This window comes from Sander vitreus, chromosome 4, assembly GCF_031162955.1.
Source record: "Sander vitreus isolate 19-12246 chromosome 4, sanVit1, whole genome shotgun sequence".
Lineage (NCBI taxonomy): Eukaryota > Metazoa > Chordata > Actinopteri > Perciformes > Percidae > Sander > Sander vitreus.
The window spans coordinates 24316956-24605313 of record NC_135858.1 but is presented as its reverse complement, the minus strand read 5'-3'; the positions used below and the strand labels follow the sequence as shown (position 1 = coordinate 24605313).

Here is a 288358-nt window from a genome sequence, read left to right as displayed (position 1 = left end):
TTCAGCCTCAATCTGATAGAAACAGCTCCTGATCTCTGACTATCTCTCCATCACTGGCCCGTGGTTGGCGATTTCATGAGTGAGCTGGTAATAATCACGGGTGACTGGATTCTCACCTTTTTCCCTTGTGAAGGCGCGACTACACTCGTGAGGCCTTCGGTGGCCATATGGGAACGCTTAAGGTCTGAAGTCAGAGGAATCTTTACATCTGCTTCTCATTGCTTTATCTTGCTTCTTATATGCTTCCAAGTTGAAGAAATAACTGATTACATTAGGCAAAATTGCTGTAATTATTCACAAAAAAAAATGTAAACATAATATGACTTATTATCCACGTGCAAATTCAGTCTGCACGTTTTGATGATGTTTGTTGGAGCTCTTAGGAACATATTAGATTTAAATGGTGAGACCAGAGACGCAAATATAATTTTACACATCTTGAAATATTTGAGTAAAGTACTCGCAGATGTAATAAAATTATTTAATGTCTGCAGTCTGGATTGGCATTTTACTTCACTTGCATATTTGTATTCTTTCATGGAGGCAAAGTATCTCTACAGTGTTAGTGTATTTTGAAAGTTATTCAACATATTGAATGTTTTTTTGTGTGTGTGCGTTTGCAGTTTCCAGTGGGAATCTAAACTGTCATTTTTTGCAGCGTTAGTGTCTGTTCACAGTACCGCATGAACAAAACTATTCACTGCAGTAACCTACGTCTCCTCCTCCGTAGACGTGCTTTCTGTTGAAGCTATGCTCACCGGACTTGATGTCTGCTTACACAACAATAATTCCGAACACCACCCAGTGACACACACACACACACACACCTTATAATATAAAATGTAATATTCAAATTTTGTGGAATATTTGTGTTAGTTGTAAGGTAAGTTGCTTGTGTTTAAATTTGAATATTACATTTTATATTATAGACAGATTTTTTACTTATTTACTCATTCAAGTCATTTGCATTTATTTTGTCTATTTGTTTTACATGGTGTTATTTAAGTTGTATCTGTTATATGCTTATCTACAATTTTGTGATATTATTATTAGATTTGGGCTTTGTGTAATATATAAATGTAATTCTGTTGGCATGATACTGCTGTAAATTGTCTAGTTTCAATATGACTGAAATTATAGTTTAATAAATAGAAGAAAAAAACAGAGAAATGTTGCTTATAGCCAGTAGACACCAGGTTCTGTAATAACACATCAGACTAGAATCTACACTATTTAGACACTAGATAGTTTTAACTGGCATGCTGTCCTTCCGAACTCTGCGGCTGTATCTTTAAAATGTCTTCAAGGTTCACCGAGCTTGATGGAACTTTCTGATACAGTCAAGTGCACACAGCGTAAGTGATCAGACCTTATTACTGAATCATGCAATGTTCAACCTCTCAGACTGCTTGTTTTAGGCAAGCAGTCTCCCCCATCTGAATGCAAGGAAGAGGTATACGGCGGGAAAGGAGGAAGAAAAGGTGACAAGAGCGGAACTCTGAGGCTAATGCAATTTGAAAAGTCCTTTAATGCCCCGTTTATAAATTGGAAAAATTGACTTTCCTCATAGAAGTGACACAAGCCTGCACTCTAGGACGTTTCAGGGGCTAAGTGGAGGTTTCGAAGCAAGCTGCAGCAGACCCTGAAGGCCGAGCAAATATTTCATGAGTAATTTAATATCTGGAACATGAGACCGCGCTCCACTCAGGATGCCGGCCCGGATATAGACAGTGATCTGGGAAGAAGGAGGGGGAGAGAGGCGAAAGGGCAAACCAATGAGAAGTTAGTACTGTACACCAAGTTTCCTCCAAGGGTGCTCAGGGGATACTGCACTATACCACCATCTTCAAAAACTCTGTATGTCCACTGGGCATACTTCTGTAAGCCCCATATGGAATGGACATCAACATCTACAATGTATTTACACATGAAGCCATCTACTCTTAAAATATTGTCTAAAGTGGGTCTCAAAATTGTTAGTACTTCTACAGTAAGCTACAATAAAGCAAAATTAGATTTGTGTGATACTAGTATTTTGCTTACTCTCACAGCAACCAGGAAAAGCCCCAAAGACTGTGAATACATGCTAATAGCGTTTTCCATATGACTGCTTACTCAAAAGGGAACAAAACAAAAGAGGTCCTTCTTGTGTGCATGAATCAATCTTTGCCTTGCCTTCACCCATGGATGGATCACTGTACTGTAATGTGCTTGGTGAACAACTTTCATTTTAATGAAAGGGTGCCAGATTTTATGAACTGAATCTGGTATCCAGTTCATAAAATATCATGTATCCATGGCTCCACCAGACAGCATTGCTGCACACCAGCACAGAGTTTTAGCATTTAAGAGGGATTTTTTTAAATCTTTTTATGGATGCAGTTTCACTGAAAACAAACAAAACAGTGGCTCCAAAAGCAGGTTTTTCAGAACAAAACCGAAAGGAGAGAGTGACAGAAGAAAAGCACAGGTGCAGCTAATAGCATTAATGATACAGTAGGTCTGTTTCATTGGCCCATCTAAATGGACAGAGTAGTTATCAATGTTATTAGTTACACTTGTGCTTTTCCTGCTACAATAAGTAAGTGGTCTGCATTGAAAAGGTCTCCAGTATAGAGGATGTATTAGTACAGGGCAAACACACTCAAGTAAGTAGGCCTACTCACGTTTCTAATACATTCTAACTGTTTTTAAACCAGATTGTGTTGACTTTTTCGTTATTGTTTAAAATAAGCATAAAGTCCTGTTAGCTTTGTATTGTTAGCATGATCCCATCAGTCCTGAATAGCCATTAGAAGGAACCCAAACATTTCAGCAGGGATGGAGATACGAGAATATTGCACTCCAGTACTTTGGTAGGCCAAAAATGTACTTTGATAAAAGTAAAAAAGTAGGTCTGTTACTGCTTTACATTTTTAGATCAAAAACCAACAACATGTTCCATTTCTATAGGCTAGGTGGACATTTGCAGCCTGTGCGTACAACTGATTATCAATTATAAAAACGCAACCACCTTCATTAGTGAAAATAATAATATAAATATTAATAATAAATAATATAAACTGCACCGTGATGGCAGCCACAGACTAACAAGCAAAAAGAGGGACGCACTGTTTTTTTCATGTGTAAATCTAGTCTATGCAACGCTGCGTTGATAGGAAACACAGTGGCAGCTGGAACGTGAGATGGTTACAATATGGACCTTTTTCACAGCAGACATTTTGACTTGTCATGGTAGGAAAAGCACAGCTGAAATTGATAACCTTAACGATGGCTCAATTCCATCAAGTGTCCCAGTAAGCTATTCCAGTGAGTCAGCATGCACAATACCAGGGCCTCTCCTAAGTGGAACGCAGCCATCATTAATGGTTTTGAATACACCTGTGCTTTTCCTACTATAACATGTCAACATGTCTGCTGTGAAAAAGGTCTATTGAATGAGTCTGAATTGTTCTCACCTGCCTGAACGTCATTCTGTCCTCCTCCCTCTGCTCCAGGTTCAACCCTCCTTCACTCTGAAAGCATAATCTAACCAGTCCACTAAACCTCTCTGTCCCACCATACTCTTCAAAGTTTTCAAACATGTTACTGTAATCTGAAAGAGGCTCTGCAGTTATAACCTGACAGACAAAACAGCAGAAAGTTCCTCAGTGAATGCAGAAATCACTGGAGGATCCACCATTTGCATTTTAGCATTTAGCATGTTAGCCACACCCAGCATGCACCTGTTTTTCACGTGTGTGTGTTTGATTTGTGTCACCAAACATGCTAGCCAGGTGGAGAATTACTTGTAAGCCAGTGATTACGATTATTAGGTTAGATGCAACCTCTTTTTTTTTTAACTAGGTACATGTGTTGGCTCCTTTCTTTTCTTTAATTCTCACACAGGTTAGCATGCATTTTTTCATCTTTTGTTTTGACTCTGTAACAAATTCGAATTGAAATGTAGGTACAATACTTATACTTAATGAAAAATACAAGTAGGCCTACATAAAAGAAGTTACATTGTAACAGTAACAAGAGCTGCCTAAATTGTTACTTTGACTGCTACATTTAGGCATTTATAGAATGTGTTATATAAGGTATGTTGAAAATAAAAAAGTTTATGGATGGAAGACAAACTTCTTGGCAACTTGAGGCACCAAAACAATATGTCAGACAGCTGTAAAGTAAAAACTTCCATGAAAGTAAATCCTGTCAAAGCCCTGTCAAATCAAGAAAATTGTGCGATATTTCTTTCTCTCCACCCAACTGAATTGGTGCTCAGAAATGCACTGGTGGCTGAAAGCTATAGGAAATAGCCTATAGTAGCAGGTGCTAGTTATAGAGGTAGGACTTAAAGTAGTATTTGTAGTTTATTTTTTTCCTTATGGTCTGTTTCAAAACATATGATTAAAAAAAGCACTATTATTGTTATGCTTTTGTAGCTATAGGGAGTAATTTAAGCTTTACAAGGCATTACATTTGCGTAAAAAATGCCTCAGTGACTGTTTAGATGTTTTGCCCCTCTCGTACTTTTAGGTAACATTTGCAAATACTTGTTATTTAGGCCACAGTTTATGGAAATGATTTCTGGGTAGTTAAGCTCAATGGTTTTCAGCCCTCTAGCCACCTACGTACGACTTTTTCACCTTCTGAAAATCATGTTCCTCATTCTTTAAACAAACATACGTCACAAATGTCACAAGATCTTTATCAAATAGCTACTGGAGGCATTTTCTAAGTCAATATATTAAAATATAGTCAAAGTCATTACTTTTTCAGTAGACTAGTCGCTTGCACTTTGGTGATTTAGCATATAAAACACGGATAATAGTCATGAGATGAATTTGATGTGGTTGGTGTGTCTTTTGAGGAGGGTTGTATTTAATAACGGCTTCAGCCCAAAAGTATGTGAAGTTCACACCACGCCGATTACAGTCACATGGTGGGACAAAAACCTGCAGCATCATATGCTACTGCTGGTACACAGGCACACGCACATGCACACACACACACACACACACACACACACACACACACACACACACACACACACACACACACACACACACACACACAGTCAAACTCATGTATTATTGAGAGTAAGGGAGCTCCCAGGATCCAGCAAGGTTGTGTAAACAAACTAGATGGTTATTCAACACAATATGAGGCTGTGATATGTATAATATACTGTATATAATATGTTGGAACATATGGCATTTTGCCATTTTGAGCTAGACTTTTGACATTTACCTGAAATGCAAAATAGCCTACATAGTTCTTTGATATACTGTATTACACTTGTGTAAAATGAATGTAATTTATAAAATAAAATGTTCTACAGTCATGTTTCACCATTACAATGCAATACCAATGTTTATGCCCTTGAATTAGCATGTAGTGTAAACCTAATTGACCGTTTACTAAAACCTGAACAGAAATTTGTCCAATTATAGCAACAGTAACTAAGCACGGCAGGCCTGTCAAGCTTCATTCAGTCATTTTTGCCCATATAATAAAACAAAAATAAGCACCTTCAAGAAAAATGTGGCATGAATAAGAAATCCATTGCATTACTGTTTGTTTAACAATATTAGCTGCAAAATATTGCTGCAATGATGGTTATTTAAATACAGTAAAAATGAAGTCACGTGAACTCTTTTAACTTGTTAACTCACTGATAAGCTAGAGTTTCATTTTCAACAACAGACTTTCTTGAAAAAGCCCTTAGTTACAATGGGATTTCCGAGATTAAAGCTCTTCTCTGTTCACTAAGTGGCTCCTCAGTCGGCGACTCTCCTGGAATGGTCTTTTTCTTCCACAGGAGGATGCTGCGAAGCTGTTGACATTAAAATCAATCGCTGTCAACACGCTGCCATTCCTGATACCACGAGGGACATTGACAACTGCGGCCGGTGTGAAGACCTGCATACGAGGAAACATGTCTCTGTGCGGCAAGAGCTAGGAGGTGAGCAGAGTGTAAGAGAATTTGCAGGTCTTCACGCACCTGTCACTTACTGTATAGCCTCAGCTGTTTCCTGATGTGACTACATTGACACAGGTGGTTTATGGGTTTATATTGAAGACTGTGGTAAGAGGAGAAATACAATAATAACATGCTCCTTTCGGTGCCGTTGAAAGGGAAGTTTTAACAGCTTTAAAACTACAAACTGATTAAACGGTGTTAGAACTGCATGAGGGGATGATATTAGATCTTATAATTTAAGTTAACTGGTTACTTAGGGAGATTTAAAAAAGCCATTTATTAAGATGAACTTTAGACTTGCAGCATTTCTTTTAGTTTTTATAATTGACGTTTTGTCTTGGCCTTGTATATGTGTTACTGGAAGATGTATTGTTAAAAAGATGTATGTTTGAAATAAAATTATGTCTAGTGATCCCATGGGGAATGGGCCAAATGTTTGGCATGACGGAAATCGTTACTTAGTAGTAAGTAAATATATCAAAGTTATATTTCAAAATGGCCAAAGTAAAGGGTGTGTGCGTGTGTGTGTGTGTGTGTGTGTGTGTGTGTGTGTGTGTGTGTGTGTGTGTGTGTGTGTGTGTGTGTGTGTAGGTAGCGCTTCCCCAGCTTCGAGCCTTACCATAAGCCACGGCTGGGTGAATCAGGAGTTTTGAGCAGGGGTCATGTAGAGTTTGGTCCTCTGAACTCTCCCATGTTAGCTGAAGCAAGGAAACATCGATGCTTACCACCCCTCGAGGCACCGCTGCCTGCTAAATCTGTGTCAAACTAGATGAACCCGATACCTCTCCTCTACAGTGCAAAATAATGAGAGACATCCGTTATTTGTTTTTCTTGGTTGATCAAAAGGGTCACCCACAGTTATTAAGCTGCGTCAATGACAATCGACAGCAGGTTGGCATTGGGATGAGGCAGGCACAGAGATGTACATTGAATGACCTTTCAGCTCCTATGTGTGTAGCCTGCAGCATTACAATCACGTGAAAGCCGATGAAGATCATATTTTGATATTTACCAATATCTTCTGATACTAATTCTGAATGAAGTCTGAATGATTTGATTCTGAATGATGCTTCCAATCACCCTGAGACTCAACAGTCTGTCTGCAGCTCTATGCAGCTTTAGTCCTTTATTTTCCAACTAATTTCCCTCACAATTTTCTGAAAAGGAGTGGGTAAGATTCAAGATTTCCCTTTATTGTCATTCCTTCATGTATTTGCATACATAACAAAACAAAATGATGTTCGAAATGTCCAAACTTAACTTAACTTTAATGTAAGCCATTGGTAACCTATGTCAAGATTTCTGTTGAGGAGTTTGTTTTGGATTCTTCCTGCCTCCTAGTGGTCAAAAATATCTTAATGCAACTTAAACCAAATGTCTCTAAAACGCTTTTTGTACAAATTTAGACCCAAAAATGATTCCACTTTGCATGTTGTTTTATGTTCTGGACACTTGGAGTATAAACATGAGGGCTTTAAGGAGCGTCCAATAATATAAAAAGCCATTCATTAGCACGAACATCATGTAATGCACAACAAATGCAAATAATTATACAAACCATATGAATGGCTAAAGAAGCATGAAGCATGAAGAAGTATTGGCAACAGATGGAATTTTCCTCCAGTGCAGTGACATCCCGTGAAATGCACATCAATTAAGGATTAGTTAGTTGTACTCTTGTACCAAACCACCCACCCACCCACACACACACATGCACACACACACACGCATCCTCCATCTGTTTATGGTTTGCACAAGTGACACTGAGGGCAATTTGCTGACCTACATAGACGACTGTGTTTGAGTTGCTCTTAGTGGGAACGCTGCGTCCAGATGCCCTTCTCTGTGCTCTGGAGTGAAAATAGGTCAGGGGTTAGGAGAAAACTAATGAAAGAGGAGGATTCACACAATCATGAGCAGGCTCCATGGAGGAGAACAAAAAGGGGCTCCTTGTTTATGCCATGTTTGCAGTGGGCTTGGCTTGTCTGTGGCCACAGGCGTGAACCTTTAGATCCAGAGAGCAGACAGCTGACTGTGTGTCTCAGCCTTAGAAATGTTCATTATTACGTAATTTGAGGGTCTCCCATTGAGTGGTTTCTAAAGGTCTTATGATTGACTCAGTGTTACACATTATGCTGTACTGTACCACTGGTGGGTAAGCGTTATTACATGACAGCACAGCTAGAGCCAGGGCTATAGTCAAGTACAAGTCAATTCAGAGAACAAGTACACTTATTAGGCTGAGTCTGAAATCACACTCTATTTACCATAAAGTGCACTACACTTATCCTCCACAATTTTTTTAATGTAATTTGTATGCTTTATGCCCTCAAAGTTCCAATACTGGGACAAAACAAACATCTGAATGTACTGCTCAATAAATTAATCAATTTCAATCAATTTAATTTGTCACATGATATTGTGTACAATTCCAGAGAAATGTAATCTGGTCGGCTCCTTCAGTTTATGCATGATAAAGCAGAATGTGCGGGAAAGACTAAGAGCAAGACCAGAGCAACTCAAGACCCTGCCAGGCAACAAGCAGTTTACTGCTCATTCCAAATCTAAAGATAACTTTACGGTAGAGTTCAACGTGTTTCTCATGAAGAGTTAATGTGTTTCTCATGAGGAGAGGTCTGGTGATTAATCTTCAGGAGTTGTTTCTAAACCTCCAAATGTTCAGTGCAGAGGTCATGACAAGAAAGTTAAATCGGTATCAAATAGCATCAGACATTCATAAATAGTCTTAGACCCACAGTCCTGCATGAAGCTGTTGAGTATGGCTGCAGTTTTACTATATCGACGACGTTCCACTTCCGGGATTGTTCAGGTGCCGCCGGAAATTCCGCCGGATGTCCCTCTTTTTCGGCCGGATGTCCGTCACCTTCCGCTTTCTTTGTGTTGGCATTCTAAACTCCGGTGGATTTATGAGGACTATGGTTAACTGCTCCTCAGTTCTCTGCAGGGTAAATCCAGACAGCTAGCTAGACTATCTGTCCAATCTGAGTTTCCTGTTGCACGACAAAAACAACCTTTGAACGTGCACATGTTCCACCAAAACAAGTTCCTTTCCGAGGTTATATTTTGAAGAGGCACTGTCATTGCATCCGACACTTAGCGCAGGCCAAGACGATTGTAATTGGTTTAAAGAAATGCCAATAAACCAGAGCACGTTTATCTACCATCTCGGAATGCTGTGTGGACTAGCCAGACCCTCCCCCGCAGTGCTGCGGAGGAAGGTCTGGCAATACGAGACTAAGCTGCATTCGAAAAGTCTTTTTTTGCTTTGGAGGGTTCCTAAGTATGTACTAAGTGGCAGCCATAATAAGAGCTGGTCGAATTCTTAAATGCTAAGGAAAGGGACTTTAATGCTTCCTTTCTTATCTCATTTAACAAAGGGTACACTTGAGGTGCTTCTCACCTCCCTTATTTGATAGCTCCTCGCTCCTCGGCTGAACCAGAAGTTGTTCTGTCCCTCCTTTGTGAAGGCCGTCTCAAAGCTCTTATTCCTGCCTCGAGGATCAAGGAGCTGTGACAGCTGACGAATCCACGGCACGCTTTAGAGGAAAGGACGTCTCATCCCTCTGAAAACACATTTCCTTGTTTCCTCTCTCCTCCCATGATTTCCTCGCATCTCTCCCATGCTTCCTCGAAGGGATGGACTAAGACTCGAGGAAGGGAGGCAAGTGGAGGAGCCGGGGTTGCAATTTAAGGGAATTGGGAAGCATCCCCGAACACCCTTTACCAAAGAAAAGGAGATAATGCCTTCTGACAATTCCTTGCGGCAGCAAAATTTAAAAGCGACGCAGCTAGTTTAAGTGCAGTCTGATTCTCTGAGCGCCGCGGTTGTCGTTCCCTAAATCCTTATGACCTGTTCATCAGGAAGATTAAGCCCACAGGTCTGACTGCGTGCCACACATGCTATTTCACGACTTTAACCATTTTGGTTTGATTTGCTCTATTTTCCTTAAGTAGATAATTATAATAATTTAAAAGTGATATGTGATTGTGCTTCCTTCAGCGTGTTTGTGACAAGCTGAAGAAAGTGGTAGCAGAAGTGAATGAGAGGTTAGAGCAAGACAGCAGGAGTTGTTTTAGCTGACTGAGACACACATAACTGCATTGCATTTTGGTCTAATGAGGCTACTGCTGAAAATTGGTTATCTCTGGCTTTTTTATGTAGCAGATTTGTCTTTATCTGACCACTGATCATTTGTCCAAAACATTTTGTTTGTTTGATGTTAATACATTTTTGAATGCATTAGTGTAGATTTCCCCCCTCTTAATAGCAGCCTTGAGACTCACTGTAATTGTTTGTCATGCTATCTGACCTTCCGTGTGCTGAGTGGATTTTGCATAGTTTGTGGGGTTTCAAAAAAGTCAAGAAGAAACACATCGAGGACATCTGTGTGATACTGAAATTGAGTGTCACATGTCAGTGCATTTGCTGGAATGTTCCTCGTGCTAAACTGTCCTCACCGTCGCTCCATGTGTTGCAGTCACGTGAGCGTTCTGGCTATTGGCACCAGTTAATTTTCCACTTTTCCCTCTCTAATGCTCCTGGCTTGACATGCTGGCAGGCAGCACAACATTTTGTTGCCATCCACAGAACATCAGAAACCGAGGCGCTGCACCCCTTCTTTTCCCCAGGGACCTGACTTGATTGCAATTTTGTATCAGGGATGGAAAGTCTTGTGGGTTTTGTGTTGGTGGCAACTGTTGGAAAGAGACTTGGCATACGAAGATCAAATTAAGGGGGAGGCCAAGATGCAACACAAGCCAATGTTATTTACTTTGATAGTGTTTTGCTCTCTGCTGGAAAACATGTGACAGTCAACAGTATACAATGGGAGATTAGCAGCATATTTATAATACAGTCTCATGTTAATTCCTCACACACTGTACTCTTTATTTTATCTTGTATATGCCAAAAGCATGGTGATGTAAAACAGTCCAATGTATTTATTCACTAAGAACTTCACATGTGAGCTGCTCAGTGCTGCTGGGTCAGTGAAGTGATGTTTAGAGTGGAGCACTATTGCCATCTAGTGGCAAAGACATGTCACCACACCGATTTTATTCTTGAAGTGGTCTTAGAAGAAAGCGAGACTGTTTATAATGACACATCAATGTCTGCTTAGGCCCAATACCAGAACCCTTAAACTGAAACAGCTGAATGGAGTTCAGCCATTGTTGTTTCAATATGTACACCTGTGCTTTTCCTACTGTTACATGTAAAACTATCTTCTGTGAAATGGCCTTATTTTTCACTTTTTGGTCTGGCTTCCAACAATATTTAACATTTGGCTTTTTAATGTCAGCTCTTGTTACACTTAACATGTATGTCTGTCAAAACATGTCAGTCAGCTGGTTCATCTTGTTTGATCTGATGATGCCAGGGCACCCTGGAAGCTCACCTGGTTGAGAGTGCACCCCATCGTCTCGTCTCTTCTAATATCATGGGTGTAAAGTGGTCAGTGGTATACATTTTTTATATTGCTCATTTCAAAACACAAAATGCTTTTAAAACATAACATAAAATATAAATAAATAAAAAGGAATAGTTCAACACTATGGTGAAATACACTTATTCGCTTTCTTGCAAACACATTCTGCCAACCAGCTCTCCACTAGATATAACATGTTAATTTGTGAGCGTTCAAAAAATTATAGAAATGCTAGAAATGCTGGTAGGTGCATTTTGTTACCTTTGGACCAACCAATGTTGGCTCTAGCTATTTATCATACAGATATGAGAGTGATATTGCTCTCTAACTCAGCAAAAAAAGGGTCTATCCCAAAATCTGTAATATAAGAAAAAACAATTAGAATATATAGAATACAATGTATCAATTTAAATAAATGAGTTGAGCAACTTCTGAAGTTAAAAAGGTCTAATCTGGAAAGTGTAATGTAATGGTAAAGATTGTTTATGTTTCATTTGATGCTTTTAACTCTTTATTAAAATACAGTTCCATTTTCCACAGAATGCTAATCATCATTGACGCAACCCTGACCTGCTTTCCGACAACACTCCTAATCACTTTCCCACATGCCAACACAAAGGAATCACTTGTCTTCATCACCTATTTGAAAATATCCGATTCTTAACTTTCAACACACTAATGCAGAAGTAAGGGGTCTATCTATCTGTTTTACATCAAATGAAACTGTATTATTGAAGCTGGTCCACCCAGCGGTAGTAACATTTGATCAAAATTTGACATTGAAATCTCTGATTTTAGGATGCAACTCAGAAAAAGTTGTAGTTTGCAAATTGTCCACTAGAGACCAGCATAACCTTTGCAGCAACTTGTTTTCTCCTTCACATTTTTCAACCCCTTGTTCTGTGTGTAGGTGCACAGCTGTGCAGCGAGCCAAACACGCCTCCTGTTAAAGACAAGGGGGCTTCTGAAGTTTTTACTGGATGCAATAGTAAAATAGTGAAACAGTATTGTTTATAGAACACAACAAATTCAATGATAATGACATTATTAACAAAAAAAAAGAGATGCCATTAACAAGAATTAGGCCGAAGATGAATGAATTAAAATGAATTAGTACACTAACAAGACTAGCTACTAAATTCATAGTAGATTATTACTGCCAAATACTACATTGTCCCATGCAAGGAGGAATAAATAAACAAGAAAGTCCCCATAGGAAGTATGTTAGCTGTCTTCTTCCGCCTATTTTCCCCTTACTGTGGCATAGGCCGCCTACAAGGAATCTCCAGCCGTCTCGGTCCTGAGCAAGCCTTTACAGCTGTCTCCATGTGTGGCCTGTCTTCTTGACATTGGCATCCAGGTCTCGCCGCAGGCTGTTTCTGGGTCGACCTCTCTTCCTTTTCCCTTTGAGATTCCATGAAAGGGACTGTCTGGTGGTATTGGAAGCCGGTTTGCGGAGGGTATGCCCTAACCATCTCCGGCGTCGTTGGATGATCTCTTCATCTGCTGGCAGTTGTTTTGTGCGTTGCCAGAGTTCCTGGTTGCTGATGGTATCAGGCCAACGGATCTGGAGGATGCATCGCAGGCATGTGTTGATAAATGTCTGGATCTTTTTGGTGGTGGTGACGGTGGTCCTCCAAGTTTCGGCGCCGTAGAGAAGGACTGACATTGGTGTTGAAGACCCTGATCTTTGTTTTGATGGACATGTCCCTTGAGCTCCATATATTCTTCAGTTGGAGAAAAGCCATCCTGGCCTTTCCAATCCTCGCCCTCACATCTGCGTCAGTTCCACACTGTTTGTTGACGATGCTGCCGCTGCAGGTGATATCATCCACCTCATCCAGCACTTCGCCTTCCAACATGATGGGTGATGTGAGAGCGGTGTTGACCTTCAGGACCTTGCTCTTCCCTTTGTGGATGTTGAGGGCGAGTAGAATTGTCTGCGACGGTGGTGGTCTTTTCTTGCATCTGCTGCTGGGTGTGAGAGAGAAGGGCCAAGTCATCCGCGAAGTCGAGGTCGTCCAGCTGCGTCCATAGCGTCCACTGGATGACATTTCGCTTCTCAGCCATGGATATCTTCATGACCCAGTCAATGGTCAGCAGGAACAAGAACGGCGACAACAGACAGCCCTGCCTCACTCCTGTTTGTACATGGAAGGCGTAGATGTTAGCTGTGGCTAGCTAGAAACATTAGCATCGACCCTGTTTAAGCGGTACTGTGCCTGTGTGTGTTTGCATGGCAGCTCAGCCTCCAATTGATAGCTCACTAGAAACTCCTGTTATCTCTGTTGAATACAGCTGAACACTTTAACAACAAATTATTACAGAAAAACAAATTTTACACATTGCATTCGACCTACTAACCGCCATTACAACATTTGCATAATACATTTTTCCAAAAGGTAATTTTGAGTGTTGATAAAAAGTTGTCAATATTTGTCTAGTGACAGATTTGAGAAATCGGTGGATGTAACAATGTTACACCAGCAGGGGTTGCTACTAGCAAAAGGATATTAATCTAACTTAAACCAACAGTTGCAGAACAACTATAGGCCTACACTCCGATTGTGTTATGTAGTTTGCATACAGTAACTGTAATGTGTCACGTGTTTATTTTGTAATTGTGATGATTGAATAACTATCACTGTCACATCCCAGTTTGTTGATTAGGATATGTCCTTCAGTTTTCAGTCATTACTTCCTGTTTTGTTTTGTATTCTAACTCTTGTCTCGTTTCTGATACTTCACATCCTGCCTTTTGTGTTTTCCCGCCTTTTGTGATTGTCTGTCCTGCCCTGATGTGTTTCAGCGTTACCACGCTCGATGCATTGTGTAGTCTTTTAAGCTACTTTTAAAGTACCAGCCTTTTTCCTAGCAAGAGTTTCCTAGAGTTTTCAGTGTTCCTAGATTTTCCCTGTCGTTTTGGACTTTCTACTTGTTACTTTCGTTAATGTTTGGAGTTTTGTTTGTTACCAGCTGTGCCTGATTTTGCTAGCCTTTTGTTTATTAAATTATTTAACTGCACCTGTCCAACGCCTGCACTTTGGTTCTTCTCCTGCTGCCTGTTCTGAAACTGTGACAATCTTATCTTATCCACAAAATGCCCATGCCATATTATAAACCTATTTCAGTGCCAGGGATTGTCTGTACTTCTTCAAAAACAACAACTATTTTGTTTTTCAGTATATTAGAGTTGCCTAAAGCGATATATAATACCAAAACTATAAAACCCTCACAACCATCACAGATATTTTTTTAATCATGTCTCTCTCACAGCGATATCCCACTCCCCTTCTCTCTGATATTTGTGAATGATACGCCCCCCGGGGACTAGGGACTATCTTTTTATTCCTGTATCTTTCTTGGTTTTATTGTACGTTGTAAAAACTTTATTACTGTAATTATCTTTATAAAGCAACATTTGTCAAGACTTTGTGTGAATATAGGCTAACAGAAACCTGATTCTTCTACATGTTGTTCTTCTCTTGTACACCAGTACACAGGTCAAATAAACTATAAAGCATTGTATTAATGCACTCGGATTGTTGATGGAAAACAAAGGGTTTGATTTTCCATTTCCAATAGCTTTATTCTGTTAATGTGAATTTCTGAGGAATACTGATAAGTAATGATGGAAAGAGTGGACGGTAATCATACATTATATATAGCATTTAATGAATATAGAATTAATTAAATGGAGTAGAGATCAGAGGTGGACGTGATGTTTTCGCAAAAAAAAACAAGGTGGCAAAGGAAATGGATTATAGGACAGTATTTGATTGTATTTGATTTAAGGGTTAAATTTATATGTATAACCCTTTTAATAATAGATAATGGAATGTACAGTGTACTTGTGTGGCTGCAGTTAATACATATACATATAAATGCAGATGTTACTTACTGTAGAAGGAAGAGATTTTTCAGTACACAAAATTGTATTGCTATTTTTACCCCAAACAATCCGTTTGTAAGCACTTGGACAAATAAATTAAGTAGTACATTCTATTTCATTAGAATTCACAATCCCTGTGTAACAACGAACCCATCCTCCAGATAAGGTATTAGTATGACAAGGGGATTGTGTAACACTCATGTGATGGTGAACATTTAATACAGCAGACTTTCTCATATCATCAGCGATCTTGTGCATTATCAAAGCCCCAGTGAGGGCAGCAGCTTGCAATAAGCCCACAAACTCTCTGCAATAAGCCATGTGCACTCAAATGACCTCCCTACATATTTGTTCACTCACCATATCTGTAAGTGCCTAAGAGAACCCTATTATTTTTAATTATTATTTTTATATATATATATATATATATATATATATATATATGTGTGTGTGTGTGTCCTGCTCCTTCATGCTTGTAGTCCTGAAAAGACTTTTAGCCATCCACCTTGTCACAGACAACATGCCGGTCTGAGCCATTATCTGTGTTCATGAGTTACTATTAAAAAGCATTTGACCAACAAGTAAGTGGATGTTTTCCATGTTCTTGTTCAGTATAAAAGGAGAACATTGCAGAAAATGAGGTCAGACTTCATCCAAAACAGAGCCATGGAGTCAGGGGAGAGAGCTCTAGTTTGAGTGTTTTTAGATTCAGCTTTTGCCAATTGTTTTCTTTTTTGTGTGTGTTACAAGAAAAATGGTTTGGAAATAAGAGTGAATATGCTTCTTAAATGCATGTGCCAGGAGGTTTAAAGAAACCAACAATATGCTGCTCGCAGAAAGGTTTCATAAACTAGTTAGGTGATCAGTCTGCAAAAAGCTACGTTTGAGCCACAAAAGTTTTGTTTTTTTTAAATACATTTATTAGTGCTGTCAAACGATTCAAATATGTAATCGCGATTAATCGCATTAATGTCATAGTTAACTCACAATTAATCGCACATTTTCATCTATTCTAAGTGTCCCTAGATTTCTTTTTGTCCAGTTCTTTTTTCTCATTTTAATGCTCTTATCAACATGGAAAAGTGGATCGGCTTGCTTTGTGCTTTTGTCGCCTGGCTTTGACGAGGGGGCGGAGAATTCGCATCAGCTGTGTGCTTGGCCATCAAGTGGTATTTCAGACTGGACGTGCTGCGATGATAGCATCCATCATTTTAAAAGTAAACTTTCCATTCAGAATCTTATTGGCATCCATTTCGGCGTCTCGCGCTCGCCATCCACTCAAAACGTAACGTTAGCCTACTACTCTTTGGCCGGCTCGCAAGCCCAAACAAGTGTGTGCGGCGTGCCTGTTGCCTTTTGTTTCCGGTCTAGCTAGATCCGGTGTGGTGTTGTAGTTTTTCTAACGGTACTGGTTGTTGCAACAGCATGTGAAAAAAACTACAAAGTTTGCTAGGCCAATCTCGCGATAAAAACATTTACGGCGTTAAAATGGGTTTGCGTTAACGCCGTTAATAACGCGTTTAATTGACAGCACTAATATTTATACACATTTGTATTGTATTCTATTAGAGAATATACAACTTCAAGACCCATAACCTCATTAATGTAATATTTCCATCAGTCAAAACTATTTCCAGTGCAGCAAGAATAGTAACAGTTGGCTTTTTGTTTTGTTAAGTGAACTTATCCTCTTAAAACCACACGTCATGCAAATGTAAAATAACACACGCACACACGCACACACACACACACACACACACACACACACACACACACACACACACACACACACACACACACACACACACCCAAAATACACACTGTGAGGGCACCCATTTTATTTTTGTGCCATAACAGATGTGGCCATTGGCTGTCTGTGATGGTTAATCCAGAATGCTGGGTTTCATACAAGCAGGATTTAGAAATAACCATGATACCAACATCTGTCAGGATCCCGCTTCGAGCTCCCGAACCCAGACGTAACAAAAGTGGAATATTTCTGTATTACTGTTTTGATAAAAGAGGGAGAAGCAGTCAATAGATTCAGAGACTAAGGTAAGTGTACAAGGAATCAATCAATGTACTATAGGATGTGTCGAGGCCTGGAAAGAGATGCTTTATTCATTACAGCTTATGTAACATGTTTTTCCAGCCCTGATTGTAGATGTTTTGTGCATGTGGCGCATTCATTCTCAAATGTTCTGCCTTTCTGATAACCTTATAAACATGAACCTTTGATTTCTGACTGCGCAAAAGCTGTGCATCTTCAAAAGAGTTTATTTATTTCATTTATTACTGCAGTTTATTTTTGCTTAATGTCATGAATGCAACTAACTGAAAACAATAGCATAAACTTATATATTATATAACGTATATTAGCTGGTGTGAAACAGAAGATTATACTGTAATAATAAATACTTTTTGCTCTACATTGCTCATGTTCATAGAAATCTAATTTTCATTCTCAGAAGGCATATTTTAATGATAAAGTTAGGCTACTTTTTTTATTTAGATCTATTTTGACTGACAGGAGGTTATTTGGCGTGACGGGCTAGATCACTTGTTTTACTATAATCTTATATATAAATATACATTATTATGGTGTCATCAGGTATAGATCAGATTTTGATAACACCCTGGGTATCTGCTGTTATGATTAGCAGCACTGAGGATAGAGTTTTAACTGCATTATTAAACCCAGAAAATGTAAGAGTGAAAGTTGTGCTGCAACACACTGTGTACTCTGTAAACCTCCCAGTCACAGGTATTTGTCATAGAATCATACCCTCAATGCCTGCAGCATGCTTAGACTGTATACGCATTGTGCATGTATTGTGTCAAAATGGCAAAAAACAAACATAAATATGACAAGAGTTAATTTAGATTGATTGACGAAATGAAATTTCTCCGACAGAATGTGGGTCACTGCAGCAGACAGCACACAGCAAAGCAAACCAAGAAGATAGAGTGTATGGCAATTAACAGCATCTTGCTCATGCTCATTGCTGCATAATGTATTAGAGTAATCAATATGATATATTATTCTTACTAACAAAGCAGTCATCGCAGTTATTGCATTAATGAAGGTTATTCATGCATTAATTAGTAAATGTCAAAATATTTCTCAACACATGACACACTAGTGGTGTTAACCTTTTGATCTCTCTTTGGACATTCACTTTTTAAACCTCACACTCTTCATCTATCTTTGCAAACATTTTATGCGTAGACTCAGTTTAAAATATGACATTATAGTAGATTAAATTGTAGTTTAGTTTGCATAATTCTTTTAAGTTTACACAAGATGCACTAAGCTGTCGAGGTAAATTGTTAATTTTTTGACACATGCTTAACATCATCATTGTCACCGTCAGCCTCTTAGCATGCTGATGTTAGCATTTAGCTCACAGCACGGCTGTGCATAAGTATTAGCTGCTAGCGTGGCTGTAGACTCCTAGTTTTGTTTCAAACAAAGTTCATTCTTTTTTAACCAAATTTCCCTTTTGATGCAACTCTAAAAAAGCTCATGCCTACATGCAGGGGGTGAAGACAAACTATCTGTATAACTTATAACCTGCATTGTTTTGGGGACTTCACATTAAATTGACTAATGTCCCAGAACCATGCTCCTTTACTTGATGTATTAGAACTTCAATATAACATAAAAAATGTGTATCAGAAAAATTGTATTTTCAGACACAGGACCATCAGTTTCAACACCAAGCTAATGACACTGCTTGAAAGATGCAGCCAGGTTAGCACTTCAGAAGCTGATGTAAGCAGTGGCTAATTTTGGCTCATTAGCTCTGGCACACTGAATAAGTACCGACATGCCAAGTCAGGTTTTAGCTTGGTCCTGGATATTTGATAGTATTATAATAGATTTGGAGACCTTACAATGCAAGACACTACCTTTTTTCTTTTGTGTATTTGCAGTACTGTAGGATTAAAGGTAAACATGCATCATCCGCTACTCATAGTCTTTTTCAAAGTATTAGCATGAGAAACCATTCCAGCGAGAAAACAACATTTGATTTTAAATCAAGGAAACAACCATATTGATGTAGTTTTATAAGAAGGCCATTTCTTCATAGCCTGCTTAAAATGGTCCTCTGCTGTAATGTGTTTCAGAGATACTGAAAGCTTATTCCATTCAATTGCAGCCATGTATAAAAAAAGTACTTCAGCCCATTGAATTCTTGAATTTAAAAAGAATCAAATCTGTTGGGCTGCTTCTTGTTGCATAGTTAAAATAGTCTTTGAAGTGATTGAAGCAGTGTATGGTTTAGCCCAACTTGATTTGTATGACTATTTTTTAACTGGAAGCTTATTGAGGTGTTGAAAATGTGCTGAATCAAGATGGTTACAGCAGGGACTTTAAAACAACCCTATTAACTATGGGCAGTCTGGGGTTGGAGCTCTTATTCTGCTATTCGACAAAGGCAGAAAATGTTGGGGAAGAAATAAAATGTCTATCAAACTGATTAACTTTAACTGCACTGTGAAAAAATCATAGTTGAAACAGAAACAGAAATCTGTCATGATCTTGGGTTTTGTTTTATTTCCTGTTTGATTTTGTAGGTTCTCTCATATGGCATGTCTTGTTTTACTTCCTGCCTTGTGTGTTTTCCACCTATGTGATTGTCTGCCCTGCTCTGATGTGTTTCACCTGTTCCTTGCAAGGGGGTAAGCGAGCGTCTGGCAAGCGTAGCTCCTATGGCGCCATTTTGATGCTAATAAGCCATCACCTGCCGTTAGTATTCCATTGACTGCCATTCATTTTGACGTCACTTTGACAGCGAATAACTTTACGTCTGAAGCGTTTAAAGACTTTATTAGTCCATTGTTTATTTCTAAAGAAACACGACAATGTATAAAAGGCTCCATTACCTTGTATCTCATGTTATGGCTCCGTAGCAGACGTTTTTGTAAAAAATAGGCTTAACGATTGTGTCATAACCACGCGACTTTCTGTCGCATAGTAGAGAAATTACCGTATAGTACAGGAGAAGCTTGCAGGCAGTTTCGACTTACATTAGCTGTTTAAGTTTAATTACTAATGTTAACTAGCATTTTAGTTAGCAATAATTAGCCTGTGCCTATGTTATCTCCTTAAATAAACCTACACTCCCCATCTCTGCAAGATTCGGAATGATTGAGATTTTTCTTGGCACAGTTACCAGAAGACTTCCAACTTTCAGACAGGTTGCTCACGTCACATCTACGTCGTCAAGCTCAGTTGGAGGCTGCGCAGCAACGCTCAGCCATCACCGGAAAAGTGCTTTTAATATCCTTCACTGGTCTCCGTCAAGAGCAACGGGATCTGTGGGTCCATTTCTTTAACTGTCTATGGTTCCTCGTCAGCCGTCACCAACTTCTCAAAGAAACGTACTACCAGAATACATTCAGCCTTTCTTTCTCTAGCTTGATGAAATGTTATGATTGAGACTTGTGAGTCATGCTGAGCTGAGTGACGGTCTATTTTGTTCGGATGAAAACATGGGTTTGGTAAAGAAATGGCTCCATAGGTGCAACCTTTAGCTCACCCAGTAAGAGCGTGCGCCACATGTAGGCTGAGGCCTTTGCAGAGGCCGGGTTTGAATCTGAGCTGTGGCCCTTTGCTGCGTGTCATCCCCCATCTCTCTCCACTGTCACCCTGAAATAAAGAGAAAAAAAAAAAAAAACATCATCTTAAAAAAAATAATAAATGGCTCCATAGTTAGAGAAAAACAGAAAAGACTGTGTGGCAAGTTACCCAAAGACCCTGAGACTTATACAAACTTATGAAATAACTGTAATACTACTGCGATGCGTGTACAATGTAAAATAAGATAGAATTAGCCTTTATTAATCCCCATAGGTGGAAATTCAGGTGTTGCAGCAGCACAAAGACAGAAATATATACAGATAAATAGAGAAGAACTATACAAGAGCAATTAGAGACAGCGTTACACAGTATGATTAGTTGAATGTATATGTAAATAGTGAACACCAAAATAATATATACTGCTGTAATCAATTTAGTAAAGTAATACGACTAACAATATTTGTTAAAGTGCATTTACCTTAACCTATTGCTATTGCAACTACTATGTGGTCTGTGAACTCTGTTGACATTTCTTTTAAAATCCTCTGTTTTACAGTGTTCATGTTGCTGTGGTCTATTGTTTTGGTATGCTTCAACTAGTCAGTGCAAGACGAGGATCAGTATGAATGCAGGTAGACTGACAAAGGGAGATGCTTAATGAAAACATCCGGTGATAAATCATTGTACGGTAGGCTGAAGACATCATTGATTTTGTTCCTGTAATGAACTATCATCACGTCTCGCAATACCAATAATGTAACCTGCTTTTGCAATGTAAGATAAATATAGTTATTCTGTGTTTGAGCTCCCACCTACCTCACACACAGAGTGATGTGCTGAATCATAAAGACAGGCTTACATTTATGTCAGTCGCTAACACTTTATAATACAGCCTGTGATTACAGTGAATATAGTCTATATCCGAGGTCGAACTGGCCATCTGGCATACCTTCCCAGTGGGCCGACGTGCTTTTTGGGCCGACTGCCGACACTTTTTTTTTTTTTTTGTCCGGCCCATGAACCGGCCCATAAAAGTGGTAGGCCTAGATCAGCGGCCCATTGTTTTTTCAATTGACACTGGGCTGCTGGCCCAAAACACTTTAGTCAAAAATATCACATAAGCTCTTTTTTTCTGACGACGCGGCCCATGAAACACGTAGCTCAGCGGCCCATTGGTTGTTTTATTAATTGACGCTGGACTGGCCCAATCATATTTTTACACAGCACCCTCTTTGGGATTTCTGCCTGCATGCAGTTTCAGTGTGCATCTGCCAGGCTAGAATAGTGCTAGAGATCATGGAGAAGAAACGCAAAGGAGGTGCAGAGCTGTGTAAGAAAAAAAAAACAGCAGGCCCTTCAGGCAGACGCTGCCAAATGTGTCAAATTGACAGACATGTTTTCGGCAGTAGCAGGCTCTTCATCAGCTCCTGTGGCTGATGATAGTGGTGGTGGTGTTGGTGTCGTTGGCAGTGGCATGCACAGTGAGGAGGAGACTCAGGAGGAGAGGGACAGAGATGAGGGAGTGAGGGTAGAACCTGCGGTAAATCCAGACAGCTAGCTAGACTATCTGACCAATCTGAATTTTCTGTTGCACGACGAAAAACAACTTTTGAACATACATGTTCCACTAAACAAGTTCCTTCCCGAGGCTATTTTGCAGCGGCACCGTGGCTCCGTCCTGCGCTTAAGGCCGCCTATGACGATTGTGATTGGTTTAAAGAAATGCCAATAAACGAGAGCATGTTTTTCTCCCATTCCGGAATGCTGTGTGGACCAGCCAGACCTTCCTTGGCAGCGCTGTGGAGGATGGTCTGGAAATGCGAGACTACAGTAAATAATACTGACATGTTCCCACAGGTACCCTGGCTTAACTGTAGACACGATGGAAGAAAACACGACTATGGGCAACAAGCGAGTAGCAACTGGGAATTTTTGAGGAAAGAAGAAACAAATCAGACGAGTATTTTTGTAAATACTGGGTATGGTACAGTATTGAGGAGCAAAAGCTAAAGAAAAATGATGTTACCACACATTTTTCACCCCGCCTTTGAGTCAGCTCATGGGGCCATTCTGAGCTGATATAAACACGTTTGCCTTTAAAAGTGGTTAGACAACACTTTGCACAACAACACTTTTAATATTAATCATACCCTGCCCTCAGGGCAAAGTGTGGAGGATGACACCATGCTCCAGGTGGTTGAGACTGTCCTCCGAAAACTGCTCCCCTGTCGCTTGTTCAAGCAGCAGTTACGACTTATATTTATGTTTACAGTGACAGCGTCCACTATTGGCTGTAGTAATTAGGATGGGAGCAAAGCAGGAAGTAAGGTGACGAAGAGTTTTTATTTTTTTATTTAAATTTTTGTTTTTAGTAAGGAGGTTGGCTTGAGTCCCGTTTGAAAATAAAAGTAAACAGCAAGTTTTTTTTGGAATTGGTATTTTATGGTTAAAAGAGCCCACCACAGCAATGTAAGGATTGCACATTCTTACTGCCTTTGGTAGCATAAAATAATATTCACTGTGGCAATAATCCATATAAAGTTTGACATTCCATTAAGGTTTTTGGGTTAACAATGTACTGTATGAGTCGTCAATGTTTCTCATACGATGTTTCTCAGTCTATGATGCCACCTTGTTCTATATCAGAGCAGTCCAACCTGTTCTAGCAATAAGAGGATGTGCCAGAAAAAAATATCCTGGCTTCTTGTTGCTCTCACCTCCTCCAACTTCCATATCTGTGGACTTTCTGTAGAGAGAGCAGCGTCACAGAATGCACATCTTTTTGTGACCCTAAAACTTCTGTCCTACACTAATAAAGCAAATCGAAGAAAGCTAATTCTGTGCAGAATCTAAAGAGTAACTGCTTGTTTTTTTTATGTAACAGCTTGTGCAGTGAAACCATGGGCAAGACGGGGAGTAAAGTCCTCAGAGAAACCTCAGTGGATGGGGTTCAAGCCCAGGTAAAAAGCAACCACATCACACACATACAGTACAAGCTGTGCAAAGTCATGCCTGCAGACAGACACATGACATGCAGCAATTATGGGAAATACACATAAAATGGGTATTTTCCAGCTAAAAACACATTAAACTACTGTGGTGATGATGATAATGATGATAATGATAATGATGGTGTGTGTGTGTGTGTGTGTGTGTGTGTGTGTGTGTGTGTGTGTGTGTGTGTGTGTGTGTGTGTGTGTGCGTGTGTGTGTGTGTGTGTGTGTGTGTGTGTGTGTTGTGTGTGTGTCCTGACTGGTGAAATGGGCCAGCTGCTGTGCTCTCCATCTATCACAGGTTATGCAATCAGAATCAGCCACAGCTTGCTTTCACACTTCATTTTCCCACATCGCATCATGATACCTATAATCATCAAAATACATTACTGCGCTATGGACTGACCATTAATATCTTGTGCTTAAGTGGAGCGAAGGAATGGTACTCACTAGATGTACCCAGCCATGGATAGAAATTCTATTTATTGCCAAGATTTTCAGAGTATGATTTATTCATATAAGCTACCCACTAGCAGTACAGTAGATACTAGATCAAATCTTTTATCAGGTTAAATGTAATTTAAAATCGTCATAGATGTTGCAATAGTACATTTTCTAGGAATTGAATCGAAAAAAACATTCATAGATAAAATAACCAGATTCTCTTTCATTGCTCTGGCACCCCCAAAGTCATAAAATATGATATAGTTTTTATATTATGTGCACAAGATTTAAAAAAAGGTCATCTTTCAGGTCTCAAAAGTATGTTTTTCCTATTGTTCCTTTTATTTAAAGCTGTGCTCACCTTAAATCTTGGTTTGCAAACACGTGCATGCACATATCGTGGTGCAGTATGCAGTCACTCTGATGTGCAAAATTGGAGCCTCCAGCAATCATTCACAGAGAATGGTCTTCGCAATCAAGTCAGAGACATCTTGCAACCAGCAGTTAAACTTTTGAAATGAACATGATTTGCATATTTATAGATTCTGGAGTGGATGGAGGAGTAGATGTAATTTCAAGAATTTAACCTAATTTTTTTGTGAATTAATTACCATATCAGACGTATATTATTATTCTAAACAGAATATTTTTCTCTATCGTAAAACACTTTTTAATAAAGTATTGCCTGCAATGACTAACTAGCAATATTAAGAGGATACACATTATTGGTATAAACAAATAGCAAATTATGGTTTAACATCATTATATCACTCAACCCTATCACCCACTATTAGATAGGGAGAAAAGATATGACCAGGATTAGCAACCATAGACATGGCTCTTTAAAGCTTTAGTGCCTAACTTTTTGATATTATTGAACATCTGTTACATTCAAGCCATTGCCAAATGAGTTGCTACAAAGCTAATTAAGACTATCAGCTCCACACAACTCTCTCTGTATTTCTCAGTATGGCTATGTTCAGAAGATTGTGGTGTCCGACAGTTTTGTTGTTATTACATAGAATTCGTCATGGGGGGTGGCAGAAACTACGCACTATAGCTTTAATACCAAAGTCAGATGAGTTTTTTTTTTACTCTTAGTGGTACATATTAGCAATGCATGTAAATGACTTTGGTTTATAGATGTTATGGTAATCAAAGAATACAAACACATGGCTTAGTTTTTATAATCCATTAACTTTTCCTTTTTGCAAGAATGGTACAATAAGTCAACAATAAGTCATTATTGTTGTATTATTATTGTTTGCCAGTAAGCCAAATTACTGCACCTGCTGTGATTGAAATAGACATGCAAGCACATACTATTGGACTCTTGTAGCTGGCAGTGTGAATAATCTGTTGATAGCAGTGCATCTTATTCTCTGTCATTATCTAAATTCCCTTCAACAGTCCAAATTGTCTGTCAGTCCCTCACCCAGTTGACCCAAATTTGCTGCGCCCAAGTGATTGTACTTTTCAGCTCATGCTCTGGCTAAAAGGCGCACCGTTGTCACCCCATCTTGACTCATGTTAGCTGAGAGGGTGCCATCTTTGTCAGCTCGGTGGCAGGCTCCACGAGTCGAAGGCTGGACTGAAGTGAATTGATTCACAGGGATTAGGGATTAGGACGTCCCCGGCCGCTTTGGTGGAGTAAATCTGGGGATTATGATGTCAACAGCCTGTGGCTGCAGGAGAAGAAAATTGAAATGGGAGGGACGGGAGCGCCGATGGCCCAGGATTACAGCACAGTCAGTGAGAAATCAGAGATGGGAGTCCATGTCTGTGTCCATGTCAGTTCTCCTGCTCAGGAAAACCTCCATGGGACACCATTTACTGCCTCTGGGGTGCAGGAATCTCTTACATAGTAGAACTAACTCGGGGTAAATGTTTAGGATGTTGATTGTGTAAGAAGATTTCTGTGTCACTGGTAACCCTGTCCTTCCTGCTCTGGCCTGTGAAGCATCAGGTGGTGAGTACCGTTAAGTGCAACAGGGATCACTTGTGTAGGGAACAAGGGATTTCTAACTTCTTTTACAACAAAAGTCAACAGATAATGTCTAGTCAGAGAATCCACAAATATGGGAAACATTTACAAGTGTATAAGATAACAATTCTACAGATTTAGTGCTAACCTACTGTTTGTTGTTGTGTGTTTGTCTGTCTGTATTCAAGCCTCCTGCTGTGGCTGCTCCTGCACCTGCTCCTGATCCAGCTCCTTCTCCTGCTACCGTTAAATTCCAAGGACTCACTAAAACTAACAAGATGAAGGTGAAATGGACCCAGCTGGGTTTGGTCTTCTTTCTTGTTTTGTCACTGGTGATGACAGGATGCTTCTTCTGGCAATATCAGCTGCCCAAACTTCTGCCAGGTAAGATCGAGGTCACAGGTGGAGACAAAAAAAAGGTCTGAAATATTGTTGCTGTCAGGTGGCTGACATTACATCACATTTCATTTAGCTGACACGTTTATCCATCTTATCCATTTTATCCAACTTCCAATAAGTGCATTCAACCATGAAGGTACAAACTCAGAGCAGCAAGAATCCCAAAGAAGATTTACATTACATTAGCTTTAAATGAGACAAAACTACAAAAAAGCACATGTACAGTTGTGTTCAGAATAATAGCAGTGTGTTTAGAAATATTGTTTAGAATAGCTTTTAATTCCATAATATCAATGCATTGGGAACACTGCACATTCAATTCCAAATCAAAACATGACCAAAATTGATCAAGTTTGTGTTATACCTTTACAGAAAGTGAAGAAAAGGGAATATTAGGCTGTTTTGCATTTTTCTTTACAAACTTAAACATTTACTGTATAAACTGAAAAATATCTCAAGGGTTTGCTTTACTTTGAATCACTGCACTAATATTTAGTTGCATAACCATTATTTCTGAGAACTACTTCACATCTGTGTTGCATGGAGATGACCAACTTCTGGCACGTGTGAACAGGTATTCCAGCCCAGGACCATTGAACTACATTCCACAATTCCTCTGCATTACTGGGTTTTGCCTCAGAAACAGCATTTTTGATGTCACCCCACAAGTTTTCTATGGGATTGAGGTCTGGGGATTGGGCTGACCACTCCATAACATCAATCTTGTTCATCTGGAACCAAGACTTTGCTCGCTTACTGGTGTGTTTTGGGTCATTGTCTTGTTGAAAGACCCATTTCAAAGGCATTTCCTCTTCAGCATAAGGCAACATGACCTCTTCAAGTATTTTGATGTATTGAAACGGATCCATGATCCCTGGTATGCGATAAATAGGCCCAACACCACAGTATGAGAAACATCTCCATAACATGATTTTTGCGCCACCATGCTTTACTGGCTTGAATTCAGTGCATGGGGGTCGTCGGACAAACTGTCTGCGGCCCCTAGACCCAAAAAGAACAATTTTGCTCTCATCAGTCCACAGAATGTTACCCCATTTCTCCTTTGGCCAGTCAATGTGTCCTTTGGCACATTTCAACCTATTCAGTGCATGTCTTTTTTTCAGCAATGGGACTTTGCGGGGGATTCTAGCAGATAGCTTTGCTTCACATAGCCTTCTTCTTTGATTTTCCTGGAGCTGACCATTTTTCCCCACGTCGTTCAGGCTTTGGATGCCATTTCAAGGCATTTGAAATCATTTTGGCTGAGCAGCCTATACTTTTCTGCACTTCTTTATATGGTATCCCCTCTCCAATCAACTTTTTAATCAAAGTCCGCTGTTCCTCAGAGCAATGTCTGGAACGACCCATTTTGCTGAGTATTTCAGTGTGAAATGCACTGTAACCAGCATGCACATTTGCTTCCTTCCTTCCTTAAATATGGGCCATATTTGACACCTGTTTCTTCACAGAATCAATCACCTCACTAATTGAACACACTGCTATTATTTTGAACATGCCTCTTTCAATTACACAGAATGAGCAGCATGCATGTCATGACTGTTGGGTCTGTCGGTTTTCTATAACACTTACCAGTAAATTATTTGCCATGTAGAAATATCACTGCTACCAAAAAATTGGATTTATGAGGTTAGTGATGTTGGACTGCTATTATTTTGAACACAACTGTAAGTGCAACATATGTGCAATTTGATTTTCTTCTCTTTTTTTTTATAACCATCATCTTCTTGGCAAAGGTGCAGTCTGAAGAGATTTGTGTTAGCTTATCTGTATACATTAATAGTGAGCTGTGACCTGAACCTGACTGACTGAAGACTTTCTTGAGAAAATCATTTAAAACTCATTTCCATTTCATCCATCATTTCTTATTTTGGAAGAATGTGAATGTCTGTCAAACCTTGACCCTGTGACATCCAATGACTGTAGGTCCTTCCTACATTCAACACTGAGTCATAGCTGTTAGCTTGCAGCTAAAACTCTGGATGCTCCTTCTTATCTGATCTAGTCTCGCATAGCCAGACCTGTCTCCACAGCGCTGTGTCGGTGTATATCTGCTCTAACGGCCACAGCAACAACCCACAACCTCAGTTACTGCAATATTGATCATCAATAGATTACTCTCTCATAATTAAGAAGATATAGATCTTGTGATTAATGGATAAAACAGTCTCGTAATTGTGCAATCTTTATCTTGTAATTATGTGATAAAATGTATGCTCCCTAAAGACATTAGCCCACAGTTGTTGTGCTCGATTGCAGTGTGTGTATTTGACAGCATCATATTCAAGATAGAAGTAGGCACTGCCAATTAAAACAGATCATCATTGATAATTTCTCAGAATACACAAGTTGTAGTTAAAAATTAAAAAAGGTTCAGGGTTAAAGATTGACACTTAATTTATGTGAAATGTTGTTGTTTTTTAAATTGTAGTCTTACACAGCTCCAGAATGTGTCATGTACTAGTAGTGCTTTGGATGATAAATCTGGTTTGAATATGCCGACACGTAATTATAACACCTCACCGGGCTCTTTAGTGTCAGTTCCTCAGAGCCGAAATACTTTATTCTCCAAAACACAGTACAGGTTTGAGTAAAGTAACATCAGGTGATATTATTAATGGGAAAAGCACAGCTCCACAGGCTATGATTCATATTTTTTATGTACACCGATGTGTCTTTTTATATTGCAAAAAACAAATGTTTTCATTAATAGCAGTCCTTTAGAATGGAAAGGCAAAGGGTGGCCACAATGAAACATATTTGAATATGTGGTATCTGACGATTTACACTTTGACTTAAGTTTTGGTATAAGGAGATGCATAAACTTTACCCCACTTGTATTGAAAACATCTGGAAACTGTTAACATGAACAGAGGGCCCCCCAAGACAGAAGAGTCCTGTTTTTGGGGTTATGCCAGATAAAAGGCATTGATTGGTCAGTTCCCTACTCCAATCATATACTTACACATATCACGCCTTATGTTATTACAATGTACAGGCTATATACTGGATTCACACAAAGAAAAGGCAGAGCGACAAATTTTGAAGATTGGGTCGGTCGTCTCTCCAGATGTCCATGGAGTCTGTAAATTGATGCTGGAATCTTTGATGTAATAAACCTTTTTATAATCAAGAACAGTGTCAACGAAGTTCCTTCTCCACACATCGGCAACACAGTGCTGCAAGTAAATATACAACAAATATCATATTGTTCATCCAGAGTACACAGTGGGACCAGGCAACATCTCTTTAGATCAGTGAGCTTGTACAGGATATCATATAGCATATGTCAAATTGTATCCTGTAAGATTAAAGGGGTTCATCAGGAAGCAGAGAGAATTAATGATGCCCAAGCCAGCCAATCATGCTGCATAACACTTGCCTTTGTGCTGCCGATACATTATTTGCTTTTTTCTTTCTCTCTTTCTCATTTCTCATTTGCCACCCACCGCCCAGATGAAGGGATGGGTCGCAATGCCAAAGCAGAGATGATGTGTCCTCGCTTCCCCGAGGCTCTCCAGCTGGAGCATCCTATCGCCAGCCTGAAAGAAGCCCTGGAAAAGGTCAGAGGAGTTGTACATCAATGCACAGAATTAAAATTGAGGTCGTATTTCTTTCATGCCAACTCGAGTCCTAGGAAATTTACGGGCTGGCTGCGGTAATCCTTTACACCAAATGCCGTTGCAGTTGACAGAAGGAGATTAAAGATATAGTGGATCACAAACTCAGGGTCTTTCTGAGCAGCAGTGTTCCCAATGTATCAACCACGTGCAATGAAATATATTGACACCTTAGCATCCATGAGAGAATTTCGAGAATAAAAAAGTAGTTCACATTGGTAATGAGGACGTAACTGAAGGAATCAGCATCAATATTTAACTCATTAATTTAAAGTTGAGAAGAAATGTATATCTGATATATATTCAATATCAGTTTGCAGTTGCCTGTACTGAAAAGAGCTTCTTTAGTTTCTGTGAGCAAACACTTACAGCCAATCAGAGATTGAAAATTAAGAATTTGAACTATGTGCTATTCATTACTGTGAAAGGTTGTCTTTTATTCATTTCTGCCTTGTGAGCAACGTAAAAAAGAAAAAGTTATGTTAAACTAATATCTTTGGCTAAGTGTGACAAAGTGACATCATAGTCATTTCTCTGGGGGCTTTATATTGCCGTTAAGTGAAGGATCTGAACACTTCTTTGGGTATGACAAACATATAGCCATGTGCCTTGACCTGCTGATAACCATACATTTGCAAAGTGGTACAGATAATACTCACACTGTTTGTATTGAACCTGCAGGTATTGATTTGTATTATTTTACTTTTACATACAGTAGGTGCCCCAGAACCCAGAAGGTTTAGAGGTATTTTATAACATTTAACACTTTTACCTTCTTTTTTTTTTTTTTTTACAAACAACCTTATAAATAATCAGCCAAACAACTCTTTTGAAAATGAATGAAGCTTACTATAAGAAGCGTTATGTCATAAACGTTTATGACTTGTTTATAATGTTTATGACACGTTCATGACAGTGTCATGTCACTCTTCAAGTAAAGTGTAACCCTAATTTTCTTTAGAGGGAAGAAAGCATGTGATCTAAGTAAATATAATGACACAGATGTTGATGTTGTTGAAAAAAATTGTCTATGCCACACTAAAGTTCAAAATGCTCATTTATGATGAATACAGCTGTGCTGGAAAATGACATTAAAAGCTTCAAATAGAGTCTAACACTGAAGCTACTGAACTCTCGACAATGTCAGGAGAATCATGTGCGGACATTGTCCTCAGTTTCCCTTTTCACACATGTAGCACACAACAGGAGAGTGTCTGTATCAGATGCAGTCTCACGTACTGGAAATGCTCCGTTTGGTTTAGACGAGGGGTGATGCTGGGTAGAGCGTGCAGAAGGCAGGACATGATGCGGATTAAACCGTGGTCACGGAGCCGGTTTGTAATTTGGTCTCTTGCTGTTCGTTGACTTTGTCTGACGTTTTCTGAGTCGGCCCTTACCGACAGAAGTTCCTGAATCTTGTCGTCTCTTCAGTCACCCTCCTCCTTCTTCACCCTCGGATGTTTGTTTTCTTCGGCTTTCGTGCCAGCCGCATGAAACTTCATCAACATTTTCAACATTAATGCATGTAAACATGTTATAGTAAAATCCCCAAATACAAGAATGAACCTAAAAATGAGCATGATATGTCTCCTTTAAGTAGTCACATATACATCCATCTGACCGAAATACATTTTCACAATAAACTTCCTGCTCTGCCTCTTCCAGGTGGACGTTTTACTTCGGCAGAGCATCAACCCTATCAGCCTTCCCTCTCTGTCGGCCATCGTGATCTTAAATGATACCGTTTTGTGGACCGGCAACTTTGGAAAAAGGAATGCCAGTGACCCTCTCTCAGGACCCCCGAATGAGTACACAATTTACAGGTTATTACTACACTGAAAGCTACAGCACAAATATCGCAGAATTGTTTTGTTTTGCATGTTTTTGGTTTAGTGCTTAGTAAACTGTATGTTTCTGCATTTCATTTTCCCATGATCACCAGGGCAGCAACCATGATTTTACATACACATACTGGGGTCATGAGTCATAAGTACCGCTTACCTGGAGCACCACGACCGGCAGCCCGCGATGAAATGTGAAAAGTGTCAGCATTCCCTGTACAGCCTGGAACACTGCATTTACGACCACGGTTCATTTTCAATTTCCTTGAAAAACTTCCAAACTTTCTTCTTTGTAATTCCCGTGGAAATGCACAGCTGGCAGCTAAACTAGTGTGCGAGATCTGCGCGACCTACATTCAGAACACCAGCTGGTCTTAGACCAGTGGTCTATATGTAAATTTTGGAGCGTGACAAAGATACAGACCAGAGCCAATTAAGCTACCGAGTTGACGTCAGCTATTAGCTTCGTTGGGATTCACCCGTTCAGCGGCAGTTTCAAATTGTGAGATTTACATAGGAAAGAGTTGTCAATGGGATTTTGAGGTTCTCTGTATGCCCATTTGACCCACCGAACTGTTGTTATTCAACTATGACAAGGTAAACTTGGATTTGCATTCTGTCACCCCTGTAAGCCGCTACCGAGCCCCTGAAAACGTGATTTTTGAAAAAAAATTTGGGGGGGGTCTCTAAAAATATTGATGTCATTTTGACGTGCAATTTCAGTTTTGTGTAATATGATCATCGTGGATTACTATGTGTAAAATTGTTAATAATCATTCATTCATGCATGTCGGCAATTTAAACCTAATTCACTTCAATAAAGATATATATACATGCTATTCTTGTCATGAGCATCAAGGCGTGGCGGCGCTGCAGTGCAAATTCAACTCATGTTTAGTACATGTTAACTCAAAGATTCATAGAAAAAATATAAATGTTGGAGGCCATTAATCAGCGTGCAAAGTCCTTCAACTCCATTCTGCAGTTAGCATCATATAGCCATGGCAAAAAGAAAACGACTGATTCACCTGCTGCAAGCCCTGTTAGCACACCTCCCGCCAGGGTGACAACACAAGAAGAAGCTGAAGAAATAATGTCCTCTCTGGCTGAAGATGGTGGTGGTAACAGCTCGTCAGAGGCCGGTCACGATCCTAACCCCTCTTGCTCTTCTCTCCCGTTAAATTGGAACAGCCAGCAGTGGAGAGACTGGAAGAGCCGATATACAGTACATGGCTGTTTGTTAAGGATAGAAGCTTGGGGTGCATCGCTTAGGCCTAATTGAACAGAGGACTTATGGTATTCTTCGATAGCCTGAGTAACTTTAACCGTTGTTCATGTGAAATCTCAAAGACAGCCTGATGCATCGTTTATAGAATATTTGTGGCTGGCTGTTTGCTGTTTGACCCATCAATTCCGTTCGATAAAGTCTTACAGGGTAAATCCTGTATAGTGCTAGGGTTGGGCATCGTTTTGATTTGAACGATTCTGATTCCGATTCTTCCTTTCGATGTTGGTTCTTTTCGATTCTCGATTCCGATTCTTTGAGGGGTGTAGTCAAAACATGTCACAGGCTCATTTCACAGAGGAACATTTTATTTTGATTCAATAATGAGTTTTAGTTTTGGGAGCTGCAGCCCATGTGGGAGAAAATTAAGAATGCCTCTGCAGCAGACCAAAAAACTGATTTATATATGCAGAACTTGCACCCTGGTCTGGACTCTCTGGACATGTATAAACTAACTCAATGCATTAAAAACAGTTATTGTTCAGAAATATGAGCATGTCTGCCTTCTCAGGCAGTATCCGTGAACGTTCAGCACAGATTGTGTCACCGGCAGTTGAGAACACCTCCAGGCAGCAGGGTCATCAGACGCAAAGGTTGGTGGTGTCTTCTTATACATCTGCATCTCTTTCTCTGCATGGTCCTGGATGGACATGGTCCTCTTCTGTGATGACATCTTTTCTGCATCCTCATTGGCAAAAAGCTCCTCCAATGGAGACTTTCTTGGATGTTTGCTTGGAGGTTGTTGCTGCAAAAACAAAGAATAGACTTATTCGCTAAAAGAAAAACATCTACTAAAGGCAGATGCTAAGATCCTGAATATAATTTCAGCATTTCTGTGCTTACATTCTCATCTTCCTCCTCCACTTCATCATTCTCATGCCTTTTCTCTGACCACATTGTTCTGACATCACTACCTTCTCCACAATCGTCCTCTGTTGACTGCAAATAACATAATTGGCGTTTATAGACCAAACATTTTAATGACTGAATTGGAGACATTAAATGTTTGAGCTTCAATGACATTATCTAACCTGCTCGTGCTCAGAGTCTGTCATCATGTCTCTCTTGATTCGGTCCCAGCGATGACATCATCACCATCCATATTTTGTTTGAAGCGTGGGGTCTAATGCTGTTGCCACTTCAAGAAAGTTCCTGATGTCCTCGCTCTGTAAATATAAATATATATGTATTCAATGTATTGTTCTGTAATGAAAGTTCACCTAATTTTTACCTGATATCGCTTGGACAAGTTTGCCCAAACTTGCTTCTTGAGATTGGATGCAAATACTGTGTCTCCCTCAACAACAGTAAAGTGCATCTCAAGCTTTTTGAGTATTGGCAGGATCTGACCACATGTGGGGTTCTTTTCAGTTGAAACGCAAAGCGTGGAAGTGTAAAGAACTCTCATCAAGTTGATGAAGTCCTCTGCCTTCCTGAAGTCTTCGTCATTCAGCCGGGCAAGTCTGTGTGTGACAATTAGGATACATTTTATAAAATGAATAGTTATTCATGCTTTTTATTTTTAATTATCTAACATTAGACTCACTTGAAGTTGACTGAAACTTGAGCTGCTTAGTGTTTTATTCATCTTGTGTATTGGTGCTGTGCTGTATAAATACGTTGAGTAGGATACCCAGATGTTCCTCTCCCCTATCTAGCTCTACCTGTCCCTCTCCATATTCTTTCTCAGCCGTTGATCCAAGCTGGCTGCTTGAATTGCAGGGTATTGCTCTAGGAATCTCTCCATCATAAGGTAGAGAGAGTTCCATCAGTTCTCACATCAAGTGTGAGTGAGTGTTGTGGCAGCTCTGACACAAACAATAAAATCACAAATACAGAGAAACAAATTATATTATATAACATCATACAACATGTATGTGATTTAGTTACATTCAGACATCAGCTATTGCTGTACCATTTGAAAAAATTAAATGCATGCAAAATGTACGTTACTAAAAAAGGCATTTTAATTATATAGCATTCACAGTGGTCAAATGAAACAAATTCAGTGATTCCTACTGAGGAGATCTTGCTTCTCTCGCAGAACAACCTTTGCCATCGAGGACCTCTTCATCCACACGATGATGGCACGGATCTTTGCAGTCCACTGAGTCACTGCAGTCAGGGAGTAGAGACTCTGTGCTGCAAGATTGAGTGTGTGAGCAAAGCAGCCCAGTTTCACAAACTCTAGTTTTTTTTTATGGCTATGGCATATTTGCTACATTATCCACAGTAGCAGCCCAGAGATGGGGACTCGAGTCTGAGACTCGGACTCGAGTCGCACTTAAGTCGCACAAACAGCTGACTTCAGACTTGACTCGGACTCGACCCAAAAGACTTCAGACTTGACTCGGACTCCAGCTTCGAGACTCGTCAACAACCTGTTTTCATGCAATTATTGTTTTTTAAATCAAAATGTATTCATGTATTTCTATTTTCTTTTATTGGCGCATATACGGGGAAACGTATGACGAGCTGTATGTCCCCTGCCCTTTGCCATAATGTGCAACGTAACGCATGCGCCTATGTGCGCGCACTCACATATCAAAAAATGCATTGCCGATGGCGACAACAAATCCTCCTTCAGTTGTGCCTTTTCTCATTAGTTTTGCTTTCAATAACTTCGTAAACAGAGGCAGTAATCTAACAGCTACATGCAAAGTGTGTGGCACCAAGATAAATGATGCCGGATCAACAACGTCGGACTTCATCAGGCATCTCAAAACGCACCCAGATAGGTCAGTCACTCACACACTAATGTGAAAAGAGATGTTTCATTTAGCATATATCGTCACAGGTAACAAGCTAACCATCGCAAAGTGTTGTGCTAATGCTGGGAACAGGGACATTGTATCTTATAGTTAGTGGTTGCTGAGGCTAAGAAATCCATGGCGCATGATTTGTAGGCTATTAAGTGAACAAGGTGTACCCGGTCCACCAAACACTGGGCTGTCTTGACTGTCTTAATTCTGCACATGTTTCTGTTACTGTAGTCCTATTTACTATTTCATTATTTCATCCATGCGTGGCGCGGCGGATCCGTGCGCACTGTCACCTGCCGTGGAGACGCTGGCCTCACTAACTTCTCCTCCTCTGAGTCGGGTCTCCCTCACGCTGGACTCAGTTTCACTGAGCGTACTAACATTTAGAAAATAAATGGTATTACATCAGTGAGTTCATACTGCTTATTGTGCGTAATTTGGACTGACACTGAGATGCATGTTGTTCTGTAACTGGTGTGGCGCTGCCACTATTCTCTTGATTTCTTGAGTGAAAGAGACATTACATTTAGCATATATAATCACAGATAACAAGCTAACCATCGCAAAGTGTTGTGCTAATGCTGGGAACATGCAAATTGTATCTTTATCATTGTATCCATATGATGTGACAGACTTAGGTTAATATTTCACCAGGTCCGAGGGCTAGAGGGATGTGTTAAGTAGACCCCATAAAGTTATCCTACAACTGATTTTGATACTGTACTGTATGGATGGTAGCTACAGGACATGCTTTGAATTCATAAGATTTAACAATACAGTGTTAGGGACAGATCAGATGGCCAGAGACTTGAGACTTGACTTGGACTTGTGGCAAAAGACTTGAGACTTGACTTGAACTTGCCCCTCAAAGACTTGAGACTTGACTTGGACTTGCAACAAATGACTTGTGAACATCTCTGTAGCAGCCACTATTTTGTCAAAAATGCCATATTCTTTCAGGATGTCGCCGATCTCCTCTGCCACGGCATGTCCGGTATGGGCTGTGTAAACAGCTTTGGTTTGCAGCACTTTTTGCTTCATTTTGCCCTCCACTAAATAGTGTGCTGTGACAGTTAGGTAGTGGTCTTGAGCAATGCTAGTCCAAGAGTCACAAGTGAGGGCAACAGAGTGGACATCAGCAAGCTCAGAGATTACATTAGATTTTTCTATCTTGTACCAAGTTTGGTTTGCCAAATAGTCTCTGGTAGAGGGGGGGGGGTGTACTTGGGGTTGATAGAACGGATCATATCCCTGTGAACATAAAAACACATAACGATAGGACCGTTAACTTTGGTTGGGAAGCAAGATTTCTTAACTCTTTAATTAATGTTAATAGTTACCTGAACGTCAGGCATTCTACATCAGAAGGGATGCAGCCTTTTGACCACATATGCGGTAACTTTTCTGTGGCACTCTTACACTTTCTCCGCTGGCATTTTCCCCTGCTTTGCTGCAAAGGTGAATGGAGTTTCACACCGAGTCTCCACCGGTTTAGCATTAGCAGCAGCAGCAGTAATATTAGGACTGCTACTAGCATGTGCAATTTGCGTAACGCTACATTCATCTACGAGGGGAAAAAATAATTTCAGTAACGTTGTTGTTCACCACAATTAGCAATTTGGTCAAGCGCTTTGTTACACTACAATCACTTATCTGATTGTGACGAGGTAACGTTACTGTTGGTTAGCGCAGGGTTGCCCGAGGAGGACGAGACCGTGGACCTGCGCAGCACGTCGAACACGCTACACTCCTTGTTAATTTGTACACCATGCAGGCGTAGGAGTTTAGTCATATTTGTAGTGCAGCTATCCTCCCGTGTAAGAAATAAGTTTGTCACATGTGTTGCACTGTGCCGACCCAGGCTTTTTTTTAAGGTGAAATAAAGCCAAACTTTTGAGTGCCGCTTACCGTGCTCCATGGCTGCAACAGAACAGGCGGGCGTGGCAAGCACTTCCAGAAATACGGTGGCCACTATGGAAACCAAAACTTTGGAATTGATGATCGGAATCAAAAACAAATTTTCTAAACAATTCCAATGGCATCGTTATTTTTTAAACGGTTCCTAGTTGGAACCGGTTCTCGATGCCCAACCATTTATAGTGCATACACTTGTAGCTGTTATGTATCTTTGTAAGTCATTGTAAGTCGCAAGCGCATGACACCCCCCTCATTCTCACTAACCTGTTCTTTTTTTATTGGTTCTGTTGCTGCAGTCTGAAACATAAAACACATTGCTTCCTTTGCTGCAGAGGAGGCAATGTGTTTACCTTATAGGGTGCCCATTATTACATCACTTTAATTCATTGTAATGGGCACATAAGCTCTGCATATAAATATTCTTCAGCCAGTAAACATCTGCACACTAGCTCCTGCCTCACTTACATTACAGCATGACCATGATCATGTTACCACTGCATGTCTGATGATTAGTCTACAAAGGCTAAAGTAAATGCTCAGAGTGTGTTACAGTGCAGGAAAGAAAACCGAAATAAAAATCCCCTAAGGGGAAGAAAAGGTCTAGAGCACACTGATTGGATTGAAGGCTTTAACCGGGACATTCTAGCATGTAGACGACATGTGTGCTGCTGCAGTTTATGAGGGATTTTATTGGTCTGTTCCAAATTGTATAGGTATCCACAGACACACCAGCTAAGGCTGTGCAAGAGTCAAACTAAGAAAAATCCTTAATATTGTTTTTTTCCCTAAGTGACATAATGGGGTACTTCAGCAATTTAGTTTTGCACTTCCATAAAGTTGGGGGCTTTGTGAAAGACGGATTTTGTTCCAAATTTATGCGGCACATTCTGAGACATACTGACTTTGAGTCCCTAAGCTTCACTTCTACTGATGCAACATGATAGCATCCTTCATTTGACAGTCACTGCCTGATAAATGCCCACATCTCAAACTTCACTCAAGTTTGTAAAGCAGACTTGTGTTAAAAGTCTTTTTAAACCTAATACAAGAAAATCCTGATGACATGATCTGGGGGTGATTTTCTCAAACAGATGGATCCTTCGAAGCAACAGACGGCATATACGTCCATATTCACATGCTGAGGAGTACTTACTGTAGGTGTAAAATTGGTGGAATGTCCAGAAAGCGTGGAATTATCCAATCACTTGTGTAATCCGTATGTAAAATTGCACCAACAATTACTTAACATATTTGATCAGACAACATATGTACAAAAATAATGTGAAGCTTACGGCCCCAATCAGTCCGCAGCCAATCAAAATTATTACACATACAAGTGTCTCCAGCACTTTGTGCACAGAAGCACACTTTTAACACTCCGAAGAAGTGACGTTTAAATGTAAGTCGGCCTACATAAAGGTTTATTCATTCTTTCAGATGTACTGCATGTGCTCTGACTCATTCACAGTTGCTCCTGAAAGTGCTGGTGCTCCTTTTAAGTAAATTCTCCCACAGTTAACGATTTTTGCAGCAGCAGGCACTTTCGCTCTCAGACTCCAAGACGCAGTTGATGTTACGTCTGCTTTCAACATGAGCATCCATCTTTGAAATAAAAGCACTGCACACTGTGAGGATTCAATTATAATTAATAAATAAATGTGGCTCACACCTGGGAGAATTAGTTTGAATTTGCTGTTTTTCATAAAATAACATCAAGTTGACATTGTCTTTACCAAAGACAAATTGTAATGGTCAAAATTTAATAAGGGTTTCCATTTGGATATATATAATATGTTTGGCTTAAACATATGAGTCTTAGACTCTGAAGTTGCAATTTAGTTTATCATCTCCATTTAAGTTTCCCAGTTAGACCTATTTAACTGTCACAATGGGGCTGCAAGGCTTGGACCCAAATGCAGAGAGCAGGCAAAGTGAATAGAGCTTGATAATTTATTAAACAAAAACAAAGTACAAACAAAAAGTGTCCTGGAAGCAGCAGGCAAAAACTACAACAAAAGTAATCCGGGCAGGAAATAAAACAGGGAAAACAAGACAAATAATATAAAGCCACAACAGCAAAGATCACGACAGACCTTGAACCCTCCAAACAGCAAGAGAAACGAAATGCTCCCACAAAAGACAAGAACAACACAGAGACTAAATACCCAGGTTAACAAGGACTAACAAGAAATAGGTGACACAACAGGTGAAACAAATCAGGGCGGGGCGGAACAATCAAACAGGCGGGAAAACAAAAGACAGGAAGACTAGAGAAGACTAGGGAGGACACAGAGACTACAAAATAAAACAGGAAACACAAACAGAAACTAACAATCGTGACATTAACACCTTAATTATAGATTTTGAGGTAACACACCTCCTTTGCATGATCAATTTTCCTCAGGAAAATGTAAAATAAAATGTTAAGTAAAATCACCAGGTATAAAAACTTGACAATTGACAGATCAATATATAATCAAAATGAATGTTTTTTTTTTTTCAAATATTTAGTTACACTTTACTATATACTTTTCTGAAGTTTTATAGTCAAAGTGAGTATGGCCGATAAATATTACGACATCTAACTATGTTTTTGTATGGATACAAAAAAAGGCATAACGTGAATTATAGAAGTGCTGGTAGAGGGATTTTGTTACCATCAGTACCAGGCTAGCAGGCTAGCTGTTTTCCCTTGTTTCCAGTCTTTATGCTAAGCTGGTCTAACCAGATGTTGGCTGTAGCTCCATATTTACCATACAGACATGAGAGTGGTATCGATCTTCTCATCAAACTCTCGGCAAGAAAGCAAATAAACATATTTCCCGAAACATCAAACTATGTTGTTACTCGATAAACTCTAATATGACCATTCTAACAATACCTTTATTTTAATCTGGCTCAACATATATATAGCTGTCTTTTGGCTGGACTGCAGGAACCAGGCCTGTAGGACCTGGAAACCCTGTCCCGCTGTCTCTGAGTGATGAAGTTCCACCGTTTTTTAAGTGTTACAATGTGTATCAATTTGGATACTTATGTGAGTGCACTTACATGTAGCACACAATTTTGACAGGGTAGTGCTTTCTCAAATCGCACACGGTCATTATGCACTGACCAGAAATGACTCTTCTTCTTCTTCTTCTTCTTCTTCTGTATAATGGTAAATTGCAGCTGGGCGGAGCATTTTTGCACTATTGTCGTCTGCACGGCTTGTTTTCTTCCTAACTGACGGATATAGTGGTACTTATCGAAAAAAACACATTTATATAATACATTTGTATAGTTCATGTTTCGCCGTTTAAAAAGTAACCGCTACAGCTTCCTCACCTGCCACAGTCGCAAGTTTAAAAATGTGTTGGTGGTCCTGTAGCTTCCGCTTCGTAGCAAAGATGGCAGCAGTTGAGTGTGAGAATTGTACAGCGATCCACACCCAACATTTTGACCGCTTTGAGTGGGGCATCCAGGTACTCGTAGTGCACTGCATGTGGCCATACTTTGTCAGTGTGAACACACTATGTACTCAAAATAGCAAGTGTGAGTACAGAAGTGCATGATTTGAGACATAGTATTGGTGTTATAACTCATTGGCCCGACAGACACGTATAGGCGACACAGGCTTTTACCTCTACTGCTATAACCCATTAATCAGCTGTGTGTGTGTGTGTGTGTGTGTGTGTGTGTGTGTGTCTGCCTTCTCCTCTATGTTGCTCTCTCTTAAGACACAAATGAATGGCCACATTGACCACACACGGTCCACACTAGGTTTTGATCTAGTGTTGTTTATTTCTATTCAACCAGACAAGTCACGTACAGGCAGAAGGGGGGCGAGACACAAGAGTAAGAGTTGGCAGTAAACAAAAAACTGTGCATCAGTGTGCCTGACACTCATGAAGTATTTTCTGTCAGATAAAAACAAATCGCATTGCTATGTTATCTGTCTTCCAGAATTGCAAGCCTATCAAAAATCTTCCCTACGCTGATGCTGTACAAACTGTGGGAGGATGGGAAGATCGGCTCCCTGGATGACCCTCTGGAAAAATATGTGGACAACTTCACCATCAAAAACCCTCTGGGAAAGACGCGAGACTCTGAGCTGAAATATGTGACAGATGGCCTGATATTTTTGGACAGTGGGGAGGTTCAGATCCGCTCCTCCTCAGTCACCCTGCGCAGGATGGCCAGCCAGCTCTCGGGTAGATACAGTTGCCAACTGCTGTGATATGATTCAATGTTTTGAGAGCTAATAAGATACAGCCTACTGTAGTCCCCCCAGGTCTCAAATTTACAGTTAGTTTTGTGTGAAAATGCATCTTAGATATATATATATATATATATTAGGAAGAAGAAGAAGACGACAACATACTTTTTAATGATCCCCAAGGGGAAATTACATTTTTACACTCTGTTGTTACATTACACACAGGAACATGCACAAACAGGAGCTCATACATGCATTAAATGGAGAGATGTCAGAGTGAAGGGGCTGCCCATTAAAGGCGCCCCGAGCCGTTGGGGGTTCGGTACCTTGCTGAACTGGCACCTCTTCAGCTAACACACCCGTACGGTGGTTGTTACGACAAGTCCCTATGGGCTGAGCTACTGCCACCCCAATTAAATACAATTTTGGTGCTGGATATGGACTAAACCCACAGGAGCTGACCTATTGAATCTTGAGAGTGGAATAAAAACATTTAAATAAAAGAGGAATAATTGGTATATTTGACATAACGTTTTCTCTATTTGATAAGCTTGTTAAATGTAAACATCCAAATTGTATGCAACTATTTTTTATAAATGTTTAAGTCATTTTAACCACATTAAAAAAATGTATATCTGACATCGGACTTGAATATCTTGAGGTTTTGGTAAAAAAAGTAATATGAAGACGTCACCTTGGGATAAGCATTTTGTTTTTACTATTTTCTGACATTTTATACACCAAACAATCAGTTGATGAATTAGGAAAATAAACCTGTGCTGATTAGGTTTAATTACTTAAAATATCATCCTAAACATCAGTGAGATTTGTCATCATAAGTTACTGAAATGAAATTACAAAAAAGATAAAAAATTAATCTTATAGTTCAGAGGTTCTCTATTTTCAGCCAAGACAAGATTAAAAAATGTAAATATTTGTTGAACTATTAAGCATTTTGTGAAATACGAAATACAAATATTTATGCCATGATAATTAATGAATTAATCTTAAAACGTTTCGCAGACCCCCTGAAAGAATGCCATGGACCCCTGGGAGTCCTCAGAATTACTGTTGTACTTTGTATAGATTGCACTGAATACCTGCAATGCAGTGAAATAAAAGATTATGTATGTGGGCCGTTTGGATACTTATCATGCTGGAGTCGTCAACAGTTTGTATTGACAGCAAAAACGTTGCTATTGTCATGCATAAACAGGGACTTGTTCATCTGAAGAAGCTTTTCCACTTCTAATACTTTACTTTGTGCAATGAATTAAAATAAAAGATGAAAGAAACTCCTAAAGCAAGAAAATCTAAATACCCTACCCTGTCTTCATTTATCTTTGAGGTATCAAGCCTCAACATAATAGACTGAAATAAAAGATGAAGAGATATTTCTTTGAGCAGGATAGAGCAGAAGTAGAAGAACACTTGTCTTGTGCATACAAACACAATACCTCTGTTATATTTGCTGACATGGGTTGATCCAGGTCTACCCAGGAGACTCCGGGCCACAAGTCTGCTTTGGAAAGGAAAAACACAAACTGCAATCAATCTGCTGCAAGATGATGTCCTCGTAGCAGACCCAGGCACTAAGTAAGATTCGTTATGCTGCGTTGATTTCAGTTTTTCAATAGGTAATTCTTTTTTGCATCTGGGATAGTAAATTGTATGTGAGGGCCTTATTATAAAGACAAAGTGCATTGAAGTGCCACCCCACCGACGGGGAAAACAACTCTCCCGGTGCCTCCTCGTCAATTCCATCTGCTAGCAATCAACAGAAAAATGCCAGAAAGCTGCTGTGTGGTGATATTCACTACCAAAAATGTAAAGAACCCAACAACTTAAGTTGTTATGACCTGGCGAGCTGGAAAACTGAGATTTTATGAAGACAAAAGTGGATACAGACGTGAGGAATCAGCAGAGAGAATGGGGAGACTGTGGGATCCTGACAATAACCTAACAATATGTCCGATGTTACGTTTGCAACAAGCATTTTGTTACATTGACGTGGAGGCACCTTCATGCAATTCAAGTCAATGGAGAGCAGAGAGTTGTTTCCCCTCCGGTCGGCACGGCTTTCAGAGTATGACGCGATACGCTCTGTCTCTATTTGCTGACAACAACATATTTTGTGTAATCACTGTCCGTTTAAAGCATTGGTTTGACATTTTGAGAAATAGGCTTAACTGCATTCTTGTCAAGAGTTAGATGAGAAGATTGATACCACTCTCACGTCTGCAGGGTAAACATAAACCTACAGCCAGCAACCAGTTAGCTTAGCTTAGCATTAAGACTGGAAGTGGGGAAACAGCACTGTCCGTAAGTCACAAAACCCACCCACCAGCACCCTAAAAGTTCGATAGTTACGTTATTGTAACTCCAGATTCTATGAGTATAGGCGCAGCCCTCTAAGCTACGCTACTGGGTTTATCCCTTCGCGCATTATTCGTCGTTGAGTGTGGACAGGACCGAGTGGGTCATGGAGGGCTGAGACATATCACGCAGATAGAAATGGATGAATGGGCATGGGGATGCCCAGGGGGCCGTTGTGCAGATGTCGGCTACTGTCATGCCTCTGAATAAGGCGGCGGATGGCGACAATGCCCTCGTAGAGTGTGCTCGGATGCCCTGGGGGGGCTCCGCCCCCTCCGCGTTATAAGCCTGGATGATGGCCTCGCACAGCCAGTGAGACAGACGCTGTTTTGAAAGGGCCGCTCCTTGGGAGTGTTCCCTATAATGTACAAACAGCTGCTGTGTCTGCCTTATGTCCGCCGTGCGTAAAATGTACTGTGATAGCGCACGCACCGGACACAAGCGGTGAGAAGCTTCCTCCACACCGTTGTTATGAGGCAGGGGGAAAAACCCTTTGAGGGAAAACACTCTCGACCGAAAGGAATTTGTCAGAACTTTCGGTGTGAATGAGGGGTTAGGCTGTAAGGTGGCTGCGCTCCCGTCCCCTCTAATGAAGAGGCAGGACGGCGAGACTGACAGCGCACATAAGTCGCTCACTCTCTTGGCTAATGTCAGGGCAAGGAGAAGCACCGTTTTTAGTGATAGCAACCTGAGAGAGGCTTGTGCCAGAGGCTCGAAAGGAGGCTTCCCCAAAGCTCGACGCACCAGGGCTAGATCCCATTGGGGTGTGAGAGAGCGCACGGCGGGTTTCTGACGCCTGACCCCCTTCAGAAAACGCTTCACCAGGGGGTGCGCAAAAACCGTCCTCTCTCTCCATAGCCTTCGTGGCAGGACGAGATAGCTACCACGTAGGCTTTGACTGTAGACGGAGCTAAATCATTATCCACCAATGTTTGGAGATAAGTTAACACGAGAGGCAGGGGACACGATATGGGGTACACACCCTTCTCCGTGCACCAGCGCTGGAAAGCAGACCAACACCCTGTGTAACACGCTGTAGTAGAGGGGGCTCTGGCATTCTGGATAGTGCGCACCACGGCAGGGGGCAAGCCTAATCTCTGCAAGCGTTCCCGCTCAGCAGTCAACCCCACAGCCGCTGGGTTATCACCGGGGGGTGAAATATCGCGCCGTTCAGCTGTGACAGAGCGTCCTCGCGCCACGGTAGTAGCCAGGGAGGGCCCGCCAGCATCTGAACCATAGTCGGGAACCAGGATGCGCTCATGCGCTCCGGTGCCACTAAAATAACTGACAGATTCTCTTGCTGGATGCGTTCCAGGAGGCGAGGGATCAGAGGGACCGGGGGAAAAGCGTATAGGAGGGTTCTGGGCCAGGGATGGTGGGAGAAGGCGTCTACGCCGAGGGGTGGATCGTCCCACGTGCTCAAGGAAAACCACAGTGCGCACTGTGTGTTCTCTCGTGAGGCGAGAGAACACACATCTGCTTTCCCGAACCTGCTCCACAGCTTCTGAACAATAATGGGATTCAATTTCCACTCGTTGTGAGAGGGCCCTCCCCTTGACATTAGATCTGCCGCCCGGTTCAGAACCCCGGGGATGTAAACTGCTTTGAGGGACAACAGATGGGCCCACAGCAGGAGGCTTCTGGCTATTTCCAATAGCTGGGCGGAGCGCACGCCGCCTTGACGGTTTATGAACGCTGCTGCTGTAACGTTGTCTGTCCGTAAGACGACATGTCTCCCCACTATCACTGGAGTGAAGTGTTTTAAAACCTTCAGCACCGTGGACAGCTCCAGGCAGTTTATGTGGGGTGGAGGGGGATGTGGCCATTCTCTTCCCACCACCTGTGACTCACACATTCCTCCCCAGCGGGTAAGGGACGCGTCTGTGTACACTGTCACGCATGACGTCACCTTGCCCAGGGGAGCCCCGGTTGACAGGGTCCGAGGGTTTCCCCAATATGCCAGGTCTGACTGAAGAAAAGGAGGGATGGTCAGCCACTTGTGGCGTATGGGGTCGAGGCGCTGGCGATGAAACCACCTCTGGATTTTCCTCATGTGGAGGAGACCCAGGGGGACAACTACGTGACCCGCAGACATCATGCCCAGGAGACGCATCACAGACAGCACTAACACTGTCGCGTGTTGTGCGCGACAACAGAGAGAGAGAGAGAGAGATGGCTCTCATAACAATCGAGTTTATGTCCACGCCCAGTTAAACTATCGATTGTGCGGGGACCAGTGAGCTTTTCTGCCAGTTTATGGCGAAGCCCAGTGTCTGCAGATGTCGCAAAACTTCCATAGTTTGCAGTGCAGCCTCTTCTCGAGAGGGGGCCAGAATGAGCAGATCGTCCAGATTAAACAGAACTCTGATGCCTTTTTTCCGCCACGGATGAAGTGCCGTCTCCATGCACTTGGAAAAAGTGCGGGCGGCCAGTAAGTACCCGAACGGCAGCCGGTTGTCCTGACAATAGGCCCCTTGGAAAAGGAAGCGCAGGAATTTCCTGTCTGGGAATAATTTGGATGTGAAAGTATGCGTCTTTCAGATCCACAGACGTAAACCACTCGTGGTGGCGGACACATTCCAACACATGTCTGACAGTCAGCATGTGGAATGGGCGCTCCATGATGCATCGGTTGAATTGGGACAAGTCGAGAATGGGGCGCAACCCGCCTGACTTTTTTGGAGTGAGAAAGTAGCGGGAGTAAAATCCCTTGTTCTCCTCCTCCTCCGGAACGCGGGAAATTGCCTCTTTTGACAACAGCTCCCCTAGCTCTGTCATCATGGCATCTGACTCTGCCTGGGATGACACGGTTGTCTCCAATACGCCCGCGAAGCGAGGTGGGGGGGAGGTGAACTGGAGTGTGTAGCCCCGTGTTATCAGTTTTGACATCCATGAGTCCATGTGTGTCAGCCTGCTCCATGCTGCGCTGTGCTCTGAGAGTGGGCGCGCGCATGTCTGTGTGTTGTTTATAGACATGGCCAGCAAGGTGTGCAGAGCCCATTCCGCCGCTGGGCGAGATGTGAGCTCGTGACGCCCAGCCCATGGTAGGGCTCTGTCGAAAGGGCAGCGGCCGGTCACCGCCGTGAGGGGCGGGAGCGGCCACTGGGTCATTGTCTTCCTCGTCCCGCTGGCATGGCTGGGGGGAGAGGGATGACTGTGCGGCACCGTTCATAGTGAATGAGCGTTTGCTCCCGCTGTCTGCATAGTGAGAGAGCAGTGGAGCTCCGCGTGCAGCAGTGGGCTGGTGTGTGCTTGTGTGGGGAACGACTGTCATGTTGTCAGCGCACTGTTCAGTGGGAACAAGGGCTGCTTGGTTGAGCTCTTTAGATGGGTGGGAATGGCCCTTAAGGGACTGAAGGGAAGCCCACTTCTGTGTCGCCTTGAACCCAAGTGAACGGGGCGTGGCGAGAGACGGGAGCCTTCAGTTTCCCGGGCTGGGAGAGCGCCTCTTCCACAAACGGCCGAAGCTCCATGAAGCTCGGCCAGAGTGGAGCCCGTGAGGAGGGCGGCTCCTGAGTGTAAACGTCCCCGCTCAAGAGGCCACGAGCGGGGGCTGGAAGCTCAGCCGAGAGCGCTATGCTTCTCTGATCTGCCGCCTTTTTGATGATCTCCGGCAGATCCAAGATGAGAGTCTTAGCGGTGGAGGGTAGAGCCGCCTGAGGCAGAGGTGAAGACCACCGGAGCGGTGCCCTTGGCCATTCCGGAGATGGGGAGAGCCGGGAGCGGATCCAGGGTGTGGGTATCCACGGCGGATTGCCGTCAGTCTGCCCAGCTGCCATCCCCTTCCCCACTAGCCTGACACTCCAGGAAATCTTCCGCCCGCCGGTTAAGCTCTTTAGATGGCAGGCGGGCGCAGAACTGGCAGGAGGCATCAGGGGTGAGAGCCAGGCCAGCGTGAGTGGCGCCAAAGCAGGTCTCGCAGCGGGGATGGAGGTCCGGCGGCAGGATGTAGCCGGTCCGGCAGGTGGGGCAGAGGCAAACACCGCTGGAAGTCGAGCTTGTCTTCATACTTCTAGCTTGAAGAAAAAGTGGGAGATGATCAACGGGTCCGCTCTGTTTATATACAGTTTCTGCGGACGTAGTTGAAAGCCCGTGCTGGACGCAAGGGCGGGAAAGAAATCTTCACGACTGTGCATGCGTGAAGGGATAAACCCAGTAGCGTAGCTTAGAGGGCGAAGCCTATACGAAATAGAACACTAAATGACATGTTTGTTTGTTTAATCTGTACAAAAAACGATGTAGGCTAAGTGTAAAAGTTTTGTGGTTTTACAGGGGGGTTAAGTCCTGGACTGTTTCCTAACCACGAATTGTCGTTTTTACTTTTCAGTTGTTTTGTACAGATCAAACAAACATCATATAACGCGGTAATCAGAATCTGGCAGAACCGTTTACCTATTGAGAGAGCCAGGCTAGCTGTTTTCAGTCTTGTAGTGTTGTTAGTGGCTCTAGCTTCATATTTATCCGTCAAATAGTACTGTATCGGCTTTTCTCATTTCTTCATCTGTTTCACTTGCTTCCTTCCAGATGTCACTACAGCAACCTCGCCTTCTCACTGCTGGCTCATGTGATGGCCGAGCGAGTGGTCGCCGTTGACTACCAGCGGTGGATTACAGACAATATCCTGGACCGGCTGGGGATGGAGGACACCGGCTTCGACATCACCCCGGAGCTCCAGGGCCAGATGGCTGTGGGAGTGTACTCCAACGGAAAGCCAGCCCCGCTCTATGACCTGGGCTGGTACCGGCCTTCGGGTCAGATGTTCTCCACAGCTGCAGACTTGGCCAAGCTTGCCATGATGCTGCTGGGCGCTTATCACCGCAAGATGCTGGAGCCAGACTCGTTGAAGATCATGCTGACCCCGCTCTTCAGGTGCGATAAGGACTACTTTGCCAACCGAACTGGGACGCCGTGGGAGGTGAATGAACTGATGGGCTATGAGATGGTGCGTAAAGATGGCGATCTGGACGGCTACTCTGCCACCTTCTCCCTGGTGCCCAGACTGAAGCTCGGTCTGGTGGTGCTAATGGCTGGCAGCCGGTCTCAGAACCAGGACTTGGTCAACAAGGCCTACAACCACATCATACCAGCCATAGAAAAAGCCTTTAGGGAGGCCAAGAAGGTCCTTTATCCTCCGCCAAACCCAGCACCTTACGTCGGCTTTTTCACCTACAGCAACATCACCTTTTACGAGATCAAAGTTGGGCCAGACGGAGTTCTGATCATGCAACAGTTTGGGCCTCAGATTGAAGAGCTGATCCCAGAGAAGTATAGGACAATAAAGCTCAACTACCTGGTTGACCGGGTGTTCAGAGTGGTTTTTGAAAAGGAGTACCCTTGTGTTTTGAAAGTCGGCACGGCCTCAGTGTCCCTGGAAGCCCAAGATGGCCAATTATTTAACTTCTACACATTTGACAAGAGTGGTTTGTCCACTGGTTTTGATGCACCAGGACTAAACACGTACAATGTAGTGAGAATATCCCGCAGGCCAACCTTCTCGACCTGAACTGCAGCGATGCTGCGGCCTAAAGACAAATGGTGTGTCCTTGGGATGTAAGGGACTGTAAACAAAAAGGACGCTGTGAATATCACAAGACCAATAGAAAAAGCTGGGGTCATTTCGACGGTCAATGTGTGCTCCGGATTAACAGAGAGCACACAAAGAGACGGCAATGTGTATAATGTCCTGCACAGAATGATGTATGGGACTGTCCTTCATGATGGATCCCAACTAAACATTCACACTATGGTGATAACGGTGCATGTGTTTTTTCCTGCCTTCATTTAAACCGCTGTAACAATGTCTTGGTCTTTTCTGTCCTTGAGTTTTCATGAGAGAGCGCAGCAAAACAAAACATACTCCTGTTGTGGTCATTTATATAAATAATTACAAAGATTTAATTTTCAATTGTTGGACCGTGATTGCAATTCCACAATGTCGGCTCATACATATTAATGCACCATTGGGAGGAAAACAGTATTTAATTTCTCCGTGTTACTATGAACTATGCTTGTGACAGGTAGAATCATGACATTTTTTATGACCCACATGAATATGCATCACTTTTATTTGAATGCTGATGTTGCCACAGGTACGGAACTGCTGAGTTAATGTCAAGAATCAAAATAGTTTGGCTCCCTAATGGGAGGCCATTAAGGACAGAGAGGCTTTGGGCAGCCTGTGTGATTCTTTGCTGTTTAATCCCAAAAGAAATGGACTCCAATTTGTCCTGACCTCTAACACCAATATAAATAATACTCTGCTCTCCGACTGCTGCAGGAAAATGACAGATTCAAGTGTACAAAATTGATTTGAAGATGTGATGGAAATGGAATAGATATTGACAATGTTGCCTAGATTTGAAGCACTAGTTGCAACGAGGCTATGTCAATGCAATGTTAAGAAATTATTACCTGGCTGTGGATGTAAATATTGAAAATTGTGTTGTCACAGGCCACACATTAAAGTTCGTTCTATTGTATTTGTGTCATGCAGTATAGGAAACAAAACTGTACCAACATGCAAAGTATACCCTGTGTTGATTCTCAGCTATTGTTGAGGTTTGTTATTTTGGATGAGATGTCAGATGATGATATGCTGATTTTAGAAAAGCAATCACACAATGCAATCAATATGATGAATAACTGTTCCTGCATTCATATGTCAGTCATTAAAGTGATCATCATCATCGTCATTAACATAAAAAAGCTGTGTGGACAGCTTCAACATTTATTTCTTTTAAATCAGACATTGCACAATAGCCATAATCACTTTTTAACTCTGCAATCACAGTGAACAAGGGCTGACCGATCAATCAAATCATGTACACAATGGCTGTCCGTGCTACAAGAGACAAAACCAGATTAGGAAAAGCTCACAGCAAAGCATTTGGCTACATTCTTTGTTCACAAGTACCACTGAAACAGAAAAGTATTTGACCTTTTTCTTTTTTCTTTTTTTGCTGCCCAGCAACACATCAATTTCCGAATAAGAACAAAAATAATCAAGTGCATTATGTTATCATTCGTATCAGATTTGATCCCACTTTCCCTTTGGATTCAACCTCTAAGGCATACAGCAGATACAAATAAGACAGCAGGTGAAATATACAGGCACTGTTAAACAATATTGTCCACTGTAACAAACAACATCAAATCAAAGTTAATGTACATGTAAGCTCTTTAAACACATGTACAGTAATAAGTTTAAAGGAACAATTTGACATTCTTTAGTTTCTCGCCGAGAGTTAAATTAAATTAAAGTTAGATCAATACCACTGGAGCTAGCAGACGGTTATCTTAGCTTAGCATAAAGACTGGAGACAAGGGGAAACAGCTTGCCTGGCTCTGTCTGAAGGTTAAAAAAAACACTTACTTGCACCTTTAAATCTCAATAATTAACTTTTTGTATATCTCTTTGTTTAATGTGTACCAAACCTAAGTGTAAAAACATATTTCTTGGTCCCCTAAAACCACAACTTGTTTTTAAAGAAAAAGTTAGAGCATCTTTAGCTTCAGTAATGTCACGTTTTAAACAGAATATGCTATTTAGTTCCAAGAGTGATATGCATATAGTGATACATGTATGATAGTGGGGTTAGGTAGTCAAACAAAAACACATTTGATTAATTCATGTTCCTCTTTCCAAGTTCAAGATGAGTCATTTAAAATAATTTTACAATTTGCAAGAAAGAGAGGGATGTTGTTATAAAAAAATGCTTTTTTTCTTTTCTTTTTTATATATATTTTGTGTTTAGCATGTAAGATAAGATAATGAATAATTTACAAAAGGACACAGTATTACAACTTGTAAAATGTATTTTTCATTTGACTGTGTCTTTAAACTAGTGTTCTTTTTTGGTTTCTTTTACAGATTGAACAAATGACATATGCAGTAACATGACAATGTGAGACCTACTGATTGGTGGCTACCTTGGGAGCCAGGTTATCCGCTTCCCCGTTTCCAGTATTTATACTAAGCTAAGCTTCATACTGTATTTAACAGAGAGAGTAGTATTGATCTTCTCATTTTTCTTGCTTGATAGCTTATTTAAATCAAGTCTCAGTTAGAACACAGAAGTCTTGCAGGCCGTCTCTTTACATGCCCGTGTGAGGATTGCAGTGTCCATGCTCAGTGTCAGGTTAGGAGTCAACAAGGGAATAAAAGCATTGGAGTCCTTACTCTCAGCCTGAGCTCTGGCACTTGACACAGAGGGTTCCAGTAAAATCTTAGGGTATGGCGGTGAGTCTCTGACAGAGCTGTTATCCTCCGTCTGGGAGCAAACGAGTTCTCGGAAACCTTCCCTGAACCGTGTGGAGAGCAGGCTGTAGATGATGGGGTTGACTGCTGAGCTGAGGTAGAAGAAGACGCCCGACAGGATGTGGACGTATTGATAGATGTTGTGCATCAAATCAGTCCACTGGCTAATGGAACTCCACAGGAGCCTGTCGATGTGAAAGGGTGCCCAGCAGATTCCAAACACCGCCACAACGATCGCTAGAGGATGAGGCCAGAGAGAATGAGGCTGTTTAAACACCTATCTTTGTTGCAGCTACTATATAGTTTTAATGTCATTGGTACCCTTAAAGGGAATATCAAATTAGACAGAGACAGAAAAGGGACTGAGTGAAAAGACAAGGGGCTACATGCTAAAAGAACATTACATTTTAAAAATAGATAAGATGATAAAAACACACAAACCAATTTCCACTTCAGTACACTCGAGTTTTGCTAATGCAGTCTTACTTGGTGTGACCAGTTGCTTACGGTGGCTAATATTTGCTAGTTAGCACTTTACATAATTCTGTGTAATAGACATTATTTGGGCAGTTCATTGCAAAGCTGCAAAAATGATTTTATTAATCAATTAGTTGATCGCCAGAAAATTCATCAGCAACTATTTTGATCAGTGATGAATAATTGTAGTCATTTTTCAAGCAAAAAATGTCAAATGTGAGGATTTGATGCCATTATTTATTTTATATAAAAGTAAACTGAATCACTTTGGGTTTTGGACTATAAGCCAATGAATAAAACAGGCCAAATGAATACATCTCAACATTTTTGACTATTTTGTGACAAAATCAATTTATCAAGCCCCAGTGGTCGCTGTTCAGTAATATAGTGTCACTTTAACAGCCACAATATAAGCCCCTCAAAAAATCCCAAACATCATTTAAAAGTCTATTTTAGATAAGATAGTAGAAGATCTAATCATTTAGGCTACATTTACTTGAACAAGATACATATTGTCCCATTAACTTTCTTAGCCTAAAAGATCAATTTGAACACAAAGTCCACACAAGTGTATAAAGTCTTAAACACTTTAGGATTTGATGGTAGTTTCACTGTAAATGTGTCACTCTGAGCACTCATTACATTCCTCTCCTACTAATCCATGCATAATTCTCTCAGGGTGTTCTCACTGAAGGAGCTGCAGCAGGCTGTTTGGCCAGTGGTGGGCATATGGCATCAAACTGGCTTAGCTTTGTTGAAAGCTTGCTGGCTCTTCACACAGTGAGGGATATTTATAAATGTAAGTGGCAAACATTTGACACAGTTTCTCTCTTTTGCCAAAAACAGAATTTATGAGACTTGTCTATTTAACCCTTTGACAAACAGTTGCTTTACGTAAAGCCTAAAGGTTGGAAAAAGTATTCATACACTATGTTGTTTGACAAATAAACAATAATATTCTGTATCATCTTGTTCCAGCTATTCATTAAAGCTACTGTACATGACATTTACACAGTGAAATATTCAAACCCAAGATGAAATATTCCAGGATTTTATACACGTTTTCAGCCTGACATCTTGGGTATTTATCTCCATGATAGCCTAAATATAGTTCTGTGGGTTTTAACCAGGGCTGCCAACTCTCACGCATTGGCCGTGAGACACACGCATTTGATTGGTTTCACACGCTCACACGCCACACCCCCGATTTCTTACGCTGAAATGTCAACCCGGTCGGTCAAATGCCTGAAAGATAAGTTTATCTATAGATCTACCTGTTGAGCCACTCGTGATCGACTAGTTATGCTTTCAGAGACAGTGCTCCCTGTCTGGAATTTTCGAAACGTTTTCTTCACAAGCCATCCCAGGCGCATTTCCACTTCGATATGTATGCTTTGAGTATAAATACAGACCCGTCCATCACTTTGTGTCCACTCTCTCTGTAAAAATAGAGGTGAGCAGCGTGGCTGGTAAGTGTAGCAACTTCAGTTAATTTTAGTGGACTTGGCTCTGCTGTGGGCAGTGACGTGTTGCATCCGTGCTCTACCTCCGATGAAGAGCAGCGTAGGCCTACAGCCACCTCTGAACTTTGTCAGAGACCAGAGACCCAAATGGGCCTCTGTGTCTGTCAGACGGTCTGAATGAGATACTACCATATCAGCGAAGCAATAACATGCACAGCAGACTATATTACAACTCTCCAAATCACGGAGAACACAGATGGGAGGAGTTATATTTTGAATGTGCACAAAGATGTAAACATGAGCAGAAATCTTGCTGAAACACATCTGAGCTATTGAAGTCCAGGGGTTTATAAATGAATTAAAATGAATTAATATATGATTCACATGAATAAGTGCCACATGCACATTTAAAGAGATTTACTTCCCCAACAAAAGACGCAAAAGAGGAGGTAAGAGTTAATTAGGCCTACATGTGTGTTGACTCAGCAGAGATAATGTTAAATAAGAAAAAGTTGATCTACAAGAGAATAGTTGAAAGTAATACAGAATGCCTGAGGGCCTTTTTCTATATTTTCAATTGTTTCCAGCATAAATTGATGTAGAAAAGGGTAGAAATAGGTGCATAAAAATTCAGTGTTTAATGCTCAAAATGATATGTCTCCTCACAAAATCTAGAAACAAAACCTATGCCATTGGGCTGCCAGGCCAGCTGTGACTGGTCCAGATGTTTGTGCCAGGGGGGCAGATACTGGGAAACTTTGGGCCACTATTGTGCTTCTCTAACCTCTGTGCATCTCTAAATGTGACTGTAAATAATTCATTAAATGTTTCATAAAATGAACAAAAAGTCTTTCTTTTCCCAAAAAATGACATACAATAAGTGGGGCACAGAGGATGACGGCCAAACATTACTGGGACTTGGCACAAAAATGTTTTGAGAAAGGCTGTGATATAACACATGCACAAAATGAGCCATGCTGTGTCTTTTGTCTTGCTGTTGGTATTTTTCAGTCTATTTTCTGCTGGACATTGTGGTGGGGAAAGGCCTTGATTGAAGAATGAATTTCCCTCAATGCCTAATCTAATGAGGTTTGATCTTTGGCCACCAGTCCCCCTGGTGTCCAAAAAATGGTTATTTCTATTTATTTTGTTTTGAAGGATTATACTTTATGTAAATCAGTGGTTCTCATTCTTTAGAATTTCAGTGGTCCTAGTAGATCCCTTTGGTAGACCAATGTTAATTTAACTCCCTACACTGAGACCCACTGATGTATGTGTGTATGTGTGTGTGTGTGTGTGTGTGTGTGTGTGTGTGTGTGTGTGTGTGTGTGTATATTTGTATTTTATTTTTTTTGCTGTACAGTAATGATGCTGAATGAGCCAAAAAAATTGCTTTATACGCGGCAACATTTTGGTTGGCCCCACCAAATCTCACTGAAAAGTTGGCAGCTCTGGTTTTAACACATTGAGTTTGTACTGCCTGCCCTATAAACTGACCCACACTCACAGGTAAGTGACATTTAAGGGAGACAAATTGCGAATATTTCTCTAAAACATGACATATTTGTGACTAAATGAGCAACAATAATGAGAGTCTACATGCTAGCAGCTCTGTGATACTGTAATGCTAACATGCTGATGTTTAGCAGCTATAATGATTACGATGTTCTCTTTCTTAATTTAGCCTGTTAGCATGCTAACATTTACTGATTATCACTGAACACAAAGAGCAGCTGAGGCTGATGGAAATGTCATTAGTTTTGCAGGTATTTGGTTAAACAGCAAATATTGGGAAAATTTATATTTTGACATTAGGATGGTGCAAGAGGAAAAGTTAAGGAATCACCAAAGTTATTACAATTCATCATGAGAAAAGGTGAATGTCTGAACCAAATATCAATCCATCCACATTTTTTAAAGTCAACCTCATGCTGACGCTAGAGGAAAAGTCAGCGGTCAGTAGGATTCATCCCCCAGTAACCATGATGTATGTAAAAAAAGCCATGCATTGTCATAGCAATGCATCCGATAGTTGTCAAGATATTTTAGTGTGGACCTAAGTGGTGGATGGAGTAACTGACATTGCTAGCTAGCACGAAAAAAAATCTTAGTCATAAACTAATATTTTAACACTCAAAAATTCAAAACAACGTAATCAACAAAGGAAAAGCCATCATCAGATTCAAATTTTTATAGTAGAAATACCTGACACATCCCATGTGAAAATACCATTAAGGTTTCGGCCATTGGCAGATAATATATTAGGTTTCCATCAGTAAGAAACTGATAGGTTTGCATGGATGACTCCCACTGGAATTCAATACCTCCTATTATTTGGTTACATGTGATGGAAGATAGAAGAAACTCATCATACAGAAAAGAACAAATCAATAATCTATTAATTTAGAGAAAATGGGCCTTACAGTGGGGTAGATGGACTGTAAAAACGATGCTAACAGTGTACATAAACCCTCATCAAGCCCCAAAGCTTAGAAGATGTGACACCCTCCAGAATACAAATGATCCATACAAATAATTGGCATTACTTGCTTTGTGTTTTCCTCACTTTTTTCTTTGGAAACATATCTTGGCATTGATAACACAGGGGATCTGCTCTCAAATCATAGCAACCTTTCACAGTAATACATACGTTTTCTGAAGAGAGAAACATCTTCCGCTGCAGGCTAAAAATACATCTCTTCCGACTGCACTTTGGCTAAGAAGATGATGACTACAAAAGAATAAAAATTACATGTGGCTCTTTGTTGTTTGGCTTATTTGAAGCTAATGTACGTATATGTGATTCTTGCTGCTCTGAGTTTGTACCTCCATGGTTGGATGTACTTGTTGGAAGTCACTTTAAAGGTGCCCTGCCACACAAAACCGTTTTTACTTGTATTTTTTGAAATATGTTAGGTCCATATGTGTTGTTGTTATGTTATGTCGTGAATGTGAAAATGAACTGCTACCTCCTCTGTCAGCTCTAGCCACTGAAAAGAAATAAGTGGAGAAATCAGTCCAATTACAAAAGTTGGTCAGTCTGATGTGGTGTTGCCTGAGCTCATTACTATTCATGAGCTCGCCCAGTTGCACTGGGTAAAGGATGCTGATAGCCAGGCTCTCATTGGCTAGCTGTTAGCCAATCAGAGACAAATCGAGCTGAGTCTTCCTGCAGGCTTTCTATACCACACTAGAATGGCTTGAAACAAGGTAACCAAGGCATTTTTTCCACAAAAAATGACAGAGTCCATGTTAGAACTTCAGACATAACCACAAAGTAATGAAATACATGTGGCAGGGCACCTTTAAATACAAGTGTCAGCTTAATGAAATGTAATGAGAAAAGAACTCACAGAGCATCTTGTTGATCTGTCTCCTGCGCCCGTTCGCACTGATCTTCCTTTGAACGGTCTTTCCCAGGTTGCCGCTGGGCTGCCGCCTTTCTCTGCACAGATGAAGACCCATCACCAGGTACAGCATGCTAATCACCATCATGGGCACGAAATAGAAGCACACAGTGGTGATCTGCATGACCATGTTGTAGATCCACAGGGGCTTCAGCACGGTGCATATGGCCGACTCCTCCATTCTCTCTGGCAGGTAGAAGATGCCGTGCAGGGAGGTGTTGGGGATGGCACAGATCATCGCCACCATCCACAAGATGGTGATGACCCGCTTGGCGTGCTGGTTAGTCGACAGGTAACGTGTTTTGAGTGGGTGCAAAACAGCTATATACCTCTCCACGCTCAGCGCTGTGACATTGAGGATTGAGGCGAAGCAGACCGTCTCGAAAAGGAAGGTCTTGAAGTAGCAGCCGCCCTCGCCAAAAGGGAACGGGTAGTTCTGCCACAGGTCGTAGATCTCCAGAGGCATCCCGAACAACAGCATCAGGAGGTCCGACACAGCCAGGCTCACCAGGTAGAAGTTGGTGGGGTTTCGCATCTTCTTGTTCTTGGCTATCACTGCACATGTGAGCAGATTCCCAGACAGGCCGGTGAGGAAGATGAGAAGGTAAACAGTGGTCACGGGGAGGAAGAAGGGAGATCGTTTTGGACCCAGGATTTGAACAAGGTTGGCTTCAGTGAACTGGTCGTTGGTGTAATTCCCAGTGGCATTTAGGGGCATGCTGTAGTCGTGGAACAGTTTTGATGCATTTGAAGAGGAGCCCTGCAAAGAGAGCTCCATTTCAGAGAGGAGAACTGGAGGAACAACGAGGAGATGTCAACACATCCTGCACCGATTTCTCTGTCAGTTCAACACTCGGGGCCTGCTTTAAAAAGATCAACAGAAAGAGGAAACAAACAGTGCTATCAGAAGGGGAGTCCATTTGATATATAGCTCTGTGACAATTTTTCTTATTGGGGTCTAACTTTAACAACGTTTAACATTTATTTTTCTTCTTGTTTCGTAAATCACACTTTTAAGCTGAAACTCAGTGATTTGCATATTCCCAGAACTTGAGAACTACTCAAATCTTAACTAAAGGCTTTAAAAAATGTAATCTTTAACCCTGCTTAAGATGGAGGATATTTTTTAAATAAAACTAGTGTCATATTAATATCACCAGGGCTGAAACTATCTGCCCATTATTTTCCTGATTAATTGTTTTGTCTATAAAACGCATGACATCTTTATAATCCTTGTTTTATCCGGACATCAATCCAAAAATCCGAAGATATGAAGTTTGCAATAACAAATGAATCAGCAAATTAATATTTGAGAAGTTGAAATAAGGGAAGTTCTTGCTTGAAAATCACTGAAACAGTTAATTAATTCTTAAAATAATTTTCTGTCCATCTAATAATTGATTAATCGACTAATTGCTTTATTTTTGAAGGGGGATCGGCACCAGCCAGGGCATATTAATAACATAATAAACGAATAATCAGGACCGTCTGGTGCATTTCTGCAGAAATGCATTATTCATTAATCAAAATACACATTGAATGTGTTTATTTAGCAGGTAGGGTCAATGTATGCTACACAGTTGTTTACAAATTACTTAATTATCATTATAATTATCACCAATCGCTAGTTTTCTATTTTGAAAAGTAAACTATTGTCTGTAAGCTAAAGTAGGTGGATCTATGCAGAGCTCACAGCACATAAATACACTCCTGTTAGAAACTGCAAGTCATGAGACCTAATTTTGTCTAAATAAGGCCTATGTACTTTTTATGACCCTTTATGGCAAAATAGATTTTCTGTGAGTAGGATGAAGAAAAATCACTTCAGTAAAGGAAAAAAAATGGAATGTGTTGAGGATAATTGCTTTAACTGCCATACTATGGTTTAAATCATTCTCATCAACCGGTGTCTGTTGAGAATAATTATCATTATCCACACACACACACACACACACACACACACACACACACACACACACACACACACACACACACACACAATAGCTACTGCACTGATATATGCTAATGACTTCTTCTAGAAGGTTAATTATGTCCACACATTTCATGCATCACCCGGCAAATCCAAGGTTATGTGATATAAGTATGAGCTGCATTGTTGGAGTTAACCTTAACGACACTTCAACATCCTCTAATATAGGCAATTATAATTTAATGACGTTTTGAATTGGGTATGTTTAATTTAAATAGAAGTTATCTTTATTCTCATATGCAGCTAAACCTGATCAAACACTAGCAACCTATGAGCTTTGTTTGAAGTATTTGCAATACAAATAAACCTCACCTTGACGCTGCTGGTTTGTAACCCGCTTCTTATAACGCGCTCTGACCATGATTGGAAATGAGGAAACAAACGGCGCAAATGAGGCGAATAAAAAACAAAATAGCGAATGCAAAAGTTGTTGGACGCTACAGACAAGAGGAGGCAGACGGAGGATGGCAACTGCGCTGCAGAAATGATGATGGTGAGATGTAACCTAGATGACTGGAGAGAGAGAGAGAGAGAGAGAGAGAGAGAGAGAGAGAGAGAGAGAGAGAGAGAGAGAGAGAGAGAGAGAGAGGGGGGAGATCACGGAACAGCCTAGTTTATTTAGCCTCTGGTTCGAAAGGTTTGAGTCAGGGAGTCAGCTGTGTAGCAAGGAAACGTTAGGGACTGTACACAAATTATTAGGGAGGGGAGGGGGGGGGGGGTCTGAAAAGCAGGTTTGGCAGATTCAAGATCGTGACACTATCTATCTATCGACCTTCACAGAAGTACTTGTTTTGCCACTGACAGGCTCAGATTAATATTCTAAGTGTGTGACAACATTATGGAAAGGATCCCTTCAGAGATAAACCTCTTAACGGTCACTGTACCGTCTACGGTACACCTTGTGGCTGTGGCGTCGCTGTAACCTCCATTCATAAACGTTTTTATAACTTTAAAGCATTAAATCTTCAAAATATACAGCCATGCGACACACCAATTGAAAGCTTAGACTCTCAGGATTCCATTAAGCCCACACACAAAGCATAAGATGATTTATAGCAGTTACAAAACTGCTACAAAGTTAAAGAAAATAAAACAATACAGCGTAAACAGCGCAGCTGGTGTTTAGTGCATCCATACCTTTTTCCTTGTCCCTTTAGCCACTGCGGGAATATCCAAGCCATTATATCCAAAACGAGCTGTTCGCCTCACAATCTTGACGTTTCTGGCCGAATCGCAACGGAAAATTGCTAAACTGTTTTTCATTTGCGCACTTCTAACGCTGCTCTCTTCTCTCCGGAGGCTCCTAGCAACTTGATGTGGGCGTCACTGTATTCTCTGACTTCTAAGGTTTCAATAGACATATGGTATAAGCCAATCGGTAAAGGTTTGCCTGTGATACACCAATGAAAAGCTGAAGAGTCCTCTGACGCGATATGAGCCCACATGAAAACAATCGACATTTGCTCGGACCAGTTAGATTTAAATGCTATGAGACCCATCCACATTTTTAGCCAATGAGCAGACAAGAAGATAGATACCACATTTGCCCCTAAAATTTTAACCCTGTAATGGCAGGAGCTGTGTCAAAGCAAAAACAGGGCCTCCTATTAGCATATCACACCCTGTGCAATGTATAATTACGTATTTCTATATATTTTTGTATATAGTTATTTCAAGTATGTGTATGATTGATGTGGGTGTGTTTGTGTATTTGAGAAGTGTTTTATTTTGTACTTTATTGGCTTTTTTCTTTGCACTTTTTAAATGGAAATCAGAAAAACGCACAGACATATATGTAGAAAACAATTCATATAAAATCCAGTTTTGAGTCTTTTGGCTTCTGGATTTTTTCTGTAGTAAGCTGAGACATGTGGCTATGACATTGTGTTGTCTGTACCTCACTAGATGTGTTTAAAGCAGTGTATTTTAATAATTTTACAGATGGACGGAAATAGAAACCCTCCATTCTAGCCTCTGTAACTCTGTGTCAGTAAGGCCTAGAATCATCCTGACCCTTGTAACAAAAACTTGAGAGTGTTTCCTTTCCAATGATACCAGGCACATCCATGAGTGTCAAAGTATATGGGAGCTCTACCACTTTTAATTTGAGTATGTCGTTTAGACCAAAAAGCTTGAAAATGCAGCCGTTTGTTAAGTGGCGTTATTATGTTAATTTTCAGGTTCATAATTGCTTGCATGCTAACGGTTAGCCCCCTAGGCCCCTCGTTTCGGCCAGTGACGTAGAAAGCCGTGCAGATTTTGAACAGCTCACCCGGAGACTGAAGGCAGGACACATTCAGAAACCCGTATCTCACTCAAAACTCAAAGTTTGTATGCGTGTGGAAGCACCAGAGACACAAAATAACACCCCAAATTCCAGAAAAAGTTATTTTTTTCATAATATGGGCACTTTAAAACCTCTTTTAGATGACCCACAACGGCTTTTCATAGTGTTAGGGTTAGGACTTTGAATGAAGTGTATTTTACGATGCTAAAATTTCTGTTTATTTACATGGACTCTGGTGGGTTTAGCGAACGCAATTTCCGATTGTTTTTATGTTTTAAAAAAGGATCTACTCTTTAACAGAAAGGTCACCCTGCTTAGAAATCATTTCCATAATGTTGTCAGACACTTAGAATATTAATCTGAGCTTGTCAGTGGCAAAACGAGCACTTTTGTGAAGGTAAATACAAGCCTTACAATTGCCCCATAACTTACATTGTAGCCTGTTTTGCCAATGCCGGTTGCAGCAATCTTGCTTAATACTGGACCAATTTCAAAGATCGTTGTTCCCATCAGTCACTTAGACATAAAGACATCGGAAAATAAAAGGGTCCAGGTTGAAAAAAACGGTAGTTACCCTTTAAAGACTCTCCTCAGACTGTTGTATGGTCCACAGAAATGCCTTCAGCTATGCATTTTCTGCCGCTCACGATTTTGGAAAGATGTGGCAGTTAAGATGATTTGTTTCTGCTGATGGTTAACCTATTTCTCACAGTGCTCTGGTGATTGACCTCTTACATGCTGTAACATTGCCTTTTAGGTATTGTAAAGACCGAGTGTCACTGTGCTTCTGGTAGGGAGGAGGCTAGAGGAAATGCATTTGCAGACACTGTGGCTAGGCATGCTGCTGCCCATTATCCTTGTGCTCCATTTCTGCAGGTGACTTCTTTTGTTGTGCTACAGGCGGGTTACCTGGATAACACTATTGATCTCAAAATACAATCCCAGGCTAGGGATGCTGACATTCAGTATTGGCACTCTAAATGTGTTTTGAATTGGCCCTGGCACAGTGTATTTGACCTATTCTTGTATTATTATTAAACACTATTTCCATGGTGTTTCTCATGTCGGACAAAGGGTGGGTAATAGCACTCTTTAAATAACATTTTTGCATTCCTAAAGTTTCAGCGACAGTGAAGCTTATTTTGTCATTATGCGTTCCCATGCTCAAAAGAAAAAGCTAGAACTGCCGTGAAAATTTTGGCCAAGGAGCTCATTCTGATGTGATAGGGGGTACATCCTTTACTGCACAAGTGACTCAATAACTATGTGTATATCTCACCACTGAGTGGAAGTTTCACATTCCTTACCATCCTCATCTGGAACAGTGGAAAGAATAAACAGAACTATCAAGGAAAAGCTGACTAAAGCTATGATAGAAACAGGTAAGTTAGTTCAAATTATACCTGCTGTCTGAGATTAGAATAACTCCAAATGCAACCACTAAAATATCTCCATTTGAAGCTCTGATGGGACACACATTCCCAACTTGGGTGCGGGGATGGGGTGGTCCACCTGGGTATGTCCTAGGTCCTTAAATTTCCTTCACCTGCTTCCCTTCCTTGCATCTTAAGGTAAATTTTCGGACATTAAAAAAATAAATCCGACCTCATGTTATGTCAATTATGTTTACACACTGCCTCCAAAAATTTCGTCCGTCATAAAAAATTCTAAACAGGTTAAAACGGTGTTTCTAAATGACTGACTTACATGTTTTCAGCAGTCTGCTGCCTGCCTGCTTTGTTGGTGTCTGCCTAGTTTCGCATTGCCAGACCTTAATCCACAAGGTCTGGCTCCTCCACACATACACTCCTGGATAGGAGAAAAAAAAACGGTCTGGGTAGTTTGCATTTCTTTAAATCAATTACAACCGTCTTTGGCGGCACTAAGCTCCGGACACAAAGACGGTGGCTCTGCAAAATGGTCTTTGGAAAGAACGTCTTTTAAAGGAACATTTGCTCCCTGCAAAAAACGCCATTATTATTATTATTGTTATTATCTGGATACATGGTTAAACGTAATTTGCTCTTACCGGTGTATCGCTGTGTATTTTGTCCATAGCAAGTCCCTGGTAATTAGTCTGTTGCATTAAATGCTGTAAACATATTCTTTGTAAATTCTTAAAAATCATTCCCCTCAAGAACCAAGCAGGGCTGCCTTGTTGTATGAATCATATTTTCTTAAAAACTCCCAAAGAGATCCGATATTTGCAAGGCGACGGAACATCCGGATGTTCCGGCGATTACCCAGTAAATTAATTGTGATCGATCCAGACTAGTGTCTAGTGTACCATGATCGCACTTCATTAGAAGTGTGCCTTCTGTCCACTTTGTACAGTACACTCTAAAATAAGTGTTTTTTTAGCGGCATATCAGAGTACTTTCATAAAATATGTTAAAATACAAAAATGTATAGTGGTAATTTAGTGTACTTATAGTAAGTACGCTTATTTGTTAGTTAGTATAATTTTTGAAAGTGTACACTGATTTCACTTCATCAGTAGTGTAATCTTAGTACACTGTAAACAAAGTGCACTAAAATAGTATATAGTGTACTTTTATTAGCATATAAAAGTACTGTCATAAAATATGCTAAAATGCAAACACTTTTACTGGAAATTTCATAATTTATTAATTTACTGTAGCCTACTAATGGAAAGTGTATTGACATTGTTAGGCTGATTTCTTAGAGGGTCATATGCTACAATGCTGCAGTGTGGACTAAAACATGTAAGTTCATTTTGTTTATCTACAGTTACCATCATGAATTAATGCACAAACACTTGACTGACAGAAGGGTCACTTTATGTAACAGGTAAAGAACAGTAATTCTTTGTACAGATATTGTATTTACATGTTAATTCAATAGGTCTCAGGGAATCTCGGGACTTCTTGGCAGTACTCAGCTTACGGCAATTTTCTTGATGCCCAGCCATATTAATCTCGTTCAATGTTGTTTGGCGGAGGAATAACATATACCTTCTCCCTGGATTCAACCATGACACATTTGCGTGTCAATGACTCTGGATGGATGGCATACACTATATTGCACTCAGACACTTCATACACAAAGCTTGATGCAATATTAAGTGTTGTGTCTCTGCACAGCTTCATTCCAGACTTAACAAGCTCCTTGACCAAAACACAGTGTGTTGCACCAGAAACGATCAAATTCACAATTCTGACTAATGTGCCATTCTGCAACTCAACAACAGAGTTGATTCTTTTCTGTAGGCGGCTGTTTGTGTCAGAGTGATACAGTATTCCATTCACAATGAAACGGTTGTAGTAGGAGGCTTGTTTCACTCTAACACCTAGTAGGTCATCTATTGCAAGCATGTGTAAAACCGAGACATCTGTCTGTACTGATTTACCAAAAACTCTGACATGGGCACTGATCTGAACTGATTTGTCAGTTGAACACTTTCTGCCCTGTAATTCATAGAAAAGATCCTTGACATACTCATTAGCATTATGCATCACTGTTGCTCCTTTCTTTGTGAGACTCCTCTCCCTAAGGTACCTTTTCATTATTTGGACAGGGACATGAGTTGTGCCATTGAAATATGTCAAAAGGGTGCCGTTAAAAGATTCAAAGGAAAATGTGGATGTAGCCCACAATGGTCCCCAGTTCCTCACACTCGCAGCCAAGTGTGTCATGAGGTGCACATTAAATGACACATTCGCTTGGCCATATAACCCCTGAAACTCTCTGACAATTTTTTTCAATGCCTGCTCGGCTATCACCACCTCGGCCTCTCTGATCCTTTCTTGCAGGAGATGATATACTGCAAAAACCAAAAGGAAAAGATGATTCCAGTATTTTCTGGGGAGGATGCCATTTAAAACAGGCAAAGCATAAAACAAAAGAAACAACCTCCACTCAGACGCCTTCCAGAACTTCCTTTCTCGCATAGATCGTGGTACTCTTGTGATCTCAGTTGGTGGTGAAATGTTTTTAAGCACTTCGTCAATCTGCTCAGTTTGGGTGCCTATGTACCAACCATGCTGATGGTTTGTGGAATCTAACCACAGAGAAGTCAGCTGTCTGGTAACTCCAAGGCATACACTATGCTGATATTCTGGAACAAAGCCTTGCACCATTTGAAATTCTAGTCTAGTTTCATTAGTTGACTTGGGCCTTTCACTCCCATTATGGGCTGCTGAGGTGTTGCATTAATGGCATGGCATTGTCAAAATGCTCAACTTGTGGTAACAGAAGTCACAGCCATAAATGCCATTAAACTGTTTCTTATTTTGGAGAAGTGACCTTGCAACTGAATCTGCACTACATACAAGTGCATGCATCTTTGAAGTGCAACCATCTTCCCAGGTGATCCCATTACTTTGAAGTTCCTGTAGCTCTTTTACAAATGGAATTAGGAGAGTCTGTATATTAGGCTTGCTCTCTCCAAACCAAAGACAAGGAACACATATGTTGTTATTCCTGTCTGTAGGGTGTAGTTCTATGATTTGGCACTGAATAGGCCATATTTGGCATCTAGAGCTTTTAAAAACAGGGATCCCATCAGACTGATGTCATCATCATCTATTTCACCACTATCGTTGAGCCTCCTATACTCCCCTCCACATTGCACATCACAAATTAAACCTGGAGTTGATGTATGTCTTTGGATTTTGATGTTGCGATTTTCCAGAATCTGTTTAATTTGCAAAGATAAACTGATAACCAAAAAATATGAACCCTTGTCTAGACTAGCATCCACATCAAATTCTGCCTCACACAGAACACACTGTGTCAAACCACATTCTTTTGTTCCAATATAATTTGAACACTGATGACAGTAGAAATGGAGCACATACTCGCCATATTGGCCGTAGGATTTATGGAAGAGATACGAGGTTGCTGGTATCAGTGCAGGGAAAAGTTCATGAAAAATCCGTAAAAGATGGTCCAGAGCAATCCCGGTCAGGTTATGCCTCAGGACGTAGGCCATTAGAAGGAGCAAACTTTGACCTTTGGTAATTGATGCTCCAGAGTACAAAAGGTCATCTCCACAATTTCCATCCTACAAAATGACACATTGAGATTGAAAAAACATTCAGCACAATGAACAAAACATTCTCAAGTATTCAGGTTTATCATATCTTGTCAAGTTTCTAATCATTTAAAAATGCCACATATGAATGACACAGTACACATTAACTTTGCTATACTACCCGAGCAAAATCTAACACGACTAAAAGATTCTAATTATTTGTGATATGTTATTTGCTAAATATGATTACTTTTGGGAACCCTTGGGATATAGCACTTGTGCATATGACTTCATCTAACCATTTTTAGTTTAGTATTAGTCTCTGTGCTCTGATGGGTAAGTTTTCATCACTGAACTTAAATTTACAGATATTTTAGGGATTCCTTGTGTGTAGCTAGTTTTGGGTTGTCCAACACAGTATCTCAAATATTTTTTTGAGTTCAAACATCAGACCATATAGTAAAATGCTACGTCTAATCATCACTATGATCAAGATTTTCTAGAATCTTGTGCCTTGCTGCACTCTTTGGGCATGGTTTTATGTCAGCCAGAGATCTCAATTCAGCTTTATTGTAGCCTGCTGAGCAAAATGGAAGTGCCTGACATGAAAATAAAGCCTTTGTTATTCTATTCTATTCTATGGCAGAGGAATGAAATTTGTTGTTCAGATTGTGTGCATCAAGTCATCATAGCAAATCACTCCTGTAAAAGAAAAACTAAATGCACAAAGATGAACGCTGGCCTGTAAGTAATTGTAATCTTACCTGTGACGGATTTGGGTTGGGTCTCTCAGCCTCTGGTCCTTGCATGGTCTGATGCTCTCCTATATCAACCACATCGTCCTCAGCAGCTGATCCATTCTGAAGTTGGCACAAAGTGTGTGGCAAGTTAGTCACTGAATCTGGTGTTATTTTGGTATTGAGTGGGATCTTAAAGCACTAGAAGTAAAGCAACTTGCTCCAACTGCTCCACTCTGAAATTTGAAAAATGTGTGAGCTAGTTTGTTACGTTGTAGGAGTCAGTTCCTCTAAATACAAAATACCAATAAACTAACATAGTGAACAAATGTGTATTAACTGTGTCCTGACCTGCATGTTTTTTTTTTTATTCCGCACACTATTGCCACTAACCTATAGGTTACTACTACTAGATATTTTGTTGTACTACACTCTGCCCCATATTGTATTACACACACACAAACACATATAGACAGAAACCCACTTTTATTGGCCATCCTGAACAATTTAGTGTATGATTTATGTGAATATTATACATTTTTCCATCATTAAGACTGACTGTTTTGTTATTACTGGACATAAGTTTCCACACAGACATCCGGTACAGACATGGGTAGTTACAGGGTAGTTCATTACATTAGCCTATAGACTGGCACACAGGCCTACTGCTGTCTACAGGAAACCATCCAAATGTAAGTCATTCAACAATGGTTGGTTACATTGTTACAAAGTAAAAAAGTAAAGAATAGACAATTAGGCTATAAGGAATGCATTATGCATTGTCAGTGTCCTGACCTAACTGTCAGCTCTCTTCCGTTTTCCTGCTGTTGGCTGCAGTGGTGCATCATGGTGAGCTGGAGGCTGTAAGCAAAACAATTGTCACCATCCATGTCAGTGCAGAAAATAAAATCTAACCAAGTGTAATTAATCTTATATTAAGATCAAAACATAATTTTGGTATTGTTTTTAGTATGAAGAGACTTACCGTGCTCTCTTGAAAGATCATTTTGACTTAATTTAAGAAGACTTTGACTTATTTGAAGGAGTCTTATCAAGACCAATTTGCTTAACGCACTGGCAGACAAATTTACTTGTTTTCAGGATGAGACGTCTTAAGTCAAACTCTTCTTAAATTAAGTCAAATGATTTTATGAGAAAGAGCTAGGTAAGTCTCTTTATACTGAAAACAATACCAACTACTTTTTTGATCTTGATATAAGTTTAATATCACTTGGTTACATTTTTATTAGATAAGCAGTTTTTGCAGTGTCAAAGCAATTTGGGAATTAAGCTAGTGTTTTGGCTGAAAACATTACACGTTGTAATCCATGCAATGTTATAATCATAAAAAAAAAACTTTACATCATCATATTTGCTAGCTTACTTCTCTGTCATGACGTCCTAAAATTCTGTCAGGGACTTCAACACCAGTGCTGCAAAGGTACTGCTTGTACTGTTTATGTCTTCTGCCTTTTCCCTGAAACAAAAGACAATTTCAAGACAGTATAGCTAGCCTATAAGATGGTGGAGCTAGCCTACTACTTATCATGAATATCAGGTAGGCTTTCTCCATTGCTTGGCCTGCTACCAGCTATTATCCTATTATTATCATTATTATGTATTATTAATATTATTATTAGTACTGCTATATTAGGGCCTTCTTCATCTCCTTTTTATTATTAGTAGTATTACTGTAGAAGTAGTAGGCCAACTACTACCATAATTATAAGAAGAACAAGAACAAGAACTAGAAAAACATATCAAAAATTTAAAATAATGATACAAATTATAATTACCTTCCTGTGTCTGTATTCTGTTGTCCTTGGTATTTTCTTATTAGTGACCAATAAGTAGGACTTGTACTTTGATTGTACAATAACATAATACACAATAACTATTGTTGAGCACTGCAACAGCTCAAGATTCAAAAATCAAGACTAAGCAGTGGACTAGACTAGGCTACGAATGGACCCAGGAATTGGACCTACCCACCAGTCGGTTCCCACATCCAATCAGTGTGCGCAGCATCATCGACATCCAATCACTATGTAAAAGTTTGGGCGGCAATTAGCTACACAGCTACAACGTAGCCAAATAGTAGCTAACCGTTAATGTTTGAAATTCATCACTGATACTCAGGCGGTAACAGGGTAAAGTTAGCACTATGTATGGGTTGTTTTATTTCGTAGACAGGTCCGTTATTGCAGATAGTACATCTATTATACAGGATGCATATATAAATGCTGATATTACAGTCACCTGCAAGGAAGACCTCCAGTCCCAGGAAGGCTGGATAGAGGTGATCTTGCCAGCTAAACGCAGGCAAGATCCGAAGCCGGTTGCAGCCAAACTGCTGTTCATGGCTATTAGTATTATGGAATTCGTCATCGCTATGCAGCATGTCCATTTAATGAAAATTCAGATAATTGGTTAAGACAAAGTTAATAAAGTAATTCGGATGTTGGGGACAACATATTTATCACGAAGGTGCAACAGGCGAAAATATAGAGGAGACATTTTCAATGTACAGAGGGGATGGACTCCCGCCGTAACGTGGGATAGACTCCCGCCGTAACATGGTATGGACATTACAAGTGCCCAATACTGATGAAAGTAATTAAGTACAATCAGGGACAAATTAAATGACAGTGACATTCCTGTCTTGAAATTATTATTTTTTATTAATAAAAGGTCACATTGAATTAGTATTTTCCTAGTGTTTCCTGTTAAGTTAATTGTGAACAGTAATGTTTGAAAAAGGTAATTGAAAGTTGTTGCATTTAGAATGAACTCTGTTTACAAAGTAATTAATGCAAATAATGGGTCTTCTTCACAGAAAACTACAAAGAAGTAGTCCAGAAGCGTGTTGCTTTCCTCAAGGGGGGGGATATATGGTCTTCCTTCGGTCAGTCTGGCCAGGAGAAGGGGGTGGTGAAGCAAGGAATGACTGTAAGCTTGATTTATGACAGTTATGGAACATTGTGATTCCAGTTTACAAATAATGCTGTGTCATCGTACAATATGTTTGCCATGGGAGTTACATTGTGAATTTTTGCAGACTTTTCCAAGCTGGGTGCACAAGCATTTAGCAGATTTAGCCAGCAAATATCAATTTGAAATGATAAATATTACTTAAAAGACTGTGAAACAAATCAAGTTAACTATTTTGTAATGCCAGGCATGTTAAGTCAAGATTCAGTCTCCTGTTACAAATACTGTCAGAGTGATGGATGGATGGATGGAGGTGGATTCTTGGAAAGTGTGCTGTAGTCGCAATATGAAGAAATGCACTTGTAGAAGCTATTAAAAAATGAGTCTCTGCAGTTACTTAAAATGGTGGTGTGAACATTTTCAAAATCATTCTCTTAAACAAAATGTACGTTGTCAGTCTGGTTCACAGATGGCCAAGATGGGCGAACAGCTCAAGAGGGACCTCAAACGGCAACCTACAAGACAACTCAGTTCTACTCCTGCTAGATATGAGTCTGATTCCGACGACACATGTTGCGATATTTTTGATCCACCCAAAAAACGAAAAATGGTAATTTTAAAACTGACTTCATCAAATAATGTGCAGTGTTCCCCAGATAATTGTCAAAGTTTACTGTGGTGGATTATAGCCTATTTGTGCTGAAATGCATGCACTAGCACACTTTGCGCTTGAATTGAATTATGTCCCAGTACCAAGTCCAAGTCCAAACCCAACCTACAAACCTATGCCCTTGGTGCTCAGGGTAAAGCTTGTGATATAGCAGAACTGCATTTTTGTGAAAATTAGTTACTATTCAAGAGTGTATGAATTCTGTTGATTTATACACACACTCACACCATGAAAATTGTGTTTTGGCGTGTGTATGATTAGGAGTGTATAGCTGCCCTTTTTGTTTAAGGTAATTAGGTTGATGTTTTCTGCATAGGTGATTGTGACCAGTGAGGAGGAGGAGGACGCCATCCCTCAGGTGGAGTCTCAGCAGCCAGCATATTAGTCAAGAGAAGGGTCCAGTGAGGCAGGCTATATGGTCTTATTCACATAAGAATTTGCAGCAGTTGCTTGCAGGGTTCCCACAGGTCATGGGGTTTTTGGAATATCATTCGATTTTCAGGAAAAGTCAGGGAATTTGATCATTTTTGGGGCAAAGTCATGGAATATCAGGGAATTTTGTTTTAGCAGTTTAAAATTGTCTTGCCAAAATACATTAATACAAATATATATCCACACAAAATTGGTGTATATCTGGGTATTAGCTTTACTGCTTGCTTGAGCAGTTGTGGTTAACCCAACTTCAATTCAAATTCAATGCCCATTTATTCATCTCCCACTCTAAAAAGTGAAAGATGCTTGAACGCTACGAGGGTGCTTTGAAATCATTGGTCAGTTAGTTTATTACGCCATTCATAGTTGGTCATGGAAGTTAAATTTTTTTTGTCTGGGAAAGTCATGGAATTTTACATTTGACTTAACATGGGAACCCTGTGCTTCTCTATACTTCACATGCTAAACTGAACAGTCGCCCTACTCCATCTTCACACTCAATAATGGAATTTCTGCCCTGTGGCTTTGAGTGAGTGGAACATTCATGTCAGACATGCATGCTAGTGGTGAAAAGTATGAGTAAGGATCCTCATCCAATTAGAAATAAATAAAAGTTAAAACAGATGTAGCTGTTGTGAAATTAAATTTATATATATGTGCTATTTAGTGTCACAATGTGATACTTATTCTTTGTGTCATAATGTGATACTGACCCTGTTTATACTATATCCTTATTTTAGAGCTGCCAGGACTGGTGTCTTCACTCAAAACAGTCCTAAACAAAATGGCAGATTCACCTTTGTCTTCCATGAATTCCAGCCAAAGCGACTCACCGCGCACTGGCAGTCACACTGACAGTGAAGAAGACATGGTATGACTGAAGGACCTTAAACTGATCCTTGTTATGTCTTTGTTATGATTGGGTGCAATAAGCATACAAAAAAAAAATCCTACAAGATCGTGGAGGTACTGTTTGTGTTAAAACGCTTGAAGCCAAGACACATGCCAACCTGCCCTATAGGGAAGTGTTTGTAATTTACCTTTTGTCTTAATCTGCTTGTGTGTTTTCACAGGTGTCATTGGGCAACTCATCAGTGCAAGTCCCAAAACGCCTCTATCTGAGGCTGAGTGGGAGGAGGATGTCCCTCTTCACACAGGAACTGGCCACATTGGTGTTTGGCAGGGAAACTTTGGCCAAGGCAACCCTCACAGGGAAAGGAAAAAAAGGCGAGCTGAAGGAGCAGCTTGATCCAGAAAAAAACAACGCAATTATAGGTACAGTAATGTCATAATTATGAATCCAAATCCATTGTCATGATTGATTGACAAATCCATTATCATCAACGATTGTATTTCAATGTTATACATTGTCTATCTTGTTTTAATTCATGCCCATGTCTCTTTCCTGTTTTCACAGATGCAGTGAGGGAGCGATTCCCCAACACAGAGGTGGCAGAGATCCGGGCCCTTCTACGGAGGAAGTGCAACAATGAGAGCTACAAGGTCTCTAGTAATTCAAGTCAGAGCTAGATGTGCATGTGTAGTAAGATGTTCGCCATTGTTCTCTTCCCAGCATTTCAAAGAAAGTCGGCTGTTCAAGATTCCTGCATTTGCCAATATCTGCTTTTGTGTGTTACTTTTGTGTCAATAATAAAGATCCTTTTCTGAAATGCAATTTGTAATCTGTTGATGTAATGCACTTGTAGTGTAATAGCAACATTCATGCTTAAGTATAACAAAATGGGGATAAAAGTACAGATGAAATATACTTCAAACAATTAGTTTCTACCTTACACTATAATAACATTGTACTGAAAGTATGTGTCTATGATGTTTAGGTTGTAATTGAACTGCACTTCAAACATTATTATTGTCATAGTGGGACACTTTAAAAGCACTAAATATAGTTAGGAAGTGCATTTGTAGATCACTTGAAATATTACAGAGGCATACTAAATTAACATAGTTTATAGTAATTATAAGTACGATAGCAGTATGCACAAAATGTACTTAAACACAACTATAAGTTGCGCTGCAATGCCTTTTTAAGTGTATTTCCATTAGAATGGCGATACAATGCAATTGTACTGTAACTGTGCTTAATTGCTCATGAATCTTGATTTTCATATTAGTGCAATTGAAGTTTAAAAAAAGTTGTTCCATTTTAGTATACTATTTACACTTGAAGTGTAGTCAAATAGATGTTAAGTTGAAGTTAATACGTAATTGAATACACTTAAGTATACTTGGATTTGACAAAAATAGTACAAAATGTAGAAAATATACTTAGTACACTTTATTAAAGTATATTTTTAATAGTGTATTTAGTCTTTGTGTTCCCCTTGTCCTGTGTCAGATCATTGTGTGGGTCTTGTAGCCAGTTTTGTATTCCTGTGTGTGTTTTTTGTCTCCAGTTTGTATTTTGAGTGTTAGTTTTCCTTGTGAGTCTTAGTGTTCCTGTTAATCTATTTTTGACTTGGACTTTATTTTGGATTCCTTTTACCTGCCTTTTCCAGGACTCCATTGGTTTTGTTTAATTAAATCATGAAACGATCCTCTGCTTCCGTCTCTGCATTTTGGGTCCGCAATTCACCAACCCTCCCTAACAATGTAATGCATAGACATATGTGGAAGCTTTACGGTAACGTGGGGTGAGGAGTACGTGTCAGACCATGCAACATAGCACAAAATGGAAAAAATAATGCCCCTCAAACTGAAATTTGGCAAAAGGCGCCCTCTTCTAGACAGGACTACTAATAAAGCAGAGCCATGCACCTTAAGACCCATACTACAATATTTGAAGTCTTAAACTCAGTTCAGATCACAGATTTGCACAGATTATCACTGTTTTAAAGGGGTGATAGAATGCAAAACCGATTTTTACCTTGTCACAGTTGAATAACGACAGTTTGGTTAAATAGGACATATAGAACCTCAAAATCCCATTGACACCTCTTTCCTCTGCAAATCTCACAATTTGAAACTGCCTCTGAAAACGAGCAAATCTCAATGAACCACCGAGTTCTGAATAGGTCGCGCAGATCTCAGAATATGTATACATTGTTCGTCTGCTATTTCATCACTAAATTCACTTCTGAGACTTTTTTTTTATGTGAGAAATTAACTATGTAAAGGTCAAATATGTGCCGTTTTACGAAAATTGATGGCTAATTGCAAATTTTGTTTAGCGGCCAGTGCTGCCCGGGTTGCTGCCCTGCCACCCGGCCTGTCCTCCTTCACAAACCCTGGCCTGCTGTGAGCTAGATGGAGCTCCATCACAGCCGGCAGCCCGAGGTGCTCCATACCCGCGCAAAGTCACAGTTTCTGGGTTACTTGACTAACAAACGCCGCTGCCCTGACAGAGCTCCAGGGCCTGCAGCTCGCTGCTCTCCCTCCCCTCTTCCTGCTAAATGGCCGGTGTGTGTGAGTGAGAGCGCGGTCAGCGAGCTTGTTACGCCCGCAATCTCTTACCACAGGTTCCAGTTAATCTTATAATGGATATGTGTGTTGAGTTATTTAAACAAACGATCAGGGAAATAAACGCCCCTTGTCCGCGAGTCTCATTGATAGAGCCCGCGGTGAGCTGGATGGAGCTCGATCAATGAGAGCTACTTAGCCTCCTAACGAGACCTCTGAAATTCACAAAAATGCATTAAATTGAAATCGGAAAAAAGTGTTAGCTAAGCTTTGTAAGACCTTAGGGTAGCTGTGATATACATGCCGTGACGAAATTCAAAGTGTAAATATACTATAGTTATGCCGAAAGTGTAGCGGCAATCTTTTCCTATAGGATTGAATGGGACACATAGCCTTGCTAGCAGCTCCTCCTAACGAGGGTCCTCAAATTCATAAAAATGCCTTAAATTGAAATCGGACAAAAGCGTTAGCTTTGTAAGACTTTAGGGTAGCTGTCGTGCCTCAGAATTATTCTACATCCTGTTGTAGTAGCCAGACGTATCCATAGTCTTTGTCTTCCGGTCAGAGTGTTATTGTCTGGCAGCAGACCCAGAATACACAGAGCTGGGGTCTTAGTGAGTTGTAATCCAAATAGATCATTCAAAAGGGTAACAACCCTATAGCGCGCAGCTCATCTAAATATTCATGAGCATACCATATTTAGAAGAAAAGCTCTCGTTCCAAATAGGGCCAAAACACAAGGATGCGTTAGGACCCATAGAATAGCACCCGGGCCATTTTCAGCCCAACCAATGTTACGTACCCTATTATGAGACCTTAAGGAACAGTGTAAAATACCCTATATAATCATTCTCTCACCCCTTTGAAACTCTGCAGGGAGAAGTTGCAGTGGTTTAAACTGGCCCGTCTCAGCTTGACTGAAGCCAGCTAATGGTGTCCCCTGCGGCTCAACTTCTCAAGTCAGTTACAAACTGGTCAAATGGCAGAGACAGAGGCTCGTACGTGTGAGAGAGCAGCGGTTGATGAGCGAGCTAGAGTGAATGAAAAGAGGGAGCAGTGTTAAAACAAAGCAATGAATCGGTGAAATAACATCCCTACTAGAAATGCAACTGTAACAAGTATTTCACTATCACTATCCCTATTCATATTTTAAGATGCTACAAATTATGTCCAGCTACAAAGAAATCGGAAAAGTCAGAAAGAACGGAAATATGTGTTGGTGTAAATTGGTGTAAATTGGCAGGTTTCAGAACGTTGCAGACCAGCACACTCCTGTAGTTTCAATTTGTCTCGTTGCCAATTTTTGGTCTGAACTGGGCCTTAAAGTCTTTAAAAAATAGTCAGGTGCCCATATGGACATCCCTTTCTAATGCTATTGAATGTAAATCGTAGAGGACAAAATCTACTGTCTGTGCAAACATGTCACAAAATTTCCAATGTTTATCAGTCTGCTTCACCCAAATCAATTAGATATCTTCCAAAATTAGTCTTTTTAATAAAAAAAAGTTCCTTAGTTAAGTTAATGTCTGTCCAGCGCAGCTCAGCAATAAAACACTGTATGGAAAAATGCAAAGAAGGAATTCTGTTTATATTTAGTGCTCCATCACTTACACTGGAAACACATTAGGAAGAGATCTCTTACTGGCCAGTACAGGGGGAATGATTGCAGAAAGCAAAACATGTTTTAATCTTAATGTGGGCACCTGACTACTGTTTTAAGACTGACTTTGACAATTGTGAACCTGTCCTTTAAATTTGTAGAGGCCAGTTGACCTACAGTAAGCCTGAAGCTTCTGCAGCTCCTGGAGTTTTGGGCCCCTAGGGCTGTTACCTGCTTTTGCCCAGCTGGTAGTCCAGCCACATGCCTGCATGCAAGGACACCGATTTTGAGCCAAAATATCTGTTTTAGCTTGAATGCCCTCCAGATGTGCAAAGAGACACCTTGACTAAATAATTAAAATCAAAGGCCTAAATATAGAAAACCCCAAATAATGTATGAAGGCTGATCCAAAGAATTTAATTTCAAAATGCTCAGGAATACTTCAGTGGAGATGGAGTTGTGTCCTCTGGTAGAAGGTGCGCATAGTATCACAATTTCACACTACAGCAGAGGTTTAATGGAGGTTGCAAAATACTTTTTAATAGATTTTTAGCATCTAGTTTGCAAAGTTGTGGTGTCCGGTGACTTTCCCGCGCAGAAACTCGAGTGAAGATAATTACCTCTTCTGAAGAGTCCATCATGTTTTTTAAACCTCAATGTTCTCCTTGGCTACTAGCAACTGCGTGGGGGTGGTGCGTGGTCACGTAAGGCTTGCATCATGTGGACGTGCCGACAGTTTTGTTGTCATTACTTACAATTCCTCGTGGGGGCGACAGAAACTACGCACTATAGCTTTAAAGTGCCAGTTTATGCCTTTTAAAAAAATATTCCAGCTGAAAGATATTTGTAATTTTGCATTTAATGTAAGTCTGTATTCTTTATTTGTCATTTTGGTTTACAATTAGGAGCGTTCCCAACCTACTTAATGGAGAGCAACAATTTTTGTAGGGTCATCATTAGAAATGTCCCATTTCACATACGAATTGTCATTTTTATAATAATAAATAATAATTTTTTATATTAAAATATTGATTATAGCCGCTTAAAGGTCGGACTTGCTCTTTTACCTGATCTTGACCCTGTCTTCTCCAGTTTGAAGATGTTCATTATTTCAGTTCTGTGCTTTTATGATTCATATTTCAAAAGTGAATTTGCGCTTTAACAAATGCACAAAGAAGGGAAAACCGGATAACAAGAGACGCATGTGCTTATTTTCTTTGGAATTTTCATTCCACAGTTGCTTTTATATCAAATGCTGGTAGCTCTATTCTAAGCACACTGAAAGAGGGACTATAAAATGTGTTTGTCACAATTTGCAACCTTGGAAAATCATAACAATTTGAATGTTCAACAAAGTCATGGCGGCCAAGACACAGGAAGTCATTTATAGCTTTTGAGAAAGCACTGAGTCAATGCTGTTGAGGTGTTTACCTGAAAAGTAACTTTTTTTTACAGCAAGCAGCAAAACCAAATCCATCCCTCTCTGTTAGAGAGTATGTACTTTCAACTATTTACCATATGGATCAACATGTTTCAATGTATGAAACACAATGGAAAACAAAGTTATGCTCACAGACATTGTCCTACAAACCTAATTTCAAAAAGTGTTTTTCGTGGACTGCAGCGCTTGAACAGGCAGGTGTTCTCCCAGCTTCACAAACGGAGTTATTGCCATTGACACCTACAGTAGGATCGCCAACAGAGGGCACAGTACGTTCAGGTTGTGACACTGACTGTCCACACCTGAATGAAGACAAATTAATGTGTGGATGTGCATGACATTTCGCTGTGTTTTGTATGACCAGATTTATTAATTCATTAGAATTAACCATAATAAAGGGTTCTATATCTAACACTGTGGGTAAAATATATCAGTGTAAAGTGTACTATATTGCCAAAAGGTCTATGGACACCGATGTTTACACCCGTTGTGTGCTTTTGGTCTGGGGCTGTTCACAGTTTATGTTGCTCTAAAGCGCATTACAGCCTCTTTTAGCTAATTATTTTGTTTTATTGACCCACAACTTCACTGTTTTGGTTCACTCTCACTGCTCGTCAGCCTTGCTTCCAGCAGCAGCCATTTCCAGCAAAAGAAAAGCTCAGACCGCTATGTGCTACCCGCTCAGCACCAAAAGGACAGTTGGCAACTAGCTTGTGAACTTTTAGTAGAGCCAAATATTTCCCTCAGAGGTGGAGAGCATTGAGGAAAAGGAAATATTGGACTTAGTCATTATATGAACACAAACATGACTCCAAATGATTTCTATTGTTGCTCCATCTGTTGGATATGTAAATGCAACAATAGTTTTTAGACTGTCCTCCCCCGAAAAATGCCCACATAGTCGTTTGTTCAAGCAGCAATTAGGACTTATATTTACGTTTGTAATGGCAGCGCCATCTAGTGGGGGTAGTAATTATGATTGGAGCAAAGCAGAAAGTACAGTGATTAAGTATAACCGGTAATTTCCGCTGGATGCGTAACGGCTGCGGATCCGCTCGGAACGTTGGCGGAGTCATTCGGTTTCCATTAAAGTCAATGTGTGTATTTCCACTGACTGCGGAACGGCTGCGGTCCGCAGCCCTCGAGCAGATACGCAGAGCTTCTATTTTTGCCGGACGCTAGAGAGCTCCGCAGCAATTCAGCACACAGCAGATAGTGCGAGACAGGAAGTCGAGCACAGAAACAAAATAAAAAATCTGGTTAATTTTCAAAACAAAATACACCGTGCTCACGGCGGATCTTGTTTCCCTGTACTACACCTTGAAAACACAGCACAGAGTTGTTTCCCCTCTACTCCTCTGGGCGGTCCGCAGACGTTCCGCATCCAGCTCCGGATTTCTACTGGATGCGGAACGCTCTGCGAACAGACTGCGTGCTCAGCCGTCCGTCAATATCCACTAGGTCTGGATTTGTTGCAGCACGGCTGCGGCCATGACTGACAGCTGTAGTCACGAGGACCCACAATATCTCGCGAATTCACGTAGAATAGAACGACAAAACCAACAACAGTTTGTTTCCATCCAGAGGAGTAGAGGAAACAACTCTGTGCTGTGTTTTTCAAGGTGTAGTACAGGGAAATATGATCCGCTGTGAGCACTGTGTATTTTATTTTGAAAAATTAACCCGATTTTTAGTTTGTTTCTGTGCTCGACTTCCTGTCCCGCACTATCTGCCGTGTGCTGAATTGCTGCGGTGCTCTCCGGCATCTGGCAAAAATAGAAGATCTGCGTATCTGCTCCGGAGGGCTGCGGACCGCCGGGGCTGGGACGCAGTCGGAACGCAGCCGTTCCACAGTCAGTGGAAATACAAACATTGACTTTAATGGAAACCTAATGACTCCGCCGACGTTCCGGAGCGGATCCGCAGCCGTTACGCATCCAGTGGAAATTGTTGTGCAGTCGAGTGTCAAATTTCCATGCAAGGAGGCAGGTTGGGTGGTGGATGGGTTAAACAAAAACAGTACTTTCCCTCAGGAGTTTGTGTCTGAGTCATGTGTCACTGAGACATTAAGGTTAAACTTACAATTTAGTTCAAGAAAATGTAGTTAATGTAAAAGACTTGCATCAGGCAACAGTTCCTCTTATCTTCCTCTTATCATGCGAAAATGTTTCACTGCTCGAAAGGTGTCCTTGTAAAGAGATGGAAATGTATTCCAGAGACATAAATCAAAACGGCTGTGCTCTTTGCTTTAAGGTGATAATTTACAGAATAATATCAGGATTGTATGAGTAAAACAATAAGGTAGACCTGCATGGCATAAAGCACGTTTTGTTCCCCTCAATAAAACATGGGCTTATAGTAGAATGATATGAGAATGAGGCATGGTTTATGCAGAGTGGTGCAGCCATCCGCTCACATAATTCCTGACATCAAAGGCTTATACAGACTCATTGTCATTTTATTTTTAAATGACCAGCAATCTCAAATAAACCTTTGTCGGTGTGACTGTCATCTCATTGTGTGTGGTCCGTAACCAGGGCAACGCAAGACACACTGCTTGACCATAACTGGTGGGGCTTTTTATGGATTTGCATAAAAACCACATGAAATACGAAATTCACACAACAAAGATTCACTTCACCAAGATTGGAACTTATTAGACACATCTCAAAGAGAAACACCTGAACAGTTATACACACAGAGAACATATGGAAGTAATGAATGAAAACTGTAAAACACATCAGAGCTGTTAGCAGAATATTGCTGAAATAATAAATATATCGCTGCAGACTTTCATCATGCAGTAAGCTCATAACCAAAAGCTTGTAAATACCACTATTAAATACAAATCTTACTAAGTGTCAAAACAACAGCGTTTTAAGACGGTCAATCAAAGTTTTTGAGAAAGGAAACAATAACCGCTTAATGAAACTATCTAGTTTAAAACTAATGAAACTGTTTGAATGGCTGAAACAGCTTAATATACTGTATAATATAGTTGTAGTGGCAATCTGACCACAAAAAAATGCCACTGGAGGGAATTTGAAACCATTTCTAACGCTTGCTGGTGCAAATAATGAGGTCCGCCATCGTCTAAAGGTTAATCCTTTATTTTATAAATGCATTCATAAACGCCTACAAAAGGACTGACTGTGAAAGATCAACAACGAGCAGACGAGATCTAAAAGCCATCACTCACACACAGCTGAGGTTGAAAAACTGTGTGGCTTCCCAGAGCCTAATTCCTCATTCCCCTTCTCACCTGTGATTCCCTTTCTAATCTCTGATTAGCACACATACACACAGGTGCGCAGGTGACGTAGCAAACAAACCATTCACACAAACCTACCACACACACACACACACACACACACACACACACTATACACATAATACACACACGCATCACATGTCTAAATTGGCTACAATTTCCTTAATTTGCCAAGTACATTTTACACAAACAAGGAATGTATCCTCTGCATTTAACCCTTCCTAACTAGGAGCTTTTGGCAGCCATATTCCAGCGCCCGGGCACCAACTCCAGTTGTAATACCAGCGCCAACTGGCATTATATCAGGCAAAATTTCACCTGGCAGGACCATTACGGAAATATTCTGTTTTTGAGGTGATTAATTAAGCTGATATTCTCACTGTCAAATAATTTACCCTCCTGGCCTGAACAGTAAAATAGTCAGTGTGGCTACAATATATTATGTTATTATTGCTCAGTATCTATTTTTTTTTCTTTACAACTTGTTTGGGTCGCTCAACTCAATCACCCTAATAGATCAACTTTTGTATGGACTGATAATTTGGAGTAGCTGTAAATGTTATGTTAGCCAAGACTACAAAATGTTTCCTTCAGGTCCGTCATCCTGTCAGTGTTTTTGAATACATGTATTTCCCTTTGTGAGTGGTTATGAGTAACACGTTATTTACCTACATGGACAGGAAGAATAAAACTGTAGAAACGACCGGGAACTAAAGATGTTGGGACGTGCCACCAAAAGCAAAATCTTGTTCAGGTCCCCAGCATTGCCTGAATAATATATTATCTCATATCAGCCCCAAATCGTGCCTGCACATGTAGCCTAGGTGATCAAAATCATCAAAAAGAGACACATTTTTTCTTTTTTCATCAACACATTATGAAGAAAGTACAATAAGCGGACTTCAGTCTCTCTCTGCTGTTTTCACTCACGTGTTTTTGAGTTTAAAAGGATGGTTGTAGATAAAACACTAACCACGCTGATTTATTGGTGCAAGTAAATCAGACGGGCATGAATCTGACACTCCTGGGAAATCTCCACTTCAGTCTGGAGGAGCTAGACAAGCCATCTGTTTCAATTTATGGCTCTGTGCTCAAGCTGCCACTGTTGACCCATGTCTAACAAAGGGTATAAACTAAAGCATGAAACTAATGAATAGTGATGAGATTCTCAATTACACAATTGATTTTTAATGCATTTACCAGACCTTAAAGTACTGTGGATATAGACGACGGGTAGGGAAAATCCATAAACAATTGTTTATGTGTTGAGCCAAATGTATGCAGTAATAACAATAGTGTTTTTGTTCTTTTCATAATGAACCTATTCCCTGAATCCTAAAGTGTATACCGTAGATTCACCTTTTCATAAGTGTGGTATTGTGTGGGGTCGTGTCGTGTGACCTATGGGAGCAGCCCACAAAGCCATATTCCTTGTACTGTATCTGCAAATGTTCTTCTCCAATATAAAAATAATCATTATAAATAGAAGGGAATACCATACAAGATAAGTCAACAACAACATAGAGAAATACTAGTTATTCATTCATATTTCACATCATATTAAGGTTTTACTCATTTACTCAATGATCATTGATAATATGATGGGGTCTTTCTTGTCAGTCACAACAAGTATTCAATTCTATCTTTCTGTAATCAATGCACTGGCGTTTGTTTTTTAAATGTTTTGGCATTTCAGTGTTAGTGACACTTCATTTTCTCTTCATTGGCCATGCTATGATGTAACAATGTTGACGGGATGATTTGATGAGGGATGATTTGTTCAATTTACAGTTTTAGGTATCTGTTTTACAAACCCAAAGGTTTAGATAAGAAGAGATCACAAAAATATCTTGACACCTGGTTAATTTCATATAACTTACTTTTATGTGCCTGGCATGACCCACAGATTCAAAGGATCATGTAATAACTCAGGGATGAAGTTTTGTATCTCCTAAATGTTTCCCAGGCAATATGTTTCAATTTCAGTTTAAAGGACTAGTTTGACATTTTTGGAAACATGCTTATTAACTTTGTTCTTATTAAGAGTTAGATGAAAAGATAAATACCACCTTGAAGTCTGTACGATTGATATAACGCTACAGCCAGGAGCTGGTTAGCTTAGCATAAAGACTGGAAACAGAGCGAAACAGTTAGTCTGGCTCTGTGTCCAAAAGTAGCGAAATCGGCCTATCAGCACCTCAAAGCCTCACTAATTAACACGTTCTATGTTTAATCCCAACAAAGATTTAGTTACTAGTTAGAAAGTAACTGCTGCCCAGCTCTACTTTTAATGTAAGATTTCGATATGAAATAGCCATCTAAATAAAGGCTTTTATGATCATTTTCAAAACAAGAGTGCCTTGAATCCTTTTTTTCTTTAAAGATTTAGTTACCTTTGAAAAGAGTCAGGCTACCTTTTTTCCAATGTTTTCAGTTTTTATGCTAAGTAAAGCTAACCAGCTGCTGGCTGCAGCTTCATATTCACCCTACTGACATGAGAGTGGTATTGATCTTCTCATGTAACAGTCAATAACAATGTTAATAAGCGCATTTCCATTTTGGAAATACGCTTAATAATGGGTAAAGGAATAGTTTGACATGTCAAACTATTCCTTTACCCATTATTACTTCTTCAGTTTACCGTGACCACAGTTGCACATGATAATCAGGGGATCATTACTGTTACAGTTACATGGTTTTCACAATAATTGTAAACAATACTGAGGACAACACTGGGGGAACACTGGGGGAAACTGCAACAAGCTCAAAAGTTGTCTGACTGGGCCCCCACCTCTCTTCCACCATCACACTCAGCACGGGTGCACCGCAAGGGTGTGTTCTCAGCCCTCTGCTATACACCAGCGACTGTTCCCCAGCTCATCCAACGAACACCATCATTAAATTCGCAGATGACACCACAGTCGTCGGTCACATAGTAGAGGGAGATGAGAAACACTACAGGGCTGAGATCAAGAGACTGACAGCATGGTGCCATAACAACAACCTGGAGTTCAACACATAAAGACCAAAGAGCTGATTCTGGACTTCAGGAGGAAGCGGCAGATGGACCCACCGCCACTCCTCATAGAAGGTTCTAGCGTCGAGAGGGTCCACACCTTCAAATTCCTGGGAGTCCACATCACTAACGACCTCTCCTGGACAGCTAACACCACCACCATCATCAAAAATGTACAGCAGCGTCTCTACTTCCTGACTGCTAAAGAGAAATAACCTAAGGGAAACGCTGCTGGTGGCCTTTCATCGCTCTGTCATAGAGAGCACATTGACGTACTGCATCACAGTGTGGTATGCAAGCTGCACTGTGGCACAGAAAAAACCACTGCAAAGGGTCATCCAGTCTGCAGAAAAGATCATTGGCTGCTCGCTGCCCACACTTGACAGCATCGCCTCATCCCACTACCTCAGCAGAGCAAAAAACATAATCAAGGACTCCTCTCACCCGGGCCACGAACACTTTCAGTTACTCTCCTCAGGAAGGCGTTCCTGAGGTCTGTCAAAACCCGCACATCCAGGTTCAGAGACAGCTTTCTCTCCACAGCCATCACAACTCTAAACAGTCAATTACAGAAATAGGACTTCATCATGCTGAATGATTATCTTGCCTATTATGCACTGCATTTGCACTTTTCCGGTACTGTGATCTTTTAAAAAAAAAAAGTACGGTGTGAGTAAGTGTATGAATGTATACTACGTACTATGCACTAGAAGCACCTGTCCCATTATGTGTATGTGAGGGTATGGTTTGTGGAAGGGTATGGCATGTGCGTATGAATGTATAATTCTAGGCACCAGAAGGAGTAGCACTTAAATTTCGTTGTGACAATGTTTTACAATGACAAATAAATGATTCTGATTCTGAACTAATATAAAGTTTACACTCCTGCTTTTTGTATCATATCTGTTTTCCTCAATTGCTGAGAGCAGGTAGTTATTTTACAGATATCTTTGGCCTTAAAAAATAATAAACATCTATTTAATTTATGGATTTGTCATAAATGTCAGGGCTGTATGACTTACACTGTTTGAGATCATTGTTTTGACTTCCTGTGGCGTGGCAGCATGGATCGGATGATGTGGGCCAAACGCTTTAAAAGTGAGGAGCTGCATTTGACATCAAGTTTAGTCACTGCTTTACAGTTTTAAATGTGATTCATACTTACAAAGAAAGTCAAAATTATCAACAGCATGAAATTAAGAACCAATCAATGCACTTACCCTAGGATAGTAGGTAATTACTTTTTACCTCTGTGTTTTAAATATCTGAACATTTCTTTTGGGAATGAAATCCGTCTATTTCTTACAGGCATATTTGTGTGACTTAAAGCTCCATTAATTCATATTTTAACACGAACAATGAGTTTGATGACTTTCTTTGAATGTGAAAGAGAATAATCATCAGCAGACTCTGCAGGTCCTTTCAGCTCTATGGGAGGATTTTAGCATCTTTCAGCTCATTGTTTTGGTTTTACAGCCCACAACTTCACTGTCTTACAATTTGCATCAGCGTTTTTTTCCAAACACCGACATTTTAAGTGGAAAAAGCTCTGATAAACCAACTAAACTCCCTTGCACAGCGCCAAACAGCAGACAGACAAAGTGAGCAGTTATATAGTGACACATTTAACAGTTAAAGAGACAGATATTTCCTTCAGGAGTTCATGAACGAAGCTAATAGAGAGTGAATACTGCAGTTACATAAACCAGGTGGCCAGAAATAGGATTTAAAATGAATGCTAATGTTGCTCCATGTCTACTGGATGTGTAAATAAGCAACAGTTTGCTGACACTTTTACTATAACATCTTTAAAGGTGCTAATGTTGTGTTTAGAGCTTGTTATGTTGCCTCCAAGTGGCAGAAAACATCATTTAAAGCAGGTTTAAAGAATTTAGATAATGTTATACTCAGAAGGTCACAGGTCCGTGCTCTCAGGTAAAGACACAAAGAGGGTTGAAGAGGTGTGCTAAGTGAGAAACTGTTATCTGACCCACTTGACTAAGTTGTCTGTGGTGAGAGGAGATCAAATAAATACTCTGCCAGGTAAGATAAGAGATATTCTATTCACACTCAGGCTGATGATTTACTGCCCTCCAGCCTAGATGTTCTTCAACGTCTGATTAATTGCACTTTGACTTGGAGACCATTTTTCACTTCTTGGTTCAACAGAGAACCTTTTGACAAGCGTAGATCAACGGTAACATGAAATCAATACCTCGGTTGAATTAGGCTCGTTCGAGATGAGCCAGATCTGCGCAAAATCGATCACCGGCGATCGCCGCCCAATGCATGCCGGTTAGATTTGTGTCTGACTTGATCCCGACTTGCTCTGACGTCATGCACACGTGGGCAACGATAACCTCACGAAATCAAGGCGGCCGCAGCTTTTAGAGCCAGGCGCCGCAGTTGCTCTCCACCAACTGCAAGACCCAGGCGGACTCAGAGCATGCTGGGAAACGCCGGCCTCTCAGCTGATCGAACAGCTGATTGGTTCACAATCGACTCAACATGATAACGTTTTATGTAAACATTTTATTGATTTTGATTTGGAGGGATTTTAACTGCTATTTGTTTGATTTAAAGGCTTATTCTGTACAGAACACGTTGTGTGGCTGATAGTGACGTTTAGAAGTCAGAGAAACTCAATCTGTTAATCTGTCGGGCTATTCATGCTTTTATTAGTTCAAGGTTGGATTATTGTAATGCTCTCTATGTTGGTCTGAACCAGACCTCCATCTCACGACTTCAACTTGTACAAAATGCTGCTGCTCGCTTTTTAACAAATACATCTAGACGTGCACACATCACTCCTGTTCTCTACACCCTACATTGGCTCCCTGTGCGTTTTAGAATCGATTTTAAGATTTTATTGTTTGTTTTCAAGGCCTTAAATGGCCTGGCCCCGGAGTATCTGTCCGAGATCTTAACCCTGTGTGAGCACAACTGGTCCTCAAATCAGCTGGTTTTAGAAGTCCCAAGGTCAAAGTACAAACGGTGGGGTGATCAGACTTTTGCAGTCGCTCCCCCGAGACTCTGGAACAAGTTACCCCCTGAAATTCGGACGACTACAGTGTAGCGATTTTAGGTCTAAACACAAAACTTATCTGTTTAGAAAGGCTTTTAATACATGGTAGTGGTGTGACAATTTCCCTCTCCTATTTATATGTAACATTTTCTGATTTTATTGTTTCTATGTGTCATTCTTTTTATTGTATGATATGTTATATGATGTGTGTTTAAGTCTTGGTTTTTGATGTGAAGCACTTTGGATACCTTTTGGTTACTATAAAGTGCTATATAAATAAATGTTGATTGATTGATTGTTAAGATTACGGATCATCTACAGTGTGTTAATTAAAATCGCATGTAGAGCATTTTAACAGCTACTCTGTCATAATTAAAACAACTGGAGATTGTGTAGGAGCTGATATATGGGTCTGATAACATTTTATTAAATCGGAATCGGACCATAGTCTTTCTGTCACTTCCTGTTCAGCCTGAGGGCTGCTGTTATCGGCTGTCATTTGTCATTGTCATTTTGTCATTTTTAAAATATTTCAACTAACTTAAATTATTAATGATTAATAGATTACCACACCCTAATTTCTCTTACATCACACTGTACCACCCACACATGTCCGCCAGAAAGCTTCCCTCCTATTGGCCTGATTTCTAAACACCACATTGGGTAAAGCCTTAAGGTTATTAATTACCAATGCATTCATCTATTGTTGTCATATACCACTCCCATCTGTCTGTATGGACTGTATGATGAATACAGTGCAACTGATGATGACTGATACAGACAGTAACACTGCCATTATTTTAGTTTTTCATTACTTATTAATCCTTTATCTTTATACACTTATGCTGTGTGGGGGCTGGAGCCTATACCAGCATACATCGGGGTGGAATACATCTGTCACAGTAGTGAAATATAGTAGGCAATAAAGGCAGATTACCATTCACACACCCAACATGCAGTCCACCGTGATGTCACCCATTGCTTTGTAGCCTACCATTTTGAAGCCTTGACTTTGGCATTATCTCAGTGTCATATACCACTCCCACTTGTTATCATGTTTTGTTGGAGCCAGAAGTGACCATATTTTGAAGAGAGGGCGGCGCTGGGAGAAGCTCTTATCTAAACGCTAAGTTACCAGCTAATGCTAGTGCTAGCTAGCTAGCTAGCTTGGTTAGCGAGGCGCATCTTTAATTCACATTAACATATTAATTGTGATGCTAATTTTGGCTAGCAGGCAAAAACAAAATGTACAACTGGAAAAAAATTAGCAGCCAACTACTTTGTGTCTTTTAGTACACCTGAACGCTGAATAAGTCAAAAACTACACTGCTATGTAAATGGACATAGTGCCACGGTTAGCATTGCTAAGCCTCTGTCTTACTTGACAGGTTGGCATGGTAGCGACTGTGGTAGAAACTCAATCACAAGGTAGCTACGCCCTAAAGCATCTCCTGCTTTATCATCTATTTTAAAATAAATGTGACCAATATTTACAAAATAATCATGCTCTATTGAAGAAGACTTGAAATTAGTCATTGAGACCATAAACGCGTTGTTTGTTTACTGAGGTAATAAATCAAGTGAGAAGTAGCTTCATTTCCCCATAGACTTCTATAGAAACTGACTTCTTTTTGCAACCAGTGGAGTCGCCCCCTGATGGCCATTAGAAAGAAGGGAGGTTTAAGGCACTTCCTTATTGGCCTTCGGGCCCGGAGGCTCTTCACTTAGAGTAGAGCTTAGAGTAAACCACTAGACCCAAAATTAGCTGTGGGTCCCTGTTAACCCCCTCTCTCCCATTCTTTGTCTATTGTGTATGTATTAGTTAGTGAACAATAATTTGTTTGTGGTTACTGTAGTTTGCAGTAATAAAGTAAGTTAGCACACTTTTATTTTGTAAAACAAAAATATAATGAAACAAAAAAGCATTTAAAATAGAAAAATTAAGCAAGGCCCCTCCACAAGATGGGCCCTTGGGATTAGGTAACAATGCAGGTGGGATTGTATGGTGCATACAGTATTATCAAAACAAATTAGTAATGAATTCAATAATTGTTGGCAGAATAAATGAATTGGTAGTGTAGGTTTCTTCAGAGGAACTGTTGATAATAAAAAACACCTCATAATTTTTATTGGCTAAAATAATTTTTTATAAAGTTTCAATCGCCATTTCTATCTGACAGAAATTATAGTTTGATGATGACTGTTGAGATGTACTGTAATGTGTAACCCCAGATATGTTGTGTAGATAGACCCTTCATGCTCTGCGTGAAGAATTGTGTTTAATGAACTCATTAAAAACCTCACTGGCCTGCCACAGCCTTGCATCACTGTGTGTGTGGGTGTGCACTCCCTCCCTCTCATAGGTGTAGTCAATTGATTTTTTCATAGCCTCCTCTTGTCCATGAGAGGCATAGCAATTAGATAGTTGTGTCATTACTGGAAGGTCACAGGTTTGATTTCTGCAGTGTTCTCATCATCGTCACTGAAAATCACTTTGTCTACTTAAAGGACAACACTTTAGCATTGCGGGAAATGCATCTAGTATTCATTGTAGAAACTTCTGGAAAGCTTATCCAACTGTTGTTCTACACACCAGTGTCTTTGGGCCTGAAAGTGCAAGTTTATTAATTTCTTAAATTTGGATGGACTAAAGGGCTAAATAAATAAATTGAACTTCATGTTTTCTGCAGCAGAAGCAGAAATAAACTCATCCACCAATATTAAGTAAATACTATCAGATTAGTCCATATACAAGCTAATAAAAGCTCTGCAGGCAACTTACATGGAATAAAATAATATTAACATATATGTAATGGTTTGGTTTAGCCTAGTTAGATGTAGTTGGGTGGGTTTTTCCTTACTCATACTGCAAGAAAGGCAAAACCATTTTGCAAGTATTTTGCATAAGATTTAACAGCATTTATTTTTCCGTAATTTTTTTTCTGTAGTAAGCAATATATTGTATAAAAACATGAGACTGTCAGAAATGTCAGCGCATAAAATAACCTTTTGATAATTTGCATCAGTGTTAGAGAACTTTCTGGGCTGGTGTGGCTTCATTGTCATCAATGGAGCAAAAGGTAACTGTTTAACCAACCAAAGGTGTGTCAATTCTGCGATACAGAGCTTCCAAGAGAGCCAGAGAGCCATAAAAAATAACCATAAGCCATGAGGCTAAAGAAGGATATATGATTTCCTTTTACAACCCTGTAAAACCCCATCACTACTCATTAACCCGTGAGAAAAACGTTGGTCCCGTTTGTAGCACCTGCAGGGCAGAACTGTTTAAAAGGAGGCCTGTGGACGGAGGGAAAGCAGACACTGAGCTGAGCACCCGCTGAGCACATCAACAGCAAGAGACAAAGACACTGCAAGACTAACTGCTCTTAACTGTCACCATGAAGACCACACTCGCCATCATCGCTGTCCTCGTCCTGGCTCTCGGCTGGACTTCTGAAGCTGTGCAGGTTGAAGTAAGTGCAGCACTTAACATTTCTGTATGACTGACTGGCCTGGACAAAGGCATGGTTCATGTAGGTTACTACAAACCTGCATTCTGTAGGCTACTCTGGTAGATTACGAAGCATACTACAACTGTGCAAACCTCCGCCACATACTTCTATTTTGTTACATTATTTGAACTACTGCTACATTAGCAAATTGGGCCTTGGTTTCAATTGTAGTTCTTTAACATCTGCCTTTTCTTTTTAGGAAAATGGATTGTCTTTCTCTCTGGAAGCCATCAAGAGGCTCCAGGAGCTGACAGAGAGCAGCGGTGCGACCGGACAACAAAGCCCACGACTCAGGGCAAGCACCGTGTCCCTCTGTGCCGACCCTATGCTCCCACAGGAGTTCCTGCCCCTCTGTAAGCAGAGAGGAGCATCTGCATCCCTCGCCAGACTAGGTGAGACCATTATATATTGAACAGCCAGTCTGAGTAATGGAATTCTAAGTTTGTAAATTAGATGAACATTGAAGTACAGGTGATTCAACAGTGTTTGTTTCTGTTTGTCTTTATTTTAGCTATGGTTCCCATGGACGTCTGTGAGATCTGCGCCTTTGCTGCCTGCACCGGCTGCTAAACAAACCCAGAAAGCCGAAAACTTGCCCAGCTTATGACTTGTGATTATGTTCCTCCCCTCTCAAAACTATTTCAGAGAATTTCTCCATTTTTTGCAATTATGAGACAACAACTTGATGTTCCCTGAACACAGAGGTTCTGACCCTGGCCCATTAGGCACTTCGCTGTTAGACAAAAAAGAGCCCAAAAAGAAAAGAAATCAGACAAACTGAGGTATTTATTTCTGCATACTGTTACTTTTTATAGGATATTTACCGCTTTATTTTTCTGACAGTTCTTTATCATGCATTTTATTTTTGGAATTGACATTGTTACATCTCTATCTTGCAAAGCTTTGTACTGTATACATATTTAAGAGTGGTTTCTTTTATTCTTCATGTTTCTTCTTTTTTGTTAACATTGTTTTGAATAAAGAGCTTTCACTGATAAATCCTGTGTACATTGTGCTTTTTCCTGCCAATTTATTCATATTGTTCATATTATATTACCAGTTGCAGTTTATTTCCAGTTGTGGAAAAAAGTTGTGTTTTCTAAAATATACTTGGCTGCCTTAATTGATTTTTGGCCAATAGGGGGCTGAAAACAAACAAACAAAAGCTGACAGGTACAAAGACCACTATATCATTGGCTATTTTACTACTATACTACTATTACACATCCAGCAGACACAGAGCAACATTAGCCTTCATTTGAAGTCGTGTCTGTAGATACTTGACAAATGTAATTCAATATTTACTGGCCTTTTGGTCTCTTCCTAAAAAACATATATAGGTTCTAGATGCTTAACATTCTTACTTTTCTGTGGTTTGTAACAGTTGGCATGTAGCATCAGAGTTTGTATTTCAGAAGAGCTTTGTAAATGTGCTGTGTTATTTTTGCATTAAAGCCTCCTTCACCCTTCATTTTAGTTTCAAATATCATTCGTTCATGTTCGATGTTATGAATTATTTATTCTATCCATCTTATCTGACTCAGCCAAACACATTTACTGCATTTAATGCAGATGCACTGTCAGTTCAGGTCATCAGTGGATTCTCTAAATACCCGCTCTGACACATGCAACATAACCTATTCAGCCTTGAGGCCTGAAGGCAGATAATTAATGCAATGTAACGTAATGATGATGACATACACTGTATATGAAGTGATACGAATGTACATGAATGAAATATAAATGAATGAAACTCGTATTGCCCTAGGGCAAAAAAAGACATCACATGCAAGTTCAAGAAAGTGCCCCCCCATCCAAACACACACATACACACACACACACACATGTGCAGCAATGTTAGGAAGGTAAATTGTACTTTTGTTGTTGTTGTTGTTGTTGTTGTTGTTGTAGCTTTATATTTATCTTTTTATTGTGTTGTGACTAGTTGTAGGCCAAAAAAACATATATTTTAAGTTAAATTGACATTAATAAAGGGATTTAGTAGCTCTCCTCCAGATTTATGTCCTAGCGGTGTGGAGAAGAATTTGAAATAATGGATGTATGTAATGGATGTAAATGAATGTAAATAAAATTAATAAATGTATAAAAATTATTTTCCAACAAGTAAATTAGAGGCAATTCCGACCCATATTTACGTTTACAGAATTTACGTTTACAGACTTTACGTTTACAGAATTTACGTTTACAGAATTACTACGGCCAGCAAAGCACGAAGTAAGGTAACAATGAGAGCGCCAAATTCCGCTTTAGAAGTCCGGTTGGGGTAGTAGATTATGGATTTATTATAAGAATTGTGTTCAAGGCGAGGCAGAGCCCCGTTCATTCCTATGAGAGTTGCTCAGTGTTAGCTTGTTAAACATTGTCTTTGTATGGTTGTATAACGGTTGTATAGCAACCGAAGCAGCTGCCCTGATTTGTACAAATGGGTTTTCTCTCAGTTCTGGATTATGGGGATGTCATATTATGAACATACTGCTGCCTCTACCCTGATGCTCCTAAAGACTCCATTAACACTCTGCACTCATTACAGATGATCATTACAACACTCACCACACACCATTCTATATGTTTAAGTTAGCCACATAATAACCAGTGGTACTATTCTCTCTACAGAGGGAGCCATTGTTGGTAAATGACCATATATGTCATCCTTGTGCTTTGGCCCATATTAACCAGTGAGTGGCACTGAGCCTGTTCTTGTTTAATTAACTGACTCCATTGTTCTAATTTTCTACTCAACTGTTAGAAGGGCATAGAAGTAAAATAGTAAATGAATAAAGGTTAAATGAATACATAAAATAAAACACGTAACTGAATATTTCTGAATTGAATAATTTAAAATAATCTCTGATTGAGTTGGTTTACTTATCACCCTCCTCCACCCTGTTTGCTGCATGCTTAGAAGTTATATATATATCTGAAAGCATCAGTGAGCCTCAAATTATATTCCATACACATTAAAACAAATATACAATTTGTCTTTCTGAAGATCTTTTGTCCACACAAATCTGTGGATTATATGTCATATTGAAGTGTGCTGAAATGTATTTCTGCTTGTAGGAGGATTATTTTACTATTTTGTGTGCCAGAAGCCACACTGGACCTTTCCATTATTAACTATTGAGAATTTGATTCATGTCCTGCATATCCTTTAATTGTCTATTTTGGGACTTGTAATGCTCCAAAGAGTGCTCTCATTCTCCTTTTTAACACTTCCCATTTTAATATTTCTCTCTCTGTTTTCCAATATTTCACCAGCTTGGTAAATTCAAATTCCATGTTATAGTACTCAGTGTCTGGAACCCAGAACAGACATTACCATGGATCTTTTTAATCTCAATTTTTCCCTGAAAGAAGATCAGTTTACAGTGTAGTTTGTATATGAACTTAACGCTTCACTGTGATTATGTGTTACAGTGTCCTTCTTGGTTAAACGTTAAGAGTTATGTATAGCATGTTCAATGAAAGTATTCTAGTCTTTAATGATTTTCTAATCAATACTTGTCGAGCTGCTTTATGGTTTTCATTAACAGCTATTGTATGTGTCTTTGTGAGAGTGAGTAACAGAGAGAGGAATTTATATATTATACACAAAATATTGTGATGCAACAAGTCCAAAATGTACTTAGTAGTTAAAGGTTCACACAGTTTGGCTACAATTCATTTGTTTCGTTGATGGGGGAGCTCCAGACGGTGACTCACAATGACATCACACATTTGACTCTTATCTGTTGGGAAAGAGCTACTCCTTTTCTCACAAAAGTTGACTTGAGCATCTAACTTCTTATTTCATTGATTTAATATCGCACATTTTGGATTGAATTGAAGTGACACCTGGCTGTTAAAGCATTTCAAGTTTATGGGGGGGGGGGGGAAGGGTTTGCATTTAGGCACATTAAGGTGCATTAAGTTTGTTTTTCAGACAGAAAAGTTAACATTTGCATCTCAAAAGCGTCATTATTTGCAAATACCATAGCTGTGCAAACAAGTGACCCATATGGATCAGCTGTGTACGTATATGGCTGCTTTCTTATCAGACACCTCTGTGATGAATATATGTGGGAGAGAGACAATGGGGAGATTTATAAGGTGGCACTGAGGCATTCGATGCGTTAGTATGAAACCCAAAGTCAATAATAAAACTTTGTGCTGACGGAGGAAACAACAGAGATTGAGGTTATAAACAAATTCAGAGGATAGTGGTTATAAAAAGAGGATCCAAAGTTGTTACAATGCCTTTGGTTATCTTGGACCAGTCAATGTCCCCTACCTTTAGGGTTACCCTGCCACTTGTCTTTGTCAATTAATCACTCAATAAATCTGTCACGACACCTTATAAGAGGCAGAGCAGATATACAGCGACCTCAGAAGAAACTGTCCTCTAAACTGAGAAGCATCTTGCATCAACTGAAAATGAGAGTGCTCTGTATCGTTATTGTCTTGGTGCTGTGTGTGTGCAGACAAGCTCTAGGAGGTGTGCAGGTTAAAGTGAGTATAACTTGTTCTTGGAAATACTGTTGACATTTTGTTATTTTATCAACCATGCGGTTTCTTTCTGTTCACTCCGTCTTTGCTCTTGTATTTTCTATATGCATCTTAGAAATAGTAGTATTTCCTTCCAGGGCAGAATAGTTCTTTCTCATCCCTCACAGTTCTTCTTGTCCCCCTCCCCAACCCCACCACCCCCAGGTTGGAGACAGGAGCTTTCCCTTGGAGGCAGTGAAGCAGCTGATGGAGCTGATGGATTTAGACGACAACGTGAGCCCTCACCTCGCTGAGACGACCATTGTAGCTGTTTGCACCAACCCTGTCCTACCCCAAGTCTTTCAGCCAGTGTGCCAAGGGAAGGGAGCAGCCATCGTTTTCTCCAAACTAGGTAAGACTGAGCGAATGGAAATGTAGGACATCAGATTTTGTTTGGCACCAACAAATTCTGGAATGAAATGTTCAATGTACAGTGTGGTCCTCTTAAATATACTTCTATTGTGCTGAAAAAACTAACAACCAATAACAACAATTTGCTTTTGCAACCACTATTTTCCAACGGTGACACTCAGCCCCAAGCCATTTGGTTCCTAAGAAAGACATACATCTTTACAATCGGGTCAAAAACAAAAAAAAATCTCATTTCTTTAAAGGGCTAAACAATTTCTTAAAACAGCCGGACACTTTAGGAAACGTTACTCAAACCGGAGTAAATAGGGCATTTATTTGGGCTAACTTTCAGCCGTGGATTAATTGGTGCAATACTGAGTATTTACAACACATAGACAGTGTATATTTGATTGATTTAAAAAAAAATAAAAAATAAAATAGACATTTTACACACAATAAACATTTCTTTTAACTAAGAGGCTTCATCAAGTATAGCAGCTGGTTAGCTTAGCACTTAGACTGGAAACAGGGGGAAACTGTTAGCCTGACACTTTCCAAAGTCATAACATTTCCATACCAACAACCCTAAAGCTTGCTTATCAATGAGTTCTATCCCATTTATGTTATTTGTACAACAATCCATACGGACTTGAGAGTCTGATCTAACTTTCCGCAAGAAAGCAAATAAGCAAATTTCCCAAAATGTCAAACTATTCTTTTAATATCCAACCGGCTCTACCACCTACTTAACTACCTGTTCAGTGAGCATCAGTCTCAACATTTGACTTTTGTCATACAGGAAACAATCTACCACACTCTTAGACACTTAAATCAACGGTTGTATTTCTCAGACATGTGCTCGCTCTCAGACTTGTGATTAAAGACAACAGGTGCATGTTTCAGTTAGTTCACTCAAATGGATTCCTCAAATTCACTGTTTACACATTGTATTAGGCACATCCTGAAATAGCTTCACCATAAAGTGGCTCTGGAATAATTATGCCAGACAATAGGCCTATTCAAAGCTGTTCAAATAGTATTTGGGGGCCATTAAAGCTCATTATACACAGATGGCACCCTTGTTGCTGTATTGAGACAGTTATGGATATGAATACCATTATCACTATAAGCAGCATTTCATTAAAAACTGAAAAGCTGGCTCTTGGGTGGTACAAAAACACATTATAGGTCAGATTAATATTTATGTTTTCTTTTTTCTTTCCAGTGTCTATCATCATGTCTGCAGATCCTTGTGAAATATGTGCCAACCCCTCCTGCTTTGGGTGTTTGGACTGAGGCTGCCATCTGCGAGACACACAAACACATTGACTGAGAGCGTCTGGGGCTGTCTTCCTGCATAGTTCTTTCACATTTATATGTACATTCTATAAGGTATACGTGGATACATGGTCCTGCCACCTAGCAACCAATGGGTCTCAAGGCTCAGTCATTAATTTTGTTATATAGAAAGTATATCAAAGTTTTGATAGATGCTGTTAATACATACATAGTTTCCTGTCAGTAAAGTGTCAAAGAGGCGTCATGTAGTGTTTGAATATTACTTTGTTGTCTTTAACTTGCTTTCATATTGAACTGTTACTTTATTAAGTCTAATGCAGCTTCTTGATAATTAAAAATATGTACTATTTGCATCCTTGAAAGCAGATTTTTAATTGTGGTTTCAAGAATACAGTGATTCTCACACATTCAGCGTCTTACCACAAATGCGCACACACACACACACACACACACACACACACACAAAGGGAGTATGCTGTTAAAAAGCTACTGAATGGGGAAACATAAAGGATATTAAGTTAAGACTAATGAAAGCAAATAGCAAGTGAGTGAGCATGGAAACTGTCACTGGTTACGCTATCAAAGATTGTCTATTTAGAAGATGAATCACTCAATTAAACACACATACACACCAGGCTGCAAAACTGATAACACATATGTGTGCTCTCTCCTAATGTGGTTTCAGAGATGTGTCTTTATTTCTTCATCCAAAAACTACTACTATTACAAATTACAATGTTGGTTTGTTATAATAGTTCAAATAAACCGGCTTTCCTCTGTAGTGGCAAGGGTTGCTTGTTGTTTGTGTTGCCAGTGAAGATCAATATCCTATTTGACATTTAGGAAATCTTCTCCCACACGTGTACAGGCATCTACAGTTCCAAAAAATTTAATCTGGCAGGACAGCCAACTAGAGCAGCTAATTTATGGCGCGGCATTCAGGAATGTGCATTACAGGATATTATTATAGGATCAATATGCATGATGTCAGTGACCTGCTTTCCCCTGTGCTGCACAGCCATCAGGTGGCACACGTGGCCAGCACTCATTACTGAAACTCCTATTTACAACCATTTAAAGCCGCTCTATTGCCTGAATTGTCTTTTTCTGCAAACACTGATCTATAAACCCTAAACAATTTGAGTTGTATGGATCAGTTAATGGACTGGTCTAATGAAAGTGATTTACCTCAACAAACGCTGTGCTTAATCCTTGGTGACTGATGTGTTTCCCCTCCCTATGCACATTAAAATAATTAGAAATAAAGCTGACCCTATTTTTACTGGTGTACTGCCTCACACAAACAATTACAAAAAGAACATCCAGGAAGTGACAAATTCAGAAAAATGTTTCACAGTAGGCCTATTTTGTTTCAACCCAGTTTTTGGTTGCACTTCTGCAGCTATACGTTGGTTTATGGTAACACAGAAAGACAGCACATTTGTACAATGTAGACAAGAAAAAAAACAGAGGAGGCCTAGCTAGTTAAAAGAAAGTAGGAGGGAGTGAGGTTTCTTGCCTCGTTCGGATCGTTTGGATGTTTGGATCAAGTTCTATAGGCCTATCCAGAGCCATGTCTTTCTCTATCACTCTGGGCCTATCTATTAAAACCTTTATGGTTCGTATCCTCTCTGTTTCCTTCCTCAGCCTCTTCTTGGCAACGTGTTAAATGGTGCCCTCTGGCGGTTGTTAAGCGACGTAACAACAATGTGTCAGCGTTCCATAGTATTGGACTCTTCCGAACAGACTTTTCAGTCAGTCCCGCCGTTAATTAAATTAAACACACGCGTATCCGACAAAGGAATACACATATCCTATGTACGCTTGATTGATGAGCTTTACCACAAAACTCCAGGGTAGATATGGACAATTTAATGATAAAGTTAAAGACATTTGTGTTAAATATGTCGCCTCGTTTTCACTTTGTTCCCTGTTTTCAGAGAAACCCAAACAATTCACGCATTAAACATTGACAACAGCCATGATGTGAGTCAATCTCGGTAAGTAGACGCATGTAGCCTATGTAATGCATACTGTAGGCCTACTGTTTTATGGGGTGGGGGTTATGTAGGCCTATTTAGGTTGGGGGTTATGTATTCAGGCTAAGTGTTGTGTTTTTATTTCTTATTATGTGTCTTGACTTTTATGCTCTGATTGTAAGTTGTAACTACTAATGGCAATACAGTGTTGAGTCTTCCAGTCTAGACAGATATTAGCCTAATTAAGTTGTGGCAACGACCAGTAATTTTGCTCAGACATAATGTTATTCATGTGAATTGCTGTAGCTGTTGGCCTATTTACGTTTGCGACCGTTTCTTTCTTTCAACGTTTTTAACCGTTGGACATTTTGTGGTTTCCATTAAGTTTGCAATTCACAGACACTGATGACTCGTGGTTAGTCATGGTCTACCTTAAGGGTACTGAAGTACCTTGAAATGGAATAAAATGAGAAGAAATGTTTTGTTGACACAGACACGTTTCCTCTCTGTCGTGTCCACTTAAATATTACTCAATCAAATGATAGACATTGGTATCACCTATTAGTGAGTTTTTTAAATGTGAGCTTCCGCGCTGTGCGGCTCGTTGGTCTAGGGGTATGATTCTCGCTTAGGGTGCGAGAGGTCCCGGGTTCAAATCCCGGACGAGCCCTACTTTTTAAGTTCTAGTAGACTATGCTTGCTAACGTTTTGAGGTAAAACTGTATATTTGCATACATTTCAGAGAAAAATATTGTACTTTTTACATATTTATTTGACAGCAGATTAAGATGTTCTAAACACAAAACACATGCTCTTCCTTTAAAATGTGATGCATTATCATATATTATCTTCAGTCACCTTAGCAGCTACAGTAACATTTAAACTCCCCCTTAAACCCTGAATAATAATAATAATAATAATAATAATGAAATAGTATAGCATTTATAATAATATAACACTATAAGAAGGGTAATTATTTTCACATTTACTTTATACATTTTGCTTGTTATACTTCTGTACTTCTGTCACATCTGTGTGCTCATTCCTCTCAATACCCACTTGAGGGCACAATTCACTTAACAATTTTTACTGCATTCTACAGACTTGAGACCATGTTGGTAGCATATGAATATACCATCTGCATACATTCATTAATTGAATGCAATGTTGGTAAGATTTCAGTTATGTATTAAAAAAAACTGCTTTGTTGGATGCTGTCAGTGGCGCAGAATCACCTCAACAGCAACAACACACTGTATATGTTCAGTTAAAAATAAATCAGGTTACAAATAAATATTACTGTAATGATCGGTGTCCATTTTTTTTCTCAAGGCACCATGTCCTGGCTCCTTTTTTGTTGAAAGAAAACCAAAAAGACATCTTGTACAGCCTGACCCTGCATATTTGCAAAGCATGAAAACATGAAAACCCTTGTCCTCCCTTTGCCTAGGAGCCATAAGAAATGGGGAGATAACTTGGAAGAGTAGTGTCACATTTTCCCAGCTGGGAAACCATGACTTCATCCCTCATTTGGCTAAACTACTTATCCTGTTCGAACTGAGCTGCTGGAGCTTATCCCAGTATGCCCTTTGGGAGTAGGCTACGTTATTGCCAACAAACATTGACAGACCACAGACATTCACACCGAAGATTCTGAGTTCCCATGTCACCTCACGTGCATGTCTATGTCATGGACTGTGGGAGAACAAAGTCCATGCAAAGTCCAAACAGAAAGAGAGAGGTTCAAACACACAAACCTTTTGTGGAAAGGGAAACCAAAGTAAAAGCAAAGTGTGTTTTGAAGGCTTTTGGGTTTCCACAGCCCTGATCCCCCACTTTCTTCTCCACCCACTCATCGCCTTTGAAGAACTTACATCAATTGATAGAAAATGTTTTTTTGTATATGCCTGTCCCAGGCTATAGTCATAAACTGATTTCACTCATGTCACGCCAAGCACATAATTTACAAACCCTGAAAGTCAATTGTAATTTCAACATGTTGCTGTTGATCACATTGGATAAGTCGACCTCTTACGTTTTAAGCAGATATCACAACATTTCATCCATTCCTTACCGTTTTGCTTTTGAGTATTTGGGTTTTGCACAGGCAAATGAAAGACACCCTCTACACTCGTATGCAGAGTATTGCTCTTAATAGAGCTCCATGCAACACTGCTTTAAGGTAAATCCAAAGTGACATGCCTGGTCAGGGTCTTTCTTATCTTGGCAAACCCATCCCCCCACACTCATTGGGGTCACGAATGAATTATCTTGACAGGCATAATTTCAAGTAGGTTGGTCAACAGATGACAGACCGTTCTCTCCTTTACTCGGATATCAAAATAAACCTACAGTAAACCTGATTGGATGAATGAACTGCTCACTGAGCTCTCATTGATTTCTGTTTCTGAATTACAAACATGCTGGGTGTCAAATTCAGTGTGTGAATATGGGCCATGCAATCGCTAAATCATCTTCCGCCTGAACGCTGCCTGAGAGTCTGACTGAGCTACATAGCTCCAAGTGTGACCTTTGCCTCTACATGGCAGTCTACAAATCATTTCAGAAAACCGGGGTTGAACGTACATCTTAACTCTGCTGGTTATTGCCAATAGGCCAGGGTCTATATCCTTTCATTTCAAATTCTAGTGGTCTAGTTTTTTGTGTTCAAATTCCAATATGAATAAGCAATGAGGTGTTCATTATTTCGTCAGTTACATTGCCATTGCACTTAACATGTCGCTCCACTGTGCAACCTCGTTCTACCTTTTTCTAAGCTTCAGTGTTGAACCTTCGGCTTCCAGTCTGATGTTGATAAGGCATGTGAATGGCGAAAAAAGAGCTCAAGGCGATGTTATCAAATTAACTGTAAAAAATCCAAATATATTCAAATGTAGGACCAAGAGAAGCAGTCAATGCGCCCTTTCAGAAGCTGGAACCATCAAATGTTTGCTTGAAAAGTTACTTCATAACGTAATCGATTATCAAAATGGCTGATGTTACTTCATCTCCAACAACATATCAATAGGAAATCAATGGTATGTAAAAAATATTTTACCTCACCAAAAGGTGTTCTGTCTCACGACTAAAAGGCCAGAACTTTAGTCCTTCTTTCAGGCGCCTAAAAAAGGGCAGACAGCTGTTTTTTATGGGAAACTTACAAAACCTTTCTGGAATGCAAGTCTGCTATGTCTTTTCTATTAACTTGTCAGCCAAATAGTTAGTTAAAAAATATTCACTCATTTATCGCGATAATGTGAACAAATGCATTTATATTCATAAGTAAATTGTTTTCTGTGAAAATATAAACTTTTTTCACCGTCAACTGTAAATCCATACTCAATTTAAAATGTGAAGTGACACAGTGACAGTTAAGACATTGATAACATCTGCATTTAACATTGAAATTTCAAACCTTAAATACGTAGTTAGTCAGAGCCATCTTGTTCTCCCTCTGGGAGTGTACTTCCCTCTTAAAAGACGTTTCCAAAGGAATGTTTTGCAGCAGATTGCAGCCAATCACCTTCTCAGCTGACCGAATGACACGCTGCAGTCTGCCCTTGTCCTTGGCTGTGCTAGCAGCGTACCAGATGGTGATGGAGGATGTGAGGATGGACTCAATGATAGCTATGTAGAAGTGCACCATCATTGTCTTTGGCAGGTTGAATTTCTTCGACTGCCGCAGGAAGTACATCCTCTGTTGTGCTTTCTTGAGGAGGGAGCTGATGTTCAGCTCCCACTTGAGGTCCTGGGAGATTATAGTTCCCAGGAAGCGGAAAGACTCCACAATGTTAATTGTGGAGCCACAGAGGGTGATGGGGGCAGGTGGGGCTGAGTTCCTCCTGAAGTCCACAACCATCTCCACTGTCTTTAGAGCATTGAGCTCTAGGTTGTTTTGCTTGCACCACTTCACCAGGTGGTCAGCCTCCCACCTGTAGGCGGACTCGTCTCCATCAGAGATGAGTCCGATGAGGGAGGTGTCGTCCGCAAACTTCAAAAGCTTGACAGACTGGTGACTGGAGGTGCCGCTGTTGGTGTACAGGCTGGCACGTGACATGTCTCCAGTGAGGTATTAAAAAGGTCTGTGAACACTGGAGACAGCTGGTCAGCGCAGTGCTTCAAGCTGGATGGGGAGACAGCATCCGGTCCAGCAGCTTTCCTGGGGTTCTGTCTCCTGAACAGTCTGTTGACGTCTTCCTCATTGATGGAGAGAGTCGTCACTGAGGTGGGTGGGGAGGTGGAGGGGGGGACCTTTAAGGAGGTGGAGGTGATGCACTGTAGCTGGAGCTGTTGGGAGGTGTCGCGGGGGATGGTATCAGGGAAGACCCTTTGTTGGGAGGTGTTGAGGGGGATGGTTACAGGACTGACCCATTGTCCATCAAAGTGATAGTAGAACTCGTTAAGGTCGTTGGCTAGGCGTCGGTCGTTGGTGGAGTGGGAGACTTTGGGCTTGAAGCTGGTGATCTGTTTGAGCCCTCTCCAGACAGAAGCAGAGTCGTTCGCTGAGAACTGGTGTTGGAGTTTCTCAGAGTACCGTTGTTTAGCCTCTTTCACCGCCTTGCTAAACTTGTACTTTGCTTCTTTAAGTCTGTCTTTGTCCCCACTCCTGAACACCTCTGCCTTATCCAACTTTAGCCTTCTGAGTTTGGCTGTGAACCAGGGTTTGTCATTGTTGAAACTCACCCTGGTGCATGATGGAACAGCAGTCCTCACAGAAGCTGATGTATAACGTCACAGCCTCTGTGTACTCATCCAGACTGTTGGTTGCAGTCCTGAACACATCCCAGTCAGTGGAGTCCAAACACGACTGGAGATCCTCCACAGCTACACTGGTCCACTTCCTTGATGTCCTCACTACAGGTTTGCAGAGCTTAAGTTTCTGCCTGTAGGCGGGGATCAGGTGGACCATGACGTGGTCAGATAGTCCCAGTGCAGCACGGGGGACGGCGTGATAAGCATCCCTGACTGTGGTGTAACAGTGATCCAGAATGTTCTCCTCTCTGGTCGGGCATTTAATATGCTGTCTATATTTAGGTAGTACATGAGTGAGGTTTCCTTTGTTAAAGTCTCCAAGGACAATAACTAGGGAGTCCAGGTTGGTCCGCTCCACACACAGTATCTGGTCGACGAGCATGCGCTGTGCGACCTGCACGTTGGCCTGCGGCAGGATGTAAACACCGACCAGAATGAATGAATGGAACTCACGGGGTGAATAAAAAGGCTTACAGTTTATGATGAAAGATTCCAGGTCAGGAGAACAATGCTGCTGGATCACTGTCACATCGTTGCACCAACTGCTGTTGATGTAGAAACAGATTCCTCCACCTTTAGTTTTGCTGGAGAGGTCCGTGTCTCAGTCCGCTCTGTAGAGTTGGAAGTCTGCCAGCTGCAGCGCAGAGTCCAGTATTAATCCACAGAGCCACGTCTCCGTGAAGCACAAAACAGTAGATGAAGAAAGGTCCCTGTTTCCCCCCAACAGCAGTTGTAATTCTTCCAGTTTGTTGGGCAGTGAACGCACGTTAGAGAGAAATATGCCCGGTAACAGTGTGCGTAATCCTCGCTGGTGGAGACGCACCAGCCCGTTTCCCTCTCCTCCGACGTTTCGCTGCGTGAGCAAAGGTGAGCGCACCTTTGACTAGAATGTCCAAAATTTCCAGTGTAGGGAGAAGAAAAGTAGGAAATAAATCCTCTGGCGTTGTTCCCCTGATGTTCAAGAGCTCTTCTCTGGAGAAAGAGACACACCGAGTCGACCGTCTTCGGCGCCATCTTAGATGCTACTGCTATCTGCTATCAGATCCATGTGACGTATTTAGACATGTTGAAAATGTTAACCGACATAAGGTTTTTGTTTTTTTTTATTGCTAGAGCAGCAGCAAATCCTCAAAAATATATTTGTTCATACCGACTGTTCCCAAGGTATAACAACAGGACAGTTTCATATAATACAGCTAAAGATAAGATAAAAAAAGTGACTTCAAATGTGAACTTATCAAATCCCAGGAAGGCTTTTATTTAAACCTCCTGTTGTCCTTGGGTCAAATTTGACCCATTTTCAAAAAATTCTATATCAGAAATGTGGGTTTCTTTCAAGCAAATTGTCCCAAAAAAAATAACGTGGATGGTCCCATACAACGCTCTTCACAATAAAAAAAAAAAGATGATTCACTTCACTTCAAGATCACTATGAATTTGGTTGTTTTATCCAATTTTATAGCATTTGAAAAAAACAAGTGGATAAAAGAATGTTGAAAAAAGTGACAAAAAACCTGCAAAAACGTGGGGGGGGACATTTAAAGTGCTCATATTATGCTAGGTTATGGGGTTATGTTTCAGAAAACACCATATTTTTTTTGTACTGCACATTGCTGCAGCTCCTCTTTTCACCCTGTGTGTTGAGCTCTCCGTTTTAGCTACAGAATGAGGCATCACACTTCTGTTCCATCTTTGTTGGGAGTCGCACATGCACATTAAGTACTGCTGGCTAGTCAGAAGCAGAGTATGAGGGCGTGCCACGCTAGCAGCTAGGCGGGCATTATAACGTGTGTTACAAAGTGACGTACGTTCGTCACGGAAGTAAAGGCTGGACTACAACAGAGCTGTTTGGAGCAGTTTGTGAACAGTGTTTTCTCTGGAAGATGGTAAGTCTCTTTGGGGTGGACTTTGGGCTTTTTCACTTAGTAAACCTATAATGTGCACAAAAACATATATAACACAATAAAGGAAAGGGGAAAAGCCAAAAAGCATAATATGAGCACTTTAAAAACAAATGCAGAAAAATCGACAAACATCGAAAAAAGTGACAAAGAACTTGGAAAAAAGTAATACAAACGTCGGAAAAAGTGACTGAAGTGTCAGTCAAGGTTTAATTTTAAATTTTGACCCAGAAAAACAAAAAGCTGCATGGTCGACGGGAAGACAACACAAGGGTTAAACAAATTCTCCATCCAAGTCCAACGAGTCTGTGCTCAGTGTGCGTCATTGCCACCGTAGTTACTGCAAGTCCACTGGAGAATGGAGGAGAAAACTCAGCTAAAGTTGCCACTTCCGTGGTTACTCGCAACAACAAAAAAAACTTACAAATTAAGTGCCAGAACCTAGGCATGGTTCATATCATTAAAAAAATAGAAACAACAATTTAAAGAAAGGAAATCACTTTGTGTATATTTCCTATCATTATATCTCACTGTTTTTGGTTCCCTCCACAGGGTTAATCCCATTTTATAGCCAGATGGACAGATAGGAGGTCTTGGTTTCAGAAGCATGGGATTACTTTCTGCCTAGAAACATGTTTGGTAACTGATACTTAAAGGTGCTCTAAGCGATGTTGGGCGATGTCACTTCTTGTTGACGTTCAAAGTATTTTCAAACAAAACGGAGGCTAGCTCGCCCCTCCATCCTCCTCATCCCGTACCCTCCCTCACCCCTCGGCACTAACCCCCCAACCCCCACCCCCAAATCCTTCTTGTCGGTTATTGGCTGGAACACTGTTTCGTGGTGCAGGTTGGCACAGTTTGTTTTTGTTGGCGTTTGTGGAGCCTGGGCTGTCTACAGAGACTGCGTTTTTGTGTTCTGGGGACAGGCAGCTCATGGATAATGAGGAGAGGTTTGCTGTATGTGACAAAACATGTTGTAGCCTAAAAACGCATGACATCACTTAGAGCACCTTTAATAATGGACTTTTACTTTCCAATGCACTCTTGCTTAGATGGTTGGATAGTTGGATGAGATAAAGACGAAGCAGCGTTCATAGGAAAACAATGTTAGGAAATGGAGTTGATGAGAGAGACACAGACTTAACAAAGTCGTTAAAACCATAATCTTGTCGTGTCCACTAAAATTAGTAGATGTTTACTCTACAGAAAACTGCATGCTGTCATTGATTGATCCAGTCAGGTGAAGGGAAGAATGTGTACATAATGGTTAACCCTCGAGCTTTTTTTAGAAATAAGTGGACCACAACACAGTCACTCATTACCACACATCAAATTAGTCAGTCCTCTGATTTCAGTAGAATTTTGAAGAGTAACTGGACCTTCTGTAATTGCCATGTAATGAAAGAAGGGCCCCAAATATGTTTTAATTGGGTGCTTTCATTTTAAATTTTTTTTTTAAATGTTTTAAAATATTTGGAGGAGGGGATTTTGGGTTCAACAGTCAGGTTAATTGGATAGTAACGCTACTCTGCAAGTATTCTCTTCTGCGATCATCCGACGAATGCGGCAGTTTTGGGACATCGACAAAGTGTGACAGGCAGCTAAGGCCGGCTCAAAAATCTAAAAGCTAGCGATCCAGATTGTGACGTGTAATTACTCACAGGTAAACCGTGGTGTTGAGGGAGTGCTATATGATTGGTTTTCTAGCCTGGCCAGTCTCTTGGGAATTGCTGTGTTTTATCAGTTCATGGACTGGATCAATGTTAAGTTACATTGAAAACCGCTTTATTCTGGGACCGCCTTGTTGCTGTGGCTCTCTGGTTAAAGCCATATCTGCTGGTCCCATCTGTCAAACACCTAGAAAAATGTCATGTGCAAGATTAAAAAAAGATGCTGTCCTGTTTTAGTTTATCCTCTCTAGAAAGGATTGTTATGGTAAAGCTGAATGAGACCAAAAGGTCACTTCATCTACACCGGATAAAACCACTAAGCCACAACCTGTGTTATGTTCACTCAATGGTTTTTCAGACATACAAGAGCTGAAGAATAAACGTGAGAGTGCTGTATTGCCAGCAGGCATTGACTTAACCACCGCCTGTCTTATCATGTAGGATAGGTGTAGTGGGGGGGAAAGCATGTCACTCTACCAAAACAGTGGAGACATTGATTTACATTTTTTATTTAGCATTTCCATTCTAAAAAATGCTCAACAAAACTTGGTAGCTCCTCCAAGACTTCTTTCCAACATGTGTTTTTGATTAGACATGGGTGACCTACATCAAGAATCTGGTAGCTTTGATACCATACATCTGTTTTTGGCTGGACTGCAAAGTGAGGCCAGTGCTATAACCCCCCACAAAGTATGTCCCTGAGTGAGTGAGTGAGTAAGTGAGTGAGTAAGTGAGTGAGTGATGCAGTTGCACCATTGCTCAGAGTGAATGATGGGATTACATTTTTCAGTCGCTACGCCCAATTTCCATCTAATCATATTTGTATCTACACTGATCTCTTACATGACAGTTGGAGAGGTCATGTATGATCATGATTTTAAATTTAGAGGACAAACCCTGAACCGGTGGTGTGAGTGTGACAAAGGCGGTCTCATGTCATATTTTGCCCTTGTTATGTCAGTAGGTGACATAATTAGTTTGGAATTCGCTATGGACCGGTGTTAGTCGGTAACGTTACAATTGCTGTTCTGGCTCATAAAGCAAATCACTGCTGACAAGTACCGATGCACCGCACTTTTTTTTTCAGGTTAGAAATATTATAAAAACCTTTGTGAAACTATATAAAAACGTACACAGTAAAGTAATACAAACTTTATAAATGATCACAAATGTTGTGTATTGCATTTTGACATATCTCAAAGCTGTGTCACGCCTAGTGTGTCAACATTGGGAGTGCACATGTCTTTTTAGATTTAAGGCTGAAATATCATGTGATGCAAGGTCTCTGAAATGTTTGCCTGTTCCGAATGCAAGCCAAAGTTTAGTGCATTCTTTAAGACTTTGCTCCACAGAAACAGCTAGGACAACATCATTTGAATCAAGAGTAAAATCAATATCATCCTATGGACATGAAGTGCAGCATGTGAAACATGGAGTAACATCCTACTATCAGCCTCCTCATGGCTGCTTTCAAGAAAAATCCAAGTCCGAGTTTCGGCTTGCATATAACGGCATTATTTTTTTGTTACGAAAGATTATTTTTAGGCTTCTATATTAAATAGTACAGATACACAGGAAATGGGGGAGAGAGAGGGGATAACATACAGCAAAGGCCCGTTATTGGTTATGCCCCCTTTCTTCAAAGACCCCTTTTGACTTGTGGTGTTCCCCAAGGCTAGGTCCCCCTTTTTCTCTGTATACCTGCTTCCACAAGGAAATACAATATGATCTGCAAACACATCTATCATTTGTTATTCAGATAAAACACATTTCGGTTGTGTCAAAAAACTCCAAAAAATGCAGCTTGTGTCACTTACTATTTTGTCTCTCAGAAGTGTTGGGTGTCTCCAGCTAAATGAAAATAAATACATCGGTGCCCAATTTACAGAACAGTTTACATGCTGAGTGCAAATGTCAAACCTGCAGCCAAAAACTTTTTTTTAAATATAAATGTTAAATCTAAATGTTATATCTAAATCTAAATGTTAAATCTAAATGTTAAATGTTAAATCTAAATGTTATATCTAAATGTGTTGCCAAGTGTAAAGCTAAATATTTAGAAAATATTCAAATCCAAGGAAACCACGCCCACTGCAGTGGCTTCAAATAGCGCTGCACCGCAAATTTCAGTCAACACCTGTTGGTACAGTAAATACTATCTACAGTGGAGCTGTTCGACTAATGTTACTGGATTAAAACACATTTCGGTCAGTATTTTGTATTATTGACTTATATCACAGAAATGTCTTAATATTTGTGTGTACTATAATGTCGTTGTTTTGTTTGACTCATATCTCCTTGTGTGTTTAACGGTAGTTTGACTCATCCTTCACAAGCAATCTAGCTCACACACTGCAGCCGACATGTCATCTGAACAGGCCTCGCAGCACTGTAACTAGCTAAGTTAGCTAGGTCTCGCAATGCGAGACTGAACAGCAGTAGGCCTGTCACACTATAGCCACATGTAAGTAGTTTTCAATACTTTGGTTACATTACCGTGTTTTATTAACCTGAATTAGGTTGCTATATTAGCTTGCGAAGGAGCTATCCGTTGCTAACGCTACTTTATCTCAAAAAGCAGAAACGTTAGCTAACTACTGCCAATATATGATTTCACTAGAGACCAGAGAGGTGTTGTAAGACTCATCAAGTAGTGTGATGTGTTTATACTGTCTTACAATGAAACCATATCTTGGCAGTAACATTAATTAGCTACTGCTTTTTGACATAAATTAGCAAGCTAACGTTAGCGTTAACAACGGATAGCTACTTTGCAAGCCAATAAAATATAGCCTTGGCAAACAGAATTAAGGTTAATAAAACACGATAACTAGCTATGTAACCAGTATTACAAACTTCTTACAAGTGGCTGGATTGTGACATTTTAGTTGTGTTCGGATGAATATGTTGGATGCATAGCTGGGCTAATGTTAGATTGCTTGGGAAGGATGACGTTAGTCACACACGGAGATATGTAATTCAAACAACGGTATTGTGATTAACACAACTATTAAGGCATGTCTGTAATATACCGGTCGGTCAATAATATAAAATACTGTAGATCAGTGCTTTCCAACCCTTCTGGTCTCAGGTTCCCCCACAGCCCTGTCATATAAACTCACATACCCCGCCCTATCAATTCCTAATGTTTTTTTCACTTTAATATGCTAAATAGTGTGTATTCTTACATTTTCAACTGTAAACATTTAGGTTGATTTGGTCAGAAATTCTACCAACTAGACCATTTACTTGGTGTGGTTAATGTTTCAAATGTCATCCATTACTTTTAGCTAATCATTTCAACTGTTAGCTAAGTCAGTAGGCCACTTTTAGCTATTTTTTTTTTCTACCATTGATTACTTCGCTATATGTTTTAACGTGTTGAGCTGTTTTAGCTGATATATTGTTTTAAATCAATCATAATTCAATTATTATTTTGATTAGTTAAGCTGCTCCACAATCTTTCCAAGTACCCACTGGCTACAGCAGAGATATCCCTTGCTGGGGAATCACTGGGTGCAGCCACCGCAGTGGGCGTGGTTTCCTTGGGGATTTGAATATTTTCTAAATATTTAGCTTTACACTTGGTGACATATTTAGATTTAACATATATATATTTATGATTTAGATATATATTTAACATTTAGATTTAGATATAACATTTAGATATAACATATATATATATATATATATATATATATACACACACACACATATATATACATACATGTATATATATATATATATATTTAAGATTGAGATATAATATTTAGATATAAATTTAACATTTAGATATGTATTTAACATTTAGATTTAGATATAACATTTAGATATAAATTTAACATTTAGATATAACATTTAGATTTAACATTTAGATATAATATATATATGTGAGGAAAATGCGCTAAATGTTGAAAATTTATCAGCTAAAAAATTGTAACCGAACTTTTACATTCGGCACCCCATAGAATTCATTGTTGAAGAGGCAGAGATTTCAATTTCTACACCAGCAGCAGCCTCAGTAGAGACCAGAATGCAACAACATTCATGTCACATTGTAATTACCAGTTTCAAGCTTTTAAATCGTAAATCAAGTCGTGAAAACAAATGAGTCATTTGTACTCATATTTCATCATATTTTACTGAAAAGGTCAATATATCAGTAAAGAATCCAACTTGGCGCTTAACAATACATGCTTCTGGAAGGGCCAACAAACAGGGACACCTTCATACAGGGTAATTAAACCCATATTTAATGAATATACTGCTATATTGTCAGTTTAACCCTCAGCCGACCAACCTTTCCAATCATAATACCGCCTTGAATTGTTTGATGAGATGAATGCTCGCAAGTTGCAAACATGCAAATCCTCCCCCTCCCCATAAGACTCGAACACAGCAACAGCCATTAGGCTAACCATTTAGCACTCGCCACCTCCATTGTAGAGATTGGGAGAATATGGACTCAAACTCGCAAAACAATGTATAATGGGGCCAGAGCATGTGAGCGGAGTGGAGCGGTGAGAATTTCCACTCTTCGCTGACAAAGCTGTTCGTTCCCTCCCCCGCGCTAGGCCGCTCTGCTCAATAGCACTCTGCGCCTAACTCAGATTTCACCCCGCTCCACTTAAATCGCTCACCACTCCCTCCCAAAAAATAAACAAAGCAGCATTGTATTTATCAGATTCGTGCCCTTCATGCCTGGAGCAGGAGGGAGGGCGGACACAGTTTATCTGCATATAGAGGGTTTTCACGACGCGTCATCAAGACCCAAAGTCGCCATGTTGGAGATACTCCGCATCACAACAAAGCACAGGCACTTAAGTAGATCCCGAACGGCATCAAGGAAAATGGTTAATTATTGCCGTGTTTTAGGTTGTACCAATAGGTCAGACCGAGAAAAACATTTGGAATATTATCGACTTCCAAAAGTTATTAAAAACCAGGGAGAGGAATGCCAGAAGTTATCAGAGGAAAGGAGGTGCTTGTGGTTGGCAAAGCTCAACCAGGATCTACGAGGGAAAAAAAAAAAAATCTGTCTTGTTCGGTCTTTGAAATGAAAAAAAAAAAACTATTGAGAGTCACTTGGCTACACCTTGAGTATCGCAATGATATCATACAGTTAAGGTTAGGTTGATTAAAGACCTTATTGCATTACTCACTTTGGCCTTCACAACACATTGGTCATTAATGACTTGGTACTGCGTCTCCCTCACCCATCCACACACCATCTGGTTATAAGCCTCCAAACTTTTGTAGGATGTAAGGTCTTCCACTGTGTATGGGCTCGGCGAGAAAACCAGGTAGTTGACTATATCGGGATATGCAACTGAAGGAAGAATCACCGTGGTGTGGTCCAAGTCCTTACATGCCTTTGCATCTTGGACGTGTTTTGATGAGCTTTTCTGTTGTTTAGACATACAGTATTAAAGTATCCAAAGTGCACAATACTCCATTACTCCATTCAGTTGTTTACACCGAGTGCCTCCAATATGGCCGCGCATCCAGGTTACCGTCCAGAACGTGACGTCGGTGAAAACCCTCTATTAGGGGCGTTGAAATTAAGCATTGCATCGATGCATCGCGATGCGAATGATTCTGCATCGATGCAGTGACGGAGCATAATCAATTAGCCTTTTGTCTGTTGTCTGCTGTATTCAGACTCCGCTACATTCAGGAAGTGTATTTTTTAAGAGCAGATACAACAAAAAGGGGGGTGGTCATATATATCTGACTGCTCGAATTTGTTGATGAAAACCATGTGTAGCAATATATAATAATATTGAGGAGGTGACGCATCGGTATCGATTCGAATCGTTGACAGGATAATCGTAATCGAATCATGAAGATTCACACCCCTACTGCATATACTGTGCTACAGTAACACAGGGCTCTGGCGTGCTTTGAACTCATGGTGTTAGCCATACCGGAGAGAAATCAAGCAGGATGGTGCAGGAGATAAGGCAGTGCTCTAATATTTAAAAATAAAAAATATTTAAAAAATCAGCTCTGTGCTCCATTTAAATCCTCCCACTCTTGCTCCATGCTCACTCACACTCCACTGCGCTCACATGCTCTGATTGGGGCAAGCAATAAGCCTATTTTTACTACATTCTTTCTGGACAACTTTCCAGGAAAAAAAAGGAACTGCCAAAGGCCAAGTTCAGACAAACAGTAGTCTCGCATTGCTAGACCTATCTCTACAGAGCTGTGTCAGCGCGGAGTATGGTCAGGGTACACTGCTTATCTATTCTGGGATAGGAGCTCTGGCTTTTTTTTTTCTTTTTTTTTTAAAACCAATAACAAACGTCATGTGTTAGCTAAGCCCTGGATGCAGCAACAGTGCCATTGAAAAATCTATAGCAGAATGGGAGGGAGAGGGACACGCCGGATGTCAGGCTTTATCCCAGCAATGTACATCCGTTGAGCCAGACTAGGCCAACAGCAGCCCGCTTTTTATAACACAAAGCGGTTAAGGTATTTGTCCTACCAGGCTGGACATGCAGTGTGCCATTAATGATTTTATTTTGTATATACTTCAGAAAATTGGTGAATATTGAGAAGTTTCTCCTGTACCAGCAAAAGTTATAATAGGATACACATTCTCTCCATTTTCGGTCTGCCAAAGAATGTATCTCCTCTCTATAATGGACAGCTAATGCCTTACCATCAAGTATTTTACTTTGTGTGCACTTAAGATCATGCCAAATAATCTTGGTGAATATGGAGAAGTTTATATTTTCCTAGCAAAGGTAATAGGGGTATACACATTCTTTCAGACTGCATACATCCGTATAATGCACAGTCTCTACCCTACTATAAAGTATTTTTTGATTTTATGTGTACATCAGATCATGCCTAATAACCTTGATGAATATGGAGTTTCTATTTTCCCAGGAAAAGTCATCACGATGTTATGATCTGAATTATATACAAAATAAAATGCATGTTAGTATTGACTGGACACTGTGCCCTATAGATAGTCAATGTGGCAGGTTAAAAATGCAGTCAGAAAGAATGTGTACTGTATCCCCCTATATATTTTTCTAGGAAAATAGACATTTTTCCATATCCGCCTAGGTTCTACTACATCTACATCTGGTAGACTATTGTGTGTGTAGTGAATGTTTGGAAGGAGATGACTACGCACACCTAGTCAGATCAAAAACCAAAACTACCTGTAATCTACAGCTGTTCTCGTGGGTCAAGTAAAATGTAAATGGAGAGGACATACTTTTCTTTATGCTTGCATGAACATGCAGAAGTCTGTCCCAGAGTTGGAAACTGTTGTCAGACAGTAATCTGTGACGCCATCAACCAACTCTCTCTGAAGCTGCTTCATTGACAGTGAATGGGAGACTTTAGTATGTGTAGCCTATCCTGTGACAGTACCATAAGAGACAGCAGAGCAGAAAATATAAAGTGCTACCTTATCAATGGCTAACAGTTGTTGAACGCATTGAATAAAAGGAGTTTGGCTGACACAGACAACACAAAGAAATCACTGCCATGGCAACAAGCTAAATGTTTTTACTAAATTCTGCAACAACAGACTGACTAGCTGCCAACCCTAAAACAATCCAGTATGTCTCTAATTTTTAAGAATAGTCAATTTAGGTTATGTCATTACTTTGAAGGGATTCAAACTGTTTTTTGTTTTGTTGTGAGCTAATTGTGGATAATGGTGGATTTTTTTTAACGTAAAGGTTTGGTTTCATGTTCGTCTCATTAGTATGTACATTTTCTCTGCATGTCCCTCTTTGAATGTATTGCAAATTTGTCCTTCCTTAAAATTGTCCAATACGGCTGGTATAACTTTCGAGTTCACTCATTCCCCACAGTCTTCAGTCCCTGCACATTTTAGAGGACATTTTAGGCTATTATATTTATGTCTGCAAGGCTGTACGAAGGGCAATTGAAGAAACCAAATGGAAATATGTGCAGAATGCATGGCCTGGGTCTGATTCTTTCTGGCCTTAGCTGCAGAGGGATTAGCCCTTGTGCTGGCTGCCCTCAGAGGGCTGATGGGACCTGGAGGGTGCGTAGTGAAAGATAATTAAGACATGTTCACTTCTCCCCTAGCAAACGATAAGAGACAGATTATGGGTCCAGGTCCAGAAACGTGCATGAGGGAATGACAAAATCGCCATAGCATCCAAAGAAATAGCAAGTTTAATAGTTAATGGTAAAAATACTAATTATTTCCAATTATAACTAAGTATTCAAGCATCCGCAATCAGGTTGTGGATTATTATGTTTTATTAAATGCACTCAGCTGAATAGATCAGTGATTCCCAACCAGGGGTACCCCAGAAGGGGTGCTTCTGCAGTTGCCAGGGGGCTCGCGGAAAGATTGTAGAGTAGCTTATTTTGACAAAAGAAATTATAATTTGATTGAAAAAAAAAATAGATATATACAGTGCCTTGCAAAAGTATTCACCCCCCTTGGCTTTTTACCTATTTTGTTACATTACAGCCTTTAGTTTAGTTTAATCTGAATTTTATGTGATGGATCAGAACACAGTCTGTTGGTGAAGTGAAATGAGAAAAATCTATACATGAAACATTTTTTTAGAAATAAAAAACAGAAAAAGTAAATGTGCATAACTATTCACCCTAAAGTCAATACTTTTGTAGAGCTACCTTTTGTGGCAATTACAGCTCCAAGTGGCTTTGTATAAGTCTCTATGAGCTTGCCACATCTTACCACTGGGATTTTTGCCCATTCCTCCTTGCAAAACTGCTCCAGCTCCATCAAGTTGGATGGTTTGCACTTGTGAACAGAAATCTTTTAAGTCTGACCACAGATTTTCTATTGGATTGAGGTCTGGGCTTTGACTAGGCCATTCCAACACATTTACGGGTTTCCCCTTAAACCACTCAAGTTGCTTTAGCAGTGTGTTTGGGGTCATTGTCCCGCTGGAAGGTGAACCTCTGTCCTTGCCTCAAATCACACAGAGTGGTACAGGTTTTGCTCAAGAATATCCCTGTATTTGGCACCAATCCATCTTTCCCTCAACTCTGACCAGTTTCCCAGTCCCGGCTGCCGAAAAACATCCTCACAGCATGATGCTGCCACCACCATGTTTCACTGTGGGGATGGTGTTCTTTGGGTGATGTGATGTGTTGGGTTTGCGCCAGACATAGCGTTTTCTTTGATGGCCGAAAAGTTACATTTTAGTCTCATCAGACCAGCGCACCTTCCTCCATACATTTTGGGAGTCTCCCACATGCCTTTTCGCAAACTCAAAACATGCCATTTAGTTTTTTGGTGAAAGTAATGGCTTTCTTCTGGCCACTCTGCCATAAAGCCCGACTCTATGGAGCGTACGGCTTATTTTCGTCCTATGTACAGATAGTCCAGTCTCTGCTGTGGAACTCTGCAGCTCCTCCAGGGTTACCTTAGGTCTCTGTGCTGCCTCTCTGATTAATGCCCTCCTTGCCCGGTCCGTGAGTTTTGGTGGGTGGCCGTCTCTTGGCAGGTTTGCTGCTTTTTATAACTTAAACCTGACTTGTACTTCTCAACAACATTGTCCCTTACTTGTTTGGAGAGTTCCTTAGTCTCCATGGCAGTGTTTGGTTAGTGATGCCTCTTGCTTAGGTGTTGCAGCCTCTGGGGCCTTTCAAAAAAGGTGTGTATATGTAATGACAGATCATGTGACACTTAGATTGCACACAGGTGGACATCATTTCACTAATTATGTGACTTCTGAAGGTAATTGGTTGCACCAGAGCTTTTTATGGGCTTCGTAACAAAGGCATACGCACATGCCAATTTTCAGTTTTTTATTTCTTAAAAATATTTTTATGTATATATTTTTCTCATTTCATTTCACCAACTTAGGCTATTGTGTTCTGATCCATCACATACAATTCAGATTAAAAAAACATTTAACTAAAGGCTGTAATGTAACAAAATAGGTAAAAAGCCAAGGGGGGTGAATACTTTTGCAAGGCACTGTATCACATAACACCTTAACACTATATGTTGCAGTTATATAATAGTGTGTGAAAACCAGTTAGCAAGCGAGCACAGAAGTTTAAACATGTAGCTAAAAGCAATGAATAAATGGTCCAAATAAATAGCTAAAAGTAACGACCAAACAATTCAACGATTAACTAAAAGTAATGGATAAATGGTTGAAACATTCCGCTTCACTCTGGGTAGTAGTTGTACGATTGCTGACCAAACCAATTTTAATACTGACGTAATACTTAATACTTGTATGGAAAAAATTAACAATATCCACTTTTATATAATGAATAGGGTATAAATTAAAGGGTATGTGAGTTGATCTGACAGGGCTGTGGGGGTACCTCAGACCAAAAAGGTTGGGAACGACTGGATTATGTTACCCAAAGCATGAGGGTCACCGTCTCCATTTTTGCCCAGAGAAGGATCTCTGCTCTGAAAAGGGGAGAATTAGCATCTTCTTGCGGCCTCACTGCTTCTTTTATGCAGCAGCCCCATAGCTGTCAGCCATGCCTTGCTTTCTTAGTTTGATCTGTCAGAGGCTCTGAATTCCAACACGCTACTATTTTTTTCTTCCCCAATGATTCAACCATGCCCACGGCAGATCAAAAGTCCTGGAGAACATGACACAGATTGAAGATAGGGTCCCTGATACAGAAATAGAGAGACTGATTAATACAAAACAAGTGCAAACGTTTTCCATTACATCCAGCTGTCAGTGAAGGCTCTAACCGAGGCTCTGATAAACAACTGCCAAGGAAGAACTTCTACTGAGAGCATTTTATATACTATATTTCATATGCAAGCTATTTCTACATCTTTATTAAAAATAAAGTAAGCAACAACAGAGATCATACTAGTATCTGAAATGTTGAGATTACTTTCGTCTTCATAAAAACAATCTTTTGAAAAAAATGACATTAGCGTTCCCAATTTTCAGCCTTAAGTTGTTATATATCAATTTCCTCCAGCTCTTCATTGAAGCTGTATTTATACATATATATATATATTTAGCAAACTTTGTGATTTCCCCTAGAATTAAAAATAAAGTTATGTGGCTTTTTCATTCTAGAGTTTGGATGTATTTTGTACTCAGAAAGCCATTGGATTTCATTTACATGTGTTTGTTTACAGTATGAAACTTACTTTTGTCCATTGTTACATTATGGTAACATATTGCAGCCGCTGCCTGCTTGAGTTTCAGTGCAGACTGATTAGACAAATCGCCCACGGAACTTTTTAAGATCAATTTTTTTTTTTTTTTTTTTTCATTGAAAATACAGAACAGATGAACACAAATTTAACAAGAACAAAAACCCTCTCCCACCCTCTGCGGTCTCGAGGAAAAAAACAAATAAACAAACGGAAATCACACCTTGCCTAGTCACTCTCCTCTATTTCTTGTGGCGCTGAGGTCATTAGGTCTGATATTTGTGCTCCTGTGTTTTTCCATAGGTCGATAGTTGATGGTTTGGCTTTGTTAATCCTCGCTGTAGAGAGCTTGAGTATAACTATGTCCAGAAAATACGCCAACCACTGTTTTATACAAAGCGAATGAGGGGGGAGCCAGCGTTGGGCTATCATTTTCTTGGTTGCAGTTGAGCCGGCTAGCCAAATTTTCTTCTGTCTCCCAAGCAGGTGTAATATAGAGTCGTCATTAAGTAACAAAACAATCGGGTCAGTAGGAATATGACATCCTATCACATCAGATATTATTGATGTTGTTTTATTCCAGAACTCATGCACCTGTTCACACTCCCAGACCATGTTCAGGGTTGACAGAACGTGCGACAGGGAGTGGGAATGACTTTAGAGACGTACCTCTTCTGAGGAGTCCAATATGTCTTATGACATATGTTGAAGTGAATATACTGGTGATTTGGGTTCTTGGAACAGTGGAAAATGTTGTCCCAAACTGTCTCCCAATTAATTGTGTTCCCCTCAGGGCTCAACTGTCACTCCCATTTCCTTGCTATTGGGAGTTCTCCTATGGATACTTGCATCAGTTTCGCAAAGATCTTGTACACTAATCCTCTCACAGGAAAATCAACAAACCATTTAATGACTGGGTGCACATCAAGATTGTTTCCCCATGGCACTCCATAACATTGTAGGTCTGATCTTAAGCAAAGGTACAAGAAGAAGGCTGTCCTGGGGACCTCAAAACTAGTTCTCAGGTCAGACCTTTCTCATTGAATAGCTGGTCTAAAGTATAAATACCTCTGTCGCTCCACTGCTTACAAGCAAAGGGTTTGTTACCAGACATTAAGTGTGTATTGTGCCAAATTGGGGTGTTCAAATGCCACTTATTGGTGTAGCGTAGTTGCTCCTCCACCTGTTTAAAGTTGGTCAATGTGTTGGTGATAATAGGGCCATAAGCTAGCATACACTTTTTTGGACACACATCTGCAAAGGCAAGTTCTTGCAGTCTTAGACTTCCAGTGAGGTTTTGCCCTATTTCTCTCCATGGGACTGTAGATGTGGGGTCCATCCACACTCTGAGGGCCCGTAGCTGAAAGGCTCTGTGATACACTTTAAGGTTGGGGAGGGCCAAGCCTCCCGTGTTTGTGGTACGTTGCAGGGTAGAGTATTTTAGCCTAGGTTGTTTATTATTCCAAATATACTGCCGAATTAGGGTATCAAGTTTCTTCCAGAAATGTATCGGTGGGGGTAAGGGAATCATAGTACTTAAGAAAGTCACACGAGGAACTATGTTCATTTTAACAACCACAATCCTTGAGCGTAGCGATGCCGGCAGCGCAGACCAATTGGCCAGATCCCTTTGAATACTACTTAATATAGTTTCATAGTTGTCCTGGACAACTCGCTGTAGGGATGCATGTATGGTGATGCCCAAATATGTAATTTTGCTTTGGGTTGGCATTGTAACACTGATGGCTGATGCCACATGCCTGTTGTTCAATAAAAGAAGATTAGATTTATTCCAGTTAATTTTATAGCTCGAGATTGAGCCAAATTCGTTGACGATCTTAAGAATTTTTGGAATAGAGTCCTTAAGATCAGAAATGTACAACAAAATATTGTCTGCAAATAATGATATTGAGCTGCTATTGGATTTAATCTGGACATTACAGATTTTATTCTGCTTTATGGCTTGGGCTAACGGTTCAAGCGAGATGCAAACAGCATGGGGGAGAGCGAGCATCCCTGTCGTGAGCCCCACTCGATGGGAAACGGCTGAGAGTGCTAGCCATTGGTTGAGACTATGGCCGTGGGATTCGCATATAAAGTACGCACCATGTCAATGAATTTGGCCCCCGAACCAAGCCTCTCCATTACTTACCACAAGTAGTTTCACTCTAGGCGGTCGAAAGCCTTTTCCGCATCCACTGATAAAACTGCTGCCGTTGTTGAAAGGCTTTTGGCTTTTTCTATTACATGAAATAGTCTGCGTACATTGTCTGCAGCATGACGCTTGGGTATAAAACCTGATTGGTTGGGGTGGACTAGCTTCTCGATAAAGCGCTCTAGGCGGAGAGCCAAGACTTTGGAATAAAGCTTAATATCAGTTCCGATGAGGCTGATGGGCCTGAAATTTGAGCAATCTGTAAGATTTTTGGCATAATGGAAATTAGTGCAGTGTTGGTTTTTTGGTGGAAAGTACCCTTCTCTATGGCTGAAGCTTGTAAAATGGTAGGGCCTAATATGTCAAAATACTGTAGAAGAAGTTCTGATGGAATTCCATCCAACCCTGGTGTTTTCCCTTTTTTAACTGTTTTTAATGCTGATTTAAGTTTCTCTAATGTTATAGGTTGACCCAATTCTTCTGGGTCAAGAAGTGGCAGGTTTAGTTCTTTTAGGAACTTCTGGCACTGTGTCGGATCTGGGTTGCAGGAGGACTCATACAACTTTGAGTAGAAGGATTGAAAAGTGGCGCTGATGTCCTTAGGATTTGTTGAGATACCTCGGTCTGTGTGGATAGTAGCTCTGGATTCGCTTTCTTTTAATTTCAGAGCAAGCAATTTGCTTGGTTTACAGCCATCAAAATAGTAATTTTGCCTCACTCTGCATTATGAACTCAGCTCTCCTTAGCAGATCATTCAGCTCTGTTCGACTTGTGACTAGAAGAGTATGTGTAGATTTAGAAAAGCAAGTCTTAAGAGACTGCGCTAACGATTTACAGCGTTCTTCCAACTCCGCTATCCTTGCCTCTTTTTTCCTTTTCAAGTTGAGGATGAAGGATGAAGGATGTGAAATCTCTAATAAATCCTTTAGTTGCCTGCCATGTATATGCAGGATCAGAAACTGAGTCGGTATTAATTGATATAAATTCAGCCAGTTTGGTTCTAAATTCTGCATCAAAAGCTGTGTTCTGGAGAAGGGAATTATTAAATTTCTCCTAACATATCACAACGGAATGTGGTTATCAGCACATTGTGATCAGACAGAATTGCTGGTTCTATTGCTATCGTGTGGAACATTGTCTTAAGCTCACTAGAACACAAAATATAATTAATGCGGGAGTGGGTGACGTGTGGAAAAGAAGTTGTAATCCTTGCTAGTAGGGTTGTGCATCCTCCATATATCTGTAAGATGGTGGGATTCCACAACTGCTCTAAACATGTCTGATATATGTTTCTGGGCTTTTGTGTGATTGACTCCTGATCTATCCTGATTTAAATCTAGTACTGCATTCATGTCTCCCCCTATAATTAGTGAATATTCATTGAGAGAGAGCAATTCATTGGTTAGGCGCGGGAAAAAACTTTCATCATATGTAAACGGTGCATATACCGAAACAAAGGCTATTTTCCTACTCCTTATCGTGGTACATATATAAGATGTCCTGCCTGATAAGTCTTTACTGCTTTTGTCTACGGTGAGTGTGCATTTCCGCAACAGTAACAACCAGTAACAACAATGGAGCCCTTGGTTTTGGTGTCGTCACTAGATGAGGCAGCAACCTTGAAGTATTTATTTTGGTTTAGTTAGTTTAGCCCCCTGATGTTAACTGAAAGGATTGAAAGCTCAGCCATCTTCAAAATGTACACGCATACATGTCTTGAGTACCCTACCGGAATTCGCTGACAAATCTGTAGCAAAGGGTGAACTGTTAGCTCTGTGGTAAATACATAAAAAATAAAATAAATCCCCTAACCCTCTGAGACCGCAGACCCCCTCCCCTATCTGTAAGATACGTGACCACATCAAACGCAGCTCGCGCAAAACTCCAGCTCAAAACTGCACCTCCTGTCTTAAGTCACAGGTTAATTGAAACAGGTCTAGTGAACTCTTATGTTAAACATGAACAATGTTACAAAAACCCTAGAACTAGGTCTCAACCAGCCACCAAGTTCTGAAATAGGCTATGCGAAAATCAATTTCTGAAATAAGCTGTGTGACAAACACACCAATCTAGTTGAAGTATCAAACAGACTATAAGCTGAACAGACAGCATCCCTCATGTTCTTTCATTCTGACTAAATGTTAACAAATATAGACTGAAAAATGACCAGCCAGTATTTGTCATGTACTTTCAGTCTGGTTAAGTGTTCCTTTAAAGCTTGGCTTCGAAACTTACATACCGTGTCCTCAGCATTTATCATGCTCTTTTCAGCCCGGTTAAATGTCCACAAAACATAGACTATAAACTGATAAGCCAGCATTCATCATTTCTTACTTAGTTAAATGTTCCTTCAAAGCTTACATACCGCGTCCTCAAGTCAAACTCGGTACAGTAGCCCAGATACTGTTAGTCCACAGCCAATGGGTCCGCCAGCCTCGGCCCCGGCACTGAACGCGAAATCCCACCGCCGTCTTCTGGTTCCGTTGTCGGGCAAAAGGCCGCGGTGCGGAGCGGCTCATGTGTATGTTGCGCCGTCCTCCATATCCAACTCCGGACAGAAAAGGTGAACTCTCTCCCTCCGTGGGTCGCACCCAGGGCGGCTGGGCAGACAAGCGAGTCTGAGTTGCCTTCAGCATGTAGCTCGTGTTGTGTCCCTTCAAGCTCCCGAAGCTGCTGGATCATGACTCAGTCAGGTTGCTCTGGATCACGTACCGTTATTTCTTGCATCTCAGGTTCTGCCCCGATGTGCTGCAGCGAGGCATTAATTTCTGCTAACACTCTCTTCACTGCGTTGTAGATCACTGATTCAAGCATACGTTGTTGCTTTTCCAAGACCTGAGCAATTAACTCCTCCATGTTAGGGATCGCTCTAACATCAGTTGCATGTTAGCTACCGCTCTATTAGCCGCCACCATGCTAGCAGATTTCTCTGTACGAGCAGATAGTTTAGGCAACAACGAGACCTGCCCTTTCGCATCTGCAGGTGTTTCACTGAGTCACCATGACAACAGACAAAACGATTTGGTGTCAAAGAAAAAGTAATAGACCTGGTTATTTAATGAAATGCGGAGGTGAGTGCGAAAGCATAGTTTCTTGCAGCCATTGCGGGTGACGGTCACGTGATCTCCCACCCACGGAACTTTTAATGTAGACTTTATGCTAACTGTGATGAATTGCACAACTCGCAGGTTTTACAACCAATTTATTTTCATACTATCAAGGAATGAAGGCACATTTTGTAGTGAAAACTACAAAATGTAGTGAAACATTTGTCATTTCTCTTCACTTTAATCATTCTGCCTGACAGATTTAAAGTAATAATCTCAAAGATTTTCATTTAAAGGGGCTGCACTCGACATTCAGAGCATAAATATAGCAGCAAACCAGTACAGTAATGGCGTCCTGAGCAGAAAAGGAAGTCACATATCCCATGTGTGTGTGTGTTCTAATCCGAGTTTATCTGTTGTTTGTTTTGATGGCTGGTCCGGCCGCATGTGCATGTTAGTGCATGTGGCCGTGAAAAAATTTAAGTATTTCATGTGTTGGGGAATGGTCTGTGAGAGCTATGTGGAGGCACTGTTTTTTTTTTCATCAGTAGGGGATTTAAGACAAAAAATAATAATGTATTGAATGAATCAAATATGAACATATGTGTCAGTGGCTTGTTGATCTTTACATTGTTAATTTCCTATCCTGGCCTGGGACACACATTCGGTTTGATAAAGTACTTATTGAACTTTAACTTATCATTGCACTTACAATAACGAGCGTAGCTGTCCTCAATTTAGGTCATTGTGTCGTCTCCTCTCCGGTTTTTCCTGCATCCACCTTGTGTGTGTGTGTGTGTGTGTGTGTGTGTGTGTGTGTGTGTGTGTGTGTGTGTGTGCGCGCGTGCGTCAGTAGCAGGGGGAACTGCAGCCCCGACCCTGCCCTCTGCAGACAGCTGACAGGATTGAAACAGCAGCCGCAGACTTTAGAGTGAAACAACGTTACAGCGTACATTGATGTTAAAATGTATACAAGTTGGCAGGACGGTCTGAAATGTTTTGCACGGTCTTTCGCTGTATGTTTTGTTGGTGAATGTGATGTTCTGAGTCTCGTCTTTATATTGGAAACAAGCTCTCTCTCACTCCCGCTTGGTCAGTGGCACCAAAGCCAGTCTACGGAAAGCCGTTCCACTCCCTATAAGCCCCATTGTACCGAATTTGGTTGCAGTTCCACCAGAGTTCCACTGAGGGTGATCGCGGTACAGTGCAAAATGAATGGGACTCTATGGAGCTAGATGGCTAAATTTGTCTCTTTCGCCTGATTGTCATTGAGAAATCTCAGATTTGATGGTAGTTTTTGCAAGTTCAACATGGATTATAGGTCGAAAGTTGAATGAACGAGTACTTATGTCCTTTCGATTTCTCACAGGTTGAGTCGATGTTGCCCATAACACGCTAGCATTCTGCTAATGAATGCTGATTGGTCAGTGAAGGACTGATTACGATCGGAGATCCCGCTTGACGGCATCCGAAGCAGAACCAGAATGTCAGTGTGAATATTTTGAATACTGAATATCGTTTTAGAACAAAAAAGCCACTTTAAAAAAATCTAACACCCAGCAGTGTGTATTTTCTTAGCCTCCCCTTTCGAATGCAACATTCAAATTATTAGACAAAATATTATATCCTGAGAAAAGTGGATTTTGAGGGGTATAGCTCCATAGAGTGCCATTCATTCTGCACTGGCCTGTGAGCGCCCCCTAGATGGATCAAGAGTGGAACTGCAACCAGTTCAGAAGCCGGAATTAACAAGAGAGTGGAACTTTTTCCTTATTAGAAATTCTTTGGTGGCACTCAGAGTCACATTATACTGACGTAAAGTCTGGCACGTGGGACTGCTGGGATTGCTTGAAGTCGCGGGAAACTCCAGTTATTGGTCAAATTCGCAGAAAAGTTGCGGTGATGGTCAAAATTGCGTGTCGCACCAAAGTCACGGTGATTGGTTGAAAACGCGTGAAAGGGTGCGATCGCGACATCGCGAAATCCTGGAGGAACTGGGTTTCTGTGGCGACATTCCTGATCCTCATTTCTAGATATAAATAAGATGCATTAAAGTAAAAGTAAAAACACACTACAGACACAAAGTAACGTAAAAAAAAGACTGACGTAAGATACTCATAATGTGACTGAGTCAGACTGAGGCTTCATATTAACTTTAGTTAAACTTTTGAATATATTTTTTACACTGAATGAGGACTGTGGATTTAGTCCATCATTACTTACAATAAAATTAGGAAGGGACCTGTTTGTGGCAGTATGGAGATAAAGTATTAGTATGAAGTTCATGCGAAAAAATTGCAGGGATTTAGCCTACCTCACCTCCACGATGAAATACACAAATCGTGGTGATTTCATTGAAATCAATTGAATTGCACTGCATTTTTGCCATTTTAAATGCTGGCGTGACCAGTGTTTTGTATATTTGTGTAACCATAGAGCTTAAAAATATAAATTCCATCCATCCATCTTCATCTGCTTATCCGGTATCGGGTCGCGGGGGTAGCAGCTCCAGCAGGGGACCCCAAACTTCCCTTTCCCTAGCCTCATTAACTAGCTCCGACTGGGGGATCCCGAGGCGTTCCCAGGCCAGGTTCCTCCCAGCTGGACGTGCCTGGAACACCTCCCTAGGGAGGCGCCCAGGGGGCATCCTTACCAGATGTCCAAACCACCTCAACTGGCTCCTTTCGCGAAGGAGCAGCGGCTCTACTCCGAGCTCCTCATGGATGACTGAGCTTCTCACCCTATCTCTAAGGGAGACGCCAGCCACCCTCCTGAGGAAACCCATTTTGGCCGCTTGTACCCTGGATCTTGTTCTTTCGGTCATGACCCAGCCTTCATGACCATAGGTGAGGGTAGGAACGAAAACTGACCGGTAGATTGAGAGCTTTGCCTTCTGGCTCAGCTCTCTTTTCGTCACAACGGTGCGATAAATTGAATGTAATACCGCACCCACTGCGCCGATTCTCCGACCAATCTCCCGCTCCATTGTCCCCTCACTCGCGAACAAGACCCCAAGGTACTTGAACTCCTTCACTTGGAGTAAGGACTCATTCCCTACCTGGAAAAGGCACTCCATCAGTTTCCTGCTGAGAACCATGGCCTCCGATTTAGAGGTGCTGATTCTCATCCCAGCCACTTCACACTCGGCTGTGAACTGATCCAGTGAGTGCTGAAGGTCACAGGCCGATGATGCCATTAGGACCACATCATCTGCAAAAAGCAGCGATGAGATCCCTAGCCCACCGAACTGCAACCCCTCTCCACCTCGACTACGCCTCGATATCCTGTCCATAAATACTACAAACAGGATTGGTGACAAAGCGCAGCCCTGGCGGAGGCCAACTCTCACCTGAAACGAGTCCGACTTACTGTCGAGAACCCGGACACAGCTCTCGCTTTGGTCGTACAGAGATTGGATGGCCCTGAGAAGGGACCCCTTCACCCCATACTCTCGCAGCACCTCCCACAGTATCTCCCGGGGGACCCGGTCATACGCCTTCTCCAGATCCACAAAACACATGTAGACCGGTTGGGCATACTCCCAGGCTCCCTCCAGGATCCTTGCGAGAGTAAAGATCTGGTCCGTTGTTCCACGACCAGGACGGAATCCGCATTGTTCCTCTTCAATCTGAGGTTCGACTATCGACCGAACCCTCCTTTCCAGCACCTCGGAGTAGACTTTACCAGGGAGGCTGAGAAGTGTGATACCCCTGTAATTGGCACACACTTTTTGAAAAGGGGAACCACCACTCCGGTCTGCCACTCCTTAGGCACCGCCCCAGACTTCCACGCAATGTTGAAGAGGCGTGTCAACCAAGACAACCCCTCCACACCCAGAGCTTTAAGCATTTCTGGACGGATCTCATCAATCCCTGGGGCTTTGCCACTGTGGAGTTGTTTAACTACCTCAGCATCCCCCCCATCATCCTCCAGCTCTGCCTCTACCATAGAGGGCGTATTAGTCGGATTTAGGAGTTCCTCAAAGTGCTCTTTCCAACGCCCTATTACCTCCTCAGTTGAGGTCAACAGCATCCCTGAGTGCATCTATAAATAACACTTCGATTAGCAAGAAAAAATCCTCGATGTAGGGAAAACTACATCGAGGACAATCTATGGTATTTATACCCTAACCCTAACTCATGATGTGGCATACTGATTTTTACGGCCTCTGCTAGCGTAGCGTGTAAATGGTTACTATGGCAGAACAAACTAAGAAAAGAGCAATGTGAAGATGTGAGCAAAGTGAGATCCAAAAACACACCTGGTCACCATAGGTGCCACCAAAAACAACAAAACAGATTTAAAGATTGTAACTTTGATTCTACCTCAATTTAAAGGTGATTTTAATTATTTTGGCTGATATAGACCTCTTCTCAGGACTGTGTTGGACATTGCTTGACTGACATTTCCCTCTCTCTCCTCTTTGTTTTACTGCACCTGTTAGGCAAGACAAATACTTTATTGTCCTTATTAGTACAAGGAGTCTGATGATGTCCCACCTTCAACCTCAGCAGGCATCTAATCAGCCAACATACTGTAACTGAAAACATGGGTGTGCAAGGCCTTTACGCGTTGTTATTTCTGTAAGTGGACAACTTGTACAGCTGCCTTGATCTTATGCAAGCTGTGGCTATTTCATTTGGCACAACATCAGACCTTTTGAATCACTAAACAAATCAGACACATGGGCAGTGATTCTAACATAACCTCTGAAGACTGAAATGGTGGAAAAAGTCCACAAAAAACACAGCAGCAGGGTTTGTGAAATACTTACTTGTGAATTAAAGTAGACAAGGATTGTAATTAACGGGCTAAAATGTGCACAACCACTGGTGTGGTCCTTTTTAAGAGGGTAAAAGGCAATTGCTGTAACTACTACTAATTGTGGACATTGTGTATTCTGGCTGGATAAAAGTCAAGATCCCATATGGGGAGACGCTTGAAGCAAAGAAAATTACAGTGTTTCTAGTATGCAGCCTTACACATGGCTTTGTGATATGAACTCACCAGACACTATGGCTTGCCTTATTGTAATTGTGTATTGTAATTGTACGTCTGAGGCTACCTCAAGCGTTTCTATAGACCTGACTGGCTTCCAGCTGAGACATGTGAGTAAAAGAGGAACACTTCAGCAACTGTGCTTCATCTTAACTGCTTGACTTGTCGTTGCTGGATTGAATAGCAAAGCTTTGGCAAGGCAACCACTTTAAAATACCGTACAAGGATTTGTCCTGGTTTCAAAACCTTTTTTAAAAAATAAAAAAAACATTTAATGGAGGAATACAGTCTATTTGATCCCTGGAGATTTGCAAATCCAAACAGTAACATCATTATCTCAGACCATGCCCCTATTTCATTTCACTTAAATGTCACTGACTGCCCTATACCACACAGAACCTGGTGCTTAAATCCACTCATGTTGTCCAACCCAGAGTTTACAGAAGCAATTAAAGAACATATACAGGTATTAATGGACACAAACTCCTCAGAGGAGACCACATTTGGAACTCTCTGGGAAACACTTACAGCATTTCTGAGGGGCCATATTATCAGCTTTGCTGCCCACAATAAAAAAAACTTTGTTTAAGTACGCTATCTGACCTATCAGACAAAATCAAACATCTAGACATCTCCCTCTCCGGACTTATATCAGAGAAGGCTAAAATTGCAAAGCATGTTTGACCTGGCATCTACTGTAGAGGCAGAACAACAGCTGCTTAGAGCACGCCACCTGGTTTATGAGCAGGGCGACAAGGTCGGAAAATTACTGGCCCATCAAATTCGCCAGTCTTATGCTTCACAACATATATCAAAAATTAAAAACCTGTCTGGGAACTTTACCACTGAACAAAAAAAGATTAATGCCACATTTGTTCATTATTATAGTAACCTTTACACTTCTGAATGCAACCCAAATCTTGAGAGTATAGCAGCGTTTTTCCAAAACCTAGACTTTCCAGTACTTAATGAGTATGATAGGGTGGATTTAGAACGCCCTCTGACACAAGATGAAATTCAGGCCGCTATTTCTTTTTTTTAAGATCAATTTTTTATTAATTTTTTCATTTTAAACAACAGAACATTCAAACACACTTGAACAAGAACAACCACCCTCTCCCACCCCCCACCCTCCGCGGTCTCGAGGAAAAGAAAGAAAAACAAACAAACAAACAAAAAAACAAAAACAGAAATCACACCTTGCCTAGTCGCCCTCCTCTACTTCTTGTGATACTGAAGTCATTAGGGCTGATACCTGTGCTGCTGCACCTTTCCATAGGTCTATAGTAGATGATATGGCTTTGTTAATCCTTGCTGTAGAGATCAGGCCGCTATTTCTAGCTTGCAATCAGGAAATTCCCCAGACCCTGATGGGCTACCTGCGGAATTCTATAAAATGTTTTCCCGGGAACTTACACCTCTACTGCAAAACGTGTTTAGAATCCGTAGAAAATGGCCATCTGCCACATACATTACGCCAAGCATCTATTTGCCTTATACCAAAAAAGAAAAGGACCCCACGCTGTGTGGATCTTATTGAGCAGTTTCCCTCCTTAACGTAGATTATAAAATTATCGCCAAGGGTCTTGCTAGGCGTCTTGAGAGAATCCTCCCCTCTCTCATATCTACTGGGTTCATTCGGGGTAGACATTCCTCCTCTCACACCCTCAGGCTCTTTGACATCATTTTTACTAAGGAAACTGTGGAGGCACCTGAACTGGTCTTGTCGCTAGACCCGGAGAAGGTGTTTGATAGGGTGGAGTGGGTTAAAAAAAATTATTAATTAAACATTAAAAAAATTTGGATTTGGCTCAAACTTTATATCCTGGGTAAAATTATTATACTCTAACCCTCTGGCCTCAGTACGCACCAACGATATATCCTCTGAATATTTCCCTCTTCAAAGAGTAACCAGACAAGGATGCCCTCTCTCACCCCTGCTTTTCGATATTTTCCTTGAACCTTTGGCCATGGCATTCCGGAGCTGTATGACTTTTAAGGGTATTATTAGAGAGGGGCTATCTCACAAAATTTCAGCCTATGCTGATGATATTTTGCTTTTCATAACAGACCCAGACATATCTGTACCAGCCATTCTCAACATTCTGATTCTGATTCTTGATCTTTTTCAAAATATTCCCTTGAACAAATTCAAAGAGCTGGACAAAGCCATATCAAAATTAATTTGGGCTGGTAAACATCCCAGGATCAAGAAGCCGTATCTACAAAGAACAAAAAAGGAGGGGGGATGGCCTTACCAAACCTTCTACATTACTACTGGGCATGCAATATACAGAAAATCCTAGGATGGAGGGTACACAGTCAGGGAGATAGGGCACCAAGCTGGGTTAGGATGGAAAACAATTTCACTCCAGCCTACTCCCTTCCCACTGCACACCCGAAGTCTGCTACAAAAATGAAGATTAACAATCTAGTTGTAATTCATACTCTCAGGATTTGGCCACAATTTAGAAAACATTTTAACTTACATAGCATCTCATTCAGGGCACCACTACTGCATAATCACTTGTTTACACCCTCAAAGCTCAACCTAGCTTTCAGAGCTTGGCATTCAAATGGCATCTTCTACATACAGGACCTTTACATAGATGGGGTATTTGCCTCTTTCAGTCAGCTCTCTGTAAAATTTAACCTCAAGACCTCTGACCATTTCCGCTATCTTCAGATAAGATATTTTGTTCAACATAATTATCAAGCTTCTCCCCATTTGGCAACCCCAAAACCACTGGATGAATTACTGGCCATAGCAATGCCACATAGAGACGCCATCTCCCTAATTTACACCTTCATAAGCGGCATAAACCCACAGACAATAGCTAACATAAGAGCATTTTGGGAAGAGGACCTGGGCTTCAGCTTTTCAGATGATGAATGGAGCAAAATTCTGAGAATGGTGCATGTTTCTTCACCATGTTCCAGACACAGCTTGCTACAATTTAAATTGTTCACAGATTGCATTTCTCCAGGGTGAAACTGGCAAAACTCTTCCCCTCTCTAGAGCTGTTATGCGAAAAATGTCAAAGTGCTCCAGCTAGCTTAATATGTACTGGTTCTGCCCTCGCTTACAAACATTCTGGGAGGCGGTATTTACATTACTTAGGGACGCTTTAGGCATTGCTATTGAAATCCATCCAGTCACGGCCCTATTTGGAACCAAGCCTGTTGACTCCCACTCCTTTGGTCAGGAAAATCTCACACAGTGGTGTCTTTTACAACTTTACTAGCCTGATGCCAATATCCTGCTGAATTGGAAAAGCCCAAAATCTCCATCCCACAGCAGATGGCTTAAAGACGTCATGTATCATTTAAAGTTAGAAAAGATGAAATACTCACTCAGAGGAAACGTGAGAGAATTATATTCTACCTGGGGGTCTTTCATGGACTATTTTGATGAGGTTTCTGCAGTAGACTGGGAAGAGGTGTAGTGCTACCTTGAGGATAACTAAATGACTTGCCTGTATTTAATCATTATCTTTTTTATTTAACTTTTTCATTTGATATATTCTTTTTTTTATTTTATTTTTTTTATTTTTTTTTCTTATGCTTCTTTATGTAGCATTTTGTCTGTGTGTGGGATATACCCTACCTTGTCTTTTTGTTTGTGGGCAGCAAAATGTAGGCTCACTTTACTCTTTACTTAATGTACACTTGCATGGGGATTGGGGAGGGTGGGGGGTGGGTAGAAGACGTTTGTGTAGGTAATGTATATTGTGCTGTATATTTGTGTATTTATGTACATGGCAGCACTGTTGTGCTATGTACAATTGTATAGAAAACGTGTGAAAAAAATAAATAAAAGGTTTTATTATTCAGGAAACATAAAAAGCACAGAGTCATGTACAAATATAGCTAAAAGCAAGAGGAAGTTGGGGGTTGAAAGCCCACTTGAATATTCATGCCATACAATCTGATACCCATTGCATCCATCTCTAAATATAGAATACAAAAGATAAAACAGGATTACAGGACAACGATTTTTAGCGGCCCAGAGGAATAGAAGAAAAATCCTAATCAGCAAAGCAAGACTACATAAAAGCATGAAGTGGCCCCCGAGGGCCTCAGTAGATTCCTAGCAGCTGATAATTGAGAATGTACTACAAATGACAGCATGAGGACTTCATTTGATACCCATTTTAAGCTAAGCCTCCCATGCTTGTCATGCTTCAGCCAACATGAGTCCTGCTCTGTTTTCGTAGTGACCACATGATGCCAAGGAATGAGTCCAATCACATTCCACACAAGCCACAATAGAGCAAATGGAAAAGTACAACATAAACAACATATGTGACAGTTTGTGAGTGCTTTTTTTGTTGAAGCCTAGAATTAAAATTAACATTTAACAATCCATCTGATTGGACATTTGCAAAAGTTTTTTTTTTTTCATTTTCATCATTTTTTCAACTTAAGGTGTTCAGGGGGCTCCTGCAAAAACGTGAGGTGCGTAAAGAGGAAAAACTCGAGAATGGGGCCATTATTGTAGTAAAACTATTTGCAAATGTGTGTGTAGAAGTGTGCAACTATAACTCAATCCAAGTGTAAATGTGTAAAAATAAAAATAACAAAACTAATCTGTATTCAGAGTTGCATTGAGATTTGTAAATGTGTGGACAAAACTGTAAATGCGTATATAGATGCTATTGGCTGAAAAGTCCAAGAGTTTTGCTCTAAGATCTGGAAATACATTCAATTCATCATTTACAACTCCACCGTGGAGACTGAAAGAGGAGAGGAGAGGAGAGGAGAGCGCGCTGACTAGTAACAACCGGCCGTAACGGAACAGAAGTTTCCCCACATAAAGTCACTTCAAACAATGTAGCTTACATCAGTATAACAGACAATATACAGTAACATAAAACCTGGCTGGTTTACAATGCAGCGTAGCGTCTACGATATAGCCTATATCTATGCAGCCCAGCAATGTCACGCTTAAAGTCACTGCTAACGCCGGCTGGTGGTATGTAGGCTGTATTGCTACTGAGGCACAGTGGGAGAAGAGCAATACAGACGAATCTCCACACATTTGCAAATCTCTGCCACAGCAGAAGTCTAGCAAAAGTCACGTATAAAAGACAGAGAGGCCTGCGGTGTAAATGATGACTTGTCTGTAGTTCCAGCTCTTGGAGCAAAAATGCTTAGACTTATTAGCCAAGCATCTCTATGTATGCATTTACAGATTTGTCCACACATTTACAAAACTCAATACCGATTTGGAGATTATTTTACACATTTACAAATCTGATTATGCACACACAGATTCGTTTATACATTAGCAGATTCCTGTACACATTCACAAATCTCAGTACGCATAAAGAGGTTGTTTTACACATTTACAATTCTGATTACACACATACACATTGAGATATAGTTGCACAATTCACCACAGACATTTGCAATTAGTTTTGAATAGAAAGTGTAACACCCAAAGTACTATTTTATAATAATGAAAAATTAGGAGAAGCTACGTATTTGTGAAGAACATTAAGGAAACCTTTAATGTCAACAAAACTAACAAATGATGTTCAGAACACATTTCTTTTATTGGTTAAGAGGTTTTACAACTTCTGTTATTGGGCACAATGGTAGGTAATAATGGTAGGTGGGCTTTTCCAGTGCTTTCTGCCAGTAAGCACAAGATGTATGACGAGAAATATATATCTTTTACTCTTCAGTCAATTATACATTCAGTTGCCTCTGGTTTCGGCAAAAATTTTGTCCATCAAAATGTGACCTCCTCGACGCACAAAAATTACATGAGAGATCTTTTGCAAGTTTATGAGGTAGATTATGTTAACTGCACATTCAAAAAATATGAAACGTATTCAAACAGTTGTAAATCCAATTTATACCTATTCAAACCTAAAGGGTTTACATTTAACAACAAGGCTTAATGGGTCCTAAAAACTTTTAATAAAAACTATTCAATAGACAAATCACAACTGAGATCTCTGATTGTGTGGTGATCTCTGTAACACCACTTTTCATTTCAGTGCATCAGGGGTGTCTTGATTGTTTTTGTAGCATTTACATATTTGCCTGAATAGCCTAAAACTGACATCCTTATATGCTTTTGTCAATTAATTATCATAACACAAAACAAGCCCTAACAGTGGTCCCATGCTCAAAATAGTAAAACAAGAAAATAAAAAAAACAACAACAAAAACCAAATTGAAATCTTAAAATGTATGAGTGGTTAAAACAGGCGTATTAACAGGATCAGGGGAAAGGTCAGCACAGAAGTTGGGTGAATGTGAGAAGGGCTGCGATGCTAGAGAGGACGGGGCGTAAATCGGCAGACCCGTTGCTTGACATACAGTGTTCCCTGTTCTGGCCGATACAGGCTGCATAAGCCATCACGTGGGGAATGTAGTTCTGCTCATGGACGCCATGTAGCAAGTGAGCCAGGGGACCTTTCGCAAACACGGCCACATCCTCTCCTCCATGAGTCTCCATGCTCAGAGGCACAGCGGCCTGGGCCTGGTAGTTGTTATCCTCTGAATGGAAGGGACACAGAGAAAAGTTGTAAAGATAACATTGTTTTTGACTCCTAAAGCATGAAAAAGTCCACCCTGCGTTAAAGGTTCCCTGTGGAGGTTTTGCCCTCTGGTAGCACAATGGAGCTGAGTGGGACCCTGTTTTGTTTATCTCACACACAAGAACACTCGTGAACAAGTCCTGCCAATGGTTTCACAATATTTTAATGATCCTCAGGTGGCGGTAATAAGCCGAGATATGCAGCTATGTGAAAAAAAAAGCAGGGAAGTCGGATACTGATAGCAAATGTGGATGTAAACAATTCTGGATTAATAACAAAAGTACAAATTGGCTTTGTAAATGTTTTATGAGGAAGGAAATGCGTAATAACTTGTGTTTATTGGCAGGAAAACTCCACAGGGCACCTGTCAATCTTAGTTATGCAGAATTAATCTGAGATTACTGATATAGCAAGTTGTTTTGTGTAAAAGCAGTGCAATCCCCTTACTAAGTCATCCTCTTTACTAAAACTGTATTCTTTTCTAATGCAGGTACCTCAGGTGGAGAAGTGTATACTCTTCTGCAGTAGATTTATTCTTATATGACTAAAACAACTTGTAATATCACAATATCTACCTTTGTAAATTTATTTTGGGGAATAATAAAAATATACCATTTACACTGAAATGAATGCAGATATAGTATATACAATTCAAGAAAGCCAAGGAAGTTTAGTTTCTGTAATCTTTCCTTTTTGATTGTACTTACGGTAGTCAATAGTGGAGACATTCTCCCTCACGCCGTTAACAAGTTTGTAACCTGGTCCGTTCCCATATATGATGGAGGTAAAGGGCTTCTGGTCAATATCACTCAACATTGGGGCCAGACCTGTGGATGCATTAAACCCCATCATCACAACAGAACCAAACTAAAAATGGAACTCACTGCACTACCAAACATGTGGTACAACACGGATATATACAGTACCAAATATTGTGTTTCCTCTGACTGTGTAGCCTCCGAAGTTGAACACATGAGAATGATCAGCAGTGACTATAGTGAGCGTATCGTGGACGCTGGTCATGAGATCTGCCCGGCCGATGGCTCGGTCCATTTCCACAGCTTCATGCAGAGCCTGCTTGGCTTTGCCTTCATGGTGTCCGTGATCAATACGTCCTCCTGACAGAGGGGCAGATATTTCCTGTTAGACTCTTAAAGACACAGTGATATTTCTGATCCTGTGTCTCTATGTTAATTGTTAATTTATATCTTCTTACATGCTGAATATGCATACAAATTCTCTTTTCTCTCTGTTAAATGTAAAAATGAACTCTGGTGCGGTTACATAAATGAAACTAACTAACCCTTCCCATCATATAGAACTGCACTTGACTGTTAACTGGTGGGTAGCTAGCAGAGCAATCATAATAAGTGGTGTGTGTTTGGATATTTCTCCAAAGAATGGGACTGAAATCTAATTTATGATTTAAACTTTACTCTCCTTTAACAACACAGGTGAGGGAGATGTGGGTGGAGGTGAACAGTCCTACAGCTCCATCTTGCTAACATTTAAGTCGTGCAAAATTTTAAGGATTCTTTTTTTTTCTTGTGACAATACCCCTGGCCACATATTCTGTTCACGTGTAAAAACGTCACATTACAGCAGTTATAGATGCTCTAACTCTTGTTTCACTGTGACTTCAATGCCGGGGTAAAAAAAGTTTGTATGACTTGTCGTTCAAACAGGACCACACTCAGAAAGTCTTTCCTCAAAGGCATTAATGGCGTTGTCTGTACACACGAGAAGCGCTAAAGCATTTGCGTAAAGAATGAAAAAAAGCCAGCTTGAGAGGAAAGAAGTTTAAACCCTGCCATCTGTCTCCTCTCCATAAACCTGACCAATCGCTGCTTGAATGTGATATGCTTGTTAGATTGTCGGTTTCGGAAAGGCTCCATAATTCCGCCATCAAAATGTCAATATTATTTGTATAGCACCTTTCATTACACGTAAACCCAAAGTGCTTTACATTAAAAACAGCATACACATTAAAACAAAGCACGAACAGAAATAGAAATACACAATACACAAGACAACAAACAAAATATACAAGTGCGACCATACAAATTCACACACACACACACACACACACACACACACACACACACACACACACACACACACACACACACACAGACAGTTGTGATGGACCTCAAGCCTACTGCTTGTTTCGATAATCCTGCAAATAAAGTGTGACAGTAGTCTCAGTAGAGATGAAAGCATGCACCAGTTTCTCAGTGTCAGTTTGAGAAATGAATGCTCTACGTTTTGATATATATTTCTAAGTGATAAAATGGTGTTTTGGTGATATTGGTGAGTTTCAAAATTGAGATCAGTATAAAAAATAATGCCAAGGTTTCTGACTCGCTCACTGTATTTCAGAGACAGTGAATCCAGGTGTGAATGTCTGTCATTTTTTGTTTGTCTATGATTTTTAGGACCAACCAGGAGAATCTCAGAAGGTTCTTCTGCCTTCTTTTCAGATGGTGTTTAACAATCCGGCAGGCACTCTGTTTGAAACATACTGACCACTTTGTTCCTGCTCAGTCTGGTCGAACAATCACTGTCATACTTGCAGGTGTTTGACTGTAACCATGCTTCTTTCAAAAGATTCGGCCAAGGACGCACAACCTTCCTGTGCCTTCTATATCAAATGTTGTGCTGACATTGGCCATTCACAGATTTCTTAGTCTTGTTCCAAGATCTCAAATAAGCCGGCCGCTAGAGTAACTTTTATGGAGGAAAATAAGATTCAGGGACCTTTTTAAAACATGATGCCAACATTAAGGTGCATGTTGAAGAGGCATATGTTCACAAATATGTATGTACAAATTATGCATAATTTATACAATATTACAATACAATATTTTGGATAAACAAGACTAGGCCTGCACGATATTGGAAAAAACTTACATTGCAATATTTTTTTCCCCTGCGATATATATTGCGATATGAAGAGGATATAAATAGCCCTATTTAGAAATACTAAATCATTCTCAACTACTAGGGTGATTTTGTAAGAGTGCATCTACAAAGAAAACAAAAATGTTAGCACTGCAAAGTAAGCGCTGTGATTACTCTTCTGAAGTGATTTTGGAGAGGGAAATTAGGAAGAAATAAACTGGTTGACTGACATGACACCATTGTATTCATATAATATCAATCCAGGCTAAAGTGAATGATATTAATAATGCATGCATGTTGCTTCCTCTAAATGTCAGGTTGTGGTCGACTAGCGGGGCCTGCTTTGGTTGTTTGATAAATTGATTAAAATTGATCATGATTGGTTTGCTGTGCATGCAGAGCCTGCATGTCACACTCTTGCAACAAACTGTGTATCCAAGAGCACTTAAATCAGTGTAAATGACGTTATATCAGAAACAGACTGCTGTTGTAGATTAGTGTTACGTTTCCAGCGTCGCAGTTCCGAACCATAACGTTAGTTGTGACAGACGCTTTGTTTCTTTAAGCTAACTATGTTAGCTTTAGCCTAGCTGGTAGCAGCTTTCTGCGGTGAAAAATGGCCGGGATATGTCGTGATTACGTTGCATTCATCAGGTGATTTAGTTTGTCTTTGCAGCGAACATAAAACACTGACTACTGTAGCTTCACTACATGGAAAAGCATGTGCATCACTGTGTCACGTTTTTACACACGGGAGAGCCTCACTTCCCATAACAACCCACCCTCCGTCGGACTAACGTTACGTCACATGACCGCCTGTCTTAAAGGGGAAGGGTCGGCCAGTAACAATCATGGAAAAGGAGAACGGTGAAAGTTTACTTTTTTATCAAGCAGCAAAGAAGTTGTAGCGTCAACATCGCAACGTCCTGCGATGTGACTATCGCGCATGCGCACATCGCGATGTAGACGATGAAACAAAATATCGTGTAGCCCTAAACAAGACTATTTAAACTGAAAAAAATGGTGGAACTATTAACAGATTCAAGCTGCTGAAAACATGCACCTTGTGAAAGTAATTTAAAGGTTTGAAGGAAGTTTAATTAGGAAAATGTAGTAATGAATAAACTATTTTGTTAATAATCCTACTCACAACGTTGGGTAGCAACTGTATTAATAATAATAATATTAACTTTTCTTTATATAGCGCCTTTCAAGTAACCCAAGGACACTTTACAGAATTACTGTGGCTAAGCTAAAGGAGGTTGTAGGCTGTGGTAAACAGGTGGTGTTTCAGGAGATTTTTTTTTTAAATGTCCAGGGATGTAGCATTTCAGATATCTGCAGGGAGGGTGTTCCAGAGGGATGGGGCTGCAACACTAAAGGCATTAGAAGGCCTCCTCGCCTCGAGAGACATACACTAATGAAATATGCAATTTCTCCAACAGAAACGAAGACTTAATTAACTCAGCACACCAGCCTGACAGATCATTGTGAAACCGGTCCTAAATCAAAAGTCGAGGATGCCGCAAACTCACCTTCAACAAGCAGGTAAAACCCACTGGGGTTCTTCTTTAGGATCTTGATGGCCACGTCCACCATCTCTGTCAGCGAGGGATCCGTGTTACTGTTCCGCTCCAAGTCATATGGCAGATCCATAGGTTCAAAGAGACCTGGAATAACAGAAGGCACGCTTCAAATATTGACAGGATATTACAGAAAATAAGCCTACAGCAAATGCATACATATGTGGCTCTTCATTTACACTTCAATGGGAGTTAACTTAAACTTAAAGCTATAGCGCGTATTTTCTGTCTCCCCTATGAGGAATTCTAAGTAATGACAACAAAACTGTCAGCGCGCGTCCACATGATACAAGCCTTCCGTGATCGTGCAACACCCCCACCTCTCCTCCACGCAGTTGCTAGTAACCAAGGAGGACACAGAGGATAAAAAAAACAAAAACATGATGGACTCTTCAGACAGTCGCCGGACTACATCATTTTGTAAACATAGCCATACTGAGAAATACAGAGTGTTGTGTGGAGCTGATAGGCTTAATTAGCTTTGTAGCAACTCATATGGCAATGACTTGAATGTAACAGGCATAAATATTAATAAGTTACGTACTAAAGCTATAAAACATTAAAAGGCAAAAAAAAACAGCAGAGGACAGTCATCACTTTTCACATTTCTATTTGCTCTGTGCAGGAGGTCAGCAGCTGCCTGCCGTGTGCCCTGTGGAATGATTGGTTTTCTTATTATCTGCGCCCCCTGAACCCACACACACACACACACCCTGACCCACTCCTAGCTTATCGCCGCCACCGCCTTCAGAAAATCCGAATCTCGAAGGGTAAAAATCTGATGTTGTTCATTGGGACACTTCGCGAAGGTGGTCATCTTTCAGTCCTTGACTTGTTGTTGAAAAAAATAAATAAAAAACTGACATAACTTCATAGCAAGGGTGGCCAGATGGCGATTTTTGAAAGAATTATTGGCAAAAAAAAAAGTCTTTACAAACTGCGCTAAGGATAACTTTAGTTCAAAGGATGAACAGCTGAAAAATGGAATAAGCAGAGTGGAAAAACACATCTAAAGAGCACTTCAAAGTCTTTGCTTTGAGCGATAAAGTCGCCTCGGAGAGCATTCCCACTTCCCATTAACACAGTGTTCAACTACAACCACAATTAAGTTTTCCTTGGATAAGGCAGGCTTCAACAAAAAAATAGCGTATTACACACAAAACATAAACCAACAGGAAATGCATACACGTATGGCTCTTCATTTACACTTCAATGAGAGTTCCATAATGACGCTGAGACTGGAAACTCACCCAATAAGTAATCCACGCTGTTAGGGTTCAGCGATAAGAGCTGCTTCTTGTTCCATACATAATGGCCTTTCTGCACAAAGACACAAATATACCGCGCTAGTGTGAGTGGTGGCACTGCACTTACTTTGAAATTTGGAAAATGTAATTGGAAAGATAAAAGAGGGAGCAGAGAAACCAGAGGAGCAAAGTGAGAAATGTACTTTATCCTTCACTCTGTCAATCCACTCCTGCACCAGGTTTCTGCCGTCTTTTCGTGTGCCACTGTGCTTCAGGACGTCGGGGTACTCTACATCCGACATGTTCTTTGGGAACATGTACTTCCTGCCTCCGCCCAAAATCACCTGGAAAGCCACAAGAACAGAATAAAAGAAATTACAATCTTAGTCATAGCTGTTTTACTGTTACTGCTGAAATGACAACCGTCATTAGCAGATTTTATTAGCTGTAGTTAGCTAGTGAATTAAGCTAATTAATTAGGCCATGTTGTATATAGGGTCTCCAGCTAAAAGTTAAATGTTTCAAGCTGATTAGTTTTTTAAAAAGAACCTTCTAAAGATGTCTCGAATATAGGCTTTTTATGCAACGTTTACTAAATCCAAAAACTGGTTACACTATTTGATGAGTCCAGTCTTTCAGGTGACAAAAAGTAGATGTAGAGGTAAAGAAGTGTCTGTTGCCCAGTTTTAAATACACTAAACCAGGGGTCTTCAATGTTTTTTAAGCCAAGGACCCCTTAACTGAAAGAGAGATGGATCAAGGACCTCCTATTACATGTATAGATTTAAGTTGCATATTAAACTGGGCCTACAATAACCTGTAGGGCTGCCTAAAGCCTTTATACATACGCATTTTGCATAGAATCCTAAGCTATTCAAATCTAAGCCTAATAATTGTTGGCATGATTTTATAAATCATGTTTTAATGTTAAACATACATGTGGCACACATCTGTGGATGGCCTTAGTGACTACCTTGACTATAGGCCAGTAAGCAGTGGGGATTTATATTTGCTAATAATATGTTGGATTCATGTTAAGACTTTTTTTAAACAATTTAACAATAATTTGGAGGCCCGCCTGCATTGACTCTGAGGACCCCCTAGGGGTCCCAGACCCCTTGTTGAAGATCCCTGCACTAAACCCTTAAAATGATCACCTGAAACTCTGAGAGTTTTCCAGTGATGTATCACTTTATAATAAGTTGTGTATTAGAATGTATGCTTTTGACTCACATCAATGTTGGGGATGTTTTCAAAGAGTTGTCTGGCGATATCCTTGCAGCCGCCCTTCAGAGCTTCAGCTGGCATCTCATTGTCGGAGTACCAGTCTCTGTCCACGCTGTGGGCGTAAGCAGCACTGGGAGTGGCATGGTTGACTCGGGTCGTTGTCACTATTCCCACTGACTTGCCTGCAGTGAACACACACACATACACACACAGGCAGCTGTCTGAATTAGGACTGAGTCATTTTTTTTATTAAAGAACATGTTTAGACCTAGATGTATTCCCAGCAGTGTTTCCTTGCCGAGCGGCAGTACTGATCAGAGGGAATTTTGTACTAAAATGACTGTAACTTTGCTGAAGCTTCATATTAGTTTTGGTTGAAACTGACAAGGGATGTGGATTTTGCCCCCCCCATCTCTTACAGGAAGGAATCACCTCACAGTCAGTATGGACAGCAACCAATAACTAATTTAATTTACATATGGGCATGTGAATATTGTATTAAAATAGAATAAGACTGGGGCACTGGTCTAGCTCACCTGACTGAGCGTGTGCCTCGTGTACTAGGGCTCAGTTCTTACCTGGAGCCCTTTGCTGCATGTCGTTCCCCCTCTCTCTCCCCTGTCCTGTCAAATAAAGGCCTAAAAATTGAAAAAGACTGAACCTATCCTTTAATCCAGGGATCTTCAACAAGGGGTCCGGGACCCCTAGGGGGTCCTCAGAGTCAATGCAGGGGGGCCTCCAAATTATTGTTAATTTTTGACCGATTTTTAAAAAGTCTTAACATGAATCCAACATATTATTAGCAAATATAAATCCCCACTGCTTACTGGCCTATAGTCAAGGTAGTCACTAAGGCCATCCACAGATGTGTGCCACATGTATGTTTAACATTAAAACATGATTTATAAAATCATGCCAACAATTATTAGGCTATTTGAATAGCTTAGGATTCTATGCAAAATGCGTATGTATAAAGGCTTTAGGCAGCCCTACAGGTTATTGTAGGCCCAGTTTAATATGCAACTTAAATCTATACAATATATGTAATAGGGGGTCCTTGATCCATCTCTCTTTCAGTTAAGGGGTCCTTGGCGTAAAAAACATTGAAGACCCCTGGTTTAGTGTATTTAAAACTGGGCAACAGACACTTCTTTACCTCTACATCTACTTTTTGTCACCTGAAAGACTGGACTCATCAAATAGTGTAACCAGTTTTTGGATTTAGTAAACGTTGCATAAAAAGCCTATATTCGAGACATCTTTAGAAGGTTCTTTTTAAAAAACTAATCAGCTTGAAACATTTAACTTTTAGCTGGAGACCCTATATACAACATGGCCTAATTAATTAGCTTAATTCACTAGCTAACTACAGCTAATAAAATCTGCTAATGACGGTTGTCATTTCAGCAGTAACAGTAAAACAGCTATGACTAAGATTGTAATTTCTTTTATTCTGTTCTTTTGGCTTTCCAGGTGATTTTGGGCGGAGGCAGGAAGTACATGTTCCCAAAGAACACGTCGGATGTAGAGTACCCCGACGTCCTGAAGCACAGTGGCACACGAAAAGACGGCAGAAACCTGGTGCAGGAGTGGATTGACAGAGTGAAGGATAAAGTACATTTCTCACTTTTCTCACTTAATTCTATACAGTATATGTAGTAGGGGTCCTTGATCCATCTCTCTTTCAGATAAGGGGTCTTTGGCTTAAAAAACATTGAAGACCCCAGCTTTAATCATGTGAAATCCTCCGGTCGCTCCCTAGATGCTGTATGTATAGCTGTCCACTCCTCCTAATACTTAGGATGGGTTAAAATGCAGTAATTCAATTTCACTACATTGTGTGTATGTGACGAATAAGAATACATTTTGTTTAAGCATTTGTAAATCGTGAAAAACATCTCAGATCAAGAGCACTAGATTGTACAAAAAAAAATAATGCTGCAATCTTTTGTGAAGTCCAGGTCCCCATAAGAAAATGTTGATATTGCTTAATTGCTCAACAATTTTAACAGAATAAAAAATGATTTTCTGGATGTAAAATGTAAAACTTTAAAGGCAAAAAAAAACAAAAAACAGCAGATAAAAATCATTTTTCACATTTCTATTTGCTCTGTGCAGGAGGTCAGCAGGTGCCTGCCGTGCTCCCTGTGGAATGATTGGTTTTCTTATTATCTGCAACCCCTGAATCCACACACACACCCTGACCCACTCCTATGGCTTCCCAACCACTGCCTTCTGAAAATCCATAGTACACAACCCTTGTCTGTGTCTTGTGTTGTGTTCCACAATAACCAGATTGCATAATGCCGTAATATATCCTTGAAGAAAAACATCTGATGTTATTCATTAGGACAATTCACAAAGATGGTCATATTTTAGGCCTTTGATCAAAACTTGTTTACATGAGTCACAATGCAGTATACAAGTATGCATGGAGTGCTGCTCGGGTGTGTAGAGAGTGTGTCTTGGGGACCCAAGTGTACAAGGGTTTAAGGAAACTGAGGCCTTCATTAGGGCAGCCTCAATGGCTGAAACGCGTTGCCATGTTTTAATGATTAAGCCAAGAAACATATAGGCTTTTTAAACTTTACCCTCCTGAGTGCCTAAGTTTCCTTAAACCCTTGTTTTCATTTGTTTTTATGTTGGTTGTGGCTTTATGGATACTGCTTAGAACTGATTATTGAGATTGAAGCCACTTTTAAACCCATGTGCAAATGGTTTTATATGTACTAACAACTCTACAAACAACTTGAAATCTGTAGCAAAGATGCAGGCACATCAGGGTTTGGTAAGTTAAAAAAAAAAGAAGAAAAAAGAACCAGATGAAACTTCATAGCAAGGGTGGCTAGATGGAGATTTTCAGAAGAAGAAAAAATAGTGGTTAAAAATGTTTCTTGTCGTTTTAAATGAGAATACATTAAAAAAATAACTCTTTGGGTTAATGTAACACACAAAATGTACAGTCTAAGGATAACTTAAGTTCAAAGGATGAACAGCCGAAAAAAGGGAAAAAGCAGAGTGGAAAAACAAGTCTTAAAATCACTTTCCAGAGCACTTCAAAGTCTTTGCTTTGAGCGATCAAGTTGCCCCGGAGAGCATTTCCACTTCCCATTAACACAGCATTCAACTACAACCACCAGGTTTCCTTGGACATTAAACACATGATAATTAAATTGATTGCAGACGTCTGAAAATTACATTTCTGCATCCCTGTAGAAAAAGAAACGTCTCTAAAAAGCCTGTGTTATGTGATTTAATGTCACTCTACCTGCTTCCTTAGCCCATCTGAGGATGGAGGTGACCTCATTGCCCTGTGTGCTGTTACATTGGGATCGGACAGCAGCTGCACTCACGCCCACCGTGCCCTCATTGGCCTTGACCCCGCAGAGGTAAGCTGTGGCAGTGCCAGCACTGTCTGGCACCTGTGCGTTAGTGTTGTATGTCTGCAGAGTTACAGGCCATTGACATGTGGTCAGAATTCAAATATAAAACAGGATCATTGATAGTCTTTCTGATATGCTTGTGATCGGGTGTTTGTGTGATGTAATTAGTTTGGACATGACTCTAACTGGACTGGTGCTACTCCTACAATAGCAGTATGTCAAAATGCTAAGTTAAAGGATAAAGCTGGCTTTATAATAATTTTAAGCAAATCCCATAAAAAGACCAAAAACAACAATATTTTATCTCTCAATACTTCTTGACCCCATCTGTGGCTCTCAGCCTCAGGCCCATTGGTTCCTATTGAAGATGTATATGCCACATTCATATAGTTTTTTATATTTTATATATATATATATATATGCTACAGTTGGGCACTATAATTTGAAGCCAACATTACTCAAACAGGAGGAAATATTACATTTGATGGGGACCATTTTCAGCCACGCATTAATACACATTTTTTTGTTTGTTTGTCAGACTAAACATGCATTTTACATTCTTGACCGTGGGCTGTCGGAAATAGTAATGGCATTTCTACTATTTTATTACATTTTATAGACTAAACGATTAATCGCTAATGAAAATAATCATTAGTTGCAGTATTATTTACAAGAGCAGGACGGTTGTCATTTCTTCAGATTATTGTTGTTTGAAATCGCATACTAACCATTAAAAGTATGCCATTACCAGCAGGCTGTTCACACTGAAGTATAGCTTTAGTACAGCTTTTTTTTTTACTTTAAGCAAACCTCTACACCCCTTTGTTGTGTGGATAATTTGGTTTTGTCGAATGTATTATTCCAGGAAATTCTCAGTTTACGTAAGTGTCCAGATTGGTTTTCCCATAGTATTCACAGAGGAGGCATTATTTTGCACTTGTAATTGCAATCTGATATGACTAGCTTGATTCTATCTTTTTAATCAACTAATTATAAAAACAGTATTTGTAATCAGTAATCAGGACACATTTTAAATGTCCACTTCACGCTAGAGCTGGCACACGGTGTGTAAATTGTGTGTTTTTAATAGTTGGACAACAGAGTTCATCAGGCTTTGGCTGCACAGACAACACTTATTAATAGGATCAAGTCATTGTTGATTTTAGTCTGTTTTATGGGATTAGTTGGGAGTAAGAAAAATACAGAATATCACCAGAATGCAACTGGTTCATATAAGACCATAGTTGCTCATGATTAATGAGGTATAAATAATCAAACTGCTTTATGATTTCTGGCCGTCTTTTTATCAAATCTGTAACATTATACACAGCCAGTGTAACATGACACAATGAATGACCTTGTTTCCAGTCACAGCCTTGTCAGGAAGCCATTAATAGTGCCACAGTGAGATCGATACACTGTGCTATATTGTATACATATATAATAATAACCAAGTCAGACCTTGGCCAATGACACAAAAGGGAACTTGTCCATCTCCAGCTGCGTCTCTTCTCCACTCTGTCCGTTCAGCTGACCCTTCAGTATTCGAGCAGCCGTCACTGTGGGAACGCCCATCCCTAAATACCAAAAGCAGGTCGACCGTTAGGATAGCATTAGATTTCCCTCAGGGCAAGAAAGAAAGCGACTGCATGTGCATGAGAAACATTACCACTTTTCATCCACTGCTGTGCTCAGTGTGCAACACATGAAAGATAGTTGCTTTCTTTGACATTGTAGAACAAGATGTTCTGCTGTTAGGCAAAATATATTCTTAGATCAAAATTACTTCAAAAACAGATACTTTGTGAACAAGAAGAAAAAAAACTAAACAAAGATAAACAAAACAGATACTTTTAAGGTCACAGAAAGAAAGAACTCTTTTCCATGACTTTTTGTTGTTTGGTTGCCTAAAATCACAGGGAAATTTGAGAAATAGTTTAATATACTCAAATGCTGTTCTTGCAGTACACCACATCTTTCTTGTACACAGGATGAAAAACAATGGTTACGATTTGCCCCAGGTCTAGTTTGATCACTTAACAGTAATGTTGGAGACTGCCATGCGTAATCAAAGTCTGCACATAACACAAAACCTGAAGCTTAAAGGTACGCAAAGGAAATAGTCGATTGTGCAGCTGAGTCTTGTTTCTTTAACAGAATCCTGTGATTTTCCCAGAAAGATGGTAGACAATGTCTGGAAAACATTTTCCAGTTAAGTAATCATTCCCTGTAGTGTCTCACCAACATTTTTTTTTTTCTCTAAAGTTGGTGCCTGTAACTACACCAACATGACCGTGGCGTGCATGCAGCAGTGCCCAAGAATGTCACGTTCTGCCCATAGTCCAAACAGAGAGAGCAGATACCAGATGGAGGGGAACAATTTTTGTGTGACCAATGAGCCCAGCGAAAAAAGAAGCCCAGTGATCTGGTGGCAGTACACTTGTTTTGTTTGTCTGTGCCATTCATTCACCATCATCATTAAATGTTTCACTAGAAAACATAAAAAAAAAAAAAGTCATTAATTTTCTGCTGGATCCTCTGTAACATCATTTCAGCTTAAATGAAGTGTCCATAATGAATCGTATCTATTAAAAAGGGAAAAGTGTGTCTTTCCTGATGAGATTACTGCAATTTAAATCATTCTGCAGTAAGGTTACTTTCCACCTTTAAGTGGATTTACACAGCATTTTGAAGGACATTTCATAATTTCTTGCCATTAATCAGGATCTAAACAAAACGATTTTGTGGCTTACCATCTCCGAGGAAGAGGATGAGATTCTTTGCTTTGTTTTTATTCAGGTTTTGCAGCGTCAGAGCGTTCTTCAGGCTCTGCTGGGCCCATGTATTCCAATACTTGGGATCCTTCTCCTGTTCTGTGTATGGAAATAAGCAATTCTGGTTAGCTTTAGATTAAAAATCAGAAAATGAAAAATGTCTGTTATGATTTCTCACAGTTCAAGGCTTTATACCGTCTTGTTATATGCAACTAACGGTCCAAAACTCCAAGACATTCTGTTTTCTCATCATGTATGACAAAGAAAAGGATCAGATCCTCACATTTAAAAGCTTAGACCAGCAAATGTGTCAGCATGTTTTGCTTTAAAATTACTAAAACGATATATCGATTATTAAAATAATTGCCCATTACTTTTCTGTTGATTGACTAATCGATTCAATGAATAGTCATTTCAGCTCTAATTGTCACCAAATCATCTTAAAGCGACATACAAATTCACACGTTAAGAATCCATATTTCACATATTTGATTAGGTTCACCTATTCTTATAAAATGTGATGGCAGCAAGTTGTTACGCAAAACAAATACACATCCATCTCCTACAGAGCAGCGGGGTGGCCATTTTTTTGAGAAAATGTATTTAAACAATTGAATTCCTGTTATTTTCCTTGCGCCGCCACAGGAAATCTATTTGGATACATAACCTTCCTTCAAAAGGTCCCAAACAATCTCCTACAAACTTGAAAACCTTCCAGCATGTGCTGAACATTGCATTACAGATAGCAGCCGGGTGGCCAGTTTTTTAGAGAAAATGTATTTAAACAATTGAATTCCTGTTATTTTCCTTTGCACTATCCACAGGAAATCTATTTGGATACATAAACTTCCTTCAAAAGGTCCCAAACATTCTCCTACAAACTTGAAAACCTTCCAGCGTGTGCTGAACATTGCATTACAGATAACTAGACATTTAGTAGTTATTTTGTTGTTGTTTTTTGCCACAACTGACTGACTAACAACAGAGTAACTTACCAGGGAATTGTGGCTTCCCCAAACTTCCCAACATCAAACAGGAGCAAATGATGAGCAGGGCTGTCACCTTCATGGTGTGGTCTCAGTGTGGTTGACGCGTTACACCAGACAGCCTTAACATGCCACTTTGAGAAGCTGAGGAAGCCTGTCTGCAGTCGCCTCACAGCTTGAGGGAAAAGAAGCAGAGCACACACTAGTAATTAAGTCTGCGTCATCTTGTCGCACACTGACATACCGGTTTAATACATATTTACTCTGTCAACTCTATTCATTACTTGCTCATGCTTTACCACTTCAAATATCCACTCTTTGTACTGTTAAGTGACCAATACACAGTGGTCACAGGCTTGTCCTGATGAACTGGCAACTCCACTTTGCCCTGTGGGACCTTAACAGAAATGATGAAGATAAGTGGTTTTACTTTTGAATTACCTTTTGCTGGATTGTAAGTTACTGGCTGTGTTAGCCTTATGCATATTTGGTTTTTGTTCACATATTTATCTTCATTTTGTATTATTCTTGCAATTCTTGTTTTTACTTTTTAATCACTTTTTAATCACCTTACATTTGCACTACTTCAATTAGTACATACTCTATTATAGTGACAGCTCTCTGTAGTAGTTCTGGTGGCTTGACTTTCACATTGCTGATGTGTTTTTATTCTCGTGTGTATTGTTATGTCTGTCTGTCTGTTCTATCTATCTATCTATCTATCTATCTATCTATCTATCTATGTACCCTTCTCTCACATAGGCTTTCTAAATAAAGAAGGCTGGAGAAGGCAACCAATGGTCGGCCTGTTTTCATGTCATCAAAGATGTTTTTGTGTGTGTCGTTGAACCTGGTCTTTGTAAAACAAAAGTACTGGGGCCGTCAGGCTTTGCAGCCGAAACGAAAGTAGAGGTTGGTAAAGATAAGCTGGAGGCCTCACTGTGAATCTAAGTATTCACAACAGGGGCCCTTATGGGTCCTGGCCAGTCAGGCTTTCATCTGTAATTATTCACACCATCCTCCCTGTGCTTACAGTCAAGGTCCTTTTAATGAGATTGAGCTCCATAGCACTGAGAGGTTTAAGGGTTCATAACAAAGCCGATTAGCCTACAGTAACAGCGAATGATTGACTGGACACGTCCACCCCATAGAGGTCCACCCATTAGAAGAAAAAACTCACAATACTTTTATCGCAAAAATTATCTTTCACCTGTGCAATTCTGACTTTTTTAGTATGGACAAGGTTGTGTGCAAACATCTTTAAAACCATTACGTTCCAATTTGCATGATAAGTACAGCATTATATCGTTAAATCCTCCTCTATTTTGTTAATAGTGTTTCCCATCAAGCTTTGGCCTGTTGTCATGTATGACACACAGACTACAACCCATGACTCCAATACCTTTGGATTCCTTTTCGTACTGATTATTATAATAAAATAGCTTGGAACGATCAGTTCTTCAGACTGGGAACTGTGCCTGACTCCATCTGGTTTCCTAAGAAATAGACAAGTCTGAACGAAAACAAAACTCCAACCAGGCAGGAGTTGATGGATATGATAACAGGGTACAGTATTAATCAAAGATAACATGCCTGTAGCCTGGTGCTTTTACCATTCCTCATGCTAGAGGTAGCCAGCGCTCATTAAAAGCTGCCAGGTACGGTGGCCCTGAAGTGCAAATCACAACAGCAAATAGAAAAAAACGCAACAGCAAATCATAAAACACAACGGCAAATAGGAAAACACAACGGCAAATATGAAAACACGACGGCAAATAGGAAAACACGACAGCAAATAGGAAAACACAACGGCAAATATGAAAACACAACAGCAAATATGAAAACACGACAGAAAATACGAAAACAAAACGGCATTGAGAGGACGGAGCCTCCTGAAAGGACAGACGGACTGTCTCTCTGTTAAAAGTAGGCGCTTTTCCATGTTTTTCACCTCTCCTTCCTGTTAAAAGACAGGAGGGTCCGTCCTCTACTAGATAGGCCCTACCTTTTCCGGTAGAAGTTAATGCCGTTGTGTTTTCATATTTGTTGAAGTGTTTTCATATTTGCTGTCGTGTTTTCATGTTTGCTGTCGTGTTTTCATGTTTGCTGTCGTGTTTTCCTATTTGCCGTTGTGTTTTCCTATTTGCCGTTGTGTTTTATGATTTGCTGTTGCGTTTTTCTATTTGCTGTTGTGATTTGCACTTCAGGTCCACCCAGGGGCAGTGAACCAGCCAGTCTGCAGCAAAAGAAGCAAAACAGTGCCACCACAGCCACCAGCAGGATGTCAGACAGGACAGTGGTCAGTATCACATGAGGCTAGCAAGGGGAGTTGTGTGTTCTGGCTGCAGTAGGAAAGAAGCTGTTTTCTGAATCTAAACACAGTTGCCATTTTTTAGGCAACTTGGTTTGCTTCTCACACCAGGCTGCCTCACCCAACCTCTTGTATGCACACAGAATAACTAATGTTAAAAACTGAATTTCACACTGAAAGAAAAAGGGGGGACATCTTACTTTTTTTTTTTTCTCTGTTTGAGTAAATGTCGCATCTGTCACTATGTGTTACTATTTAGCTAAATAAAAGATAATGATTGTATAATCACTGTGTCAAAAACGTTATGGGTTGTGTCAGTTTAAAGTAGAACCTCCAAACGTTCAAATACATACGCAAACGTCCACGCCACATTTGACAGTCTGTCCCCAAAATAAGATATAAATAGGGATAAAATGGCATTTTACTGCAACCTCTTATACATTAAAGGGGTGATGAAACAGGAATATGTGCAGGGAAACCCATGACTCCATTTCACTTCTATAATCTCCTACTGCCTAAATTACTATCAGATTGCTATCACAAAGTACAACATCAAATCATGTATGACTTGAATGAATGAATGAATTAGCCTACAACTGTAGGCTACTACTAAAGCCCATCGAGGACCAGCACTTAATCCTGGTATAAACACTGCTAATCTCGGTGAAACAGTTAGCCAGAAAAACTATCTTTTAAAACCCACGCTGGATTATTTGACATTGCATCAGAAAAATTATAAACTGGCAGCTATATTCAGAGCAGATTCTGAGGAAAAATGCACAAAAAATTAATATTTAACAACCTGTAACCAAAATTTCAGCCGACACTCCGACAGCGCGTTTCTCCGAAAGCAACCTGTATCTGTGTAAAACAGAACACAGCAAAAAAAGTTGTATTGTTTGACTTACTGGATGCGGCGGGACAGAAATCTACATCCAAATGTGCGTGCAGTCCATTCAGTCTTTCACCTTGAAATGTGTGTCCGTGTCGTTGCTTGCAGTTCTTTTTATAAGGCCACAGTTGTTCGACTGTGGCTCTATGGCTCTGAGAATAGCGGTCTGTATCCCAAGCGGGAGGAGAAGAAAAAAAAACAAAAAACCTTAGAAATAGCGATGCCATGCTGCTGCTGGGAGTAGATGGACCGAGAGCTCCGCCTGTCTGACGACCGATGCATTGCTTCAAAGACAGAGTCCATCATTATACTGTACCTAACGGTGGAAATACCACAATTTCGAAAAATTCTCCATCATAGGTTAAAATCCGTGCAAGTCCTGCATTGAAAATTTTTAATTAAATTGTTAAGGTACGAAGGTATAGGCTATATTAAAAATGAAAGTTATCATGCAGAAGCCTGGCCTTGTCAGTAGGCCTATAAATATTGGATTATTGTAACTCATGCATTAACACAGATATTTGAGGTTGTACTGTAGCTCTGTGAAGTGGAGCTATTTTAGGATTTTAACTACTATTGTTTAGGTATATAAAGTGGCAGTTTATTCATTTATTTATTGTTGTTTTTTTGTTTACAGAAAAGTATACATCATGGACCAATGCTACAAACCGCAACATTTATTACAAGCTTGTTTGCAATGCTCCTCCCTATATGGCCCTTTAAAATACACAAAACTCAGCAATACAAACAAAGCAACACAAAACTCAACAAGAGAATATAATCTGTACAATCTTTACTATCTGTAAAGTAACTAAAATCTTCAGAGGTCAGGAAAATGTAGTAAAGTAAAAAGTACAGTATATCCCTCGGAAATGTACTAGAGTGTAAGTTTAAAGTAGCATGACGTAATTATTATTAAGTACAAGAACCTCAAAATTGTATTTAAGTATAGTACTTTAGTAAATGTTCTTATAGTTGCTTTCCACCACTGCTAACTAACTAAACAACAAAAACAAATCAAGCCTCCCAATATATAAACAGTGGTCAATTTTGTTTCAAGTAGTAGGCCTAATATAGTTGCAGGTAAAAAATAATGTTGGCTACATTTGGTTGATTAAATCCTATTAAATGGGTATAGGCTTTTAATTATGGTGCAACTGTCAAATTGATGTGATTGTACATTGTACAGGCTCCTTGCTGTTTCTTGTGGCCTCCTGTGGATGTCACTGTGGCCCCAACAGGCTTACATGTGGAACAATCTCAATCATAATATGGGATACATCTACAGCACTATTTTCTTTATTTTATTGATTTTTTTCTCCTTACTGTACATATTCCCAGCCCCACAATTGGCTAATTAGCATAGACAAATATAGGCCTCAGCATAGCATGTGTGTTGGAGTAGCTATAGTTATGGAATAACCCACTGTAGTCTCATCCAAGTAATATAATTGTCTCTTTCAGTCAAATAAAAAAAAAAAATACATTTATTTATTTATTACTTTTTTAAACAAATTAAAGTTTTGAATGAACCCCAGGATACATCCTTTGGTTATATCACTGTTATGACCCAGATAATATAGTAACATGGGTACACAGCCTACAAAGTAAACCACGCCTCTTTATTATTATGAAACATTTTGTCTAACTGTATGCCTCCCCCCCCCCATGTAATTTATGTTGCTATGAACGTGTATAGGGTCAAGTGCCAACAACTAACATAGCTTTAGCTCAACAGTCCGACCAATAATCACTTATATAATTACAATTTGGCATATCTATACAAAATCAACAATTACCATCAACAGTCATACCTTAGGAACTTAGCTAATGCAATTCATTGTGGTTAAACAAAGAAATCGCGATTATGTAAAAAACATTGACAATTAGACAATTATGTAATAATTGTTACAGGCCTAGATCCAACAGGATTGATTTTTATTTGTAAACGCCCGCTTTAAGGCACAACTCATCATCATGTTCTTTCAGAGTATTTAATGGTCTTTCGGTCTAGAAAATCAATATTTTCAGGGCAGAAGCAGATCCAGTAAGGAGAAAGTTTTAACTGAGTGAAGCTCCTGCTTTTTTCCCCTCGTCACTATAAAGTACTGCCTCTGCTGCTGTTTTGTTTTAGGATCATAATGCTGTTAATTACTGATAGCATTGCGAAGTGCTATAAAAGTACAGGCACATAAACCAATGGATGAAGGATGAAAGTTAGCTAGCTAATGTAAACTGTTAGCTGGCTGAAACCAGACAGAGGTTAAAGGGGAACTACGCCTATTTTCAAAATTCATACATTCTTATGGTTTAAGTCCAAAAATATTAGTAGCCTATACATGAACAACTCTCTCCCAAATCCCAAAACGAGAGTGTGAAAACTCAAATTTGTAATGTCATCAAGCATAAAGTCATGAACTGCTCTATAGACAATTAAAAGATGTTATAGGTGACACTGAAAGCACTCAGGGAAATGTTGTGAGTTAATGGGTACCTTTTCTTAACCTTGTACTGCAGCTGCATTTTCACAATATCACAAGATCACGCAGGAATTGCAGGACCATGACATCATATGAAAATCCATCGTGTCAGGCTTCAAGTGACAAGATGGACAACGGTGCCCCAAAGAGCCCTCTAACCTTTAAATAATCTTCTGGGGTAGCCTTTGGAGATCATTTTGTCCTAGGCAAGAGTATTTCTTTATTGAAAGAAGAGTAAAGAACAGCACTGAAGGCTTTTTCAATGCAGAAGATGTATCTTCTCCCAACTGGCTTTGGCAAGAGTTTGATGGACAGATGGTTCGTCTAATTATCTGCCATACTTGCCCTTTTCCAAATAGTTTTTAATGACGGCTTCTCAGATGGTTCTGTGTAATAGGCTACCTCTTTCCCACTGGCCAACAAACCCACTTACACCCACTTACATCAGGCTTTTGTCTGCAGTGGGAAAGCTTAGAATCAACATTCACTCCCAGGACAAATAACTCTGCAGTAGAAGCGGGTATTTATCGGCCGTGATGGCAACAAGACACCCGGGTGGACACGCTAATCTTCGGCCCTGGAGCAAGTGAGAGAGTGGTGGTGAATGCAGAACAGTCGGTCTGAGTGGAAGAGAGTTTAAGTTTATCAGCAAAGATATCCAGTGAATGTACAGCAGAGTTTGCAGTTTTGTGCAGTGTCTTCTGACACACCAGAAGAAAAAAAAAAAACAGACAGGCGTACTCATCTACTGGCAATGGAAAATAAAACCTACCGGCTATTTTCAGGGTATTTACCCATGTTTAAACTGCATGCTATTCTGGGTGAAAAAAGGGTATATTAAACCATCTGGCATGTCAGGTTAGCATTTTCTGTTTCAGAACAGAGAACACTACAATATAATAAAATTAATTTAGCTATAATAAAAGAAAACAAACGTTCTGTGGGTCCACAAAATCAGTCTCCCATTCATTGTCTAGATACTTGATGACATCACAAGTTTGAGACTTAGGCCTATTTCCTCTGGCTTTGAGGGAGATGGTTCACATTTACAAATAAACTTAGGGCTTAGGAGACCGTTTGGGCTTTAGCAGAAAGGGGGGGAGGGACTGAGAAGGTGTTGGTGTTCAAATTCTTTGGCTAAAGCCTGGATCTTCACAATCCTACCTACAGCACCCTTAATAAGGCTAACCGTTGGCAGCCACCTAATGTAGCGTTAACACTAAAGCAGTAAAAAGTAAAACAAAACAAAAAATCCCCATGAAATAGGCTACTCAAGTACCAATACCTTATAATGGTACTTAAATTGTCACTACTCTGATAAACACCTATATTTGACACACTGGGGCAGGCATCACGCAGGTCAGTAAATCAATTAGGCCTATTATTCACTGTTCTCTCAGAGTCAGCCCGTGGAACTGTGCTTAAAAGTCAGAATCAGTTTTAATGGCCAAGTATGTGTAGAAATTTGATTCCGGTTTGTTGTTGCTCTCTGTGCAGAATAGACTTACAGTTAAAACAAAGATAGCAAGTGAGATATGGGCTGCATAGCCTATATCAGGTTGGAAACATTAATCCAAATTGACCACCAAATGTGGTCAAACCTATTTATGACATTAAGTCAAGTGGAATAGAAAAGAAGAAAAAAAAATTGACCACAATAAGCTTTTATAATGCTGTGGCTTGTTTCTAAATTTCTAAAAACCAATTACAATCGTCTTTGACAGGAATAAGCCCCGGATGCAGGGATGGGACCCTTTCTGCAAAGTATCTCAATTCAATTACCTGTCAGTTAATATATAAATGTGCTCAAAACAATGCTAATCATTGTTTCGCGCTTGGTAGCTTTTCACACTTAAACCACAGGATATCCTGAGAGATGAGTTTAGATTTTCATCGCACCGCCTCACATTTACAGCGTGTTTTTGTATGTGTGTTTACGCCAGTCCGAGATGATTTCCGGGGTAGCGGCAGAGGTGAACGTTCCAGAGGGATGTGAACTATCTTGACAGTGAAGCGCAGTCTCTTTGGTTGTTTCAGCTGAGGATCCCTCGCTGTCCCCGGTCAGAAAGCACACCGGAGTCACGGAGAGTGGCGGCAGACCATCTGACTGCAGGGTAAGAACATGTCCTCTACTCAAATATACCATTAGGTAAAAAGATATAGATAAAAAAAAATAAAAAAAAAAATAAAAAACACAGCCTATTATAACGCATGACCCAACATCACATGTGTTAAGTTCTACGCTGGAGTTGATTACTACAGACGTGACAATGTTTACTACGGCATTTCGCAATAAACTAATGTAACGTTACGTTAATTTTGTGATTATATTTCTCACATAACTTTGTAGTAGGCTATCTGACGTTGTATACGTGACCTGTACAGTAGCCTACGTGCAAATTTCTGTGGCAATAAACCCTTCTCTGAGTCTGATAGCCTAACGTTACATGAAGTTCAGTGACCTTAACGTACCGCAGCTGCGTTGTGTTTTGATCGTTTTTATACGGTCTACGGTTTTAATCTCGTATGAAATTAGTGTAATACTCCAATTGGGACTTAATGTCATTGCTGCTATACATTAAATGTCATTATACACTATGTTGGCAGTGTTTTTTTAGTTTTTTTGTTTTTAACCTCTAACTTATCTAAAGTTTCACAAACTATTTTCCATTTCCACTCTAGCTCAGTCGAGTTTTTTTACACCCACTAACCAGCCACTCATGGTACTTTCAGTGAGTCATTGCCAACATCCAATGTCCCCTCTAGCACCCACCAGGCTAACATTTCAATATTTTTCAGGGGCCTGTATTCAAGTTTAGCCTCTATGCTGAATAAATCCACCAGCTTCAACCAAAACCTCATCTTATACTAAAAGTAGTGTGTAGCCACAATACAGTCACATGCTTGTTTTGATTGATTTAATGGTCGCAGTACATTAATATTTACTTATTACTGTCTAAATGTTAGCTTGGACTCGTATGAGCTCATTTATCATCTGGGGTCTTGGAGAGGAGATTGTAAGCAACTTATATGAACAAGATCAATCAATCCAAAAACATCTTAAAAGCAAACACTAACTTTGAACATAAACCAGCGTAGAAAACAATGGCAGATGTAAAGTGTCTTACTAAAGTAAAATGGTGTGCTTGTGCAACACAAGCCCACCCAAAACACACAATGAGGGATCATCTTGTTAATAAGTAGAAAGGGTGGAGAAAACATAATTTGTGTAGCAATTTTAAAAGCAGAAGTTGCAAAGTGCTTCACCGGAAGAGGACATTAAAACAATTCAAGTGGAAAACAGCTTTTGGATACAGGCCCAACAGTTGTAACTTATTAAAGACGATGTATTGCCAAAATAAAGATTGCATCCCTTTAAAGTCAGCTGGGCAATACATGAAGTCTATTGTTATCACAGGCAGATATTTTGTGTCTTCTTACTCTGTGTCATTTAAGGACTAGTTGTGCTTTATTATGTGTTGGTCTAACTCATGACGCAGTTCAGAATGTCAAAATATGGCACTACAAATTCAAACCTGTATGCTGAATATTATTAGATGGCTTGCTCCAGGGATTTGCACGGGCATGAAATATGAGAGACACAGATCACTAATTGTACAAGCTAATGCCTGAGTGATTGATAGGTTTAATAACATTATGCTGCTCTGGATGGAGCTTGGTTTACTCTGCAGTTATTCATTACCTAGGTGTGAGAGGGAGAGTGCTGTTGGGCGCCATAACAACAGCAGGAACAGGTAATCTCTTGTTATCTCTGTCTATTGTGCGTTGGCTGAAAATCTCATTGTAAGCAAGCTTCCATGTGCCACTCCTTTTTAATTCTGACCTTATTCTGGAAAAAAAAAGTCAAGTAGGAGCTTGTAAATTACATTTGGGTGACATAAAAACCCCATAATCCACAGTTATTTTAAAATATACCATTATATATAAATATTTAATGTAAATAGAGAGTATCATGGTATGTCAACTACCGTTTGGCTGCTTGCAGTACTTATAGTGCATGACGACCTGACTGGGTGATATTTGATCATTGCACATACGTCAGAGTGCCTGAAACGTGCACAGAAGAATGACTTAGAGTCCTCTGTCAAGCAGGAATCTAAAGAATTTAAGAGCTACAGCCTGCATATTAATAACCATGTGAGAGAAAACACAAGCTCTTTATTGTTTTTTCAAAGCAACCGCGCACATGCATGACTAAAAATAAATCAAAAGTGTTGTGATTCAGGCTTAGTTTAACAATCCTACCTTTAAAAAGTTTACTGCCCTAGAGCAGGGGAAAGCTGATTGCCTGGAAAAGCTTTTTGTGTGTGAATACTTCATTATCAGGAGAGAAGACATTTCCAGTGCTGTCCTGACGTAAGAGGTCAGGAGCTAAAGCCTGAGACAACTCTGTCTTATCTGTGGTCTTCAGGCAGCCAGAAACACAGGGGACTGAACACAAAAGATAAAGTGTTGGAGCTGCAGTGGCTAGCGGCTGTATTTGTGAATGTCTTCATGTTGATTCATCATCCATGTTGCTTTGTTTGCTGCATTTGATATGTGGACGTACAGTCAACTTACAAGCACATACAGTCGGGCAAAAAAGTATTTAGTCAGCCACCAATTGTGTTTAAGTTCTCCCACTTAAAAAGATGAGAGGCCTGTAATTTTCATCATAGGTACACTTCAACTATGAGAGACAAAATGAGAAAAAGAAATCCAGAAAATCACATTGTAGGATTTTTAATGAATTTATTTGCAAATTCCTCGGGAAAATAAGTATTTGGTCACCTACAAACAAGCAAGATTTCTGGCTCTCATAGACCTGTAACTTCTTCTTTAAGAGGCTCCTCTGTCCTCCACTCGTTACCTGTATTAATGGCACCTGTTTGAACTTGTTATCAGTATAAAAGACACCTGTCCACAACCTCAAACAGTCACACTCCAAACTCCACTATGGCCAAGACCAGCGAGCTGTCAAAGGACACCAGAAACAAAATTGTAGACCGGCACCAGGCTGGGAAGACTGAATCTGCAATAGGTAAGTAGCTTGGTATGAAGAAATCAACTGTGGGAGAAATTATAAGAAAATGGAAGACATACAAGACCACTATTAATCTCCCTCATTCTGGGGCTCCACGCAAGATCTCACACCGTGGGGTCAAAATGATCACAAGAACAGTGAGCAAAAATCCCAGAACCACATGGGGGGACCTAGTGAATGACCTGCAGAGAGCTGGGACCAAAGTAACAAAGGCTACCATCAGTAACACACTACGCCGCCAGGGACTCAAATCCTGCAGTGCCAGACGTGTCCCCCTGCTTAAGCCAGTACATGTCCAGGCCCGTCTGGAGTTTGCTAGAGAGCATTTGGATGATCCAGAAGAGGATTCGGAGAATGTCATATGGTCAGATGAAACCAAAATAGAACTTTTTGGTAAAAACTCAAGTCGTTGTGTTTGGAGGGGAAAGAATGCTGAGTTGCATCCAAAGAACACCATACCTACTGTGAAGCATGGGGGTGGAAACATCATGCTTTGGGGATGCTTTTCTGCAAAGGGACCAGGAGGAGTGATCCGTGTAAAGGAAAGAATGAATGGGGCCATGTATTGTGAGATTTTGAGTGAAAACCTCCTTCCATCAGCAAGGGCATTGAAGATGAAACGTGGCTGGGTCTTTCAGCATGACAATGATCCCAAACACAACGCCTGGACAACGAAGGAGTGGCTTCGTAAGAAGCATTTCAAGGTCCTGGAGTGGCCTAGCCAGTCTCCAGATCTCAACCCCATAGAAAATCTTTGGGAGAGAGTTGAAAGTCCGTGTTGCCCAGCAACAGCCCCAAAACATCACTGCTCTAGAGGAGATCTGCATGGAGGAATGGGCCAAAATACCAGCAACAGTGTGTGAAAACCTTGTGAAGACTTCCAGAAAACATTTGACCTCTGTCATTGCCAACAAAGGGTATATAAAAAAGTATTGAGATGAACTTTTGTTATTGACCAAATACTTATTTTCCACCATAATTTGCAAATAAATTCATTAAAAATCCTACAATGTGATTTTCTGGATTTTTCTTTCTCATTTTGTCTCCCATAGTTGAAGTGTACCTATGGTGAAATTACAGGCCTCTCTCATCTTTTTAAGTGGGAGAACTTGCACAATTGGTGGCTGACTAAATACTTTTTTGCCCCACTGCACTGTACATTGTACAGGGTGAAGACCTGGCATACAGGTCAAGGACAGTACATGACAGCTCTGCCACATTGCATTAAACAACCTAATACCACCAGGGTTAAAAAGTCTAAATTTTAGGCCAAAAGTCTGAAGTTCGCTGAAGTGTTGTGCTCTAGGTCTTAAATAATTTTAGACAGGTCTTTATTTTCCTACGTCCATGTAACGCTGATGCCTATTGTAATACTCCCGCAGCGCTTTAGAATGTTTTTATTTTTTGATTCCGTGGTGTCTTTCGCTAGTCCAAAATAGAATTTGCTGTACTACGACTACAAATGAGACCAACATGCAACTTGTATTGCAGCCAATCAGCTTTCGTGTCATTGGGGCGAGTCTCTTTCGGATTGTGTCACAGACATAAAATGGGGAATTTGTTTTAAATGATGTTTCCGGGCTCTGACATCTGACGTTTTGGTGTGATATAGTTCTTAAATTTAATTCATAATGGCCTTAAAAAGTCTTACATTTGACTTGGTGACACCTGCAGAAACCCTGTAATACTAATACTACATAATGTAGTTGTAATGTGTGCAACCAATTTACCCTCGGGATGAAACAGTTTGTACTGTGCTTGCTTGATCTTGTAGTAAAGAAGTAGTGTGGTTATGTTTACCATATGCCATTACCATACATTATTTGACAGCGTGGCATTTCTGGAATGTTTTCTCCGTGTGTTGGGATTGACAAAAAGGGTTAAGTGAGCCTGAAGAGGAAGTTTTGCTTTGCTCTGGTTGCTGCCTCTGTCATCTCTATGTGACTGAGAGGTAATGAGACTAAAAAGCAGAAGTTGTATTTCAACAGCCATCATTTCAAACCCAATGACCCCAATCACATATAGGTCAACTAATGTGTCACACAGAATATGAGGCTTAGATTGTCACTTAGATTGCTTCTGGCATGTAGTCTTCAATTACTGTTCCTCTGTGGTCTGAAACCACATCTTCCCCCTGCATCTGACTGGCTTACCATAGTGGTTAACTTAGCTACCTTTCATCGGATGCAAAATGTGTGTACTGCCATCTTACGTCAGACAAGGCTGTAAATCACCTGCAGTCTCCTTCCTTCCCGTTAGCTTAATGTCTTTACAATATACCTTTTTTTTAATCAGCTTTTCTTTGGGAAGACATCTTCAGGGATGAGTGGGACACAATGGGAGATTTACAAAGTGTCCTTGACCGAAGGCAATTATTATGAGACTTGCATCATTTGTAGTTTCAAATGGCTCCCTGTTGCCACTTAGCGTGACTACCACAAGGTTAGGACATCAACAGGGACTCCTCAATAGTTTTTACAGATGTCATTCGACACAGCGTTCCCTATCCTACCATTGCAGTAAGTTAGGGCATGCTGATGCCCTCAGATTTCTAGAAATTTATATGTAATTTCTTGTTTCAGGATAATGTGGACCAGGATGTAGAAGGGGAAGTCATGAGGAAACTCCTAAGAAATGGCTGATATTAGTCACCAAATATCATTTACAGGAAAGGAAAGGCAGTGTTGTCCCTAAGGGATTTGGCTCAAGCGGGGGTCAATCTGTGTGGCAATATGTGTAAGCACATCTGCACAGAACCCACTATCAGGAAAGCGTTCAAAAACAGTGATAGTGTGCTGAGGAATTTGTGTGTGCGACAACAACACTGGTCTGTGCCAGTGGTACCGCCATCTCTTGCTCTGCTTTGTGGCCCACAAAGCAGTTTAATAATACTTTAGTGAGGTAAAATTTGGTTTGAGTAATTCAGTGAGCAGTCCTTGTTTGGTTAAATGGAACAGTTGTAATCATGAATTGTAGGTTAAATATTGATGGAGACCAAATGCGTGTGGAGAGAGAGAGAGAGAGAGAGAGATCAATATCCCCAGTAGGCTCTTTTTGCTTTCAGCTATAGGTCATTTGAAGCCATTTATGTAGTTGAAAGTGTTCTAAAAACAATTGGTCGGCCTCTTGCTTCTCCCCCTCCTCCCTCCATGTCTGTCTCTCTGCATCTCTCATCACATTAGTCCTCCATCTTTTGTCCCAACAGTCATTTTGTAAGCCGATAAGGTGACTTGGCTGGCCGGGAGCTGGGTTTAACAGAGTTTAAAAACACACTAACACAGTGAGGGTGTATATGATTTCATTTGTTTTTCCCCCTCCTCCCGGTGTTACTGGGGTTGATTTGCAGCATCTTGTCTGATAGTTAACAGGAATCTGGTTTGCTTGGAATTCCCTGGAATGTTTGTGGTGGGAACATGACTTTCTCTCTGTGACATGTTTGCGTGGAAAATAAAATAAAGCATGGATCTGGACAGGTTATGTTTACAAGAAAATCTTAACTGTAAACATTTATATTCTGTCACTTGTTTGTCTCGTGCTCAGTGGATGTTAAAATGGAAGCATGCAAGCCAGAGTATGACGATAAATATCCAGAAAGGGGGAGACTGAGATTGTACTGATAGAAAAAGTACAGTATAGTCAGGATTCTTTCTATTCAGAGTTACTTTTTGGATTGTATTACCTTAGCCCCGTTTTGTGCTGGTATTAAATAAAAATAATTGTTATTTATTAGTCTCACATTGCCAGACCTATCTCCACGGAGTTAGTAAAAGGAAATGATGTACGTGCTTATTTGCATATGGAGCAGGGAAGTGGTTACTGCGGTTACTACTTACACGTTACTGCCAGGTAAAAACACACGTACTTAGAGGGGCCCGGTTGTGATTGGAGCACTCAGGCTGGATCCAGGTCAAAACAGGCCCATTGTGTTGAGCAATCAGTCTGGAGTGAGCTGTGTCTCTGTCTAACAGACAGCTGAGGTTAATCAATACCCTCTTTACTGCGCTGGTACTGTAGTGCCTCATGTTTCAGCTGTAGGACCTTTGTCTACTAGTGTTAAAATAACATTTGATTTCTTTAAACCCAAATCAAACTATATAAATCACAGGTAACTTATTTTCTAATGAGAATTTTGTATAATACAATACATGTAATTTAGCTGATGCTTTTATCCAAAGCGACTTACAATTGCTATATATATCAGAGGTTGCATGCCTAGGGGTTAAGGGTCTTGCTCAGGGGGAAAAAGGCCTTTTCATTCAATACCCCATTTCAATACCTACGGAGTAAATCTCATCGGCGTCAGTGAGCCAATAAGCATGCAGCATGCTTCTACCAAGATCTAATACTGTTTGTGATTGGCTGTCTCACGTCACACGTCGTAGAGACACGCAGGAACAACTCTACGTTACGCACAGTAACGAGTAGTAGGAGCTAAAAACAAGATAAAAGATGTCTGCCGTAATGTTGTAATTTCTTTTTGTTTGTTTTGTAAAATCGGTATGGTAACGCTACCCAGCCCTATGAACAGACCTTCAACAGCTTAAAAAAACATGAATAACTCTGTTTAATTTGTTGTTAGTCCCTGTATTAATAATAGAGTAATGAGTAATGAGTAATATGTGTCTGTCAGGTTTTTGTTTTATGCTTCTGCGTCAACTCCAGTTTATGTTACGTTAGCAAGCAAACTTTAGCACAACTGCCCTCAAAGTACTGCTTGCTGGCGAAGTGCTAATTTCAAAACGTAACTAACATATAGACACTTTACAAACAGATAACCCCGTCATTGTAACCAAAATATGTCTGAGTTTATTTGCAAAGCTTATGTCAGTGAACTAGCATGTTGCTACTCCCCACAGGCTGCTTGAAACACCGACACACAGGACGAGTTGACCAATCGCAGTCCTTATGGTCTGCGTCGCCTCGACACAAAGTAAATTTTTTTTGGAGGTGCGCGTCGAGCTACGGCGGAGGGCTCGGAGGGGGGTTCGTGGCAACGCAGAGGGGTCTGCGGGGGTACGCCGTCGATTCGATGAAGAAGCAAAAAACAGCCTTTAAACGGTGGCCAGAATGATGGGGTTCCGCTGGGTTACATTTTGTTGTGGGTGCTATGCTGTAAGATCAGAATGTTTTACATTCATTTGCTTACATGTATCAAGATTAACACACATTTGAAACATTGGACTGAGAGAATTGTTTTTTTTAGATATTTTAAAATATGCTCAGCCCTACATATGTTTTTTAATCATAAATGGATTTAGTCCTGTGTTGATGTCATATTTAGTAGATCTCACTAAGTGTTTGTATTAACAGTATGTTCATTCGAAGTTTAGTTGTAACATCTTGAGGTGACCCACACTTTTGTGTTTGCTTTCCTTTAAACCAATACCTTTTTAAATACCTTTCAATACACTAACTCTGCATTTAATGAGTAAACTCTTATACTCTATATTGCAGTGTTTGTATGTTGTGGTGGAGGCCCTGTGGGTGAGGGGTTAAACTGGAGACAAACTGCCTATCGGGTAACGGTTGCCATGGGCAGCGATTACAAGCATGTAGTGGGGGGAGGATGTTTTTTCAAGGCTCCTCCCCTGAGTGTTTCATGCCCTATAGAAAAGACACTGGGTGTGAACTACAACTGTGAAGCTCCCTCCCCAAATCTAAGTGAAACCACATTGGGAAATGCACTTACACACACACACACACACACACACACAATCACAAACACACACACACACACACACACACACACACACATACACACGCAAGTTGCTCAAGTCAGTGCTCCTTCCTGTTTTCCACTAGTTCCGTCTTCTCTTGTGCCGTGTTTGCATAGACTGGGCTGAGCAGGAAGTCCAGGAAAGAAGTTTGCCCCAGGAAGAGCCACAAAACTATAGAGGAAGAGGGGACCCACAAGGAGATCTCACTAGGACTTTCGTGAGGACGTTGTGTAGTAGTGTTTTGTTTTTAGACGTTAGACACTGGGGTTGGGGAGGGTCTGCCAGCCGCCATGGGAGCTGTGAGAGGTGTTGTTGGGCTTGAAGGGAGCAGAAAAGTGCAGTTGAAAGAAGAGGACTGACTTAACTCGGTTGTTTGAGTGGAAGCGCTACAACCAGATATACCACATACCTCCTGATGGATTTTAGTGGGAAACCCTACCCTGAAACCTCAGACACTGCTGAAGAATAGACGTCACACACACGAATACTCTTCTCACACACACATCAGTGGGAGAGGAGAGGGACAAGAAGGAACATGGAGGCACTGAGAGAGTCTTTTCTGCATTTGACTTTTCAGATGTCAACGTATAAGAGAGCCACGCTGGATGAGGAGGACCTGTTGGACTCCACCAGTGACGACATCTACCCATCCTCACCCATGCAGGTAAACACGCAAACACCCTGTTCTAAGAATGGGTTACTGTCAGTACTGTACTATTTATACAGCACAGTACCAAGGAAAATGTATAGGCCTATGAGGGTTTCACACCTTATGGAAAGTAACACTGCTGTCATGTAAAAATCTTAGACTTTTCAGAAAAATGGAAACTTAAAATAATGGCTTTGATTAGAAATGCAGATTTTTGTTGTTGCTTTGATGTCTGTCCATAACTTATGGGATGTGATCCGTCAAGTTAACGCTAATTCTTGTTACAGACAGATCTGTCATTTTGTCGACAGTGACATACAATTTAAAAACTTTGCGTGTACACATGTAACTGTTGGATTTAGGTCTTGTCTCACTGTGAGACCTTAATAATCTTCGTTAGTTAAGAACTCATTTACTCCAAAATTCCCCTTGAGATCAAGATCTCTTTTACAAAAGAGAGCTGAAAACAAATTGCATCACACACACACACAAACACATTAATTAAATCCTTTAAGTCCCAAATCCTTTGTAACAGTTATATTCATGAGGATATAGTGTGAAATATTGGCTGATAAACCTGAGATTGCAGGTAGTTTTTCAAAATGGATGAAGACCATTTTGGCCTTAATCCCCATGTTAAACAGCAGACTTCACATCTGCACACACAGACTGCTTCACACTATCCTGCTGTTGTTTAGTTTATCCTAGAGTAGGTATTTTTTTTCACAATTCATATGTATGTGTATGTATTCATATGCAGTACATTTTATTGCATGATCCTACGTTTGTTAAAGACACTTAGCATAATGTGTAAGTAACTGCTTATTGAATTGATTCACATCTTTTTCTATCAACATACCTGTAATTTATGGTTTTAAAAAAGTAGCACTGTGAAATGATTTGCTCGGGACACGTTTTAAAGGTTTAACCACTCTTTTATAGACAGTTTAAACCCTTTTCGTCGACTTCTGAACCTCAGAACAAGCAGCGGAGAGGCTTCAGTGCGGTCATTCCTCACTTGCTTTATTTGACCAAAAGTATACCTGAAGAGCTCAAACAGAGGGCTTGGATTCATCATCATTTTGCCATGGTTTTCAGGGTAATAAAATGGAGGGTTTCGATAAGCTACAGATGGAAACCGCACAGACTTGGCAGTGAGATTTTCATAGTTGCACTCAGAAAGCCAGTTTAGGTCCAAATCAACCCAACATGCTGAGCTCCAGGGATTAAGAAGCCACTGTGGCTTTGGCATTTGATTTGGTCCCATTAAGTTTTACTGTTGAACCCTCATCTAGGCTAATAGCAGTAAATCGGATCCTTATACACTTACAGGAGTAATTGACTTCCACAGGATGTATGTGAGGTCCAAGATCTAGCATTTATTTACAGCGGGGATACTCAAAGACTGGCCAGTGTGTTAAATGTGCCCTGTGAAAGATTTGTGAGTGGCCCTTGGAATCATGCCTGTAGGAAATACACTCCCTTGGCAGCCTCAACTAAGGCAACATTCAGTAGAAACAGTGCATGAGCAGGGTGTGCTGGGTTAAGATCTCCTGCACCAATCATTGATGAGTCACTGACCACAAAGCATGGCCATTTCTGTGACTTATGAATTCGTTCATGTTAATTTCCCAGGTAGCTTTGTAGCAGAATGTCTATAAACTGGTTACTGTTGAGTCATTTGGCTGACTCTTTTAAATGACTCTCTCATCACAACAAAGCAGATGTGGTTCAACAGGATTATTGTGTTTCATCCCAATCTAGGGCAGAAGGAAAATATCCTTTTATGAGCGCTAGAAGTGAGGGAACAATAGAAGAATGCTTAACCTTTTCTGTCTAGGAGGGTTGAAAGCGCAGCGATAAAGAAGCCATTGTGCTTTAAAACCAAACCTGTCATCCATTCCGCAAGAGGTTGTTTGACTATAGACAATATTGTCCACACTGCATTAGTTCAACCAACAAAACATTTTTAAGAGTGCGTTTGTGTGATTTAAAGCTGATTTGAAGGTCATGTATTGTCTCTTAACCATGCTAAACCTCTTTAAAATGGTTATTTTTGACTAGTGGATTAAGTGAAGCACTTTTAAATGGGGTTTTTTTTGTGTGCGCGCAGGTGAATCTATTGCACGGCCGTGGTCCCACATGTTGGCCAGACAGGACACAGAGAGAGAGGAGGCTGCTGTTTTTGCTGTGCGTCGTGTCTGCGGGCCTGTTTATATCTTTCATCACGACTGGGGTCTTCTACAAACAGAGTGAGTTTGAAAGTTCTATTCAAACTCAATGCTATGGTGACATACACTGAAAAGAAACACCTGTGCTCTCCGTGAAGTAGTCCTGTCCTGTTAGTAGTGTCCTGAGGAGTGTCCCGGGACAGTCAGACACTGTCCTGTGACTCCCAGACACTGTCCTGTGATGTCCCATGTCACAGGATAGTCATGGGAGTCACCGGACAGTGTCTGGGTGTCACAGGACAGTGTCTGACTGTCCCGAGACACTCCTCAGGACACTACTAACAGGACAGTTTTTGCTGCTGAACAATCTTCTCATCTAACTCTCATCAAGAAAGTGAATAAAGATATATATTTTTCAAAATGTCAAACTATTGCATAAATGGACACTACCTTTTGTTTATAATGTGAAAGTAGCTCACCTGGTCGAGCGTGCGGCCACATACAGAGACTTAGTCCTCGCCGCAGCGGCCGCGGGTTCCGTTCCAACCTGCGGCCCTTTGCTGCATGTCATCCGCCCCTTCGCTCTTCTTTCATGTCCAACCTGTCCTGTTAAATAAAAGGCCTAAAAATGCCACACACAAAAAAGGATTGTGTGTCTATAAAGCTACTGAATGCAAAAGAGGTATAAAAAAATAAAAATAAAAAAAAAGTCAATTAATTCATTCAAGAGGTGACCATGATTTTTCACATCTATTTATCCAGCTTAAAAACTACAGGGCTGTGCTATTTAATACAGTATAAGTGTTGTTTTTTATTTTTAAACCAAGGCCACACCTTCAGCTAAGCTGCCTAAAAACAACTTTAAATCTCTCCCTTGAGCTTGTTCATTATGGAAAAGGGCTTGCGGATTTACAATCCCATCCAGGCGGCGTCTCATCTGTGCTGGTTTCCTCAAATATACTATGGGAAACCCAATGCCACTTCCTCCCATTCAGAGCCATATGTCAGATCACACTTTGAAATAATAAAAGGAACAAGGATGAATTCTCCTCGGGGTACTAACCTTATCACTGCTCGTAACTTTGTCTCCGTCTCTGTTTCATACCTTATATGGACAGAGGGTGAAAGTCTTTACAGTAAGTCGAGTATGAGAAGTAGGTTGTCCCCTGGAATTGTACTAGCACTTGCACTTCTCTAAACACTTTCTTTAGTTTTCTAAAGCTCCTCCTGTTCAACAGCTTTTGTGTTTAGACTTAAAAAAGAGTGGCCAAAAGCCTCTGTGCTTCCCCTCTTAAAACACACTAACACAGTTAAATACCAGGGTTTTCCCTACCATTTATAAGGCTTAGGCACCACCTAAACCGAATGAATGTAAAACCAATGTGAGCATCTAAACTAACTAAATGACTTTTCTCAGATCTAATGATTGTAGTTTGTCCCCAGTGGACTTCTTTGGCAAGTTTTGTCTTTAAGCTTATTGAGTGTTGTTTATTTATTATCTGCTCTAGCTTTTCCAACGTTTTAGACACAGATATGGTAATAATAACGCTCCAAAATGATGAAAAATTGCATATTTTTTAAATTGAACAACGTAACATTTCCTTGAAGGAGGAGCACTAAACCCCCCCCCCCCCGCCAAATACGTGCACCTAAGTCCTCCACAAACCTAAGGAAAACACTGAATACATTTTGAAAGCGAAGGGACTGACTTTAGTTTTAAGACATGGACCAGGATCCTGAACCTTCATCTGGCAATCTATCTAGTCTACTTAATTAATTAGACAATTGCATGATCAGCTGGCAATAGTTAAGGTTCAAAACAATTTGAGCTTTTATTTATAAAGGATTTTTACAAGAAGAGATATTCCCTCCAGGTTGTTTAGCTTGGCCGGTTACTTCTTATAAAATAATAGTTTCCAGATGGTCTGAAAACTCTCATGCATACGTGTATTTGGATGTCCTGCCAAGAAATATTTTCAGATTACCCACAGTGGTCCTCAAATGCAGAGGGTTCAAACGTGAACTATCTATTGTTCTTTTTAAAAAAACGTGCTTTCTCCCACAGCTCACCCGGGCTTGTGCCTAACTGAGGCGTGCATCACTGTGGCCAGTGCGGTGGTGGGAGCCCTGGACAGATCCGTGGACCCCTGCCATGACTTCTACAACTTTGCCTGTGGGGGCTGGGTGAAGAACAACCCCCTCCCTGAGGGCAAGTCCCGCTGGGGACCTTTCAGCAACCTCTGGGAGCACAACATGCTTGTAATGAAGCACTTATTAGGTACGAGTCCTCAGCTGCCTTCACCCCAGGCACAGGTGTAATGTGTCTTTCTCTGGGCTCATTTTCCAGAGCTTGAGAAAACGGCTTGCTTTTCATTCACATAACTAATCTTGTATCTTTTAACGAGGCAGAAAACACAACGATGAAAGGTCTGAGTAAGGCTGAGGAAAAGGCCCAGCGATATTATCAGGCCTGCATGAATGAGGCCAAGATTGAGGAATTAGGAGCTAAGCCACTACAGGAGCTAATCAACCAGGTATGCTTATTTCCTAAAGCAGTTAGAAACAATGTCCTCGCATCCAGCAGTCTGTGAATGTCTGCCTAAACGCTGCCTGTTTCAGATAGGAGGGTGGGCCCTGACCCAACCCTGGGACAAGGACAACTTCCAGGAGGTTTTGCGTATGGTGTCAGCCAACTATCGCACCTCGCCTTTCTTCACTGTGTTTGTCAGCACTGACTCCAAAAACTCAAACAGCAACATCATCCAGGTGAGAGGGTCCGGGGTTTGTAGACAGGCCATTTTTATACACAATGACGTGCATTTATCTAAAATCATATATTTACATCTCAGAAAGTGCTTATCACTGAAGCCTTTTGATCACATTTACAGTATAAGCAGCTCTTACGGGCTTCTCTCAGGGGACGGATTGAATCTCTGCTGATTATCTGGGGACAGTTCTCTCATTATCACACGGGTCTTGATTTTGCATCGATAGTTTGACAGGAGAGTTCATTCCTCTGCAAAGTGTCACGAGACCGTAACAAATGGCACAGATGTGATCTTTGGCCAGCTTCTACCTCCTACCTCTGCATGCTGGCATGGCAGGAATTAAAACAAAAGGTTGTTTGTGAGGGTTGAACTGGGGGTCATAGTATGTTTCTCTTGACTCTAGGTGGATCAGTCCAGCCTGGGGCTACCTTCACGGGATTACTACCTCAACAAAACAGCAAATGAAAAGGTACTGTGGGCAAATTGTTGGATTCACAGTGGTTAGGCGTGTACAAAGTTGGACAGTAAAAGTGAAAGATATTTAAGCTCAAATCAGGTCATCAAATCAAGGCATTTTCTGTAATGAGAATAAAAAAAATGAAAGTTAAGTTATGAAAATACCTAAAGGCTCAACTTCAGGGGGAAAACAAACTGCGTTGTAGCTTGTGTTTGCATAGTTTAGGATTACTTTCCTAGTTGAATTTCAACACACTTACACACATCCCCCTTTTTCCCCCACCCACACACCGTTTGGTCTTTGCAGTATCTGACGGCATACCTCAACTTCCTGACGGAGTTAGGGGTTCTCCTGGGCGGCTCAGAGGAGACGTCTCGGACACTGATGGAGGACATTGTGGACTTTGAAACCACCCTGGCCAACATCACAGTCCCACAGGACGAGAGAAGAGACGAGGAGCTCATTTACCACAAGATGAAGGCCAAGGATCTGACAGTAAGGGCGCTTTCACGCCTATAGTACATTCGACGTTGCAGGATTGTTGCATTTTTCATTTGGGTCGGTACACTTTGTAAAGCGCGACAAACGTTGTAAACAAATGTCACTGACACTTGCTGGTCTCAGAATTAATGGAGCAACACCAAATGCATGGGGTTTTGATTGAGTTAGCTTTTTTCTAATATTTTGGAAGAAAGGCGAACAATAGGAAGGAGAGGAAGGGCCCTGATGAGAGAGGGGGATGATGATGTGTTGTCACACAGACGACGAACGTGTATGATGTATGGTCATAATAAATTATGGATTTGAAGGTTATCATCTTTAAGTCCATACATTGTGTGCATTTTTCAATTAATTTAAATTGCAGGCTAGTACATTTTTGGTCAAGTCCGATAGTTTTTTGGTTCACTTCCTATATTTGGGTCGGATCGCGTTCTCACCTAAGGTGAACCGAACTCTAGTGCACTTAGAAGTGAACTGAGATCCCTGTTTTCAAGCAGAGCAGAGATTGGTTGTTTGGTTTGCACCAGAGTTCCAATGACTGCTTTCATACCAAACGAGAGAGAGAGAGAGAATCCAGTAGCTTAGACAACCATAACACACATATATCTTACATACATAAAAATCACTCACAGAAATGTAAAGAGTTAACAATTCGTGAAGTGATTACAAAGGTCTGGTATGTGGACCATGTGATGCAATGACCATGATAAGGTGCTATGGTAGAGTGTGTGCAATTGGGGTAGTGCAAAAGTGAACAGTGCAGGGATTGAACAGTGCAATAGCTTATTATTAAATATTAACTATGACTGTGAAAAGACAAGAATGTAAACATGATAGAATTGCTTGACAAACAAGAAAAGAAATAATGTACTTTTGACCTGCCAAAATTAAACAGCAACAGTGTACACCACATAAAATAATCATTTTCTACAAATGAATGACTGCTCCTGCAAAGAACTTAAGAAAGCTATATGATGTGAAAATAGAAATGTAAATCTTCAGGATGTGGGACTGTAAAGAAACTATGCATGCTTGTGCCCAGACGTTGTCTCAGTGTGTCTATCTGTGTCTTCAGACTCTGGTTCCTGCAGTGGACTGGATGCCGTACCTCACAGAAGTGTTTGCTCCTGTGCCGCTCAACGAGTCTGAGCCGGTGGTTGTTTATGCCAAAGAATACCTCCAGCAAGTTTCTGACCTCATAACTAAAACAAATAAAAGGTCAGTTAGTTTGTATGCCTTAATAGTTTTTCCATTTATGCATCAAACACAGGCTGTTCATGTATTAACAACTGTTTTACATAATACATACATTTCATACATGCATAAATCCTCCTACTGAACAAGGGTAAGCACCCAGGCAGTATTAAAGAGGGCAATAAAACAATACATTTGATATTTTTCCTTTTTCAGCCTACTCAACAACTACATGATAATGAAGGTGGTGAGGAAGATTGTGTCCATTTTGGACCAAAGGTTCCAGGATGCAGAGCAGCGCTTCCTTGAGGTCATGTACGGAATCAAGAAGGTGAGAGATGAAATGTAGGCCTTTTTACAGTCATTGTTTTCCAGCATGACACAGATAGATTTAAAAACAGAGGTGGGATTACATAAACAGGTACAAAATTCTGGATAAAACTACTGTGGCAGATTCTCATCCAGATAATGTTTTTTTTTAGTGAGTTGGTGAACCGGATACACACACATGTTGCCGTTTTGCTATTATCTTTCTGCTTTGTTGGCTTTTTATTTGGCCAGTATACACCGGGCCGGCAGAGGAAGTGGCCCAAGCCCAACAGCTTGGTTTACAGAGCTTTTCACTTGACCTCTTGTTCTTGTGTGTGACACACACGGCAGAGGGTTTGTTTTTACTGAATGCAGTTAAATGGAATTTGGCACCAACCGAGGAGCAGAAGTTTCCCTTCATTACGACATGACTTTACAACAAATGTAAATTATCAGTCAGTGCTTTATGTTGGCATTAATGTAGCAGCCGGCTTTCCAAAACTCTCTTGTAAACGAGAAACCTGGTTTCCTTACTTCCAACTGAAAGGAGGCTTTTTGTAAAATGCAGACACACTGTGATTTTTCTCTACAGATCATATCCTCTCTTTGTGCTTAAAAATGCTCCAACCCCCCCCCCCCAAATAAGAAAAAGAAATTAAAATAAGAAACTCTTTAAACTGCATCATTACATGTATCACAGTCTTGATTTAATAGATATATACACCACAAACAAAATTCCTTTTAGCTTCGATGTGTTGGGTCGAAAGCAACAATCTCATGTGTTTTAAATCCACTGTTAATCAAACCAAAATAATCTGCATTGCTAGATGCCACTACACTACAGATACATGAAAAAAAAAGTTTATTTTTAATTGGGTGAACTGAGACTTTAATTAGACTAGAACTGCAAAATTTAATCATTTTGGTTGTCAACTCTTAAATTCAAATCTGTTTGAGTAATGTTTTAAGAAAAAAAAGCTTTTTAAATGTGAATATCTTTTGGTTTATTTACTCCTCTGTGACCGTAAACTGAGTTTCTCTTTGTTGTAATCGAAACAAGACATTTGAGGACGCCAACCTGGGCTTTGGGAAACACTGATCGACATTTGTTGACCATTTTCTGACATTTTATTGACCAAAACAACGAATCGATTAATCGACAATGACAATAATCGTTAGGTGAATTAGGCACACAGTCAAAGCTATTCAGACTTTAACATGTATCCTGTCTAACTGATTAGGCAGCAAGCTGTACCATCTCAGTGAGTAACAGTTTGACTGTGAAGGCTCCTGGCCCTTATCTGAGGAAGATCCTGTTCCCTTGGCCTTGTTTTCAACTAGGGTCAGGTTGTAATATCAAACCCCCAAAACCCCCTGTCTCTCTTTGTGGATCTGTTTTATGTGAGAGTGCAGCAGAGTCTCTTTTTCCATCTGTGCCTACCAAGGGGGTAAGCTTCTCCTTCTCTTTTTTTGTAATATGGGTTATTTGTCGGTGGATTCAAAAAGATCAGAAAAAGTATTGTGTAATAATAACTCAACAAAAACATCATACAATTTTAGAAACAAGTATTCACAATGTATTCAACAATAACATCAGTACATAAAATGTAGCCTACATATGGTCATACATATGTAAACAGCCTACACAAGACGCAGCAGTAAGTGCAAAATGTGTAAGTGACGTGTTCCAGGAAAAAAACCTAAATAGCCAACAGACTAAAGAAGACATGAACAGGTGTTATGAACTTTGGTGCGAGTAAAGTGGCGAACTTTTTGAAGTCAATCGAGTCACACACAGTTGTGTAGACATTCCAGTATCAATCCACATATTAACCCACGCTTCCTCCCGCTTTTGGTGTTCCTGCGTATGTACTAACCAGCAGCGATCGGGTCGCCGGTGAAAGCCTTCCTGTAGTGTTCTGTCCTGCTGTTGTCTCCGTCATGCTGCCTGGCCCTGTATCCATACATTCATGCCCGTAACGTTACTGGGGTTAGCTTCTGTTTCGGGGAAAGGGGGCTTTGCTTTCTCCTTTACCCTGTTAAGGTAAGCTAGGTTAGCCTCCTAGCTTGTGTGCGCTTCTCAAATGTACTTTCAAATTCGTCTCATCCAGATAATGTTTTTTTTAGTGAGTTGGTGAACCGGATACACACATCTAAGTTGCCGTTTTGCTATTATCTTTCTGCTTTGTTGGCTTTTTATTCGGCCAGTATACACCGGGCCGGCAGAGGAAGTGACCCAAAGCCCAACAGCTTGATTTACAGAGCTTTTCACTTGACCTCTTGTTTTTGTGTGTGACACACGGCAAAGGGTTTGTTGTTGGCATTAATGTAGCAGCCGGCTTTCCAAAACTCTCTTGTAAACGAGAAACCTAAATTGACCACATATTTTACCACCTTTCACTGCAAGGCGCTTTTATCTGACACAGTCATAATCAAATAGGACTGCCGCTTTCTTCCGACTTTCGGTACCCCTATGATGCCAGGCGAGAGGCACGGAGCCACGGACATGTTGTGTTCAAGTTGACGGGGAATGTCGGAATTTCTGAGTTCCTAGTCGGACACTATACATGTCTACGGGAAATGTCATGGTTGGAGAGATTTACGTTATTTGCTCTATGAAAGATCAACAAAGACGAAAACTAAGGACATTCACTCGATAATTTTATTTTAGTTAGTTTTGCAAACAGACATTACAGTTTTAGTTTAGTTATCGTTTTTTTTGTAATGCCTCGTTTTTGTTTTTATTTCAGTTAACGAATATGTTTTTTCCCCACCTAGTTTTCGGTATTTAGTTCGTTTTCGTTAACGATTATAACCTTGCTCTCAGCCCACAGAGAGATAACGGCTCAGCTTTGTCTCAAAAAACACGGAGCGCAGAGGTCACAAATTTCTCAAGAAGATGGCAACCATTTTCTCTCCTTTGTGTGGATTTTCTTTGTTAGATGAATCTTCTACTCAATGGCTCCTCCGTGTTCTACGTCATTGGATTAAAGTCTATTTATTTAGGAAAGAAAGTAAAAAAGAAATGTAAAAGAGTGTTGTTTTTTTTAAACAGTGGCAGTTATAGTTCATGTTTTATGAATTGTATATATCCAAAAAAAAGCCTAAAAACTAGGCTGATATAGTTTTATTTTAATGTCTTAAAAATGTATTTCATAATGGCAAATTTAAAAATTGTCCTCTGGCAAGAAAACAACCAATAGTGTAGGTCCCCACTTCACACATAGGGATAAATCCATCAATGTTAAATGTTCAGAGTTCCCAGCATGCACTGAGCGAGAAGCAGGAACAAATTGGCCCGGTCGCCAAACTTTTCCAGGGCTTTTGCAGGAGAAATGTTGTTTGAGAGAAACACTCTCACTTGGCTACTGTTTCACAATCGCTACAGTTCTCTCCACCTACACATGCAGCCCACGGCGGAATGGTACAAGGTTTGGTTTGGCATGTTCATTCTAGGAATTGTAGGAAGTGACTGACTGAAGCAGAGGAAATGCGTTGAACGAAATGTGACACACTGAAAGAAAATCAAATTCCAAAGAGATTGATGCTATTTAACAATGAGGATGCATTTTTTTTCTTAACGTGAATTGATGTGTTGATTTGGTGTTCCAGAGCTGCACTCCACGCTGGAAGCTGTGCGTCAGCGACACAGACAGCGCCCTGGGCTTTGCTCTAGGAGCCATGTTTGTCAAAGCCACCTTTCCCGAGGACAGCAAGGCCATTGTAAGCGTTTCAATGTCCTTTCCTCGCAAATAGCGACTCCTGCTGCACTGAGACAACGTTCTTTCATGACTTGGTTTTGTCTCTTCTGTGCTTCAGGCTGAGGATATGGTTGCAGAGATTAAATGGGCGTTTGAGGACAGCCTGAAGTATGTGAGCTGGATGGACTCAGAGACGAAAAAAGCAGCAAAAGAAAAGGTGGGAGAAAGATAACGTGTGTTTTCTTTCCCAGGATGTTTTCCTACCGCAGCTTTAGCGATACATTAACATCTGAATGAGTTCTGTTTTGTGTGCAAAAGTGGCTAAGAAAAACAGCACTGCCACCTGGTGTGAAATATGTCCTTTACAGTTTTTATTTTTTTATTTTTTTTGTTTTATTTGTCACAGGCAGATGCGATATACAACATGGTTGGATATCCAGAGTTCATCATGAACGCCACAAAGCTGGACAAAGTGTTCAATGATGTAGGTAAATGTGGAACTGTATATATGTCCTAACCATCCCTTTTATTTTTCACAGATGTCTCACTAAAACCCCAAACTATCACTTCTGATTCATCTCTCTTTTAGTTCGAGGTGGTGTCAGATCTTAACTTTCAAAATGTCATGCAGTACTACAACTTCTCAGCCAGAGTGACCGCGGACCAGCTGAGGAAAACCCCCAACAGAAACCAGTGAGTTGCTCGCTCCCAGTAAACCTCATTACCCCCCCCCCCCGCTTGCCAGAGAGAAAGCTACACACTCCGATGGGGACACATTCCCATTATACTACTGGGTCAGCAGAATACTGCTGCCATCCACAAATGTTCCCATGCAACCAACTTCTCTCCGCTGAACTGATCCTTGTCTCTAATTAGGCTGGAGGGGGGGGGAGGGGACATATGCGGGTTCCCATGATTTCAAGCTGATCTACAGTCAGCCTGGCAAAGCATAGCCGCCAATATTCTGAATTTGTTGTGTCCTTGATGTCGACCTCACATGCTGGTTCTGTGTTCCGTGTTTGTTTATTTCAGGTGGAGCATGACCCCTCCGACTGTGAATGCATATTACAACCCAACCAAGAATGAGATGGTTCTACCTGCAGGAATTCTTCAGGCTCCGTTTTACAGCCATTCCTGGCCTAAGTAGGTCTTGTGCGTTGCACTGCAGGCTTACTAAATCATGTTGGATGGATTTTATTTGAAAAGAATAGAAAACAAGTTAAACATTGTTTTCAGTCCACCGAACCACACAAGTAGGGTTGGGTATCGTTTGGATTTTTACGATTCCGATGCCGAACCGGTACTTTTAAAACGATTCAGATTCCTAAACCGATTCTTGAAAAACTGAAAAATGACATCAAAGATGTAATATGTTTACTAGCGATCACGTGCAGGGAATGGTTAATATGCTTTTACGTCCGTTTTGGTGTGCCCAGAGGGAAAATATGGCATTTTAAAAGTAGCCTACATTTATGGTAGACGGAGAAAGTGTGATATCTTTACGTCCGTTTCAACAGAGGGAAAATATTTCAGTCGACACATTAAGTGGAACCAAAATGAGGAACCGAAATTTGCGTTCTAATCAGTGGAACCGGGTTTGGGTACCCAACCCTACATATCAACAGCATGGAATAAAGATGGTATCAAAACACTACTGAAGTATACAACAGGACTGATCGTAAAAACAAAATACAACCCACCAGCACTATCCATGGGAAATGTCATTTAGCAGCTGGTTTTCTTTAACTACACATGTGAGTCCTGTTATGTGTTGCAGATATAATCTAAAAATGTGTTTCACTTCGTTAATTAATTTTATTTGAATATTCAGTTTGATTTGATTCAATTTGAATTGCTGAACAAATCTGAGATGTGGGCAGCTCAACAAGAAAGAAATAGAATCGCAAAAAAAATGCGTAAAACCACAAATTGTCGCTTACACATGGTTTTTATACAGATGAAACAAATCTATTATATTACGAGGTGCTAGTTGGTGGAATGGTTACATTTGGACAGAGCCAGGCTAGCGGTTTCCCCCCTTTTTCCAGTCTTTGTGCTAAGCTAGGCTAAGCTAACCAGCCTCTGGCTTCAGTTTCATATTGAACTGACAGATATGAGAGTGATATTGATCTTCTCATCTAACTCTTGGCAAAAAAGTGTTTTCCCTCAAAATGGTTTTCTTATGGCCCATACACACAACTGTTGAAAAGCTGTTGTATTGTAATAACGGTTTGCTACATAGATTTTTACAACAGGATTTTCTAAATGTATGATTTTGTTGTTTTTCAGAGCTCTTAACTTCGGTGGAATAGGAGTGGTCATGGGCCATGAACTGACTCATGCTTTTGATGACCAAGGTTGGTAAACAGCTTTCCATTTGGAACAGTTTACATTTGAGAGGATGGAAGAAATCATCCTTCTAATATTAAATTATTTAATTAATAGTTAACACTTTTTAATTAAAGGGAGGGAATACGACAAGGAGGGAAACCTGCGTCCCTGGTGGAAGAACTCCTCTGTGGAGGCCTTCAAGAAGCAGACGCAGTGCATGGTGGAGCAGTACGGAAATTACAGCATCAACCAGGAGCCTCTGAATGGAAAACACACTCTGGGAGAGAACATCGCTGACAACGGTGGACTCAAGGCCGCATACAAGGTCTGATGTCAGATAGGAAGCATGAGTAACCTTAAACGTTTCAAAACATGGAAGCAAAATGGTTTTTCTCTTTCTTTTGTCACTACCCGATGTGAGTCGAGTGCAGATGTGAGTTGCGCATGAGTCACTTTGCCACAAGTAGCCTACAAGAACCTGCTAACGAGAGACTTCTGTAATGTCAATACAAAAAAAATGGACCTACATAACAAAGTTTGTTCACTGCTGGCTACAAGTTAGCTATCAAACACAACAAAGGCTGTCACTTGAATGGCGTTTTGAGCTAACGTTAGCAATCAAACAATCATAGATAGCTAAAACATTTTTGAAATGATTTCCATCTTCTGTTATTGTTTGTAATGAGAAAAGTTCATTATTTTATGGACACTGTCACTGATTGTAGACAAACAATTAGATGCTAGTGCAGGAGAGACAGTTTACACCATTGTTGTTATTTTTTTTCTACAGCAACATTGTCAGATTGCATGTTTACAAGGCCAGTAAACGGTCATGCAGATCTGACATTAATCCCCTGCATTAGTTTATTCTTTGAGGCCGTTGTGGGTCACACCAATTCATCTGTATTGGAAAAAGCAGCTTGTCTGGTTTACAGTGAAGCCTGGAAATGCAACAGGTGGTTATGAGTGGCCTTGTCAGCCTCTGGTTACTTCTTCACAGGCACACATTCTTTCCATGTAATGAAAGGTCAAAAGCTATGAAGCAGGAGCAAATCATATGGAAGTAAAAGCAGCCTGCATAACGCGGTACATGTTAACCAGAGGGAAATAACACTGCAGAACCTAAAGTAGATCTTCTATTTCCCCTTGGTCTATATCATTATACATGTTTATGGATGGCGAGCGCGAGACGCCGATATGGATGCCAATTAGATTCTGAATGAAAAGTTGCCAAATGGTTCCATTGACAAGACCAAAGTGATCTGTGTGTTTTGTCGTTGTGAACTGAGCTATCATTGCAGCACGTCCAGGCTGAAATACCACTTGATGGCCAAGCACACAGCTGATGCGAATTCTCCGCCCCCTCGTCAAAGTCAGGCGACAAAAGCACAAAGCAAGCCGATCCACTTTTCCATGTTGATAAGAGCATTAAAATGAGAAAAATGAATTGGACAAAAAGAAATCTAGGGACATTTAGAATAGGTGAAAATGTGCGATTAATTGCGAGTTGACTATGACATTAATGCGATTAATCGCGGTTAAATATTTTAATCGTTTGACAGCACTAATGTTTACGTGAGTGAAAAACAGTGACTGCATGTGTGTAACATGGCCATTTGTTGCTTTCGAAGGCCTATGCGAACTGGATCAAAACGAACGGCGAGGAAGCCACGCTGCCTGCCCTGGGAATGACGAACCATCAGCTGTTTTTTGTAGGGTTTGCCCAGGTTTGTATCACTCGTATTACTCATATTGTTTCTTCTGACTTGATCACACTGAGACTACTGCTGTTTTCACTGCATTTCTTAAAGCTCCACTCCAGACATGTTTTAAGACGTACGAATAGACAATACTCTAGCCTAGAAATCTAGACGCACCCTAGCGGCAGCAAATGTAATTTGCACTCAGGGGGTCTAGCAACTCTCTGCTGGCTTGCGAGCTGGAAAAACCAAACTCTGGCCGGGCCAATCACATTGTGTATAGAGTCGGTGGGCGGGCTTATGGCTGCTGCTGCTGGGAACAGCGGTCTTTCAAATTAGCTTTGGCCGCGACTCTGGAAGACTTGGAGTTAAACTTTTCTTTGAGAAAAGAACAAAGAACGGCACTGAAGTCATTCTTAAAAAAGGAAGATGTGTTCAGAGTTTTGCCGACCGGATAGGCTACGGCAAAAGTTTAATCCATCAACTAGCTTCGCTACCTTCTTCGTTGCTCTCCCTGGTTGTAGCGCTATCCTATTGCGTGCAGAGAGAATTTGAAAGACAACCGTTTATCCCGTCCCTCGGATTGAGCCATGTCAATGGTGAGTTCCCAGACCCAACATCTTGATGTGGGTCTGGCTTGTCAGGCCAACAATACTCTGCTTTGAATACTAATTTGTGTCTGATATGGTTTTATAGTCCTCTACGCCCTTTCCCTCTTTGAACAATCCGTGAATATGCTAATATTGTTCATTTCCAAAGTTTAACTGCTGGGACACAATATATCTCCTACTTCATTGTGAAGTCCATTCTCAGTGTATGTGCCCTGGAGTCTGCACATACATCGTTCTGCACGGTGAAGCCCAAACAGTCAAGGAACTTTTTCTTCTAAAGGGGGGCTTTAAGTTAAATATCAGAATAAAACAAGCCCAAACATATATGAACACTAGACAGGATATTTAAAATGAATAACCTCAAAAAAATTGAATGACAAGAACTCATGAGCGACGAAAACAATTCAGTCAAGAAATCTCTTTTATAAATCTTCATAGAAATCAGCAAAATAATTTCAAAGGACCATGCAGAAACATTGATTAATCCCTCGTTTTGTTTCTCTTCATCTGTTATTATTCCTGCAGGTATGGTGCTCTGTCAGGACACCCGAAAGCTCACATGAGGGCGTCATCACAGATCCTCACAGTCCATCAAGATTTAGAGTCATCGGCACCATCTCCAACTCACGCGAATTCTCAAACCACTTTGGCTGCAAAGCAGATGCTCCCATGAACCCTAAACATAAGTGTGAGCTCTGGTGATGCCTCAGTGCTGTTTATCAGCAAAGAGTGAAATGGACGTTTTGGGAGAATATATCGACAAAGTCTCTCCGGACGGGGAACGCTTGAACCACTGAAACACCTACCGCCTTGCCACTTAATGCTTATCAGGACAAAATGTACACTGCTCTGTATGGAGGATCTCAATCTTCAGTGCTTCTCCACAAGGACTGTTGGTTTACCAAACAGCTTTCCCCACCTTCTGAAGTTAAATGTAGCTATGAATGTGCTTTATGGACACTTGACACTGGACACCCACAAATGGTTACAGAAAATGGGGGAACCACTCTCAAATTTTGTGCACTGCTTGTTTTTTCACATAAAGTGATAAATAAGCAAAGCGATATTTCTTTTTGCTGTAACTCTTCACTGTGCTTGGATCTGCTCCCATGTATTTTTATTGTATTTTATTTATGGTCACAAGGTTTTATATGACAGTGAACGAGGGACCTGAAAGATGTTTAACCGGATGGAAAATGAAAATCTGGTTCATATGGACAGTTTTAAAGCCATTTATTAAGAATTTTAAGTGTGAATCTATTTGAATAATACAGCAACCGTTTGTCTTTGCAACCATTGCAATATTTCAGAAACATGTTCTGTACACGCTGGTCAAACTTACATTTTATAGAGATATTTACATGATATTTGTGTCCCATTGCTGCCGTTTCATTTCTGTAATGGAGGACCAATACATTAAATCCTCAATTATTTTTTCATCCAAAACTTGGCCATGCAGGCTAAGCTATGATGTTCCATATATACCTGTTTTTATGAGCAAGAGTTTGTCACAAATTATTTTGTATAGTAAAACCAATCATAAAACAGTTTGGCTCATGTCCACAATGTGTTGCTTGAACTCACATACACACACCTTTTGTAGTAAAGAGATGTGTGACTAGATTTAAATAGTATCCACTGCCTCAGATTACACCACCTAACCAATTACAGTAAAATGAATGGGAAATTGTCTTGCTGACTTGCAGATGTGAGGCAGCCAGGTGAACGATAGATGGCGCTAATAACACAAAGAATCCATGTCATATTCCTGCTGCTGGTGCACAGTACAGTCCATGAAGGTGGGGAAACGGCTAAATACTTGATGTGAAGTATTTTGGCAATGCATACACACAAATAAGTATAATCAATTGTGCAAATAGATGTAGGCCTAATTGAACACCTTTTATTTTAATTATTTGCTTCTTAATGTGTTAGCCATTGTCAACGATATGCTCTTACATCCTGGATTTTAATCTCTTTAACTAAATTTAAGGACTTGAAAACCGCAACATTTTAAAAAGAAGACAAAAAACAGTATTTCAGAAACATGGACACGTGAGCCATGTACGGTATGATTGTAGGTTAGTTGATTAGCCGAGCGAATCCGTAACTGGCCGAGAATTGCCGAATCATCTGTCCTGCCCGGACTGCTGGAAGCGGCCGCAACGCCATGTTGGCGAAGTCTCTCATCTCTGTGAGAAAAAAAATGATAGGAAACATACGTGTCGAGAAGAAAAGGTAGATCGCCGAGGGAGGTTGAAGATCGTGGCGATTATTTATTTTTGAAAGAAACGGAACCGAGCCGGATCCGCAGAGGTTCCGGACGGGCAAGGGAGGCTAAACCTCCCACCGTCCCCATGAATAGCACCGCTGATCCGAACAGCGACTTTCCATGAAAAAAAGACGTTTGTGTTGCTATTCGAGCTTCGCTATCCCAGTTCGTTAAAGGGATTTTGGGCCTGCTTCAAGAATCTGCTACGCTTGTTCTATGTATGTAAGCTAGGCGTTGTTTGTATCAGTATTTATTAAGGTATTGTTTTTATTTGTTGATTTTTTTGCGATGAGTTTGCCACCGAAAGTGGTCCCCAAATCCGCCGCTGTCGCAGTTAGCGGACCTGGAAGTGGACCCTCTCCGTCGAGCCAACTGCGGGCTACCCTGACCTCCGTGTCTCTGCCGCCGGGAGCCCCAACAGCTCCTCAGCCCGGCGCTGTACCACCACCTCAGTATCCTTTCACTTGGGTAACATGGGAAATTGTTTGTGATGTTATGCATTTCATTCCCCTTTATGACAGTAACACTCACTGCTGTTTTATTATTGATATATAACACAGGTTTAAATGCGGGGATGATGGTTACGTTTGGAGGGAGCTTGGAGGAGGGGAGGGGACAATTAGCTAACCTAGCTAAGTATGCTAACGTTAGCTTATCAAGCCGGTTGTCAAAGCTAACGGACATGTCATTTCGATTTTTGGGAGTTCGCGCTACACTACTGATTCTAGTTACATTTGTTTTTGAAAATAACATTAGCTGTCATTTGAATTTAGTGGAATACAGTTAATGACAGATAATGTGTCATTTTTTGGTGTAGCAAAACTCCATCACCGGCAGTCTATCAGGCTTTCCACACCGGTTACCGGCTTTGTTCAGTTAACATTACCGTTGTTGGCTAGCAAGGTGCGTGTGCCTAGCTAGTTACTTTGCCAGCCAGCTAAATAGTAACGTTAGCCTCTAATGCTAGTTAGTGCACAAGTCAGTGAATGCAACGTCGCAGAGCAGTACAACTTCATCCATTTCAGGGTGTTGACCTGTGGCTTGATAATGGGGCTAATGTTAGCCTTGTATGAAGCCCGGTTTGTGAGAATTGCACCGCCTTTCCTTTTTCACACGACTATAGCTCTTTTGAAGAGGTGCTACTATGCACATTGACAGGCCTGTCAGTGCATGGGCCGGTGAGATCTCAGGATGACAGCATTTATAAATTTGGCAGTAAGAAAGTAGCTTGCCAGTTCTGGACTGTTAATGATATATGGTTTAATATTAACATACTGTTAAATCCTTATTAGCTGATAGACTTGTTCTCCCAGAAATTTGTCTCCAAATATTAAAATGCAGTGTATAGCTAGTTCTGTCAGCCTTTTAATGTTGTGGGTTTGCACTTTCATTGCCCCAACATACACCTTTACCTTAGAATTTACACAGTGATACACCAATATTACTCTACCCTACTTTTGGTGTAGTGAAGTCACCGTGGTTATGTCACCTCCTGTTTTATTTACAGCATGGCTGCTGTAGTGCCAGGTTGAGGATTGCATGCTGGTGGCAGAAAGATGCGTCTTTTGTGATCTGACTGCTTCTGTTGTGGTTTTAGCTTTGGGGTGTGATGTCTCAACCTGATGTCCTGCCACCCACGATCACAGCCGCCCTGTGTTTCTGACGGGCCAGTAAGTAGCTGGTTATTGCAGGTGGCAGTATGAAACCCTGTCTTGCTTACAGTATGTTGTGATGTTTTTGAGTTGTTTGTGAGTTTAAATGAGCAACACAAACACAACACAGAAGATAATGGTCTCTTTATTTGTTGTGCCATGTCATCTTTTGACTCTCCAGGCTTTTGAAACTTGCTGAACCTACTTTTTTGCTCTATGATGTGAAGCATAGTACAGAGTACAGAACTGCAGTCTCCCCATTTACTCAGTTTATGTCATGTTTAAGGGATCGTGGATATGGATACATAATACTAATTACTAGAATAATGGTAAATATTTCCCCTTTTTAGAGTAGGAGCTATCTTGGGCATAATTGTCTTATTTGGCTTTTTGTTCACTCTTGCTTAGCTATAACATTGACCAAGTGTCTTATTTTGTTCGACATTGTGGAATCTCTGACCCCTCTTGATGAAGTTGTGGCTATTGATCCACTAATCTGTGACCCTGTGAAATATACAGGGACAAACCATCAGGCAGCCATATAGCACAATAGTTTGTTACTTCAGTTCTTGTTGCTATAGTTTTTTTATTAACTGTATGTGTTCAGGAGTTGGAGATATAATCATAAATTCAATCCAAAATATCCAATTTTCTATATGATATTATGCCCCCATGTGTATCCATATGGAGGCAAAATACACTTGACAATACACTGATGCCATACCAGTTTATCAGGTTCTCCTAGCTAATGTGTATTTAATTCAATCCAATGTAACAGCCATGCAATAAATCCTACTTTTCCAAAGTTAATTATATTAGTTTTGTTGTTGATGATGTACTGTTTCAACTATCTGGTCACATTGCAGTTTTTGGTGCTGTTGAATTTATTTGGATTATATTGAATGTTCAATTGTTGAAAGTCTTTCACTATAATAAAGTATGATGTTTTTATTCTTCTTGCATTACGTAACCACCTGTGCAGTACGTGGGAGTTAACCGAAAAGAAAAGTTGCAGACATTAAATGAGTGAAATTGCAGGAAAATGAATCTAGTCTGCTTTGTCCTGGGACCTCTGTGTAATTTCCAAGGTCCCCACTATGGTCCCTGGAGCCCGTTTTTGACAACACTGCACTAGACTGCTCTGCATTTGATTTTCATGTCCATATGGAAACAGACCCTCTGAGTGTTGCCACTTGTCTGACCTCTCACTCTCTCTAGACCTCTGAGGTCAGGAGTGTGGGAGCATGTTATGCTCGGCTCCTTATGTATGGGAATTCCCACTTTGAGGATGTTGTTGTGTTTGTGGAGTCCTGAGATGCACAGGAGTCCAGAGAAGCAGGGTGGTGGTGAAGCAGTATGTGTGCAGTGCTGGGGGTGCAGTTTGTTTCTGTTCCTGGTTGCCAGAGAAACACCCAGCGCATGCGTCTGCTGCTGTACTTGTCAGACAATGGCTGTGCTGCTTAGCATTCAGAGCGAGAGGCCAAGGTGGCGCTTCTCACCATCTGCCAACAAAGGCCCAGGTCACCCAGCCTGCCTCAGCCATCCCTCATTCCACCCCCCCCCCCACCACCACCACCACCACTACTGCTGGCCCAGCTGAGAAAACTGTGGCCCTCTCCCCATTTTCCCCCTGCTTGTCTCACTGGGCACCCCATTCAATCCCTCAGCTTTCATTGTACAGCACTTTCATCTCCCTTTGAAGAGCATCACTTCTTTTTCTCTCTCACAACTTTGCATGCTATTTTTTTTATTTTTATTTTACAATTCTTTGTCCTCATGGTTTTTGTTTCTGTTTCAACAAAACGGATGACAGCATTTGCCACTAAAGTGCATTGAGGTTTGATGTAACCGCTGCGAGCCAGGAATGCAGTCACACAGCCAGAGTTCTGATATACCACTATGTAATGTATGTACCTAGATGGTAGGCCACACAGCACTGTAGTCTTTTTTTTTTTTTTAGGACAGGTGTGTGCAGCCTGCATGAGAAGATATTCTAATGAGCATACTCACTGTGGGATGTTATAAATAAACTGCTGAGTTGGTATGAGCCAGCATGCAGGACTGTTCTTTCCAGAGAGGGAGTGGCCTGTTGAGGAAGACATTCTGCACATTGTCAGAGCTATGTGAAGTGATTTACACATTATTGTGGTTAGTTATTTATTCAATCATAAATCAACGCCTGGATTTGCTCATGAAAAATGCTTTTCAAATACAACCTTTAATTGCTAAAAAAAGACTAACATTTTCTGATTATACTTATATTGCTTTCAACTGTTCTTACAATACTCATTATTTACAGTGAACTCTGTGTTTGGAGATCTATCCCACCCACACCATGGTGCTGTATGTCAATGGTGGCGTTGAGAATGTTCACATCAACTTGTCAGCAAGTAGTGCTGCAACATATGCCAATACAGTGCACATATTTGTAGCGCAGCAAGAATTTAAGCTTTGCCTTATAAATGTACAAATGCAATATTGCATGTACTGTTATACTCTGCAGCTAAACAATTGCGTAATTGTGTGCGGTTAACAAGGGTTTGTAAGTGCAGTAATGTAAACAGTAAGCAATGCTAGTACAGTTTAGTTTGTTCCTTTTGTACTAGTCTTTGGTGGGTATTTATTTCAGTCCTCTGTTCTCACATTTCATAAGTATTTTTATGCAAAACAGAATCTGAAAAAAAGAAACATTTCATGGTTAAACTCACCTTTTGGCGAGTAATTGGTAACTGTTTGTTAGCACTGTTCTATTGCCTAAATCATCCTGGCAAGTGTTTTTAGTCATTTCGGTCAGTTTTCATCGTTCAGGCTCGTGGCACCGCTGGCTGAGTCCAGTGCTGCTGGCGTTTAAACATAAACCAGTAACCAGGCAATATGCATTTCTGGCTGCTTCTGTAGCAAATTCTTCATTTCTTGGCCAGTGCGATTTGGCCGTAGTAGTAAGTAGTTTCACAGATGATAGCTGTCACTGTCCTCCACTGTGGTTAGTGACTAAATAACAGGAAGTATTTTCACATTTTTAACCAGGCCCCCAGGAAGTGCGCCATACTTTGAAGCCAATTTGACATAGCGACCAAACGTGGAATTACAACTTCCGTGTCCGTCACAGGATGCCATGGGCCCAAAAAAAATATTTTTTTTTTTCCCCCCGTAGACTTACAGGGCGATAGAGACATCTGTAAATCAGTGGATACATTTTTGTCACAACCCCCCAAATGACTCGTTTAATCAGAATTTGATAAATTTGGTCCGGTTAATGTTTGGAAAGTCTTGAAGAGCTGCACGATTAAATCATTTAATCCCCATTCAAGTTAGCCAGAGTGCTAAATCAGAAGTAGCCGGCTCGGCGGAGGTATCTAGTGCACCTGCTCTATGGGTCCAATAATATGGAAGCAGCGCCGATCATCTGGGTATTCTTATATACAGCAGCTGAACATTTGTGTCTTTATGCTCCACTGAGCAACTCTCATAGGAATGAATGGGGCTCTGTCTCGAACGCAGTATCCAGTTCTTATTATACATGCATGTTTTTAACGCACCGTGGCAGCGTTTCACAAATGCACAACAGACGGGGCTGCGCCATGGTTGCTAATGTAGTTTTGCCCTCCAACAAATATACAGTGTAGACCTACTGTCGAAAATGTTTATGGCTCTTAAAGAGTAGTGCCCATTTAGGGCAAGGTGGAGGGTGGGGGTGTGGCCTTGTCCAACTGCCACTTTGCTTGTTTGTGTCAGTACCCGATCCGTAACGCCTGTAAGATCCGTTCTGCGCATGCGCACAATTCAGCGCATGCGCAGAAACTCAACGTGTTTTTCCGACACTGCCTGATCAGTTCTACGCTTGTGCAAACACAGGCAAACTTCACAGCTCTATGCACGCGCTGCCGTAAGGATGTTTGGACATTTCTGGTTACCAGAAGAAAACATTGACAGTGACAGTAGACCGTTATGATGGCAGAGAGGAAGTTTAGAAGGTGTTTTCTGGAGTTGCCTAAAGTATCTGTTAATGATATACGGAGGGTCGTCCGGCCATTCAGTACAACACCATGTAGCAAATTAAATAAAGGCTTCAAATTTTACGTTTCATCATTTCTTTGCAACTTTGAAGGTAATTTGCTAACGCTAGCTAGCCTGAGCTAGAAGCCTTGCTTTGGTGTTTTAAGTCATGACTCCGTCCTGCTTCAGGTTAATCATGCTTTAAATAAAGTTTAAGCATGTGTATACCTCTCACTTCATGTGTTTGTACTTCGATGAAAGTATCAGGTAAAAACAGGGCTACAAATGAGATCTCTGTGAGAGACCAGCAAACTCCTAGCAAACTATTATGCTGGACATTTCACCCCAAATTCCGGTCACTTTACTGTATTTGTATTTGTTTAGTATTTGGTTTAGAAGCCTTTATTTATTTTTTACGGTACAAAGTCCTGCTACATACGTACATATATAGCTAGCTATATATGCTCCGCTATGTCGCGTTAGCATGCAGCTATAATAGTTAGCTATGAGTATGCTAACGTTAGATTGTAGTGGAACGAAGCAGCACTTTCTAACGTCAAAAATCGCAGATAAAGACTTATGAACCAAACGCTACACAATCGGACATGTTTCAGCAGGAATGTGACCTGGAATTGGGGAGAATTTAACAACATTGCCAGCTAAGATGACATGTTTAAAGTATTAAAAGTAAAAACATTAAGATAAACAACACAACAACGACGTCGCATTTCTAGTCACTGGGGGATCATAGGCAGGCTGGGGGAACTCAAAATAATGTTAAAAAACCTCAAAGTGAAATGTTCATGCCATGGGACCATTTTAAATAAACATTTGAATAAAGGACTTTTACTAGGTATAGTTTCACTATTAATACAATTTAATAATTTAAAAAAAGCGGGGGGGGGGGGGGTTTAACGTCAAAAAGTACGGGCTTACATGCTAATGTTAGCTACCGACCGTTACCTTTAAACCATCCAGCAAATAGACGGTACCGTAGGGTGATTTAACGTCACCGCTCATTTTACACACAGTTTAACAACAAAACAAAACGCGGAGTGAACATTACTAGTTTTTAATGTTGGTTTTGAGCGGTATGCACCCCCACTAACCTGGAAAACGGTTTTAAAACAGTAACGTTAATACAGCGTGTCGGAGGAATTCAGCGCCTTCTGCAGCGGGGAGTCAAAGGCAGAGGGGCCGTCACCGCAGTGTTAGCTAACGTTAGCTTCTTGTCTCATCTGGGGTCTGATAAACGGTAAATTCATCAAATTCAGTGTCCACAATGCTATTTTCTAATAAACCGTAGCAGTCATATTTCACGGGACCCGCGGGAGTGCGGATTTCATGTCGCGGCTTTCGTCGCTGTTTGTCACTTTGCCTAAGATTGAGTGACAAGTAGTACTCACCCTGTTGTTTATTTGGTTGCCATGACTTCGCGACTGATGACGTCCTGTCACTGTTGCAGTTGCTCACCCTAAAGGGGAAAGAGAGCGGATGACAGTTCGCTTGAGTTCAGTAGAGCAGACGGCTCTGCAGAGTCGTGTAATTACGACTTTATGACTTTCCATAAATCGAGCAGCGCTGCGCGGTGTACATAGCGGAAACACTGTTGTGCGTCTGCCCTATTTCTGATACCGTGGCGGCAGAAATGTTACCGTGGCGGGCCGCTGCGGAAATATCAACATAGAGGAATCACTGTCCTGTACGATATCTGTTTGGTTGTAAAAATAGTAGTGCTGTCAAACGATTAAAATATTTAATCGCGATTAATCACATTATGTCATAGTTAACTCGCAATTAATCGCACATTTTCATCTATTCTAAATGTCCCTAGATTTCTTTTTGTCCAATTATTTTTTTTCTCATTTTAATGCTCTCATCAACATGGAAAAGTGGATCGGCTTGCTTTGTGCAAGTGTTTTTTTATTGTAAACAACATTGGCATACTGTAGTGTTCAATTTCACACTATTATTCTCACTTGGAGCAAATAATCTCTCACACAACGGCTTTGACGAGGGGGTGGAGAATTCGCATCAGCTGTGTGCTCGGCCATCAAGTGGTATTTCAGACTGGACGTGCTGCGATGATGGCTCAGTTCACAACGACAAAACACACAGATCACTTTGGTCTTGTCAATGGAACCATTTGGCAACTTCTTCAAAGTAAACTTTCCATTCAGAATCTAATTGGCATCCATTTCGGCGTCTCGCGCTCGCCATCCACTCAAAACGTAACGTTAGCCTACTACTCTTTGGCCGGCTCGCAAGCCCAAACAAGTGTGTGGGCATGGTGTGCGGCGTGCCTGTTGTTTTGTTTCCGGTCTAGCTAGATCCGGTGTGGTGTTGTAGTTTTTCTAACGGTACTAGTTGTTGCAACAGCATGTGAAAAAAACTAACTAACGTTAATCTCACGATAAAAAATTTACGCCGTTAAAATGGGTTTGCGTTAACGCCGTTAATAACGCGTTTAACTGGCAGCACTAAAAAATAGTAATATCCAGCATGCTTCCATCAGAAACGCACACAGTGAAATACCGGAGGTATTCATTTTCAGATAGGCATATTAATCACTGGTGGCTCACAGAGATTCCTTACTTTATAGTTACATGACCCCAGCAAACTCAACGCAGGTTATAATATATTAGAGTTGAATCCACCAACCTACCACCTATCGTTCATACTATAGTGAAACAGCAGGTGTGTGTGTGTGTGTGTGTGTGTGTGTGTGTGTGTGTGTGTGTGTGTGTGTGTGTGTGTGCGCGCGCGCGTAGGTATGGGTGGGGCAGTAGGCAGGGAGAAGGAGGATTTGTGTCTGCACCATCTGTGCCTCCACTCTGAACCCGTTGGACTTTGAGTTTCCCAGGTAGCCCGTGTCATTCAAAGGAAGCATGTTATTTTTTAAATGTGCCATATTTGTGTGACATGGCACTTTTTTTTTTTTTGGCTGCATTCAGCCAAAGAAATTCAGGGGTGAGGGGTGCTGATTCATTCAGGGATGAGGTTGTTGATTCATTTAAACAGTAACCGCAGATTACAGTTGATTGAGCTGTATCATCCTCCTGATCACACCCCTGCTATTTGAACGGCTGTATTTCCTCCTGTCTTCCCCTTTCTCTCCCCCTCACACACACTCACAGAACATTAGTGGCTTTACAGTAAGCTAATGATGAAGCATTAGCTTACTGTACTCCCCCACTCTCCTAAATGAGGCTTACAGATCACTTTAGAGTCAATGGACAAGGAGGATTGGCTGAAGCTACTTTATGACCTCGTCAAAGAAGAAGGGTCAGCATGGGCTTGTTTTAGGCTGTGGTGGCAGACTTGTTTTAGACCCAATTTTTACCTTGTCAACAGTAAACCACACGGCAGCCTATCCTTGTTGAGCAGGTAGGAACCCTGTTTGAAATGTGAGCAGCTTCTTGGTGGTCATGTGCTCACAGTGTCATAAGAAATCTGGGGTCACTGTTCTCAAAATGTCTTTTGAGTTTAAAATGCTGGCATTATTGAAGTGTGGTTCATTTAGGATTATGTACCAGCAACCCTCCCTCATCTGTACACTGCAATTTTTTTTCTCAGTCTCAGAGAGCGTCAAATATGAATCTTACCATCTTACCATTTTGTCCAATTGGATGTGTTGCAGGTCATTTTTCAGCCACACTGATACCCTCATTCCCTGAAGCAATATCCCTGTTGTAAGTCTTTAAATTGACATTGTGCTCACCCTCTCTCCTCAAGCAGAAAATTAATGAATCAAACTAATGACTAACATCTAATTAGTGCAGTCAGCCACTTTCATGGTTGTGCCTGATACACGCAGAAGAGCTTGACTGAAAAGTGTCTGCATCCATCTGCTTACCTGGCCACCCATATGGAGGGCTTGACATAAATGATGTTTTACCTCAGGTCATTTTGTTTTCTCAGTGTGATCACCTGAGTATGGCTGTGCATCATTGTAAGAGCATTGGGATATTTGTTATCACCAGCAGTCAATCTTAACGTTGCAAAAATGAGTAAAGAAAGTTACATTAAGTGGAGAAAATGCGTCACATTGCTAGCATGAATGGATCTTCATTCATTCAGCTCTCCGTTAGTGAACCTATTAGTAGCCCCCAAAATGTAAAAATGCTTTTACTATGAAAGTGAAATTATGTTACAGATTGTCTGAGGCAAACATTTTTAGGCACATAAACAGAATTACTTTGCAAGTTGTCCTGAGAGGAAACAAAACTGGATGAGTTTTTCAATTAAACAAGTTTCTTGTATGTTGTTTGAATGTCATTTTGCTTTAAAATAGATTTTATGTTTAATATCGCCTTTTGAGTTTCCCCTAAAACGTGATATGAAAGACTATTCCAGCTGAAGGCACGACATTTTTAAATCTCTTGTTTGTACAATTTGACTGCAGTTGTAAGAAGATCAGGTCTGCCAAAATCCCTGGAAGATTTACATGTCTTATTTTACCTGATCATTTTTGAATTTGCTTTTCCTGCGCATGCCACTGTTGACAACAGACCCTGACCTCCAGGTGGCTTTGTTCCTGTTGCTCCAGCAGGATGAACCCTGGTTTCACCTGTGCACATCTTGCTGCCTTCCCTCAGTCCCCGACACAGTTACCAACCAGCAGTCATGTAGAGCAGACAGATCATGTTGCCTCACTGTTGAAAGCTCCCCCCTCCTGTGACATTTTCTCACTTACTTCGTGCTTTGTGGCATTGGGTGTACCACATAATGGCTTTTCAGATCATGACCGGTTATCGGCAAATCACTGAAAAAATAAATAAATAAATAAACGTCTTTCTGGTACTTGCACTATTTGCTAAGATGGTCTCCTGTCTGGTGCTCTTGGCAAATCAAAACAAAAGATGAACATTGTAAATACTGTTTCTCATAGTACAGTATTGTTGTGCTCCTCCTCACCTAGACTGTCATATCAGTTTGAGGAGATTGAGCCTCTAATTACTCCTAATTCCTGTGCGCGCGTGCGTGTGTGTGTGAGGGGTGGGTGTTTTTATGTTTTTCCAAATTCCCCAGCAATGAAACGGATAATGCTTCCTGCTGTGCTTCTGTTTTTTTGAATCTCAGCCCTCTTTTTAAATGATTCTTTTCTTTTCTTTCCTATCTCCCTCTTGTGTTGTCGTTTACAAGTAGTGGTGCTGGCAGGGGGCCAAAGAGATGACGGCCCCTGCAGGCTTAAAGGGCCACTGTCAGAGCAGCTTGTCGGATAGCTTTGGATAACTTTCTTCCCACACCTTTTCGAAGTCGGATTAGCGAGGAGTTATTCCTATAACTCTCCCTAAACCTACAATCTGACATTCACACCCACTTACCGGCCTGATTGGTCAGCTGTGCAGAGGTTAGAAAGTATGCTTAAACTTTCAACTTTTTGTCATTTGTTACTATCTCTGGCAGTTTTCATGTGAAGAGGTGGAATATGTTAAAGTGAAGCTCATAGACTCGTCAGGCTTTCTAATGTTGCCTTTTGAATTAAAGATTGAACTGTAAAATTATGACTTATTATCACTCATACATATACGTACAAACCTCCTTTTTAAGTTAGTTTTCTAGGCTCAAAATATTTGGGAAGAAGTATTAAGGTTCTCTTGCCAGAAAGTCAGCAGCCCTTCCCAGTCAGATTATCTTAAGAAAAAAAAAAAAGACCTCTCTCTCTCTATGACAGCCTGATTTGCGTGAAGCGAAGAAAGGAAGAAAGCCAGACATTCGGTTTCCCTTAAACCATGTGACCATGTGTGTGTCTCACAGACAACTGCCTGAGCAGGTTACTAAACACTGCTATGCAACTATTACACATTCCCTATTTTTTTTTCCAATGTCTTAGTGTTGTCTCCCTAGTGAGCCTCATTATTACATGTTTCAGAAACCTGAAATAAACCTTAAAGTATTGTTTTTCTTTGACATATGAAAAGAGAATTGATATTGAATGGAGTTTTAGCTTTTGCTATTCCTTTGCATTAGTCAAATCTGCTGCTCAGTCTATCTCCTTGCCTGAAGTGGTCCAGAAATCCATTTCAGATTTTCCCTTTAACACTCGCAAAACGGTGAAGGTACACAGTGTACTCTCAGAGATGGGGCATTTTGGGCGGGGTGGTTGGGGGGGATCCTTGAAATCAAACTACAGAGCCATTGTGGCTGAGGAAAGCCCTTTGAATCTGAATCCGCTAACTGTACTGCATAAATACATAGAAGTATAGAATGAAGTAATCTCTGCAGAGTGTTTGCTATACAGGAAACTACTAGATCAAGTCTCTTTGTGTAGTTTAGTCAACAATATTTAGACGTATCAATGTCTCTTGCATGAATAACATAAAATATGACAGGAATCTCATCTGATGAGCTGTCCAAACAGTTTTTTTGGTCTCTAGGGCCATGTTTACACTTGCTTTAAATTGCAATTCCGTGAGCCAAACACAAGTGGACAGCCGAGACACGTTACATTCACACTTGTGTCTATCACGCGTCTTCAGTTGACCACTTGTGTTCAGATTTCGTTACTGTACGCCCTTGTTGGGGACGCATCAAGACGCATTAGCGTTTACACTAAAAAAGATACTTTGTCCAAATGTGTCCCAGACCACCTCGTCTTGGCGGTCGTTTACTGTTGTATTTAGCGATGTCCACGTTTGATCCGATCGCCCAAGACGCATTTTAAAACCAAGCAAATGGTCAAGTTGTTTTTAGAGTTTTCCTTAACGCATCTCTCTCCAGAATCCAACGGGTTCAGCCATCACTGGACGAGCGAATCTTCCCCACACAGCCTGGAGTCGCTGCAGTCTACAGCGTGAGTCACTGCACACAGCCCCTCTCCCAAACATATCCACCTGTATGCTGCAGTGCATGTACAGAAAATACACACTTCAGATACAGAATACACACACACACACACACACACACACACACACACACACACACACACACACACGTAAGACTCCTAGCTAAAGTATGGACTGTATGTAGTTGCATACACTTTGACAATGATTGTACCAAAAACATACACTCAGTTGCCAGATTATTAGGTACACCTGGCTAAAACTACTGCAGTCTTATGCAACACTACCTTCATGAAGGTTGCAATGTTTTGTTTTTGTTGAAACTGTTTAATAGAGGTGTTGATTTAACGTTGTGGTAATTTTTGAAGCCATTGAACTGCATTGCATTTTACGGAGAAGTGTTTCTAGTATTTAGTCTACCCTCACTCACATAAATAGGGTGGACAAAATATTAGAAACTCCTCTCCCAGATCATTATAACCATTTTAATCATGCTCTGATGTAGGCTTCATGCCACCCCAAAAACATCAACATATGAGGTGATTCTTTTGCTGTTTTTTGACCTGACCACAGAGTGCCACAGACATTGCTGTTTTTTTGAGGCAGAGCGCCCAACTGAAGTTCAGTGCAGGAGAAACGCACCAGTTTCCTCCTAAGAACATTGTAACCTTTATGAAGGTAGGATTTATTGCATTCGTTTTCAAGTGTAAACCCCTTCAAGTGTCCCTAATAAACTGGCAACTGAATGTGTTTAAGTATAATGTCATAGCGTTGTGGTACCATGCAAGATGACAGTGCCTATGTAACTACTCACCAATGCTTAGATTTTTTTTAAGTTGTGTCACAGATTTAAAATGCAAACTATTATTTTACTATTAACTAAAGTGTAAACAAATCTATGTGAGAGGTTAAATTGCTTTTACAGGCACTGTAAACATGCATTTGTGTGTTTTTATTATTACTTAAAGAACTAGGCATGCTTGTTAAGACATAATGCTGTGATCCGACTGCTGTGGAAAGGTGTCACCTCAGGGGATCTTTGCCATTCACTGTCTCTTTCGGCAGTTAAAGTTTTTGGAAAAAAAATGAAAAATTTTAATATGAGTCCCCCCAGCCTGCCTATGAAATGGCGATAGGTGTAAACCGAGTCCTGGGTATCCTGCTCTGCCTTTTGAGAAATTAAAAGCTCAGATGGGTCAATCTGGAATCTTCCCTATATGTCGTCATAAGGAGGAAGGTTACCTCCCCTTTCTCTGCTTTGCCCGCCCAGAGAATTTGGCCCACCCATGAGAAAGTGAGAGACATCATGGCTTGCAAACAAGCAAAATGGCAGTTGGTCAAGGCCACAGAACAAATCCCAAATTTACTTATGCTGTCCTCGTCTGAATTCTGGGGGCCATTTATTGTCATCAGTGACCAGCCACACCTACTGTATCTCCCTAAAGACAAAAACAAACCCGAAGTGGCATCCTCCCTTCCTCTGAGGACTTGACAGTCACCATCTGCAATTGGGCATTATGCTGTACAGCGATTCATATTGAGCACTGCTGCTTTCAGACCTTCAGTGCTTCGCCGCTTTTCCTCTGATAAGCCAAATGTGCATTTATCGGAAAGGACAGTGATTTGTTAGAGGGCTTTGTAAGATAGTGATTAGTGGCCGTTTAAATGTTTACTACAAACATTTCAAGATAGTAATTTCCCTTTTAACCTTACATTTTATTGATTTTACTCACAGAAAATGAACTGAGCTGGCACAATAAATACAAGTGTGGCACCCGCTGAGACTTTGTAGTGGTCATTGGTGGAAGATATTGGCTTATGTGTGTCTGTTCGCCCCATGGTGCTCTTATTTTTTTAATCTCTGGCTTTTATGAGCATTGTAGTATACCATAGAATTGCCACTTTGGTTATTTGACACCCCAAAGAAGGTGTTTTCATTGATGATAACATTTCTGATGTGCAGTAGGTAGCTGCATGTTGCAAAATAAAAGCCACTGTATGCTTAAAGATAGGCTATTCAGCTGTGAGCGTATTTATCCTCTAACGCAACAGTACTGGAACCACCGCAGGTTTTATGAGATTTTCTAGCTCTGAAAGTTTGTTTTAAGGCGTTAGGCTGCAACAATGATGACACTGGTGGAAATAAACCGTGCCCATGGCATGTTGTTCTCTGCAGTGGATGTGGGGCTTGTGCACTCATTTTACCCTTCCCCTCATGTACAGCTCCTATACAGCCGCTTGCCTCCCCTCCCCCATCCCATCCCTCTGTATGTCCTCAGAATCAGTCACCCGCCTGAAGCAGAGCAGGCTCCTCCCCTGGCAACAGCGGCTAGATTAGTTGCTTTATCCTAGGTCATCTGAGGGAAGTGGGCCACACATAGAAGATGGAGAGATGCAGAAGGGAATGGTGCTATAGAATACTGCCTGTTGTGCCTGTAGATTTGAATATAATGACATTTTCAGATGTTAGTTTGTAAATGTTAGCATTACCGATGGAGCCGTAAAAGCTTTAACGGTCAGGGTGTGTAGAGATATAAAAAATGAATAAAAGGCCCTGGAGAGAAAGGTGGCTTGCCCAGCTTTGCAGGCTGTCTCAGTGCCTCCTGCTTTCTTCCTGCAGTATCCTGTCTCATTCCCTGGTGTGTCAGGCTTGCTGCAGCAACAAGCAGCACCTGCAGTGGTGCAGGCCCACAGCTGCAGCAGCCAAGGCCCATCCTGCCACAGCACAGGCTAAGAGCCCAGTCAAATATCCTTTCTCCCTGACACTGCTCACTCGACTGGCGCCCAACCTCCGCCCTTCGTTGGCCCATATTGACGAGGCTTATTTAGTTGTATCTGTTGTATCAGGTGCACCCTATTTATCACAGATGAGTGGGATTGTAATATGATTACTTGACCCAGTTTTGCCATATGAGGCCCAGACATCCTTGCACAGCATAGTTGGGCACGGCAGGCTGCAGAAGAGGCCAGAGCCGATCTTAGCCAACCCCTGCAGACTTTAACACCCATCCACAGCACAGGTCTTCACCTCTGCACACATACAGGGGCTAATCCTAGGGTTTTAGCTTAATTTAAATTCCTCGGCAAGAGGGAGGACTAATGACCAGTGGAATCCTGCCTCTGCTGTTCCTCCTTTTTAGATCAGTTTGACAAAATATCTCGTCTTGTGTATCTATCTGTCTAACCTTACTGTTTTATGTGATACAGGTACCCAGGCATGCTGGCCCTCCTTACACTGCTCACGACATCACAAAGGGACACCCTAACTTGGCTGGCACCCCGCCCGGTCATGCACACTCCCCGGCGCTCTCTCAGGTATCACTACCCACAGCTTCCCCATATCGCTATCCTAAGGGCTGGGAGGCAGGCGGAGGGGTGAGTTTATCACGGTGTCTTCCGTCAACCTCTGCATATTCATGTTTGATCTGTCAATTTGTCTCCTTGCTTTTATGACTTGTGTTCAGGCTGGGCAACACTAGACTAGACAACTAGAATGTATCATTTGTCAAAATAATCATATCATGAAAAAGATTGTAAGATTTAAAACACATTTTCTTTTTATCAAAACTTTGGATTTTGGACGGTCTGTAGGGGGCCAGCCCAGTATGCATGTGGCAAAATGTGGACTAAGATTATTGGAGGAAAGTAGAGTACCTGGAGGAAACCCATATGTACAATTTAAAAACCAGGGGTTTGAACCCCGGAACATCTTGCTGTGAGGTTGTGGTACTAACCACACAGATTGAGTAATGTTTTGATGTACCAACTGTCACTGATCAATTTTCTGGTTTGTACAGCTGCAAAAGGTTGTGTCACTGTGGGAGTAACATTACATTGTGTCTGTTGTATTGTTGAAACCAAGCCACGGGAATCACGACAGTTATGTCAAAGGCCACAGCTATTTCACCATTAGGTTATGAGATATGATAATTTGCTCCACCTAAATTCAGAATGTTTTTTTTTTTACATAATGGAGCCAGATCTATGAGCATGCAAGTAAAAGAGGTCCTATTCTGCTCTCGCTTGCAAGCAATGTTGACTCCGTGACTCAGCTTCTCTAGAAGTATGTGACTATGCTTGCCAGGTCTCTAGTTGTTCCACTTCCCACTGTTATAGCCTAATGGCCCACTGCCTTACCCTAAAGCATCCCTACTCTCTCACCAGCCTTCTATACATAGACTTGTCAGCCAGCACAAACTTAAATTATCACCACCATACCAGCAGCAGCTTGGAGAGGAGTAAGCAGATCTGCTTAAACCGACCTCTGCCTAGCTCCACTGCACACTAGATGAGGAAAGAAGTAGCACAGGATTTGCAGTCCTTGAGGGTACCAATTATCTCTGTGCAGCACATAAACCCCAATCGAAAACATTATCTCCCAGCAACTTCCAAAGTACGTTAGTTAAGTTTGTTGCTGGTGTATTGTTAAGGTTACAGCTGTTCTGTGAAATGTCTTAATGAAGTGACACACACATCCACACACATCCTGGTCTGTATATAATGAACCTTTTCCTTCATTGTCTGTCTTTGCCTTTCTTATTTTGACAGTCTCCATACAACCCTGGACAAAATGCTGGTTCCGCCCCTCTAGTGTATTCTCCCCAGACACAGCCAATGAATGCACAGCAACAAAGTCGCCCGGTGAGTGTCCCTCTGGTCTTGGATTTACAGCACGCCTGCCTCCAAGTACTCAAACAGTTTGTGGTTTACTGTGACTGTTATTGAAAGTTGGAGTAACATTGAGTCAGTGATAGAGGGTCCTGGTGTTTTAGATGCCACAAAGAGCTCCCAAAATGTTGACCGATCTCAATGTGCTCATGGCAGCGAGGCACTTTAACATAGGCTGTACTTTTGAAAGAGGTCTCCTTAAAGGACAACTTCATCTGCATTCTTTGTTGTGTTTTTCACATGGGAACGCCCACTAAACTTTAGCAAAGCAGTGACGTGGGTTACCACAGTAAGTAATTATGAATAATCTTAACGCTAGCACTAGCAGAGTCAACGTTAGCTATGCTAAGTTTGGACATAACGGCAAAGAAGCTAAGTAATGTTTCAGCAGTACATATTGCTTTCTCAAAGCCACAAGACTCCTTTGACAGAAACAGTAATTTTACCTTGCAGAGCACGGGAGTTGCTACCCCTGCCTCGATCGGATAATTTGTTTGTATTATTGTGTGACTTTCTGAACTAACGTGGCGTCCACAGCAGTACATTGATTAGCTTCCGTGCTGGTAACGTTTCTCTTGTCCGCTTCTCCAAATTGGGGCCGTACCAACCACCATCTAAGTTACTGTAGGTAATACACTGGCTATGGATACAAATTTATCTAGCAGTGTCATCATCCAGAAACCTATGTCAGGTCACGTGGGAAAGAATTTTTCGAAGGGCTTGGGAAAACATACATACTGTACTTCAACCAAAATATGAATATTTGGATTTGAATACACAAGGAACACTGCTGGGAAGCTACAAAAACAACAGACTCGCCTTTTTAAAGGCCCCTTATAGGCTTGCGGTGGTCAGTGGTACTGTGGGTGGATCCCAAGTCTCTTATTTGATAGCTCCTTGCTCCTCGCTTAAACCGGAAGTCGTTCTGGTCCACCTTCGTGAAGGCTGTCTCAGAGCTCTTATTCCTGCCTCGAGGATCGAGGATCGAGGAGGGATCTCTGAGGAGCTATGAGCGAGGAACCACAAGAGCAGCCTTCCGGAAGCTGTGCAGCTGAAAGCCGTTGCTAACTCCGCCCATACAGCTGACTAATTCTTCAGTGGAAAGGATGTCTCATCCCTCTGAAAACACATTTCCTCGTTTACTCTCTCCTCACATGATTTCCCTTTGTTATGGTTGGAGCGCGACATAAAAGTTAAAAGGCTATTCCCTGTGTTGATGTTGTCTTAGTTTAAAATGTGTGTTTGAATTTTAAATGTAAAGGCAAGCTGGTCTGTCCTATAGTGTTTGTTTAGTGTAGCCTAAGGAAAGCCATGTAAAAATCACTAACACCTTTTCTGAAAATCTCCCTCCACAACAAGCCTAGTAAGACATTTCAAAAATTATATTTACTTTGCCAACATTCTCTGTACAACACACACACACACACACACACACACACACACACACAGACACACACACCTACCTACCTAGTAAGCATTATTTATTAATCTTGCCTGGCTCCTGCCCAGCCCCCATCAGTAGAGCAAGACTAACACATACGTAAGTCTTGTTTAAACTGTGTAGTTACAGTGATAAGGTTTGCCACATAAGAAACTGGAAATTACTTTAATCCCATTGCAGTATGCTTCACGACATAAAAATGATATTCCTTTCTGTGTTTGACAGTTTGGAATCTTAATATCTAACCTAATATATGTGTTATTTAAAGAAGCTATTTGGGTCTGAGAGCTGCATCGTATGCCACGTCTCTTTAAAGCTTTGTTGCTCTGTGGTTGAGTACTGTTTTTTTAAATCATCTGCCCTCATCGCTCATCTTATCTCTGTGTCTCTCTTATGCTCTTTCTTCTCCCTGCTTTACCATCACTGCTTCAATCTCCTTGCTGGACCTCTCCTCCCTCCCCCACCAGTTTGCTACGGGCCCTCGACCAACCCACCATCAGGTAATTTACCCCCGCTGAACGCCCCTCCTGCTCCCTCTCTTGCATCATCATCATCATCATCAAAGCAGTTTTTGTTGGTACCTGCTGGCATAGGGCTGTTTGTGGGGCGTCTGCTGTTCCTTTAAAAAAGTCTCCGATGTGAAAGCCTTCAAGTAGCTTGGATACAGTTAAAAAGGTTTTAATTATCATGGGATTTTTCTGAGCTTGCTGCAATGTAATCAACATATCCAGCCAGGTGCACAAAGCAGTTTCCTGATGGTGTGTTTTTGCACTATTCATGTTTATTTTTATGGTGAGAGTGATCTGAGTTAATTTCACGAATTAAATTGGTATTTAATAGTGTTTATCAGGTTAAGATGTAATAAAGCTTGTGGGTATCCTTGAGCTCTAAGCGTAACAAGTAACCCGTTTTTTGCACAGGATGTAAATGATTGTGATTCTCCCAGCCTCCCTTACAGTTCATATCATTTTCTGAGTGATTATACGGAATTTAACATGACAGAATTTTGATCTTCATTACATTTAACCAAAGAGGAAATTACTAGTCTACTAGTCAGTCTTTGATTATATGTTTAAACGTTGCACTGGCATTGTGAGCCCATGGTGTTCTGCTTATTGAAGAAAAATAAAGACAAGCTACATGATAGGATAAACTGAGTCACCAGGCGAACATCCAGTCACATCAAATCACAATTCAACAATAACGGCTAACTTGGGCCAATGGTTCTGGACACACTGCAGGGCATTTCTATGTAGCATTAATACTGTATGCAGTTCATTAATGTGAAACAGGATATTAGGGAGTGAATATCAGTTCTCTTGAGCAGGTGACACCAACTTTTCATTTAATTATAAGTGTTTTGATAGTGAATCAGATATTTTTTTTTTCCTTTTTATATTTTAGGCACTAGTATAGTTGATCCAAATGTAGTAGAGACATTATTTGCAATCAGACTAATGTTCAAGGATATTTGGCTGTATTGCAGATTGCTTCATGCCAACAATGAGAAATAGTAACATTGTTATTTCTGTGCTTATCTTGCGTATCTAAATCCGTTAAGCTTTCTTAAGTGACAACACCCTCACGAGGCTATGGTCTCATTTGATTTCAGTAGTTACAGCAAGGTAGTGCAATTAGTTTTATTTTTGTTTGGGTGAGAATTATATGAACTAGATTTCTTCACAATCACATGTATAAGCCAAATACCAGATGGACACAAGTGACTACAATAATTAGTCTTTAAGATTCTCTTTATTTCACGTTGCTTTTTGAAAAGGTCTATAATCAAGGGGTAATTGTAATTAATAGTTTTCAGGATTAAACAAGACAAGTGACAGTAGCCAGTGGTCAGGTAGACTGTAGTCAACGAAAGAGTTAGACACAGCTGTGTGGACCGGCTGCAAGTGCAGTGTTTCCCCTACCATTGTGTTGGGGGGGGGGGCAGCCCAAATGACAAAATTGTCAATCATGCTATATATTAAAAAAAAAAAAAAAGATGCTTGAGATAAAGCTGTTTTCACACATACAGGCAATTCGCTTCTTGTTCCTCGCCTTAACAGTTCAATTCATTTAAACTTACGGGTGCTACATTGCACACGTAATGTATGCGGAGAGGACGTTTCAACACTACGCTTTCACTATATTCAAGGAAACTGGCTACACCGGGCACCAGAGCAGTGCGTAGAGGTGTGTATGCTCCGCGGAGATCCACTCTACAAGCGTAAAAATAGGACAGTCTTCTATTTATATTTTTTTACGCAGAAATGGATCGTAAAGTGTCATAATTTCTTTTAAATTAAACTACCGATCTACAGGAAACGACTTAATGACTGCAAATATGGTACAACAAGTCCCCCCTCCTCCCCCACCTGGACAAAATCCTAGGGGAAACACTGAAGTGTGTGTCTGTGTTCATGACTGACAAATTAGATTATGAGCGGCATGTTAATGTGTTCATGTCTGGCAGTGCAGTATTCATGGTGCTGTTTGTTTATTACCTTTTGGATGCTAAGAGTCTTAGACATGTCTGGGAGCTGACATTAAGTCCATGTGACTTCCTATTATCATTTGTGTTGATTTTCTCACCATATTGATTCATGCAGCTGTCCACTTTGAAGATTGCGGTGTTATTCACACCCCAACATGTACCTTGTGTAACTTAACATCCTCACCTTCTGGATGCTTCTGTGTGGACACCTCTTAACAGACTATTAATAGTATGGTGTCAAAGTGTGTCTGTCGGGTGTGTTTGCCCGCGTTAGTGTGTACACACACAAACACAAATGCATGCTCTGGCTGTCACAAACTGGCGCTGGGATCTCTTGTGCCACCACGGAAGTGGAGTCGGAAAGCAGATGAAGCCGAACAGTGGCCTTTTTATATCAATGGTGAAAACAGCCATTGTCCCACTGAAACACACTCAATGCACAGTAAAGGGTACACAGAGATCAGAAAATGAATTAATTTGGCCAAAACATAAGTCGGTCTTCAAACAAGGATAATCATTATTTCATTTTTTCCCCTCCACTTATCAGTGTAACTGACTTCTTTTGTTTGCGTGTGAACCAAAAGGTCAAAGCAAGTGGAAATTACACTAAAACAAACAACTGTTGTTGTATCCTCCAGAGAGCAGTTTAGAGTGTAAATAACTCTATTAAGCTGAGTTTTACCCTTGAGTGTTTCCTCTTGGTTGGCCTCAAGCAGTGGTAATGTCACAAAATAGCATGGCCTTAACATACTGTACATTTATGTCAGCATTTCCACCTTAACATACAGGTCATGATGTTGTTCAATAGAATGGAGTAGCTACTTGCTGACAGTATTTAGTCAACATTTCCTATTAGAGAAAATATAAAGACAAACTCAAAAAGGTTGAAATGGTTCATATCAGGGTAAAGATTAGGCTTTAGCCTGAGTTCAGTGTGTGTGTTACTAAATTACTTCTCTGCTATAAAGTGAAAATATCAGCTCACATCTGCCAAAGGAAACAAAAGGTTTTCACCAAACGCAATGATTCATTGAGCTAGCCAAACGACCAGGGCAGTCAAGTGACCCCTATCAGCTCCGTAAGATATAAGGATGCATGGATGCTGGTGCAGCCCTCAACATCATCTCTGTTGCAAATTCATCGTCGCAGGTGACAGCCAGGGCCATTGGGATTGAAAAATGGCAAAGACTGTGGTAGACTGGTTCTCAGGCTGCGCAATTTGAGAAAGGAACTACGGCCTTGGTAGTAAAGAGTGTGTCTGGGTGAGAGGAGATTATGTGCATGTGGATATCTGTGCAACTGTACATGCATGTGTGACATTTTCACTGTCTTTGAAGCTTTTTTCAATTCATTGAACCAACCAGTCAGTCAGAGGGTATTTTCTATTATATGAGGTTTTTGTTTGCCAATCAAAGTGGCTAAGGACCAGTTACAGTGTCAGGTAGATAGAAATAATTGGGTAGTTTCCTGCCTTGATGTGTGTGTGGGCAAATGATTGCCTGCTTGTTTTTGTATTGAGCCTCACTACTACGGTCTCCCATTGGCTTTTTTCTCTTTCCTGCTTTCAATACTCAAGGGAGGATTCAGGCCTATCCAGGTAACCGTAACCTCTGTTTCAAAAGTCTCCAAACCTGCATGGCATGATGAGGATCCTCTCTAAATAATCTTATCCCTCCTAACTTTTAACCCTGTGCACCCCCTCATCTTCACCACAGTGTATGTTCAGTAGAGAGATCTGTTATAGTCATGTATTCCCCATCTTTTATCCTGCAGAAGATCATTACTGCACCTTTCACTTTTTTGAGCCATTACTTAATTAACTTGCACAATTTAATGAACAGGATGCAGAATGAAAGACATATTTTTTATTTTTTATATTTTTTATTATTTTTATCATATTATATATTTCCAACAGGTAACACTTTTCTTATCACATTGTATACGCAATATACGTATATATATATATATATATATATATATATATATATATATATATATATATATATATATATATATATATATATATATATATATATATATACACTTTAATATTATTTTATAGATGCCCATTGGACGCATGTATGGTTTCAGTTAGGGCTGCAACTAATTATTATTATGATTGTTTTCATTGTTGATTTAATCTGCTGATTATTTGTTCGATTAATCGATTAGTTGTTTGGTCTATGAACAGTCAGACAATGGAGAAAAATGTCTGTTTCCCAAAGCCCAAGATGATGTCCTCAAATGTCTCGTTTTGTCCACAACTCAAAGCTATTCAGTTGCTGGAATCAGAATTATTTACAGATTAATTGGTTATTAAAATAGTTGGCCAATTAATAGTTGACAACTAATCGATTAATCATTGCCACTCTAGTTTGAGTGTTGCTGGAGAGCACACTTATTGTTTCAGTGTTTTCTTCAAGCCTAAGTTACAAAGCCAGTGACATTGTTGAAAAGTTGTTTTGTCTGTCGACTCATATTTCTTGCTTTGCCAGCGATTTTACTGTGACTGTCTTTGGGTAGCTGGTAATGAAGAGTTTCCTGGTCCTTTCCCGGATTTCCACAGGGCTATTTACAATAAAGCCATTGAACCTGATTTATTATGTTAAAGGTGATTTCCCTCTTGGGTATTTTTAGACGGTTTTACAGCATTGTTTATTCTGCTCTCCTTCACCGGAGCACAATGTGACCGTAGCTGGGTATTCCCAGCTTGAGCCCTAGTTGTTTGGACTTCAGTCACAGCTGTTGATAGTGGGCTTTATTCAGGCCCATCCAAACACAATGCCCGTCCAATATTAAACTTTTAACTGATTGTGACGTGTTGTTTAGAAATAATTGTAACTGCAGTCACTACAAGTATATTTTTTTAAAGTTTTCTGTGCTGTGACTCATGAGAAAAGGCCATATTGCTGCCTGATGAAGAGATCCATGCTGTGTCACATATTCAGCTGTCACAAAGCCAAGCTTTTCAGGCACAAAAAGAGGTATTTGAAGTCATTCAGCTGTCCAAGAGTTTTTATTTTCTACAGCTGTGGACGCTGGTGCAGCTTGTTTACAGACTGGCCAGAATAAAAAAAGAGAGTTTATAGGAAAATATAAAAAAAAAAGTAATGCAATTTACACTTTGGTTGTTCCTCTTAAGTTTTCTGCAGAAAACGGTAATCAGGCTGGTCTCTGACAGTAAGGTCTGGTCTGCTTTGCCTTTTCAAAAGACCTCCAAAGTCCTTTGTTGCTTATCCAACCTAGGAAAAAAGACATTTAAAAACACAATGAAATGCGAAAACACTACCTTAAACCACCAGTGTGTGTATAGCTGTGGGATATGCCTGTGACAAACCTTAGTTTATCTCCTCCCACATCTCTTTGTAGGAGGTGGCCTCAGGTTTCATTTAGTAAAAGGAAATGTCTCGTAACCAATTGGTCACAAGTCTAAACCATACTACAGTTAATGTGGGCCCATCACAGTGTTATATTAATTAATGAAAATTGGCATGAAACATGTGTATGTAATATAATTGGTTAAATCCTATCCCGATTACCTAAAATATAAAGGCGAGCTGCTTGAATAAGAGATAAATTACAAAACAACCAGTGTAGAGAAATGGGCTTTTGTTTACATCTTTTGTATGTTACTGGTTTTTCACTCTCGTGTTGCCTGAAAAGAAATCACGTCGAGATACCACAAAGTTCCCCTGACGACAACAACAACAATTCTGCAACCAAACTCCAGTCAGTCAGTGAAGCTTTTCTAAACCTAATCCTAAACAATCCACCCCTTGAATCATTGTATATGTCTGCCTCATTCCCACCTTCATAATAACATAAAATCGTAATAACCTTCATGATGAACACCGGGGGTATTGTGAATGTCTAGAAGAATTGAGACCGTTCATGCTGCACTGATTACAATTCTGTGTAATGGCTTCCTTTTGCTAAATTTTATGTCCATATAAATTAATCATGCTTTTAAAGCGTCTGTTTCGATGATTAAATGATTGTAGGAGGAAATATTTAGGGCCAAAATGTCTAAACGGAGTGGTTCTCCCTATTTTGTAGATGTCATTCATCTGACTCATAATATTGCTTGCCAGTTACTATAAAAAATCCAACCTTTAGAGATGTTTAGTTATTATAGAGACATTAAATAGTAATGGTGGGGGGAAAAAATCGATACAGCATAGTATCGCGATATTTCCGTGGCAATACTCTATCGACACACAGACGCCAAGTATTGATCTTTTATTATATATGTGTTGGTCAGTTTGTCGGCTTGACAGTGAGATGAACAAACAGAGAAATGTATCTTTTTAGATAAAACTGATGCTGACAAAGTTTCCTTTTGGAGACTTACTGTAATATGAAATTGGGAACAATTTGAAGTTGGAAAAAAGGTAATAAACTGCAATATATCGCAGAATATTGCAATATGTTTAAAATCGTATCATGACATAAGTATCGTGATGATATCGTATTGTGAGGCCTCGTGATTCTCACCCCTATTAAATAGTAAATTTGTATTTGCAGAAAAATAATTCTGCCTTTCATCCCTCAGTCTGTATAAGAGTTGAGCGACATTTTTTCTTTAAAGCTGCTGATAAAAAACAGGACTGTCTTACTGTGAGAAATGTGTAGGCCTAATGGTAAAGACATCTGAAAAACTGTCCTTGTTTGTGTTTCAGATGAAGCGTGGCAGCATGTGGAAATGAGACTGCTCCCTCTGGGGTAGTACTTAATGTCTTTTGTTGTTTCTCTGTGTTTCTCTCACATGTTGCCTTTAGTTTTTCCAGAGGACTCAGATGCAGACTGCGAGGCCTACCATCCCTACAAACACACCCTCCATACGGCCTGGCTCACAGACTCCCACGGCGGCTGTCTACCCCACTAACCAACCAATCATGATGACCATGGCACCCATGCCTTTCCCTTCCCCACAGACTGCACAGTACTACATCCCACAGGTGAAACACACGCACTGAACTGGGTCTTAAAAATGACATTTGGTCTATACCTCAGTTCCAGCTATAGTTATGTGTACATCAGTCCCTCCAGAAAAACGTGATTATGCGATTGCATAATTCAATGCATAATCAGCCAAAGTCTGCATATTTATGCGGGGGCCACATTTTTTCAAATATGCCGCACTTTCGCTGCATAAATTGCCAATTTCCGTGCAAAATATGCGGGGCTTGCATGATTTCATAATCCCCGCATTTTCGTTGTAAAAAAGTCCCATATATCTTCGCAGAAAGTTGAAAAATGTTGCTTCACACAAGAGCAGCCATTTCCCCCTGTTGCCATGGGAACGTTATGAAGTGACGTAATTACGCGATGTGAACATCATCGAAAAGCTGCAAACCCCGCGATGAAGCCACGATGAAACCGCAGTTTTTGCAAGTTCCCGCAATTTCATCACATAAAATTGCATAAATATCCCGCATATTCCATCGCATTTTTTTAAGAAAACATGCCGCATAAGAAAAATCACAAAAAAACAATCACAAAAAAACTCCGCATTTTTCTGGAAGGACTGGTACGAAGGATATATGTTTTCTAACAGCATTTCAATTTCTTGTAAGTGAGCACAAATTCTGAACATTTGATTAGAATTCAGCAAAAATAATTGTAACGTCACATTTCCTTTAGCAGTTTTGATCATTTTTCTTGTTGCGAATGAATACTGAGAAAATGTTCTCTGGCTGCAGCTGGTACTATTTTAAATTAAACAGATTAAATGAATAGTTCAACATAAAAGCATTTTTCTTTTGTAAAATTCATCAAATTGTCTTTGGTGGAAATTAAGCAAAACTCTTCCAGTTTGCTGCTGTATTGCACCTGCGATGAATTAGTTTTTGTGCTGAATGCTAACAGAGAAAATACTCTCTGGCTGCAGCTGGTTCTGGTGAGATTTGACTGATTAATAGAAATACAGTTCAAAAAACTGGTCTAGACCGAATTTGAAAGACGGCTCATCTCACAGAAGGATGATTAAAATCCCTGAAATAAAATCTGACTGTTCAAAGAAATAACAGCACTGATTGCAAAATTGTGCAGTTTTTATAGTGAAGTTCATACAGTATCTGATGATGTGTTAAACTGTCTCTCTCTCTCTGTCCTTTTTACTTGCAGTATCGCCACAGTACACCCTACGTGGGACCTCCTCAGCAGTATTCTGTACAGCCTCCAGGGTCTGGCACCTTCTATCCTGGGCCAGGGCCAGGGGAGTACCCTGCCCCATATCGTGAGTCATTAATCCAACACAGACACACTGCAAGTGCTATTCCCATTTCACATTTAAATCTGAATTCACCACAAATACACCCAACCCCCTAACAGCCTCATGTGCCCCCAAAGCAGGAGAATGTAACAATGTTGTACTAATATCTGTTTTCCTCTCTTTTGTTTTGACTTTCTCGCAAATGCATTCAGATCCCCTCAGGTACCACCCGCCTGTCTCACCCTCTGTTCCTGCTCCCGTCCCCACGGCTGGTCCGCCCTACTACCCAGGACAGGCTGTGTATCCCCCCTCACCCCCCATCATAGTGCCTACACCACAGCAACCTCCACCAGCCAAGCGTGAGAAGAAAACAGTGAGTATCTTAGTTGTTCCTTTTTGTCTTTTTTTTTTTTTTTTTTTTTCCTCCAGTAATTGTGCTTTTTGTCAAAAAAATATTTTGCTTCAATGGAAGCTTTGAAGTAATAATGTATAATAATCAAAGAGATAAACATTTTAATGTATGCCGACGAAACAATCTCACCTTGAGGTCCATTAAGCAGCTGTTCTGGAGCTTTCGATCGTATCGCACAGTATAATCTTCATCAACAGATGGAGTTTCCCCAGTTACTCCAGTTGCTCTTTGTGTTTGAGTGAAACAGAATACATTTTCTCTTGTTTACAATATATGTAATGTTTTGCATAAATGTGGAATTATTTTACAAAGTACTGTTTTAAAAGAGAGGCTATATTGAGCTTTTGAATTAAGTCAAGAAATGTAACATTTGAAAATAACTACATGACATTTTGTTATTCCTTGAGTCAAATGTACAAACCCTGGGAGTGTATCTGCAGATAATCTGCTGTTCCTGTGATCGCTAGGGAAATACCTGATAATGTTAAAAAGTGTCAGTGATCCATTTTATTTCCCTGAGCACAAATGTACACATGCCAAATTATTGTTTGTGTATAGTGCTGCAGATGGAAAGTATGCATATGACATGGCTGAGGCAGGGTTGCTCTAAGACTCGCGCGCTTTAGTGAGGTCTGTTTTTTGTGCCATTGTCCTCCCAGATCCGTATCCGTGACCCCAATCAGGGTGGCCGGGATATCACAGAGGAGATCATGGCAGGGGGTTCAGGGAGCAGAAATTCGACGCCTCCTATCGGCCGCCCTTCCTCTACCCCTACACCCCCACAGGTATGGCTCTCTGACACACTCACCTACAGTGGTTTCGGCTGTGGTAGTGTAAGCTGATTAGGCTGGAGATTCAGCTGAGGAGAGGAGAGACCTCTCGTGTAGCTTTGTTGCAGTGTGAACTCCGTGCCCTAACCCTTCCTGCTGTTCTCCATGTGTTACTGACGGAAAGGACGTAGCCTCTGTGTCTTTGGTCATTTTTTTCAGCCATATTGCCCTCTCATGGAATTCATGTTGGCTTTCTGTCGAGAACATACCTTAGGACTTCTAAAAAAGCACTTTTGTTATTAGTTTTATTACTCTTTTTTTTTTTTTCTTCTTTTCTTTTTTTTAAATCTCTTTATTGAGTTTTTCCAGGACAAGTATCATAAACATTGCAAGGTGGCGATATAAGAAATGTCCAGATAAGCAAGTACAAAGATCGAAAGTATATTCAAAAGAGAACTAGTAATGGAACAGGCAGCAACGGAAACCGTAAAGGAGTAGGTCAATTGTGACGGGAAGGCCCCCTCCCCTATAAATGTACACACATGTATACATGCATAGACAGACAGAGACACACACACACACACACGTAATATACACAAAAGAGTTATTTCAATAATATCACATACAACTTATGTGTTTAGACATGCATGTAGGCCCATGACTTGTTAAAACCACTTTAGACGTAATTTTCCCCTAATGAATTCACGGTAGTCTTGTTAACAGCTGTTTTAATCTTAAACCTGCTTCTTTTCTATCACTGTTTCTATTCACTCACTATCTTTTACAGTAGCTTGAATATGTACTGTCTATTTCCCCTGCTCCTTCTACAGAATCCAGTCAGAATCAGTTATTTTTCCATTCTGTTCTTTTAAAAAATTACATTTCAGCCCCTAATTACATTTAGAATGGGAATAAGCAGGGCTGTGGGTCATTATATTGAAGCTAAAAACGGTTGACTAATGCCATTGGCACATTTTAATAAAAAACAAAAAAGCCCAAATTAAAGATCTTTTTCTGGATTCTGAAGGAGGACATTGTGGGCCCTATTTTAACGATCTAAGCGCACGACGCAGGTGCGTTTAGGGCATTTCCAAATCCACTTTTGCTAGTTTGACGGCGGAAAAAAGGGTTCGTGCGCCGGGCGCATGGTTCAAAAGGGTTGTACTTAGTGTCTTCATTAATTCATATGTGTGTTTTGGGCGTAACATACAGTAAACCAATCAGTGTCATCTCCCATTTCCTTTAAAAGCCAGGCGCGTTTGTACCTTGGCACATTGCTGTTATGATGGCGGATTTGCACCGTAATATTTTTATTAGTAATCTTTTGCATGTTTGAGTGCTGCTGTGCTTCCCTGTGTGTGTGTGTGTGTGTGTGTGTGTGTGTGTGTAACAAGCATAGTGTGCGCGCCCTGTGCATAAGCCTAGGCGCATTTTACTAATTTGCTGTTAAAATAACAATGAAATGCTGCGCTATTGACTTTAGACCAGGTTTTTGTTGGTCAATGGCGCGATCACTTACCGCTACCTCAAGATAGCAATACGCCAAGAATTCACCTGAACACACCTCCCTCTAAGACCAGAACGCCAATGGGCGCACAGATGGGCGCAGATGCATTTGCTATTTCAACGACGTGGGCGCTGGACGGGAAATTGACAACTGCGTCGGTCTTACACTAGAAAAGACACTTGCGTCAGGCTTTGTGCCGCGCTGCATCCGGGTGCAAGATAGGACTTCTTCCTCCTTGTTCCTTCTGTGGATGTTAACAGTCTTTCTTCTCTTTCTCTGTCTTTTTGTGCCCCTTTTGATTTTATTTCTCTCTCTATCTTTCCCTCTGTCCTTTTCCTCTGCATTGTTATGAGCCGTTCCCCTCCTCCTGCCATTCCTCCCACATTGATCTTCCACTTTCTGTCTTGTCCTCCATTGCCATCCTCTTAATCTAACCACACCCCATTGGACTCTTTATTTCTGCTTAATCCTGCATTTGGGCTTATTTGTTTGTGTGCGTGCTTGCCTACATCTCTGTGCCTGTCTCTGGTTTTCTGTGTTGCTAGTTTTTATGGCCGCACCCTCATTATCCTCACATTTTCTACCTCAAATCGCAGCAGCAGCTGAGCAGCAGCCAGACTCCAGAGCAGCAGCAGCAGCAGCAGCAGCAGCAGCAGCAGCAACAGCAGCAGTTGCAGCCTCCTCAGCCGCAGCAGGCCCATCCTGGAGTCTACACATTGGAGCCACGGCAGCCCCAACAGCCCCAGCAGCCAGCGACCACTGGGGTTTCAGACACCAAACCAGGGCCAGGTCTGCACCAACACCACATTCTGTCTGTCTGCTTTATTGAGCCAGGAACTGTCCCAATCATAAACTTAATCTCCATCTAAGCATCTTTACACAAGTTATCTATTTAAAAATAAAAACTTAAGTACAGTATATGCTGCAGATATTACCCTTTTGATGATTCAATTGTGTGTCTGTCTGAACTCTTCATCCTTTCAGATGATACGCCAAAACTGGAGCCAGTCGTCCAGAAGTCTTCCTCGCCTGGGCTCGTGCAGCCTGAAGCGCCTGTAGAGAGACTTGAGGCCAAAGCTCCTGTATCTGAGCCCTCGTCTACTGTTGAACCAGAGCTTCCCTTCCCTGCCTTGATGACCGCCCCTATCACTCTCCCTCTTTCAGTGGCCAATAACAGAGAACGTCCCTCAGCCAGGGAGTCAACTGCCTCAGCCTCTTCTCCCTCCTTCTCAGTCGGGGAGCATAAGCCCTCTTTGGCGCCACCTCAGACTCCCAGCGCAGACAAGCCTCTCTCAGACGCCCCTCGAACCCTGGCTGCCTCTCCAGCACCAGCTCCCAAGGCTCTGAACGGCCATGCTGACTCCGGGACTGAGCTGGACACCACGGCACAGGAGCCTTCTCTTCTGTCTTCAGCTTCACTCCAGCCCCAGGCCTCTGCTCCCGCTTACAGAGAGGCCTCTTCCTCTGAAAGTTTTCCCTGTGACGTGAGGCCAGAGTTGCCCGTTGCGCTCGCCCCTATGACACCTGTGGCTGTGGTGCCAGTGACCCTGTCCTCAAGCCCCGCCTCAGCTTTGCCAGTTATGCTCCCCCTTGGCCTTCCGCCTCTAGTGCAGGCCACGACAGACGCCGACGAGGCGAGCAAGTCCTTAGACACTAAAGACCTCATCCCCGTAGTAGGGACAGAGACACATGGAGGCATTAGTGACAGCAAAACGGAGTCCCAACAACAAGCACTCACCAGGAAGAGTCCTACTACAGGTACTGTATCTGGTGCATTTCAACTACTGTAAAACAAATTGTAGCCTAGATTAAGTTTTTTTTTTTTTTTAACTTGCAACAAAGGAGTAATGACTCTTTGGACTGAGTGGGACCTTTTTTTGGTGATAGTTCAGCAGAATTTTGTGAATTCTGTGCCGTAATTGCTAATTTAAGTGATTCTATTATTCACTAGGGTGTTTTATGAACACCCATATAGCACACATTGCAGATTATTTCTCATCAAACACTCTGCTGACATAGTTGACTCCCCAATAAGATATAGAATAAACTGCTTGGTCAGAGTTAGGGATTAGTTGCCATGCCTTCAGAAAAACCTGGAACGCGTTTTAAATAGTATTTGTTGCCCTGTAAGATTATCTTCACATTTTGGTATTTTTGTTTGCCAAGAAAGAAATACAGTCCGAACCAAATAACGGCTAACAAGTGGAAGTATTTTTGGTGAACAATATTTGTGGGTCTGCTGCAGAGCGACACCTGTCAGACCAGCAGAACCGAAAGTTCTCAGCATCAGCAGTGTCTGTATGGAGCACTATTATCTTACTGTCTGTAGAACTACACACCTGTCACTATCATTAAAGTGGGACAAAAAGAGATGCAACCGTAGTGACCTAAAGCACGTTAAACTTTAAGTAAGATTAAGTTGTGACAAATAAGTGCCCAACAGTATGGGATTAGAAGAAAAGGGAATGGCATATAAGGTATAGCAGCAGTTTAAAAGGAAGGAACCTAGGATGTGAGCTTTATCTGTGTGTCACTGAACATGTCCTCATGGTCATGGGGAACTTACCTTTTTCCATTTATTCCTCTTGTTATGCTCTGTCAAATAGTATTTTCAAAGAATGTTTGTTTTAGATGGGTGAGGGTTATCATATTAAGACTATGTAGACGTCATATTTAAATATACCCATCTGCTATCTATCGTAGGTTACAACAATTTAAAAAAAAAAAAAGTATTTGCCTGGACTGTTTTACTCAGATTTGAAAGTGGACTAACACATTTTCCTATACAGACAAAATGGTGTTTCTCTTGCCATCATTGTGCCACCAAATTTTGACTTTTAAATCCATTGTGGTTGTGTTTTTTGATGACATGTTTCTGCATTTATATTTCCCTGCAGTTAATCAGACTGCTTCTGCTATACCAAAGACCTGGAGGAAACCAAATGAAGGGATCTGTACTGGCGATGCACCTCAAAAGGATGATGAGGTAAGAAAAGAGGCCCAAAACTGCTCCCCATTCAGGACGAGGAAACCAGACAGAACCAGCTGTAGCGAGTATTCAGACTTAAAGTATAGCTCATTTCATCTTCAAAAGTTGGCAAATATCCTACGAAATGTACCTTCTTTTCAATACTTGTGTGTGAGAGAGAGAGAGAGAGAGAGAGAGAGAGAGAGAGAGAGAGAGAGAGAGAGGTTTCCACATGTGTGGTGGGGGAAACGGACATGAATGACTTTGGGGTGTTGTTATCGTTTGAGAACGACAGCGAGGAGTTATCCATCATCTTCATTGCTAACCCAGCCCACCTGTATGTAAAATCAGCTTTTTCCCTCTCTCGTTTCCTCTCCTTTCTAGTTTTGTTGTTCTGGGCTTGTCGCTGTGGGAGAATTTTCACTGGTGTCACCGACTTTTAATTGCTTCTTTTTGGGCCGCATTGAATTAGCACTATGAGTGAAGAAGAAATGTGATTTTATGCAGAAACGCACATTTCACACAGATTACAAAAATAAACACAGGCACCGACATTTAAAAATGTTGGAGCATAAAAAAAAGTTCATTTCAGTTCATCTTCTGAATTCAGACTTAGTGTGTCTAATAAAAAGTTAATTAAAATCCCATAATTCTTATTTATATTGAACAAATGTTGGGTTTTGTACAGTGAAGCTGGCTTAACACTTGACTCAAAGTATTACCTCATTGACACAGTTGTTTCTCTTGGAGACCAAATTTAGTGCCCCCACGTGAAGCTGCTAATTTATTTTTGGAAACGAAGAAAGTATAGTGTCTCGCTGAGATTGATTGTCCAATAGAGCATGTTAACATAGAACATCAATTGCAAAACATAAAAGAAATACAAGAACTTTTTCACTGTGTGTAAATGGTTGCATGTACAGATAATATTTCAGATAATGGCAATAGGGATGGTGTAGAGAACATCATACCAGCATAGGCTTGTCCACTCTGTGCCACCAGTGGTACTGCCTAATGCAGCAAGCCTATTGTACTCCCTATATTTCACCCTTTTTTGTCTTTTCTTAGTACCTGACCCATTCTGCCTTCTCTGCATTCATCCTTGAGTCCCACTTATTTTATTCATTCATCCCTCATTTTCCACTCCTGTATTTCAACCCTTTCCTTATGTGTCCATCCATTTCACTGTGTCTGCAGATAATCTCCTTACAGCTCTGTAACTGACAATTATAGACAGCGTTATTTGGGGAAATTGTAATGCTACTAGTTTTTAAGTATGATGAGAGCGACGTGACAATAACTATTAAGCTGATAGGAATGTATTATCTTGCTACATTAAATGATAATAAAGCAGGGCATAATTCTTAGCGACAAATAATGGGGATCGGAAAACTGAATCTTGCCTCCACACAGGACGAGCCCAGGCCCGTAGATGAGCCTGCTGGAGACCAGGCCCTGCAGCCAGCTCCTCTGAGCAGCAGCCCGCTGCCCCTACCATCAGTCCTCCCCCCGACCCCTGCCCCAGCTCCTGCCAGCAGCGCCGAGGCTGCCGGAAAGCCTGCCACTCCAGAGGAGAACGGTGAGGCCGAGATGGAGCCTATGAGGAATGGGGCAGGTCACACTTCAGAGACGGAGAGCAGCGACAGTGGAGCCACCCCGGGAGACAAGGAGAACTCCACAGGGGCCCCACTGGAAATGGAAGGTTAGAAAGGCTCCGTTTTTTGGTCAGATGCTTAAAGCTACTATAGGCAAAACGTTTCTGTAAAAAATACAGCAGATTCCTCAGTAGCTGCAATGATTTCTGTGTGTTGACATTCACATTTTGGTCTCTGCCTTTTCTTAGTGTAGCTTTTGCTTGTCTTATTGTCTGTTTTTTTATATATATATATATATATATATCCAATATATATTTGCTCTTTTTCTCTTAAAACCCTGCTTGGTGGCCAGACCTGGCCGAGCCCAGTGGGAAGCGTCAGTATGACAGGGACTTCCTGTTGGGCTTCCAGTTCATGCCAGCTTGCGTACAGAAGCCTGATGGGCTCCCACCCATCAGTGATGTGGTGCTGGACAAGGTGAGTAAGCCAGCTGTTGCAGATAACCATAACCCTGCATAAATACTCAGACCCTAGTGTCCTCAAATCTGCCGAAAAAGTGCCAAATGTTGTTTGTTTAAAAGTTATTTGTGCAGTCAGTTTTCTTCAGGAGGTCCTTCTCTAAATGTGGCTTTTAAAATGGAAAGTGGCGAGTACATTTTATTTGTCCATCATTGTCTATATTGGGCTCTGTAAATGGAAATGAATATGTATGTTTAAGGTTTTGTCTTTTAATTAAGCTGAAATAAAGAATCGGTGGACAAAAAAAATTAACCAGCAATAATTTCGCTAATAATTAATTTTTTTGAGGCAATCATTCTGTGGTTTTGGCTTCTCAGATGTAAAGATGTTCTGCTTTTCTTTTGTTTATATCATTGTAAATTCCATGTCATTGGGTTTTTAGACTGTAAGTCAGACAAAACGAGCAACTGAAAATCTCACCTCGGGCTCTGGGAAATTATTCATAATTTTCTGAGCTTTTAAAGACTAAGCGATTAAATGATAGAAGTCATTAGTTGAATCTCTAGTTTTGAATAAACACCTTTGAGCAGGGTTGTTCATTATTAGCTCATAACAACAGCCAATGTCTTAGACGTTCTTTTGTTAGCTTGTGTGCACTGGATCAAAGATCCAGCACACAGAGTTTGGTTCATTCCTCTGATCCACACATACGTATGGGTGGAGCATATGGCCTGCTGAAATGCTGTTTTGATTAAAATCACATTGCTATTATGTCACACTTGGCAGTGTTGAGTACATGCCCCTCCCCCACTTCTCCAGAAGAACAACCAGACCGGCGATGTACAATCCCAAAGTCTCGTTTTCTCTGAGGGAGAAAGTTCACTCTCACTGGGAAAGAGTCAAGAGGAAGTCAAGGACAGCTGAAAGACAAAGAGCTGGATTTGTTCTTCTCTCCTCCCCCACAACTATCTCTCTCTCTCTCTCTCTCTCTCTCTCTCTCTCTCTCTCTCTCTCTCTCACTCTCTCTCCTGCGTTCCTTTCTTTCTTCCTTCCTCTCCACATCTGGTTCTGACTTCTCTCACTGAATGGCCCGCTGATCCCACCGAGCATAATTTATCACCAGTACAGTGAAAATACATAAACCAAAAGCTGTTAATGTACTATGAGTTTTACAGAGGGTCACCTTAAGGGAACACTGGGTTAGAAATGCACATACACACACACTCCCCAGGCAGACTCCTTTTACCCTATTGCCACTATTATTAGGAATCACTGCTCCCCCTGCTGTTCAGCTCATCTTATATGTATGTGTGTGTGTGTCTCATGATTTATTGTGTATGTTATGTGTCGTGCAGATTAACCAAAACAAGTTGCCATCTCGAGTGGTGGATTCCCGGGTGATTTCCAGAGGACCTGATTTCACACCTGCCTTTGCAGATTTTGGCAGGCAGATGACTGGAGGACGAGGCGCTGCAGTGAGTCACACGTGCACGCACACGCACACACACACACACACACACACACACACACGCACGCTCAAGCTGCCACAATTATTATCAATTCACGCACACTCCCTCCAATTCCTTTTTTCCGTTTTCCCTCAACTACACATCTTTTAAACCTTTCCCTAAAAGTCGGAGGATAATGGGATGTTGGCAATTTTAGGTACTTCCAGTAGGTTCCAGTTGGTTTCAGTCGACATCTATAAATGTTCAGTTATGTTTGCATGTATATATTTTTCCTTTACAGTTAGACGATGTGTTATTGTGACTGCTTATAAGCAATATAGTGTAGTTGACAACTTGGTAGTGACGACAAATATTGACATGCTGTATTTGATTGCAATCACAGCTTATGAACATTGGGGCTCGGCGGCCTCAACCCAGGAAGATCATCATGAACGTGTCGGTTCATGATGAAATTCAACTGAAAAAATCGGAGAATGCCTGGAAACCTGGCATAAAGAGGGCCGAGGTCCTTGCTGAGGATCCTGAAGCGCAAAACACCCAGGTAGGGCCAAATATACACACATGCATTTACACAAAGGAGGAGCTTTCCAAACATCAGCACCAGACTTGTTTTTATTATTAATGAATTACACAATGTACTTGATTGAAGAGCTTTATAACCGAATCAATTGTTTGGTTTAATTCTGTAAAAAATTGGAAAACAAAATGAGAGTTTAGCTGTTATTACTCAATAAAGGATTTAATCTACCGCGGTAGGAAACCACTTCACATAATAACGAGACAGTTATGAGGACAAATATGCATGTTATCAAATTTTATCTTTATCAAAAACTACCAGTAATAGACAGCCCTATAACAGAGTAAGTTGTCCAAGATAATCTTCAAATAGCAATGATTGATTGATGGCGTCATCATGACCGCTTCCCCTCAGGAGCTCTTCAAGAAAGTACGCAGCATCCTGAACAAGCTGACGCCTCAGAAGTTCAACCAGCTGATGAAGCAGGTGACGGACCTGACCATCGACACAGAAGAGAGGCTCAAAGGGGTCATCGACCTGGTCTTTGAGAAGGCCATTGACGAGCCCAGCTTCTCCGTGGCCTATGGAAACATGTGCCGCTGCCTCGCCATGGTAAGCAGGCAGGAAGTGGATGAATAATCTTACCTCAACTATGGTTCATTCGCGGGGGGGGGTTCTAGTACAATAAGTCAACTTTTCTGAATTCCACATACTGTGCATTCTACTCTACATGTGTGTTCATCCCAAATAAAACCACTCCAATTTGCATCTCAATGTACAGTCAACAACTCGCTAAACGTTTCAGCCGCAAACAGATTACAGGGTTTAGAGTCATCTCTGCCTCGATTCAACATAATGCTGTGCCATACAACACAGTTCAATATGTGTTAGGATATAGTGTGAACGTTATCATTTTTTGATGACTTGCAAGAAGAAATTGGAAGATGTGGGCATTCACTATTTGAATTGAATTTGTTGCTAGTAAAATATGAAATACTGTATGTCTTCTCTTAGTAATTTATTTAAATGGGTCCCTATTCATTAAAAAATGCATTTCTTCAATGAGGAACTCTGCAGAGCATGTGAGCGGAGTGGAGTGGTTAGAATGTGAGCGTTGCCGCTTACGTGGCTACCGCTGTGCTCAATATCGCTCCACACTTAACTCAGATTTCATCTCGCTCTTCTGAAATCCCTCACCAGTCGCTCCAAAAAGAGCTCCTCTAGCAAAAGGTCTGCTGGATGACGGGTTCTGGCTTAGGCTTAGATCATCTGCATGTACTACTCGCGCTGCAGGAACCGAGACAGGCTCGAGCATGCTTCAAACTCATAGTGTGAGCAGGACCAGAGCGTAATTGGAGCGAGGGATAGGGCGATGCGCAACTTTTTAAAATCCTCCTGCTCGCACTCTCTGCTTGCTTACATGCTCTGGAACCCGTTTAAAAACAATGTGGGTGAAACATTTGAGTTTTGTTGAAAATAAAATGAGAGCTGTCAGTTGGTAACCCTAACCGTACATTAAAGCATGCATACATATACACATATTCGGGCTTTACGTTTGAAAAATGTACATTTCCATTTAAAATCCACACATGGAAATGTAAATGGTTGTGCATACATTTTTTTTCTTTTGTGCAGTAGTTTCCTTCAGTATAAGCTGCAGAAAAGTCTAGAGTTTAGTTTTACTGCCTCGTCTGCTAGACACCCGAGCCACTGTTCACATTTAACATTTTTAAAGGTTTGGTTTGTCACTTAACTACTACTGTTTCTGTACAGCTCAAGGTGCCCATGACAGACAAACCCAACACCACAGTGAACTTTCGCAAGCTGCTGCTAAACCGCTGCCAGAAGGAGTTTGAGAAAGACAAGGTGGACGACGTGGTGTTCGAGAGGAAGCAGAAAGAGCTGGACTCTGCTGCATCGGTATGTTCTCTATGAATTACTCAAGTGTGACACCCGATTTCATGCTGTACCAAAGCAATTTTTAGTACGGGGAAGAGAATAAAACTCTGGCAAAGATGCTTTGGGATAACCTCCAGGGTGCGTATTTGTTTAATGTTCCCTTGGTTCCCTTCAGACGACAGAGCGCGAGCGGCTTCAGGAAGAGCTGGAGGAAGCCAAGGACAAGGCCCGGCGACGTTCCATCGGCAACATCAGGTTCATTGGCGAGCTTTTCAAGCTCAAGATGTTGACGGAGGCCATAATGCACGACTGTGTTGTCAAGCTGCTGAAGAACCACGACGAGGAGTCTTTGGAGTGCCTGTGCAGGCTGCTCACCACCATCGGCAAGGACCTCGACTTTGAGAAGGCCAAGGTGAGGCGGAGAAAAAGAAGTTACTTTTATTAAGTGAGCCAGAGTGAGTAATACTAATTCAACGTTTTGGGAAATGTGCTTATTTGCTTTCTTGCCGATGAGAGGATTGATACCACTCTCATGTCTGAACGGTAAATATGAAGCCACAGCCAGGAGGTTAGCTTAGCTTAGCACACAGACTGGAAACAAGGAAACCACAAGCCTGGCTCTGTCCTGCGATAACAGTTATTGTTAAATATTAATATTATTAAAAAAAATAGAGTAATTGTGGATGTGTAACACTGGCACATTGAGCAGGCCTGATGTTTTGTCTCTGGGCTGTAGTAAATACTTGCTTTACTTGCTCAGAACTTAAAGGGAAGTAATTGAGCCCTTGTTTCCAGGGCTGAAGTCATAAGGTGAACAGTTTATCAGCAGCCCTTTGACATCAGCACAGTGTGTCAGGGTGCCTCTGCTAACACGCCACAAAGATAAATTCCTCTGTATTTGGTTGTTTACTTGGCAATTGAATGAGGTGGTTTTGGAGGTGATTTGATCTACAGCAACACAGTTTTGAGAGACACAAAAGAGAAAGAACTGGTGGGATTCAATCCCACACCAGCTGGGCTACATTCAGTTCCAGAGGCAGAGGAGTAACAGTTCATGTAGGTTGAGAGGAGACAGTGGATGCTCTGCTTTGTTCTGTCTGACTGGCTCTCCTGTTGACATCACTGACTCCCAGTGAGAGTCCTCGGATGCTTGGAGAGACATAACTGACCTGTGGGGGTCTCTCTCTCTCTCTCTCTCTCTCTCTCTCTCTCTCTCTCTCTCTCTCTCTCTCTCTCTCTCTCTCTCTGCTGTACTGCGATGTGTGGTTTGATCCTCATCTATGGGTCACCATGCAAAAGGAAAGCCCTCTGACCTGCAGCGAAACTGCTATGAACTCAGCATAGCAACTTAATTCTGCTTTGTCTCATTTTCTGTTTGCTACTGAGGCTACATTCACATTGCTACGCTCTGGCGTTTCAGAGCCCCTAAACCGGAGATATTTGAAAACACTTCTGACCCTGTTTTGGTTTGGAATCTCCGGGGTTGTGTTGCAGTCTCAACGGCCGCCTCAACGGAGACCTTTGGCAACACCAACACTGACGCCAATATGATGTGATGATAGGTCATGAAGTCTCTGAGACTAAGCTACTACCGTTACCATGGCAACAACCAGCAACTGGAGGAGTATCCATGCTGCCTCCTGTTTACCTCGGCACGCGCATGCCCAGTATACGAGAATGTTGATGAGATATGCGGTTTGGGCGTGTTAGTTTAAACTGAGATTAGTTCTTCTACTGGAGCTAAAAACACTGGTGTGCACGGAGATCACTTTTGGCACAAAACTCCGCTTAAAAACCAAAATGTAGCAGTGTAAATGTAGCCTGAAGGATCTTTATGCTGTTTACCAACATAAAGGTGTAGTCATTAAAGTACATTAAATCCTACAGAATGTGGTCATTAATCACTTTGTCCTTTTAGATGAGTTTAATCATGTTTAATGTGGTAATTTTTTTAACATTGCCGTTTTAATGTTGGGCCATTACAGTGAATTTATGTCTGTACTTTCTAGGCTATTACAGTTTTAGTTCTGCCGTCTCCCAAATTGTTCCAATTTAATCTCTGGCGGGCAGGACAGCCTCTGCTCCGAGTAACAAACTGACCAATCTGTCAGTTTAGTGAAATAATGCGGAAATCCCTGAAACCCGCTGTCCAGTAGATTAAATAGAGAAAAGGAGAATATAACCTTCATGTCTCAAATGAACCACCTCCCTCTCTCTTTCCTCAGCCTCGGATGGATCAGTATTTCAATCAGATGGAAAAAATTGTCAAGGAGAGGAAGACATCATCCCGGATACGATTTATGTTACAAGACATTATAGACCTGAGATTGGTAAGTGTGTGGTTGTGATGTTTGTTTTGTCCTGCATCATGTTCAGGCCAGCTCTGGTTCACCATGAATTCCCCCACAGAGGTTGTTTCATTGATCTCTTTGACCTCCTGGAACTTGATATTGGGTATTCTGGTCGTTCAATCATACACATTTATAAAACAACCAACCTTCTTTCAAATGAAAAAGATTTTTTGTTTAAATAACTGCTTCTAAAGCTTTTTTTAGCTGCTGTACAACTACCTACTCAATTAGAAGATATGTCACTATTTAAAGCTCGTACACGCAACATAGCATTTAAAAGGCTATTTTTTAAATCGGAGTCCTCTGGCCTGGCTGGGCTTCCCATCGGCCTGGCGGCTCGCCCAGTGGCCTGTACAATTACAGGGGAAACGCTGATTACATCTGATGCATTGTTTCTCCTTAAGTAACGTGTTTATCTGTGTTGTCCTGGTCAAATAAACTAACACAGTAAGTAAATACATAGTTGGGGGGCACGTGGAAGTTTCCTGGGAACAGAAACAATGTTCGGCATCACGGATTGGCCCAAAAATGAATATCAAATTGTAGGGTTGTAATGCAAGTAGAATGACCTTGATAACCTTGTTAACACATGTCTGTCACTTCTCAGACACCATGTCTAAATTCATGGTGCAGTTTTACATTTATATAACGCTTAATTCAATAAATGGTACACATTTTCTCCAGGGCAGCATTTTCAGGCTCACAAATGGTTTCTTGCCTTAACTGCTGTATCTGGGCTATCATTTGAAATGGGTCATATCAAGAAAAAGAATTCTGTTTGAAACTACTGAATCACTACAGTGATACTACTAAACACTACTGCACGGTTCAGTTCCGAGGTCATTGTGGTTCTCGTTTTTGTTCCAGCACAACTGGGTGTCCAGGAGAGCTGACCAGGGCCCGAAAACCATCGAGCAGATCCACAAGGAGGCAAAGATTGAAGAGCAGGAGGAGCAGAGAAAAGTGCAGCAGCAACTGCTCTCCAAGGACAGCAAGAGACGGCCAGGTCAGGCCTGCAGTCTAAATCCTCTTTAAAGCTTAGAGTCACATCGGCACAGCTACAGTGACTCAGGAAGCCTGCAAGCATACAGACAGACAGACTTCCTGTCCCTATAGCCTGCAGAGATGCTATTGTGCCCAACAGCAGACAGGAAGCCCCCCCCCCCCCCCCCAATACTCCCTCCTCTCTGCCAGTGTACCTATAATATGTCATCATGTATAGCACGAAACAGCCAAAAACGTCACACTGTCGATTTAATAAATTAAAATACCATTCGATTTCACTGAATTAATTTCAAACAATCTATTTCATGTGTGTGTTTGTCTCTTTGGCGTGGTAGATCCCAGAGATCAGCGAGATCAGCAGCGCATGCAGAGAGAAGAGACCTGGAACACTGTGCCCATGACGAAGAACAGCAGGACCATCGACCCCACCAAGATCCCAAAGATCTCCAAGGTGACACATGCTGCTTCTTTTTACATATGAACCAAGAAAGTGCTAAAATTCATGAAATAGGACCAACACATCTCTCTTTTAATTTTTTTCACTTTGATATATTAGGGGGAAATCCCATTTGACTCCTGATTAGAAACTAATCAGCTTTGTACACGGAGTCTTGGTTGAATATTGTCAGGTCTGCATTTTAATTTATATAAATCGTTGAGGTTCTTCGTGTCGTGAAGAAAGTGGAAAGTGTTTTTTTTTTTTTTTTCACGTCAGGCAACAGCCCCTTCACCGGTGGTGGTTGTTTTTTCACTAGAAAGTTTCTGTACACAGCAGAACACTGTTTATACAGCACCAAGAGGAGTCCTGTGGCTCATCATGTGTACTCCTTCACTGTCTCTGCCCTCATCTGATCTACATTATTGTGGTTTATGCTCAGTAGTACACAGTCCCCCTGCTGGATCCATGAGGTACTGCTTTGTAAAAAGAAAAAAAAGAGTTAGACCCGCAGGAGGAATGTTGTCAGTGTTAGTCACACTAGGAGAACACTCGTTTTACTAATCCTTTCTGACAAATCATGTAATGTACTACATGATATACACTGTATTTTGTGTGCTACTTGTTCTTGATTCATATCTTAAATCAAAGGTTTTAACCAGTGCATTCTTTTGACCCTTAATACAAATAAACTAGTGTAAAAGATGGACTACTGAAGAATTTAGTAAACTAAAAGCCAGCATAGTTATTGAGCAAATAATTTGCCTATATCAGGGAGTGCTTTGTCTTCAGATTGTTAGCGTTAGGTAACACGTGTGTATTAGTATCTACACTGATTGATGTGTATTATTTCTGGCAGCTCAGAACATTAAAGTGACATAAAGTGATCATGTACCTGTAGTTTTAAGTCTGGGTTATTTATTCTGTCTTAAATGTTGTCCTTGTTTGCCTTTTGCTGTCAGTTTTTTTTTTCACTGTGCCCTTGCAGCTTGTTCTTAAATTATTCTCTTTCTGCAGCCTCAAATGGATGAGAAGATCCAGCTGGGTCCCCGGGCGCAAGTCACGTGGGTGAAGGGCAGCAGTGGAGGAGCCAAGGCCAGTGACTCAGGTAAGAAAACATGTATTAACTGATCCAAGCATTAAATGAGCAGGAGTTAAAAAGACAATGGAAAAATTGTTTATCACACAGCCAAGCACATTTGATCTTGTGTCTCAGAGGCCCGTTCATTGTGGCAAAAACACAAAAAATGACTCAGAGGTAACACTAACCCTAACCATTTATCCCTCTGGCCGTCTCTCTCTGCCTCAGCTCAGAAATCACTTGTTGACTGATTGTTGTCATCAAGATTCGAGTTGTAACAATTGTAAACATTCATTCATGTAATCATGGTAATCATTGTGGTTCCATTACCTCTTTCACCCCAATGACCAGGATCGGACTAGGGTTATCTGACCCGTGTTCAACACTTCTTTTGTCAATTCAAACAAAGCCAACCAAGTCCACACAGGTTAATCCCTGGTCATGGCAATTCAGATACGACCTGGGTCAAATCCCAGGATAATACATACCAATTACCCCATAGGCCGGAATTGGGCGGGTGGTTCACACGTACTGTATATATTTAGTAAACGGCTAATGTTATCGCACGCTCCAGTTTGTCTGTACAGCACAGTTCTGCAGGCTGCAGGGAGGGGTTTCGGATGCTGATAGACCATCCGGCCAGCACCTCTGTTGATGCATACTGACACCTTAAGTTTGAGCCTGAAGCTCACTAGAGATTCTTTTCTTTCCTGAATTTTGTATTGTCTTCCCCTCAAGTGAAACAACAAATTAAACAAATAATACACAATTGTTTTCATCATTTTTTTCTTTCCATTGCAGAACTATCTCGGACAGCTGGCCTCAATCGTTACTCTGCGCTGCAGTCTACGCCTTCACCTCAGCCCTCCAGCACTCCTCCACAGAACCCAGAATTTGACTCCAGGAGAACGCTGGGAAGGTAAATAACATCATCAGGGTCATGTTTAGACCTCCTGCCCTTTTGAAGGGGGTATCGGTGTGCTTCTGATAGTTCATCTCTCTGATACAGTAACATCCTAATTGACGTATCTGTCTGCTTTTGTTGTTGACTCCCAGCAGTCGAAGCAGTGCAGGGAGAGAACGCAGTGAGAAGCAGCTGAGCTCTGCCCCTCCATCATCACGGCCCGGACCATTCACCAGGGGAGGCAGTTCAAAGGAGCTGCTGGAGAGTCAAAGCCCCGAAGAGCCGCCGCGGAGAGACCGGGAGCGAGAGGGAGCTGAGCCGCGGAGAACCAGTGTCACAGAGGACAAAACCGAGCCAGAGCGCAGCAGAGTCAGGGAGCCTGGTGAGACACACAGTGCTGCACAACACTGGACATACATGAAAATAATATATACTGTATATACTGTCTCTAGTGGCACCACACTGTTTGTTTGCTATGATTTTTGATTTAAGCCATGAACAGGCATTAAAAAGCCTGGATAAGTTGTTATATACTGTATGACATTATACAGTCAAATGTAAAATGTAGAAATTATTGCAGATTAGCTCTTTACCACAATGTTTGTGTGTGTAGGCCTGTCACGATAACACATTTTGCTGGACGATAAATTGTCCCAGAAATGATTGCGATAAACGATAATATTGTCATTCGGAGACCATTTTCATCTAATATAATAATAATGGCATAATAATGCAGGTACACCTTTTCAAAGATCAATAAACTTTTATTTCTAAAGAATATTTAACACTGGAACTGGAAGACATTTTAAATATTTAAAATATTTTAATATGTCTTTGATCTCCTTTAGTATGTCGTCTTTCACGTTGTTGTACAGTTGTGGAATTGCCGTTTATGACACGTATGTTCTCCCAAGCAATTCGTACTGGCTGTCAAATGTTTGCAGCATTCCTCGAGTGTTTGTGCGATAGACTACAGACTGTACTACATTTAACAATTATTATTAAACACTAAATATTAATTTTAAATGATATATAATTAGTAAATTATATCTATCTATTTCTTTGTGGCTATCTGCCACATGGCGAGTAAATGTTTGTACCAAAATAGTTCTGTTTCTCCAGTCTTTCTTTTGCTCCTCTGCTGTCTGCAGGTCGGAGCTTCGCGGAGGCGGGCCCACACCCCCACACACGCACACACACACACACACACACACACACACACACACACACACACACACACACACACACACACACACACACACACACACACACACACACACACACGCCAGCCACCATGTCACTTCTGTTTACTGATAGCTAGCGTTTACCTCAGGCTAATTCATTAGCTATTAAGTGGCAATTTTTGACAAGCAGGTAACGGAGTCTCAGTTCACCGTCCGGTAGCCTCTCGGGATCGGTCCTCCAGTCTCTTTGAGTGAGTGAGAGAGAGAGAGAGAGAGAGAGAGAGAGAAAAATGGAAATTATCGCGGCCGGAAAAATGATCAAGCTCTTTTTTTTTTTTATTGATTTATTGACTATCACGACAGGCGTATGTGTGTGTTTTTTTTAAAGTCTCGTTTTTGTGGAGTAGCTAAAATGTTAACTTCCAATCAATTATTTTATAATCGTATAACTAACAGACTGTATTTAATTTCAGTTTCTCATCTGATCATAATGGATGATATCCACCTCTTTGTCTCCTGTTCAAAAACATTACTAAAGCGCACACACACACACACACACACACACACACACACCCCTTTTAATGGCATCAGAACTTCATTTTAACCTCATTTACATCTTTGTCAACATATGTAAATCAATTTAGGAGCAACAGCAGGTGAAACCAAAAGGTTTCAACCCCATACCAGATAGCAATGCATTGTTCTCAAATAGGCATTTGGCCATAAATGCTGTCAATGAATAGTTTTTTCTTAGATATGTTGTCCCTAAAAACATAAATCTGAATCACAAATTGTACCTTTTGAAAGCAAGTTTTCTTATAATCTGTGATTTATTATATTTATTAAAATCAAAATGGAGTAAGTTGGTGCTTATGTGGGAATTCAATCAGAGTAGACCAGACATGGATCTTTATTTTGCTCTTACCACAGACAGACACTGTTTTTGTTTTTTAACGTTGACAGTGAAACCTGAGCCAGTGGTCCAGACCCCCGACAGACCTGCTCTGTCTGAGGAGGAGGTAGAGAGGAAGTCCAAGTCCATCATCGACGAGTTCCTGCACATAAATGACTACAAGGTACTGAGATTCACAAGAAGATCAACAGTAGATGCCTATTTAGGTGTTCAGTGTTTAGGTGCAAATGTTTTAATGCACATCAGCAAACGGATGCTTTAAAGGATGTTAGAGATAAATCAATGGTTGCTTCTTCTCAGACGGATCAACTTATTGTTCAAATCATTTAGTTGTCTTCACATAATTCATTATTTCAATGCCTATGTTTTGTCTCCATTTTAAGAAAAGAATGCACTATGTATTTGTTTCTGTAGAATACATTTAATGAAGATTTGTGTATTTCTCTTTTAATTACAAGGTTCAGAACAACAGCTTGAATCTTCCCACTTTATCACTGAGCATGCAGCTAATAGAATTCAAATATATGTAGTGTTTAAGTTCCCCTTCTCTCACTAGTTCCACTGATCATATTTCTTTGTTTTCTGCAGGAGGCGGTTCAGTGTGTGGACGAGCTGGACTTGGACTCTCAGCTGCACGTCTTTGTGCGCGTCGGGGTGGAGTCGACCCTGGAGCGCAGTCAGATAACACGGGACCACATGGGCCAGCTCTTCTTCCAGCTGCTGCAGCAGAACATCCTGTCCAGACCCCACTTCCTAAAAGGGTCAGTTCGCCTCCTTTTTATAATGCACTCAGCCTAATAACCAAGCAGTTTATATGGACAAGGAACTAATTTTTAACTTTTTGGATAGTCAGTCTTTTTTTTTTTTCTTTTTTTTTATGCGTGCCTGCTTTTAGTTATTTGGATTGCTCTGTTCCCATAAAGTGGGAATATTGATTGAAACACGTTTTCTTCAAAATGTCCTCTTCTAATGAGTTTGTGGTTTATTGTTTGTTTGTTTATTAGTTATTGTTGCGGTGTTATCCACAGATCTACCTAAAATATCATTGTAAAGTTCTCCAGAGTTTCTGACTGTCATACTTTTCATTTTTTGAGTGTGCGTGCGTGCGTGCGTGCGTGCATGTTCGTGTTCGTTCCCAGGAAGGAAAGCTGGCAAAAAATAGCCGATGCTGTAAATGCATAAATTACCAGGCTTATCAGTATCACTTCCTCATCAGTCAAGCACAAGATCTGACCATAATTACACTTGTGCTTCCCATAAACTGTCGTTGCTTTAGCCTATTATTCCAGTTGCAACCCTGGCAGTGGGAAGCGATCATGAGAGCAACAACATTCAAACCGATGTGCGCATTGGCAAACACACGTCGACAAATAGCCTATAGGTAATTCCCTCTGCTGAAAATCTATATCGTTCATAAAATTACCCATCAGGGAATGTTAACGGGGTTGTCGGTCTCTAAATGTTTAACTTCTATGAGCGCATCTCTCTCTCTCTCTTTCTTTCTTTCTTTCTCTCTCTCTCTCTCTCTCTCTCTCTCTCTCTCTCTCTCTCTCTCTCTGTGTGTGCGCACCGAGCTCCACCAGATCTTCTAAGAACGGTGAGGCCGTTATCAATCGAGTGTTAATTGGTCGGTAGGCTGTGCTTTTACACCGGTTGGTCTCTAATCTCCAACATTACCTGCTCCCGAGCAGGTTAGGTGTTCAGCATAAGTTACCACGCCGATTTAACCCGGTAACAAGTGATCCACCGTCGTGATACACCAAACCCTGGGTTGAACCTGAAGTTACCTAGTTAACGCCAAATCTTGCCTCGTAGTACAGTAGTACCTCTGGCATCACTCGATCCGGAAGATTGTCAGACCTGCTTAGGCCTTTGTTGACAGTTTACCACTTTGATTGTCTGTTGAATGTGAAACTAAAGATGCATAGAAAAACTGGAAATGGGTGATGACCCATTTCCAGTTTTTCTATGCATCTTCTATGCATCCTAGCTGTTCTGATTTTGGGATCAAACAAAGTGCATGCAACCTCATGTATTTGTAGTTGTAAAGAACAATCAAATGGAGATTAATTTAGCCAAGTTGAAATTGGCCAGCTAATATTATCATATAGAATATTTTAAAACATCTGAAACAAAAATTTCAAAATGTCTAAATCACGTTATGTGTCTGTTAAGTGACGATAGGAATCCAGTTGTTCAGCTTGATGGTGGTTTTCCAAAAGAAAAACACATTTTTAAGAAAATGGTGTAATTACAGAGTAAACATGGAGGAAACTCAAAAAGGAAAACTTGAAATGACGTAGAAGTAGAAATAAATTGGCAACGATCAAACAATTGAAGAGGACATTATTATTTGTCTTGTTTGTGGGATTTAATGTTTCACGATCGATATAATTAAAACTTAATTTGGGTGTAAACCTATATTTTGTTGGTGCTTAAATACAGTAAATTATGTATTTGAGCAGCTTTGTGTTTTATACGTGTTTATACTTGTATGAGTCTGGTTGTCACCTTCTAGACAACAGGAACAATAATAGAATGGTTTTAAGTTGCTTCCAAACCAACACTGTGTCTTGTTTTCTCAGGTTTGCAGACACGCTGGAACAAGCGGATGACATGGCCATCGACATTCCCCACATCTGGCTGTACCTGGCCGAGCTTCTCAGCCCTGTACTGAAGGAAGGGGGCTTCTCTATGAGAGAGCTCTTTAGGTACGGAGGTCATTCACGTGATACTCGAGGAGAAAATATACTAAAAATGAAGTCAAATTTGGTATACTAGGGCTGCACTTGCGGGTGTAGTATTATTTGTTAAAGGCAAAATATGTGTCAAACCATTCTGAATTAGGTATTGTGGTGCTGCAGACACGTTCCGTAAATCGTATCCTACAGACTAAAGAAAAAGTCTGTTTGGTACAGATCCTCTCAGAATTCACACTATAATCATTTAAAATGTTTTAATGTTAATATTTTTCAATGAAAATGAGAATGACGCAGGGTTCATACGTTTTGAAAAAACCTGGAAAAGTTATGGAATTTGAAAAATGCAAATTCCAGGCCTGGAAAGCTTTTGGAAAAGTCATGGAATTTCTTTTTTGAACACAGCATAATAATATATTAATAAATGTATTTCACGTCGTCCTAACCTCAACGTTCTATTCGGGGCGCGATATTACGAATCCCACTATGAACCGCATAAATTGTCATTCATTTTATTGTTAAACCTCTAAGGGGTAAACTTTAACACAGATTTATGTTCTTATTGTATAATGTCGACTGACATTTTCAGGAATACATAGTCATGGAAAATTGCCAAAAAGTCATGGAAAAGTATTGGTTAAAATGCATATGAACCCTGATGACGATACAAAAATGATCATTCCCTCCAATATCAGTCAAAATAATCGCAATTAGATATTTTCCTCATATCGGGCAGCCCTAGTGTGTACTCATGGGAAAAAAGGCCAGCTTGTGGCCAACTGTCTTGTATTGGCTTTGTTTGTGCACCTTTTGTTTACCACCACAATACACCATTTTGATCAATATTTTCCCTGAAGAACAAAATGAAATGGTGGTTGTCCTTTGGGCCACATTTTTCTAGTTTGGATCCTCTTCCCTGTACTGATTTCCAAGATTAATTTCAGACATTTTAATATACTGTGCTTGGAGACGTTTTAGGAAATTGTCTCAAGTGTCCTATTGTGTTATTTTATTGTTATTCTTCCGTGTAAAGGAAAACAGTTTGGCAGACTTGCATTTAATTTGTTTCATCTCCAATTGTTCACAGTGAATTAAGCAAACCTTTGCTTCCTGTGGGAAGAGCTGGGATCTTAATTTCTGAAGTACTGCACATACTATGCAAACAAATGGTAAGCACCACTTAAATCTTCACTTGTTTAATTATGTTACCTGCTCATTCTAAAGCCAGTGGAGTATAATCAATAGGTCCATTGTAGTTAGGGGTGTACATAGTTAATAGTTCCATTAAATGTCTATCAAGGTTAAGGATCGATTATGTTGTGGTATTTTGGTCAAATGGCTTTTGAATGTGAAAGCCCAGAGTATGGACAAAAAAAATGCACTTTTATTGTTGCACTACAATGGATTTGATTGTTTATTTAATACATTAGTCAAATCATTGGCATGGTTATTTTGGACTTGTAGCAAATTTTAGCTCATTTGGCTTTTCCTGGAAACCAGACAGAAAGAAATAAGATATTTCAGAGAAGAGAGGTGCAATGTTGTCTCTTCTTGTCTCCACAGAGCCATAGGACTGTGGGTTCTTTGTGGAGGGAATCTGGCCTCAACTGGACTGACTTCCTGCCAGAGGGAGAGGACGTCCAGGCTTTCATCTCACAACAGGTTGGTAATAAAGGCCTCAAGAATGATCAAAATGATAGGAAGACTCACTCGCCATCCATTGGCTTTCTTGATTCTTATGTAACACAAGGAGTTCACAAAGAGCACATTTTACTCCCACCGCATTTTACTTCCATCGGTCCTCCTCCTCCTTTCTTTTTTCTATTTCATCATCTCTCCCTCATTTGTCACTTCCCCATCATATCGACGTCCTCTCGTCTTGATACTAACAGAAACTCCAGTTTGTTCTGTCGGGCGACTCCAGTCCTGAGGCGGCTCTATCCAAAAAGATGTTGTCTCCTGAGAAGCTGAGCCAGCAGCTGGAGAGACTTCTCCTGGAGGACATGGCCAGCGACGAGCAGATCTTTGACTGGGTAGAGGTATGAGAAGTGACACATGTATGCACACATTTCTCAGAGAAAAAAACCCATCAAACTCTGCAAGCTAGTGGCTCAAAATCAGGGCAGTCTGTTATTTATGACTTGTAGAACTGTGGTACAGCTCAGTTTAATTTGGTGTTTGCTGTTCTTTTCTAGCATAACTGCTGAGATGTGTTGAGGCATGTGTGTTTTGTCCTCCTCTACACAATTTCCCAGGCAAACCTGGATGAATCTCAGATGAGCTCGTCTCCCTTCCTGAGGGCTTTGATGACAGCTGTGTGTAAGGCAGCAGTGAAAGGTAAGCACTCCACCACCTGGAGGATAAACTCGTCTATTCTGCTGAAATCGCACCGCTGATGGTACTATTTCCTCCGCCAAACTCTGAGCGAAGCGGCTCAACGTGCACTCACTCTGCCTCCTGCTTTACCCAACAGATGATAACACCAACTGTCGAGTGGACACGGCCATCATCCAGAGGAGATTGCCTGTATTACTCAAGTACCTTAACTCAGACACTGAGCGACAGCTGCAAGCACTTTATGCACTTCAGGCACTGATCGTCGCCCTCGATCAGCCTCCAAGTAAGTGCTGCATCTTAGTTTACTCATCTCACCTCCTCCTAATGAAACTATAAGTTTTCTTTTTTCCTTTACTACTTCTTTTTCTTAGTTTCATCAGAGAAGATTGAATTGTGTGTGTGCACCATGTTGTAAGCAATGTTATTGTAGACAATCTAGTCTCACCACAAGGCCCATTTAGCAGCTGCTCTGAAGCTATTGATCATGTCACATAATCTTTATCAGCAGGTGGCGTTTGCCCAGTTGTAGTTTGGCCAATTGTAAATGCTCAAATTTACATTTTCTCATCCATGTTGGAGTAAAAATTCAGATAATTCTAATTAATTATTTTTTCCATTTTCTTTCAACAACATTATAAAAGGCATAAAAGAACATGCATTTCTAATTATTTGGCAGATTAGATTCAATTAATTATTGACCTTGGAAACAGTAGTTTACTGCTGTTCCCATATTCAACCCTCCCTGGACCCGTTCATATGAGTCAGCCGTCACTCAGTTTGTCACTGTCAGTAGAGAGTTCAGGCTGCAGTGTAGTTCATACACTTTAAACCAGTGAATTGTATGATAGTTTCCACATTGCTGTGGAGTTTTTGGCACTTTGAACACCACAAGCTGACTGCCATCCATAGACTTTATAAAGAGAATGACGACGCGTCTCCACTTCATCCCACTGTACAAAATGAAGCCAAAATAACCCGGAGACAGGCGCCGCCATCTTGTAATTTTGGAGCCAGGGTCTGCGCAGTAGTGTTCTGGCAGTGGACCTGCGGTATCAAAGTCCCGCCCATACACCCTCCCAACCAAAAGTCAATCACAGCTGTCAATCGTGACATATCACCCCGTTTTTATAGCTTCAAATAACTAATAAAAACCAAATGTTTCAGAAAATGAACACTTGAACAAACATCAGTGTGATAAGAACAATCTAAAATGACAGAAACCATCTTTGGGAAATACACTACTCACAAAAGGTCAGGGATATTCGGGTTTCGGGTGAAATTTCAAGATTAACCTAAAATCCACTATAACCTTTACAGGTGAACTTAATGTGACCTTCTCTAAACTTTTGAATGCGCATGTCCAACCGTTCAATGTTTCAAGGAGCTTAACGGCAAAATTCACAACAGGTGTTTGATCCATGAATCGACCATTCCTGGTATTGGTATTTAAACAGTCCTCCTCATCATGCTGTTCACATTTTGACATCATGAGACGAAGACGACGCCTAACAACAATTGATCAACAGTACCTCGCCATTGGGAGGCTTCAAACAGGATGTTCTCAGACGGAAGTGGCCACTGAGCTTACAGTGTCACAGAGTGTCATCAGCAGGTTGCAACAGAGATACAGAGAGACTGGAAGAGTCACAGAAAGGCATAGAAGTGGACGCCCATTGGCCACATCCCACACTGATGACCGCTTCATTGTGAACAGTGCCCTGCGGAATCGGATGATGAATGCCACTCAACTCCAGGCATATTTAAGGGAGGTGAGAGGCACCCAAGTGTCACGTCAGACCATTTGAAACCGTTTACATCAGCGTGGTCAGCGTGCTAGACAACCTGCAAGGGTACCTGACCACACCACCAGGCACAGGCGTCATCGTCTTGCTGGACGAGGGACAAGTGGGCCTCGGTGCTGTTCTCTGATGAAAGTCCATTCACGTTGAGCAGAAATGATGGCCGCCAACGATGTTGGAGACGTCAAGGGGAGCGCTATGCATCAGCCACTGTTGTCACCAGACGACCCTTTGGTGGTGGTGGTGGTGGTGGTGTTACAGTGTGGGCACGTGTGTCTAGTCAATACAGAACTGCCCTACACTTTCTGAATGGTACAGTGACAAGCCCATACTACCTGAATAACATCATGAATCCAGTCATTGTGCCCCTGCCTGAACAATACAGGCCTAATTTCATCTTCATGGACGACAATGCTCCAGCTCATCGAGGTCGCATCATTAGGGAACGGCTGCTGGAGACTGGGGTACCTCAAATGGAGTGGCCTGCACTTTCTCCAGACCTGAATCCCATAGAAAACCTATGGGCAGTGGTGGAATGTAACGAAGTACAAATACTTTGTTACTGTACTTAAGTACATTTTTCACGTATCAGTACAATCAATCGTGCATACTTTTGACTTTTACTTTGTTACATTTTGCAGCAATTATCTATACTTTCTACTATATTTACTACTACTATACTACATTTCTACAACGTTCCCTTACATTTTCTGATCTGTTTTTCCCCCTACCCAAACGTCTTCCTGACCGTCACACGTTTGCAGTACGCAGGGGAGGCCTTCAGCAGCGGCCGTCCAGCTCCCGGTGCCGCTCGCAATATTACAGACCCCACTTTGGCCACGCCAAGACCCGCCTTTCAATAGCATTTATTGGCTAGGCACGTACACTGCTCCCGGTACTACCGTTGCTGCTGCTCCCGATACTCTGCTTAGTCATATGTGAAGCATCCGTTCACATAGGGTTAACATACAACCCGTATATTTATCTTAAAAGCACTCCCGGTCCTCCTCAGCTGTGAAGCCACGTACTTGTTGTCCAAGCCTGTGTGTTCTTGATAAATAAATGTGTGCAGCATTCACTGTCCCGTGGGAAATAATGCAAAGTAGAGCTTCATGCAGATCACCCTGATAACCAGAATTGTATGTCAGAATGTAAACTGTAAACTTAAACAATTAAATGAACCTAAAACTAACTTAATTAAAATGCCACAGCCCATACTGTTTTTTTTTAATTACTAGAATATAGACATTAAGAGAAGTACTTTTACTTTTAATACTTAAAGTACATTTAAAATCAGGTACTTTTACTTAAGTAGGGTTTTCATTGTTGTACTTTTACTTTTACTAAAGTAAATATATCTCTGGTTATTTGTACTTTTTACTTAAGTACTGAGATTCAGTACTTCCTCTCCACCACTGCCTATGGGATCAGCTGAGTCCCCGTGTTGAGGCCTGTAACTCTGTACCCCAGAACCTCAATGACCTGAGGGCCGCCCTTCAAGAAGAGTGGGATGCCATGCCTCAGCAGACAATAACTCGACTTGTGGACAGCATGAGACGACGTTGTCAAGCTGTAATTGATGCTCAAGGGCACATGACAAGTTATTGAGACACTGACATTTTTATACCTACCACTGTTGTTGGCTTTTGTTTCAATACATTTTTAGAGGTGAGGAAATCACCATTGTATGCTTCTACTTAAATGCCCTACTTTCATGATATAATACCACTGTAGCTTGAACTTTTTACATTTTCCATGAATTTCACCCGAAAAGCCAGATATCCCTAACTTTTTGTGAGTAGTGTATATATGTTTGACGTGTACATTGATTTCCTTAGTTTGGCCCATGTCCCGTCCACTAATATGGAGGTGTGTGAGATTTATGACCTACTGTAGCCAGCCACCAGGCTTCACTTTTACAGTCTATCTTTGCTATGCATCAACCCCTGGTGCCATCTAGTTCCGTTATATAGAAGAGAAGGCAGACATCTCTACGGCCTTATCTCCAACACTGGGCAACTCGCACCAAAACAATCTAGATTAATAAATAGCACAACAGGTAAGAGGAAACATATGTATTTTGGATTTGGGGGTGAAGTGTACATTTTAAAGTATGAAAGACATGCAATTTGGGAGCCATATTACAAAAACAAACTAAAATACCATGAATAATTACAGGAAAAAAAACCACAAGGGGAATGTACTTGTTTTGAAGCTCTCAGATGTAAAACAGTTGTCCACACCTCCTCCCAGAGGGCATTTCCTCAAAGAGGGGGGGCATCTTCACCCCCATGATGCCTCCACTGGAACCTTTGAATTAACTGGAATACACATGGCCGGGGAGTTACTATAGCAGCTCAGAAAGTTGTTTTAAAAGGCCTTAGATGACTGATGTGTCTTTGCCTTCCAGATCTTCTCCGGATGTTCTTTGACTGTCTGTATGATGAGGACGTCATCTCGGAGGATGCTTTCTACAGGTGGGAGACGAGCAAAGACGCTGCCGAGCAGCAGGGTAAGGGGGTAGCCCTTAAGTCTGTTACGGCCTTCTTCACCTGGCTGCGGGAGGCGGAGGAGGAGTCGGAAGATAATTGACGAGGGAGACACCCGGGGGACACGGCGTAGTAGAACTGCATCCTTACAGCAGAACACACATTCAAAATGGGTGTATGGGCAGGACAACATGTTTTACGGCTGGAATTTTTTTCTGCGGTACGGTTCTGAAACATGCCGCCATTTTGAGTTTGGATTCCAACGGCAGAAGCACTAAATACCTGTATTATACATAGAAAATATTTTTGTTTTAAATTTTAACTTACTTTTGTTTTGTTACTTTTTAAGAAGAGACTTAAAAGATGCATAGGTTCTGGACTCTTTAATTTATTATTTTTTTAAGGACTGCAAATATGAAACTTATTTAACATTTGCAGATGCTCACAAATGAGAACAACAACAGAAATAACAATATAATTAATTATAATAACAAAATAATAATTGTTAAAAAAAAATAAATAAATAGCCTCCCTGGATTCCACACTGTTTGGTTTAAAACAGGGTAAAACAAAATTATTTTGGGATGAAGGGGAAGCAGAGATAAAAAGAAGTGGATGCACAGAAACTATTAACCTTGTCCGTGTTGAGGTCAAAGGTTATCTCCTAATAACCAGGAAGTGTTTCTCTCAGCCTTGGCTTGCTCTACGTTGATATGTACATATGCCTCATGAGAGGTAGAGGTATGCATTCAAGAAGGGATGCAAGTCAGTCCACAGGACAAACCGGATACATTCAAATGAAACAAGCAAAAATGCAACATCAAAAAGCAAATGGCCAGGTTCGCTGAACATGAAATGCTTGTAATTCTTCAGACCTACAGAACAGATTAAAGCTTGTAAATACATTAAAGACAAAAAAGGTATTTAAAAAAAAAAAAAAAAAAGCTGATTGTCATGATTTGTTCTTTTTTTGATGGTTGTTGTTTGTAGATGTGGGTTGCCAGATTTGTTTGTTTGTTTGTGTGTGTGTGTGTGTGCGTGCATGCATGCGTTGTTTTCCCATTTTGGACAACGACTTGACATCCTCAGAAGAAGAGCTGTATGATATCCCAGGAAGAGCAGCTGGAGTCACTATGAGCCACTCATTTGTTCTGCTGAGCCATTAAAAGTATCAACATTTGTTATAAAATAACTCTAAAGTTGTGCCTTGGCTTTGAAATAGCTGCAGCAGTTCATTTCTTGCTTGTATTCGACCACACTTTTTTATGTTTGTGTATAGATCCAATTGAGATGTATTTCATTGTGGTCAAGTGGTTGCAGTTCACTTGCTTTGGGATGATGGACAGACAATTTTAGCTTCTTAATAGGGAGTATTTGCTGCTATCCTGATGGATGTCATTGTATATTTGGGTTTAAGACTGTTCAGACAAAATAAGCAATTTGAAAAAGTAAAATTATGAAATTGTGACATAGACCAAACTATTAATCATTAATTGAGAAAATAATGGGCATATTAAATTGACATGATAATTGTTAGTAATGATCCAGCATGAGTGTGATTGAGAGCACAGGTATTGGATAAGTGACCATTTTTTGTGTATTTTCCTATTTCTTTACCTTTTCCAGAAAGCTAACATGTTTGTGATGTCTTCTGTCTATATTTTACGCTTAGTGTGTAACGTTAATACTGTTACATTGAATAAGAGAAGTTGCGTTCCTCTTCATTTAACCTCTGTTAGCATTAGACAACTACAGCTCCCATGAATTTTCCAGAGACACATTTTCAAAACAATATCAGAGCTGTTGTTTTTGAATGCTTGTACGATAATAATGGATTTCTGTTCGTTAAGTTAACGATGTGTTTAGATTGTATTGGCCTGTACGGTAGAAGACATCACATTAGCTCAAAATATGGACATAAAACCTCAATATTATACTTGAGCTTTTTACATGGAGGCATTGTAGTTGTGTCGGCGGCCATGACGGTGGGAATCCTACGACGTGCTGTGACGCTGCGACGTGACCAACGGTCGTAATGGGGCGGGGCTCGTAAACAGAGAAATCTAAATAAAGAAAGGATCGTGCAGAAATTTACTCCAAAGTATCTCACTTTTTCTCCACAAGTAAAAGGTAAGTTTGATTTGCAGTATGATAAGTTTTTAGCTCAATGTGAAGTTGCACGGATGTGATACTGGAAATATGTAGGCCGGTGGTTTTTTACTCCATGCAACTGAAATGAATTTTATCTGCCTTGTGCGACGCCATCACTGTGTGTGTAAACCAATGGACAAAATGGCGAAATCCCCGAAATTTTCTGGCAACTCATCTTCTGGTTCGTGTGAAAATGATGGAAATGTATTGGCGAAGACTGGCGGCTAATCCAGAGAGCAGTGCAGCGCCTTAAAAGTGGTTGCGTTTTTTGAAACACAAGCGCACCTTTTTCTTCTGTTTAGGGATAATTGGGCTCAATGAATGAAGTGGGTTTGACACAGTCCCCATGTTTCACCACGCACGTACACAGAATGGGCCTCAAGCCAGTGGTGCGTGCTAATGTGCTTTCCTGGTGTTCGGATACGTGTTTATTATTTTCCTCATCCAGGTAAATCTGGTGTGATGCCGATACGCAGAGCAGCAGCGACTCCAACCCCGGAGAAGGCCCCCTCCGCTGCAGCAGAGAAAGGTGAGGCTGGGGTCGTCCATCTCTGGAACTTAAGACCCGAGAAAGCGCCGTCATCACGGACACAGATTGAACTGGTCTCAGTGCTCATTACAGACACTGTAGTCTTCAGTCTGGAGATGGGTGTGTGGGCATGCAAAGTTTGTTTTACAACCTTTCATCACGGAAACAAGTCTCTAGACCTGATAATTAAAACAATCAAATGCTACAATTATTTTGGTGCTTACATGCACACTTAAATTAGAATTGGGTAATACCATGTGTTTGAGGTGAAAGTAGGAACAGTCATTCAGAATATTGCATCAAGGCCTTTTAAAATGGGGGGGGGGGGTTTATCATATTTAAGCCATTAGCCCAATGTGTTGATTAAAAAAAAATCCCAAACATTGATATTTAGTCATGCTAGAGGACATGCTTAACTACATCAGATATGGCCAATCAGCAGTCGCACGGCCAAATTTTGCTCCAAAGTATGGAAATCAACCAAAACAAGTCTTAATGACATGCTGGAAAGGCGTAACAATCCTGCACAACTGCAGCAGTACCATCAACCTTTAGTCCATATGTTTTTAAGAGAAAATACAGCAACATAAACACGCCATTGTCAGAGTCTGTAGTATGTTGTACCCTCCGTCTATCCCATGTTTCCTTTCCATCTCTACATCCGTGCCCTTACCCAAAATGGGTTGCAAACCTTTATTTGCGGGTGCTAACGTTAGCCTCTATCCGACCAAGTAGTTACAGGAACGTAGTTCTAGGAACAGTCCACTTCTAAACAGTTCTGCTGTCTACTCTCCCCCAAAACCGTTTTTTCTATTGCATTCCCACTGGCCAAGTGGCCATAGGAACTGACCTTTTGTTATTATAACGCATCCATCTAACCGCCACAATAGCCGCTTTCCGACCAAGTAGTTACAGGAACGTAGTTCTAGGAACAGTCCACTTCTAAACAGTTCTGCTGTCTACTCTCCCCCAAAACCGTTTTTTCTATTGCATTCCCACTGGCCAAGTGGCCATAGGGACTGGTAGGAGGGGTAAGGCAGGGATGCAAGCACGGCAACGGTCTTTATAGTGTTAAAATCAGAAAACAAATACACAAAAAAAAGTATGAACTAAATCTAATGTGTATATAGCATATTTGTCATAATTTAAACAATTTCTTACGAGTGATTGGTCAAAATTGCGAGTCGCACCAAATTCGCGATTGGTTGAATTCGTGTGAATTGGCGACATCGCAAAATCCTGGAGGGACTGTTTAGTACTTTTTTTTTCTTCTTTTTTTACTTAAAAAGTATCGGTTCAGGCACTGTTAATTATGTATGTGATTAATTAATCAGAGTATGTAATTAAATTAATTTTTTAAATCGATTGACAGCCCTGAAAAAAAAATACATACATATACGCATGCATACATACATACATACATACATATACGCATGCATACATACATACATATACGCATGCATACATACATACATATACGCATGCATACATACATACATACATACATACACACATACACACACTCAGCGTTATCGCATATATTGTTTTGCTCTTAATTTAAATAGTTTCATCCTCACAGAGCCTGAAGCGTCATCAGAGGAGTCACCCTCCGCTGACGAAGAGCCGGCCGCATCTTCAGCCACGGCAGCCGAAGGCGAGGAAGGCGAGGCCACGGGCAACACGGAGCCCACAGAGAACGGAGAGAAGGCCGATGAAGTGGCGGCGGTGGAAAAGGACAGAGAAGGGACAGGGAAGAAAGAGTGAGTTTCACCAGAGTGCTAGTGTGCAACGCTGAACACTGCGATATTTCACTTTGATAGCACTTTTATCTGTTTATATTATCCTTGCCTCTGCTGGATAACAGCAGACTGCTCCTCTTATGGTTGCAGTGTTGCATTTCCAAAGGATGTGACCTGTCACAGCCACATTCATATATCAGACAAATGTCTCGGCCCCTTTGTCCGTCAGTCTCGGAGGAGTCCAGGAGGAGAGGACGGAAGCGTCATGCAAGTCTGATGATTTGTTACCAGCTCAGTCTACATCTGAAAGCTCAAAGAAGGGGCAGCATTATCTACTGCAATCTACATACATTCAGAATAATGCATGACTAATACATGCAGAATCAAAACAGTATTTTTTTGCCCACTTATTAAATAATAAATTAAGCAAAATATGTTCCGAATGTTTAAAAAACCCTGCAGTTTTGGTGTAGGTCAAATTGTACATTTCTAAAGCCTCATGGACAAATTGGTCTTCATGGAAAAAGTAATGACTTTTGTTTTGACCATTCCTCAAAATAATGTACTCAGACATTCTAAGAAAACAAGTGAAAAAATCCTCCTATTTAGCTTTTGACCATTCCTCAAAATTATATACTCAGACATTCTAAGAAAACAAGTGAAAAATCCTCATAATTAGCTGTATGTGATGAGGTATTAGTGACATTTAACCTGGCTTCCCACGTTAACATAATTTCTCCTCCCTTTCTTCTCCCAGACCTTGACAAAGCAAACATTCCATTTTCTGCACGTAGTACACTAGCATAGCACTTCAGGTAGGGCCCAGTTGCCGTGGTGATCATTAAGACAGATGTTCTCAAACTTCATTCTGTCTCTCCCGTCGGTGACAAATGGACAAAGTGACAAATGCAAGGACTGCGCGGCTGGACAGTGTGCAACACACTGCTATGTTCTCCTACTAAGGTGAGGATGTGATAAAGATAAGGGTGGTAACAATCACGGTGAAATATCGCTTCTAAAGAAACGAACCCCCTCACTGAACTTGTTTTGCTCCTCCTTTTTTTTTTTTGGTGGCAGGTTGAAGGACGGCTACAAGTACGAGAGAGCCAAAGTCAAGAAGGTGAAAAGGACAATTCCAGTGTGGGCTAGCGTCGCTGCCAGCAAAAAGCTTCCTGTTACCAACTTTGCAGGCACACAGAACAAAGTGGATAATATCCTCATCGAAGCTATTACGGTGTGTACAAACACTGTAAATCCATTATTCATCAATGCAGTCAGTTACGTGCATTTTTTATTTTTTTTGCGAAAAGAAATCTGTAATTTTTTTGTCCTCTCTCCTTACAGTCTTGTAATGACAAGTCTGGGGTTTCATACCAGTCCGTCATGAAATATATTCTGAAGAAATACCCGGGGATGGAGCTCGACAAGAAGAAGTTTCTCATCAAGAAAGCAATGAAGAAACATTTGGAGAAGGGCACCATCAAACAGGTAAAGGATGGTAATTTACGGGGAGAACATCTTTATTGTTTTATACTTTTCCCATGCAAAGAATATACATAAAAGCGTTGTCTTAAATCGGTGTGAAGAAACATACATTTTCAAGATAGACATTATCAAATGTGTGTACTGTATTTCATGGGACATAAATAAAAAACACTGGTTTGGCTGGTGTTATTGAAGTGTAAACTTCCCCAGTAAATGCACGGCCTTAAGGCCGTTTTATGGTCGTGCGTAAACTCCACGCCGCAACTACGGCGTCGTGACCCTTTCAGAGTTCTGCGTTGGGGTTGAACGTGTTTCTTTGCATCGCGGTGCATTTCAGCGCCAGAATGCTAGGGGGGGGTTCCAGAGGGCGAAACTCTTTGTTTACTTGTGAGTTGGTGTGATCCTCGAGCCGGCTGTCGGTACACGATCCGTGCTGCCTGCTCGATCCGTTCTGCACATGCGCAAGATGACGATCCTGTTTTTACGAGTTCTCTTAGGGCGTTTTCACACATACCTCATTTGGTCTGGACTTTCGTACTTTTCAGTTTGATCTGAACCAAAATTACAGGTGAGAAACCTCCCCCGGACCACGGTCCGGATCAAAAGACCAAATTTTGGTCCGATAAAAAGAGGTGGTCTCGGTCCGGTTCGTTTATAGTGTGAAAGCATTTTTTGGATGGTTCGGACTTTCGGACCAAATACAAGAAGCTCTGGCAGGCTCTCCTTGTGTTACAAGACCGGAGAATAGCTCCTTTAAGGAATAGCTCGGTGCTTAGTGTGTAGGCTACATGAGGGAGTGACTCAGAGCAGACAGCTGTCGGCTATCAGAGCAGAGAATACATCAGCAGTTTATTTAAGTGGTAGTAAATGTACAGTGTAGGTTTCCGTTTGTCTCTGAATAAATACTCCAGAAAGAAAGTTCCCGTGTCTTGCTTCTCAACATCACAACAAAACAAAAAGAGCCACGGCAGAAGGGGAGAGCAGCAGTCAGTTGAAAAAACTCCAACCCAGAGAGAGGATAAGAGAGGACGGGGAAGCCCGTCAACAAACCAATCAATTATCAGTATCTGGAGACGCAGCTCACGTATGTCATGACGGCAGGACGTAGTTTCGTCACGTATAGATCTTTAGTGCGCTTGCATAACTGCAGTGTGAAACCAAAACTTGCAGGATCAAATGTTACAATGTAACAAAAACATGAACCTTGGTTCAGGCTTTCAGGTGTGAAAACGCCCTTAATACATCCATGGGATTTACGACACTGCACGATCTGTCATAGTTGTAGCGGTCTGCCTCCACCGAGAAGCTAACGCTAGTTTAGCTAACCGCTAATTCGGCTAACCGCTAGCTGACAGCTTGATTCAGTCTAAAATAACGTTAACTTAAACTAAACACTGGGAAAAGCAGGCTACAGCTAAATTAAGACGTTACAGTAATAACAAAGACAAGTATTGCGTGATTGTATTTTAAATGAGAAAGTAGAACTGACGTAACAGCTGTTTTATTTTTTTATATATATTAACAGTTATTTTCAGGTTTGAGGGTCTTTTACATGCTGTCTCAGCTAGCGGTTAGCCGAATTAGCTGTTAGTTTAGCTGACGTTAGCTTTCCGGTGGAGGCTAACGGCAGACAACTACGACTGGAAGCGTGGAACAGATCGTGCAGTGTCGTAAATCCTCGTACAACAGGATTAACATCTGCGCATGCGCAGAATGGATCGTGTAGGCAGCACGGATTTTGTGTGTGTCTGTAAGTGACGGCAATTGTCTTCAGAGCGAGTAGCGACTCTAGAGGCATAGTGAGAGAAACAAAGTGTCTCCCCTGTGCTTTCTGACCACGGTGGGAAATCTGGAGCACGAAAAGTTAACCCTCTCCTTGATTTCATGTTGTTTATGGAGAAGGAGAACCAGGAAATGAGTTGGGGGGGGAGATGCTACCAAGCCACAGCCGAGCGACAGGTGTTAGCAAATTTTACAGATGTTCATTAAAAGTCTGTCGCCGGTTTGCTCACTGTTGTATTTTTATTTTTTGTTTTTTTTATCCGTCTCACACAGCTAAAGGGTAAAGGCCTTTCAGGAACATTCGCCATTGGCAAGCAGCCCCCCTTGTCTAAGGTATGTTACAACCGAAGTAATGTGATGTGCAATAGTTATGTACCAGACTATTTCCTGGCAGGGAGCTACAGCTTCCTGGATTCTCTGCTGGCTGCCTGGCATGAGCTACAGTAATTGTTGTGTTTATACATATAAGTGAATGAGGGAAAATGTGTTCATTAGCTTTACAGGTGCTGGGTATTTGTTACTGTTGGACAGAGCCCTGTTTCCAGTGATATTGATCTCCCTCTTGTCTTAAAGTGCTCATATTATGCTTTTTGGCTTTTTCCCTTTCCTTTTGTGTTATATCTTTTTTGTGTGCACATTTTAGGTTTACAAAGTGAAAAAGCCCAAAGTCCACCCCAAAGGGACTTACCATCTCCAACAGAAAACACTGTTCACAAACTGCTCCAAACAGCTCTATTGTTCCAGCCTTTTTTTCCGTGACGAACGTGCGTCACTGTGTAACACACGTTATAATGCTCGCCTAGCATGGCACGCCCTCATACTCAGACAGTTAAAGAAATGAACCAACAGATCAGTGTATATATATCAACAGTATATTAAAAGCACTTTGCCGGTGATGGCTGAGCGTTGCTGCGCAGCCTCCAACTGAGCTTGACGATGTAGATGTGACGTGAGCAACCTATCTGAAAGTTGGAAGTCTTCTGGTAACTGTGCCAAGAGAAATCTCAATCATTCCGAATCTTGCAGAGATGGACAGCGTACGTATATGTAAGGAGATAACATAGGCACAGGCTAATTATTGTTAACTAAAATGCTAGTTAACATTAGTAATTAAACTTAAACAGCTAATGTAAGTCGAAACTGCCTGCAAGCTTCTCCTGTACTATACGGTAATTTCTCTACTATGCGACAGAAAGTCGCGTGGTTATGACACAATCGTTAGCCTATTTTTACAAAAACGTCTGCTATGGAGCCATAATGTGAGATACAAGGTAATGGAGCCTTTTATACATTGTCGTGTTTCTTTAGAAATAAACAATGGACAAATAAAGTCTTTTAAACACTTCAGATGTAAAGTTATTTGCTGTCAAAATGAATGGCAGTCAATGGAATGCTAACGGCAGGTGAGTGCTAGGTAGCATCAAAATGGCGCCATAGGAGTTACGCTTTGTAGAGGCTGTCTTACCCCCTTGCTCATACTCTGCAACTGACTAGCTAGCAGTACTTACTGCACATGTGCGATTCCCAACAAAGATGGAACAGAAGTGTGATGTCTCACTCTGTAGCTAAAACGGAGAACTCAACACACAAGGTGAAAGGAGGAGCTGCAGCAATGTGTTTTTTTTTTTTTTCTCCTATGACACTGGGATGTGTGTGGTTGTAATCGTCATGTCTGTAAACTGATGGTGTTTTAGAAAGCTGCTCAGAAGACGGAGTCTCTGGGGGATGCTCTTCCTCTCATCATCACTCGGCTCTGTGAGCCCAAAGAGGCCTCCTACAACCTGATCAAGAAATACCTGGAGCAGCACTTCCCCGACTTCGACATCGAGAACAGGTACGGCGCACTGTTTTACCGTTGAACGTTGTTTTCTGTAACTTTGCAGAGGATCAGGGCTCCAACTAACAATTATTTTCATTGTTGATTCTTCAGTTATTTTTTTATTTATTTTAAAAGTCTTTGAAGATTCCAGTTTTAATCTGACCAACGCTAAAAAAAAAAAACCAGCTTCTAAAAGTTGTCCTGCAAATTCCACCCCACAGGTTCCTGTACTTTCAGAAAATACTACCCCCAGGCAGGTACTTTTGGGGGGTAAAATGTCCATAGAGCATAATTTAGACACACGTCCCTGCAGTCGAAACACAATGAGTTCCTCAATAAGGTTGCTAGTCCCTGGGGAAAGGTCCTGCGCTATTGATGCTCACTAAAACGAAGTTCCAAGCTTAAATGTAAAACGAAATGACAACATAAAAAGGTAAAAACTGCAATAATGGGGTAAAGATGATTTTTCAGGAATTACCTTGAAAGATACACAGCCACGCTGGATTTTAGTGGCTCAGTAACTTAAAGGAAAAGGGGTGTGTGTAAGTTTATTTACTAGCTTGGATTATTCAATATACTAATGATTTACTGACTCTGGTTGGTCCTCAGGCCAGACGTCCTGAAGACAGCCCTGGTGAAGGCAGTAGAGAAAGGACAACTGGAGCAAATCACTGGGAAAGGAGCCAGAGGGACTTTCCAGGTAAAGCTTTTTATTAAATTTGTGTCCCAAAATGAGTTGCATCTTTCGTTTTTTTTTAAATGACTCGTGGCACATAAACTGGACAGTGACGTGGTGTTTTTCATGAGCACCAATGGCTTATGTCACAAGTTCTCCTCTCGCTCAATATTATCAGTTCATTTTTAAGCATTAAACAGTTAAAAACGTGCATGATATATTTTATTTGCAAGTCAAAAACCACCCACAGTGAACCACAGGATCGGCTCTGATTCCAGGCCTGATTAAGCTCTACAGTGCCAGTCAATCTGCTAATAAACCAATGCTTCTGTTGGTTTATAAAGCACTAAACGGGTTAGGGCCAACATACATTTTTGATCTGCTGCTACACCATGAACCACCCAGACCTCTCAGGTCGTCTGCTTTCTGTCCCCAGAGTCTGAACTAAACAGTGGGAAGCAGCGGTCAGTTTTTATGCTCCACATATCTGGAACAAACTCCCAGAAAACTGCAGGTCCGCCGCAACTCTGTTCTTTTAAATCAAGGCTGAAGACCTTCCTTTTTGATGCTGCCTTTTTAAATAATTGTTCATTTCTTATACTGCACTGCAACTTTTCTGTTCATGTGTGAATTGTGTATATTGATCATTTGCATTGTGTGGGTGGTTTTTAACTGCTCTTTACTGTTTCATGTAAAGCACTTTGAACTGCCCTGTTGCTGAAATGTGCTATACAAATAAAGCTGCCTTGCCAGCTCGGGCATCATTGTTGTATTATACTATTTCAGTAGAATTTTAGATATTGCGAGATAAAGATATTGCCAAGTAATAATCCCTCTAGAACATGAAAGCTATGGGAAAATAAGTGTCTGTCAAGTGCCAGTAAACAATGTGATGATTGTCTTACTGCCGGCATAAAAAAAATTAAACGATTTGGTGAAGGGCAATAAGGACCTAAAATCCTAAAAATGTTTTATATCCGACTGTCACAGCTGAAGCGTACCGGTAACCAGGTCCTGCTGAAGGGCAGCACCTTGGAGGACGCCATCACAGCCGCCATCACAGCCATGAACGAACCTAAAACCTGCAGCACCACCACTTTACGCAAACACCTAGTGGACGCAAACAAGGATATAAAGGAGTACCAATTAGGTAAGACTCACCTCTCTCTCCCTCTCCTTCCCTCTCTCGCCGATACTGAATGTCTTAACAGGACTGCTGCTGACTTCTGACTGCTCTCTCAGGTCATTTCAAATTTGGTAAAGTATTTTCAAATGATGAGGTTTCCAGTTGAAAAAGCACATTGGATTTACTCAAAAAGTTTGCAATTTTGTTCTTCGCGTTGAGTACAATGGATTCCAATAGTGACCAGTTTTCGCACAAAAGGAACGTAAATGGAAACAAACCACTCCTGCACCATACTCCTCTCCTCTGCTGCCCGTCCATAGTGTCACTATGTTGCAGAAGTGCATAGTTTCGCCCATATCTGGCCAAATACCCCCACACTATTGACTGATCGCAGGCGCTATCCTCTGCAGGGAATTACACAAACTCTTGCACCCACGTTTCGAGCCTACAAGAGGTCGGATACTCAAAATCGTGTCACTTTAGGGGCTTGTTTTGTAATGTGTGCTTTCTTTTCATTTTGTAACGTGAAATCTAATCCCAGTGTGATCATTTTGGTAAGTTTATGCATCGAAAATGTTGTCACTGAAAAAGGGAACTCTTTTCTTTAGTGGCCAATCTGAGGAGGACCCTGACAAAGTGTAAAGTACTCGGCTGGATGGAGCAGATCACCGGTCACGGCTTCACAGGGACCTACCAGCTCTCGTTCCCTTTCTACCCAAGGTATGGCAACTACATTTCCATTGTTACGCTTAATACTCGGATGGAAGTAATAATATAAAGAAAAGGTCTCCAACTCTTGTTTCTTTAGTGAATGCAGTGCGCGTTCTACTGTAGTTTGACTCAAATCACAAAAGAAACACAGCAAGAGGAACTAGCACAGTTGATATACTTGTCTTTGTATGCTGTCCTAGATCATTTGATTTTTCTCCTTAGCCCTACCATCCTGTACCCAGACAAGTTCAACAAGCCTCCGCAGAAAACCACTCCGCGGAGGCGGACGGTTGAATCTTCTGACGAGGAAGAGTCCGAAGAGGAGGAAGAGTCTGAGGATGAAGCTCCCTCTCGGAAGAGGTGGGTGTAAAAGATGTTTCATCTGTACTCGGTATGCTTAAAGCTTGATTTATGGTTGTGCGGAGGCTCCACGCAGAGCTTTCACCGTAGACTACCTAAGTGGCCTGAAGTTTATACTTGTGCGTCGATCTCTTTAAGAGAATAGCAGGGCCGGCGTGTGTGTGCCTGGGGAGTGTGTGGTAGAGCGAGTGAGAGAGTGACGGCGATTCGCTTCGGAGCGAGTAACGACTCTAGAGTCATAGTGAGAGTAGTCTATGTCCTTGACGTTCCACTCCCGGGATTGCTCCGATGCCGCAGGAAATTCCGCCGGACGCGTGTATTTTCCGTTTCCTTGCGCTTTCTTTGTGTTGTAATTTGGCTACGGTTAACTGCTCCTCAGATCTCTGCAGGGTAAATCCAGACAGCTAGCTAGACTATCTGTCCAATCAGTTTTCTCTCACACAACTATTTTGCAGCAGCTCCATACAAGCTTACCCCCTGTTCATGAAGATTGTGATTGGTTTAAAGAAATGCCAATAAAGCAGAGCACGTTTTTCTCCTATCCCGGAATGCTGCGTGGACGACCCTCCTCCACTCCGCGCGCGTGGATGGTCTGGCAAAGCGAGACTATAGTGAGATAAACAAAGTGTCTCCCCTGTGCTTCCTGACCACGGTGAGAAGTCTGTAGCAGGAAATCCTTGATTTCATGTTTTTTTTATTTTTTTTTATATATAATGGAAAAGGAGAACCAGGAAATGAGTAGGGGGGGAAATGCAACACTGCCAGGCCGAGCGACGCCGGTCGCCGCGACGTGTAGTTGCATCTTTTGAGAGGTGCACGTCAGGCTACTGCGTAGGGTCTGCCGTGTGTCCGTGTCTGCACGTACTTGCGTACGCAAAAACATAAATCACTCTTAACACAGCGTTGTAGTCTGCAGGGAGTTTTATAATGACACTTAAGTAACTCAAAATGTTCTCAGAACAGTTAACAGGTCAAGTGGCATGCAATGAAAAAGCACATTGACCCCAAAGAGTAGGATTGCAGAGACATTAATCTATTAAGCTGCAGACACACTGACCAGACGGCCGACCCTCGACAGAAAAGGCAGTTGGTCAAAAAAAAAGCGACAAGACGGAATACGTCTCCATAACAGCAGGCGGCGCTAATCTATATTGTCGCCCAAAAATGAAAACCGGCAGCTGATTGGACGTACGTGTCACGTGGGTCTGGTTTCTCCTGAAATTCAAAGACAGACTGTTATGGCGGCTTGTTCAGAATACGATCTCATATTGTACTAAAAATAGTTCACTGAAACGTGTTCTTGAAAACATTTTAAGCGAGAAATAGGCCGTGCAGTTGCTGAATCTGTCTTCATTTCAGATCAACAAAGGTCAGTTTAAAAGATTGGCAGAGTGCTAACCCAGAAACAGCGAGTGGAATGAGCGTGACTAGTCTCTCTCAAAATCTGACAATCAGGTTGGTCATTTGAGTCCGACTGCCGGCAGCGCCCGCCCCGCCGATTTATACATGTCAAATGGCCAAAATGAAGGTCGACGGTCCCTTGGACGGACGACGGCATGGAACACACCGAACAGACTCAAGTCACTGACCTCGCCAGACTGTCCAACAGCCAATTATCGGCTCGGTGTGTCCGGGCCTTTTAAAGGCATACTATGTAACTTGTCCCTCTTCGGTCCCCCTACAGGTTGTCTCATTGGAACTACAGCTCGCACGGCTGTAGTTGCAATGAGACAACCTGTAGGGGGACCGAAGAGGGACAAGTTACATAGGCTGTGTCTCATTCTGCGTACTTCCGTCAGTACACTGCTAATGTGCACTGACCACTTACTGCCGTAGTGCCCACTTTAGATGGTTAGTATTGTCCCAAAAGGAACACTTACGTTAAAACGCTTACCGGAAATGACGAGCAGTTGGCTCAGCTCGCCGTCTCTCAAAATCTGACGGAAATCTTTTAAACTGACCTTTGTCGATCAAAAAAACAGACCTATTCAGCAACTGCATGGCCTATTTCTCGCTTAAAATGTTTTCAGAAACGCGTTTCGGTGAACTATCTTCGTAAAATACGAGATCGTATTCTGAACGAGCTGCCATTATGCTCCGTTGTGAAATCCGGGAGAAGCCAGACCACGTGATGAGTTCGCCCAATCAGCTGCCGGTCGACGTCCCTGGTCCCTCCCTTTTCCGCTTTGTAGTCAAGATGGCGCCCTTTAGTGCGCGTAGTGTCCATCGTTCCACACTGAACTTTTTGACCGTTTTTAGGGGGTCACCGGGTACTTTCAGTGCACTGACTTTTTGCGTTATCTACACTATATACTTAAAACTAAGTGTTTGAAGTGTGCAAGTAGGCGGTTTGAGACACAGCCATAGTATGCCTTTTTTTTTTTTTTTAAGACTTTTTTTTTTTTAAGTTGTAAATTACATGAAAGGAAACATTTTTACAACAAAATTGAATTAAACCTCAACATTTCACACACACATTTATCATATTCTAAACCACCATACATGTATTATATGGTAGAGACTATAGACAGCTACCAACAAGAAGCTATACCATAACTAAATCAAAATTCACAAGAAATATTTCACCATATATTCTCGGTTCAGACCTCTTGGTGTCAGTATCTGAGGTTAAAAACGTTTCCTTTTTTGGAGAATAAGAGGATTCATTTCCACAAACATTTTTAAATATTTTGACCTGACGAAGATCCAAGTGGGATGGTCTTTCTAAATAAATGTGTGGTTTGGAGTCGGTGTGCAGGCGTTCATCTTTTAATTGATGCCGTTTTCCAATAGCCTTGCACCCCCATGTGATGTGTTTATCGTAACACTTCGTCTACTTCAGTAACCGCTCCCTGTTCAAATTACATTGTAGAAAATCTGTGAAGAGGCCTCCACCCAAGGCTCGCCGTCCTCCACCGGCAAAAAAGTCCCGGAGCCCAAGCCAGTCAAAAGCTAAAGGCAGAGGACGCGCCCTCGCAAAGAAGTCTCCGGCCAAAAAGGCGGTGTCTTCAGCCAATAGACGGGGAAGGAAACCGCCAGCCTCTAAGAAGGACTCCACACCGCCACCCAAAGCCACGCCTGTCAAGAGAGGAGCTCCTGCAAGAAAGCCCAAAACGCCAGCTGTTAAAAAGCTGACCAAAAGGGGGTCCAAGCGACCGGTGTCAAGAGAGTCCTCCCCCGAGGAGGCTGTAGTCCCAAAGGAGACGACGAGGAGCGGGTCCAAGCGATCTAAGCCAGCAGAGTCGTCTCCCGAGGAGCCTGAAGTCAAAAAGCCGGCGACCAAAAGTGGGTCCAGGCGACCCGAGCCTGAAGAGTCATCCCCCGAAGAGGCTGTAGTCAAAAGGGGGGCGAGGAGCAGCAAGCAGTCCCCCCGTAAGTCCAAGAGAGGGAAATACTGAGCCCAGCTGCACCTTCCACGAACTGGGCCGCTCTGAATATGCAGCAGTCTGCCGCTTTCTTTCAGTGCTCTCTCTTTTTATCATGTTCTCCCTTTTTAACAGGGCAGTAGTTCATTTTTTTTTATTTCTATTGTAGAATAAGAACGTTATCCTACCAAGTTTACTGTACATTGAGAGTCTCTGAATTTTCTTTTTAATCAACATGTGTAGAAAATCTCAGTTAGTGTTGCTGTTACAACAGAAGTGTGACCAGCTGCCAGATCAGGAAAGCATAGCGAGATCCGACGACCTGTAACTAGAGCCATGTAGTGACTTCTGTTTTTATATCTGTTCATCACCCACTGTTTTAGGCATTGGCAGCACATGTTCCTAATATCAAATAAAGTGCGATATCAGTGTTTTGGAGAGGGGGGGAGGGGGAATTACCATTTTTTTTTAGTTCAAATATGGGTTGAAAAGTTTGAACCTTTTTCCTAATGATATTTAATATTTTATAAAACACAGACTTTAAGGTTGTTGTCATGTGTCCTGGGATACAATTACAATATTTTTGACCGTGCAGTACTGCATCAGAAAATTGTCCTTATTATACTATTAATTCTTCTTTTTGATCAATGTGATTTGTTTATTTAAAACAAAAAAAAATGCCCCTTGTAAAGATTAGGTCTGCAGGTGGCAGGTTGAGGACTTAACAGAGAATAACACGCTGTTAGTATTAATTTCAAACACATTGAAGTGTGTGTGTGTGTGTGTGTGAGAGAGAGTGAGAGCATATACATGAAATTATTTTATTGCTTCACCGCTGTAATTCAGTACCAAACTGTAAGAAATGTGTGTTGTGAATAAGAAAAAGGAGGATAATAGCTCATACATACCCTGCATGCATGTATTCCTTGTGTTGTTAAGCTTTTTTTTTTTTCCCAAGTCATTAATAAAATGGCTATATTTGTAAACTCTTGTTTTTTTTTTTGTTTTTTTTATTTAGTGTACAGGGACTAAAAATCTGAATGAAATTGCACATTTTCCTGATTCCAGAACATAAAGTAGTAGTGGGATATTATCAGTCATACATGATTAGTTTAAGAGCTTTTTAAGAAGTCAGTGCTTTAGGGTTGCTAGGACTAGCAGTTGTCCTTGTAGGGATTTAAAATGATTACCTGAATGATTTAAATGATTCACCATTTAACTTCCTGAAGGTTTATTCAGAAAAAAACAAATGAGGGAATAGCTTTACATAAAAACATAAGCGTGTTTACAGTGGAGAGTCATTGTACTGTTAGATTGCTTGAGAAAGTTATACATTTTTAATTGATTGCCTAATTTGTGCATACTTGTATAACAATTGTTGATATTGTTTCAGTGTGGAAGAGTGGTTCAAGAGGTGTGTGTGTGTGCGCATGGATGTATTAAAAGAAGGGTGTGTGCAGTGGTGGGAAGTAAATTTAGTAAAGTAAAAAATTGTTATTCTTTTCTACCCATTAATCTCATTGACCCCCAGATTTATATTGTGACCCTTATGAGTGGGCTCCAAAGTTAGAAAACATTGGATTAAACCACTGACCTGTGTCTAACGTAGTCAACTAACTTCGCCTTGACCAGCTGCAGCAGTAAAATGCTGCTCACACTTTAATGTATTCTTATCATGATGTCCTCAGACGTCATTTACTTAAGTGAAAGTACTATCAGAACAATGTACAACGTACAAGTTAAAAAAAAAGCCCTTCGTTTAAAATCCTACACGAATAGTGTCATCAAAATATACTCAAAAGTATCGGGAGAAGCGCTTGTTTCACAGAAACCTGTGGCTTTCCCACAACTGGGCGTGTGACAACACTGGGGAGAATTGCGCAATGAGGAGTGGAGCTGGGGGGGAAAAAAACGTGGATAGAGACAGCAGCAGGAAGAGAAGAGGGTGGAGTGATTCAACGCGCTTGACTTTTCCTTTTCCCCCGGGCCGGGCAGCAGCTGCACACCTGGACCACGGAGCGGCACGACAGCGGGTAACGGTGAGTGAGGAGGACGGTGGTGTGTCGACAGCGTGTGAAGAAGACGCAGGCTGTGCGGAGGAGCTAGCGGTTGTGCTGGAGTCCCTCCTCCGACTCTGAAGAGTGAGTTTTTGTGATTTTAAAAAGTCTCGTTACAACCTGTGGACTGAGCCTACGGTGCCTACTGTCGACCTACCTGGGGCGGAAACGGTTCGAAAGTGTTGTTCACCGAAGTTTGTCATTTTGGATTTCGTCCACTATTCGTAACGAAGTAAAACAAATCAAAAGTTCCCGTGTGTTGGCGTCGACTTTGACGCATTTACGGCACTGAAGAAGTTGGGATAAAATGGGACAATGACATGCAAAACAGTAGCCTAAAGAAATCCCATGTAACAGTCCTAAATCACGTTTCTAATATTTCAAGATGGACCGATATAGTCGACGATACGGTGCCACAACTTGACTTTATTGTACCCTTTATTTATTTATTTTTTAAACTTCCATGTAGCATTGTGATTGTTTGACCGGTTTTCTTACATGTGTGCTTGTTTTGAAGGTTTTTTCTTAAAGTTTTGTTCTTAGCCCTATTTAATATGTCCAAGCTGTCTGGTTTTACAGATAAACAGGCAGCATGGGTGAGGCACCGGTCACAGAAAGTGATACTACAGTGACTCGATCCGCAGAGGTAACTCTAGAAATGTGATTTTTATATTTAAATTAGTATGCGTGTTTGTGTTCTGCTTAAGCTTGTGTCTTTACTGTAAAGTATGTGGGTTCATTTCCTGTGGATGACTGCTGCTTGGATGATCAGATAGAGCAACTGCACACTCAGCTGAGGTCCCTTAAAGTAAGTCCGGAGTCTTAAATAATCACTATCCCAAAAAGCAACAACCTGTACCTGTTTAATGGATAAGGCAATATATCTAATACGTTGGTTGTCTTCAATCAGACATGCAAAAGAAGCAGACCTGTATCCCTAAAATTCTCCATCAAAGGTGTGAAAATGTATGATGAGGATGAAACGGTATGAAAACATTATGCCTACACATACGTAGACAGCTTGGCCTGTATAGTGTTTTAACTTGGAATCATTAAAGAAGAAAAGATGCATTTCTTTGTCTCAACCGTATGCGTCACCTTCACTGTCTTCAGACACTCCTGATGGCTCACGCTTTGCGTAGAGTCTCTCTGTCCACCGCCCGGCCCATTGATGCCCAGTTTGCCTTCGTCTCCCACAACCCAGGCAGCGCGGATGCCCAGCTGTACTGCCATGTCTTTCGAGCCAGACATGCCAGAGCGGTAAGATGTGATCAGTGTCATTTATTACAACACAGGTGCTTCTCATGCTTTGGATGATGGATCTAGTTAAGTATTGTTTCAGAATTTATAAAGCCATTCTTTGAGTATAACTGTTGAGTTTTCTGTCCACGTTCTCTCCTGTAGGCCCAGTTCCTAAACCTGCTGCTTTGCCGCTGTTTCCAGCTGTGTTACTTGGAGAAGCACCCAGAGGAGGCCCTGCAAGACTCTGTTGGCTCGATGCCTCGTCGCAACCCCTCCCTGCTTAACCACGGCTTCCCTCTCAGTGTTAGTGCCCTGGTGTCCTTCAGAAGAGCCCCTTTTCAAGGGTTGTTGCCAGGGACTAAGGTTTGTACTTGAATGTCTTTTTGTATTCACTCTTACAACATGGTATTTTAACTTTAACACCAGTGTTTCCCTTCATCCTCTCCTCGCCATCTACAGAAGAATCAAAAGTCTTCCGATGACCTGCACAGCAGCCAAGATGCAGTCTTCCCCACCTCCTCCCCCTCCCTGGTGCGCAAGGAAGCCATCCGCAATAAAGGGCTGCGCTCTGGGGCTTTCCGCTCCTTTACTTTCACACCACACAAACAGCGCAGCGTTCAGGAGCGGCTGAGTGCGTCACAAGGTGGGCCGAGAGTTCACAGAGTGATTTCAAGAGTCAAAGAGTTGATTAGGTAAAGCAAACCCCTCAGTTTTTAGGTGATGGGCAGCCTCTCACTGTCTGTTGTGGTGTCAGAAGGTAGTAGTTTGTAATTAAATGGTCTGGTCTCACGTGGGTTGTAGTGGACATATTATTTTCACTATGGAGCTTCTCACTGATGTGAATTTGACTCTTAGCTTTAAATTGGGATTACACTGAATATTTCCCCACGCAAACACGGCTGGTGGAATATCTCCACTTTTGAACCTCTTGGCATGTTAAATATCTCCAAATTAGTAATTTCTCTTCTTATATGTGAATCAGAAAAGGACAGAGACAAGCCACTGGTGAAGAGATCCCGCGCTCCAAGCTTGGCCGAAACAGAAGAAGCACTAGCTCAAGCAGTGTGGTGTTGGGCTGGTATCGCACCGTGAGTGGCACTTGTACATTTGACTTAAATGCCTTAATTTCCATTCCACTCCATTACAGAATACTAGCTGAAATCAGTTGCATTGTTTTTTTAATCAGGGCAGCAGTTTTCATATTACATTGTGTGCTTACATAATTGCAAAAGGGTTCTCGACTGTTGTAGAAAGACGTGGCTGATCTTTAATGCAATATCTACATTGCCCCATTATCAGCAACCATTCATCCAATGCCTTTTCTGGCCCTTACTTTTTCTTGAGTTTGTCAGTGTTTTTTTCTAACTGCGTATCTTCTGGTATTTCAGTGACAACAGCTTTTCCCTGCTCGCAGACGATGTTTTGGGATCGTACCTCCTGTGCCCACATCCTAAAAAACCCAAATATGGCTCTCTCATCATTCGCTTCCCCTCTGGCCTGAACACCTACCTCATCGAACACACAAGTAAAGGGAAATTAATACTGGAGGTAATGGTTTTGCCAAGGTTGAATCTTATACTCTGTGTGTGTGTGTGTGTGTGTGTGTGTGTGTGTGTGTGTGTGTCCGTCCGAGTAGCACTTCCTTATTTTCTTTTATATATAGATAGATAGATATACTGGTTTGATGTTAATATTAAGCGTGGCCAAAGTTTAAAAGAATGTGGTAATGTATGTAAAAGTCATCCCTGTGAGCAAAAACCTCAGGTTCTGAACACTCCGCTCAATCAATTTTTTTCTGTTCTCTACTGAGCTGACATCAACACATGTATGTATGTAAATAAATACATATAAGACAAAATTGTAATAGTCTCAAAACTATAGTGGACTGACTTACACTACCGGTCAAAGGTTTGGGGTCACTTAGAAATTTCCATTCCACTCCATTATGGACAGAATACCAGCTGAGATCAGTTGCATTGTTTTTTTTTTAACCAGGGCAGCAGTTTTCAGATTACATTATATGTTTACATAATTGCAAAAGGGTTCTCAACTGTTGTAGAAAGACATGGCTGATCTTTAATGCAATTTCTACATTGCCCCATTATCAGCAACCATTCATCCAATGTTCCAAAGGCACATTCTGTTTACTAATCTGATATTTTAAAAAGCTAACTGAGAAAACAAAAACTGAGTAATACTTTTTTACTCAAACTTTAACAAAATGTTCAACCTCTGTAGCACCAGTGATATGTTCAAGAAGGGTTACTGTACAGTACAGCCCTGTACATAAGGATTAGCAAACAGTGAGTGTGCCAGGATACTATTTGCTTAGATTTGTAGTGTAAACAAAATCACAAGCTGTAAACTGAATTACAGAGGAACTATTTCACTCCCCAGAAATCTATCTTTAGATTCTTTCACACTAGTTGCTTACATATGTATTGCATGCAAAATCCCATAAACTGAGCACTTAGACAACCACATTCACTCTAAAACTCCACTGAAACCAAAAATAATTGTTGTTATTTTTAGGCATTTGAATATAAATGTCTTGGCAAACCAAATTTTCTGTAACCCTAGTTGTGACTTGTGAATTTACAGTAATTTTCTTGTTTCTTTTTTTGAATCTTTGTGGCAGAAATGCAAGACTGAATTCAGTTCCATAGTAGAACTGATCGAACACTATACAGACAATTGGGATGAGCTGCCCTGTCTGCTGAGCTGTGCCCGGGTAAACCACTGTTACGAGTGGGAGGAAAATACCAGCAAACAGCAGGCTGTAAAGCCACACAAAAGCCTGAACAAAGCCAACATTAAAAGTACCCCCAGAAAGGACTGGGTTTAAACCCTTGACACTGGAACTTGTGGATTGCCAACCTCAGAATAAGTGACAATTTTTTTTATTTTGCACATATATCCTATACACATCACCTTTAAATCCTATTTGGTGTTTTTGTTTTTGGGAGGCTTCACAAACTGTATAACACAATGCACCTATTAACAGTTTTGGCACTTAATGTATAGTATACAAGTCATTTTATCAAAGGGTACTTATTTGTAAAAGTGTAATATGTTGTGCTTGCTGCTTTTTATGAATTTTGTTTTTTTAGAAAAATTAGAAATAGAAATTTTAATTGTGCCTTGAGGGCATCAGATGAGTTTATTTGTGTTTTTTAAGATGTGAAAGTTAACAAATTGAAACTGGAGTGAAATTGATCACGCAGATTGTTGCACCTGATGACAAAGTCATACTTTTTTTTTTCTTGCATTGTAAAGATAATGAACAAATATATTTAATTACTCCTTGAATTTTAATCTAGTTTACACGTTTATCTTTGTGTTTAGACATTAGACCTGGATGACATGTAAGCAGTAATCCTATACACCGAATATGTTCTATATCCTGACTCTGTTGTGTATTAGTGCACTTATATCATGGCCACTAGAAAGCGACGTGTTCAAATGTTATGTGTTTTAAAGGTTGTGTGCAGTCACAGTTTCTGGTCATGTTTGTATGCAGTTTAATATACCTTGAACACTGATTTTAACAGTGGTATGAAATTCTTTATGATAAGATTGTCTGTGATCTTGTTATCTGGTGAAGAGACGGATTACAGCTCAACTAATTTGAGTACTTTGTACCATCTTTTCCACATAGGCCAACAAACAATTTGCATGTTTTTCATGGCTGTTTGATATTAAACCACGGTTGTTTTCTGTTTTTAACCAACAACCTGCAAAAATAATGTTTTTTGTTATTTCTGAGTCTGCATAGCACAACCTCACATGCAGCTTTGGTATTAAGATATTAATTACTGCTGTGAATTATTAGGCAACTCCATACTGTACACAGTTTCTAAATCTTAGAGCAGAACTCCACATTGATTGGGATTGCTTGATGTGTGCAAATAGAGTCACAGATTTCTACACTGATTGGATTTTACACTCGGTTGCCAGTTTATTAGGTACACCTAGTTTAAACTAAGGCAGTGTTAAATACATTTAGATAGGTGTTAATTCAACCCCATCTATATCAGTGAGATTAGGCTAAATAACGGAAATGCCTCTGTATAGTTAAACAGCACCATAAGCTACACCCTCCAAAATAATCATAAAGTTGAATCATTCCACACATCTCAAACCGTTTTAAAAAAAAAAAAAAAAAAAACTGACCATTTACCTTTATGAATATAGGATTTCTAGAAGAACTGTTGTAGACTGAATTCGTTTTAGCTACGTGTAATTGCTAGCCTAACTAATAAACTGGCATCTGAGTGTATCTGGTGAAAATATATTTAAAAAACACAATATATTTCAAACCTATTTAATTTCTTTAATCTATTAAGAATTTCCTCCCTGCAGTAAACCCTTATTTGATCTAACATTTATTCCTCTGAAGAAGAAAAAACAAACATCATCCAGTGTGTTAGCTTAGCTTACTTTTGCTACCTTTACCTAGTATGTACAAAAAAAAAGGCACTATTTATAAAATCTCCTGGCAAGGAGACACCGGGCTAATTTGACAAGGCAGACAAAATGAGTAGCCAAGTGTTCAACTGTCTCTGGTTAAAGATATCTAGTCAGATTTGGATTAAAACATCTCTCAAATTTAAGCTAAAGGATGAAAGAAAGATGTAACAGTAGCCGGAGATGAAGACTCCAAATATTCATGAAGGGGCTGTAATTTTCTTTCTTGGAAAACATGGTTTTGTAGTAATATGCAAGAATATAAATGTTTATATGTTCTTGCACTCCACCTCACTCGCTCCTCACCAAAATGGCCGCCGGTCTGGTCTGGATGGTCTCGAGTCGTTCCATCCCTCCCTCGGTTGTTTATGGTTGCTAAGCAACTTCAAAACGCCGTGTGGAAGAAGAGCAGAATGGCAGGAGACCTACAACTATAGCGTACCTGACGAGGACAATCTACTTTCAAGTAGACAAGTAGAATTTCAATCTACTATGAGTATTTTCGTACCTTGTGTTTGAAACTTTCCGATCGTCAGCTTTTGTCACAGGACTTAAATCGGGATGTGAACTTTAGCCGCTAACGTTAGTCGGCACTGCAGAGCTTGCTTGATTGTCTGCTGCAACTCAGCTTTATAGACATGATGTAGCTATTTAAGCAGCATTTAACATTGTCCTTGCTTTTAACTGTTATCTACTGTACAAGCTAACTGGTGTGGAGTGAATGTTGAGACATGGGGTCAGAGTCAGTGAAGGTGGTGGTCAGGTGCAGGCCCCTGAATGACAGGGAGAAGGCACTGGGCTCTAAGATGGTGCTATCAATGGACCTGCACCGCTGCCAGTGCTTCCTAGTGAAAACTGGGGCAGTGGATGAGCCGCCCAAACAGTTCACCTTTGATGGGACCTACTTCATTGATCAAACCACTGAGCAGATGTACAACGAGATTGCCTATCCTTTGGTTGAGGTAAACTGTTTGTTTTGTTTACAGTGACAATGTACAACAACAGTCTTGAGATCCAGGCATTACAAAAAATAGCACACTGGTCAGTGGACACCCTCAGTCCAACAACAGTAGCCTATATCTTATTGCTAATGACTGCAGACCTCATTATTTATTTAACAGTCTACTGTCAGTCACTTACAAAGGTCAGCAGAGTGTTGATCCTTTTAAGAAGCCTCATGCAAAAGGTCATTTATGTGCCATTTTTTACAGGGTGTCACTGAGGGATACAATGGCACAATCTTTGCCTATGGACAAACTGGAAGTGGAAAGTCTTTCACCATGCAGGGAGTACACGATCCTGCAGCCCAGAGGGGGGTCATTCCACGAGCATTTGAGCACATCTTTGAGAGTATTCAGGTAGGTTGGGCAAACTGTTATTAATTGGTGCAACATGTCCCACTTATGAATTTGGGTGATTTCACGCAAAAAGTCTTCCCCATTCCAGTGTGTAGCTATAACTTGTTTTTTTCTGTAGGGGCAATATGCATACTTGCTTCAGTCTGATGCTTCTAGTCTCTGCCCAGGCTTGTCTTAACTTTGTGTGTTCAGAGAGAATAATTTTATGTTTGTGTCTATGTGCAAGCTAGTGTGCAGAACATACAAAATTCCTGGTGAGGGCCTCCTACTTGGAGATTTACAATGAAGAAATCCGAGACCTTTTGGGAAATGACACTAAACAGAGATTGGAGGTAAGTCTCGTCTTGAAGCACTGTGTTGTTGCAATAAACAAACCAGGCTACACTGTGTAACTTTAGAAGCCAGAATGATTATTGTTTTTTTTTCTAAGTACAGTCATTATGGAACTTGTTGCTCAGACTATTCTCTCACAGTGAGCACCGTGCTTATGTTTTGTGCACATGGTTGGCATGGTGACTCAAAAGCACAGTAGTTACAGTGATTCCTTGAAAGGTCAAGGTGTTTGAACAAGGTGACAGATTTGAATTGTGTGTGTGTTTTTGTGTGGTTGATGAATGCTTAGCTGAAAGAGCATCCAGAGCGTGGGGTGTATGTGCGGGACCTCTCCATGCACACTGTGCACAGTGTGGGGGAGTGCGAGAGAATTGTAGAGCGAGGCTGGGGGAACCGGGCAGTGGGCTACACGCTGATGAACAAGGACTCCTCCCGCTCACACTCCATCTTCACCATCCATTTGGAGATCTGCAACACAGGTGAACACACAATGATACAATACTTGTAACATGTTGAGACATATCTACAATAATGTGTCATAGAGGTATTTTTTATTTTTTTTTGCATAAACTTGTGCTTGTAGGGACAAGTGATCCTATCACATCTCGTAACATCACCAGCTGCTCAACATCTAAGAGTTTGTCTACCTTCTGATGTCGTCAAGCTGTTATGCTTAGGCTTTCAAGATATTTTTATCCTAGCGTGCCATTGTTCTATTTTGAGCACCCACTTTCCACTGAACTTAAATTTTCAATGAATGTTCAGTCTGTTCGTAATATGTTGCTTTCAAAAAATGTACACAATGAAAGACAAAACCATTTAAAATAATTGTATAGATTGAATATTAGCAAGGTAGCTAACATGTTTGTGAACAAAAAACACAATGTGCCTCATGGCCCTAATTGCATCCTGCTTTATTTGCCACTTTGGGTGGAGAAATTGCCAATGGATTTTTCCATTTCCAATTTAAATGCAAAGTGCAAAAAGGCTAAACAATATACTAGTCAACTCAGGTCTTTTTTATTTATAGAGCACATTCAAAAGCAACATAAGTGCTTTTGCAGAGAGATGACAATTCTAAACAAACCACAAAAAGAATTATGAAATCCAAAAAATTAATAACTGCATGAACATCGATCATAATAAAAGGAGTGTGACTAGTTATGTCTGTAAAAAGTCGTAGTGACTCCCTTTGTCACCCCACGTTCATCAGATGCAGCTGGCCAGGATCATCTACGAGCAGGTAAACTCAACCTTGTTGACCTGGCAGGAAGCGAGCGTCAGTCGAAAACCGGTGCTACAGGTGAGCGACTCCGTGAGGCCACCAAGATCAACCTCTCCCTCTCGGCCCTGGGTAACGTCATCTCTGCCCTGGTGGACGGACGCTCCAAACACATCCCCTACCGGGACTCCAAGCTGACCAGACTGCTGCAGGACTCTCTGGGAGGAAACATGCGCACCTTGATGATCGCCTGTCTTTCCCCCGCCGACAACAACTATGAGGAAAGCCTAAGCACAATGCGCTATGCCAACCGGGCCAAGAGCATCCAGAACAGGCCTCGTATCAATGAGGACCCAAAGGATGCTCTGCTCCGAGAGTATCAGGAGGAGATCAAGAAGTTGCGGACCCTCATCTCAGGCCAGCTGAGCACTGCTAACCTTTCGTGTATGTGCTATATTTTGTGACTAGCCTTTTAAAATAAGGGAAACAACATTTTTAGTTGAAAATTGTCTAATGGTTTAAATGCCGATTTTGAGAGATGTTTCATTTGCATTTGCTTCTTTGTGTAATGATTTGTATTACGTATCTTCCTACGTGCCTGTTGTTTATAATGCAGCTCTGCTGGCTGGTCAGTTGTCTGAGGCATCTCCTGCTGTTCCTTCGAGGCCACCATCCAGCACCACAGAAGCAGAGAAGGAGAAGATTAAAGAGGCAACTAGAGGCTGTTCCCACACCAATATATCACTTCACATCTCTACATGCTTTGTCTAAGAACCAGGTTGATTTATAGGACTGTATTCTGCTCTCGCCACAGGAGTACGAAGAGAGGCTGGCCAAGTTGCAGGCTGAGTACAATGCAGAGCAGGAATCTAAAGCAAAGCTGCAGGAGGACATCACTGCCCTGCGTTCCTCCTATGAATCCAAGCTGTCTAATCTGGAAAAGGCTCGAGCCAGCAGGGGGAGCTCTGTCCCAAAGAATGATAACAGAAAATCATCTGGCGCCAACAAAGAACCATGTAACTAGTTTATAAATTTGTTCTGTTAGTCTGTTAAAAAGCACTAGTAAATCGACACTTCTGACAAAGTTTGAACAAAAACAAACACAACTTGAACACAAGCAAAGTTGTTGTGTATTATTGCATTGTTTACCAAGAGTTCTTGTTATTGTGTCCAACCCCTGTATACTGACACTGCTTTGGATTGTCTTGCTTGTTGCATCAGTGAGCTCTAGCTGTATGATGACAGAGCTTGCTGAGGAAGAGCTCAGCAACAACACTGATCCCATGTGCCACATTAAATCTGGAGAAACTTCCCTGACCAAGGTACTGTTCACTAGCACCTTCCACCATTACCACTAAACATGTTATAGTTCCTAAACGTGGTATCAGCCACTTCAGAAAACAACTGCTTGCATGAAAATGCAATTATGGAGTATTAGAAACTTATCGGGTTTTGTTTCCTTGTGTAGGTGAGCCAGCCTGATGAACCTGGTGCTGCAATCGGTGCCCTAAAAGGTCCAGATGGAGACGGGCTCATTGACTCGCCTGACATCACTGCAGGGCCTCTGGACCAGCAACACGTCCTGGAAAGGTTTGTGACTAAGGCTGCACAATATATTGTTTTGTTCTCGTCATCGCGATATCAACTGCTGCAATAAACACATCGCGAAAGGCTGCGACATATCGCGAAAGATTTTTTGTGTTAGTTGAAAGAGAATATCAGTAGACAACTACACTTTAACACACTTTTTTTTTTTAGGGGTGCCTTTTATATTCAATTCAATGTATTCAATAAAATGAAAGGAAATAATTTCCTTTCATTTGTTCTAAATTCAACAAGCAATTTGTTGTATTTTAGCAGAATACTGAAAGCAGCAGAACTGAGTATACTTAATATCTTTTTATTTATCGCAAGTTATATCTTTATCGCGATATTCAACGTTATCGCATATTTTCCTCATATTGTGCAGCCCTATTTGTGAGCACACATTTTTACCAACCATCAGCACTGCTTGCACTTTATGAAAAGGTCTTGCCAACAACTTCTTGTGAACACACTGATTGAAGATAATATTTTAGCTATGAATCAACTAGGGCAATATATCAGCCGATATTACCTCATTGAAGATATATTGTTATCCATGTCTATACTATGCTATATAAATAAAGTTGCCTGTATTGGCAAATAAGTTACAAAATTGCAGTACAGAAATGCCAAAAAAGGTTTGAAGCAGTCTCACATTGCCAGACCTATCTCCACAGCGCTGCGGAGTAAGGTCTGGCTCCTCCACACAAACACTCCTGCATAGGAGACAAAATACAGTCAGGGGTTGTTTGCATTTCTTTAAACCAATCACAACCGCCTTGGGCGGGGCTAAGCTCTGGACCCCAGCTCTGCAAAATGATCTCGGGAAGGAACTTGTTTAGGTTTAACATTTGCACCCCGCAAAAGAAAACGCCACAATATTAAGCTGGATACATGGTTAAATGTAATGGGCTCTTACCAGTGTATCGCTGTGTGTATTTTGTCCATAGCAAATCCCCGCCAATAGGTCCCAAAACGTCCCAGTTAGATAGTAAATGTCGTAAACACATTCTTTGTAAATATTTGCATGTAGTGTTGCTCAGAGGTTATGGTTAATTTTTCTGGATGCGACCGGAGTTTAAAGTAAACGCAAAGAATTTGGAACGTGAGGGACATCCGGCGGAACTTCTGGCGGCGCCGGAACTATCCGATAAATGAACCGTCGTCGATCCAGACTAGGTTAGAAGTAATCTAGAAACAGTGTCACCATTACATAGTTTGTCCACCAGAGAGCAAGTTTAAAACATCCTGCTCTGTGCATGCCCTTCGTATGTGTCTATAACAATTTAACCAATAAAAGGAAGAGATCTGTATCAAGATTGTTTGTTCATGTTACACGTATGTGTTTTTGTTAAAATTACTATAGGATTTTTACTCTTAATATTGATATCAGTTTCGGACTCAAAAACCCTTATCTTATCCCATTCATCCATCTCTCCCCAGACTGCAGCAGCTGGAACAGGAGGTGGTAGGGGGAGAGCAGGCCAGGAACAAAGAGTTACAGCAGAGACAGAGGCAGAGGAAGAACCTTGCTGACCAGAGAGTCCAGCTTATCTGCACTTTGTCAGAGAACAGCGAGGACAGTGAAAATGTGCTGTTGAATGTCTACAACTCCATCCAAGAAGAGGTCCATGCCAAAAGCCAAATGCTGGACAAGGTCCAGGGCAAGGTGGGTCACAGCGGCTGTAGGTCAAATGTAAAAGGTTCTATGGGACACGCGATAGGTTTGGAGCAATGTCCAACAATTGGGTTCAGGGTGTGCAGTACAAAATACCACATACATTAGTGTTTACTTTTAGCACCAACCAAACATTTTGCAATCTTAGCACTAAATGATGCTGGATAGTGTGAAATCAAATTTGCAGAGTCTCTAAGCTTTCAGTGTTGAATTATGTGCTCTGCCATTCAACCGTGAAACCACATCAACCTGTTGTGACAGCTGAAAGCAGCCAAACTGGAGATCCGTGACCTGCAGGCAGAGTTCGAGGTGGAAAGAGATGACTACCTGGCAACAATCCGGCGGCAGGAGAAGGATCGCCAGTTACTGCACAGCCTCCTGGAGCGTATGGTGTCCCTGGTGCGCCGTGACTGCAACTACAGCAACCTGGACCGCTTGAAGAAAGAATCTGTCTGGGACGAGGACAGCGCCAGCTGGAGGCTGCCGGACGTGATGGTGCAGAAAACAACACTGCCTTCAGGTGCAAAGTGCGAAGAGGGCATTTAGAAAATAGACTAGAAGTTATCTGTTTTTAATGATGATATAAGTTGTGAGACTGTAAATCCCATGTGTTTTGCAGATTCTTTCCCTTAAATATCTTGCTTTATTTCTCTCTCATAGCTGTGGCTCCGAAACTTTCAGCTGGCAGAGGTTCAGCTGCTGATACTGGAGAGCCAATCATGGTGGGTTCATGTTTTGATGTTCCATGCATGATCTTTTACTCACACAAACTGAAACACAGAGCCTTATCCCTCTGTGTGTCTTTAGCAGGTGGAGGAGGACAGGTACAAGGAGATGCTAGACCGTAGTGACAGTGAGAACATCGCCAGCAGCTACTTCAAGTCAAAGAGAGCGAGCCAACTGCTGGGATGTGAAGCTACCAAGGGACACAGTAAGACCAGGACCTACAGACTTCCCCCACTGACTCGAAATTTCAACTCTCATAAACACATAAATGCTAGAGGCTACAACTGAACCGACTTTCTGCAGCAGTTCCAATGCCAAACCAATTCACATTTAGGTGTTTATCTCTCTTATGTTTATCCCTCTTATGTTGGTTTTACCCATCTGATGGCGCTCTTCTCCCACAGGCATCTACTCTCCACCCCTGGTTAACGGGGCGGCCCACCTCACTGTGACTGGTTCCACCATGAACCCACCTGTCAGCTCAGACTCCGTCCTGCCACGCCCCTTCCGCCTGGAGTCGTTGGGTGTCCCAGTGTCTAATGGTAAGGTGAGGCGCAAAAAAAGCAAATCTCACATCCATAATGAGGGGATATGAAAAGACAGTTCCCATGCCCTGCAATACTTATACACATATCACTGTCATCTGTTTTTTAACCAAAAGATTGTATACACTGTGATTGATCACAGACGGTATATATAAAATTATTTAAATGGAATTTCTGATAACCCCTGCTAACCAGAAATGTATACAGCAGGCATGTTTTGTGGCGTTTACTTGGAGTCCAGTTGTCATGTGTTTTAAATCACATTTTGAATGTTTAAAGTACGGTCTATCTACTATAATATTTAACTTCTAATGTAATTTGCTTTTGCCCATTGTATTAACTTGTTTCTTATCTAACATCTAAAATTCTGTCTGCTGAATAGAAATAAAATAAAATGAATTAATATATCCCAATGTATGGCTTGTTTCATTTCCTTAACAAAAAGCCATTTAAACGTGACATGTTTAGAGTGTAATGAACAGTAATAAGAAATAAGATCTTAGTAGACAACATGTCAGGCCGGTAGTGTCGCATCAAATGGATGGCTGTTGTCAAGGCAGCACTGTCGACCGGTAGTAGACGGTAATCTCATGTTACAGTACATGTGACATCTGGGGGTCAGCATCGTGAGTTTAGGTACGACTTTATAAAGATGAGATAACCCTAATTGATTCTTTAGGCAAAATGTGTTCATCTTGAAAAGTGCTTTTGATGCCAAAATCAAAAGGTTGCTTAGATTTATTTTAATAATGAATTATGTAAAAATAATCCTATGATGGAATCTCTATCTCTAGTGTCGAGTTACAGCAGATACAGAAAATACAGACACAGCAACATCTCAAATGCCGTTGTTGCATTAGTATCTCTACTGATAAACTCAATCCTTATGCAGCTCACTTTTCTGTCCGGGTATCTAATTTCTAAATTTGACTATGGCCTGATTTCTTCATCCATTGTTTAATATTACTTGACCGGCAGAGTGCCGTGTCAGTTTCACAATTTGACACCCTTTCTTTGCCTGTGCGCAGACATACTCGACACAGATACTGGCCCCATTAGGCGACCCCCTTGCCTTACTGATAGAAAACACTACGGAGAAGATAACTGTAATCGTCTCTCGCAATAATCAACCACACACTAATTCAAGACTGTTGCATAACGAATGCCCAGCCATTCAAATAAGTCAGTGGTAGGAATTAGAAGTCTTACATGCAAGGGTTATTAAGAAAACAGAGAAGGGAAAGCACTGGCCTGCTCACACGGAGGTAGGGGCTCAGGATAATTGGATAATGGACGAACAGCTGAGCAGGCTTTCTCGTTGCTCGAGTGGCGTGTAAGATGAGTAGTGTGACTGTCTTGATAGTCATTGTGTAAGTGGATTGTTGGATGAAGCAGAGACGTAAATCCACAGTGCATGTTTACAGTGATGATAGTTTGGCTGAATTAAAGGGCCTTTGCTTCTTTGTGTCACACTTACTCTGAAAAAGCAAACCATTATGTACAAGTTCAAGTTAATCACATTTCAAATCACAAGTCTACATGGACTGACGTAAGGTGTGATACTGTGTTTAAACGTGTGAGGATAATGATAACAATACACAATATATATAACATGCAGACTTTATTTTCACTGGTATTTATGGAAATGGAAGAGTGGGTACAAATAACACACTATATCACATTATCCTTGTTTTCCATTCTTGAACATTTCCGGTATTTAGACAATGAAGGCAGTCACATTGACACAGTTGGTCACACATTTTTAAAACCATCTAAACCATAAAATAGTAGAAACAAATCAAAAGCTATTGATACATCAGCATACTTTCCAACACTGATTTTCATGGGTTCTCCCCTTTGTCCCGCTCTGCCCCATATTGGTAATTTCTCCCGCGAATCTCCTGATTTCATAGTGATATACAAATCAAATGGGTGTTTTTCAGGTGTTGTGTGGGACATGTGTTGCCAGATTAGATTGGGAAAACAGTATAGTATCGTGGTACCTGTCAACCCAGTCTGGAGCATGGGTTGTCAAACCATCCTGCCTGACTGCGCTCGCTCAGCCTCTGCCCTCCACTGCGACACACTGTCCTGGACACACATACACACCTAACCCTTTGTGATGTAAATTTGGGATGCTGACTTTTTTTTTTTCACTGTGAACTATGAATTTAAGACTAATTAAAGTAACATCCTTGTATGTATTCCTTTTCATCTGTGGTGTATGAAGGCGTTGAGGGTAAGCCATTTGCCGATACCCCATAAACCTTGCCTTTTTTCACAGCCTAATGTTGGTAGGTATGCATCACATCTCAATGATAATGTACTGCTGATTGCTACTCAAGCTTAGAAAACACTGAAAAATCTACCCAAAACACTTTTGAAGTTCTTCTTCTTTGAGGCTTTGCTCCAAGAAATGTATTCAACAATCCACTTATAGGCACATCTGTGAGTTATGAAACAATCAGTAATGTAACAATTCTGTTGATTTGAGTTGATGTTTCCTTTAAGTAGAATTACAGTGGAGCAGCATGTTATGCACAATATAATGAAGAAGGAACGAGATTAACGGAAAGCCACACTATCAGTATCTAAAATGTTATTTTTGTGCATTGGAGTAAGTCCAGTCCCCTGTATTAAAACCTATATTAAAAGTGCTGGTCTGGCCCTTTAAATTTGTCCTCCTCTCTTCATCCTCTTCTGCTTTAGTTTGCCAAGGTGCCAAGTTCCCACTTAATGCTTTAACTCTCTTTAAGAGGATGGTACTCTGGCAGGCAGACTGCTGTTTACCTGCTTTAGTCTTTGAGCAGTCCAAGCTTTCGGAGTGCTTCTTTTCGATCTGCTCCCATCCCAGGCACCACCATCACCGTATATCCCACTGAGTTTGCGGGTTTGCGGGGTACAGGCTGACAGTTTCCACCATTTCTGTGGTTGTCCAGGGTAGCAGAGCGCTCCAGACCAGTTGCCTTCAATCCACTGGATTGAGACGGATGTGATACAGACACATGCTGTTGGTCACATCTGGAGTAGTGATGGAAACTGGCACTGTTCTGCAGAGGCTTGTTTTTGGGCTCTGTGGGCACTTTAGAATGACAAAACAATGGGCTTCTGGATGGATTAACATTAGATGGACCTCTTGTAGATCTGTTGTGTGTCTGGTCCAGAGAAGAGTGAGATTTAGGGGGAGACAGCACGGCTACTGTCTCAACATCTGGATGTTGGTCTTTGAGGAGACCCAGCTTCTGCAAAGCTTCCAGTCTCACGACCTGGGGATCTGTTGCATTCTTCACATTGTGTGAAGAGTCTGAGGTTATGGATGCTTCATTTTGTGTTTTCACAGATATGTTGGCAGGAATCTTTTTTGGTTTGGGGGCCACAACCAGAGGACCTGTCTTAGACTTAAAAGCCTCTGGGTGGGAGCTGTCATATTTTAGCAGATTTCTGAGTTTTGGGCCTTCCACTGTGACAGGAAGGTGCTTGTCCAACTCTATAGTATGATCAATTGTGGGACATAGAGGCGTTTTCTTTGTGGAGGCACTTCTTCGCAAATGAACAAGTGCCTCATAGGACAGAGGACCTCTGGGTAAACCTTCAGCTGTCTTAACTGAGTAGTCCCTGGGTTTGGTGGGAGGAGGTATCACAACATTAACCTCTAATGGTGCTTGGGGAGCGACAGGTTTCTGGTTGTTTGTGTGATCGGGTTTGTTGCTTGAAGGAGTGAAGTGAGGCTTAGAGCTGATGTTTTTGTCTGGAGGGAAACTCGACTTTGCATTGGGTACAGAACATGGAGAGCTGCTTGCCAGAACAAAAGGTGTAGGAACCAGGTAGCTCAGCATGAGTTTGTTGTCAACATTTCCCTTTTTGTGTTCCACAGAGGCATGTTTCTGTGAACCTGAAAAACAAACGATTAGAACATTAGAAAGTATTTTATTCATTAATGTTAATTCTGCATCTGTGCCTAGAGATGAACTCACTGTTGAGCTTGCTTTTGCTCATGGAGGCTGACAGGTCAGCCCGTTTGGTAGCAAGGTTGCCAGGGCTGGGCAGTTGGTCAGGTTCGTCATTGGACAGTCCACTATCTTCCTCAGTATCCAAAGACTCAATAGTCTCCTCCAAAAACATGAGACAGGCCTTCTCTTCAGCAGACAGGTGCTCCAGACTATCATCACTCTGTAATAAATAAAAGAATGGCTTTCCTTTTAAAATCAATTCCAGATCCCAAAGGTGTCATACACTCTTAGAAATGAACAAAACAGAACAATTGACATCCCTTTTTATAGGAGAATGTTTAAGGCCTTAAACTGTTCACTTCTAAATACAAAATTATGAAACCAGATGCATCCCTAGGCTTTTATGTTTCAGCTCAGTTACCTACATGGTTTTGTCTTGATATTTCCTGTTGTTTTGTATAATGAGTCGTAGTAGAACTAATACATTTCTGAGATTCAAGAGGGTAAGGTCAGTAACTTACAAAGGCAGAATTGGCGCTGACAACGCTGTCGCAGCTGCCAGCACTGTCCATGCCAGTCATCGTCTCTAATCCAGTGCCACCTGGCCAGGTATCGCTTTTTGGCATCTTAGTGCCCTAGTGTATCCAAGATTAGTGGCACAGATTGTTGTGTTTCACTCTGTGAAAAGGAAATACATTAAAATGGTTACTTTACAAGCTTTAATCAAAAGTAGATTTCTATTTAATGGACCATACTAGTTTGCCTATTTTAACCACATTCTTTTATACTTTGTCTTTATTGACCATTTTCCCACAGGTTTTTAGGTCTATCTTCCAAACAGTCGTTGGTTTGCTTGCATTTTTGTACAGTATGAAATTTATCCCTAAAGGACCACATTGGGAATTTTCTTTAAAATACTTCCATACTGCAGTCTCTTGCAGTAGTCTAACATTATATCCCTTGCGATATTTGTATGCTAACTTTACACTTGCTTTAGTTCTGACATTATGCAGCAATTGCTAATTAGCATAAAAGGGTATCTAGTTAACAAATAGCACACTGGTGTGATGCCATGGAGGCTCAATAGACATTTTTTTATTATTATTTAGTAATAGTCAATGTGCTTGAAAAAACAGTAAAATAAAGTTTTAAGAGTATATCTGACACATGGACTTCAATGAGAGATCTAACATCTACAGTATGTACACTGGACTTAACCAATAAGTTGGTTCTTGTTATTAAGAAATTACCAGATTCCAACAATGTCCAGACCACTAATGAACAGTAAGGATGAAGAACACAGAGGCTCACCCTCAATACTGGTAGTCTGTATTGAGGTTTTGCAGCAAAAATATGCTTGGTACTCATCATGCCAGATGTCCAGGAAAAAAGACAAAACACATTCTGCAGGGCTCAACATGCACTTATTGACCAACAAAACACAGATCAGAGTTTGACAAATTGTTGCATTACAGCAGACCACAAGATTCAGTGACATTCAGTATGTTTCTCTCTGGATTGTCTGTCAAAGCATCAACCACATTTCTTAATTCCAGAGCATTAACCACATGTGCTGTAACTACCATAGGACAATATTTTAGCTGTAAAATAATTTAGACTTCCTTTATAATAATGGGCAGTAAAATGTGCACAGACACTGATCAACAACACATGACTTGGAGCCAATCTAAATGTACGCAGACATGGAGAGGATGGAAAATAAAACAGCAATCAGCACCACAGGGGACTGGACAGCTCCAGCTCCAGCTGATCTGTTTTTACTATTGGCTCAGGACTAAATATACACCCAGTCAAACATGTAAGGATAACCTGGTGTTATATCAACCCAGGATTTAAATTAGTACTGGGTTATTTTAATGTTATTAGCTTATACTGTAACATGGCATATATTGTGTGATTCTGTGCCTTAATAGCACATTTATAACATCTTAGCATGACTTGGACAAGAGTGCACAATTTTGACTTCATACATTGATATTAAATAACAAATGTATCCAGTGGTAGGCAGAGCATTCTTGTACGCATTGCAGGAGCTCTAGGGATAGTATCGTAAAATAATGTAAGAAATATTGTGAGAGAATTCAAAAAAGTTAAAAAAAAAAAATATTTCAAGCGAGTTAAAAGTGTTCCTAAATTCCTAAAGAAGCCCTTTGTGGCCTCTGTACAATCAATCTATCTACAATGCTTCTAGATAGGCAATACATTATTTGGTAAGTTTTGTTTTAGTAAAAAGTAAGAATTTCTTTGCTCAGTTTTAGGCAGTTTCAGAAAACTATTGTCATGCATTGAAGTGTTAGTGGTCAAACCCCAACAGAACAGCAACCATATTAATGCAAGACAAGAAAAAGAAATAAGTACACTGTTATTTTCACATCCATATTTTCTTAGTCTTCTTCTAGGCCTGTAGCTTGTGAAGGCAACTTTTGTTTTTAGCTCTAAAAAGCTACCAACTAGTTTTCAAAACAATCCATGCTTACAACTGCATTACTGTGCAAGTGTAATGTAAATTTTGAGAAAAACAAAACCGATTAAAGGTGACTAAATGTTAACTAAAAGATCATCTAATTTTAGTCTTTACGAAAAATTACGAGTGGCTGCCTGGAAGTCCATCTTAAAGAGTACAGTATATTTGGCAAATGGTTCAGTATGATGTAAAGCATAGTCTAGTAGTTAATTGGCGAAAAACCACAGCAATGGTCCTTTTTTAGAAGCTGCATGTGTTTAGATATACGAGTAATGTTTGAGCAATTTAGAATCAATCGGTCATTTCTGTTGACTGGACAGACTACTGACAGGGTATCATAGTTTAGTATGTTTCTGACAGATATCTAACTAGTCCTCTAACTGCATGTGACTCAGATTACAGCACACATGCCACTCCTAATCTTCCTCAACCGGATCAGTTTCAGAGGGAGTGGGGGGCAGCAGCAATGATCCCCTGAAAGCCATATGATATCCATTTTGACCCTTTTGTCTTACTGCAACATTATTAATGTGGGTGTATGTTCGCCCACAGAAATTATCATTAGTTTTACATGGTGAGATACAAAGAGATATGTAAATGGTGATACAATGATTATGGATTAGTCTTCTCCTGGGGATGCTAAAATGTTGGCACTATTCTGGCAATGTGAGACACTTTTTACTGTAAATGACCATTCAAAATTGTTGGTTGTTTAATTTGAGCGTGCAATTTCTACCAGAACAAACACATTTTAGAAAATAAATACATTTTCCTTTCCCCCTATATAAAGCTGGACATTTGGTATAAAGGAACCTCTGTCTGATCCTAGTGAAAAGAAATTCACATTTGGATAAGTTTCAACACCTGAGAAGGAAGGGCTGCTAGATGGACCAATCGAGGCACAAAAGCACTCCTGTTCACTGTTCATGCTTTGCCATGTCATCCCATCCCTGTAAAAACAATTGAAGTCCCTATTGCCAGGCTAATATGTAAATGTCCCCATATCCTGCTACATGCATGTCAGGATATGACTCTGAGATAACATGTATTGTGTTAACCTGACACAATCTGGGTTGATCACATGCAAATAATATCGATAGAGTCTTTTAAACTTTAAAAGCTATTCATTTTTGGTAATCAAATTGACCTTCCCTAAGTATTAAGTATTACAGTATATAGTCCTGTGCTGTTAAGTGTGTAGTGTGACCTGGGTTTTTTCCCTTGTCATACAAAAACCTCAGATTGACTTTAGTCAGTCATTAACCCCTGTTTCCAGTGAAAGCACATGGATGAAAACATATCACAATGTTATCTCTGTATATAGATACACCTATCAGCACAGCAACCTCCACAAAAGACCATAAATGTAAGTGTGTGTCTGTGAAACTCCTTGGAACATTAGCTCTGCTCCAATAACACAGTTGCAGTTGCAGTTTTTTTTATTGTGGCTGTAAAAGACCAACTGACCAAGCTGGTATTATCCTTAATGCATTTTTTAAGGGGATTGTACAGCTGGTTCAAATAATCCCTAATTTTAGTTTAAATTTATTTTAACCCTGACGGGTCTTCTAGCCTCTGTCTTCAGATTCAGGTTTAAAGTAGATTGGGCTCCCTGTCCTTTTGTGACAAAGATTATCTTCCCCAAAAGTTGTCTTTTACAAAATATGCAAAACATCCATTTAAACTAGATTATATAAAGAGGTGTTTGAACTAACTTTAAGTAGATTAAACTGACCACAAACTGGAAATAACATTCATTGAGCACATACCTGTTTGAATCACCGTTCATTAGTCTTTAGTTATCCATCTTCTGCTTATTGTCCAAGTGAAGTGAGCCGCCGGCTCCGTGTTACCTGAGGGACTTTGTACCCTACGCTTTTAGCCAATCAGAGAGCAGCATTCTCCTTAAGACACACAAGCCTTTGTTGTCCTACAATTGCAGTAATCTGCTAATCACTATCTCCTGTTTGCAACTCTCTCTGCTAACCGCGTGAGAAGTACTCGTTATTCAAAAAGTAAGTCGTTACTATACTGTAAAAGGAAATGTAAGCGGTCCTTTCGTTGCATAAACGTCATTTGAGATAGTTACTATAGTAACCCTTGTTGGATAGTTAAACGACGTGGTGTAGTGAAGTCATCTTTGCGACAACACACAATCTTAAAAAAAAAAAGTAGTACATCTTTGACATTATTGTTTTGTATTTTAATTTATCCTGTAAGTAATGATTTTCATTATCGATTGGTCTGCCGATTAGTTGTCTCAATAAATCAATGAAACTCCAGAAAATTGTCAATCTACAAATTGTTTTGCAAAATGAATGAGTGGCTTGTTTTCTCCAAACATTAATTAAATGACAATGGATTATCAAAACTGCTTATTTCTGTTGATCAACAAAACAATGAATTGGCCAATACTCGTGATCAATAATGAATGATTTATGCCAAGAGTTTGATTGATGACATGTCAGCTTGTATCATTATACTGTATACCAGCGGTGGAATAAGTGTTCAGATTCTTCACATAAGTAAAAGTACTAATACCAAACTGTGAATACTCTCCAGCTGATACAAGAGGGTTTATAAATAGTTTATTGCAATCAATCAGTTTTATTTGTCACATGAGCTGGTATGAGGTAAAATCCAGGTGAAATGTTAGCCCATCTGCTCCTGAAGAAGTAGGAGAGTTTCAACGTATGAAAATTGTAATCTGAAAAGTAACTAAAGCTGTCAGACAAATGTAGTGGAGTAAAAAGTACAATTTTTGCCTCTGAGATGTAGTGGATTAGAAGTATAACGTTGCATTAAATGGAAATACTTAAGTAAAGTACAGTTGCCTCTAATTTATACTTAAGTACAATACTTGAGTAAATGTACTTGGTTACATGTTACTATTACTGTCTACTATAACATAGTTTGTATAAATTTGGTAAACTGCTAAAATCTCACCACCAGCTAAAATACTTTTCCAAGCTGCAAGCTGGCAAGACAGGATGTTTCTAGGCAGACGTGTACAAAAATGTGTAATTAATCACAATGATGGCTCCATCTCCACCTGTGGTTTTTCCTGTCAACATGTATGCCATCAAAGACGTCTGAAGGAAACAAATAAAAATCCAAGTGAGGCGTGGGAAAAGGTCCACACGGCTTTATCGAACTTTTTTTTTTTTAAAAGCCCATCCTCATAGACACAAACTTTATTAGGCCTAAAATCTAACTGCAAATGATACGTGCAATGTAACTTTATCTTTCACATAGCCTCTTTGACCAACAGTAGCAGCTATCACTGCTGCTACAAACAGCTGAACAAATCTCAGATCCTATTAAGAAAGGGTAGATTTTCCTTAAAATAACATGTAGGTAGTGTAATCCCACTACGATGGCACAGGATCAGTGTTGTGTAGCCAACAGGGTTTATTTCCAGTGGCCATGGATTGGCAACCGGAGCTATAAATAGATGGGTGGTGTGGGGACAATTATTATTACAATTATAAGAAAATAAGATGAACAGAATTGTAACAATCACTACCAACATGAAACATAAAAAAAAAAAATCTTAGTAAACTGAAGGGAAAAAAAGAATAGTTACCGGTAATACAAAACGACTCATCCACAACATTGGCTATAACTTTTAATTGTGACACAACACTGAAAAAAAAAAAATCAAGTAAATCCAGTTATTCTGTAGTGCTTTGTGTGCAACATTCATTGTTATTGTCCTTGAAGAGTCATGAGAACTTCGTAAATATAAAATACAATAAAGCCATTTCATAGTTTTATGCAAGCTAATACATATTCAATGTTAAAATAAACTACCTAATAAGTAACAAATGAAGGGTAGTAATTCACATTCAAATAAAGAAATGACATTTTAGCTATGCCTTTTGTTAATCTCTGAGTCTAAGACAAGACAAATCAACAAAAGAAAGAAACCCCAATCAAGTCGTTCACTGTCAAACTCTATTGCCATTTTTTGGCAACAACTCCGTACAAATATTGCCACCATATATATGTGAAGTAGAAATAATGGTTCTGCACAACATGAAGCCACAATAAACTGGGCTTTAAGGAAAAAAATAATCCCACAACTATCTTAATGACCAATGTAACATTTTTGAGCTGTGGTTCAACATAAACAAGTGTGTGCTTCATCCTTCTCGGCAGTGAGTATAGTATTAAAGGAATTAGCATAGAGATGATTTCTAACTTAAGCTGAAAATGTGAGAACATGCTCCAGTTGTGCAAAACATACAGTGAAACAGAATGGCGCTTTTTTTTTGGCCAACATGCACTACATATTAAACCAAAATCAACTTTAACTCATTGTTTTCAAACAACCTGACTAAAGACACTTTTGGACTGAAAAATTAAAATTGCAAAGGTAAATGGTTAATGCTGAATAAGCTTTCACAGCATTGCTGCTTAGCTAAACATAACGTATGGACTGTACCTAAACAGTACTGTAAATGCATTAAGTGAACAGGATGTATCTTATACGGCATGTCTTGCACTCACTCGTTTCAGATTTCTAGTCACTACACTCTCACCATAACTTGTGTTCTGAAATACAACGCTCAAAACACCTCATCCCGCTTAAAGTGTTGTTTTTAAATATGCAGCCTTATAAAACAAAAACACAATTTTTTTAAAGATTTTAGCATGATGACATTTGAAAATTACACACTAGAATTAAAAATTACACTCCTGAAAAACTGCCGTACCCATGAAGAAAAAACTAAGAGCTACAGATTGTTTTCAGCACCATTATTTCTTCCGTCAAATCTAAAATAAGATCACTGATAAACCATGTTGCAACATCAAAAAAAGCAGGGGGAAACATTTTTTAATTCCCACATAAGGAATTAGGTTAATTTGGATCACAATTTCTCACATACTGTATTTTAAAATGCATAACATCAATCTCATGGCCACCGCTCAGTAAATTCAAAGAGATGTCACGTATAAAAATGAATCCAGCTTAGCATTAACACAGCCCGACTGTGCTGTACTGAACAATTTGGACATCTACATGAACTTAATTATCCGTTTTTTAGTATTGGAAGAGAAATAAAAAAACATGCTACATAACCAACATGATGAATAACAGTCACTTTGTGTGCCGCGCTTAAGACAACAGTGAATAGGATCACATCGTAGTGCAAATAATTCTCAGCGGTCGTTTTAAACTTCTTCTAGAGCCAAATAGCAGGGTTTTAACAAGTATATGTTTAGTCAGTCACATAAATAATGGCTATTTGATGCATTTTCTAATTGACAACACATCAGCCACTATTTGGTTTGTTATCAATACAACCCAGCCATCGAGTTATCGAAAGAGAATAAGACAAATCCTAAGAATGGTTTGCATATTTTACTTGACCCAGTTAAACACATTTGGAACCATCCCTAACAGACTAAAATGACGGTTTGAAGACATCGGAGCGCTGCAGTAGCATTTCTGACTTTGAGAACTTTCAGCAGTTAGAAAGTAATACTGAACAGGTTAGAGGCTGCACACAGTGTCTGCAGATTCTCCATAGATGTTGCTGGACAATGTGAGGTAGAGGATCACACAAGCAGATTGACAGAATAGTTGTATTTGTGAGAGGGAGAAAAGACAAAACCGTGTTCACACTTCGCCAAAATTGGTGTGGCCTGTCTCCTTGGCATGCTCACGAGCTTCCTTTTGTCCCACCAGGCCTGTCTGGCACACCATGCAGCGCAATGCAAAACGGTTAACGTCAGTGAATTGCCGCTTGCGGCGAGCCTCATCTGCCAGCTCGAGGGCCTGTGCCAGGATTACGTCGTCAGTGGTTGAGAAGATAGTATGGGGCGGTGCGTCAGAGCCGGGCGTTTCTTTCTGCAGTGGGTCATAGTGGATGCCGTCGTAGATGAGCAGCACGCGTTTGTGGTAGCCAGCATCCTCTCCAAACCGATCCACTCGGACTGTCTGAGTGTCCACCACACAGATCTCACATTTGTAAAACTTGGACAGGATAGACACCTCGATGGCTCCCCCCCAGGTGTCGTCACGCCTTATCCAAGAGCAGTACTCCTCATTGGTCTTTCCTAGCACCGCTTCTGAGTAAGCTGCGGGATCACTTGACACAATCTGGGCGATGAGGCCTCGCATCTCAGGGGCACAAGCAGGGTCATACACACCGCCTTCCACCACATAATACACACTGGTGAAGAGGCAGGAGTTGTCAGCTGGGACCACTCGACGCGCCAGCATGGGTGAGGCTTCCAGGCGTGGTGCTTTAGTCACAGTGGGGTGATCCTGAGGAGGCTTTGGCTTGTTTTTTTCTTCCTCAACAATGAGTGTGTCTCCTGTAAAGGATGAAGCAACACAGCCTGGTCAGACTTTGGTAAGAAGAGATTGAGAGGGGCGGACAAAAAAGAAAAAAGAAATATCTATCTTGTTTACAGATATCCAGTTGTTAACTAAATGTTGAGTTGAAGGTCAGTACACCTAAACTTACATAATACAACATAAGTGTAATGACTGGATTAACATGTATGTCTTGAAAATGTGTCATTCAATAAAATAGTCATATAAATGTGTTAATTCATCTGCATATTTTGGATGTTTTGACAACATACCGGATTTGATGGGGTAGTCTTTGAGGTGAGCATCTCCATTTTTAAGATCAAGGCTGGAGGGTGGATAACCAACCATAATTTTCTGCACATCACAGGGGATACCAGTCAGCTCCTCCACCTTGCTCTTTAGCTCTTGCACACACGACTGATGAGTCAAGCCCTGCATTATGTGGCTCCCATTTTTGGTCTTACAGCGAAGCCGCAACATCCTAACTGAAAAACATGTGACAATATATCAGTAACACTGCAGTTATTTGGAATGAACTTTGCTCATTGCTGTCAAGACATTGTAATAGCTATCAAGAGGACACTTTGACGTATTGCACATGATAAAGAATAATAAATCAACTTTGTCAGTTTTTTTTTTTAAGACTATAAAAGCCTAACTGGAATATCAAAACATATTTATACCCAGGAATTATCGGATCCAATCGTTCTGCTCTTTCTGCTTCTAATGCTTAACAGTAATTATGTACCGTTCTCATTAAATTGTTTAAAATACATTTTAAGAACGGGGTAATCTTCAGTACAAACTGTACGCTATTTCTTCAGTTTGTTGTTAATTTTGGTGAGTCTTGAATGCAGCAAATTACACTTGCCATTCTAATGATGAAACTTAAAAAAAAAAGAAAAAAAGAAAAAAAGAAAAGAAAAGGCCTGTCAAGGAATTATATTGGTAAATAAAAATCACCCTTTTATTTAGAAATTAAAATAAATTGTCATTTCAAAAGTACATATAGGCTGTGTTGAAATGCTAATAATGGCTGATACAAATGAGCACAAAGTGTAGATGGTCTGTGTATGGTTTTAAGTATAGTTTTCTCGTATCTGTGGCACAACAGAAAACATTTTAGTTTTCCAAATACATTTTCAAAGTACTAGCTATTTCAAGAATAGTAATGCTACAGAAAGGTCAGACAATCAGTTACTGTTTACCAAAAGTTAACAGAAGAAGTGTATCATTTAAAATGACTGTAGATTTTCAAATATTAACCTCAATTGAGGAGTGACCTTTTCAAAGTGTGATTCATTCATCAATGCAAAAGTTTAAAATGTACAAAGAGTGTTAGTCACAAACTGGGGCCCACTCTAACGTTACATAAAATAAAATTAAGCAAGAACGAAGTAACGTTACCCACTCGACTCATAACCATTTGAAAGTCGAGTTGCCCCTCAGTAACGTTAGCTACATCATTGAGGGGGTTTAGGGACATTTAATCTTTTAAACATGATTTTACCCTTACATAAAATATGTAGCGTAATGTTCCCCAAGATGCTGTCTGCTCGAGTTGGTGATTAAATGGACTTCATCCACGTGTTTTTGTGGTGGTTATTTAACGTTAGCTCGCTTGCTAATTGCATTTGTTAGCCTAACTTACGAGTTAGCACAGCACAGCAAGAATCAGGATGTCGGATACATTATGCTAGCAGTTGTGTAACAACTGCTTTCTAAATGGAACCGAAATAACAATTAAAATGCTGATGAGCAGCAGCAGTAAAACACATGACAGCGACATTGCTTTGTTTTATTTTCTTTGTTCGGTAAGTTAACGTTGACGACTCAGTGAAAACTCAACAGCAAGACAAACAGATATTGGGCTAAGCTAGGAACTCCCTGCCAAGCAAGAAACATGCTGCATTATGCGGAGCCTCTTGTCATACAACGTTAACGCGACAATTAGCTGGCTAGCCAAAGCGTTTGTGGCATTTATCCTTAACATGTATGAAAGAAACATACTTGCCCCGATTCCGTTATAAACGGTACCTAACGTTAGCTATATCATGTATCATCTGCTAACGTTAGCATGCTAACTTGCACGTTAACTTTGCGTTAAGTGGACTGTTTTTCCAAGCGTTTTGCATCCAGGTAAACCTTGGTAAATTCTGTAACCTGCCAATTAGCTGTATAGCTATATATATGTATATAAAGTGACATGACAACGAGTGGTATGTTGCATTCTTACCTGCTGTTGACTGCAGCTCTAACGTTAGCTACCTCAAACAATAAACATTCAGCAGTGAGAGACTGATGTGTAAAACGTCTGTCTACGTCAGTCTACGTCGCTACGACGCAATGACGTTATCTGTCTGATAACCGTTCTCTTAAAAATACATCCATGCCAAAGAGTAGTAACGAGTTTCGCCCTTGTTACTTCTATACTCTTTGTCCATGCTGATAAGCCATAAAAGGAACCACGACTTGTAACCACCGTTCTGCTTGAAACCTGCTTGTAACCTGCTTGTAACGTACGATAAATCCAACAGGGAACATTCTAATGTTGGCAGAATGTGTTTTTCAAACTAACTGCTCATGGTGATCAAACAAATCCAAACAAAACAGTTGCAGGTCACACAGTTGACTTCAAAACGTATATCTCAGAATGGAGTGTAAAGAGGATATCTACTGTAAATTAGTTATACTTTTGTAAGTGGCAAGACGTATTGAAATATGTGAGAAATATGGTATATTTGACATATCCACTTTTTGACACACTTTTTTTTTTTAACATACAGAACAGAACCACAAACTGAACAAGAATAAAAACCCTCTCCCACCACTTTTATTCCAGAACTCATGCACCTGTTCACACTCCCAGAACATGTGCAGGAAGGTTCCAGTTTGTTCAGGTTGACAGAACATGCAGTAGGGAGTGGGAATGACTTTAGAGATGTATCTCTTCTGAGGAGTCCAATATGTCCTATGAATGACATGTGTTGAAGTGAATTTGCTGGTGATTTGGGTTCTTGGAACAATGGAAAATGTCCCAGACTGTCTCCCAATTAATTGCGTTCCCCTCAGGGCTCAGCTCTCGCTGACATACTATGATATACCGGTACTATACAATGACATTTTTACAACATTGTTTTGTAACATACTATACAGTGGGGCAAAAAAGTATTTAGTCAGCCACCAATTGTGCAAGTTCTCCCACTTAAAAAGATGAGAGGTTCTGTAATTTTCATCATAGGTACACTTCAACTATGAGAGACAAAATGAGAAAAAAAAAAAAATCCAGAAAATCACATTGTAGGATTTTTAATGAATTTATTTGCAAGTTATGGTGGAAAATAAGTATTTGGTCAA

The 288358-nt window shown here is 40.7% G+C and overlaps 12 protein-coding genes, 1 long non-coding RNA gene and 1 other non-coding gene across 30 annotated transcripts; 10 read left to right on the top strand and 4 right to left on the bottom strand.

Annotated features, from left to right (window-relative positions):
• The first annotated feature begins 26593 nt into the window (after positions 1 to 26593).
• lactbl1b (lactamase, beta-like 1b) lies at positions 26594 to 50234 on the top strand. Its single transcript, XM_078247515.1, has 6 exons — positions 26594 to 26717; positions 30189 to 30295; positions 32018 to 32175; positions 42103 to 42350; positions 43846 to 43951; positions 49256 to 50234. Exons 1-6 carry the CDS (start codon positions 26594 to 26596, stop codon positions 50232 to 50234), a joined length of 1722 nt encoding a protein of 573 aa, XP_078103641.1.
• Positions 50235 to 52794: 2560 nt separating this feature from the next.
• Positions 52795 to 59192, bottom strand: nmur3 (neuromedin U receptor 3). The gene is made up of 2 exons (XM_078247514.1): positions 58282 to 59192; positions 52795 to 53225 (listed from the first exon to the last, which is right to left on the bottom strand). The coding sequence occupies exons 1-2, from the start codon at positions 59111 to 59113 to the stop codon at positions 52795 to 52797; spliced, it is 1263 nt and encodes a 420-aa protein (XP_078103640.1). The 5' UTR covers positions 59114 to 59192.
• Positions 59193 to 91546: 32354 nt separating this feature from the next.
• On the top strand, positions 91547 to 92230 carry LOC144516307 (guanylate cyclase activator 2B-like). The gene is made up of 3 exons (XM_078247513.1): positions 91547 to 91621; positions 91860 to 92052; positions 92172 to 92230. Exons 1-3 carry the CDS (start codon positions 91547 to 91549, stop codon positions 92228 to 92230), a joined length of 327 nt encoding a protein of 108 aa, XP_078103639.1.
• Positions 92231 to 96094: 3864 nt separating this feature from the next.
• On the top strand, positions 96095 to 97852 carry LOC144516108 (guanylin-like). Its single transcript, XM_078247313.1, has 3 exons — positions 96095 to 96169; positions 96371 to 96557; positions 97782 to 97852. Exons 1-3 carry the CDS (start codon positions 96095 to 96097, stop codon positions 97850 to 97852), a joined length of 333 nt encoding a protein of 110 aa, XP_078103439.1.
• Positions 97853 to 99597: 1745 nt separating this feature from the next.
• Positions 99598 to 140478, top strand: LOC144517196 (uncharacterized). The gene is made up of 3 exons (XR_013501908.1): positions 99598 to 99711; positions 99796 to 99855; positions 140383 to 140478. It is a non-coding gene; the product is annotated as an uncharacterized LOC144517196 (long non-coding RNA).
• On the top strand, positions 100433 to 100504 carry trnap-agg (transfer RNA proline (anticodon AGG)). Its single transcript has one exon. It is a non-coding gene; the product is annotated as a tRNA-Pro (tRNA).
• Positions 135022 to 153515, bottom strand: alpl (alkaline phosphatase, biomineralization associated). Its single transcript, XM_078249139.1, has 12 exons — positions 153357 to 153515; positions 150147 to 150312; positions 149131 to 149250; positions 147839 to 147954; positions 146263 to 146437; positions 143001 to 143176; positions 141971 to 142111; positions 141771 to 141840; positions 140473 to 140607; positions 136963 to 137154; positions 136744 to 136863; positions 135022 to 135995 (listed from the first exon to the last, which is right to left on the bottom strand). The coding sequence occupies exons 2-12, from the start codon at positions 150217 to 150219 to the stop codon at positions 135730 to 135732; spliced, it is 1584 nt and encodes a 527-aa protein (XP_078105265.1). The 5' UTR covers positions 150220 to 150312; positions 153357 to 153515; the 3' UTR covers positions 135022 to 135729.
• Positions 153516 to 166592: 13077 nt separating this feature from the next.
• Positions 166593 to 184520, top strand: ece1 (endothelin converting enzyme 1). The gene is made up of 18 exons (XM_078249138.1): positions 166593 to 167245; positions 169344 to 169482; positions 171467 to 171679; positions 171811 to 171935; positions 172021 to 172167; positions 172573 to 172638; positions 172933 to 173121; positions 174203 to 174345; positions 174538 to 174652; positions 178243 to 178353; positions 178450 to 178548; positions 178738 to 178815; positions 178921 to 179024; positions 179364 to 179474; positions 180621 to 180688; positions 180797 to 180987; positions 182294 to 182389; positions 183499 to 184520. Exons 1-18 carry the CDS (start codon positions 167117 to 167119, stop codon positions 183673 to 183675), a joined length of 2301 nt encoding a protein of 766 aa, XP_078105264.1. The 5' UTR covers positions 166593 to 167116; the 3' UTR covers positions 183676 to 184520.
• A 566-nt stretch (positions 184521 to 185086) lies between these two features.
• eif4g3a (eukaryotic translation initiation factor 4 gamma, 3a) lies at positions 185087 to 241832 on the top strand. Of its 10 annotated transcripts, none has more exons than XM_078249135.1 (35): positions 185087 to 185697; positions 197617 to 197689; positions 198252 to 198356; positions 200886 to 201053; positions 202227 to 202319; positions 204255 to 204287; positions 211054 to 211233; positions 212402 to 212513; positions 212702 to 212862; positions 213561 to 213686; positions 215775 to 215967; positions 216163 to 216936; positions 218076 to 218164; positions 219560 to 219848; positions 220094 to 220218; positions 221556 to 221675; positions 222052 to 222210; positions 222601 to 222798; positions 223960 to 224106; positions 224261 to 224497; positions 226311 to 226415; positions 227304 to 227442; positions 227777 to 227892; positions 228895 to 228985; positions 229760 to 229877; positions 230018 to 230244; positions 232010 to 232122; positions 232548 to 232720; positions 234545 to 234670; positions 235746 to 235827; positions 236222 to 236320; positions 236551 to 236697; positions 236914 to 236995; positions 237132 to 237278; positions 241205 to 241832. In XM_078249135.1, exons 1-35 carry the CDS (start codon positions 185534 to 185536, stop codon positions 241384 to 241386), a joined length of 5493 nt encoding a protein of 1830 aa, XP_078105261.1. In that variant the 5' UTR covers positions 185087 to 185533; the 3' UTR covers positions 241387 to 241832. The 10 variants fall into 10 exon arrangements, with proteins under 10 accessions (XP_078105261.1, XP_078105253.1, XP_078105257.1 ...); XM_078249127.1 differs by having other exon boundaries at positions 213552 to 213686; XM_078249128.1 differs by having other exon boundaries at positions 185088 to 185697; positions 230015 to 230244.
• A 1474-nt stretch (positions 241833 to 243306) lies between these two features.
• hp1bp3 (heterochromatin protein 1, binding protein 3) lies at positions 243307 to 258012 on the top strand. 2 transcript variants are annotated; one of them, XM_078249136.1, is made up of 13 exons: positions 243307 to 243413; positions 243883 to 243963; positions 245543 to 245723; positions 246603 to 246665; positions 246780 to 246936; positions 247047 to 247190; positions 249243 to 249302; positions 250664 to 250803; positions 251398 to 251488; positions 252455 to 252614; positions 253199 to 253310; positions 253524 to 253661; positions 256534 to 258012. In XM_078249136.1, exons 2-13 carry the CDS (start codon positions 243897 to 243899, stop codon positions 257057 to 257059), a joined length of 1839 nt encoding a protein of 612 aa, XP_078105262.1. In that variant the 5' UTR covers positions 243307 to 243413; positions 243883 to 243896; the 3' UTR covers positions 257060 to 258012. The 2 variants fall into 2 exon arrangements, with proteins under 2 accessions (XP_078105262.1, XP_078105263.1); XM_078249137.1 differs by lacking the exon at positions 246603 to 246665.
• A 900-nt stretch (positions 258013 to 258912) lies between these two features.
• sh2d5 (SH2 domain containing 5) lies at positions 258913 to 263432 on the top strand. 6 transcript variants are annotated; one of them, XM_078249123.1, is made up of 10 exons: positions 258915 to 259167; positions 259663 to 259729; positions 259811 to 259891; positions 259994 to 260068; positions 260197 to 260343; positions 260488 to 260688; positions 260785 to 260968; positions 261308 to 261413; positions 261714 to 261850; positions 262964 to 263075. In XM_078249123.1, exons 2-10 carry the CDS (start codon positions 259676 to 259678, stop codon positions 262975 to 262977), a joined length of 999 nt encoding a protein of 332 aa, XP_078105249.1. In that variant the 5' UTR covers positions 258915 to 259167; positions 259663 to 259675; the 3' UTR covers positions 262978 to 263075. The 6 variants fall into 6 exon arrangements, with proteins under 6 accessions (XP_078105250.1, XP_078105249.1, XP_078105247.1 ...); XM_078249119.1 differs by having other exon boundaries at positions 258917 to 259065; positions 261714 to 261873; positions 262964 to 263432; XM_078249118.1 differs by having other exon boundaries at positions 258917 to 259167; positions 261714 to 261873; positions 262964 to 263432.
• Positions 263433 to 265205: 1773 nt separating this feature from the next.
• kif17 (kinesin family member 17) lies at positions 265206 to 272623 on the top strand. 2 transcript variants are annotated; one of them, XM_078247512.1, is made up of 14 exons: positions 265206 to 265754; positions 266004 to 266150; positions 266381 to 266482; positions 266773 to 266962; positions 267697 to 268149; positions 268322 to 268416; positions 268520 to 268721; positions 268927 to 269027; positions 269174 to 269295; positions 270733 to 270958; positions 271229 to 271487; positions 271628 to 271689; positions 271778 to 271898; positions 272098 to 272623. In XM_078247512.1, the coding sequence occupies exons 1-14, from the start codon at positions 265524 to 265526 to the stop codon at positions 272286 to 272288; spliced, it is 2502 nt and encodes an 833-aa protein (XP_078103638.1). In that variant the 5' UTR covers positions 265206 to 265523; the 3' UTR covers positions 272289 to 272623. The 2 variants fall into 2 exon arrangements, with proteins under 2 accessions (XP_078103638.1, XP_078103637.1); XM_078247511.1 differs by having other exon boundaries at positions 271775 to 271898.
• A 1306-nt stretch (positions 272624 to 273929) lies between these two features.
• LOC144516305 (specifically androgen-regulated gene protein) lies at positions 273930 to 276851 on the bottom strand. The gene is made up of 3 exons (XM_078247510.1): positions 276710 to 276851; positions 276213 to 276408; positions 273930 to 276130 (listed from the first exon to the last, which is right to left on the bottom strand). The coding sequence occupies exons 1-3, from the start codon at positions 276812 to 276814 to the stop codon at positions 275034 to 275036; spliced, it is 1398 nt and encodes a 465-aa protein (XP_078103636.1). The 5' UTR covers positions 276815 to 276851; the 3' UTR covers positions 273930 to 275033.
• A 6183-nt stretch (positions 276852 to 283034) lies between these two features.
• Positions 283035 to 287328, bottom strand: yod1 (YOD1 deubiquitinase). The gene is made up of 3 exons (XM_078249117.1): positions 287238 to 287328; positions 285274 to 285486; positions 283035 to 285000 (listed from the first exon to the last, which is right to left on the bottom strand). Exons 2-3 carry the CDS (start codon positions 285479 to 285481, stop codon positions 284300 to 284302), a joined length of 909 nt encoding a protein of 302 aa, XP_078105243.1. The 5' UTR covers positions 285482 to 285486; positions 287238 to 287328; the 3' UTR covers positions 283035 to 284299.
• Positions 287329 to 288358: the final 1030 nt, after the last annotated feature.

Excerpts from the sequence above, each read along its gene's own strand:
- lactbl1b (XM_078247515.1), top strand. The coding sequence starts at position 26,594 with ATGAAGGTGAAATGGACCCAGCTGGGTTTGGTCTTCTTTCTTGTTTTG. Across the intron at positions 26,718-30,188 it reads AGGTAAGATCGAGGTCACAG|ATGAAGGGATGGGTCGCAAT; the intron begins GTGGAGACAAAA and ends CCCACCGCCCAG. Across the intron at positions 42,351-43,845 it reads GATGGCCAGCCAGCTCTCGG|GTCTACCCAGGAGACTCCGG; the intron begins GTAGATACAGTT and ends GGGTTGATCCAG.
- nmur3 (XM_078247514.1), bottom strand. The coding sequence starts at position 59,113 with ATGGAGCTCTCTTTGCAGGGCTCCTCTTCAAATGCATCAAAACTGTTC. Across the intron at positions 53,226-58,281 it reads ACAGATCAACAAGATGCTCT|CGATCGTTGTGGCGGTGTTT; the intron begins GTGAGTTCTTTT and ends CTCATCCTCTAG.
- LOC144516307 (XM_078247513.1), top strand. The coding sequence starts at position 91,547 with ATGAAGACCACACTCGCCATCATCGCTGTCCTCGTCCTGGCTCTCGGC. Across the intron at positions 91,622-91,859 it reads CTGAAGCTGTGCAGGTTGAA|GAAAATGGATTGTCTTTCTC; the intron begins GTAAGTGCAGCA and ends TTTTCTTTTTAG. Across the intron at positions 92,053-92,171 it reads TGCATCCCTCGCCAGACTAG|CTATGGTTCCCATGGACGTC; the intron begins GTGAGACCATTA and ends TCTTTATTTTAG.
- LOC144516108 (XM_078247313.1), top strand. The coding sequence starts at position 96,095 with ATGAGAGTGCTCTGTATCGTTATTGTCTTGGTGCTGTGTGTGTGCAGA. Across the intron at positions 96,170-96,370 it reads TAGGAGGTGTGCAGGTTAAA|GTTGGAGACAGGAGCTTTCC; the intron begins GTGAGTATAACT and ends CACCACCCCCAG. Across the intron at positions 96,558-97,781 it reads CATCGTTTTCTCCAAACTAG|TGTCTATCATCATGTCTGCA; the intron begins GTAAGACTGAGC and ends TTTTCTTTCCAG.
- alpl (XM_078249139.1), bottom strand. The coding sequence starts at position 150,219 with ATGAAGGTGACAGCCCTGCTCATCATTTGCTCCTGTTTGATGTTGGGA. Across the intron at positions 147,955-149,130 it reads CATCCTCTTCCTCGGAGATG|GGATGGGCGTTCCCACAGTG; the intron begins GTAAGCCACAAA and ends TTTGGTATTTAG. Across the intron at positions 143,177-146,262 it reads CAGATGGGCTAAGGAAGCAG|GCAAGTCAGTGGGAATAGTG; the intron begins GTAGAGTGACAT and ends TGTTCACTGCAG.
- ece1 (XM_078249138.1), top strand. The coding sequence starts at position 167,117 with ATGGAGGCACTGAGAGAGTCTTTTCTGCATTTGACTTTTCAGATGTCA. Across the intron at positions 178,354-178,449 it reads CCGAGGACAGCAAGGCCATT|GCTGAGGATATGGTTGCAGA; the intron begins GTAAGCGTTTCA and ends TCTGTGCTTCAG. Across the intron at positions 179,475-180,620 it reads TACAGCCATTCCTGGCCTAA|AGCTCTTAACTTCGGTGGAA; the intron begins GTAGGTCTTGTG and ends GTTGTTTTTCAG.
- eif4g3a (XM_078249125.1), top strand. The coding sequence starts at position 185,534 with ATGAGTTTGCCACCGAAAGTGGTCCCCAAATCCGCCGCTGTCGCAGTT. Across the intron at positions 230,245-232,009 it reads CAGCAGAGTCAGGGAGCCTG|TGAAACCTGAGCCAGTGGTC; the intron begins GTGAGACACACA and ends TAACGTTGACAG. Across the intron at positions 234,671-235,745 it reads TCTATGAGAGAGCTCTTTAG|TGAATTAAGCAAACCTTTGC; the intron begins GTACGGAGGTCA and ends AATTGTTCACAG.
- hp1bp3 (XM_078249136.1), top strand. The coding sequence starts at position 243,897 with ATGCCGATACGCAGAGCAGCAGCGACTCCAACCCCGGAGAAGGCCCCC. Across the intron at positions 251,489-252,454 it reads GAGCCAGAGGGACTTTCCAG|CTGAAGCGTACCGGTAACCA; the intron begins GTAAAGCTTTTT and ends CGACTGTCACAG. Across the intron at positions 253,662-256,533 it reads GAAGCTCCCTCTCGGAAGAG|AAAATCTGTGAAGAGGCCTC; the intron begins GTGGGTGTAAAA and ends ATTACATTGTAG.
- sh2d5 (XM_078249119.1), top strand. The coding sequence starts at position 259,676 with ATGGGTGAGGCACCGGTCACAGAAAGTGATACTACAGTGACTCGATCC. Across the intron at positions 259,892-259,993 it reads CTCAGCTGAGGTCCCTTAAA|ACATGCAAAAGAAGCAGACC; the intron begins GTAAGTCCGGAG and ends GTCTTCAATCAG. Across the intron at positions 261,414-261,713 it reads TGTTGGGCTGGTATCGCACC|TGACAACAGCTTTTCCCTGC; the intron begins GTGAGTGGCACT and ends CTGGTATTTCAG.
- kif17 (XM_078247511.1), top strand. The coding sequence starts at position 265,524 with ATGGGGTCAGAGTCAGTGAAGGTGGTGGTCAGGTGCAGGCCCCTGAAT. Across the intron at positions 266,963-267,696 it reads TTTGGAGATCTGCAACACAG|ATGCAGCTGGCCAGGATCAT; the intron begins GTGAACACACAA and ends CACGTTCATCAG. Across the intron at positions 271,488-271,627 it reads GAAAACAACACTGCCTTCAG|CTGTGGCTCCGAAACTTTCA; the intron begins GTGCAAAGTGCG and ends TCTCTCTCATAG.
- LOC144516305 (XM_078247510.1), bottom strand. The coding sequence starts at position 276,814 with ATGCCAAAAAGCGATACCTGGCCAGGTGGCACTGGATTAGAGACGATG. Across the intron at positions 276,409-276,709 it reads TCAGCGCCAATTCTGCCTTT|AGTGATGATAGTCTGGAGCA; the intron begins GTAAGTTACTGA and ends TATTTATTACAG. Across the intron at positions 276,131-276,212 it reads GAGCAAAAGCAAGCTCAACA|GTTCACAGAAACATGCCTCT; the intron begins GTGAGTTCATCT and ends TTTGTTTTTCAG.
- yod1 (XM_078249117.1), bottom strand. The coding sequence starts at position 285,481 with ATGTTGCGGCTTCGCTGTAAGACCAAAAATGGGAGCCACATAATGCAG. Across the intron at positions 285,001-285,273 it reads AGACTACCCCATCAAATCCG|GAGACACACTCATTGTTGAG; the intron begins GTATGTTGTCAA and ends CATCCTTTACAG.